Source organism: Drosophila innubila (genome assembly GCF_004354385.1).
Source record: "Drosophila innubila isolate TH190305 chromosome 3R unlocalized genomic scaffold, UK_Dinn_1.0 2_E_3R, whole genome shotgun sequence".
NCBI classification, from domain to species: domain Eukaryota; kingdom Metazoa; phylum Arthropoda; class Insecta; order Diptera; family Drosophilidae; genus Drosophila; species Drosophila innubila.
The window spans coordinates 8,877,256-9,152,247 of record NW_022995380.1 but is presented as its reverse complement, the minus strand read 5'-3'; the positions used below and the strand labels follow the sequence as shown (position 1 = coordinate 9,152,247).

The 274,992-nt window shown below is 37.4% G+C and overlaps 40 protein-coding genes across 47 annotated transcripts; 18 read left to right on the top strand and 22 right to left on the bottom strand.

The window, feature by feature from the left end:
* Window positions 1–16,449: 16,449 nt before the first annotated feature.
* On the bottom strand, window positions 16,450–18,830 carry LOC117793031 (ferritin subunit). Its single transcript, XM_034633401.1, has 3 exons — window positions 18,322–18,830; window positions 17,102–17,379; window positions 16,450–17,025 (listed from the first exon to the last, which is right to left on the bottom strand). The coding sequence occupies exons 1-3, from the start codon at window positions 18,398–18,400 to the stop codon at window positions 16,744–16,746; spliced, it is 639 nt and encodes a 212-aa protein (XP_034489292.1). The 5' UTR covers window positions 18,401–18,830; the 3' UTR covers window positions 16,450–16,743.
* Window positions 18,831–20,032: 1,202 nt separating this feature from the next.
* LOC117793030 (soma ferritin) lies at window positions 20,033–21,844 on the top strand. Its single transcript, XM_034633400.1, has 3 exons — window positions 20,033–20,190; window positions 20,476–20,597; window positions 20,876–21,844. The coding sequence occupies exons 2-3, from the start codon at window positions 20,492–20,494 to the stop codon at window positions 21,439–21,441; spliced, it is 672 nt and encodes a 223-aa protein (XP_034489291.1). The 5' UTR covers window positions 20,033–20,190; window positions 20,476–20,491; the 3' UTR covers window positions 21,442–21,844.
* Window positions 21,845–47,226: 25,382 nt separating this feature from the next.
* Window positions 47,227–49,945, bottom strand: LOC117791716 (thyroid transcription factor 1-associated protein 26). Of its 2 annotated transcripts, XM_034631537.1 has the most exons (3): window positions 49,742–49,943; window positions 49,418–49,671; window positions 47,227–47,586 (listed from the first exon to the last, which is right to left on the bottom strand). In XM_034631537.1, the coding sequence occupies exons 1-2, from the start codon at window positions 49,859–49,861 to the stop codon at window positions 49,435–49,437; spliced, it is 357 nt and encodes a 118-aa protein (XP_034487428.1). In that variant the 5' UTR covers window positions 49,862–49,943; the 3' UTR covers window positions 47,227–47,586; window positions 49,418–49,434. The 2 variants fall into 2 exon arrangements, with proteins under 2 accessions (XP_034487428.1, XP_034487429.1); XM_034631538.1 differs by lacking the exon at window positions 47,227–47,586 and having other exon boundaries at window positions 48,944–49,671; window positions 49,742–49,945.
* Window positions 49,946–50,267: 322 nt separating this feature from the next.
* Window positions 50,268–51,396, top strand: LOC117791713. Its single transcript, XM_034631534.1, has 2 exons — window positions 50,268–50,439; window positions 50,502–51,396. The coding sequence occupies exons 1-2, from the start codon at window positions 50,342–50,344 to the stop codon at window positions 51,349–51,351; spliced, it is 948 nt and encodes a 315-aa protein (XP_034487425.1). The 5' UTR covers window positions 50,268–50,341; the 3' UTR covers window positions 51,352–51,396.
* LOC117791715 (mitochondrial transcription rescue factor 1) lies at window positions 51,344–52,208 on the top strand. Its single transcript, XM_034631536.1, has 3 exons — window positions 51,344–51,748; window positions 51,810–51,882; window positions 51,948–52,208. The coding sequence occupies exons 1-3, from the start codon at window positions 51,447–51,449 to the stop codon at window positions 52,149–52,151; spliced, it is 579 nt and encodes a 192-aa protein (XP_034487427.1). The 5' UTR covers window positions 51,344–51,446; the 3' UTR covers window positions 52,152–52,208.
* LOC117791709 (membrane metallo-endopeptidase-like 1) lies at window positions 52,205–54,714 on the bottom strand. Its single transcript, XM_034631529.1, has 2 exons — window positions 53,389–54,714; window positions 52,205–53,321 (listed from the first exon to the last, which is right to left on the bottom strand). The coding sequence occupies exons 1-2, from the start codon at window positions 54,556–54,558 to the stop codon at window positions 52,314–52,316; spliced, it is 2,178 nt and encodes a 725-aa protein (XP_034487420.1). The 5' UTR covers window positions 54,559–54,714; the 3' UTR covers window positions 52,205–52,313.
* Window positions 54,715–55,336: 622 nt separating this feature from the next.
* On the top strand, window positions 55,337–57,306 carry LOC117791710 (uncharacterized protein CG4951). The gene is made up of 7 exons (XM_034631530.1): window positions 55,337–55,431; window positions 55,485–55,948; window positions 56,010–56,240; window positions 56,302–56,385; window positions 56,454–56,690; window positions 56,752–56,959; window positions 57,025–57,306. Exons 1-7 carry the CDS (start codon window positions 55,381–55,383, stop codon window positions 57,199–57,201), a joined length of 1,452 nt encoding a protein of 483 aa, XP_034487421.1. The 5' UTR covers window positions 55,337–55,380; the 3' UTR covers window positions 57,202–57,306.
* LOC117791708 (endoplasmin homolog) lies at window positions 57,262–60,501 on the bottom strand. Its single transcript, XM_034631528.1, has 5 exons — window positions 60,318–60,501; window positions 60,138–60,233; window positions 59,897–59,979; window positions 58,542–59,806; window positions 57,262–58,479 (listed from the first exon to the last, which is right to left on the bottom strand). The coding sequence occupies exons 1-5, from the start codon at window positions 60,355–60,357 to the stop codon at window positions 57,582–57,584; spliced, it is 2,382 nt and encodes a 793-aa protein (XP_034487419.1). The 5' UTR covers window positions 60,358–60,501; the 3' UTR covers window positions 57,262–57,581.
* A 1,365-nt stretch (window positions 60,502–61,866) lies between these two features.
* Window positions 61,867–68,407, top strand: LOC117791712 (mitoferrin). The gene is made up of 6 exons (XM_034631533.1): window positions 61,867–62,824; window positions 65,823–65,905; window positions 65,970–66,094; window positions 66,169–66,404; window positions 66,481–66,642; window positions 66,711–68,407. Exons 1-6 carry the CDS (start codon window positions 62,708–62,710, stop codon window positions 67,137–67,139), a joined length of 1,152 nt encoding a protein of 383 aa, XP_034487424.1. The 5' UTR covers window positions 61,867–62,707; the 3' UTR covers window positions 67,140–68,407.
* Window positions 68,391–72,084, bottom strand: LOC117791705 (biorientation of chromosomes in cell division protein 1-like 1). The gene is made up of 4 exons (XM_034631525.1): window positions 71,789–72,084; window positions 70,984–71,732; window positions 68,895–70,916; window positions 68,391–68,603 (listed from the first exon to the last, which is right to left on the bottom strand). Exons 1-4 carry the CDS (start codon window positions 72,010–72,012, stop codon window positions 68,473–68,475), a joined length of 3,126 nt encoding a protein of 1,041 aa, XP_034487416.1. The 5' UTR covers window positions 72,013–72,084; the 3' UTR covers window positions 68,391–68,472.
* Window positions 72,085–72,542: 458 nt separating this feature from the next.
* On the top strand, window positions 72,543–77,445 carry LOC117791704 (probable histone-lysine N-methyltransferase Mes-4). The gene is made up of 5 exons (XM_034631524.1): window positions 72,543–72,934; window positions 72,990–74,214; window positions 74,276–76,766; window positions 76,830–76,955; window positions 77,020–77,445. The coding sequence occupies exons 1-5, from the start codon at window positions 72,616–72,618 to the stop codon at window positions 77,191–77,193; spliced, it is 4,335 nt and encodes a 1,444-aa protein (XP_034487415.1). The 5' UTR covers window positions 72,543–72,615; the 3' UTR covers window positions 77,194–77,445.
* A 161-nt stretch (window positions 77,446–77,606) lies between these two features.
* On the bottom strand, window positions 77,607–85,277 carry LOC117791706 (glycerol-3-phosphate acyltransferase 1, mitochondrial). 2 transcript variants are annotated; one of them, XM_034631526.1, is made up of 8 exons: window positions 84,174–85,277; window positions 81,544–81,658; window positions 80,371–80,535; window positions 79,317–80,308; window positions 78,945–79,249; window positions 78,529–78,881; window positions 78,141–78,456; window positions 77,607–78,072 (listed from the first exon to the last, which is right to left on the bottom strand). In XM_034631526.1, the coding sequence occupies exons 1-8, from the start codon at window positions 84,284–84,286 to the stop codon at window positions 77,846–77,848; spliced, it is 2,586 nt and encodes an 861-aa protein (XP_034487417.1). In that variant the 5' UTR covers window positions 84,287–85,277; the 3' UTR covers window positions 77,607–77,845. The 2 variants fall into 2 exon arrangements, with proteins under 2 accessions (XP_034487417.1, XP_034487418.1); XM_034631527.1 differs by lacking the exons at window positions 81,544–81,658; window positions 84,174–85,277 and adding an exon at window positions 80,658–80,784.
* LOC117791714 (RING finger protein nenya) lies at window positions 82,217–83,148 on the top strand. The gene has a single exon (XM_034631535.1). It carries the CDS (start codon window positions 82,256–82,258, stop codon window positions 82,946–82,948), a length of 693 nt encoding a protein of 230 aa, XP_034487426.1. The 5' UTR covers window positions 82,217–82,255; the 3' UTR covers window positions 82,949–83,148.
* A 162-nt stretch (window positions 85,278–85,439) lies between the features above and the next one.
* Window positions 85,440–87,424, bottom strand: LOC117791711 (60S ribosomal protein L4). Its single transcript, XM_034631532.1, has 4 exons — window positions 87,300–87,424; window positions 86,901–87,081; window positions 86,464–86,834; window positions 85,440–86,196 (listed from the first exon to the last, which is right to left on the bottom strand). Exons 1-4 carry the CDS (start codon window positions 87,300–87,302, stop codon window positions 85,546–85,548), a joined length of 1,206 nt encoding a protein of 401 aa, XP_034487423.1. The 5' UTR covers window positions 87,303–87,424; the 3' UTR covers window positions 85,440–85,545.
* A 114-nt stretch (window positions 87,425–87,538) lies between these two features.
* LOC117791188 (pre-mRNA-splicing factor SPF27) lies at window positions 87,539–88,499 on the top strand. Its single transcript, XM_034630870.1, has 2 exons — window positions 87,539–87,683; window positions 87,742–88,499. The coding sequence occupies exons 1-2, from the start codon at window positions 87,609–87,611 to the stop codon at window positions 88,435–88,437; spliced, it is 771 nt and encodes a 256-aa protein (XP_034486761.1). The 5' UTR covers window positions 87,539–87,608; the 3' UTR covers window positions 88,438–88,499.
* On the bottom strand, window positions 88,420–93,188 carry LOC117791187 (colorectal mutant cancer protein). Its single transcript, XM_034630869.1, has 7 exons — window positions 92,575–93,188; window positions 91,246–91,501; window positions 90,816–91,175; window positions 90,248–90,375; window positions 89,890–90,176; window positions 89,118–89,831; window positions 88,420–89,056 (listed from the first exon to the last, which is right to left on the bottom strand). The coding sequence occupies exons 1-7, from the start codon at window positions 92,887–92,889 to the stop codon at window positions 88,903–88,905; spliced, it is 2,214 nt and encodes a 737-aa protein (XP_034486760.1). The 5' UTR covers window positions 92,890–93,188; the 3' UTR covers window positions 88,420–88,902.
* Window positions 93,189–93,271: 83 nt separating this feature from the next.
* LOC117790397 (coiled-coil domain-containing protein 149) lies at window positions 93,272–95,604 on the bottom strand. Its single transcript, XM_034629834.1, has 5 exons — window positions 95,202–95,604; window positions 94,545–95,135; window positions 94,300–94,492; window positions 94,112–94,250; window positions 93,272–94,051 (listed from the first exon to the last, which is right to left on the bottom strand). Exons 1-5 carry the CDS (start codon window positions 95,343–95,345, stop codon window positions 93,442–93,444), a joined length of 1,677 nt encoding a protein of 558 aa, XP_034485725.1. The 5' UTR covers window positions 95,346–95,604; the 3' UTR covers window positions 93,272–93,441.
* Window positions 95,605–95,906: 302 nt separating this feature from the next.
* Window positions 95,907–98,042, bottom strand: LOC117792094 (copper homeostasis protein cutC homolog). 2 transcript variants are annotated; one of them, XM_034632060.1, is made up of 3 exons: window positions 96,645–98,042; window positions 96,203–96,590; window positions 95,907–96,144 (listed from the first exon to the last, which is right to left on the bottom strand). In XM_034632060.1, the coding sequence occupies exon 1, from the start codon at window positions 97,965–97,967 to the stop codon at window positions 97,185–97,187; it is 783 nt and encodes a 260-aa protein (XP_034487951.1). In that variant the 5' UTR covers window positions 97,968–98,042; the 3' UTR covers window positions 95,907–96,144; window positions 96,203–96,590; window positions 96,645–97,184. The 2 variants fall into 2 exon arrangements, with proteins under 2 accessions (XP_034487951.1, XP_034487950.1); XM_034632059.1 differs by having other exon boundaries at window positions 96,645–97,111.
* Window positions 98,043–99,012: 970 nt separating this feature from the next.
* LOC117793008 (axin) lies at window positions 99,013–113,255 on the top strand. The gene is given in 12 exon segments (XM_034633375.1): window positions 99,013–100,160; window positions 101,493–101,558; window positions 108,274–108,601; window positions 108,663–108,895; window positions 108,963–109,634; window positions 110,610–110,744; window positions 110,879–110,975; window positions 111,488–111,584; window positions 111,587–111,823; window positions 111,893–112,037; window positions 112,095–112,430; window positions 112,489–113,255. Coding segments are annotated over 10 exon segments (2,172 nt in total). The 5' UTR covers window positions 99,013–100,160; window positions 101,493–101,558; window positions 108,274–108,508; the 3' UTR covers window positions 112,616–113,255.
* Window positions 113,256–113,744: 489 nt separating this feature from the next.
* On the bottom strand, window positions 113,745–115,334 carry LOC117793010 (zinc finger protein 771). Its single transcript, XM_034633377.1, has one exon. The coding sequence runs from the start codon at window positions 115,206–115,208 to the stop codon at window positions 113,880–113,882; it is 1,329 nt and encodes a 442-aa protein (XP_034489268.1). The 5' UTR covers window positions 115,209–115,334; the 3' UTR covers window positions 113,745–113,879.
* A 617-nt stretch (window positions 115,335–115,951) lies between these two features.
* Window positions 115,952–116,641, bottom strand: LOC117793012 (sex-regulated protein janus-B-like). Its single transcript, XM_034633379.1, has 4 exons — window positions 116,516–116,641; window positions 116,300–116,458; window positions 116,119–116,243; window positions 115,952–116,066 (listed from the first exon to the last, which is right to left on the bottom strand). The coding sequence occupies exons 1-4, from the start codon at window positions 116,565–116,567 to the stop codon at window positions 115,977–115,979; spliced, it is 426 nt and encodes a 141-aa protein (XP_034489270.1). The 5' UTR covers window positions 116,568–116,641; the 3' UTR covers window positions 115,952–115,976.
* Window positions 116,642–116,698: 57 nt separating this feature from the next.
* LOC117793013 (sex-regulated protein janus-A) lies at window positions 116,699–117,368 on the bottom strand. Its single transcript, XM_034633380.1, has 3 exons — window positions 117,130–117,368; window positions 116,942–117,066; window positions 116,699–116,878 (listed from the first exon to the last, which is right to left on the bottom strand). The coding sequence occupies exons 1-3, from the start codon at window positions 117,284–117,286 to the stop codon at window positions 116,786–116,788; spliced, it is 375 nt and encodes a 124-aa protein (XP_034489271.1). The 5' UTR covers window positions 117,287–117,368; the 3' UTR covers window positions 116,699–116,785.
* A 262-nt stretch (window positions 117,369–117,630) lies between these two features.
* On the top strand, window positions 117,631–119,049 carry LOC117793011 (serendipity locus protein beta). The gene is made up of 2 exons (XM_034633378.1): window positions 117,631–117,888; window positions 117,953–119,049. Exons 1-2 carry the CDS (start codon window positions 117,816–117,818, stop codon window positions 118,909–118,911), a joined length of 1,032 nt encoding a protein of 343 aa, XP_034489269.1. The 5' UTR covers window positions 117,631–117,815; the 3' UTR covers window positions 118,912–119,049.
* Window positions 119,050–119,378: 329 nt separating this feature from the next.
* On the top strand, window positions 119,379–121,071 carry LOC117793009 (serendipity locus protein alpha). Its single transcript, XM_034633376.1, has one exon. The coding sequence runs from the start codon at window positions 119,379–119,381 to the stop codon at window positions 121,014–121,016; it is 1,638 nt and encodes a 545-aa protein (XP_034489267.1). The 3' UTR covers window positions 121,017–121,071.
* Window positions 121,072–121,764: 693 nt separating this feature from the next.
* Window positions 121,765–123,342, top strand: LOC117789777 (serendipity locus protein delta). Its single transcript, XM_034628910.1, has one exon. It carries the CDS (start codon window positions 121,931–121,933, stop codon window positions 123,188–123,190), a length of 1,260 nt encoding a protein of 419 aa, XP_034484801.1. The 5' UTR covers window positions 121,765–121,930; the 3' UTR covers window positions 123,191–123,342.
* A 52-nt stretch (window positions 123,343–123,394) lies between these two features.
* On the bottom strand, window positions 123,395–124,220 carry LOC117789778 (60S ribosomal protein L32). Its single transcript, XM_034628911.1, has 3 exons — window positions 124,175–124,220; window positions 123,863–123,962; window positions 123,395–123,786 (listed from the first exon to the last, which is right to left on the bottom strand). The coding sequence occupies exons 2-3, from the start codon at window positions 123,953–123,955 to the stop codon at window positions 123,475–123,477; spliced, it is 405 nt and encodes a 134-aa protein (XP_034484802.1). The 5' UTR covers window positions 123,956–123,962; window positions 124,175–124,220; the 3' UTR covers window positions 123,395–123,474.
* A 748-nt stretch (window positions 124,221–124,968) lies between these two features.
* Window positions 124,969–127,177, top strand: LOC117791289 (solute carrier family 25 member 51). Its single transcript, XM_034630998.1, has 3 exons — window positions 124,969–125,849; window positions 126,152–126,281; window positions 126,349–127,177. The coding sequence occupies exons 1-3, from the start codon at window positions 125,326–125,328 to the stop codon at window positions 126,676–126,678; spliced, it is 984 nt and encodes a 327-aa protein (XP_034486889.1). The 5' UTR covers window positions 124,969–125,325; the 3' UTR covers window positions 126,679–127,177.
* Window positions 127,178–127,184: 7 nt separating this feature from the next.
* Window positions 127,185–129,017, bottom strand: LOC117792522 (dual specificity protein phosphatase 18; the record flags this gene model as incomplete). The annotated part of the gene is made up of 2 exons (XM_034632695.1): window positions 127,185–127,981; window positions 128,923–129,017. Coding segments are annotated over 2 exons (687 nt in total), but the record flags the coding sequence as incomplete, so codon positions are not given.
* Window positions 129,018–132,067: 3,050 nt separating this feature from the next.
* Window positions 132,068–134,754, top strand: LOC117789825 (PC4 and SFRS1-interacting protein). Its single transcript, XM_034628970.1, has 3 exons — window positions 132,068–132,895; window positions 133,565–134,395; window positions 134,461–134,754. Exons 1-2 carry the CDS (start codon window positions 132,200–132,202, stop codon window positions 134,327–134,329), a joined length of 1,461 nt encoding a protein of 486 aa, XP_034484861.1. The 5' UTR covers window positions 132,068–132,199; the 3' UTR covers window positions 134,330–134,395; window positions 134,461–134,754.
* A 1,144-nt stretch (window positions 134,755–135,898) lies between these two features.
* Window positions 135,899–137,758, bottom strand: LOC117789826 (DNA repair protein Rad51 homolog). Its single transcript, XM_034628971.1, has 3 exons — window positions 137,517–137,758; window positions 136,892–137,448; window positions 135,899–136,360 (listed from the first exon to the last, which is right to left on the bottom strand). The coding sequence occupies exons 1-3, from the start codon at window positions 137,625–137,627 to the stop codon at window positions 135,976–135,978; spliced, it is 1,053 nt and encodes a 350-aa protein (XP_034484862.1). The 5' UTR covers window positions 137,628–137,758; the 3' UTR covers window positions 135,899–135,975.
* A 71-nt stretch (window positions 137,759–137,829) lies between these two features.
* On the top strand, window positions 137,830–138,459 carry LOC117789828. The gene is made up of 2 exons (XM_034628973.1): window positions 137,830–138,006; window positions 138,121–138,459. Exons 1-2 carry the CDS (start codon window positions 137,975–137,977, stop codon window positions 138,428–138,430), a joined length of 342 nt encoding a protein of 113 aa, XP_034484864.1. The 5' UTR covers window positions 137,830–137,974; the 3' UTR covers window positions 138,431–138,459.
* LOC117789827 (mitochondrial intermembrane space import and assembly protein 40-B) lies at window positions 138,307–138,941 on the top strand. The gene has a single exon (XM_034628972.1). The coding sequence runs from the start codon at window positions 138,433–138,435 to the stop codon at window positions 138,901–138,903; it is 471 nt and encodes a 156-aa protein (XP_034484863.1). The 5' UTR covers window positions 138,307–138,432; the 3' UTR covers window positions 138,904–138,941.
* Window positions 138,942–139,335: 394 nt separating this feature from the next.
* Window positions 139,336–217,495, top strand: LOC117789951 (protein similar). 5 transcript variants are annotated; one of them, XM_034629165.1, is made up of 13 exons: window positions 145,242–145,903; window positions 150,453–150,640; window positions 150,705–150,931; window positions 150,992–151,216; window positions 151,477–151,643; window positions 151,710–151,816; window positions 172,952–173,093; window positions 195,969–196,876; window positions 202,817–203,265; window positions 203,577–204,405; window positions 206,090–206,523; window positions 206,764–206,862; window positions 216,313–217,495. In XM_034629165.1, exons 1-13 carry the CDS (start codon window positions 145,383–145,385, stop codon window positions 216,973–216,975), a joined length of 4,959 nt encoding a protein of 1,652 aa, XP_034485056.1. In that variant the 5' UTR covers window positions 145,242–145,382; the 3' UTR covers window positions 216,976–217,495. The 5 variants fall into 5 exon arrangements, with proteins under 5 accessions (XP_034485057.1, XP_034485059.1, XP_034485058.1 ...); XM_034629166.1 differs by lacking the exon at window positions 145,242–145,903 and adding an exon at window positions 139,336–140,429 and having other exon boundaries at window positions 206,090–206,862; XM_034629168.1 differs by lacking the exon at window positions 206,090–206,523 and having other exon boundaries at window positions 145,235–145,903; window positions 203,577–204,143; window positions 206,767–206,862.
* Window positions 217,496–218,173: 678 nt separating this feature from the next.
* Window positions 218,174–221,930, bottom strand: LOC117792516. Its single transcript, XM_034632689.1, has 6 exons — window positions 221,417–221,930; window positions 221,174–221,348; window positions 220,940–221,109; window positions 219,536–219,813; window positions 218,597–218,831; window positions 218,174–218,514 (listed from the first exon to the last, which is right to left on the bottom strand). Exons 1-6 carry the CDS (start codon window positions 221,928–221,930, stop codon window positions 218,174–218,176), a joined length of 1,713 nt encoding a protein of 570 aa, XP_034488580.1.
* A 2,162-nt stretch (window positions 221,931–224,092) lies between these two features.
* Window positions 224,093–228,275, bottom strand: LOC117791276. The gene is made up of 4 exons (XM_034630984.1): window positions 227,565–228,275; window positions 226,518–226,680; window positions 226,198–226,384; window positions 224,093–226,145 (listed from the first exon to the last, which is right to left on the bottom strand). The coding sequence occupies exons 1-4, from the start codon at window positions 228,082–228,084 to the stop codon at window positions 224,205–224,207; spliced, it is 2,811 nt and encodes a 936-aa protein (XP_034486875.1). The 5' UTR covers window positions 228,085–228,275; the 3' UTR covers window positions 224,093–224,204.
* Window positions 228,276–228,452: 177 nt separating this feature from the next.
* Window positions 228,453–232,306, bottom strand: LOC117791278. Its single transcript, XM_034630985.1, has 3 exons — window positions 231,805–232,306; window positions 230,493–231,746; window positions 228,453–229,632 (listed from the first exon to the last, which is right to left on the bottom strand). The coding sequence occupies exons 1-3, from the start codon at window positions 232,236–232,238 to the stop codon at window positions 228,588–228,590; spliced, it is 2,733 nt and encodes a 910-aa protein (XP_034486876.1). The 5' UTR covers window positions 232,239–232,306; the 3' UTR covers window positions 228,453–228,587.
* A 500-nt stretch (window positions 232,307–232,806) lies between these two features.
* On the bottom strand, window positions 232,807–234,131 carry LOC117791280 (triosephosphate isomerase). The gene is made up of 3 exons (XM_034630987.1): window positions 233,976–234,131; window positions 233,226–233,798; window positions 232,807–233,164 (listed from the first exon to the last, which is right to left on the bottom strand). Exons 1-3 carry the CDS (start codon window positions 234,114–234,116, stop codon window positions 232,958–232,960), a joined length of 921 nt encoding a protein of 306 aa, XP_034486878.1. The 5' UTR covers window positions 234,117–234,131; the 3' UTR covers window positions 232,807–232,957.
* Window positions 234,132–235,055: 924 nt separating this feature from the next.
* Window positions 235,056–240,046, bottom strand: LOC117791279. The gene is given in 4 exon segments (XM_034630986.1): window positions 235,056–236,023; window positions 236,025–236,737; window positions 236,814–237,515; window positions 239,343–240,046. Coding segments are annotated over 4 exon segments (2,379 nt in total). The 5' UTR covers window positions 239,833–240,046; the 3' UTR covers window positions 235,056–235,549.
* A 14,809-nt stretch (window positions 240,047–254,855) lies between these two features.
* LOC117792394 lies at window positions 254,856–256,956 on the top strand. Its single transcript, XM_034632525.1, has 2 exons — window positions 254,856–255,333; window positions 256,213–256,956. The coding sequence occupies exons 1-2, from the start codon at window positions 255,084–255,086 to the stop codon at window positions 256,587–256,589; spliced, it is 627 nt and encodes a 208-aa protein (XP_034488416.1). The 5' UTR covers window positions 254,856–255,083; the 3' UTR covers window positions 256,590–256,956.
* Window positions 256,619–261,269, bottom strand: LOC117792393. Its single transcript, XM_034632524.1, has 5 exons — window positions 261,025–261,269; window positions 259,409–260,200; window positions 259,105–259,234; window positions 257,518–257,842; window positions 256,619–256,834 (listed from the first exon to the last, which is right to left on the bottom strand). The coding sequence occupies exons 1-5, from the start codon at window positions 261,267–261,269 to the stop codon at window positions 256,704–256,706; spliced, it is 1,623 nt and encodes a 540-aa protein (XP_034488415.1). The 3' UTR covers window positions 256,619–256,703.
* Between the last annotated feature and the right edge of the window lie 13,723 nt (window positions 261,270–274,992).

Here is a 274,992-nt window from a genome sequence, read left to right as displayed (position 1 = left end):
AAATTTTACAAGTATTTACGAGGTATGCAAACATCCCACGATTTAAAGAGCGGTTCAATGTTTCCTGTTTTGTGTTTATTTTTTGTGCATCAACAAAAGTCACCAATTCCCTATAAATATAAGTTTATTCATGTATATCAAGACACCCTTTCCTTTCCCTACCACTTTCCCACTCCCTCACCCAACTCAGAATTGTGTAAAATTGTTTAAAGATTTCAATCTTTACTTTTAATCAAATTAAAAGAAAAATCAAAATTGATACATGACCATCTGTGACAGAAAGTTTTTCAGACAAAAACTAAAAAAACATGTGGAACAGCAGACACTGTGTTAAAAGTTGCGTTTTAACGTATTAACTCTTTTTGTCTGTGCATAGCGTTCAAAACGAACCGATCCCAAGATCAACTATTTCCATAAGTTTCGTCAAACTGTCTGTGAAATGCGACGTTCTATCATCGGATTCTCTTGAGATCCCCAAAGTTGGTTCGACCGTCGCACTCCCTCAATTTTATCTGTGAATGTTTAACATAAACGAAAATTTTATAAAAATTTAAAACCCACTCCCTCGACCCTGTGTTAAACATTTTGAAAAAATGTCTAAATTACCCCAAAACCCGAACCCCACACCAAAATTGCCTCGTTGAAAAAAACAGCCAAACTGTGACCCAAAACCCAAAAATGTGTTAAACATTTCAAATGCATTGTCGATTTGTGAGTTGTCGTTCGTCAGGAACAAATTTTTCAAAAAAATTCAAAACCCAACCTACAAATAACTGTGAATGCGCTTAGATTAAGTACATTTTCCGAGAACTTTTCGAATAACCTTTCGTTTTCCATTTAATAACTAATATTTTTCATGTCTTGTGATAAAATTTTGATATTTCCCCCTTACAAATTTGTGAAACTACGTAACGTAAAAAATTTTTAAAAAATTAAAAAAATATATTCAACAGCAGTGTGATAAAGTTGATATTATATAAAATACCCATACTCCTAACTCATCCATTCATCATAATTTAACATCCAGTATTTTCTCAATCCCCTTCCCTTCCCTTCCCTAAGCGGTAAAACATTCAGCCGCATTGGTGACTTTTGGCATAATTGTCTTGAGATATCTTTAAAGTTGATTTGGCTGGCGACTGGAACTAAGCTACACTTTGTTTTTAAGTATTTCCCTAAAATTAAATTAACAGCTTGCATGTGCTGCGTTTTCCAACACTTGAAATATAGGCATCTAGATTTGCCGCCATTTAACATACCAAATAATACAAGTAATTATACGATGCGTACATTTTCCGAAAGTAAAAAGTAAAGCAGATTGCAAAATAGAAAGAAAGTCGAATGCGAAATGGGAAAAATCGAAGTGATAGTAATTTTTATTCACGATTCAACGAGAAGCTCGTTTGCATACTTACCTATACAGAATTATGATTAAGTTATTCAATTACATATATTACATATACTTACCTAAATCTAAACCCAATCAAGAAAACTTTTTGGCATTTACTTGAGAGAATTGTATACTTACTTGTATATGATTTTCGTCTAAATTTAAGATTTCAATTACGTATATAGTACATACACAATTAAATATATACATTATTTATAGGCAAACGACAACACACACACATACACATAAACATATACCTACACCTACACACATACCTATAACTATATAAACATAGTTCTTTAGATATTTAATTGGCATTATAGAAATGATGCAAAAACACTAAATGCAAGGTCAAAGGCAGCACCGCACCACCAACTACCGTATAAGTCAGCCCGTGTTTTAGTTTAGATGCCCAATTTTTATTTAGTTTTGAATTTTATTTTTGTTTTAGTTAAATGTGCAAGTAAAGTGTTAAACTATAAATCTAAACTCTTAATAACTAAACTAATTGACATCTTGTTAAACGTATGCATTGAGTGCAAAAGTTGAAACAATTGGACAGTTGAACAGTTGAATAGTTGAACAATTAAGATTCAATTACAGCAAAACTAATGCCCACCTCAGCCACCAAGAAAAGTAAAATAAAAATATATTTTATAATACCCTAACTAAAACATAACTCTAACTAAACTAAATAATAGTCAGACTTTCAGTTCAACCTAACGCAAATAGCAATACATAAACAATTAAAATAACTAAATAAAAACATTTAAATGTAATTTATATTACCTCCTTAGCAAAAATAAATAACAAATTTATTATAAATAATAACAATAATATATAAATATTATAATAATGATAAAAATACAAGAATACTTAAAACGTAAAACAACAACAAATGAAGACAGTTTCTGTTTAGTCTTATTTAACAAATATTAAACAAAATATAAAACATAAATCACACACCCAATTACAACACAAAATGAAAGCCTACAGTTTTTGCATTATTATTTTTTTTATAATTATTATAATTAAAATGATAAACAATATATTTGCACGCGGTTCAAAGTCAATGTTCATCCCATATTTAATATTTCGAATACAGATCCAACAGCAAAATGTTTAAACTTACACCAAAATTCTTTAAAATCAATTTTTGAAAGCTCCCAACGCTTGCACAAGAACAAGTTTCAATAAAATTTTGAGGACTTTCACGTAGCATCCACGAGCTCTCTCAGATCATCTGATGACGAAATGTACAAATTGGTAAAGTTTAGACAATTTGAACTGTCGATGATACATTATAAAAACAACAAAATTTGAAGCGTAGCATATGATTGTTTCCACACTTACCTAAATACACCTCATTACATACATTTCTTATCCATTAATCTTTAGTATGATTTCCTTCAGAATATGTACACACGCACACACACACCCAAAAATAATTTTTTAATAAAAAATTTAGCACACTTTTTTGGTTTAAGCATTATTTGTTTAATGTGTAATATAATACTTTGTACCTTTTATTTTTCTTGAAATTATATTATACAAAACGAAATGAAAGCAGCCCAGTGTTGTAATATTCACACTCCCCCTTTTTATTTGTGTTTCTTCACCCAACGTCCACAAACTCCCATCTTGTCTCTTTTTTAATGTAATTTAGTTGAATATTTTAGTTGATTTTTTATTATTATTATTATTATTACTATACTTAAATGAAAACTAAATAAATTTAATTATACTTCAATAAAAAAATATGCATACTTATATAAAAACAAATACAACAACAAGAAAATCACAAAAATAATTATACTACATAACTTTTTGCTATTATTATTACAATTAATAAATATACAATTTTTGTTGATTTTTCAAATGATTAAAAATTATATATTTGTATTATTTCAAATTGATTGGTTCTTTGATTTTTTACATTTACTCTTCCTTGGTTTGTATGCAATCTATTATTATAAATAATTTGGAAACTGTTTCACATGTATAATATAGAAATGTCGGACGATAAACTGCCACATGCCACGCCGCAGCCAGCAGCGAGGAGCATCCTTTACCGAAATGTATTGCTTAGCATTTAGAAGAAAGTCCTGTCGGTCTCTGCCACATGGTGTTGAACGTACGAGCAGCTTAGCTTAACACTCCCCATTTGCCAGTCTGCCACTCTGTCCCCGACTGAAGAAGCGTCCGTATACCTCAGTTAGTTGCATCTTTAGATACAATCATACATACATAGTAATTTGTACAACGTAGGAACATGTTAATCGCCGCATAAATACATAAAATAGCTTAGTAATTGCAATTGCGCCCTGGCGTATGCAAGAATATTTTATCAACACTCTTCGCAGATACAACATAACTCATGTGTATTAAGTTGTGCGTATTTGAGGAACTTATCATTTAGTTTTTAGCAAACTTGCTTACTGAGTTACCTGTACCCCCTGTCTAGCATCCTACCTCCCTGCCCCATGCACTAAATCAATTTCTTAGTTGAATTTTGAGTTGAACGCGTCGTTAGAACACACCGAGCGTCATCTTTGTCTTTGTCAATGTTGTAGTCGAATTTTTGTTCACGTTTGTTCTCGTTATGTTGAAACTTTCTTGCCAAAGTACAAAAGCAAAAAAAAAAAACAAAACAAAAAATAATTAACAACTAAATCAATTCCTTGTAATTCCTAATTAAAGATGTGTATGCACCCTTTGAGTTACCTGAGCTTTGATGGTAAAGTTTGCCCTCAATTAAAGCGAGTTCATATTATTTGGGTTTCATTTAAACATTTTCAATAATATTTGGTGTTTAATTTTTATTTATGTACAAGTACACAAATTTCGCGATATGTGCTTATAAATATTTATAATCATAATTAATTATGTGTACTTTAAATGGGCTGCACTTGTTAGCATTTAAGATAGAATTTTGTGTAAATGATAGATGAGCAAACGACAAGAAGAAGCATATGATATAATATTTTAACCCATTTGTGTTGCCATATTAACGTAGGCGTCCAAATTATGGCGCAAAGGTTTTGCTAGAAACGAATTTTTTATTTCTATTATTATCGTATTGAAATACATATTCTATTTATATTGGTATTTGTATTTAGCATACTGTGTATTTATATTTAATTATATTAGGGACTCAAACACACATCGGCTAAATTTAAGCACTACAACTAAAACCGATAGATGGTCAGCATGGGTGAAAGAACCGCTGGTACAGTGGACCAACAATCGGTTAAACATGCATGAAATATCATAAACCAAAACAAAAACACATTATACATAGTACATTAAAGATTAAACATTAGCATAGGCTTAATACAGCTGCAAATAGCCAGTAAAAGCAATCGAAATAAAAGTGTTGAGCAAGCAATACGAGCGAGGGCCCAAAGGCCCCAGAGTCGTGGCCTGGTCTCGCAAAAAAAAAAAAATCCCTTGATTTAGCCTAGCCCATAATGCATAAGGTAATTACTAATCGTATACTTACTCACACATGCATACTTGAATATACATAAGTATATATGTACGTGTATGAGTACTCGTAATTATTATTTAAAGGCGCCTTTGTGCTGTATATGAATCTGAATATGAATTGTCGAACAATCGTTGCCATTTATTTCCCTCTCTATAAGTCTTAGAAGTCAACTGTGTCTATGTGTTGTACTTAGGTTTTAGCATTGCCCTATGTTCATTATGCTTTACGCTTTACTGTACTTGTACTCCTCATCTACAATACTTAAAATGTAGTCGTAAAGTCAACGATTTTTCAATCCACCCCCCTCGATGTTGTGTTTTTGTTCTACAACTAATTATATAGTATATTTACATGAAATTACTCGTTAGATATCTAAGCCAGCATTTAATCCATACCTCTAAGATTAAGTTGCAATCAGCATAAGAATAAGCTAACGTATAGGACTGATGGCAAATAATGAACAGCAACAACAACAACGTAATTGTCGATGTGTCTGTGTGTAACGAATTTGTGATGTGCGCCGAAAAGTATGCAACATAAAATGGCAGTAAGAGTAACAGACTAGGAGTTAGTTACTGTAGGAGAGCTACAATTGGTAGCTAACTAGATAACGGTAAACAGTGTATGCTAAAAAGACTGAATGACTGAAAAGTATAATCTCTTGAATAACGTAAAGAAATAATAACGTAAAACAAGCAGCCAACGTGATGATTGATTTATAGGACATACTCTTGTCACAATACGAGAAAGTATATCTATACAATCGACTTAAAATGATAAACATCCAAGCAATTCAGGTATTTGAACTATAAAAGCAAAACGATTAATTCAATGGACTTCCAAGTATTTAAGTAAAAAACACACATAAACAGAAACGAAAGCAAAATAGAGACTAATAAGACACCAAGTCGAATAAAGAACTGCAAATAAAAATTTCTACCTCATTGTTGATAACTATGTAAAAAACAAAAACAAAAAAACAAAAAACAAATGTATTGCAGCGCCCAAATACCTCAAATGCAAAAATGAATGAAAATAAAAATGTGAAAAATTTAATGAAATTGTGTAACATTTATCCACCGATGAATGTATATGTATAATAATCAACCGACATACTTAAACATCACCATCAGTCAAAGGTCCATCAGTCATCATCAGTCATCGTCATACAAGTACATACACTCATATCACATTAACACGACATAACATCACACTGTCACACTGCCACAGTCAACTCTTCAACACGTTGCATATTCCATCAGCATATATACAAAAATAAGTTTAATTTTTTTTCTATTGCAATCGTTAGGAAACATGATAAATATGATGTGTAAGAGAGCAACACCAAATGATGAATTAAAACGAATATTCATATTCATTCGACACACAAAACTTACATTAGGAGATCATAAGCAATTTAAATAGTTTTTAATTATTTTAAAGACAGCCACAAAAATATTTCATACGCATTGGCATTACAGATAAGTGAAAAATTCAAAAAGATAAAAATATAAAAAAGAAATGAAATGATGGAAGCATAAACGATCATTTTTCATGAACATAATTTGATTTGCATTTTCTTATTTATGATATAAATATTTTTCCTTGAAAAGAGCTCCCCGATATGTGATATTTAATTGGTAAAGGCAAACAAAAATTTGATAAAACTGAAACGAAATTTTGGAAAATTAATTGTGAAATTGTGAAAAGCGCAAAGCATTGGCAACTTTAATTCATACTCAGAACTGTGAGCATTGGCTTAGCTTTTAAGGTGTAAACATATACTTATACTTATGTATGTATATGTATTGTGGAATATTTTTCAAAAAATTTGGGATTCGAACTGTGAGCATGAGAAATGATATGTGGTATTTTGAGTGAACCTTCCATAGGCGCACGCCCAAAAACTAATTGGTATAAAATTCGATGTCTATTTTGAATAATTTTGATTAAGCTTAAATTAGGTTTAGCTGTTCAGAGTTTTTGAACAACATGAGTCTGCATCATTGGCAAATAAAAACAATCAATCATTGCATTAAACATCATTACAACTCATAACTGTGACAAATTTTACACATACCCAAAAGGAACCTTATAAATTTGCTCACAGAGCAATTCAAAATTTTGGCAAATAATTTTGTGGCTGCTTGAAATAATAATAATAATATAAGTAACATTTAAAAACAACAAATTCATCTTAAGCTTTCAGTGTCAACTTAATTATTGCTTCGATTCTACATTAGAATACCAAAAACATTCATATAAATGTATATTTCTAATGCATTAGTAATAAGCTATAAAATCTGTACTAAGCACGCTTCTTAGGACACTCGAATTGGGTGAAAGAAATCGTAATCGTAATTGTAATAACAATCTATTAATAATTATAATATGCAAAACTTACACACACAATTACAAATTAATGGAATACATACCTCAAATTAGAATTTTTCTAGTTTAATTCTTACAAAATATACATAAAAATAAATGTTAAAAAAAAAAAAAAAAAAAAATCAAAGGAGACGAAAAATATCAAATGTACTACAAAAAAAAAAAATACTTGAATGCAATTTATGGAAATTTTAATAGTAAAATTCAAGAGTCATTTATTAAACGATATATAATTATACAATACACACAAGTTCATGCATGCAAACCAAACTAAAAGAGGTTTTAACGTTTCCAAACTTCGTACGAGAAATGTATAAAATAATTATAATAAGTACTACATCATCCAATATATTCTTCTAAATAAACACATGTAATTCTGCCAAAATCATAGCTGCCACAAATAACTCAACTTAACTGATGGAAAATCAACTCAAAACTCAACTCAACAATTATTGTAGTGAAATTTTAGCAGTAGCTGCCCGAATATGAACACCGAAAGAGCTCCTAACTATTCAATCACTCAGCAGATATACGAGTATTTAGGATGGTTTATCTTTAAAAATAAAATAAAAGAAAAATTAAATGTAATATGGCTATTAAGTACTTATTATTGCATTATTACGCATTATATGGAATATGGAATATCTATTATATATGGCATCTATTATATATATTGTATATGAAGTTTTCATTGTACTACTTATATATAATCTATTTGAAAGTCATCATTATTGAACTTTGTAGTATGTTTCGTTATAAATACACACACAAACACACACACTCACACTTTAGTAACATACACACACACAAAAACACACACACAGATACACTCCTATTAAAAAGGATTTGTAGCTTGATGGCCCCTTTCAATTCTGCAGAGCCCAGCCAAGTCTACAATCCGCTGGGAAAGTGGCGCAAAGATTTCCAACGCAACGGCGTAGACGCGTCTACTCACATAGAAGAATTTCTGCTGCTCAGGTATGGGCGTGTTCTTCGCCCGTTCCAGTTGGAAATCCTTGTCGCAATCGGGGCGTAATGTGCCAGTTTTAAGTTTAGTTTAGTTTAGTTTACTTTTCTCTCTTTCTCGCACTATCTCTTTCTCAATTCGGAGGCGTTGCTAAGATGTTGATGAAGGGATTGCGGAGAAAGTAGAAAGTAGAAGCAGTAGAAACGCCATAGTGGAATTTTGTTTAAGTTTCTTGTTTCGTTTCTATTATTGAAAATGAAAATTTATGCAAATCATGTAATTATGATAATATTTAAACAAAAGTACACTTTACCTTATTTAGATGCAATGAAACTTTAATTCCTTGAATTAGTCAAATTTGATTTTGGACCTGAAAAAAAACAAAAATAAATACATAATAAAAAAAAAACAAAAGAGAACCAAGCATAAACGATATTGTAAAACCAAATAAAATAAAACTAAAATAGACAAATGTGTAACAAGTCGGTACAAGATCAAGCGAAAAGGATAATGAATCGTATAATAGCATCCTGCAGTCCTTGTTCCGATACTGCAGCTCTCCATTTGGTTTTGTGTTTAAAATAAAATACAAATATAAGTATCTATTGTATCTGTTTGATTTCCTTGTTAAAACTAAAGCAAATATACAAACGAATATTTTACAAAATGAGACGAAAGAAAAGAAAAAATTATAACAAAATGAAGGCGAGAAATTACAAAGTAAAAAACATTCAAAGATACAAAAAACATGAACCTCAGCACTCCTGCATCCTACACAAATGTAACAAACAAAACAAAACAAAACAAAAGAAAATAATAAATAAACTAAACTAAAAGAAACCCTAGCGAAATCAAACATAATAATTATAACACCGATGAAGGCTAAGCGAATAAGCAACAAACAAAAAGGAATATACAAAAAAGGAAATGAACTAAAAAATGCGCCCCTCCCCCTTTTCGAAAGTACAAATTGTTTTTATTGTGAAAGATTTTTTAAATAAAAAAATGCGTCAAATAAAGCGTATGCAAAGTTGAAGATGAAATGGAGATGAGAATTGAATGCAAAGGCATAAGAAAGCAATTAAAGACAAAGGCCCCATAGAAATAATCCAAGCTAAATCCAAATCAAAATTCATCAATTATAATACTTTAATGTTCAAATAAATGTTTGTAAGTCTTATATTTAATTTTCACCTTCAAAATACCAAAGTAAATACGATATTTTCGCTCAGCTTAGTCGAAAAAATAAAAATTAATTATTCAACTAAAAGAACAACAATAGAAATCAAAAACATAAACTTAATTGTAGACGCAAACAAAATAATAATAAATAAAACATAATCTATACTAAGCTTATAAAAAAACAAAACAAAAACAAAAACAAAAAAGAAAATTGCTTTTGATACAAATTTAACAGCATAAAATAATTAACCAAATTAATAATAAATGAGAAACAATAATTTTGCGAAACTCTTTCTATGCTTACACAAAAACTATTTACAAAATGGATCACAAACACAAATTACACAAACACTTGAAACATTTTATTGGCGAAACAACTTAATTATTTATGTCTTTAAAGAAATGAACAAAAAAAATTAAATGGTATATACATACACTAAATATTGTAACCCCATTTAGCACTTAATAAATATATATATAAAATTATTTATATATATAATATGCGTATTTGTCTTTATTAATAATAATAATAATATAAAAGGGAAAAATAACATTTACTATATATTATATGATAAACCGATTAACACTTCTAATTATATATATAAAAATATATATTTTATATAATGCAATAAGAAAATATTGCAATAAATTATGAAAACATTTGTAAAACGGCAGACTTAAAAAATAAAATACCAAAAAAAAGAAAAAAACAAATACGAAGTGAGAAAATTCTTTCAATAAAGTGCGACCATTGTCGTTTATAATCATCAAAAACAAAACTAAAACCAATTCAAGTTGTTTCTTACTAGGGGATGTGGGAATAGATAGCCTAAAGGGTTGTCATTGGGGTTGCCCTGCTGCGCACTTTGGAAACAGAATTGATTTGATGGCCACCGATAAATCGACCCTTTTGAGTCCGCATTCAATTGGACCGTTCAATTGACTGACTATTTGAGCCGATAAGCCAAAGTGGCAGCTAGTTTTGGCTGTAAGAGCATTCAATTTGTAAGCTTGGCCAATTAGTCGTTGCACCTGTGCTTGTGTGTTGTGGTCAACTAATTAATTATGGCCATAAAGCGAGTTGGCTTAGCAACAAAATTGCCAAGCAACAATGTACAAATTCAATTGCAACTAATGCACTTCATCTCCAGCTTCAATTTGGACTCCGACTCCCAAAAGTGGCAGCTGGAGCGCAACGCACTTAGCTGCAGACTTGGACATGGACATGGACATGGATGTGGATGTGGATGTGGATGAGGAGTGAACGTGTCTGTGTGTGAAGCTTAAGCTGTTTAGTGTCAGGATGAGTGGGTGGCCCCTCGCTCGAAAAAGGTTTTGTATACACAGCCAGTCAAGTAGCGGAAATCAAACAAGACGCACCAAAATGCTACAGCATGCCTCAGGGGGGACAGAGGGGCGTGAGAGGAAGCTGTTGCCTGTTAGCTGTTGGCTCTTGGCTGTTGACTGCAGCTGTGGCAAGGCTGCGTGGTACGTGGTACGTGGCGTGTCTGCAATTGTCTGCGTGGCCAGCATGGCAAATATTTAACACAAACAATGCGCTTAAATCAAAAGCAAGCCATGTCTGCCGCATAACTACGCGACAAGCAATCATGCCGTCATTCCAACAATTCCGCAGATCCGCAATTCCATCATTCCCTTCGAAATATATTTAAACCCGACTTTGGCTGACGCTGCAGTTTTGTATTAATGCACTCGCACTCTCTAGAATCTCTGGGCATTTATTTGAATGGCCTTTCAACTGCTATTGGCTTGGTTTAAAGTTCCCTGAGTTCAGCTGAGAATGACTCTCTGGGGAAATGCCCCTGCTCGTATCTGTTGGCCATTGAACTAAGGCGAGACCCATAAACACAACACTCACACACACAAACAACTCACACACACACAAGTCAAAGTGCTGCCTGGCTTGGAGTTTATCTCAAAAATGCCAAAACTTTTGGCTTGTGCCAATGAAAATGGTCAGTTAAAAACTGTCAAAGCATCGCAGGGGGATTCCCCGGACATTTCCCCGTAAAACAAAAGAACTTTAAACTCAAAAGTAAGTTTAAGTATCTTACATATAGAAAGTAATAAGTCTGAGCATGCATAATTAGAAAACTTTTTGCCTGGGGCTTGGATACGAGTAAGTCATATTTGTTGTATGTCACTCGTGCTGACCACAACACAAAACTTACAGCCAAGATTTATGCAGATTATCGAAAGAGAAGTGAGAGGGAAGGGAGCTGCAAATTAAACACGAAAATGTGTCGTTATCTTTATAAATCAAAGGGAATTACAAGATGACCAACCTTTCAACTTTACCCCCCCACACTTTGCATGCCACAAATGCCTGAAATGCCTGTTGCAAGCCCCTGTGGCAAGTAGCCAGCTGGACAAAGGCTTTAGCAACAACCGAAATGGGAACACACATATTTTTAATGATTTATTTCCAATTTAAGCAAGATTTCGTGCTTGAAATCCTTTACCTAATGGCTCCCAAGCAGCCAAAGGCCATCGAGTTTTCCTCTCAATTCCCTCAGCTGACTCCCCTCACCCTCCCCCAGCACCAACCCGCTCCAATCTAGCTGGCTGCTGGTGTGCTAATATGCAAATCAAATTTATTGCATTCGCACTCGCATGGTCCTGCCGAGGGTCGCCACGAATCCTTTTTATCTGTGCTGTCGCCCGGCGGACGGCGGACGCATAAATCTTGTATAAGTTGCTCCTTGCTAAGGCGGCAAGCAGTCAATATGCTAAATCAGCAGACGACTCGCCTCGCCTCGTCTCACCTCCCCTGCCCATTCTAAGGAATCCCAAGGAGCTGCATGGGTGACATTTGGGATGGAGGACTTCCTCGCTGGGATGTTGGGTTGTTTGGACAGCTGCTGAGACATTTCAATAACGCTTTGGCATTCCAAATGCCAAGGCAACAATGTGGACGCACATACGTATGGAAGGGGAGCTGGAGAAGACAACTCTTTGGGCATGTCTGCAGAATTTTAATCAAAAAGCTTGAAGACATAGTTTCATTATAGTCACAAATGTGTGTTAACTACTAAAGTAAATGCCGTTAAGACTCACAAATATAGTCTATTTATAAATAACAATGATGGCTTAACTATTTCATCCTACACTCAGAAAAATATGTCATTCTAAAGTTAGGCACTTATATTTATATCGTTTTGTTTTTAAATTTGAAGATGGCTGTGTTTTAAAATTCTTAATTTTGAATCGATCTTAAATTTACAATTCCTATAACAAATATATGCTGTAATAGTCAGATTTTAACCAAACTTAGTCGGAATGTATAAGACCATGCCTTATTATAAAATTTTTGAAATTGGTTGAGATAACTCCAGAGATAACAATAATTTGGTTTTTCTTTTGTACTAAAACTACACTTTTCCGGACATGAATTAATGACAAGTACGGTCATTTTGATTATTTTTTCTGAGTGTATGCATAATAACAGCGAATTTCAAACATTTTTTTTTCATTTCATTTCACTTTAAATAACTATTCAATAACAACAAGATCGAGTTATAGAAAAAATATCCCAATATTATCTTAGAACTTTCCATCTTTGGATTTCCTTTTTGGTATCAACAATTTTTAACAATCTGTGAGCAAAGATTCAGAGAGATAGTTCTTGAAAGTACTGAACGATTTTCTGATTTCAAATTATCTTCTATCATTTTTTCTTATAAATAAACTAAATTTTCTAATGAAGATTCTGTAAGTTTTTCAATATAAATCAAAAATGTTGACTACAATATGTCGCTTTCAGGATCGTGATTAAAAAAAGGTTATTCCATTGGAATGCCAAAAGGATCACTTTTATTATGAGGAACGCGTTGGCTCATTGAATTCCCTCTAACGTGGACTTAGCGAACCGGTTTTCGGCAACACATTTAACCCGGCAGCACGCTTGTCATGCCGCACGATTGCTGGAAAAGATTTATAGTGTGAAAGACAAACAGTGAGCGGGAGAAAGTGCGTTGCTTTCACCAGAGAGAAGCGTCCAAGACAAAGGAAGTGCACGGTTATGAATTACGAGTGTGCTGCCAAAGCGGTGCGCGGTACACGGTACACGGTGGCATGATGTCCTGCGGTGCACGCGGCTGCCACTTGAATCCAAATGGGAACCGGTTGAGGGTTGACCCTAAATCAAATGGGCAGACATCGTCAGTCAACGTTAGGGGCGCAATAAAAAGGATTTCGACTGTCTTCTGACAATGCATTTTCACATTTCCCCATTCCCACATGTATCTATAGTACTTTTACACATTTCCATTTCATGCCCATTGAGTGCTCGAGTGGCAATTTAAGGGGAAAGGGCAAGACAGACTGACTGACGCGTCGGCCGTTGCAAATTTGTCAACAGGCACAACAAATGTCAATGTGATAAGCGGGACAAGTTTTTATCAGAAGCCCATTCACGGAATAAATCACTTGCACGTCGCCCAAACAAAGATTCGTACAAAAAATGCAAAACAAATTAAACAGAGATAAAGAAATGTCTCGAATGGCAAGTGATTGAATTAAAGCTACCCTGTGTATATCGAGCCCTATGAAATCAAATTTCGGAAAAATGGCACTTACGTTATTTATGCAAATATGGCTCGATATATAGATTAGAGTGCATCGATTTGTATGGGCCAAAAAAAAAAATTCACAAATGTTACCCCATATTCGTATATTGGGGTGCATCGATTTTTTCGAAAAAAAAAATGGTACCCATTTACGTAATCTACGGTCAACTCTAAGATATTTTCACTAAGAAACCATAGTTCTAAAATCATTTCCAAGTCCCCGCTATATGAGTTGAAAAACGTGTTTTTCTTTTAATTTTTATCATGAATTATTACCACATCTTTAGAATTTTTAGTCCGATCTGACAAGTTTGGTATCAAAACTCGTGTTAGGACAAGGACTTTCAAATTGTCCTTAAAACATAATTTTCATCCTTGCAAGGACTAAAAACGCAAACGTTTTCAACTCAAAAAGCGGGGACTAGAAATTGATTTTAGAACTTAGGTTCTTGGTAGAAAACATCTTAGAATTAACCGTAGATTACGTAAATGGGGTAACATTTTTTTCGAAAAAATCGATGCACCCTAATATACATGCAGAAATCCTTCTCTGTTGACCACTGAGATGTTCCGACCTTTTACAAACTATAATATGCCCCGCTTTACATTACTATGAGTGCAGGGTATAGGCAACAATATTTCGGCATCAAAAAATGCAATAAAAATGATGAGAAAAACCGAGCGTGTCCAATTCCAAACTTGCTATCATGGAAATTTGTCGTGGTTGTGCAAGATTAATAGTTGGCCAGCCAAGTGCACCATTTGTCCATTTGTATGCCGGACCAGACTAGAAGGACAACTTCTCCCACTCCTTCTCTCAGTTCCCCTGCACCTTCTAAATCGGCCAGGTCAATCAGTGTGGGGCCCAAATTTCGCTTAAATATTTAAGCGGCTTGCCAAAAATTTGCGGCCTATTGTGCGGGAATCGTTAAAATTGATGCAATTTTAAAACTGTTCCCGCCCTTTAGCACGCCCATTAGCATGGTTTGCCCATCTAACGGTACATCTGTTCAAATATTAGCTTATGAAATTTTTAAAATGCGCATCGAGCATTGACAACCCATTGACGTGCTCATTGGTCACGCTCGCCTGCACGTCCAATCTCTTGGTCTTCCGAATTCCCGAATCGCCACGAAACGAAGCGGAAGCACAAGTAAAGAAAAGACTAAAGCCAAACACAAATAATAAAAAAAAAAAGAAACATCATCACAGCCATTTGACAGTTGCCACAATTTATCATAATTCAATGCATGGCATGTCCTGTCAATCAATCGACAACGACTTCGACATCGACATCGAAAGGGTGAAGCACCCACATTAGCCTCTCTTGTGGAAGGGTGAGGGGTGCCCTGGGGCTGGGCACGACATTTTTACAAGTGACTTATGAATTATTCTTTATATCCCAGTCCCATGTCCGACAGTCCTTAACCCATCCCTGTCACATACGCCTCACATTTTATGGTTTGCTCTTTATGTTTCCCAAATCAGATTAGCCCAATGCTCCTTTTACTTAAAAGGGTCAATCCAGCCGAGGCACTCTTATCAAAAGGAATAGACAATGTGATTTCCAAGATTAGGATTACAGCGCATTTGCAATAAATACGTGACCATAAAATACTCAAATCGAAGTAACGACAGATCATCAGCAAATCCATTAACATTTTAAAAGTCCCAAAAAGATCAACTATTATCTTTGTCATTGAGTATCAAGAACTACCCTTTCATTGCTAAGGAAAGTTTATTAAAGGAGAAAGAAAAAACTGTATATGTATTATATATGAGAACTTACTATATTAGGAATTTAAATAGACCAATTTAATATATTTGTAGATCCATTGTCCTGAAAGTCCATTGTCCATTGCTCATTGTGAAAATATCTCTATTTATAGAAACATAAAATATTTCGGCATAATGTTTAGCCCAAATGCAACTGAAAAATTAAATTTTTTGAAATCCGCTAAAATTGGAAGTGAAAACCAGAACAGGCCTGATATAGTTCTAAATTTCCTTAGGAATGAAACGCAATTTCCCAATTTTTATATGACGTATAAAAAGTCACTTTTTATATTTTTAAATCAAAATAAAACAAATTGAGTTCAATTATTTATTTGTTCACATTATTTATTTAACCATATTTAATAAGACTATTTGCTAATTGACAGAAAAATATACATATGTATTGTACTTGCGTATGTCTAAATGTAAATGTTTTATATAATTTCAGATGAGGTTTTGCCTGATAACTACAGAAAATCGCGGGAGACTTTTAGCATGAACTTGAGCTCGTGTAGTCGAGGCGATGACGAAAAAATAATAACATATTGTAAATAAATCACAACTTAGTCTGTCATTTACACGTATTGATAAACATTTGCCGCTGTTTTGGATTCTGACCAAGTTAAGTTCAATCAAAAGTTGTCGATAAGAAAAAGTCGTTGAATTAACTGTGCATTGGAATGAAATTGAATGCAATCCGAATGAAATATTTATTGGCCAATCTTTGAAAACACAAATAAAGCAAAAATTTCTCATTTTCAGAATGATTTAATTATGGACTACGTTTGGCAAAATGATTAAATGACAAAATACTTGATGCATGTGAATTGTTTTTGTTGTTGTTTTTTTCTGCGGCTGATAACAGTAAATTTTAAATAATAGTTTTCAAAGAGCACAGTTAAAACTATGAATAGTTTGCTAGAGAATGAGTTGGGGATTCCCGTGGGGGCTAGACGCCTTACATGTTCTTGTCGAACAGGAATTCGCCCAATTCGCCGTGGGCGGACATCATCTTTTCCAATGTGGTGATCTGGCCGGCCAATTCGCGTTGACCAGTCAACTGCTCCTCCAGATAAACGCCAGTCAGATAGTCGACCAGATGGTAGTCGTTATCTTCGCCGTTCTTGGCAGTGCCCTCGCAGGTCTTGATAAGGGCGCGAATGGAGTTGGTCACCTCGGTTTCCAGCTTGAATGCAGCCTCCAGAGCGGACAGACCAGACCATTTGCGCACATCAACAGTCTATTAAGTATTATACAATTAAATTATAATAATAATTAAAAATTAAAAGGCATTCATTGTGTTGTTGAGTACTAACCGGCACACTGATTAGGTTGTTCACGGTATCGGTCAACTGACCACGCATGGACAGGTATTCCACCAGTTTAGCTCCGTGCTCACGCTCCTCCTTGGCGGCCTTGATGAAGTGCTCGGTGAATCCGGGACGATTCACGGTGTCGGTGGCGAAGTGTGCAGCCATGGCCAGGTATTGGGTGGAGGCAAAGATCTCCTTCTGAATCTGCTTGCGCATGCTCTCAATGCAGGGTCGCTTCATGTCGGGCCATCCCTTGAAGACCGCATTCGACTTGATGTTGCCTGTAACCCAAGAGATCAAAGATTATAGATAGCCACAACGACAACGATATACTCGAATGAGTAATTACAAAGGGGAATTCTATTACACGAAACATACACGTGAAAAAAGATGTGGAATCTTGCATTCGATTAGTCGACTTGATTTCATTGCTCTTTTGATTTTTCAGCTCCTGCAAAACGCTGGACTGGCTAGCTGTGGGAGGAACAAGGCATGCAAGAGAGGAGAGGAGAGGGGGTTAGGATTGGCATTGCATAAGCATCGTTGGTCGATGCATTCGCAATGCTAATTCGAGATTCTAGAACAACTAGAACAAAGCATGTACAAAGCCAAAGTGCAGACATACACTTGCTCTCTCTCTCTTTGTGTTCTCTTTGTGGTAACGTGCGCAAGTGTCGCCATAGTAACGGCATTTGTTTTGATTTCGTGCCGTGTGCAAAATCCAAACTCTCGCTTTCCCTCAATCCACTCAATCAGCCTGCTCACACAGACTCAACCGCTCTTATGCTTTGAATTTATGAATATTGATAGAGGGTCGTGTGCAAAAAAGCATATCACAAAGCAACGACTTGAAACTGAGAGTTTTGAGCTTCCGTTACTACCACTTTTTACGTAAGGCTTTTTGTTATACAACAAAATCAAGGTGGCTAACAAAATTGATTTAATATTGATAAAGATTTAGGAAATTCCCATAGCATGTTATGAAGAGAACAGATAAGCACAAAGAGCAGCCAACGGCAGAGCTAGCGCGCTCTGGGTTCATGCTCACGCGCTCTTTGCCTATGCTCACTTAATTTTCGCTCTTTCTCTTTGTTCAACCTTCCTCGACTCAGTCGCAATCGACGTAAATTGCGTCGAAATTTATTGGTTTTTTCAGAGTATTTTTGTTTTGTTTAAACAAATTGTAATAACTGAATGGAAATTGATAATTGATAAATACTTACATTTAAGACTGTCAGCCTGAGCCTGGTTAGCCACAGCCAGAACGACCAGCAAACAAATACTCGCAGATAATTTCATCATTTTTGTTCTTCGGGTTGTTGTTGTTGATGTCTTTACACAAAATCACAGAACAGATTTATCACTTTTAATTAATAATTCAATGAATTTAATGCTGTTTGCTGAATGTTTGTTGTTTGTTGCCTAAGTGCACAAATGAAAATGAACCGTTTTGGTTAGATTGCCAATGTTAAATAGAAGTTTCGAGTCACCAGTTGTCGGTCGGTTGGTCGGTCGGTCAAAGCTGCCTTTACACACACTGGCATAGAAGGCGGAGCTTGCTCTTTCTTTCAATTGGGCTTTTCAATTATGCCCCGATTCGATTCTTCCGGTACCTTATAATTCAGATTCCTATGCTATGACAGGGAATATCTTTTCACGTTTGTATGTGCGTTGAATGTTTCTTTATTCTTCTGCTTTACGCGCCTTCGCTATGTGAATGCAAACTGTCGGTGCCAGTGTCGAGTAAAACACTTTTAAACGCTTCGTCGCTGGCAGCTCTCGCTCACAAAGAGCGCAGCATGTACACGTATACGTTCGTGTATGCGTGTAAATGTGCAGATGTGTATGAGTGCGCTCTTATCAATTCAATATGTCGTCGACGCTTGCTTTGTGATTCTAGTTGACGCACTGATAATTTAATATGCCATTTGATAGACATACTTAATTTACTATACTAACTTTCACACGTCCTCACTGCAGAACTATCTCGGTATAAAACATTATTGACTAATGGCCACAGCCAACATGGCCGCCGTATGACCATGGTCGCTCTCAAATCAGCTGTTCTTTGTGATACATGCACCCAGTGAGAGGGGTATATTAAAATGAGAGATTTTATTTAATCAATACAAACAGTAATAAATACTTATAGGAATTTTCATTTTGCAGTTTGTGCATCAACTAAATATCACTTTCGGATCTAAAATAAAATTAATTTGTGTATTTGCTTATTAACGTGCATCGCACTTTGTGCAGGGTATGAAAAGGTCGACCCCATCAAAGCAAAGATAACTTGTTTTCAAAATAGCTCCAACAGGTCATGGGTTGCCAAGTACTCTTTTTGGACATGGATTTATATTTGATGTTTTAATACCTCACTTCAGCGGCGTTAAAAAAATAAAAAAAAGAGACATTATGGGATCAATCAAGATTCTGATTGATTATCAGTGCAGACGTGGTAACTAGCGACAGGTGCTGTGATAAGACATGACTCTTCAATTTGATAACATGATAAGAGAAAATGACAACTTTTAGGCAACAATAAAAATTTAATAACTAATTCTTTTAAAATGCAACATATCAATAAATATTTATACATAAATATTTATAATTTCTTATATACATACTAGATGGGATCATTTTAAAATCTCATGATGAAATTGAAATGTTAAATATTGAAAAACATTGAGTGTGGACTTTGAGCGAGCTGGTAACCCTGTCTGCCATACAATGTATGGGAGCACTGAGCGCAAAAATGAAATGAGGAGTCTCTGAGTCACAAAGAAAAAAAAAAACAACCGCATCAGCAACAACAACAAGAGGAGCAGCCATATTGCTGGAGCCATGTTTGACTGACAACAAAATCCACAACAGAGAGGCGGCGAGTGCAAAACAAAATACCCATACACTCACAATCGCACGCACACTCGCGCACTCACTAACACTGGCGCACAGAGCGAGGCATTGGCGACGGCATAGAAACGAGACAAACGCAACGGTATAAACAGCAGTTCACGATTTGAGTTCCAACAAGCAGCACATAAGAAACATAAAAGCAGAGCTAAAATTGAAATTATTCGGGACAATTTAAAGTAAGTGATTCCGTTCAATTGTTAAATAATTACTGTGACTATAACTGTAAATATATACCTGGTGCTAAGACATAATATAATTGACTATTCAAAATAACTCGTAAGCAACCTGATGGTGTGCTCGAGTTTAAGAGAGTGAGAGAATATTCAGGAAAACTCTACGACGCAAAAGACGCATTGAGTTCTGAATACAACGTCTTTGTTTTAGTCGCTTTACATGCTGCTTAATGTCAGTTTTTGAAAATCAAAAGTCTAATTGTGAAATTGCGTTTATTCTAATTCTAGAAGTAAACACAACAAAATGAAATATTTCATTACATTCGCTTTGGTTGCTGGCCTATGCGCTCTTGCGCAGGCCCAAGAGCAATTCTGTCAAGTTGACGTTCGCTCTGCTTGCAGTACCAACGGTGAGTACTCCCTCTATTTAAAATGTGAAGAGCGTGTGAGTGGAAGAGAGTGAATGGAAGAGAGTGAGTGTAAGAGCGCATGAATGTGTGCAGTATGACTCGTTTCGGTTTTATTTTAACTGTAACTGTGTCTTACTTTTGAATATTTTTATTTTAAAAATAAACAAGCTATCACGGCCTTTTTCTCAGATGAAAGTAAGCAAAATATACTTCCTTATGACAATCAATACCCCGCCCAAACGTCTACCGCACCCTTGCTTATTGTAACTCTTTCACAGGCGGAATCAGCAATTGTAATGCCCGCTATGGCGCCATTGGCCATTTGGAGCACAAGATGCAGGATTACATCCAGCTGCAGCTGAAGAAGTCATACGAATACCTTCTCTTGGCCACCCACTTCAACTCGTACCAGATGAACCGCCCCGGCTTCCAAAAACTCTACCAGGGTCTCTCCGATCGCGCCTTCGATGATACCATTGCACTCATCCGCCAGGTGACTCGCCGCGGTGGCGCCGTTGACTTCAGCAAGCCACATACACATGGTGCCGCCGAGGTCCCAGAGGTGCACCTCAACGAGCTGGAATCTCTGGCTCGTGCCCTTGATGTCGAGAAGGAATTGACCGCCGGAGCCATTCACGTGCACACCAGCGCCACCCACAGCTCCACCGAGAACCGTGAGCACGATCCCGAAATGGCACACTACATCCAGGAGAACTTCTTGGCCCAGCAGGCCAAATCTGTGCGTACTCTGTCTGGCTATGCCAACGACCTTTCCAAGCTGGTCAGCGTCAAGGAGCCATCCCTCTCCGTGTATTTGTTCGACGAGTATCTGCAGAAGCAATAAATAGATTGTTCTCTCTCTCTCTACAACAATTCGTAATAGCCTCTATTCAAATTTTCTTCTCGTTTTGTTCCAATTACGAGTAATATTCTAGTATTACCGAAATTCCAAAATCACCCCTCGCGCTGCGTACTATTTAATTAAATTGTCATCTGAATTTTAGTAAATAAATCGAAGCGCAGCAGCAGCAAACAACAAAAAGCAAAAACATTTGATTTCCAATCGCTTATTATTTAACTTTGATTTATATTCAAACACACATACACATAAAAACACACGCGCTCACACACACATAACACAACACACATTCGCATACACATGTTTGTGATAACGTTTAAGCTGCAATCACTTGAACAAATGTATCTTTAAATTATGTTACCGAGTTAAATAAATGAATACAACAATATACGCAGTTTTTTTTTCCTGTTTGATGTTCAACTTACAGATAAGGTCACAAAGTCTGTGAGACTTTTGTTTTCTGTTTATTTCCCTGTGCTGATAAGAAACACGATCTGGTGGGGCTTTTTGCTTTGTATTCAACTCTGATTACAATTTGCAGGTCAGCGTTAAACATTGTATTAATTATACAACGTTTTATAAATTAAGTACATTTAAGTAAAGTGCTGAAATTTTAGGAGTAAATAATAACGTTCGCTTCTGATAAAAAATCAGGAAGGAAGCATGTGCGAAATTTTAGCTATTTACATCAAATTAATAAACATTACAATCAGCAAGTGTATGCTATATTTATTTTATTATATTTATAAAGCTGTTGGACTGGTGGTCTTAGTGTGTTTTAGAGGAACTGATTACTGTTGTTGTTAATCAAACCAGCTTGCACAGTTCAATGTACGAGAGAAAAATTAATTCTTCAGATATGTTTAAGGCCCGTAATTTTACAATCCAGTTAAATATTATCGAACATTGTTTAGTCTGACAAAATTCGTCAGCAATAATTTGTTTTCAAATTTTTAATTTATTTTTATGAATTTTACGTTAAAATATCTTCCAAAAACGGCCCTTTATTTATTATAGAGACACTAAAAATTTTGTATTTTCAATGAAGAAATTAAATCTATCAGCTAAAAATAGAATCGAATTCTCAATACTTTCAAATTTGAAAATTAAACTATACAAAATTTTAGTTTAGTGCGAATCTAAAAATAAAGTAAATACTCGTTTGTGCCAAACTATATTTAATAGGTCGGTTTAATTTGATTGGCTGAAAAGCGTCCACAAAACTCGGAATCTACGAGGAATTCTAAGAATATTTCACAAGAATCTTTGGGTCAATTCAATCAATTCCTAGTCCCCGTTGAGAAGCATAATAAGGTGCCTATGGCAGCTTTATGGTATCGGTCCACTGATTTGATAAGTTTAGTCAGCATGTCAAGGACCAATCCAAATGCGATTTGGGACTAGGACCCATGCTCAAATTCCTTATGGATTAAGATTTTTGGGACGCTCTTCGAATAAATAAATTGACACGCCGTAATACTTATTCAAAATATATTTTCTTTTTTTGGTTTCCAGGCACATTTTTCATATTATTTAAACTAGATAAGTACTCTTACTAAATATATTATCATCATAATTTACAGCTCAACTTTGTAAGCTTTCTATTTTGATGAAGAGTGTACAAGTGCAATTTTTGATAAGAAAAGTTGATTAAATTTATTGATAATATTGTGATCTAAGGTAAATCTAGGCAGATCTTCAAGTTCTCGGGCAAGTTCATATCTTATCAAGGAGCACTTGACGAGTTGATAATTAAAATTAATGTCATTTTTCTGCAGACTACGAGTTTTCAAAGGAACACGTCATCAGTTGGAGCACGCTTCATTCACTTGACGTACGGATTTATCGCTAGTTGCACACGGCTTTGTCAGACAGTTCCGGTTAAGTGGAGAGTCCATGTTTTGTTAGGGTACAACCATTTTGTCGTCTGACTAAAGCTAAGAATCAGCATTACGTAAAACGCATAATGCAGGCTTATCGCACGCCTTTTGCCAGCTGTCTCTCTCTCTATAAATGGGGTCTGGGGCTGACGTGTTTAATATGCATGTAAACTACGTAGGAGCGCAGTTTTCTTATCTTCCGTTTAAATGCAATTGCAATTTATTTTGTAAATATTATTCCTGGAATAAAGTGACATTAGTTGATTCACCCTCTCCCTCTATATATATATATATATATATATGTATATATCTCGCTCTTTGTCTCACAATATTGAAGTCAGCCACGCAGAAAATCCATTTATCAATTAGTGACGGCCATTCAAACGAGATTTTATAGTCGTATACGGGCCACTTTCACGTAAAATGCACGTCAATTTGGCACAGAAAATTATTTGTGCCGGTTCAAAGGTCATCAAAATCCTGGTAATAACCGCGTGTTATGCTGTAATTAGAATATGACAGGCCAACTACAATGTAACCAAACCAAAATCCAAAACGAAAATGGAAGCTGTAATCAAAATGGCAATAACATCATAACAGTTAAGAGTGCGATTATGATACGGCATATGGGACTGAGATTCGGACTTGGACCTGAACTCGGAGTCTGTACTCGGTAGTCTGTGGGTGCGTGCACTGGTCATTAAATATTAATCCACTTAATATTAACTGCGCTGATTTGAGGCAAGAAAGAAACAACTTTGTATGGTCATAATAACATAAGCTTAGGGTTCATAATTGCGGTCATTTCCAGTGCATTTATCGTTCGTTTGAGGGGGTTGTCTTTAATGGGGTCCTTCAAGGGATACGGATACACATAAGGGATAGACATTGACATAACCATGCCATACTCCATTCTATGTCTAATTGTTTGGCCATAAGCCAGCGCACAAATTGCGTGTCCTAAACCCTTTTTAACTGCCGCACATGGTCCACATCCATAAAGGTGCTGCTCCTGCTTTTTGCCCAAAAAATTCTCCATTAATTTATGCATTTTAATAAACGCGCCAAGCAATTACTAATAGTACATTTTTTGGGTCGCCCAACTACGAAACTATTTCGATTTTCGAGCGCCGCAAGCTGTTGTCAAAGGATTCTCTATTGTTTTTGCTGTTGTTGTTGCTGTGCTTGTTGTTGTTTCTTTCATTATTATTATGGCATGCAGACAAAGAGCTCGTATCAATTTATGGTGTGCGGGCGTGTGTGTATATGTACTTGTATGTGTGTGGCATATGCAAAATAGCAATTTAATTTCGTTTTATTGCAATGCCATTTGCAGTCACTGTAAAGCAGCTGTGCCTCTGCTTTCCCCGCTTCTAGACTGCAATAAATAATTCTTTCTGCCTTTTCAATGAAAATTTTAATGAATAGTCTCATGAGTTTGTGTGGAAAAATCTTGATGCGTCTTTGTATAGTAGCTTTCCTAGCACTTCCTAAAGAAATATAATAAACATACTTATACTAAATAAATTAATTACATTTTAAGTCAGATTTCCTTTTTTTTTCATTGCATTTCAGTTGTAAATCTGAACACAGTTTTTTTTCGAAGTAATGCTGACTATAAAACTAAATGAAACTTATAATGAATTTGTAAAGATTTTGCCCTAGGAACTGGATAGTAAAAGTGAAAAGTCGAATATAAGATTTTTATCATTGTATTTCAGTTGTAGATTCTATTACAGTATCATTGAATTATAGTACGGTTGTTATGAAATTTTCTGAATTAATGAGAAATTACTGCAAATCAGGGAATAAAATCGAAACAAATATAGGTTACGATTTCGGTTCCGGTACGACCCGAAATAACTATTTCGGTAAAAGGTTATATTTCAGTCTTTTTTTCGGTTTCGGTATCAGTACTGGCACGTAACGGTCTAACAAATCAATTTGAAAACTTTTTAAAATGTTAAGATGTTTTATAATAGATATGACATCGAAATAAATCGCTATACTTATGGCAAAAAAAGGTATTGAAAGAATGTAAAAATGTTTGAATACAGAATGAATTTAGAGGCCAAAACATAATCAAAATGACATTCCGCTTGGAAATCGGTGCAGTTAAAAATTTTAATGAAATTGTAAAGCTTTTGTTTTGGGACTGGCTACTAAGCGAGACTTTAAAATACAATTGGTGTAAAATGAGGTATTATTTCCAAAATTACTCATCAGTTGTAGATATGACAACAATTTTTTGATAGTACAATTTATGTTGTCAAAAGTAATCGACTCGTCTTTAGCTAACTAAACATATGCAACGGTTTTTAGGGTCTGAGTAAAATCATCTTGGATATCATTAATTTCCATATTGCGAATCTCAACAATTTGCGCGTAATAAACCGATTTGCATAGTCAATATCGAGTGCTTTGAAATCGATACCTCGGTTGGCAAAACAGTTTTGGCCAAAGAGGAACAGCAATCCGTTGGGATTGAACGATTAGCAGAGCAATCGAATCAAGTACGAGTATTCGTATAATCATTAAAAGCAACCTAATGGATTCCCAAAGTGCGCGCGATAAGCGACCCATTGATAAGAAACTGAGAGCACAAATGCGTTTTGCCTTTTGTTATTTTGTTGTTGCCTTTTTTTTTTGCATTAATGAAATGTTTGGCAAGAATTTGTAGCGGTTGTTGGGATTTTGCAACCTGAATCCACAGGGAGATTCAATTCCACCCCATATAGGTACAGCTGCTGGCAGTCAATTTGAATAAATCCACTTTTCAAGGTCAGTGGGTAAAACAAGTTGCGAAATTTAAGCGCACCCCATTGCAAAAAAACAAAGAAATTAACAAAACAAGTCAGAATTATGCAAGGCAAAGTTTACCAGACAATGAGATACCCTGTACAATTAAAAACGTTTGACCCAAGTAAACAAAGCGATCAAAAATATATTTAAAATAATTTTAGCAACAGTTAGCATACCCTTTGCCTATTTTAAAGGGTATTAAAAGCAACCCTGTGCAAGCTTCGCACATGGGGTTGTAGTTGTTTTGTTGCTGTTGCTTAGAGATTTCATGCGGAAACGGTCAAAAAAAAAATGACATGTGGCCAGGCCGTGCTGGAAAATTTGCATACGCACATTGGCAAATTGCATAGGGTCGACCCACGCCAGGAGCAGGAACAGTAACAGGAGCAGGACTTGCCATCGTCATCTGCTGGTCATGCGTAAGCAACGCACGCGTCGAGCTAAAAAGCTGAACGGCAACTGTACTGAGGATGCGGAAATGGATGTGGATGTGACCAAGGATGAGGACAAAGCGTAAGCACTAAGGGATGGCACACTCTCACAAAATATCCGTTCATAACTTGCAATGAGCGTAACTTTTGCTGGGCGCACTCAAATATTTATGGCAAATTTGCTGGAGCACTAAATTAAAATTCAATAAATCATCATTTGTTTTTGATAACTGCACTGCTCATGGTCTTCTCTCTTTCTCTCTCTCATTATCTGCCAGTCTCTTTCTATTTGTCGCTTGGCTGCCTGCAAAAGTTGATCGAAATTTCATTAGTGTCTGCGTTTTTGTTTAAGTTTGGCATTTAGTTTTGCAATTATTTTTAGCAGTTTTCCGACATCCTGTGTCCTTCGATTTCGCAAAACTTTAGTTGCAACAGAGAAAGTTTCAATCTGCAGTTTTCCGCTTGTTTACCACGTTCAATTTTCCAGATTTTTTTTTGTTTTTGTTGAGACTCAAACTAAAGATAAAAATGTAGCTTAGTAAAAAAAAAAACGAAGTTTTTATATTCGATGAATAATTTAGTTAGTTAATTAATAATTATTTTTTAGGTCGGACGTAAATTAAAAAAACCTAATACACTTTTCAATGGAAGTTGACTGTATTGTAAATAATTAACTACTTTTTAATGCATTGGTTGACATTGACATTGAGTAAATAATTCTAATGATAATCAAATGTCACTAGCATTGAAAGTATTACTAATAATAATATGCAGCTATTTTCAAAAATATTAATTATGGCACTTTAGATCCAGCATCAATTAATAGTTTAAAAGACATTGCTGAAGTTTTGAAAATAATTGAAGGGGTAAATATGAAATAATTGAAAATTGAATTAAATTTTAGAAGCAGAATCATTTTAATAAGAAGCAAAACAACATTCAAAAAATAATTATTATTCGAAAGTTAAATAAAAAATAAAATGTAAACGAAATTTAAAATCGAATACATAATTTAGTATTATTTTTGTAGCGTTGCTTTAATTTGTGCAAACAGTGTCCAATTTTATGATTAGCTGCAATTTACGGCTACAATTTATTGCAAACTCAAACTCAATTTTTGGTGCCTGCTAATTAATTTTTGCGTGTCGCCAACGACTCTGTCGACTTGCAGCTAATTGTTATTGTTTTAACTACCGACAAGCGACCGTCACGAGGCTGATATACCCGCTCCCTTCGTCCAATAACGTCTCTCAATTTTCGATGGCTGTTTTGCGGTTTCAAATTTGCCAGGAGCCAGTCGAGATATACAGCAACTAGTTGGATGAGACTCAGGAACGTGCAATGTGTGTGCAGCAAGGCGAAAATTTGCGCTATAAACATAAAAATTAACGACTGCCACAAGTTGTAAAAGACAAAGGAAAAATATCCCCACTCTTCGAGCACTCTTACCACTCGTTGGCGTCTTTTGGTCAACATTAAAATCTGTTTTTATGATCTAACCACACCTACCAAATACGGGAACGTGCCGGGCAGTCGGTTGATTAAAAATCAACAGCAAATTCACAATGACCGGAAGCTGTGACCAATGTGGCATTAGTATTAGTACACATGTATAAAAATGTATGTATGTTATGTAGGTACACATATATATACTTAACTGCAGCTCAATCTATGGGCTTGAATGCTTCACTGGCTTCCTCCGTTGCTTTCGTGGAATAAGCGGATTACAGTCGCTCCGTCAAGTCGCCGTTTCGCTGCGACAATTGCCGAAAAATAAAAAGTATGCTTCAGAATTGCGGAGGATTGCTGGCAGCAGGCATAAGGTTGCCGGATCTGGATGGGCACAATAAAGTGGCTGAATGACAGCGCGATTAACTCGCTGTAAGCCTGAAACGTTGCAAGTGCAATGCTCCACCTACTTCTCCTACCTCCAACCGCACTAATTTTGTATGCATGAGCTGGAATAAAGAGCAATGAGAAAAAATATATATATATAAACGGTTGCGAAAACGCCTTAACGTTTATAATGTGCTCTCCATGCTCCATGAAGGAGGCACTTAAAAAATCAAGCCAACGTAGTCGCAGTGCGGCCAGAATGCCGGTTTATCCCCCCAGACACTGGCAACATTTTAATCCATATTTCTTGCCGCCTGGCAGACAATTTCAAAGATAATAGCACTTTTTTTTTAATATTGTTCGCAGGACAACGAGACGCAACCGAGGATAACGATTACCATGCGCCACAAAGTTACCAGGACGCAGCATCTGGCAGATGCAGAAGCAGATGCAGACTCGACCCGCAACCAGACGCCGAGACGAGACGAGGCGGGACGAGACGAGTTATTGCCACAGCCGTCGCTTGGCAACAGCAATTCACACGCCACGCGATGACATGTCCAAAAAAATGATCATTTGGTCGTAAATTGGGCCATGCACTTTGGCCAAAAGCAGCAGCAGCTCCAACAGATAACACTAAATTTGGAAGCAGAAGTGTTAGAGGTTAAAGCAGTTTTGACCGACCTACCTTTAAATAAAGGTCAAAACTAAATACCAAATGATTCTAAAAGGCATATGGCGATAACAGTGATAGAGGAAACAGATTAATAGCCAAAGAGTTCTCTATAAGAATTTTGAAAAAGTACATAATAAAATACACTAAGAAAAGATGGAGCACACACAAGGAATATATAGTAAAAATGAATGAACTAAAATTTTGGATATAAAAATTTGGAAATATAAGTTGTAAGGAAAAAATAAGACTCAACTTTAAGTTACATTAGGTTCAAAAAGACTATATTTCAAATTAATTGTTAATATATTACTTACATAAGGATATATCTCTCAAATATATAAAAAATGTACTATTGAAAAGAATTTGCACAATGAAATAATAATGTATATTGTATTACTATTTACAACGATTATTTTTCCGGTATCATAGAAATAGTATCTACTATTTTTTCTAATCTCAATGAACTAGATAAATCCTATTTTGTTTCTTTGTTTTCCTTATTTATTTATTTATATTTTTTAATTAAATATTTGAAATTCCCCTAAACTAGATAAATCTCATTTTTTTTTTTGCTCTTTCTTTTCATTTTTTATTCATATTTCTTAGTTCAATATTTGTAATTCACCTGAAGTACCAAATTAAGATTTATGTTAGCTACTTAAATATACATTAGAGTTTGAAGAACTAAAGATAATTAATCCATTTGAATGAAATGACAATTAAATACATCTACAATTGAAGATTATAGACTACAAAATGGTCACTTTGTTTAATTAAACGATTTGAAGTACTTATAAACGTGTTAAGCATGCGTCTCCATCCCAAATTCCTCATATTATTGCAATACAAATACATCATTAACTCAACCCGTTAGCTGATTCAAAATGCAGACATGTATGGGCAGTGGGGAAGGGGATGGGGATGGGGGGTTAGGGATGAAGGCATGATGACGGCGCATTTGCAGTCGATTTTCGGACTAAGTTGAAGTGCCGGAAGCAAGAATTTCAATTAATTTCCAGTCGATGAAATAGGCAGCGGTTTTACCATGGATTTGAATTTGATTGGTTTGGGGCGCGTTCATTGAATATGCAACACTTGGCAACAGTACCGACCTCTCTGTACCTCTGGTTGTCAGTCCGTCTATACGAGTACCGAGACGTCATGAGGTTGATTGAAAATGCGCCGTGCGATATGAAACAAAGTAGCCAAGTTAATGCCACTGCTGTCGAAACTTTGTCAGCGTTATGATAGCTGTACATTGAACTCAATGTCAAAGAGTAGGAGCTGCAGGGGCACCAATAGCAGCCGGAGGAGGAGGGGGGCTCTGCAACTGGCCCACAACAAAGGCCGCGCCATGGCGGCGGCACGTAGCAAAACTTTTCAAACAAGATAAGCAGATTTACTTAAAGTTTTCGCCAAAAACCGAGAATTCCCGACGTGCCGCTGTCTGCATTTGGGACGCCAATAGATGCCACGCAGCACGTCACAGATAGCAGATAGATGTGGGCGTGGCATGCTGAAATTTGCAGTATGTGCACAGGCAATAAGCCCAGCCACCTCTCATCCACCCGCAGAATCCGTGTACCGTGCGCATTTGATAATTAGAACTGCAGCTGATTAGCAGCGACACCTTCCTCCCGAGCTCTACACTCGGAGCAACTACTGCAGTCGAAATTCCTCTCCCTTACCCTCTCTGGAAATAACAAGACGTCTATCGTATCGAAACGGACGGACGGACAGACGGACGGACGGACAGACAGACGGACAGACGGACGGACGGACAGACGGACGCAACACGTAAATGCAATCAGACCGTGCTCACGTAGCGATATCGAAGCCTCCAACGTAGACATCGAACCTGTCACATTCGCGAGCTGCGGGTTAAATTGTATTCCCGACGCCGTTGTTGGTTTGAGAACTTGGCATGGACTCGGTATTTGTTTGAAGTGGATTAATCAGGCCAATTGCGAGTGACGTTGTCGTTGTCTCTGAGCTGCTTTCAGTCCCCAATTGTCCAGTCGGTTTATATGGGCACGTATCAGCTGCAAGCGTTTCATGTGGTTTTGAAACCGACGCTCGTAAATCAAACAATGGCACTTTATACACATTCTCAGTAAGAATCTATGACATAATAGTGCATTAAGCACTAACTGACAGAACTACTTACTAATTTTTATCGCGAGCATGAACAAATGCGAATAAATCAATACATATGTTATACAATGTATCAGCATATAGCAACAATGAGCCATATCTTTCATTGGTTATAAAAAATATACAATATGAGTATTTATTCAAACGAAATAGGTATGAGGAATCATCAGGAAAATGTTTGAGTTATTCATTTTACTATATATAAGTCGAATAGGGAAACACCCTGTCAATCATAAATCTATAACTTTACAAGTAACATAATATAAAAAAAATAAATATAAATAAGGTATTTTAATTTTTCATTGATACGAATTAGAATAGCAACAAACGAAATTTACTGTGCTGACTAAATTATACTATTTATTTTAAAATTTCTTTGAATAATAAGAATTGTAAATAGGACAGTAAATTATTCAATTTAATTTTAATATTATATTAGAAATACATTTAAGTACTATATATTTCATGAATCAAACAATTCCCAAAGAAAGTTTATACTTAATGCCACAGTATTCCTTCTTTAGAGACTGTACTGTACTGCAGACAACACTGTATATATTTTTGGGATCTGGATCGTCACCAGTGAACCGCAGCAAATCAAAATAATTGCGAATTGGGAAATGAGAGAAGCATAAATCCGACGAGGCAGCTTATCGGCACGCATGCGATGCGATTTTAATAACATTTTTAGAGATATTGCGCCGTTAAGGATACCCGCAGGATACCAAAAGCCAATGTTTATACTGCAAAGCCATCAAACATCTAAACGGAGAGCCAAAGAAAATAATAAACCATTCGGCAATTGTCTCTTGATCTGTCTCGGAGCTGAGACTCAACGTCAAATAATAAAACATTTTAACTCGACATTTGATGGTTGTTTTTATTTGTGTGGCATTGCGACTGGCAAATAAAAACAAGACTGACACGAGACCAACTAAGGTGAGGCAACTCCGCCCCAGTTCACGCCGGGAGCAAACACCTTGGAGCGCTTTAATTTTTATGATATCCAAGAAAAGGACATATACTCGTAGTCCTTGCAGATCTAACGAGACGAACTGTGCCAAATTTATGCAATTAGAAATTAATATTATACAATTTGATGTGCTGCCAGGACACGCGCTCCTTGCGCCATAAAAAGTGAGTCTGACTCATGTGGCAACTGCATTTTTATGTTATAATTTGAATTTTTATGCCACAACGATGGGGCGGTGCGTGACTTATGACCTTTTCAATACTTTAGTACGTATTTTCGGCAATTGTTCAAATTGTAACAATGTCTGAACAATGGCAGCAACAAATTCGGCTCGCAACCATTATAATTTTTATTAATCATTTAATCCTCGAAGTGTCTGCTGTGCGGCCATTGATAAGTCGACTTCCCCCATTAAAGTTCTTTGATAGTCAAAACAAGACGTGAGAAACAAACAGCTGGGGAATATTCAACTTCCAAGTCAAAGATGACCCAAGGGCTTAGCCAAAGATACAAAGTCATTACAACGTGGCAAATTCATAATTAAAATATTTACCAATATCGGACAGGAGAGCTGAAAAATTCTGGAATGGGGCAAGTAAGTAAATCAAGTGCAGCCAGCGTAAGAACAATTTTATTAATTAAGCAGTTCAATTTGTAGTTTGTCGACTTCGATATACGCTGTAAAATACATGAATAATTCAGCCATAACAATGGAAAAATAAATAATTATATAGTTTAACAATTATTTTGAAAATATTTGTTTTAATAAATAAATAATATTAAATGATGGTCTTAATATTTTTCAAAGCATTATTATTATTATTACTATTTTTTTTATTACCGTCCTAGCGCTACTAGTTTTACTAATATTTATAATATTTATAATAGTCACAACAATAAAAACATATTCGCAATTACAATGACGTTTGCCTTCAAAATTCACACTTAAAACTAAATTTGTAACTTTAATTTTTAAATACTATTTAATAACTTTATTTTTAATAAAAATTAATATTTATATTGTTGTGTCCGCTGTTTATAGTTTGACTTAAAAAAAAACAATTGTTTTAATTCTTCACTGATCCAAAAAGTATGCAATAGTTTTTTTCCAATGATATTCGGGGGTGCTCCGAAAATACAAACCTATACATTTATGGTTGGTTTTCTATTGGATTACATTTATGAAACACCCCTCATTAATTTAATACAGCTAATAATCATATTTGCATCAAAATTCTTTCTCTTTTTCTACAATAATAAGTTTCATTGCCAAATAAATTGCATTTGTTGGCATTGTGTCTGATTTGAGACTTTCTCTCAAAAAGTAGTAAAATAAAAAGAAATAAAAAATGCATAATAATCAAAGTTCTACTTAGTATAGAAATATCTTGACTTAAAGAGTACAAGTATTAATGCTAATTTATTTCTTAAGCTAAAAAAGCGAAAGCTGAAAACTCAAAGTTAATGCTTACAATGCAGTCTGTACTGGAAAGACAGGAGAAAAAAGGAAAAGGAGAAAGAATTGGCGGACAAAAACAACAAACCTGGTGCTCAATCCTTGAGTTTGATGCCAACCCCCTGCGAGGGCTAATTACAAATTCAGGCAAATGTGCGTTAAAAAAATAATAAAAACAATTTGAGAGGGAAGCAACCCCGCAGTTGAATTGAGTTTTCTTCAGGGGAAATTGAAACAAATCTAATAAATGGAACCAAAAATGTGCGTACATCAAGGCGGTAATGGATGGAGTTGGAGAATGGGAAAGGGAATCTGGATAGGGATGGGGATGGGTATGGGGACAAAGACACTCTGCATAGCTAAGTGAATTTGTTGTTGCACAAATCGAACTTTCACTTTTCGCTTTTCCATTTACTTTTCCTTACCTCACTTGGCCACTTACAAAGGCAGCACACGTAATGAGATGCTGGGCCAAAGACAGGAAATAGACCCGGATACGGATACGTCGACGGATTGCCGCAGACCCCTTTGCGTTACTTAAGCAAAAGAAGAAAAAAAAATTTGCATAATTTCTTCAGCAGTTTTCATTAATTTCCATGTCTGCATTTCAAGTAAGTTTTTTTTTCCTTTTCCTTCTGCTTTTGCTGCTTTTTTGTAGCATATTTTTGGGCCTCGGCGAACCGTGGCCCATTGCAATTAAACGTGTAATTACTCGTCTACTTAAAAATGCGAACACTGTCCGAGGGGTGCTGATGTACATATACCCCCTCCATCCCCTCTCCCTTGCTCTGGGTTACTTGAGTTTTTAATTTGTTGTTGCAGGCAACGTTTACGGAAGTTTTCACTTGTTTTCATTTGATTTTCCTATTTATTATGGTCTGAGTTATTAGCGCGCTCTCTCATTACATTGAAAGTTGGGGGTCTTTTTGTTTACTTGTTGTGACATTTTCAAGTGGTGCATAAAAATGGCCAAAATGTTATGGGTGGAATGCTAATTTGTGGCTCACGGCAATACAGTTTTTTTTTTCCTCCCTCCCTTATACATATTTTATTTGATTATTATTTTTTGCAGGAAGAGCTTACTTTTTTTTTGTTGTATCATTAAATTGGCATCAATACGAGGACAATGAAGCTATCAAAGCGCACTCGACACTAATCTCTTCAAATAGCGGATATCGGATATCTTTCAATGTCTGTCCAAGGATTCAAGGATTCTAGAGAAAAACTCGTTACAACTCGTTGCTTTCGGGCAAGCAAAAAGTCAACATCGAGGAAAATGGACAGAATGCACTTAAGGATACATCAGGATACTCAAGATACCCAGACAAAATGTCTGACAACACAACAACAATTACAACAACAGCTACTAAACAAAGCAAACGGAAACTACAAAAGCTTCGATATAATAAAAATGATTTCCTTAAAGCAACGCTGGCAGCGGAAAAGTGAAATTGGCAAAAACGGCAACAACGCGATGGGAAACTCTATTAGCGAGACTAGACAAAGGAGCATTTCCTTTCCCACTCCCACTCCCCCTTCGACTTCAACTTCAACTGAATAGTTTTATGATTTTTATAGCATGTGACAACAGGACGGAAGAGAGAGTGAGATGCAGACCATCAGGATATGGCCATCAGTTAGCTGCTGACTAAAACCTATTTCAGTTGATTCACAACCTTCGAGTTTTGCTCATTTGCGATAACTTAATGGTCTAAACGACGCAAATTAAATGCGAAGTTTGATGTGGCAAGTGCATTAGTAAATAGACAGCGTAGAGGGGGCCAAAGGAGAGGGGGCAAGCAATTAGGCCAAACAATTGATGGTCGTTTATCTTTCTTTTTTTTTGTCTTTTTGTTATCAACATTAATGGAGCTAAGAATGAAATAACTTTGCATAAGGACCTGCAATGTCCTTAAACGAGTACGTCGAGTACGTTGAGTATGCTCAACTGTGCAGAAAATCGCCATGAAAATTGCACAGGATTAGACCAAGCTGATGTCTTGTAATTGGCTTTAAAGTTGCTCGTGACTCGTGTCAAACTTTGAAGCACATGTCATATGTGTGTGTGTGAGAGTGTATATATATATGTGTGTGTGTGTGTGTGTGTGTGTGTGTGTGTGTGTGTGTGTGTCTGTAAGACACGCTAAGCTTAGCACTGAGTGTTTGCTGCTTTATCACGGCTTTCACTTTGCCCCTTGTGCGTACTTTTTGCATACTCATCCCATTGCGAGTGTATGCATGTGTGTGTGTTGTGTTGTGTGTGTGTGTGTGTGTGTGTGTGTGTGTGTGTGCTGCTAGTGAAGGAGTCGTAAATCTTTTTTGGCCAAACAGCGTGTAGTGCGTCGCTTTCGTCTGTCTGCATCATAAATCATATGCAGCCAAGTATGTGCTTACACACAAATACATTTACATATACAGACACAAGTATCTGTAAGTACGTTTATCTCGGCAGACGCAAAGTAAATTTCACTATTTTCACGCTTTGACATGCGAATTACTTTGGGAGTAGCGAACCAAACTATCGTATCCATTCGTAATTACAGTTTGAATCACTTTGAGAATTGTTATTCGTTTTACAAGTTGTGTAGATAGAGATACAGATATAGATATAGATACTGTATCTTTTCGAATATGCATGACAGATGAGTTTCGATTGCAGCTGTTCAAAAAGTCGATTTTGCAAATAAATTAAAGAAACTATTCATATTCATTTGCTGATGCAAATATGTCATGTGTTATATATTAATTTTAGAATAAAATTTAATCAATAACTCGATTCTGTAATAGCATTAAAGAAACTATTTATATCTGTCTGAAAGTAAGAAACGAGACCTTTGATTTAAAACTGGTTGTTCTGAACAGTTAAGATAGGTAATTTCGCTGTAAATTATAATTATTTGTTTTAACGAAAAATCTTAAAAATAAAGTTAATTGGATAGTAGTTATACAATCAAAAGTAGCTAAAATATAATAATTGAAAGTTCCTTATATACAAAAAATTAATTAAATAATAACAAATGTACAAAAAAGATAAATTGGAAGTTTCTTATTATGCAAAAAATTAGTTAAACAATAACAAATGTATATATGTATATTTTTATTTCTTATCACAATAATATACTATTATCGAAGACTTAGTTTAGTCCATAACCCTATCCATGTTCTCATCGTTGGCCTCATTTAATCCCTTCTGCAAAAGCAATCTCAGCACATGATTCGGGCCAAAACTAGCTAAAGTTTGAGAGAAGGGAAGGGGATGTCGCACCCAGGAGACAAGCTGCCAATTAACAGTTACATGTTTGTACAAAATAATTGGGTTGCGTGACACGAGGATAAGCGACAGAGACAGGGCCAAAAATGGGTTTTGCGCTAAATAATAAACAAATAGAGGAGAGCTTCATTTTAAATAAACAACGACAGACGCAGACACACACTGTACTCTATAATTATAGTTGTAGTTGTATAACTGTAGTTTTTGTCGATAGTGCAACATCATTATCATCATCATCATCGTTGTCATCAAAGTGTGCCGCAGGACAAGGGCGTTGCTAAAGTTATTAACGCGTCGTGTGGCGTCAATCAAATTGGGCCTTGGGCGCGATTTGCATGCGCGGCACAACAAAAGGCCAAAGAGACCAGCTTGTTTTTGGGCCAAAAACAACAGAAAACGTGTGCCATCAAAATCAAACAGACGGCCAAAGGATTACGATTTTCTAAGGCTGCCGACTGGTCTTGAAATTTATGTTAATTTAATTGCAACACATTAAAATAGTTTCACGTCACCAGGCGGAGTGATGAAATCCTGCAAGGAGCAGCCAAAGGGTTGACTTCTCCTCTTTCCACACCAAACATACACACAAACACACACACACACACTTGCAGACGACAAACGATTGATGCGTGTGTGTTGTGGGTAACCCATGATTGTTTGCCTTTTGCGGCTCCTTGGTTGCCATTGACAAATATGAGGCATCAACTCAGCATCCTTAATTAAGTTCAATGGAGCTGAGGCTTCGTCCTCAAAGTGGTTGCCATTGACATGCCCGTACCTTTACCCGAACCCGTATCCGCATCCGTACCCGTTACTCGATTCTCGCTTGTTTGCTCATGTGAAATGCATTAACATCATTATCGATAGTTTCACATTTGGTATGCCTACAAACACATCAAAGACAGACGCACCAGGCTTCATAATAAAATTTAAATTAGAATTCCAGCCCAGAGGCAGCAATGGAACAGACTGAAAGACAAAGTCAAGCACATACATACATTGCTCACTTTTGATATTCATTTGCATTTGCAGGTGATTTAAGTGTGCAATTTAATTTTCATCTAATGAACTTTGAAGATGAATTGAAACTAAGACGAACTTTCTTTAAGCAGGTTGAATAAATTGGAATACATTAAGAGCAAAGTCACGAATTGCCAAAGAACAAATCGATTTATCAATAAGCCGGAATACTTGACATTGATACCTCGATACTTTTGAAAATTTTAAGCAAAAGGTCCATCAAAATAAACAATTTAACATATCCAAATCTGAAAACAATCTCAGATATTCAATATTCGGATAGGGTTTCCTAGAAAACGTATAATCTTTTATTCTACATTTTTATTTTACAAATTAATTGTAACTTTTTTTTTCTGAGTAAATAAAGCACAAATTAGTAGTTAAATATAAGTTTTTAATTACAGATCAATATTAACTCTAACTTTAATTTATTTTTGCATAAAATTTTATTTTTAAGTTTCTTAAGTTTTATAATAAACAAAATTAAAGCTAAATTTTAATTTCATCGATATGTATTTAGATTAAGAGTTTTTCATTCATTTTTAAATAAAAATCCACAAATAATATCTCCTTCATTAATTTTTTTAAATTTATAAACATTATAGTCCCTGAAGTTCTCCATTCTTCTGCAAAAAAATATTGAATTAAATAAAAATAAACAGGAATGCTAAGGAAATTAATTGCCAGAAAGTAAAGTATCAAATGTAATTGCTCAGCAAAACGGAAAAAAGTCTGTTAAGTAGCGTAACTAGCAACATTTGGGAAAACTCGGAAAAACTTTCATAAGTTGAACGCTTGGATGAATGTTTATTTATGAATGCGCAGTTTGTATTTATGGCCGAATCATGATGACAAATGTCAGATGTGGCAAACACTTGAAATAGACACCACCAATTCCCCAACTCACACAAGAACTGTACGAACCACCCTCTCGCACTGCAGACAATTGCAAACATTTTGCAAATATTTTGTAAAGGCAAAAAAATAAGAAATATTTATAGCTGGCTCAGCACATTACACACCTAATTTCTATATTAGTTTTGTTATTGGACACTTGACCAATGCTCAAACTGCTGAGCCTGAATATTTATACAACTTGATTGGATTTTCGTCACGCCTCCGAAACCACTTCCCTGCCTCCTCTCACTCGTAAACAAAACATTTGTTTGGTCATTTATCAGTGTGAGCTTCAATATTTTTATGGACCAAAACGTTCTTTCTGTTTATGGCCAGCTCATTAGACTTGGTTCTTTGTTTGCAAAGGGTTTACGCTTAACAAATGATTGCAATTTGCGTTGCAACAACAAAAAAGTTTATCAATCTTAGTTCAAGAAAGGAGGAACGGGTGTTTTGTTATTGATCATAGCTATGAATTATTTAATCGTGTGTAAGTAATAGTTATAAATTTACAATATTTACGCACAATGCTAAACCATTGATTTATATGTAGAAAGACATAAACAGAGAGGAGAGCAAAGATAAGGAGAAAGAGAGAAGTAGAGCTTCCCAATCGACACATAAATACTGACGGCTGTTTACAAATTTATCGAAGTTTTCATTAAAAGTCATAAATGTGATTTACACACTTGGACTTGAACTTGTGCCAGGGCAGCTGTTGTTATTTACTAGCCAGGGATGCACTGCTCAATCAGATATTCAATGCAGACGCCTAAAAGCAGCCAACACAATTAGAGGACCAATAAATCGCATGGAAAAAACGCGCACAGCATTAGCACCTCATTACCAAAAGCCACCGGAAACGTGTTCTAATGGTGAAAACGAGGGAGAAAACGCCAAAAAAGATAACATAAAAAACAACAAATCTAAAAGAAATGCTGCGCTGGACACACTGCAAATTGTTAAGACAGCGGGTGGGAGAGGAAGGTCCTTGCGCATTTTATTGCTTTGAAATGTAATATCTTTGGTCGATGGGTCGGCATCAGAGTGTTAACATGTAAACGCCGTCGCTAATCCGCAGTTGTATAAGCCGAGTATAAACTTTGCCACATTTGAAAAGTCAGAGCGTGGCGAATGTGGCAAGGACTCTCGAGGGGAGGACTCTCTTCTGGGCTGGTCGACAAGTTTATGTTTTTGAATTGCTGAATTGTTTCCTTTACATTTGATTTGCATTTGAAGCTGTCAAAAGCGGTTGATTTATGTGTATGCCTCGGTCCGGTACAGTAGCCCCTCGCTACGTGTACTTTTTGATCTGCGCATAAAGCGTATAATTTATGCCAATTTAATTGAATGCGCCACAATTTCCCCCTTGCCATGCCCTCCCCGGGGACCAAACTAAACAGACCTGGCCAAGACAATTGCAATTGAAATTGAAATACATGAATTGCAAATGAAACAAATGTTAAATTGAATTTGCTGCTCATTAAAATGGGCGCCACTTTCAGTTTTCAGCTGGTTGCGGATCAATTGTTGGGAGTACTGTGTGTGGTGGGGCTGGCAACCTGGAAAACCACTTAACCACACACGCGGGCACACAGCCACGCCCATGACTACGCCCACACATTTGTTGTGGCAGCCGCCATTTTGGTTAGCCACAGCAAGAAAGACACGTTTACAACGATGCGACGCCTCATGGCCATAATTATGGTTATAATTTTATAATATTGTAAATTAAGTGTAGACATATGCAAATGTGCTACAGTTTAACTTGAAACCCTTTGAAAGCCATATGTAGGCACGAGGGTAACCCCAAAAGATATAGACTTCATGAGGAATTAATATTGTACCCATGAAAAAAAATTATGTAATATAGAAAATAAAATGTAATATTCAAATATATATTTTTATGGATAAAGGCAAAGTTACACTGGAAGCGAAACGACCGCGGAAAGAAAATCCCGATACTAAGAAAAAACAGCGAAAAAATGTTTTCCTGCTATTTATATATGGAGTTTTCATTCCGCTGTCGTTTCGCTTCCAGTGTAAAAAGCCCTTAAGGATAGAAAATTAATGTTGCAATATGAAAAAAAAGAAATAAAAAAATAGAAAGAATAAAGCCCTACCCGTCAATCGTTTCTATGAGAGCTTTATAATATAGTTGTCTAATTATAGCCAAATCTTATCGGAATGCATGTATATAACAACATAAGTTGCTAATAATAAAAAGAAAAGTTTAAACAAGGTGAAAAGTTCATATTCAGGAATGTCACAGAAATCGGAAATATTGGTGGAGAGAGGAATCAATGAAACTAGCACTTGAACTTGTCTTACACAACGCTGGGAAAGCCAAGTTAATTGATTTGATTATGTTGTAAGAAAATAAAAACAAAATTTTCCATATTGAAAGAGTTTACTCTATTGGAGCACATCAGGACACTTAAAAAAATAGCAAGTCACGTTATAGAAAACTATATCTGTTTTTTAATTTTTTTAGTGACTTCTGTAGCTACCCTCGCGCATTAATATAACCTTTTGCTGGTTCAATCCCCCACAGATGTCGTCGCTTCAGCATCAGCTCCACCATCTTTTAATGGCCTTATGGCTTTTGAAAATCGCGTTATCATCAACTTTTGCCAAAGAGCGATCATTGTCGTTCCTCCCATCTCCACTTCCAACTCCATCTCCTCCCCCTTCCGGCGTCAGGTCAACCCCATCTTCAGTCATTTTCGCAGCGAGCAGAACATGAATTTTAATTATTTGAACGAGTTCTTTGCCGTTGATATTTGAATTTTGTGCGTTGTCTCAGGCAACGGAGCAGTTAATTTCATTAATAAATATTTATGGTTACCGTTAAGCCTTTTGGTGGGCGTGGCAGCGTAATTTATAGCGCCAAAATAAACCCCTTTGCCACTGACTCAATTTCAAATTTCAATTTCAATTTGAGTCTTATCCATCGCTCATGGTCAATGAAATTGAAGCTGATAACCTCAACACGACTAAGCGAAATTACGTGCTCGGTTTTTTTCCCAAACTTTCGTTGTTGTTAACTGCGAAAGGACATTGAGATTCGAGTTACACACATGAGAAGTCCTCATTCGGGTCCAAAGGCGGCTCGTTAGCTCGCCAATTGATTGATGACCAAATTGAGGCATGTCTCAACGGAATGTCGAGTCAGACACAAAAGCAATACAATAACAAAGCAACGCGACGCGACGCATAGAAAAGCACTTATCACACCTCTGCTCCTTTGGCCAAATGCTTTAACTTGGCCGACAGCTGCATTGGCAAGTGACATCAAATCAGCGCGCATTTCAGGACTTTAAACAGACAACGACACGTACACTCACTGAGTACAGTCAACCCACGAACTAAACGAACTTCTATAAAACATGGAAAAACCACCCGATAAACTTGCAACATCATCAGCCGTGCGTGGCTGCCGCTTTTAAGTCCTTTGGCAACACAGAGAGATTAACTCAAATTTGTGGCGCTACAATAAATTTTCACGGCCTGGCATTAAAAATTAAGCGCCGCCACAAAACGAGTTGCAAGTGGCTTTTGCTGCTCAGTTCCTTGCCACAGCATCCCTCTCCTAATTACACTGTGCAACGGAGTTGCGGCAAATTTATTTCTTGTGCAATTTAAATTTGCGAGACATAAAAGTTTACTATTGAAATTAATTTAGAAATGTGACTAAATACAATTTACAGAAGAAAGAATATTAAATGAAATTTTACTATAATATCAAAATGAGAAATTAATTTTAAAAAAAGTTAAGAGAAAAGTTTGCTTACATTTAATTCACTTGCATTGTGTTCAAGTTTTTCCTGCATAGTGTAACTTTTTTGTCAAGTATTCTTACGTCTTTTTTCCACAATAAATTTTACCTGAGTTGTCGTTGTTACGCCTTTGCATATGTCGGATGTTTAATTTATATAAGGATACTTTTAAAACGTAGATGTGTGTGTGTGTTAGTGTGACTGTGTGTGATTAAAGAATCCTGCAGGTTGTCTGTTCACATTTGCTGAGTTGAATCAGTCGAGTGAATTAGTGGAATAACTTTTACTTCTCACCCATTCCCACGACTTACGGCTGATCAACCCTCGGCTGGAAAATCTAATATAAAGGAAATAGAAAATCCATTTGCCGGCCCCTGAATAATGTGGCAATTTTTTACTCATATTTCAGTGTGTTTTACAACCAAAAAAACAAATTACAAAATAAGAAATAAGAAATAAAGGGCATATTTTTCAGATTTATAAAGTTGATGCTAAAAATAAAGAGCACAGGCGTTGCGGCCACGCCCCCTAAAGTGCGGACTACCCGCTGCTGCTGCGTGTGACCATTTACCCTTATTAGAGGCACAGTTCACATTGGTTTCATATTATTTTCTTCGTTTTTTTTTTATTAATTTTTGAAGCAAATTTACATAATTTATGGGCATCAACAAAAGTCACAGACAGCATATGCCTGATACTTACTTCTCTTTCTCGTTTTTTCATTATTAATTTTTTTTAATTTACGATTATTTAAACTACGCACCATTTTGAGGCGCCACAACAAATGAGGCGCAAATTATACGAATGTACGACGCGTGTTCATTTCTTATTCCGACTCGGACTTGACTTTGGCGTCGCTTCATTAACAGCTCATTAAGTTCTTAAGGACAACAAGTTATTTTTAACATTTTAACACGTTTTTAATTTTAATGCATTTTATGCTCTTTTAACGATGTAGCTTTAAAGTTGAGTCGTCGCCCATTCTCCGTTCTCCGTACTCCGTTCCCCTTTCTCATTTTCCATTTTCCCCCGGGCTGACTTTCACTTGTTGACATTGACTGACGCCGCATCCTTCTCAGCTGAAACGCGTCAGCGTCAACGCACATCACGTCAAAGTTCATTAGTAACTGCTTTAGCTGCGGTAAGGGTGCACAGCATCCCTCCTGCTCCCTGCCTTGCCTCCTCTGTCTGAGGGTTGCGACAGTTTGCGGTCTCTTGTCGCGCCCGCAACGCTCATTGTTTTTATGGTTTTCGCTAATTAGTTACGAAGTCATAGAATTTTACAGAAATTACTACTGAAAGTTATTGTCATGTTGACGACATTCAAGTGGCGCCCCAGGGATGTGGCAACAATCATACAATCATTTGATGCCGTCATCATTTGTTTCGATTTGCCAACAGATTTGTGGTCTCAACTATCTGTTAGCCACAAATTAATCAGGCTGACCACTGACCAAAGAACTGCAATTAAGTATTAGGCATCTTGAAACTAGGCAGCATATAAATCTGTTGAAGAACCGTATACAAATCCAGCTATCAGGCCAATTAAAGAAAAACTCATTAAACAAAGTGAAAGTGGGCAGAATTCTTAGACGCATGCCTTAAATAAGATGTTGGCCATAAATTTGCTGGACAAGACGAACGCCCGTGCCACAGATAATTATGCAGACAGGCGGCGAGAAAAGGGTTGCCTCTCAGTCAGGCAAAAGGACATTGGTTCGCTTGGTTTGTAAATTAAAAATACCACGCCCCATTGTTATAAATCAAAGTCACGGGCTTTGTGTTGGATTTGCCAAAGGAATTTGTAGCCAAGCTGAAAGGAGAAAGCCATAAGATGCCCTCCTCCTCCCACTGAGCCACGCCAGTTGCCAGTTGCCATTTTCCGTTTCCTGTTGCATGTTGAATGGAACTTGGCATTTGAATAAAGTTAAACCATGTTTTGAAATCAGCAAATAAGTGGCGCTGACATGTTAAGACTTCTTAGAGATTTATTGCCCAAACAAGGGACAAACTGAAGGCCAATTTAAAAATTGAATTTCAAAGCATCATCGTTAGTCCTTTGCTAATCATAGCAGTAGTATATGAGGGACACATGTGTCTGCTTTTTAGAGAGTCCTTCTGTCATCGTTGAAATTTTTGACACATGCCGCAAATCCGTAGACAACAATTGCATTGTCTTGTGTTTGTGTGTGTATGTGTGTAATGGGATTATTTGTTGTTTTTTCAGAAAAACCATTTGCCACTTGACGATGCCCAAAACTTTGATTAAATTGAATTTGGAAATGCTCATAACTGTCACACATGGCAGGACGAAGTGTTGACAGAAACACACAGCTAGGAAATCGGCCTAAAAACCACCCAAAAATGTCACGCAATTTTTCAATAAACTCATCAAAAGAGTGTAAGCAGTTGGTTGCTTTGAACTCGCATCTTTCGCATCCCTCAAATCCTTGACAATGTCCTGCGGCTACTCGTAAACGCAATTTGATTTATGGACAATGCTCAAAATTGAAAATTGTCGCATGGTCACTTTAATTTTTGAGTTATGCGACTTTAAACTACATAAATACATACGCATGCTAGGGGATGACAATCCACACTCATTCCACACTCTACACATTCCACACTCGCCCAACAAAGTGAACACACGTTCGTGTCACAGGAAGTGAATTATGTCGTGTTTTGTGAGGTTATGTAATGATGACACTGACACAAACAAGCGTCCCACTACTAACGGTACTACTAACGGTACAGTTACCAACCAATAGCGACTGTACTTTTGACTGGCGTGTGAAAAACGAAGCGCCACGTGACGCTTGTTAGTCGGGCAAAAATTAAAGAACAACTCTCGAAGAGGAATCCATGTGATCAACCCTTGTGGACAGTACTCTATATATATGTGTGTGTGAGAGCTTGTCTTTGTTGTCGCTGAAGTGCCTCAATGGTTTTAGTGTCAGCTTATAGTTTTGACATCCTGATGCCCGATAACTATCGTAGTGATGATGATGATGGATGCTCCAGCTCCGCTGAAGTGTGAAATATGCTGCGACCATTTTAATTTTCTCACTCACTTTCATTTGCATAAATTCACACAATTACTTCACCCAAAACATTCCACCACTTTCACACATTAACCCTTCAGACTTCAAACAGACTTGACCAACTGGGTAATTATTGGAAATGCTCCAAATTGTTTTTATACACTACTAAAGGGTATTATCATACTGTTACAAAATGTGTAAGGCATTAAAGGAGTATACATATGTATATATTCCGGATCTTGATCTGCTTCACTATGTCTATCCAAATTACTGTCCCAGTATTAGTATTTCCAAACTTATTTTTTATTTTTTCAATAACAAAAATAATAATTTTTATGTTTTTTTTTTAATATACAGTTAAGAGTTATTCCGTATCTTTAACTGTAAAAATGTACTAACTTATTTAGATACAATTTTCATTCATAACTTTTATATGCGATCCTTGGCAATAACGAGTTCTTGGTTAAACTTGATAAAGATCTAGAGGAATAATTTCTCAAATCTTAAGCTTAACTATGAAAAATCTTGTTGCTTCTCTTAAGACATCTTAAACAATCTTACAAATGGTATATTTAGTATTTTCCTACAGATCATGATAAAATTTGGTTCAAGTTGAGCTGCTATATCATATTCCTGTCATAGAAACGATCAGTTATAAATTATAGTACTCTGCAAGGGTATCAAGTATTTGGCGTGTCGAAGATAACCGTTATTTCTTGTTTAATTAAAAAATACTTTAAATGTGTGACACACACCCCCCATTGATTTGGCCACTTTCATGCTTGCCTGCACCTGCTGCATGCAATTAAAATCGAAAACCAGACAACACAACTCAAACTGACCAACTTTTTGGGCAATGTCATTTGGTTTTGGGGAATTTTTCCGGCCTTTCATTTTTCATGGCATTTCCAATTTTAATTGAAATTTATGCGCACATCGCAGAAAAAGGGGTTGGACCAAAAAGGGACTTTCTGCTTCGGGTCGCGTGTTCGCCAAAAGTGTTGCAAATTGTTGAAAATTTGAAAATTTACATGCACATTCATGCTGGATACGCCTTTGGGCTTGATTTACAGCCCGCACTCTCGTTATTTATGAGTTTAAGCGCGTACTTGAAATTTCCCAAATACACGGAAAAGTGCATGCAAAACATTTTGTTGTTGCGGTCCGCCATTTTATTGTAATTCGGTGTGTTCATGTGTAAAATTTGAAATTGTTGTAAATAATTACCCTAATGGCTGGCTGTCTGACTGGCGCCCAGATTGGGGTACAGTTGCGACTAGCAGTTAATTTGTGAGCATCGGCATCGTCGCCTTTTGTAATTAAGCTTCAACCGTTAATATTTTAGCCAGATAAGAGCCAATTCCAATGGTTGTTGGGACCCCTTCATCCCACCCTGTCATAGATTTATGTGAGGAATAAGGCAAAAGTTGGTCCAGAGTCAGCCGAATTGTATCCAAAAGATTTCACGGTTCGCCGAAAGCAAAAATCCTCCGCCTTGGGTGTTAATTTGGGGGCCAGATTTTTTTGTCTGCATTGAAAACGAAAGCTTGTTTGTTTTTGTTTTGTAATTGCAAGAATTTAATTAGCATCTTCAAGTCGTTAACAAGATACAAAAGCCGGTAAGTTATGCCGGGCACTCTATATAACGGAGTATAATGATGGCAAAATATTTGTAGCAGATAAACATAACTTTATTATGTAAAGGGTCTAGAGATTTCTCTGAATATCTGTCAGGTGAAAGCAACATTTACTCATGAATTCATTCATTAAACATACTTTTGTTTATATTTACAACATTATTCTACATCCCAGCATAAGGGATGAAAATGAAAGTAAAAATATCTTACTTAACTTAAATTATTTTCAATAGTTTAAGACTTAATCAGCGTGTCAGCATTTAACCAATGTGAAAACCTGCAAATATAAAAGTTACTTTATAATAATTTAATATGATTACTAAAAAACTTACTATTATGATGAATGTTTATGTTGATTTTAGGCAACTTTATCGGGAATTTTTTTGGTTTTGCTCTGCGTTTTACACCTCCCGAAATATTGCTGATGCATAGCAAAATTAAGACTAACAAAAGCCATTCAAACTTGAAATATTTCATTGAAATGCTGTCTATAAAACAGAGTTAGCTATATGTCAATTAACAAAATGTTCGGACAACGTATATTTGCAGACTGAAACATAAGCATCTTAGTGTGACTTTTAAGTATACAATCGAAATCTATTAAAATGTGATGACCTCGTAGATCATCTGTTATCAATTTGGAAATTACGTTGAGCGTGCCCGTCAATAAGAGAATGAAAGTAAGCCCCCGAATTCGCTTAAATCTGATCAGCGGAAACAAAAAAATAGAAATCGACGATAAGTGTGTTAACCCATTGAGTGCCTATTGGGTCGATTGTCAACTCACCGAATAGACTAATATAAACATGCATAAATTGCATTATAAGCGACCTAAACAAAGCATTGAAGCACTCCAAATTCATATTCAATACTTAATGCAAGGATTGCGTTTACCCCTCGTCGGAAAAATAACCATAACTATTCATTATCGACATATAAACTGTGCTTCGACCCCTTGGCAAAGTACTCATAACTTCAGATTTTTATTAAATAGACGTAACAAAACAAACGCGGGCTAAAAATGTCACACATAGTGGAAAAATAGAATTAGAAGAGGATGCGATAGAATGAACATATGTATGAGCATCCTTTTGACCCACAAAATTAAAAATATGAAATGCATGTGGAAGAACCCTTTTTCCGTAACATCCACGTCCCACATCCTGCGTAATTCAATATTTAACTATATGAGATTTATGGCCACAGGGTCTAGCGACGACTTCCGCTGTTTTCCGTGCGTTCTTGTTCGCAACGTTTGCGTCGTTTTATTTGTATAAAGTATAATTTTTGATTTAGTGCGATTTTGTATCATCGGGTTGTATAGTACAAGACCCAGGGTGCTAGCAAAGGGTTAACGCAATAGTTTTGCAATATCCCAAATATGACAAAGTAAAAATTCGTTTGTTTTCATTAGACGATGGTTGCGGATATGAGACCACATGCTGATTGTTATTGTGCCGGTGATAGGGAAGGAATCTGGCGGGTGGTTTTCTTTGAAGGTTGCTACAGAAACAACAGCAATTATTGTCCTGTCGATGCTATTAGGAAATTTATTTGATTTTTCATGCATTTAACAGTAAATGTGAAACTTTAAACACCATAAAAATCCTTTTCGTGCAAGGAAGTGAGCGAAATATCTATAAGACTTTGCATTTATTATTATGTTAAAATATTTCAGGCACAAATTCAATGAAAAGTCAGAAATTCAATAGATGCCTAGGTGGCAACAAATTGGTTTGTTTGCAGACCTTGCTTGAATACGCGCGGGAATTAGTTGATGTGACGCCCCCGCGTTTATCATTGGGGTTGGCAGCTACAGGATGCAAATGCCGGCGATAAGGCGCAAAACAGCAACAAATGTTTGGCAAAAACCAATTTGCAGAGCAAAAAATTTGCATATGACATACTTATAAAGAGCTCGAGTCCCGAGAGGTGAGGTGCTCTATAGAAAGTGCGTAATCAAAGGGTTGCGCACGGCCGGAAGTGAAGGGGCGTGAAAATTTATTACAGGTTGCATTAAATTTAATTTGAAGCGTGCGCGGAAATTTCAAGATGTGAATGTCGCGTTTTCGCGATATGATGATATTTTGTTCTCCTTATTGAGTTACCTCAGTATCCCACATCGTCAGCGCCGTTTCATCTCTTCTATTTGCTTAAGCAAAAGCTGCATACGATCCTTCATCAGGGGCTGCCCACGTTGTGTACGTTTGCTGATGGCTTTGGTTTTCTCCAGACGCTGCTTTTTGTATGCCTTGATACGTGCCTCCTTCTCTAGCTGAATCTTTTGGCGCTCCGCCTCTGCCTCGGCAGCTTTCTTTTGGCGTATCATTTTTCGTATCTCTGGCTTGTTGGGTTTGCTCTCCTGCAAAACAAATAGAATACAAAATGATGCAGCAGCCTGTTGCTTTACTTCACATAATCTTTGAACATACCGACGCTGGCTTTTTTTGCTTGTATTTTTGCTTAAAGTCAGGTTTTTGCTTATGGCCTGCTTTTGCATGGCTCGGCGTTTTATTAAATTTGCCTTGGTTTTTTTGCGGCCTAGGTTTCATCTTTTACAAAAATTATGTTTTTAATACAACTACACGTGCAAATTGATACGTAAAACAGCTGATAGGACAATTACAAACTGAGTGTTGAATAATCACAAAAGTTTCAACATTTGTTAAGCATATCGGCTATCGGCTGAATACTGTGAATCTATCGATGTTCTGTAAATCGACCGACGTCGTCCTTGGCGAGCATTTTAAATTACAAATTAAATGTTTTAATAACTGTTAATTTTGCAATAAAGCTTTAACCTGTTCAACAATTAAACAAGGAAATGTTTGTTAAATCCTAGCTTCTATATAAAAGAAAACTTTAAAAAAAATTCCACTTTGCTTTGTACTGAAAATGGGAATGGAACTTTTTCCGAAAGCTAAGGCTGCCACACCGTTTTGTTGGTCAAGGTGGCAGCCCCGTTTTTACCGTTCACTCGCGTGGACGTTGTTGATAATTTTTATTTACTTATTTATTTTATTGTCTTAACAATGAGCTTGACTAGCATTAAACAAAAAGAATTGAAAGGCAAGAAAAATGTGCTGCCCAAATTGCGTACAATTTTGGCCAATCCATACAAGCAACACTGGTAAGCGCCAAAAGTAAAGTATAAGTGGAATGAAAGAAACTAACCATTGAATATTGTTGCAGTCCTGTGCTACCGGATGACGAAGTAACAGAATTTAAAAACGTATTGAAGAAGGCAATAAGCAATAGTAGTTATCCACTTAAAGCATTTCCTACTCAGACACACATTCATCTTGGGCTGGAGAGCTCTCTACGCGCCATAAATGGACGACGCTTCTCATGTGTCTTTGTTTCGCTCAGCGTAAGGCCCTCTCATCTCATTCGTTTAATAGCAACCAGTGCTGAGGTCAAGGTTCCAACGGCTCCCATTTATGCTCAGCCCAAATTGGAGGAGCTGACCCAAGAACTGTTTGGTGTGCGAGCACTTACGTTAGTGCTGCCGGTAGACTTGTATTCTATTAGTCCTGAGTTGGCGAATTGGGTGAACGCTCGTAACAGACCCGTGAAACAGCTTGTTAATCAGCCAAAATCTGTCATGAAGAAGACGCCAAAAAAGGCGCCAACAATACAAGAGTCTAAGAAAGGTCCAATTGAGCAACAAGTTGCTGCCCCAATGGAACAAAAAGAGTGGAGCGGCGATTACATATCCTGTTTGAATGGAAAAGTCCTTAATCTCGATCAAGGCGATGCGCAGGCCGAAACGCAACAATTAGGAGAAGCACTTAGCAGTATGGCTATGAAAGCTAAATCAAAAACTGAAGTTACTGAAAATATCGAAAGAACACAAACCATCGAAGCATTTCCAACAACTGAGCTGATGCAGGTAGACACAGATGAGGATGAATTTCTGGCAGCAAGTGAGTTGAGTGACTATAAACCTGTTACCGTGCATCAGATTCGTCCAAATCCAAACAAAAAACCCAAAAAGAAACGCAACAAAAATAAAACAAAAATCTTATCTGTAAATAAATAAAACCAACTGATAGTTGGCAACGCGGCTCAATCAGCTGTTGAATTTTGGGTTATGTTTCGTTTTTATTGTTATCGTAATTTTAAAAGCCGCACAACATGCTCAGAAGTTTACGGCAAATAGCTAGACTACGGAAACTGGCGACAGTTCCGGCCTGCAATATACAGCACACAATTGCCGTACCATGCAGCGTATCAACAAATATTCGGGCTCAACTACACACCAGCAGCATCGTAAATAAATACGACAAGAAATCCTCTGGTCGGAGAGAAGACATTGACAGCGACGATGAGGCAGATGAAGATTTTAAGGATGATCGTGACTCAAAGGTGGTGAAGACCAAAGTTAACTCGCTTCGCGCCGACTTGCTGCTAAAGTCTGGACTTGGCATGGCCAGAAAGTGAGTACTTTCCATTGATAAAGAGTTGCATACTAAATCTATCATTCTCATTCCCATACAGCAAAGTGGAGCTTAACTTCTACGAGAGCAAAATCCGTGTTAATGGACAAAAACTACAGAAAAAGAGCGTGCAGGTGAGTTGACTCTGGATTGACAAGTAGTCCAAGTTAATAACGTTAATGTATTCAATGTATTACAGCTTGAAGTCGGCGACGAAATTGATGTAGTACGCGGCTTCAGTCAGTCTAATCCCTCCCATTTGGTTATCGCACGTGTCGTAATATTATCTGCCGCGGAACGGGAGGAGGGACTCAGTGTACATCTGCGACGCTACAAATCACTGCTCATTGAGAACTACAGAGGCCCCAATGCTTTCAAGTCATCGGAGCCAATCGTACACTAGCAAGAGAGTAAATAAATCGAATTAAACGTTGATATGAATAAGCACGCATTCTCTTAATCAACAATGTTTATACACATACATTTATATACATGGATACTTATATATTCGTATTAATTATTCAATGAACCCGCTCCATGCTTATCAACCGCTTTTTACGTCACGCTACCAGATGCGACATTTGGTCGAAGTCGGATTCATTGGGCTGCCAGACGGACAGTTGAACGACTTTGCGAAATCCTCGTCGTTAGTGACTGCGCCAAGGACTCGGTACTTGTCCATAGTATGCTCACTGGTCAGCTCCTCCCAATAGTGTTCCTCCTCGTAGGCGGCACACCAAAGCTGGGCAAAGCCCAGGTAAAACAACTGCTCTGGTGATAAATCCATGCCGGGCATCTGTTCGTTTTTCAGCACATTCGAGAAATGGTTTTCGTTGGTCAACTGTAGCTGCTTCATGTGGCTTCGATATGCACTCATCGCCTCGCGTAATCCTCCACTATCCGCAATGTTCTCATCCTTGGTCTCGTTCCCGTTGATATTACGATTGATCTCCGGTATTGTAAAGTTATTGAAATGATTCACGTAACAATTGGCGCGATCTGCGAACACCTCGCTGGATTTATTTGTCCACCAATTGCGCGATGCTCCGGTGCTGTCGAAAAGAGAACCAACGGTGTCAAATCCGTGTGTCAACTCATGACCCACCAAGTAGCCGATTGTGCCGAACTTTAGCGAGTTGGGCCAGGCCTGATGGTATGCTGGAGGATGCAGTATTCCGGCCATTACATTAATCGAATTGTCCAAATTAAAATAGAACGCGTTCACCTGCATTCCCACAAGAAGTTCCAACGGTTTCGTTTCGTTGGACATCTCTTTGTGGTGCAATCCATTATATCGCTTCATGTTTGCATGGAATTTTTTTAAGTTGATGTTGTTCGTAGCGTAGCTGCCTGGAACGAAGGTTAAATTGTTCATCTCACGTATTAGGATCTCAGTAAGATTGGCGTTTTTAAATGAGCCTATGCGCGGCTCTGTCGTAGATTCTTTGAGTAACGCCTCCTTGCGAGTATCCTCGTCTAACCAGTTGGCATTTTCCAAGAGCAATACAAAAGTCTTTCGCAACTCAACGATTATATTCGCAATCTCTGATTTGGTTTCGTCAGTGAAGTGTTTCTGAATTCAAAGGAGTTATAGTAAAGTATTATTAATAAACTAATGATAAATTAATCACAGAACCTACCAACAAGTATAGCTTGTCCAAGAGGTAAGGCACCGAGAAATGTACTTGAAGCATACAATGATCGCGCTGGAACTTGGTTGACTTCAATTTGAAGTCCATGGTATAAAGGAGCTTCATGGCCAGATAATTGGCAACAGCTGGCTTGTGCTTGGCACACACCTTATCAAGCTCATAGTAGTAGAATTCGCAGAAATGTTCTTCGGTTTTTTTTTCGAAATTCACACCGCCCCAGGCAATATCATAGTAGCTTTCCCATAAGGGAAATGGATCCAGATTCTCCTTCGCGGACAACTTATTACATTTGTATTGGTTCTCATCAAAGCGGTCACCTATTTGCAGCACTTCACGCCAGAAGGCAAACACTTCGGCAATCACATCGGAAACTTGCTCATCGGAGAGTCCATATGTTTTAAGATATCCTCGCATACGCTTCTCGTTCAGCTTATATCCTTTGGTGTCGTTTGTGGCAATGTTGTCACTATGGACGATATAATCAAAGCCGAGCTCTGGCAGCTCAAAGTCTGGATAAAAAGGATATTGTGGCAAAATATGTTCATTGATTAGACCAGCCGCACGGTAGTTAGTCAAGTGGGAGCTCATGTTGAACCAACTAAAATTCGAAGCCTGCCACGCGTCGCCGTCGACAGCGGGAAATCCGCCAATCGACCTGATAAGCGCCAGATAAGCGGGGTCAGCTGCTGGCATCGGATAGAGCTCAGCACTGAGACATGCGTTGTAGAATTGTTGTGCAATACGCAATTCATGAGCATACCCCAGATCTTTGGCCAACGTGGAATTCGACAACAGCAGCTCCTCTGTTTTATCCAACAGCGTATATACAATGTCCAGGAGATTACTACGTTTGTGTTGTGATTGCCTTTCCGGTTTAACCAGCTTCCAGTTGCCACATGCATACTCATAGAAATCGTCACATGGCGACACAGTGAGATTCATATAGCTCAACATCTTTGCGGCATAGGATTTCAGGAATTCGGTATTGTCATCCGTTATAATGTTATCTTTGAATTCGTCACCATTAATCTCACTTTTATTTTCTTCTGGTTCTATCGTTGGCTTGGCCACACATGTTGCCAATAAAATAATGAGCACTAAAGCTCCACAATTTACATATAAGTTTCTCTTAATCTCAAACATTTTTCCTTTCATCATTTACCTACAGATTTACATTCATAGGTATTTTTGATAGGCAAATGTCTATATATTACTCAAAAAGCGTATTGTAGATAATAGTCATTGATAGATTTGAATTAATGAATAATGTCTCGGATCTTTCGCACGACTGATTCATTCAGAGCCTAAATTAAAACTGCCTGGCACAGCGGAAACTCAAAATTTAGCACTCATTCCTCTCTCATTGGAAAGCTGGAAATATGTGAGCTGCTGATAACGATTTTATTATGTATAATCTAAAACATGACCTAATCTAAGTACCATAGATAAGGCTGTTTCTCTTCTTGCTTTTTAATAAATTCGCTTTCATATTGCTAAACGGCAGTTACACAATTTGCCCGCGCTTATTTATTTAAAAATTTATTAGTGTTGGCACTAGACAAGTCGATAGTCGATTATCGTAATATCGCCGAAATATCGCCGATATTTTGACAGCCCTACAGGCTGGCAGCACTGATTAAAATTGCAATAAAACCATTAAAATTCATAAATTTGATAAAAATGTATAATTCGAATTTAGATCAAATTAAGGGAAACAATTTAATGAAGGCTTAAAATTCGTTAGCCCTAGGGGAGAGAAGTGTAAATACTCAATTCAAAAAAAAAATTCGAGAGTACAAAATATAATTTAAAAAAAAAGTACAAAGAAATTCCGATGTTTTCTAAAATTTACCAATTTTGGGTAAAAATCAAGCCAGATCGGAAATTTTTACTGGATGGGCAACCTTCGCCAAAAAAAAACAATAAACACGGGCGCTTCGCTTGTTTTTGCTGTTTGAACTGTCTGTCATATTATTAAAAATGTCCCTCTCCAGCGATGGTGAATGTCGCACAGTTCTACAGCAATATAAAGTAAGTATCAGGAGCTTGATGTCTAAGACGACGATTAAAACTTTAAAATTTAGTATGGACTGCACAAGATATTATGTGTCATCAAAATAATGCCGGATAAAATAAGTTTATACAAAAGGGAACCGGAGATTGACTTTAACTGGATGACAGCTGCTCATTGGGCAAAACTTGAGAGCAGTTTATGGAGACTATTTGACAGCCTTAGCCACTGGAAGCAAGATTCACGCACGTTAAAGACCAAGATGCTCGTGGATCACATTGAGGTGTCGATCAGGGCAACAGAAAAGTATCTGACGGCAGCACAGACACTGCTGATAAATGAGGCGTTAACACAAAATGATCTGGAACTAGAGATTGCGCTCAGATACATGTCCCAGGAGGATACAACAGTTTTTAATGCACAGCCGATAAAGCGCAAACACGATGTAGAAACGAAGGCAACACAGCTGAAAACGGATGGCGATTATCCTGTTGACTCCAGCTCTGATATTAAAAACACACAAATATCGAGGAGCAGGTGAGGAGAATAAATAGCTAGCATCTGAATCATGTTGACTTATTTTTTTTCTTTATTACAGTGACTCTGACAGGACTAAGCGGGCTAAATTGCGGGACAATGATAACGAACCGTCTAGAGTCAGCAGCCGTTCGGCTACCACAAAGATAGGTCGAAACCGGGAGCGCAGATCCATTTCCCATGACAGTCACCGTGGCAAGATCATGCCGCCTTCCAGCAGAAGTGAACGCACAACGCGCCGAAGCGGAAGCGGCGGTCGAACGCCCAAGCGTTCCAAAAGTCCACTTTTAATGTATTCCAAGATGTAACTATTTAAGAAATGTATAATTAATCTCCTAATTTTATTGCTTCAGATCAAATTCCGACGAGTCAAAGCCGGAGCGTCGTTCAGCTCGTTCACCTAAGAGGCCGGATCATTATAATGAAAACAATGTTGGGTAATTATGACCACAACAATCTTAATTATCTATAGTTTGTATGTTAACCGAGAACTACATATCCACAGTCAAAGAAAAACTCAAAAAACCAAGTCAAAAGCGGGGGAGAATAATGTACTTTCCAGATCTGACAAAAATTCAATAAAAAGACAACAAAGCACAAGGAATAAAGCAGCATCATCCGCGGTTGCCAATGGAAATTCTTTGAAATTTGAGCAACTCGATGATGCGCGTATCAATGTTGAAGCTCTAAAGAAAATAAACGAAATGCTGGACGTTCCCAAGCCACGGAAAGTTAAGATCCTGTAAGTTGAGAACGGATTAAATAACTCTCTTACTAAGTTAATCGTATATTTTGTACGACAGGCTGCTTGAGGATATGGACGAGCCAACAGTATTAAACACATTCGAGACATATCGTGAGGACTTTGATCGACTCTTCAAGGAACGCGAGAAAAAGTTCCATACTATAAGCTACATGTCAATCGATCACTGTCATACCATGGACATTTTAAACAAAACGATACGCGACAACATGATTAAAAAACTGGCTGAAGTATATAGTAAATCAGGTGTAAGTAACCTATACAATTTAAATGTAACTTGCCTTATAATCCGACTTGATATCGTCATTTGTAGCCTCACGGTACGCTGGTTCTTAATGGCCTATTGCCGCTGTGGATAGTTCGTCTCTTTATGGACAAATACAAGTTCTCACATGATGAGGCAGTGCGTCAAATTGCGGACCAACTGAAGTACAACACCTACCTGAAAGCTGTTAACAATGATCCACTTAGCTCGGACTTAGATGATTGAAATTGTAGTTACGCATACATGCATGCTCAAAAATTATGAATCATATATAAATTTTATCTATTTAACGTTAGCATTCAATTATATATTTCTGTTTTGAATCATTCACTTCATACAAGACTATCTCATTTGTTTAAATATTAAAGTTTAGATTTATTTGAGCATACAACTACGACTTGCACAGTTGTCGCAGAGAGCTTTATAATTGGAATATTACGAAATTCTCTTTCTTAGAACTAAGCATGTGGCTACGAAGAAGTACTGTTGATGCAACGGTAGTGAATCCCCTCCATGTGTAGGGTTATGAACTCAGTCTGTTTGCCACGATCTTATATTTACACCATTTGTATATCTGCATGTGGGTTGTGATAAGTATCACGGACTTAGAGCTCATCATGCTGTTGCTCCTCATCGTCTTCCTCGGCATTCGTGCTCTCGCTGCTAGCTGATTTCACGTCATCCGCATCGTCATCATCCTCCTCATCGAACTCGATCTGTTCATCTTGAGCGACGCCAAGTGTCTGTCGCATCATTTTCTCAATGCTGTCGGCGAAGGTTGAGGTCTCCTGCAGCATGTAGCCAGATCGCAGAGTGGCAGTGCGGAACATCATGACAGCCATATCCTTGGCTGTTTCATCAGCTTCATCAGCCTCGACACGACGCAACAGCTCACGCATAAGCGGATGCCTGGGATTGATCTCCAATGTCTTCTTCTGATTCAGATAGTAACTACGTTGAGGATCGTCAGCCTTTTGATGGGCATTCGACATGGCCAGACGCTCCATATTGCCAGTCCAACCAAATACGCCAGCCACCAGTGCGCAAGGCGAGTTGCTCAGACGCTCCGAAATCTGTGCCTTGGAAATCTGATCCTTGAGGGCGACATCATTCAACCATTTAACCAATGGCTCGAAAGTGTTCTTTAGTGTCTCAAACTTCTCCTTGCTCTTCTCAGACTCGTTCAGTTTGAAGCCCTCCTTGGCAACGTTCTGGAATTTCTTGCCATCGAATTCGGGCAGAGCCGAAATGCAGTACTCATCAACGGCTTCAACCAGGTAGAGCACCTCATAGCCCTTGCTGAGCAGACGCTCAACGAATGGAGACTTCTCAACCTCGGCACGGTTAGCACCGGCAATGAAGTAGATGTGCTCCTGCTTCGCCTTCATGCGCTCCACGTACTCAGCCAGCGAGGTGACGCTCTTGTCGTGCGATGTCTGGAAGCGCAACAGCTTGGCGAGACGTGAACGATTGCTGGGATCTTCCATGACACCCAATTTGATGCTAAAGGTAAACGAGTTTACAATTAGACTTGAATTTAAAAACTCTTCTATTTCAGTACTTACTTGGTGGAGAATTCCTTCCAGAACTTCTCGTAGGCAGCCTTGTCAATCTTCTTAATCATGTCAAGCACCTTACGCACCAGTTTCTTCTTGATAACCTTGATGAGCTTGTGCTGCTGCAGATTCTCACGGGAGACATTCAATGGCAAATCATCGGAATCGACAACGCCGCGAATGAAACTCAGATAGTTGGGCATCATGTCATTAAACTCGTCGGTGATGAACACACGGCGCACATAGAGCTTAATGTTGTCGGACTTGGTGCCGTAACGATTAAAGGATTCAGATGGCTGAACCTTGGGAATATACAGTAAACTCTTGAAAGTGACTTCACCTTCAGCAATGAAGTGTGTCTGGGTAAGGGGCTCGCTCGAGTCCTTGGTGAGGCTCTTGTAGAATGCGTTGTATTCCTCTTCGGTGACTTCCGATGGTTTGCGTGTCCAGATGGGTTTGCTATCGTTAATGAGCATCCAATCCCAGATGGTCTTTGAAACCTTCTTGGTCTTGGGCTTGTCATCTTCAGTATCTTCTTCAACCTTGGCATCCTCATCGGCCTCATCGACATCATCTTCAGTCTTTTCGGCCTTGGGCGCTTCCTCCTCAACTGGCACCTCCTCCTCCACAGTCTTGCTGGACCACATCATAATTGGAAAATTGATGAACTGCGAGTATTTGCGAATCAGTTCGCGCACTGTATCCTCCTCCAGGAAATCCTGTGCCTCATCCTTCAGGTACAAGGAAATAATGGAGCCACGTTTCAGTGTATCACCACGGGGATCCTCAGTAATGCTGAAGCTGTTGGCATCCGATTCCCAGATGTACTGCTTGTCATCGTTGTGTTTGGTGGTGACCACCACACGGTCGGCGACCAGGAAAGCTGAGTAAAAGCCCACACCGAACTGACCAATCATATCATTCAAATCCTGACCATCGGACTTGCTGGGATCCTGCATTTTGGCCAAGAAATCCGCAGTGCCGGACTTGGCAATTGTGCCCAAATTGTTAATGAGATCCTGATGCGTCATGCCAATGCCAGAATCAAAAATATGCAGCACCTTGTTCTCCTTATCGGCCTTGATGCGTATATGCAGTTCAGGATTCGATTCGAGCTCCTTGCGGTTGGTTAAGGCCAGTAGACGAATCTTGTCAATCGCATCGGAGGCGTTTGAGATCAGCTCACGCAAGAAAATCTCCTTGTTGCGGTACAGCGAATTGATGATCAATTTCATCATGCGATTCACCTCCGTTTGGAATGTGAACTTTTCCGCCTAAGAACAAAACACATTTTATCAATAAACAATTAATGAATGAATTGAATGTGTGCGTTAGTGTGTGTGCATACGGGTCTGTTTACAAACCTTTTCGCGTATTTCTTTTAGTTGTGCCACATTGAGGCCGTCCAATTTAATGGCTTCTTCTTCACGTTTAAGCGTCTCGGCATCTGTAGTTAAAATATGTACACGTACATATACAAATTAGTATGTAGATAAGGGGCGTATAGAGCAATTGCAACGGTAAAAGCTTAATGCTGACGTGTACATAACGCAGTTAATTGCGCTGACCGCTAGGGGGCGTGTAAGAGGGGGGCGAGTGTCTTACCTGTTCTAGAACCTTCCTTAAAGGAGCCCAAATCCAATTCAATGGTTTCTGCACTGCCATCATCACCAGCTCCATCGGCGACAATTTGGTTAACGCCTAATGAGAAAAATGTATAGAAAAAATTAGGTTAAAATGCCGGTACGAATTACAAATGCGTGGCAACATTCACACGAAACGAACCTGCCAAAAGTAAAATGCTCAGAAGCAACAAATACTTCATCCTGTATTCAATTTGATTTACTAGATCACAATTCAGTTAATTTGCCTAAAGGCCACGTCACTACCAACGTCCACTGAATTTAGTTGTAGCTCCTCACGAACTTGACCAATTGACTACTTTTCGCACAGAGAATGACGCCGTCGCGCCTGAGACCCTTCTCTTTTATGGATGCCAGATAGATCCACTGTTGCCAAATTAGCTATTTTATAGCTAGATCTGGCTATCTTCAGAATTCGTTTGCTGGAATCATTTCAAAGTTTGCTATTAACTGCAAATCTCGCTATTTTAAAAATATATTCAGCTAAGTTTTGCTATTAATATTTTCAGTAAAACTGTACAAAACTGCCCACAATAACATATTGATATATATGCGCTCCAGACAGAAATAGCTATTGTTCCCCCTAGAAACTTGCCAGCACTGGAGTAGAAGAATGACACCCGGTGCAAAAGCTGCCACCCTGCAAAGTTTCCCGATCTGGCTATATTTTTGTGTACTTACAAAAATAAGTACAATTCCGAAGATGGGATTTCTTAATTATTGTGCCCAATTTCGGATTTTTTTTTTGCTAGAACTTTTTAATTTATCAAAATTCTTTGTTAGAATTTTCTCGATTTTTTTTTATATTTTTTTTGTAGAATTAAATTTTCTAACTTCTCTTCCCGAGGGCTGACGAACTTCAAACCTTCATTAAAATGTTAACCTTAATTATGTCTAATTTCGAATTTTAAATTTTCATCAAATTATAAATTTATTTCAAAGTTAATGCATATTGAGATTTACATTTTTCACCTAAAAACAAAACGGGCTGGCAGGCTTGGCCCATTGTATTAAAATCTGAAACTTCTATAATTTTATAGCTAGAATTTAAAAAAAAAAAGTTAGAATTTTTGTTGATTTTGAATGTATTTTAAATGTTTCCAAACCTTTTAAAAATTGTTCTTTTTCAAAAGTATCTTTTTCGAAAAATCACGTATCGTTTATAAATTTTTAAGCTAGTATTTTTAAAATTTTTGAAGAATATTTGTTGAATTTCTTTTTTCGAATTTTTAAAAATTGTTTGCAGTTAAATTATTTAACTTCTTGCCCCAAGGAGAGACGATCTTCAACTCTTTTTTAAAATCAACACCTTAATTAAATTAAATAATTGTTATTTGAGTTGTGCGCCGCTCAGTGTAAAAAGTGCTAACAAAGTCTGGGATAAAACTATCGCACGAACTAGTGCTGCTAACCTTAGTTGAAAATATAGCTTGTTCTGGCTAGAAATTATTTATGTGTGCTCTTTTGCATAGTTTTAGAAGAAATTCTAATAGCAAAACATAGCTTAATCTATATTAAAATAAATCATATTTCTGGCTAATAGCAATTTTATAATTTTTCTAGCAATCGAACTTTGAAAGTAACCAGAACTGGCTATAAAATAGTCAAGTTGGCAAAATTAGCGTAGGCAGTGTTGAACTATTCGATAAAACTGAGTACAAGCTGTTTTTGACATTCCTCTTTGCCATCATTTTTCTCACATGCTCACACACACATACACACGCACGTGCACGCAAACACGACTAGATTTTTGTAGTTGGCTAAGAAATAAAGTTCATCATTTGCGTGAGTTATCACAAATACAATAACCATTGTCTGATTACAATTATATACAATATATCTTCTGTACACATTAAGTAGAAATGAGGCACGGAAGCAGCGCTCAGTGACAACTACGGCAGCGAGAGTCACTTTTGAACGTGAGCGAGCAGCAACAAAGTCGGCAACGGCGACGGCAACGGGCAGAAACATTTCATTATTGTTCGTCGTGTGTGGAGGTGGAGCTCCCGTCAATTATAGTTTCGTGTAGCGGCATACAACACCACCACCCCCCGCCGTCCTCTACGCACACATAGAAAGCCTGTGAACGTGTTATACAACAAAATTACAAGTGTGCAAATTAAAGTAGACCGGCAATCAAATAGTATTTGTCCTTCAACTTCAACCCAGAAGTGAGACTCCTATACCGTACTCGAACCTGCAATCACAATCATAATTTCAAAAGGCAACATCGACATCGACAATCTTAGTTCCGCGAATGTGTGCGCGTGTGTGTGTAAATTAAAGCAATATCATTTACCTAAAGTACGCAAAACGAGTGCTGCGTTGCTTATCAGCTGCTAAGAGCAACTGTAAACTCGCTGCGAAAGTTGTGGCGAAAGGCATAAGCGAAGAGAAATCACGTTGTCAAAGCAAAAGAAACGCCAATAACGCAAGTTACCCTCGGCTGACGGACTGACCGACTGGCAGGCAAAAGGAAATTCAGTAATATTTTTTTTAAAGAAGCCGTAACACCCAACAAAGGCTAACGCCATGAATATCGATGACTATGAATCGTTGCCGACGACCAGCGTTGGAGTAAATATGACTGCTGGGGCGCTGGCGGGCATATTGGAGCATATTGTCATGTATCCACTGGACTCGGTTAAGGTGAGTTCAAGATGTTGTTCTGGTTGTTGCTGTTGTAGATGCAGATGCATGTAATCAAAGTGGTACATATAAACATAATGCCACCTAACCTCACAATTGCGCAAACATATATTTGTGTGTTTGTGTGTGTGTCAGTGTTTTCATTTTATGCCTTGGCATAATCGTGATGTAATTCCTTGGATTTTCAGTGCTCAGCAATGCGCGCGTTGCTTGCCGCAAGTCAAGTTGATTGAGGGCAAGAGTGTGTGTGTGTGTGTGTGTGTGAGTGTTGGCTCAGCTCAGCTGGTTGACTATTTGGCGTCAAATTACCTTATCCACCTCGTAGGTGCTTATCAGAGCACGTTCTTGTTGTATTTATAACATTGATAAGATTAGCATCTTATTAACACTGTCATGCTGCTTGCGCGGTAGCTAAGTCGAGCATTAAAAAAACACTTTCATCTAGGCTGTTTAAATTATAATATTGCCGGCGTTCGTTTGTTGTTTTCCGAAAACTTTGTGGCATAATTCTTTTTAGTTTTGCCATTGGCATATGTAAAACACCTAAGTGTTCACACTTACAGTTAGTCAAGTAATGGTTTGACAAAATTATAAAAAAAGTTAGTTTCATTTTATTTTTAATTTTGTATTGTATAAAAACTAAATGAAAGTATGTAGATTAAATTAAACAATTTCATCTGTTGAATTAAAATATAAGTTCATTTAAAATGCAGAATATGTAATACTATTGGGTCAAATAAGCTGGGAGTCACTGTATGTGTATTTACAGTGCACACTCGCTAATTCGCAAAACGATTAAAACCGTAAATGTCGTAAAGTTGCTTAAAGACGACATCTTGAATGACTGCTAATTTGTTAAAAAACACGATAAATAAATTGATCGTTATCTCAAAATTAGATGTAGTGGATTAATGAAATGTGTGTGAATCTGCATATATACATGTACATATCTAAAAGTATGTGCGTGCTTACATATATAAAATTGGTTGAATATACATACGAGAACTTTGCTTTTGAGCGGCATTTTGATTGCTGTCTAGATATAAGCGCATATTTTATTTCTTGTTTATACATACAAATATATATATACATATATATATGTACATATGGGTTCAACTATGTGAGAACACACTTGAAATGTTGAATTTGTTGTTACGAATGCATTTCCCTTTGGTTTGGGCCCGAACGTTTATTGATTTTCTCAGCCAGCAAACATGAGAATTCAACTTTGTCGCTTGTCAATATCTTTTATGGTTCTTATACGATCCATATTTGACTGCTAGCGTTCAATTAAATGCCAAACTAAAGCTGGCAAGGGATTCCCGGCGTCATCATCAGTCAAGTAATCATATTCATTGTCACGCTGACGTGCTTGTTTCTATATATTCAATACAATACAAGTCCATACATATATATTGTACGTATGTATATGCTAGTATGTTACGTTATTCCGAGAAACGACTGAACCACAATAATATAAATAACAGCTCAATTGAGAAACAATTAAATAATATACTTTGTTTTGCTTTCTTTAGTTTAATAAATAATTATTGTCATCGATGTGGTTTTTTTCTTATCTGAAAAATCCGTTAATGGAATCCCGGTGGGAGATGGGGGATGGGAAATTGTGGATAGTGTTTGTGGGCGGTGGAACGCATTTAAGTGTGTGGTATATATGTATGTAAGTATGTGGTTGGTATATCTATCATTGTCAGTTTGTGGTGAAATAGCCTTATTGTGTTGTTCCACTTTATCGGCTAACACATTGTTCAGAGAGATTCTTTACTAGACACTTATGTACATAAAAATGTGATTTAATTGTAAAGAGCTCTGATCATCATCATCATCGCACACTTGACGTGGCTATTATTGACTTGAAAATTTTTAATTTCCATCACCTTGGGCTGCCTTCTCGTTGACGTTTCTTGAAATGATAGCAGATGTATTTACTTGCACCCACCCATACTGATACTCTTACAAGTATACAGACTTGGCACTCGTATTTTGCCATATGAATAGATAAGTAAGCTTTTGTTATTGCTAGATTATCTTATCGTATTCGTGTCGCATTTTAAGTCAGCGTCTCTGTAATTTACAATATAGATGCTGCTCTCGGTTTGCCCTAAAATGCACTGTACATACATATATAAATCTGTACATATATAACTTGATCGCTGATCAATCAGACACATTTTCAACTAGAAAAACCACTCATGTTGTTTTGTAGTGCCTATCAAGTTCGCATTCCAGTTCGAAAACTCCAATAATATTTCAGAGAATTTTTCGTAACGCCTTTTTGTATGACGAGTAATACAAATATTTGCTATTATACAGTTAATCAAATAATTGTTATGACAAATACAAATTTCCAAACTTAAAAAAAAACATTTTACTTTCTTATTATTTAAAACAATTTTTATAATTAGATTCATTGAGCTTAACTAATTTTGAAAGTCCAAGACCAATGTGTAAATTTCTTTCGGTGCGCAAGAATTTCATTTGACTTACTGTATAGGTATATCTACATGTGTGTAGCTTAAAAAAGTCACGTATTCTATGCTTTTGACGTTCTAGAAAATACATTGTTTTGGCACAGAGTGCATGCTGAATCATCTGTGATGTAAAATAAACAATTTCAAAATATCATAGCATTACAAATACAATGTTATCATTAGTTTATTGGAATACCCTTTAGATCTGTGTGTGCATTAGGTCAGACATCGAATTGAGCCAAGTGATGCAATCAAATAACTCTGCAGCTGTTGCTACATCTAAAAGCTTTCTATTATATTTTCTAGGGAAATTCTATTTATGCAATATAACTGTTAAAAAGCAATACAATTGCATTCGGGGGAACTTTGCTACTGATCTTGAAAATGCACCGTGCTTTAAGGTCACCCAAATCATGCTAAAAAAAATCAACTTAAGAGTCTTAATTTTTTTTTAAATTATACGAATTTTGCAAATGCTTTAAATGTTTATTTTTAATTAATTTTAGACCCGCATGCAGAGCCTGACGAATTCGCATCTGAATATAATGGGTACCTTCCAGAACATGATCTCCCGTGAGGGCTTGATGAGGTAAGTGCATAGATAACCACATACAATAGACAATAACTAACAATTGAATCTCTTTGCCTTGTAGGCCAATTCGTGGTGCAAGTGCCGTGATACTTGGCGCTGGACCGGCGCATTCGTTATACTTTGGTGTCTACGAGATGACAAAGGAATCGCTGACCAAATTCACATCACATAACCATTTAAATTACGGTGCGTTAACAGAAGAACTGAACTGCATTCAATTGAAGTGCTCATTGTTGTTAATGTCAACGCATTCCCTTTAGTTTTGTCTGGTTGTCTGGCGACACTGGTGCATGATGCCATCTCCAATCCAACGGAGGTTATTAAGCAGCGCATGCAAATGTATAACTCGCCATATACCTCGGTTGTGCGATGCATGCGAGACGTGTACCGCAAGGAGGGAATGCATGCCTTCTATCGCTCCTACTGGACGCAGCTCGTCATGAATATACCATATCAGACGATTCATTTTACAACATACGAATTTCTACAGAATATGGTAGGGAGCATCGATCTTCTGCTTGCTTTTGGGTAGATAGATAAGAACAAAAAATTCAAATTTTGTGTATCTACAGTTGAATGTCGAGCGCAAGTACAATCCAGTTGTGCACATGGTAGCGGGCGCGGCGGCTGGTGCCTCTGCGGCAGCCATAACGACGCCACTGGACGTTGTCAAGACGTTGCTTAACACACAGGAGACGGGCCTTACCAAGGGTATGATTGAGGCCAGCCGAAAGGTAATCCCCTACAGAAGAGCCATTTAATTGTATGATTGATTGCATCTAATGATCTTAATGACCTTCAGATTTACCGCATGGCTGGTCCAAGGGGTTTCTTCAAGGGCATGACGGCACGCGTGCTGTACGCTATGCCGGCTACGGCCATTTGTTGGTCCACATATGAGTTCTTTAAGTACTATTTATGCGGAATGGATAAGGAAAAGTACAAGTCGTCAATTACGGGCCGCTCTGAGCTGCAAACACCAACGCGCACTGCCGACTACGTGCTTCCCAAGAGCGATGCCGATGCGCACGATGAGGAGAAATCGGAGCTGACGAGCTGTTTACCCAAGGATGGTGTCACATTGCATCCAGCACCTCCGACGGTAAATGCTGCTGGTGCCATTAAAACAGTCTGTGAGCTATCCACGCGAACCGCCGCACCCACCATCAATCTGCACACGAGGCACACGGAGGTGAAAAGTCCGTATGAGCGGGGATTCTCCAATACGTAAACTGAGCGTCCAGGCGCGGCCGCGAGCGGGGCCAGCGTTTAAAGCGCGTCAACAGCAGCGACTAAAACATAAGCGTAGCTTTTAGTTAAGAGCCGGAGCGGAGCACATGACGGATGAGGGGGCGATGCCATTGCCATTGGACACGATGTTTGAAACATCTGTCTGTCGAACGTCGCGTCGGTGCTCCGATCCAGCTGCTTGTATGAATACTCGACGCGGAGTCGGTGAGAGTTTTATCACTCCATACCATAGTCGGAGGTTAAATTGTAGTTGTTGTTGTGCACAAAACTCTCGCTCTCACACACACTTACGCAAAAACTCAGCAGACATACATCCAACACACACACACACACACCACACCCCCAACACACAAACACCCCAACACACCCATACGAGACAGTTAACTGCGAAATTCTTGTTAAAATTACTGATAATAAATATTGTATCTATGTTACTTGGAAAAGAGAGAACCTATTTGTAAAATACTATTATTACCTAAAATTATGTATTATTACTACAATGATTTTTTTAAAAACAAATTTAAAAATATATATACATATATGAATATATTTATGTTTATGTTGTTAAAGTAAAAACAAAAAAATTAAAGAAATGAGCAAAACAAAAAACACAACAATAAAAAGTTTCGAAAGAAAATATTGATTTGTAATCAAATTACAATTAAAACAAACACAACTAATGCTGTTAAAAAATTCAATTATTTTCAAAAGACAAGTGTAATCGGTCTATTATTGTATTTAGCATATAGTCTACAAATTACGAGTTTGAGTCATCTGCCATGCAATTCAAAGAGTTGACTACCTTATTGCCCGGCACTTGATTGTAATCCCTAATTGTTAAGCCCTTTCTTTTACTTTCCACACACAAACTGATCAGGATAGCATATCTGTAATTGATCTTTTCATTTAGTACCAAAGTTTTTAGTCTCTAACAAAGGAAAGAAACATTGAATGCCACAGTCAAGTATCAGGGCTAATTGGCGAATTTAACTCCAGATTCGACTCGGATTATCTACCACACACATGATTACTATTTTTATTTTTTGTTATATTTTATTTATGTACATGGATATAGCAATATTATATATGTATATACCATATTACACTTGCTATTTGTAATTGTAAATGTAGTTCTAAAATCAACATTATATATTGTTAAACAATTCAACAACAAAAATGAAAAACAAACTATTGAAAGCCCAGACTCATTAAAAGGAAAAAAGAACACTTGTTTAATGTCAAATGCAACAACAACAATTGCCTTTTTTATTGCTTTCTCATAAGATGAATTAAATTTATACACCAGGCACCAGCTAAAGGATTGAATCCAGACCACGACGACGCGAACGCTGCGACAAAAGTGGACGGGGTTTGTAGAGATCATCGTTGGTGTAGCGCTGCTGCTGGCAGAGCTTCTGGCTAAGACGCCTCGAGGACAGGTCACCTAAAAAGCAGATCAATAAATGAGTTAATCTATCTGAACTGTGAAAATGGCGACCATTAAAAGCAGCAAATGAGCGATAGAATATGTGACAGACTTGCTGTTTGCTTACCCAGGGTAGAACGTTTAAAGAACTACTATTAATGGATTTATAAGATTTACAGGGTATGCAAACGGACGGCATGTGGAAAGAAGATTGAGGCGTTTGTACTTAAAATTACACGTATATGAAGGCAGTATGACAAACTAGCTACGATTATTACTACCAACAAAGACAAATACTTGGCTAACAACCTTTGTCGTGCTTTTCCAGTTCTTCGTTCTCCTTGGAATTCACGCTGATTTCCGATGGCGTGGGTGAGGTCTTGGCATCGTCACGACGCGTCCGTTTTACTTTCGCATTTGGGCTGACGGAGCTGCTGCTGCTGAAACTGGAGCTGCTGTGTTCCTTAGACGAGGATGCCTCGCTGCTTAGGCGACGCTTTGCGCTGTTGCGACGCGGGAAACTTGTGTCCTCGGCCTCACTGAAGACGTTAAGAAGCATGCGAAGATCCTTGATGTTATGTTCAATCAGTTGCAAACGCGCATTAAATTCCTCAGCATTCTCCTCGAAGTGTGTGAATGTTTCTCCGCTTTCATTATTCGGCTGCGATGGGATTGATTTAACCGACGAGGATTCATTGATGGGTTCTAAATTCGGAGCAATATCTGCAGCTATGGCTGTTTCCTCCAGGTTCGTATCTACGCTAGGCTCAACAAAGGAATTATCTGGGGTGTTTGATTCAGTAGAAATCTCCTGCGCGCATTCTATTTTTGCAGGAATCTCTGGATCAGGATCTGGAATCACTGGCTCCACAGTAGGTTCATTAGCGACATCGGATTTCGGCTCAGTTGCTGATTTAATTTCTGGTTCAACAACAGGTTCCGTGGATGTGGTTGGTGGCTCTGTTTCAGCTGACTCTACAACTTGTAGCGCCGGTTTTGAGTGTGTTTCCTTCTCTTCGGGTTTGTTCATGTCTTCTGCTGAAACCAAAGGTGCGATCGCGCTGCTCAACTCAATAAAACTGACCGTAGACTGTTGCAGTATATCGCTAACAATGATCACATTGCCGGCATCCACAATCTCATCAACGGAGTCGTTGTTGCTGGGCGTGTGATTGTCATTTGTGCCATTAGTTCCATTGGTTTCCGTCGGTTTGCCGTTCTGAGCTGACGAATCTGTTCTTGTCTCTTTGGTTTGGGACTCGGTAGATTCAGGGGGAGATTTTCCAGATGCGCCAGGAGGCTTACCCTCATCATTCGAGTCGTTGCTGTGGCGTTTTTGTAGCTTTGCTTTGACCTCATTATGATCGTCCTGTATGACTGCAGATGCTGGCGGATTTATGGAATTGGAGGCAGAATTTGAGGTAGAATTTGAACTTGACTTGTTGCGATCTCGCTCCCGATCGCGATCACTCCGTTTTGACGTGGATAATGTGCTGCTACTGCCATTGTGACTGCGACTATGATGACTATGGCTTTCTCTGGTTTCTCGACTTTTTGTCCTGTCACGATCAGAACGTGACGATGAAGAGCTAGACTTGTGTTTCTTGTGTGTGGATGATTCGTGACGCGACGTGGAACGTTTGGAAGTGGAGGACTCATGATTGCTGCGACTGGACGTTGTCGAAGTGGAGCTCTTTTCGTATTTGGAGCTGCTGCTCCTGTGCTTCGAGCTGGATGATTGGGACGAGTGCTTTGAGCTGGAAGAAGTTTTGCCACGTGATTTATCGTGTTCTCGATCACGTTCTCGTTCCCGTTCGCGCGACTTTCTGCGCTGCTTTTCATCGGAGTGGGATTGCGAGTGATGGCGCTTATCCTTATCCCTTGAGTGTGAATGTTTCTTTGTTTGCGACGACGAGGAAGCCGATGCAGGTGATGTTGTTAATTCAGCCAACTTAAGTTCTTCCAATGGAATTGGTAACGTTGTGGATGCAACTTCAGGTTCGGTTGCCTTTGCTTCGTCAGGTTTTGTCAAATCTTCCTTTATTTCAGGTACTTCTGGCAATTCCGACTCTTGAGGCGTCGCAGTTAAACTATCTTTGGGATTCTGCGAGTTCGCTGTCGAGTCTGAAAACAGACTAAAGGTATTCTCCGACTGTTGCTCTGCTCTGATTGTCAATTGATCTGGAATAGGATCCGGTGTCGGCTCTTTAGTTACACTTTTAACATCATCTACATTGGCCTTCATTTCGCACATAATGGCGTCCTCAATTAAGATGGCATGGGTGTTACCACCGTTGGTATTCTCCGACAATGAATTCCTGCGCTCAGTTCCTGCAAGGAATAAAATATCAGTCATGTTCAGGTAATAAGAAGTAAGCAGTAATTGAGTGCTTCTTACCCTCGAATGTAATCGCGTCCTGTTTGATATCAAAGTGCAACTGGCGACCGCTGTTTTCGTTCGTCTCACTGGAGTTCTCGTTGAACTTGGGCATCTGCGCCTCCTCCGACATGTTGGCGGCTATGTTTGAAGTGAGTTCCACGCTATTGTTGGTGGACGTTGGCTGCGGTGCGTCCGTGGAGGCAATGGTTAGACGACTGTCACTTGATACCTGTGATAACTGAGAGGCTTGCGAGGCGCCAGCGTCTCGCGAATCATTTGCCAGCTCCTTGACGTCCTTAATAGAATCGGATGTGTTAAGCGAGCCATTGTTAATTTCTTCTTTAATGCTTGCGGCAGGCTCAAATGCTGGCGAAGTTGTCTCGTCGTAATCCATGTCATCAATGTCATCTACACCAGGAGGCAGCTCATCGTCTTTGCTGTCATCCCTTAGGTCAGATTTGAAAGTTGCTCGATCGGAATCCGGACTGATTTGCTCCAGATCTGTTGGCAATAGGCTAGCGGTAGTCTCCACCTTAAGCATATTGCCCCCTCCATTCATATGGCCAAGAGCATGGGCAGCATATGGCGGTAAGGGGGGCGCTGGTAACAGCGGTGGTCTTGGAGGCGGGTTGGTCGGTGGGGGCGGCGGGGTGATGCCCAGATATTTGTAGGCAATGCTTTCAATCTTTGGCTCAAATATAGTAGCTACCTTTGGGTTGACCACTTGATCTACTATGTGATCGACACCCTTGTCCAACACATCAGAGCTGCAAGTACATTAATTTTAAGAAACGTATCTCTTTAAGCGTGGACCAACACTCACTCAAGTAAATGTTTCCGTAGTCGCTCACGCAACTGCACCTTGTTTGTGTCTGGTGTCCAATGTTGTTTGGCCAGAAAATCGTTGACAGCAGTCTCGACACGATTGCGTACATTTTGGTATGCTGGCTTTGTGTCCACATCCGCCAGACAGCAATTAAAGCGAAACTCGTCGAAGACACCCTGTGACTTGACTTCCTCAATGAGCGTCTTTACAAAATTGTCCATCTTTTGTGGACAGAATTAAATAGATTAACAATGCGATTTTTTTTTTATTGTTTTTCAGGAATATTGTAGTGTGACCGCAGGTCAGTAACGATAAAAATCTATTATATTGAAAGCACTGTTGCCAACTTTTTAGAGAAAAAAAAGCCGTTTCCGAAATTGCGATGCAAAATAGCTAAGTCCGTGACGGGACAGCTTATTTCCAAATGTACTTTCAGTGCTGCAAGCTTGTTTTAAAAGCCATGTTGCAACAAAATACGGGCTGGGAGACTTGGTTCACGGAATTAGGCCTATTTTCTTGTCATAAACTTCCAAAATGGGCTTAATTCTGAAACTGCTATAGTTTTAAAGCTAGAATTTTGAGAAAAGCCAGTGCTAGCTATAAAAGAGATATGTTGGCAACAGTGATTTAAATGCGTGCATTCTCTTTATCGATAGTCCTTACCCACTTACAACACTAGATAAAGACCATCGATAAGGCACGATAATATATCGTCGATATATCGAAAAAATTCAACTCTGCATAAAATTTGGCGCAAGCAAGCGCTGTAGTTGCATCCATACGATTGTTAGTTTTTGTACCAACAAAATTAAGTAATTATAATAATGAAATTAAGTGCAAGTAATAGAAATTCAGAAACGCAACGCGTGGGTGTTCCAATGGCTTCTGCAGAACCCATGGACAATGCGACTGCAGGCAACGTCGCGTCTATGGTAAAAACTGATACGGCTTGCGCTATGCCCCAACAAAAATCGAAGCATAGATTTTCAGGAAAAATGCTACTCAAGCAGCGCCGAAATTTGGGCAACGATGCCCAGTCTGCAACCGATAGTAGTGAGCATTTCACCGAAAACGAATTACATGCCTCAACAGATCACCATCAGACGCCAGCGGTGGGAAAGCATCGTCATAAAACACTCAACAGTAAGTACTTATACAAAACAATGTAAAGTTACAAGGTGTTAATGTGTTTCTGCAGGTAAACGCGACTTAATCAATTTACAATCGAACCTGAGCCCTAAATATATTGGATATGCCAATGCCAACTCACCAATAACAGTTCATCAGAGTGATGATCAAATGCGGTCAACGCGTCGTCGTAATCATGCGCCAGCTGCCAACAGCAGCTTGGAGCTACACGGCAGAGATCGAGACAGTGACATGGACACCGCATCACCTAAACGCTCATTAACAAACCCACACATGTTGGCGAACGGCACCTATTTAAGTCCCATTGATAAGCTGCTCATCAAGAACGGAGCAAACTCACCTAACAGCACGGGATTCGAAGCTGACGCCGAGGATGTGGCAATTATACAAACATCGCGCAAGCAACTGAAGCACAAGATGAAGCGCGGTCCACGATCCAAGACAAAGGTAGTTAAACAAATGGTAGAAGCAAATGTAAAAGAAGCTAGCGAACAACTTATTATGGATGAACACATATCTGTGGAATCAAGTTCAACAAAGGGAACTGACAATTCTGATTCGGCTATCAAAATTGAGTTGGCGGAGGTGGAAACGGTTGAAACGGATGAACAAATGCATGTACAAACTGAAGTCAAGACTGTTAAAGTGGAGGGTTCCGAGAATAGCCAGGTGGAGTTGATGTTTGCATTGCCAGTGGCGACTTCAACAGAGATTGAATCAATAAAATCCCCTCCAGATCTAATGAAGCCACCAAACAATAGTGACCAATCCATAAAGTCACCATCATCAATTAGCATAGATAGCGCAAAAGGATCATCCATATCCAACGAATCTAGCTGGCCCTCATATCAAGTAGGCGATTTGTACTGGGGAAAGCTGTTCAACTATTGTTATTGGCCCTGCATGGTTTGTCCCGATGACTTGGGCCAAATTGTGGGCAATCCGGCAGGACAACCCAAACGAAAGTCAACGGACAGCGCACAAGGAACTCCAATGAACATTCAGGTGCATGTGCGCTTCTTTGCAGACAATGGCCGGCACAATTGGATCAAGTCGGATAATCTGTTACCCTTTCATGGCCTTAAGGCTTTTGAGGAATTGCGCGAAGAGATGCGCATCAAACATGGATTTAAAAGCCCCAAGTTTCAACAAATGGTTGCTAAGCGGAACAAGGAGCTCGTTTGGCGCCAAGCCATAGAGGAAGCCCAACTTGTTGGCCATATGCCCGATGAGTTACGTCTAGATAAGTTCTTTGAAATCCACGCCAACAATGTGTAAGTAGATATCATGGAAATTAATAAAACGCCATACTTAATCTTTGCTTATTATCAACAGGTTACTAAATAAGAAACGTAAACTTTCCCGACATCAAGATACCTCGGATGTTGGCAGCAGTCTGTATGATTCCACGGACAATCTGAACACCAAGCCAATTGCTCAGCTGGAAATTGCTGTGAAGCGTGAGCGTTCCTCCTCACCGTTCAGTCCGTCCTTTTCGCCAGTTAAGCGCAATCATGATAAGCGAACAAAGCGACGAAAACTCAGCAGTAGCGTTGAAGCGCATGTTGGTATGTCGGAGACACAGGATAAGAAGCCAACCGTCGACTTGGGGAACTATGGAAATCCAGAATTTGGTGAGCTGTTTGATGCCATCAGGGAGTATGTGCTGGTGCATCGGCAGGAGGAAAAGGTTGAGAAGGTACTGCTGGCGGTGGTAAGGAATATCTGGTCCCTAAAGCAACTGCAGCTTAGAGAACTGGAGCGAGCGTTGGCCAATGGGGATGCAGAATTGTTGGGTTCAGCTCGTTTAGAATCGGAAAGTGGCCGCGGTGTTGGCACAATTAAGCGCCTCTCGAATCGTCTCAAGACCATGGTGCTGCGTCGCAGTTTAACGCCAGTTGTACCGCCCACCACAACACCCACATTTCTTAAGCAACAAACCCCCACCGAGTCCATCGATTCGGATCGACAAACGTCTGTGCCAGCCAAAATAAGGAAACCCCTTGGCCGTCCAATCCAGGAAGTGATTGAAGATATAATGCAGCTGGACAGCAAGTATCTATTCCGTGGTCTTAATCGAGAACCAGTGTGCAAGTATTGCTACCAGCCGGGTGGAGGCATTGAACGTTGTTCACTCGCCTGCAATAGTTGGTTGCATGTCTCCTGCCTGGAGCAGAAGAGGTCAGCTAAAAAGCCGAGCATGAAAGCTACGATTAGCCGTAAATCAATTGCAGCAGCACCTGCCAAGCTAATGGAACCGCTAACCACTTCAGAGATTGAGACAGTGACGGCAAGACCTGCTCCTCACATAACTGGTGATGCACTTGAGGTGCAGACAGAGAAAAAGCCGCTAATCTGTCATGAATGCGCTATTGGCAAGCCAGAGCCTTGTTGCATCTGCCATGAGGAGAAACTGCCAGTTAGCTCGCCAACAGATTCACCGCTTAAGGAATTAACATCAGCTGCTGCTGAAGGCAAGAAGAACAATCTGATTGTTTGCAGTCAACCGATGTGCACGAACAAGTTTCATGCCAGTTGTTGCAAGTATTGGCCGCAGGCCAGTATTAACAATTCATCTTCGAGATGTCCCATGCATGTTTGCCACACGTGTGTATCAGATGATCCCAGCGGCAAGTACCAGCAGCTTGGTAGCTCCAAGCTGATCAAGTGCGTCAAATGTCCAGCGACGTATCATCAGGATTCGCGTTGCATACCCGCCGGTTCCCGCATGTTAACCACAACTCACCTAATCTGTCCCAGACACAACATTTCCAAAGCGGATGCCAATCTTAATGTGCTTTGGTGCTACATCTGCGTGCGGGGCGGTGAACTGGTTTGCTGTGAGACGTGTCCCATTGCAGTGCACGCGCACTGTCGCAACATTCCTATCAAGGCCAATGAGAACTACATTTGCGAGGAGTGTGAGAGCGGGCGACTACCGCTTTACGGCGAGATCGTTTGGGCCAAGTTTAACCTTTTTCGTTGGTGGCCGGCCATCATTCTGCCGCCTACAGAGATACCCAGCAATATACAAAAGAAATCACATGGACTGAGCGATTTTGTGGTGCGCTTCTTTGGCACTAATGATCATGGATGGATATCGCGTAGACGCGTCTATTTGTATATTGAGGGCGACACTGGGGATGACGTTAAGAGCAAGTCGCTAATGTCCAAGCACTACAGAGCCGGCGTGGAGGAAGCTACTCATTTTCTTAAGATTCTTAAGCAGAAGCGGCATGAACAGGCGATTGTTCGACTTAACGGCAATAAACTGCATCCACCTCCGTATATCAGGATCAAAACCAACAAACCTGTGCCGCCCGTGCGATTCGTTTACAACGAGGAGGATGTGAACGTTTGTGAGTGCAAAGCTGGCAGCGATCATCCCTGTGGTCCCGAATCTGGCTGTCTTAATCGCATGCTCTTCCACGAATGCAATCCGGAATACTGTCAGGCAGGCAGTCAATGTGAAAACCAAATGTTCGAGCTGCGCAAATCGCCCCGCCTTGATGTCGTCTATATGAACGAACGCGGATTCGGTCTCGTATCCCGTGAGCCCATTGCCGAGGGTACCTTTATCATTGAGTATGTGGGCGAGGTGATCAATCACTCAGAGTTTCAGCGGCGTATGGCACAAAAGACAAGTGATCGTGATGAGAACTTTTACTTTCTTGGCGTCGAGAATAATTTTATAATTGATGCTGGACCCAAAGGAAATTTGGCACGCTTCATGAATCACTCGTGTGATCCCAACTGTGCGACCCAAAAGTGGACAGTCAACTGTATTAACCGGGTTGGAATATTTGCCATCAAGGACATTCCAGAGGTAAGGAATTCTATAATCAATTCTACAATTAATCTATAATTTGAAAAATCACAATTATTGTAGAATACTGAACTGACGTTCAATTATCTATGGGATGATCTCATGAATAATGGAAAGAAGGTTTGCTTCTGTGGCGCCAAGCGATGCTCAGGTGAGATCGGTGGCAAGCTAAAGGACAAGGAGAACAAGGTTAGCTGATTATTCAATCCAAAATGTCTAAAAAAAAATTAAGAAATTCATATAATTTCTATAGGAAACTAGCACACACTCTGGCAAGAGCAAGATGAATTCAAAGCTGAAGCAAAATACCATCAAGATCCATGTCGGCGCTAACAAAAAGAAACTGATTAAGAAGCCCAAGTCTGTGCCGAACAGCGTTGACAGTACGCCGCCGGAGCCGGATCTAGAGTCCAACGACAAAGCGTAGTAGATTATTTAAAGTTTTTTTAAGTCATTTCTGTTAATCATTAGTTATCTTGTTTATTAATACTTGTCGCCGACTTTTGGACGCTTTTATATTTACATGCATATTTATTATTGTTAGTTATAAGTAAGAAAGTTGCAAAAGAAATATTATGAATTTTGTTAAAAGATGTAACCCACACTGTAACTCTTTTTACTGTAAGTTCTATTTTCTCAACCAATATTGAAAATAAAGCATAAGGCCTTTTCGATGTAATCCAAATGTTTATTTCATTATTAAATCATTACTTTCATTGCTTTCCAAAATTATAAAGTATATTTAATTCAATTTGTTTTAATATCGGCACATAAAAAATATATGTTTATATATATATATTTATATTTATATACTTATATTATAGTTGATATTTGTTCTCCTTTTGGTTTTGTCGCTTAGCTGCCTACAGTAAAAACGTAGGAAGCTCTTTGGCATCGGCGTAACTCTTATGTACGTCTTAAAAAACTAATGATTTATATATTATATGTCTTACTACTAAATCTAAGAGTATGCTCTTTAAACTTAAGTAGTACTTTATGTCGAGCGAAAAATATAAATGAGTGCCAAAAATGATATAAAATAAAAATGAAAAAAAAAAAACAAAAAACAAACGTTTTGTTTAAGCGGACAAGTCTTTGAACATTTGTTGGCGAAAATGTCCCGCATTAAATTTTGGCAATACGGCTTCAATTTTCTGGACAATAGTGTTTAGCGAATCGCGCGACATCTCGTAAAGGGTATTGAGCGAGATCAGACGCATGCCACGCTGGTTGCACACCTCAATCACAGACCATTTCTCAAGCAACTTAAGGCAATTGCGCACGGAGTCCGTCGAGATGCTTTCAGCTAGAAAATAAGAATGCTCATTATTTTTAAAAATACAAACAGAATCTTGATTTTGTTGTAATACTCACCATATGCACAACTGCCGTTCTTGACTTTGTTGGAAATATCGTTAATCACGAAACCTATAAACTCCGATTCCAGCATTGAGCTACGATGAAGAATTTGCAGCGCCTGCGCCACAGCCACATACGTTGAGGCAAAGGGCGCAAGCACTTCGCACAAATAACGTTGTTGCTCAAGTGTTTCTGTAACAGGGTATATCATATCAGCTAAATCCTGTTTAGAGTCCCCCACATGCTGATAGTCATCATCATCCTCGCCCAAATCTATGTCCAAACTTTGCGCCATGCGTCGTATATTCCTTTCACAATTCAATTCGTTCGTCTACAAAAGTACAACAAAATAATTAAATTGAACAATAAGTTGACATACAACGTAAAGTGAATATTAAATAACCTCATTTATGCGCAAGAAACCGCTGACTATCAGATCGTCTAGTTGCTTCTGCAGCATGCTCTCCAATACTTGTGTAGGCTTGTTTAGTATGAACTCGTAGCGATAGACTAGGCAATTCTCTAAAGCCGAATCAATTAGTTTTTTGCGAGAGACACCTGTTGATTGATCGGCCACGTTGTCGGCAATCTCTGGGGCTGGCAAAAGTGCATGAAACGTGGTCATCAGTATGGAACTTTGTGCAAAATGTGGAGTTAACATGTTTGAATAGTATCCCAGCTCAATGCAACTTTCCACTGACGGTACAGCACGTATAAAGATGCGTCCATTCTCATCACGTGTGCGTGTAACCAAATCTGTTTAGCAAATAATAGATGCATTAAGCAATTTCAAAACGATTTCGATGTATTTCAAAGTACCTGATCCAAGCAGGTCGCAGGCATAGGCAACAATGTGCGAGGATTCGCCAGAGAAACCCATGTCCTTGCAGCCAGAAAGCGAATTACGCAAATCATCTAACGCGGATGCAATTTGCTGCTCTTCGCCACCATTGCGGTAGCGCGTAAGGAGCAAAAAGGCCAAAGCATTGGTTGACATCACCGAAGTGGCTTCGGCGCAATCAAAAACTACCTGTCGCGAAATACTCTCGATGAGATTGCGATGCTCTTCGCAGACAACATCGGTTCCGTACAATGATGACGTTGACTGGCTATGCTGCAGCGTTCTATACATGAAAACAAAGAGGAACATACATAAGTAAAATATAATATTGAGAATATTTAATTGCTTACTTGGAAGCGGGCTTGTAAATCTTGTTGCTGCCATCCTCTCGGGCAATTTGATTGTACGAGTTGACGAGTTCGCGTATTGAGTAAGGCTCGTTAAAATCGATGCGCATCAAACCATAGTTTGAGTTGAGGGCTTTCCAAATACCTGAAATGGCCTTCTTGAACGTTTCAGGTACTTTCTTCTCCCCTTTCTGTTCTCGCACAAAGTTGCCATCTACCAGACGCTCATAGTTAACAGACACCGGGACCAGCAGGGCGTCCGGTATGCTGCCATCCATGAAGGCATTAACAATCACAGAAAGAATGCCGCCCTTGGGCATGCACGGCTTTCCCGTGCGTGTACGTCCGCCCTCGATAAAGAACTCTACGTTGTGGCCTTGCTTGAGGGCATGTGTTAGATACAGGTGAAGAGCTGCACGATAGAGTACATCCTTTTTGCCCTCCACTGGATCGATCTTGCGTTTGATAAAGAAGGCGCCCAGGCCACGGAGTAATGAACCAAAGACTGGTATCTGTAGATTATTTCCAGCGGCAACTAGGGGACTTCGTATGTCATTGTTGGTCAGAATAAAGGTCACCATAATGTAGTCCAAGTGGCTGCGATGAAGGGGCACGAATATCAACGGTGTATCTGGAGCACGCTCCGAGGCTCTTTTTAACATTTCAATTTGTTTTGTATTCGTCACAACCCCAGACAGAAAACAAGGCAAAAGCTTGTACAGTAGCCAAGAAGTAATCCTAAGAAGAGTGTTGTTTAAGGTGGATCCCATCTCCTTGAGAATTGCAACGGCGCGCTGCTCCTGTTTACGTAGTATCTTCTGATATGACATGCCTGTCTTGGCACCCTCCTCCTCCTCCTCATCCTGGTCACCGCTTATGCTCCGACCGAGCAGTCGATGACCATTTTTGGCGAAGCGTTGTTCTCGAATCGATTGCTCAGCAGCTTGTTTAATGGCATGTTTTAAAACCACATCGTTGTGCACAATTTCAGTAACCTGCGCATATAAAAGTGTTTAAGTTAGGCGTTAATTGCTATTTAATATGTGCGCGTGCTCACCTGTCGGTAATCAAACTTCTCACTTCGCACAACCTGTGCCACATAGGGGAACAGAGTGTCCCAATTGAGAATTCGCTTGAACGGCTTTATGCCCGCGTGTGGCGTTAAGTGTAGCATATTCCTCGTGCCGACGCCATGTTCAACCAAGTTTTGTGGTTTCGGCTCCTGTACAAACAACAACAAAAATTGTAGTTTGAATATGTATGCAAATCTGTGATGCAATTGGACCGCGCAAAAGCTAATGTCATACATATCTATGTAAAATACGAATATGAAAGTGGGCTTACCTCGAACCAGCCGCGCGCCTGAAACCCATCCATTATAATAAAGAGATTCGTTTATTTTAGTTCAAATTTTGTGCTAAATTCACATTTCTTTAAGCAAAGCGCCGGCAACCGCCTGTATTCATGAAAAATCACAACTTATACTTCGGGGTTGCCACCCGGCCCAAGAGGTTGGTCCCGGAAATAACTTTCCGATCTGGCAAGTCGATAGCCAAAAATAGTAAAGTTTCTAAAAACAAGCTTTTTTAATTTTTCTTAATTTTGAAGATAGAATTTTTTAGAATTTTAGAATTAAATTTGTAACTTCAAACATTCAATATTATACCTTTATTTTAATTAATTTTGTATTTTACATTTTCATCAAATTTTTAATTTATTGCAGTTATTGCATTTTGAAATTTTCATTTAATTTAACGTTTAATGTCATATCGATATTACCGAGAACGATAAGCTGTGAAACTTATCAATGTGGACAAGAACCAACATGGCAACTCCGGGCAAATGTCAAATAATGTTGCCAACTTAGCTATTTTATAGCTATATATGGCTATTTTCATAGTTAGATTGATAGAAAAATTTAAAAATTATTAGCCGAAAATCTGGCTTGATTTTATATATATATATGATTTTATATATTCAGCTATGTTCTGCTCTTAATATTTTTGTGCACGCAGAAAGAAATTAATATGCTTTCCAGCCAGAAACAGCTATCTCTCTGCAAAGTTGGCAACACTGCCATTGATGTAAAAATGTATGCATCTATTATGAATGGTGGATTTATTGAATGAACAGCTTATCAGCTGTATACATACTTATATTTGTATATTTGACGCGTTCTTAGGTTACATATGTAAATATGCATGGTTTGATAAGCGAATAAAACACTTACATTTGATGCACGCAGCGTGATCAGTATGTCGCTGCCAATGCTGTTGAACTTTCCCAGCGATGAACGATAGCTTAGTTTCAAATTGGGAAATAGGCTGGCAATAATGGCAGGTGCTCTGTAAACAAAAGAATTATTCGTTGTTGCATTATTTACATATTGCAATGTTCCCGTCCCAATCCCCTCCCAGTGTATTAAGTAAATGAATGTCAACTGTTATATAGTAGCTATCAAATCAGAAGTGGGCAATAAAATTTCCGACGACTCCAGTAAAAATTAACAACACCTCATAGAGTCTGTAGTCCAACTTGTAGTTATTTGTTTATTGAGTTCAGTAACCTAGCATATATTTGTATATGAGAATGTATATAAGTAGCTAGGCTGATAAGTTCTTAGTTATCGACAAAAACAAAGTAAATTGAACTTTGTACTGATTTAGCTGGTGCTAAATAAAATACAAACTATAAAAAACTAGTGAATCGTCCTCCATCTTGAATAATCCGCCAACGTTGCAGTGTTGCCACCAATGCTGAAATCAGAATAAAGCAAGGTAGGATATCTTGCTAGCTCTTCGCTCTCATTTTTCTTCTTTGTGTGCATATATCTATCTCATTTCTCCTTTCACTTCTTATTTATAATTTCACCATGGCTGTCACATAGTCCGGCTATTTTTCAAGGATCCATTAGTGTTTTCGATGAATAAATAAATGGGGATATGCTTCCCATACGTTGTAACGTTTGTCGGCGAAAGCGCGACGCCCAAAATTCGTTTCAACTGAGTCGTTGCTATCACATCATCTGCGATAAATGCATCTCAAAGTGCTGTGATAACAGCAAGTGTGCAGTTTGCAAACGGCCCACAAAATGCATTGCAATAACAAGCGATATGCCCAGCAATGTTGCCACCTACTTTCAAGATCCCGATGCGCATTTAAAAATGTACAGAAGCATTTGCAAATTTCAAAGCGAACAACGTGCCCTCCATTACAAACATTTCTATGATCAGCAGAATTGCCAAGCTATCAAAGAAGAAAAGTTCCAAGGATTTTTAAAGTTGGAAACACATTTACGCACGCAGAAAGAAAATGGTTTAAAGCGCAACAACGAAATACGCAATTGCATTGCATACTACGAACAGAGCGAGGAGACAAATGACACTTCAAGCTCCTCAGATGGAATTACTGGAAAAAAGCTGAGGATGTCCCGTCCCATTACACCTGTGTTAAGTGATCCAGATATAACACTAACTGATAATGGTGCTGATTCTACTGATAACGCCCTGAAGGAGTTTAAGCAATTGGTCAACGAGATAATCCCCTCCAGTCAACTGAATGTATTGGGGAAAATTAAAAGTGCAAAAGAACAGATAGATTGCAAAGATAAAGATGAACTAAATTTTGATTTTTAGATTAATACTGCTAAATCTATGTACATATGTAAGAATAATTACTTGTTCTTTTCTTCTAAAATATGAACGATGTACATACTTATATAACCAAACATATATCGCTTTATCATTTCTTGTGTTAACTGAATAATTGCCTTTTGTCGACCAGAACAGTATTTATCACTTTCTTTGCAGTAAAATTAGGCGTCAAATCAATCAAACAATTTGGAGTAATAAACAATCTTTGCACCGTGGTAGCTGCAATTAATACAGATTAACTTTATTGCCCGATTAAAAAGTTTGTACTCAAGAAAGTAATAATAGCAGAACACTAATCAGCTAATTAGTTATTTACTTAGTATACATACATACATACAATGTATTGTATACAGGTGCATGGGGGGTATTTTTCAATTACGATAAGTGTTGCCAAACGATCGAACGAGGTGCTCTGCTTATCGCGAAAGCAACCGCGCAAAAGAGAGTGGGAGGAAGAGTGCGCGAGAGAGAGAGAGCAAAGGTGCGAGTGCATGAAAATAAAAAATTGAATTTGCGTCACTTTTTGCAATGCAATAATACAAATGCAAATGACCTTTAGGCATCCTTAGACTCATCCCATCTCCCATTCTGCTCCTCCTCCTCCTCCTCCGCACATTAACGATTAGCACGTGCTTGATAAGCAAGAATTCTATACACGCCAAAGACACGTCCGGCAATGCAAAAATCGCATGCACGCGACAACAAAGAGTTTGGAGCTATTGGGTGCAAAGGGCTGTGGCTACCGGTGGGCGTGACTCAACTCAATCCAACCACCTGTCAATAACAAAACCAGAAGCTTATTTCGTATGCATTGAATAACATAAACGCTGCATACACAACTAAGACAATTTTCTACGTTGTGCGAGTCTAAAAATATAACGGCGCTTTTTACCATCAATTTACATACAGTCAGTCAAGTAATTGTTTGGACAAAATACAAAAAAAAAGAAAACTGAATAGTTTTTTGGTATTTTTTTTACGATTTTTCTTATGATTTTTAATGCAAATTTTTGTACTTTGTCAAAACAATTACTTGACCAACTGTAGACACAGAGAGACAAACGGTGTACACTTGTCTGCGTCGTTAATTGAACTTGACAGACGCTGATGATGATGATGCCGGTATAACTAACCACTGTCGCCGCATGGTTATTACTCTGGCTTCCCATGCTTGCCCACCACCACCAACCATGATACGAGTACTCACCTAGTTTTTGCAAAAACGTAGTATACAATAAGTGCAACTGATGCGATTTCGATGCCTCCGAGCAATGAAATTTCAGCCACGCACTGGGCAAAGTTTAATATACTCGTTAACATTATTATTGTGAGTGCGTTAATATATATGTATGTGTGCGTGAGTTTATATAAATACGTGTGCGTGCTCGTTGTTTGTTTTGTTGTGGTTTGAACTTAGGTTTACAAAGTTTACAAGGAGATTTCCGTCCCGCAGTCCGATTAAAATAGCGGATAGCAATTAAGATGCCACCCAAATCGCGACACTACTTAGTACAAAGATGCTTCTGTTCTTATGTACTTTGTACGCCTGCCTCTGCCCGCAATCGTTGCGGAAAAATACGGCGCGCATAAAGAGCGTCGTCGGAGCAGCTCCTTCTCTCTCAAGTGTGCGTGTGTGTGTCTGTGTGTTTACGTCTGATTGCTTTTGTATGCACGACTCTGGCTGCCGCTCTTCTCCTCTCTTCTTCTCATTCAGTGCTATGATGGTGTGTATTGCGTTCTACTCTACATAACCAGACAACATCAGTGTCACGACCCGTAATTCGCGAGACAACGTAGTGAATTTAAAATAAAGTATCGTATGATTTGGATTCTGCGCTTTTTGATTTATTTAAATTTCGATTCATTAATTTTAAGTTCAGATTTTGCATGTATTTGATTGTCGCGCTGATGCTCACTGTTTATTGTTTGCTGAATGTGCAATATATACAATTACACAATTGTTTTTGTCATTATGTCGCACTGACACTGCGCACTCATATTCTTGTCCTTAGCTTTGGTTTTTTTGTTTTATGTTGGGTGTTTTTGTTGCCGGCTCCTTTGTTATTTATTATTTTAGCTCGTCAATTGAACGCGCATTGAATGTGAGACTGTAACAACAACCGTTCGCTTCGAGCGCACACAGCGGAATAAACTCACTTGCAATCGTTGCTGTTCAATTAAATGCCAATTAACGTGTGACAATAATAAATGTAGTCCATAAAAAAACGTAGCACTTGCCGAAGATCAGCATCAGAAGCGTTTCACGAACAACGCCAAAAGCCTCACGGCAACAAGACCGATAAGAGCATCGATAGGCAACAACGCAATGTTATCAGCTGATTTCGACAGTCGAAGAGCAAGCGTGATAGCTCTCTTGTCACTCTCGACTCACGAGAGAGAGAGCGAGAGAGAAAGAACAGAACGTGGAGCAGCAAAAAGAGCAACAACTGTGGCCTAAGACTAAATAGTTTAATAAGATATTACTTTCGCACTGTATTATTATGAATAAAATTCATACAACTTTTGTAATTTATTATATAAAAGAGTGTGGTCTGCTATTATGTGGAAAGTAAATGGGTTTACTTCTTAGCCGCGGGCTTCTTGGCAGCGACCTTCTTCTTGCGGGCGGCGAGCAGCTTAGCGCGATTGGCAGCAGCCTTTGTGGCGACGTTGGCAAAGTGGGACTTAGCCAGCTCGACGTTTTGTTTCTTGGCCTTGGCCAAAACCTTAGCCACGGTACGCTTCTCAGCGGCCAGGGCAGCACGACGCTTGAGGACCTCAGCATAGGGGTTCAGCTTGACCAGTTGACGGACATTGGTCAGAGGATTCAGACGACGCACGCTACGGAAGACGCGCTTGCGTGGATCACGCAGAACCTTGCGGATTTCCTCAGATTTCAGGAGGCGCGACAAGTCGGTGTTGGCCATCTTGGGCTGGGGTAGATTGTAGCCCTTCTTCAGAGTGGAGGGTTTCTTCCAGGTGCCGAACAAATCGTTCAAGCGCGAGAATGCCGACTCGGTCCAGATAACAAAGCGACCAACATGACCACCTGGTGCCAGCTTCAACAAGTTCAGCTTATCAACACTGATTGTCTCAATGCCGGGGATGTTGCGGAATGCCTGACGCAGACCCTCATCCTTGTGGTAGACAACCAGAGGACCACGGCGGGCAATACGGCGACGGTCGCGCATGGTACCACGTCCAGCACGGAAGCGCTGCGACTTGTACACCTGCAATTATTAGTTTTTATTAGTATAAATCCTTGAATTTAAATTGGACCACATTCTGAAGATGTAGCTGTAGATATAGCCCTCCACTGCAAACGGTTGAAGCTTTTGATAAGACTACAAACGTAACGCCTAGGAGGGCCAATTTGATCTAGCAACGCATTATAATAAGTGCCCCGAGGAGCAAGCAAACCAAATCCGAAAATATACGCATTTCGTTTACATGAGCGTTGCTAAGGATTAGTCGCTGTTAGCTTAGCGAGTACACACCTTCTGAATATCAGCCCAGATCTTCAAGCGACGCAAGAAGACGACAGCTTGCTTGGTCTTCTGCAGCTTCTGTACTTCGTCGGAGACGACCAAGGGGAACTCGGAGATGCCATCGATAACGTGTCCCTTGGACTGCACCAGGGCTGGAACACCGGAGGCAGCGATAGCCGAAACCAGAGCATAACGACGCTGGTTAACATTCACCTTGCGGTGCCAGCGACGGAAGGTTTTGGTTGGGGCGAACATGCGTCCACCACGGCACATGTTGCCGAAGGCACCCTGGCCGGAACGGTGAGTACCACCACCACGAACACGGGGAATACGTGCAACGGCACGACCAGTACCCCAAGATTCGGCAGATGTCTGGTGACCTGATGGTGAAATGACAAGTTTGTTGCATTTGTTTACAAACAATCATTTGATTGATGTGGTCTTACCTGCTAGCTCGCTGACAGCATAGGGCTGACGGTTGTTGCGACGCATCAGCTGGTGAACCTCGTTGACTACATCTGGGCGGATCGGGGCCTTGAACACCGCGGGCAGGCAGATGTTCTTCTCCTTGACAGCTTCATTCTTTTCCGTGTAAACGGAGACCAATGGCCTGGCGTTGCCTAAGCTCTGTAAACACAATTCAAAATCATTTCTGGTGTCTTAAAGCACAACAGTCGCTAATGCGACGTCAACGTCAACGTCGCGCTGCTGCCGCACACTACAAACACGTGGAGGTTAGGACAGTTTTATGGCATATTATTCATGTTTTTCGCACTTTTTGTTTGTGAAAAGATTGATTTTGCAGTTAACGGCAGCCCGGACATAACTTGAGTACACTTTCTCACCATTTTCGCTGATTTTTAATCCCAATAAATGGTGTTAAATATTCTGCAAATGCAGATGCCGTCCTCTTTTTAATAAGAAGAACGAAGAAAGAAAGAGAGCTGCCGGAAATGGCCAAAAGGTGCTGCCAATCGCATTTTAGGAAGCAGGGTTGCATTTTTAGCAACATGGCTGAGCAACTGTCAAAATCGTCAGTGCTCGAAAATATCAAGATGTTAACCTTACGGTCGCTATACGTTATACAGCACTGCACGCAGATTATAAACAATTCGTTGTGTATCGTTCAAAAAATAACTAATTTAGTTTAAATAATGGCCGATGAAGTTAGTGTAGATGCATTACCATATATTGATCATGGATACGATGATGTGGGCGTTCGAGAATCGGTACGTGAAATTATGTTTTATTTAAGTGATGCATACAAATTATGTTTTTTCTTAAAAGGCACTAGCTATGGTCGAGGAGGAATGCCGGCGATACCGTCCCACAAAGAACTATCTGGATCACCTGCCCTTACCGGCAAGTTCACCATTCGAGACACCGCTGATGATAAATGAATTTGAGCGCATACAAAACCGTCTACCTATGGAGACACTCTCAATGAAGCGTTACGAACTGCCACCACCACCGTCTGGCAAGCTCTCAGAAGTATCAGCTTGGCAAGAGTCCATTGAGAACTCAATGGCGCAGCTGGAGCATCAATGGGTGCGCTCACTAAACCTAGAACTGATGTTGGACTACGGCACTGAAGCATGGAAATCCTACCTCGAAGTATTTACAGCCATGCAGGCCAAAGCTCAGATACAATTGCAACACATAAAGAAAGACATGCAGGATGTGAACTGGCAGCGCAAACAGGCACAGACCCAAGCTGGAGAGAAACTGCGTGCTCTTGAAGCGCACTGGGTGTTGCTTGTCTCCAAAAACTATGAAATCGAAACCGAGTGCGTTGAATTAGAGAAAGTGGTCCAAGCTGCCCGCGAGCAACTTGAGAAACTTGCACCGCCAAACAACGAAGAGACTCCGCCGACGGAGCAAACAAATGGACATGTTCCAAAAGCAGAAAGCAATGAAAATGAAGATGTTGATGATGATGACGCTGAGGAAGAAGAACAAGATGAATCCACAAACGGAACGTAATGTCGCTGCAGTTTTATTATAATTTGTACAATTTTAAATACATATATTGAGTCATATAACAAGCAAAATGCGAATACATTGTATAAATATAGGATTCGTGTGTACGCGTTGTGAGTAGCCCGAGCTACCTAGTCTAGTTTATATATTCGTATAATTTATATGTAATTGTAGTTAATACAGCTTCATTTGCGGGGCACCGTCACCGGCTGTCAGTTAATCGTATGGCACATTCGTGATACTATCTATTGATATGGCTGGCCCGGAGCGGGCATCGAGTGACGCATTGCGGTGGGAGCAGCGGCGGCAGCAGCAGCAGCATTTTAAGGAGCTCGATATGAATTACAAAAGATAAGGAAGGAAGGAACCATAGCGGTAGCAGGATATGTTGCATATGTTGCGTGTGCGTCTCTCAATACATCGTTTCGCCGCTCCGGCACAAGCAATCATTATAGACAATCCTTACATCTACAGTGTTGTCTCAGGAACATGGTCATTATTGTGCAACTTAAGTCGTTGCAGTTGTTCCTGCTCTAGCCGCATATCGCCAATCTTTTGCTCCAGCTTTTTAATGCGCATCTGATACTTGCGTTTGCTCTGCTCCAGCATCTGGTTCAGGTTACTGCAATGAAGATGTACTAGTAGGAAAATTATTTATTTTAAATTAATTCCAAGATACTTACTAGTTTGATTTTTGCAATTCTCGCAAATTCTGATGCATTTGCTCGCACTGCTCGTCGGTGGCTTTTTGTGTGGCATTCAGATTGAGAAGTGTTTGAATACGGCCCTTCAACTCCGTTTCCCGACCAAGTGCCTCGACTAGTTGTTGCTCGGTGAGAGCTGCATGCTCCGCCTCCGAGTAGGAGACTCGATTTGCTGCCTGCAGCTGCTTTAGGGCCTCATGCAGGATGCTCACCCGCTCATTGGCATGCTGCTGCTCTCGCTCCGCTTCATCCTTTTTGGCTTTCAGCTGTTGATTTTGATCGCGCAACTCGAGCAATTCCTGCATTATGACGGCCGTCTCCAGATCGATGGGTGACCTTTTCTCCTTGTCGTGGTCACGCAACTCTTGGCTCTTCTCCAGTGCCAAACGCTTCTTTTCATACACATCGCTAAAAGGTGATTCCAGATTGACTATAGTGTGCTGCACGACCGAACGACGTCCCTTTAACTTGGAAACGTGATAACGTAAACGATTGTCGTCATCGGCACTCCATTGGCGTATGCCCTTCGGTACATCCTCTGCGCTCAGATTGATATTATGCTGCCAGGGTCCTAAACTATTCTCGCACAAGTTCTTCTCGCTCTCCAGCCTTACAAGCAGATGATGAGCCACCGATTCCACGGCCCGTCGACTTTCCTCAGCAGCCGACGACTTGTCGCTGAGCAGGGCCAGTCTGAAATTGACATTGTTAATCAATGAAATTGTCTGTGATTTCTGGAATGAAAACGCACCTGCTTTCCAATAGAGCCAGCATCACGTCATAAGCCTCGATGGCGCGGTCGCTGCAATTGAGCGCCAGCTGAAGAGCTACAGCATTTGACTCATACTTGCCACACAGCAGATAGAGATGTTCTGTGTGCTCCTTGGACTCGTCTAGGGTTAGCGACAGCAATGTGTTGCGCATCTTCACTTTCTCCATTTTACGCTGCAGCCGCTCCAGCTCCAATTGCAGAGGTGCCAAGAAACTGTCCATCAGCGAGTTAGGTTTGCATACCAAATGCTCAACGAGATTGATGTCCTTTTTTTATATGTTTATATATAAAGAAATATTTCAAAAGAGTGTGTATAAAGAGATTATGTATAGTTTACCTCGTTGCTTAAATCCGTATCTTCGTCAGGCAAAGTTTCAGATTGTGGTTCGTTTTTACTGGCACAACGAAGCTTAACACGCTCAGCCATTTTAACGCACTTCTGTGGACTTGTCACTGATACGCAGGCTGCAAATGAAAGTTCCTCATGAGTAACTGGACTAGATACTACAAAGGGTAATTAATTCTGTCAAAAGTCAAAAATATAGATTTCGTGAGATATAAATAGCTTTGGTCCTTATAAACATATTTACAGATAATAAGTAGATATAAAGTTAACATTTTTACGTTGAATTTAGACTAAAAGTTTAAAAAGGTTAGTTTTATCTGACCAAAACAAACCTACATAAATTAAATTCAATCAGCAAAGTTTTTTCGAAATGGAATAGATTAACCTTGAAAACCGGAACAGGCCTGGTAGTTCTAATTTATCAGCATCAGATTATTAACTGGGAAGTTATTCAAGAAACAATTTTACACACAATTTTCAGTCCAAGGAAAGAGAAAGAATGCTACAGCGTAGAGAGATTTCAGGGTCCTTAACTGTCGATTTCTCTCTTTAATAATACCATTTAAGTCATTGAGACACTGCTCGTTGGAACCGCGCTCGTTTCCATTTTCGTTGGCCTCCAGTTCGCAGGCAAAGTAGATGACATTGCTTTGATCCTCCACAACAGCCGAATCCTTGTCCTTGGTGGCAATCTCGGCTTGCAACAAGGCAATCTGGGCGCGTAGATGTAACACCTCCTCCTGCAGTGCTTCAAGTTGACCTTTAGTAATGGCATCCTGAGGCTTGATGTGTATGTTGTCTGCACTGGAGCAGGCGCCTTCAAAATCCTCCAGCGGCTCAGTTTGACACTCGCCGTCGACATCGGCATTTGTCAGATTCAACTCGGAGTTGTATACGGAACCCTCCTGATAGCTTAGCTCTGTCAAGACAGAAAGATATAAATGTACATATTTTTGAGTATTATTTATTGATTATAATTACGTGCTTACCACTGCCCTCCCCCTCCGGCTCCTGTTCCTCCATAATGATATGCTCCTGTTTGCTGCGTAATTTCTTACTGAGCTCAGCAATGACGCAATGCATTTCTGTGATGCGACATTCGTGTGCTTGGCTGACCACCTCCAAACGCTTGTGGCACATGTCTCGCTCCACATTGCTCTCCACCAGTTGACGCTCTGCCTGTTGCAGGCGCTGCGTCAGCTCACGTACCCGATTCTCCAGCTGCTGGACCGACAGTTGTTCAACCTGCAATGTTAATAATACAGATTTATTATGTGTCTAGGTCATTCATAATATTATTATAATTATTGTAATGACATTAATGGGCCGCCGTGCCATTGGTTGTGCCATTAACGTGTATTCCCAGCTACGTCGCTTCTCCGCATGTTGCATCCCACCGCCAAAGGGCGTGTCACTGCAGCACATGCAGCTTAGGCTGCGTGGAAGCAGTTGCTCCGAAATCATGGCCAACAAAATTCGAAAATTTTTGCCAGTGATTACGTCGTCGTTGTTGTCCGTCGGTTGCTGCAACTTGACCCTAAATCTTGCAACGCACCTGCGCAGTGCGCAACGCATCGGGAATTACATACAAACATATGTATGTATATATGTAGCTATACCCGTTACTTGTAGAGTACAATATATATATATGTATATACATATGTACAGTGGCTATCAGCGTATTTGACCAATTACACTTTATGCTTAAAATTTTTAAGCTTCCTTAAATAGTTAATAATAATAAGCATCATAAGATTGTTTTCTATATCAAATCTAATATAGTTTTTCTGCTTTAAATTCCTTTTCAAGATTTCATATTGACATGTAAAGATTTAAAGCTTTTCACTTTATCGGAAGTTCACTATATCAGACCCGACTATATACTTAAATTGAGTTACTCATATCTTATAGTCAGAAACATATAGTTGGTCAAGTATAGTATTTTAAATTTTCTGAGTTTTTTCATATTAATTTTTATAATTAATTGTAGTTACTTATGGTTCTTAATAAAAAAATGTAGCATGTCTATTTTCGTAAATAAAAAATAATCTATTAATTTGTTTTGTTAAGACATTTACTTGATCAACTGTATGCACAGTTTAATTGACCCACTACTCTTACATATTATAAATTTCCAATGAATTTATCTTTTTATAAAATTTTAAATATTTGCATATAACTTGTGGTATACCTATGTGTGTTATAACTGAGTTGAGCAATAAAAACGAAACAAAGTTAAAAATGTAGTGGGTCAAATAAGCGGTGAGCCACTGTAGTTGTATATATGTGTGTGTGTGTGCAATGTAACGGACGCTTACTTTGTTGACAATGTCGAGGGTCGAGCAGCTGGAAATGTTGTTGTCGCTTTCGGTTGTGTCGCGCTGCGTGTGCTCCGGCGAGTCCATGTCATAGGAGACCATAACGTGCCTTTGCTGGCCTAGACCAGCACTTGTTCCCCCGCCTCTTGGTGATATGCTGCCAAAGACAAATTCGATGTCATCCCCAATGACGCCGATGCCCCCGCCGCTGCTGCCTCCCTTTGATATGCCTTTAATATCCCGTTGCTTTCCCTGTCTGCGCGGTACATCGGAGCCAATCTTGGCAACGCGTGCTATTTGCACATCGTTGGACATGGTTGTACTAACCGAACTGGTTGCCTGTCTGCTTGGTTTTGTGGGTGGCAGGGGGTGAGTGTGTAGGGGTTTAGGCTGTTGGCTTTGTTTTCACTGCGTTAGTTTCGCGTATTTGGCTATGTTTTGATTGACGCTCCATTTCCGTAGATAATGGCACTTGAATTTACATGGTCTCCGTGACCGTTTTTTAATTTTTAAGGCATTTTTTATTCAAAATTTATGTATTTGTTTCAGGCTGCAACAACTAAAAATTTCTTATCAGAAAATGTATACTATAAGCAGCCCGACAGTGTTGGGCAACTCTCGCCAATTCTGACAGCTGTGTTGTAAAACGACTTTCATTGTAACGGAAATTAATTTTTGAAAATTGTAAACAATGCAATCTCATCAAGACTCAAGCAGAGCTGCGTTTATTGTACTTTTGTAATAATATATATAAATAGATAATTTATAACTCGCAATTGTATAACGATATTTGTGATACATTCATTATTAATGGTAATGTTTAAATTAGTAATGTTGAACTAGTTAACTCAGCTCAAAGTTGTACAACTACAACATGGTTGCAGCATTCTCAGCGCTTATTGTAACCATAGCCTCATAATCTCGCATATCCAGATCGTGAAGAGCCTTTTGCACTAAAGCAGCCAAATGTGGCGGCAAGTCTTGAAGATCCTCCATTCGTTCCCTGGCGACAGCACTGGAAACTCTTGGTGTACCATTGCAGCCAAAACCACAATTACCCGAATCCGTCGTAGCCGAAGAGGATTTATAAGCATTGATGGCTACATCATTCAGTCGTACATCAATCCCATACACGGAGGAGTCGGCTGACTCCGATGACAGCGAAGACATGCCGTCATCCGACTGCAAAGCACCAATGCAATCATTGGCAATGATCTTCATGTCATATGGCTCGGTTGCTACTGTATGTGCGTCCTCTGATGTAGTTGGCGTTGCTGCTACTGTTGCTCCTTGGCCCCCATGGTGCTCCTGAATTCCCACGTCATCAACCATGGCCGCACAGTAGCCATTAAGCAACAACTGCGATGGTGCATAACCATAATCTTCATCCTCATCGTCGCCTGTGGGATTTTCCGATTCACTGCTTAATAGCTGCTGCCAACGTTGTTCCAGCTCGGCCATTTTAGTCGCAAGGATTCTAAATACAAAAAAGGCTTAGTTATAAACACACAGTAATTTTTGAGATAATATGATTTACTTATTAGTTCTTTTTTGGTGTGTCAGCGCTAAATTCTTGTCATTCAAATTGTCGAGCAGTGCCAAGCACAAGGACTTAAGATCGTGAATAGTCTCCGTTTTACCAGGTAAATCAATGCCGCTCTCCAGAATTGTTTTCACTGCAAATTAAAAATCAATACCCAACAGTTTTGATGTTTCATCTGTTACCTTGTCTAGGACTTAGTAACGTTTCATCATTGCTGCTGCTGCCAAGCTTGACGATTCCCTTCTTTCGCTTTGTCTCCAACATGGTCTTATACTTGCTAGCCGACTGTTTGGTAAGCTCTAATTCGCTCTCCTGAATCTTAACACGTTCATGTAGGTACTTGTTTTCCAGCAGCACGCCATCAATGTCCAGCAGCTGGAAAAGTCATATGTTTACATATGCTTTAACTTTAAAGGAACTTGCTTACTTTTGGATGCATTTTGTTGGCTTTCAATGCCACCAACAGTTCGTGGTTTAAACGATGCGCCTTGCACTTGTACGCATCGCGTTCCGTAATGAGTTCCTCCTTTTCATCAATAATCCCCTTGAGATCGAACGCCAATTGTGCATTCTTCTTCTTTATGTTCTCCAGATGGCAAATGAAATTGGCCCGTTCCCGTTTCCATTGCAGTTCCTCCTTGTTGTGCGCAGCATTTTGACAAAGCATCGCCTGCAGTCGGGACTTGCTGTTAGCTTCTCTTTCGCGCAGCAATTCCATGTCGCCCTGAATTTCGCCAAGCCGTTGCTTCAGTGCCTCCACTTCGGTATTTAGCTTAAGATTCAACTCGCGTGTCTCATGAAGCAGCGCCGCAAGGCTGGAATTCTCGCTCAACGCTCCACAGCCATTGCCATTCACAGCCAGGAGTTCGCTGCTCCGCTTCATGGCCGAGTATCGCAGTTGAAGTGTTTCGGCCATCAATTTGTACTGATCACGCTCCACACGAAACTGTTCCAGCTCCTGGCGCAATATGCGCAATGCTTCGACTTTACTCTGCAGCTTGCGATGCACAGCTGAGGTCTGTAATTAAATACACAATATATGTACATATTATATTATATACTGCAAATATTATAGAAAGCTGACCTCAACGTTATAGGTCTCCATATGCCCTCCGAGCATAAGGTCGTATTGGCTGACATTGACACCTTGACTGTTGCTATTACTGGTACTACTCCGTCTGTCATCCATGTCCATATCGTTCCTGTTGCCGCTGCTGAATTTCTCCATATGTTTCCCGAATAAAAGCGCGTAACGGTTGGCATATACAATGAAGTTTATTATGCAAAGTCTACAGCATTTTTGTGTATTTGCTTAATATTACTATACAATATTATTATTATTCCATATGCAATTGAAATATATCACAAAGTTGCCAATGTTGCGTCGTCTGTTGTATCAACTGTTAAACTAATCAATTTTTAATTGCGCTTGCGCAATTGTAAAATCTTAATATTACAGCGTTGCCATCTTTTGAAATGCGACATACATACAATTTTACCAGTAAAGTACCGTTACATTTCTTGCAGATACAACACCGTTGCCATTTCTTAAATATATTTTGTACGAAACTTTTAGGGAAAAATGTTTTGTTTTAATGAAAGTGTACCAACATATTATATATATTAAATTAAATAGTTAAAATAGCTATTACAGAATAGGTTACTGATTTCATCATAATTTAATATTTATTGCTATTTTATTTTTCAAGTAGCTTTTGAAATAAAAAATTAATTTTAAAAAATGTACATACCTACGGACCCCCCAAAAACACTTGCATATCAAAGATCGTGTTAATTCTACATTAAAATTTATTCATAAATCAATGAACTAGTTTATTGTAGGTACGGATTGCAATCCAGAACATCAGGAAGTTTGTTATTGCTTATAGGATCATCCACGCAGCAGAACTCATAAAGATTATTTCGCTTAACCAAAGCACTCAGTATCATTTTCGCCAGGACTTTGACATTCGTAAGGGTCTCCGATCTTATATTAAAGGTTTCGGCTTTGGCTAAAATGCTTTCAACTATAAAAATATAAATAAAATATTTTAATTTTTACACTAGTTTGCTTTGAATAATTACCCCTTTGAATAATCTTCTTTTGACATCTGATCTTTCGAATGGGAGTCTCTTTTATATCCGATTCAAATAAAAACGGCTCGGATCGTCTGTGCAGCACTGTTAATTGGCTCATTTGCAACATATCCTGCATTTGGGACTTGCATTGCGTCCAACACATGTTAGATTGGTTGGACCCATTGCATGACCAACGATGAAGGTAATTTGCATCACGTTCCTCAGCCGTTTTATCTTGACGGATCAACTTTAACTGATTACCAACCGAAATTAGATTCGATCCCAGCATATTTAGCTGTTTACACAGCTTTGATTCCATGTCAGCGTCCTGGGTATAGCTCATATCCTTTACTCGACATTTATAATCGTTGAACAGATTCACAGTGACTAAAAGCTGTAGACCATAAGAGGATTAGTTTTTATAAAGATAACAATTTTATTTCTATACCTTATTTTCAATACTCGTAATATGTGGAATCAACTTTTTAGAGTTCAATTCATTTTCGCCTTCATCTCGAAAGATTTGGTTTATACTTTTCTGATTATCCTCCAGTTTGTCAAATACCCTTTGATTGGATCGGAAAATGTCCTTTAGCCTGTTTATCCGCTCCGCCAGAGTGTCGTTATACTCGTCTGCCTTCTTCAACATTTTCTCCATACTCTGTAGTTGCCGATTTAAATTGTCGAGTCCTGCCTCTTCTTTACTCCTTAGCATTTCGCTATTGCTTTCCATTTTTTGATTAAATTATTACGTTTCTAATTTCTGAATTAATTTTTAAATTTCTAAATTTTTTCTATGCCGGGAAATGTTTTCAAAAAAATTTCCAATTGAACATATAAAGCAATGAAATGAATAAAATAATTTCAGATATTCAACAATTAGTGGTTAACGGGTGGTTCCTACTAACTTATGCTATATTCTGGACATTTGTATTTGTACATATCAAATATGCATATCATAAATTATTTAAATTGTTATTATTGTCATTTATCTGCAGCTCATGGCATTGGCAATTGCTACCATTTTGCGAACAACGTTGACATTGGTGCCGTAGTAAGGATCAATGTCCTGTTTGCCCATTGTCACATCGCACTCCATGCGTGTGGTGGTCGGTGCGCTGTATTCCTCGCCAGCGGTGTCCATAGCTGAGGCATGGAACTCCAGACATCGGCTGAACGTTAGTATCTCTTCCAAATTGGACACTTTGATACCAGCGCCAGGCATTACAACTATATCGCGATGATGTTTCGCTATCAATTGAGCCAAAACGTCGGCTCCTTCGGCTGCGGATTGACGAAATCCACTGGATAAGACCCGTTTGAAGCCGAGTTCCTTTAGCATTTGAACATTCTCGTGCATGCATTTCTGGTCAGTGAGGTCGAAGGCGCGGTGAAACGTAACGGGTAGACCGTAGGAGCGCTCCATAATGCGTCGACACTTGTCAATATCAATCGTTCGGTCTGTGTTCAGTGCACCAAAAACGAAGCCATCGGCACCATGGGTTCGCAGTAAATCCATATCTGTCAGGATCGCCTGTAGCTCTTCCTCGCTATAGACAAAATCAGTGCCTCGTCGAGGCCGCAGCATGCAATATATGGGCAATGTGAACGGCAGTTCCTTTAAAGTCTTAAGCGTTCCTACGGTGGGCGTCAGACCTCCTTCTTGCAGAGCTGCGCATAATTCAATGCGAGACGCACCGCCTTCCTCTGCTGCGAACGCTGATTTTATAGAATCCACGCATACCTCCAATTTTATTTCATGAGCAGACATTTTGGAGCAAGACTTTTTAATTATATCTCTTTGTTATTGTAGCGCTTGTTTATTTTGTTTGGCTACACTCTTCTTCTTTAACTGTTTTTTTTTTTGTAATATTACTACTGAGCTGCCACACCGTAAAAGTTTCCGATCTGGTTCGATTTTTTCATATCTAAAAAATAGGTTGATCTAACAAATGGATATTCGGAATTTTTGTACCATTTTCAAAATTTTATAATTTTTTTTAGCTAGATATTTTAACATTTTTGCTGATTTTTTGTTACATTATTTTTGATTTTTGATAAACTTTTTTTTTTAAATTTTTTTAACTCTTTTCCCGAGGGCTGATGGGCTTAAAACCTTCATAAAAATGTTTAATTTAATTGTATCTAACTTCGAATTTTAAATTTTCATCAAATTTATTAATTTTTTATTGAATTTTTTCAATTTTAAATTTGCAATTTTTATCAGTGCTGACAGCTTTAGCCGTCAGTGCTAAATTTTTACCAATTGCGTTGTTCAACAATTGTACAGTTTGTTCATACATATTCTGAGAAAGCTCTTTAAAAATGAATTTTTAAAAATAAAATCAAAGAAGTATAGTTGTTTGGCTGATGGCGGCTGTTTTTATTAAATGCAAGAGTTCTAGTGTTGATAAATATGAAATGCAGCTGTCTCATCGATATATAGCAAAATCAAGGCTATCAATTTTATCGCAAGTACAAAAAGGGATATCGATATGATATCGATTATTGTTAAAAATGCAGTTAGATTAATTATGATAAAGTCATTTAAAATCAAATTTAGATAAAATAAAGGTGTTAATTTTAAAGATAGGTTAAAGATCGTCACCTTTCGTTGAAAAATTTGAATAGCTATAAAGTAAAAATATCGGAAACTTGACAAAATTCTAACAAAAATTATATTACAATTTAAATAAATATTACTCTTTTTAGTATCGCACTTTTAAAATAAAAAGGCTGCCAGATGTTCGGACTGTAAATTTTTTCTTGGATTAATTACGATTTCCAAAGGTGGCAACGGCCTCTTTTTTCTGCCAGGTGGCAACGATCGATTTAATACAACACAACTCTGCTGTTCGTTCTAACCTTAAAAGTGGCTAACAAAACAAAAAAGTTGCCTCGAAATATTTTGTTTTGCTAATATATAAATTACATTTGTTCTAAATAAGTAAATAAATATGAAGCGATGAGGGTGTGCTCGCGGTTGAAACATTTTCAAATATAAAACTATACAAGGCAACTAAACGTCCATAAAAATCAAACAGCAGAAGCAGCAGGACTGAGGCAACAAAAAAACAAATACACAAAAAAGAACACACAAATAAATAAATAAAAAATTAAAGAAGCAGCAACAAGAAGATACACACATAAAGAAAGTGCTAAGTGCTAAACAATGTTTAAGTTAATAACAACTTTTGTTCGGTTCTTTTGATGTGCAGATGATATGAAAAATGCTTTAAATTACGATTTTTCACTGCGTTCTCTCTGGCCAAGAGCTGCCAGAGGAGTTGCTTTGACTCCTACTCCTGCCACCTTAAATCGCGAATATACTGATGGAATGTCCACAGTGATTTAAGTATATATACGTCCGCAATTAAAACGTGAATACACCATCCCGTCTTCGTTGTCGTTGGAGGATTTTGACGGATCTTGACGCTGTTGAGAAATGCAATCAAAGACAATCGCAACTACCACCTAACAAAATCAGATTCCGCGTCCGCGCCTGGTGCTACACCCACAAAAAACAAAAAACCACATAACCGGCGACTGCAACTGCAACTGGAATTGCTGTCGTCATTAGCCTTGTTTAGCATTTAGTTTGGTCTTTTTCGCCATTGCCGTTTTCGTGCCTCTTCCTTGTTACATTCTTTTGTTGTTTACGTTTATTTGAACGTTAACGTTAACATTTATTGGCACATTGTTGAACATTTTAAGACCATTTACTTGTGCAATTCCCAATTACTGATAGTTATAAATTCTTCGTTGAGCATTTAAATCAAAATGAAAACTTCCTCATCGTATTTGCCATCAATATCACGTCCAGCCGCAACAGCAACTGCAACAATAATAAAATTGCACCCGTCCAAACCCACCTCGTTATCCCATCAACGCATTTGCTACGCACGAGGGCTATATACTATCAACCGCATTAAATGAAATAAATTAAATTACAAATAATTTAAAGGTACGTATTAGAGTTCCAATCGGACAGATAATTGGATCTTGTAATTAATGAAAGATAAGCAATTGATCTGAAAGATATTCACAAGTCGATATAAAAATTCAATAGTTCTTTTAGTCCCAATTTGGTCCAAGTTGAGGATCAAATCAATCTATTGCATAAAATTTTAAGTTTCCAAAGTACTAAAGAAACCGATATATATTTAATCAGGTGTGATCCAGAAATCCCTAGAGTTTTTGAAAGCAACGGTGTTCCTTAAATGTCAGAGATTTGGTTTTTTCGAACATATTTTAGAAGTAAATAAAAATCGGCTTTCTTCCAGTTTTAACAACATTTTTAGGTTATAATTTTCAAAATTATAAAAAAATGTTATTATGCATTTATGTTTAATTTAAAAATTAATTTAGTTAAATTCCATAGTTATTTCATTTTGTGAAATCTCTCAACATTTTTTTTAACATTTGAAAGTAATTATTTTTATACTCGGTTCTTTTGGTCGCTATGTAGAAAAGTTCTTGTTAATAAAAATATGAGATAAATTTCAGCATTCTTGTATTACATTCAAGCAAAATAACGTGTTAAAAAATGTAATGAAATATTTCCACTGATTTCTTTTTATTCCGAATGAATTCGTGCGAAAAATATTCGAATTTTCACCCTTGCAAAATAACTTGCTGAGTGGATTCAAACCACATTGTTAAGGGTTATTCAATTTAATGTGCAGTGAACAAAAAATTCTCTTCATGCAGATACAATTTTATTACTTTCTTCGATTTTTAAACAGAAGTACTTTAATTCAATATCTACCAAAAGAGAGTGCACAAAATGGAGAAACCTCTGAAACCATAGATGAAAGTTTGAGCCTAAGACATCTGAATACGCAAACAACTTTATTGTTTTATTTTAATATATATTAATTTATACATACACTTATTAAAAATTTTATAAATCATTTTCTTGCAACACCAACCTGATTTTCCATTTCTACACTATTCTGATGTTTTGTTGCTATGATTATATCATGATTTTTAAGAATTTTCATCAATGTTAATGATTAATTTTGAGTAATTTTATAAAAGTCTGACTGTAATAAATATGTTTGAACGAAAAAATTAAAATAACATGTAATTATTATTTATTGTTATTATTATTTTTTATCATACTTAAAATCATTTTTAATTTACAACTATGTATATATATTCAATCGAACTCAAGCCTAAGATAACGAACTTCAAAAAAAGTCAATTAAAATATTGTAACACAAATTTACATCATATGTATCGAAAATTCAAATGTTTTCTTTAGCGTTAATTCGTTTTATTTTTATCTTTCCAGAAATTACAGTTTTTGGAATCCCACGATCTCCTTAATATCCACACAATTTTAATGCGAATTACACATGTAAGTTTTAATTACAACTAAAGTTTTTTTATATGCTCTCAAGATATTTAAATATGATCCATGTTACTTAAACTATATTTAAGCAAAGCATCACACAACGTCTTGATCAAAATAAAATATGTGTTGCATTTGTTGATTTATTAGTTAAAAAATTCTTAAGACTGTATTGCATTTTTGATACGTGCTATGAAGTTAAACTTTAATTTTCGATTTATGTATAAATATTGAGACGAGACTTCTTCTTTAACTGAATGTATTTACGTATAGCTCGTGATGTAAAAATAAAAAAATCGACAATTCGAGGTAATTAAATCTATTTTCATGAAAAATCTATAACTTTAATTTGACTCTGCATCAAAATTTAAAAATTAATATTGTTTCCATCACTGTCCATTTAATCCATGTTCCACGCTTTACGTTTTTTCATAAAATTTAAACTGACCTTATTTGTCAAATCTTAACCGATTTCTTTGCAAAATTTCAATTTTGTTATTATTTGGCCTCTAATTGAATTCTGTATCAAAATTGAAGACTTTAATTTTTTTCCCAACACAGTCCATTTTTTCCATATTTAACACTTTTTCAAAAATAATTTTAGTGGAAAACTTAACATTTATGATTCGATGCTGATTTGCCGATTGATAGACAGTTATTTGACTGATCGATTTTTTTTTTTTATATTACACTCGATTAACATTTTGGATTCAGATCACAACATATAGTAAGTTTATATGAAAAGACATAAGATTTCAAATTAATTCTGAATCATCGAGTAAATAAGGTTATTTTTAAATAATATTTTATTTCAAGAAAACTGTTTAATGGCATTTTAAAAAGCCGTGTTAAATTTAATAATAATGAATAGAATAACTATTATGTTTCTAACTAATAGGAATATTGGTTTTTCTATATTCAATTCAATTATTTTTCTGCAAACATTGACTTTTTTTTATTTATTTATGCACGACTAAAAGCAGTCGGCAAAGAAAAAATATAAATATAAATTATGAACTGCAAAGAAAAAATTTAAATTTAGATCTGGGGTATGCAAAATTTATAAGTGATCCAACATTTGTTGCATGGATTGAGGAAAACCCAAAAGAACCCAATCAGATCAATAAAAATTAGTGTTGGAATTAATAGTAGTATGAATATTAGACTAGTACAATGTAATATAACAAGTTATTAGTATTAGTAAGGTCAGGGATTTAACGATAGGTATCGGAAAAGTGAGGACTTCAGGAAATGGAAAAAAGGTATTATAAAATATTTGTTAACAGCCTTCCATGTAGTAACGAAAGCAGAAGAAATTACAATATTTTCTATTTATCTATTAGTTGCTACAACTTTCAATTAACAAATGAATAAAAATCTAGTAAACTGTTTGGAAATACTAACTTAATAATTATTAATAAATAATTGTTAATGTTTTATGAGCTCTACTCTGAAGCGGGTTTCCCAAATTTAAAAATGAACTACTTTTATAATCATTAAAAAATTTATATCAAACTATATATTCGGCTATTTATACTTTAATTTATTTTCAATAAATCAAACTTCAAATAGTATTATTTGATTGAACGCATTGATTTGTAATAATTTTGAGCACATAATGTTTCTTAGGAGGCTTTTTTTTTAAATAAACTATAGCTATGTTTAATCTTATATGACTTTCTTGTTATTCTTAATTAAGTTATTTATTGTTATAAAAACGAAAATATAACTGAAGGATTTAGTTCGAGGACGTAACTGCAAACTTACAATATTTAAAAATAATATGCTATAGTTCTGTTCCTTTACAAATAGTTAAATACGTTATGTTTGCAAAAGTAAAGTTTAACCATCGACATTGTAAAAACAGAAGAACTACGAAGGTCAATTGGTGTGCATGTACGATTACGAGGACGACTACGAGAGCAAATACGAGAATTTTCCCCCAGTTTTTGTTGTTTCAGTCTAGACTTGAATCAGACTCATCATTGAGGGGAATGGCGGTCGTATACTATTTGCCTTTAACCTCATTAGAAACAAACTGTTAATTGCAGACTCTCGAGTTCTAGGACCACAGTCAGTAAGGCTCTGGCGGTTCATTGTTTAAAAAACTTATTGGAAAATAATTTCCATATTTGTTTTATAGCGTTGTGAAGCAAGACAGAAAGAGTGAGAGAAAATGAGAAAGGGTATTGATTTGGGGTGGGATTGAGGGAGGTTTTTAAACTATATAAACGAGGGGGTAATGCAACCCTCATCCATTGTGTATGGAAACGGTGCATATAGCGTTCGAATTGTATAATACTACTCTCCTTTTGGATTTGTTTGCCTTCCTTTTTCCTTCTTCGTTTTTTTTTTTTTTGTTTTTATGTACGAACAATCTCTGGACCTGCGCATATTGGTTCGCACACACAATGACTCCTATTCCGTAGTGGCGTCTCGTTCGCACACACAAACAACCGGGCCGCAACCACTGACACTTTGAAAAGAACATCCTTTGTATTTGTTGTACATGAAGCATCATTATGTCGGCGGTCGTGGACGGTCAGGCAACAGCTCAATTCAGTTCAGTTTAGTTGGGGGGCGCCTGCTGGCCGAGTGGTGACTTTTGCTTGAATATCATCATTTGAATTTCCAGCTCTGATTGGGGTTTCAAGTGTTTTCTAAGATTCTCAAAAATATCCCAAAACGGCGCATTAATCTGCAGTTTAGCATTAAAAGCGCACATGCAACAATTGTGCCCACATCCCGCTCCACCCACTCCACTTTTGGAAATGGGCAACCCCAAAAATATATAAAAAAGTATTATATACTCATGCCTTCTTATGTACATGTGAATGATAGGGTGTGTTTGTAGCGTATTATTACATGGACGCTCTGTCTGCCTTGGATGCGGCTGTCAACGGCATCAGGATTCAGTTTGACTCTTTAGCTTTGTGCCGTTGCTCGCTTTTGTCAAGGGATTCTTGTGGCTCGTGGTTAATAGTTTGTCAGCAGTTTGTCAACAGCTTGTTTCCTCAGTTAATAATCTCTGTGGCGGCACCTTAAGCGGATTGAATGTGCGAGTGTACCTCAGAATTCCATTGTTATTTAACTCAATTCAATGTGTCACTTGCTGCCAGTTAGAGTTCTCCAAAATCAGGTGCACTCATCACTCAGTAAGTATGCAGACTTCAAGAAGAATCCCGTTCAAGGAACTCGACTCAACCACAGTTTATACGCTGGCAATTATCCTTGTCGGCATCGTTTTTTTTTTTACTCTTAAACTCAATTCTATTATGGTCTTCGCCAGAATGGCCTGTCAATCATATGAACTCATAATATGTAGGCTAGAGGCATTTATCCTGCGAAGCGTACAATATTTAATAGGGATAATGCAATTGTTCGTACCTCAATCTGCTGTCGAGGGGATTTCTCTCGGTTGCCCTAAGGCGTATTGTTATTGTCTGCCATTCAACCGGTCTGAACTAAGATACAAAAGAAATCGATGCCACAATAAACTCTTATTATTATATTTATCAACTATTTAATAAAGTAATTTCCTTTTAAATTGCTAGCATAATTTCCGTAAGAGTTTCGCATTCAATTAGTTGCAATATTTTTCTTATGCTTAATTGAGTTTCGTAATAAATTCTCTTTTAATAAGTTCACATTTTTACCTTATTATATTTATTACAAACTTGTTAAAATTCATTTAAGACAAAGTTTTTATATTATTGAAGCAATCGTTTTTTTTTATCTTTATCAATTAAGCTTAAACTGTGATTAACTTGTGAACATAGTTTAAATCGTGGCAGGACTCGTATTCCCTTGCAAATATAAATCAACCCTTCAGAAGAAGAAATATTTTCGAAAATCAGAACATATTGAAAATAAACCTAATATGTTCTTTTAATCATATGTTTAAACAATTTATATTTATAATATTTTGTCGAGAATGCTATAATATTTTGTTATAAAGTAAAACTAAACTTATGTGCTTCATATGAACACAAACTAAGCTATGAATTTGTTGCCCTGGTCTGTATATTTCTATTAAATTACAATCAGTGCAAACTGCATTTATATTTTTTTTTCTGGCCCGATGGAATACCTTAGTGTAATAACTATTCAATACCATACAATCAAAAAATCATAATTAAAAGTACCTAGCTTTGAAAGCCTGGTCTAATAAGATTTTAGAATTTGAGTTAAGTTTTCAGATTGAATGAATTGCTTGATCAAATAAAGGATTATGATTAAAAATAGCTTCACAGTCTTGCTTAATGTTAAATCGACTTAACTATATAAATGAAACTTTACTCCATAAGAAAAATCCCAACGGGTCTTTTCATTTTGTCTAGAAACATACACATTAAAAAGAGAGTAAAAAACGATAATTTTTAAGTACTTAGCCGCACTAAGACTTTTAATAAATGCTACAAGTTAAAAAGTGAAAACCGGAACAGAATAGTTACATTTCAAATTCAGCAATATAACCATCTATATTATTTGTGTTCATATTATTAAAAAACTTTTACACTTCACAAAAATTGTTTAATTGTGAAATTTGCAAAAAAGAAAACTTGTTTTTTTTTTTAAACAATTCAGTGAGGTATTTGATAAAGTAAATTATGTGTTTTTAATTCGTAGCAATAATTGAGTTTTTAAAAAAAGCTGGTTTTTCTTGCAACAACTTATTTTTCGTTCAGCTTCGACTGTCAGCATCGATTGATTCAATATTTGTTGAGCATCAAATATATTATGAAAGATAGAACTAACTAAAATCTTAATCATTTGAATAGCTTTGTAGCTGAATTTTTCCGTGTTATTTATTGCAAGTCAAAGAAGAGCTTTTATAAAGTGACCAAAGGGAGAGAGAGATTAAAAGATGTGACGTTACCTTAGACAGGCTTTCATCCTTGTAACATTAGTGCACTAGAAAAAGCTATTATGTCATTAAAAGGCAGTTGGATCTTTGATGTTGGTATTTACAAGGCGTCTTTGGATTTGGTTGCACTTTTTTACTTATCATTCGCGAGATTTCAACAAGGAGGCGCCGCACATTTTCAATAGGTTGCTTTTACTTTGGCTTTGGCTTTGGCTTCGGGTGCCACAGACTTACGTTCGCTGTGTGGACATGGAGGGGACTTGAAGGCGACTTCAAGTGGCCAGCGGTATTCTAGAATCTAGATGTATAAATGTATGTGTGTGTAGAGGACTATCATCCGATGTGGGGACCTCGTTCTGTCTCTGTCGGCAAAGGCGCTGTATGCTGAGCGTTTTAATTGTGCTTTTCTTTGTTCTTTTGGCTGTAATGGAGTGCTATGCAAATGGCGTTTTGATGAGTTTCCTTGGCACTGGCGTTCTCTTTGTTGTCGCAACAGACGTTCATCCCCTTTATTACGCTTTTATCTGTGTATGTGTGTGTCATAGTAGTGTGTGTGTGTGTGCGGCTGGGAAGGGCTGCTGCTGTTGTCGTCCTTTGTGATTGTTGTTGCCGTTGTCGCTGCTCTGTTGTTGGCGGCGACAGTGCTCTCATGTAGTTGTAGTCCTTGTTGCTTTGACTGCGGCAAAAAAAAATAAAAATTTGTTGATTTTTATGCGCGTCAGACAGAAGCAAAGCCGGGAGCAACACCACCACCACCACCGAACCCTGTTCGAGTTCTTTGTATATGTATAAATGCGTGTGTGTGTGTGTGTGCGTTCCATTTTCAAATTTCGTACATAATGGATTATTGTCCTTCCCTTTGCCATGTACGCCATGTGCACTGGCATATATTGTATTGGTCGATATTACGAACCAATCAAAAACGCTCTCAAAATGGCCGCCGCAGTTCAATTTCTTAGAAATCAAATTATACGTACTCTTATGTAGTTGGAAATGTATAAGTCAAGATTGTTTCTTTGCCCTCGAGTCCAATCATACACCTGACTTGCTGTCAAGGAAGCTTGTCGACATTTGAATACAGCAATTAAAATAATGAAGGTCCTTTTGCTTTATCAATCAAATTGATTCTAATTTTTTTGTATCTTTTCTAACAAAAGGATTTATTTTCATTTGTTTTTTTCCGCCAACATCTGGAACCTTTCAATAAATTTAATTAAAATTAATCTATAATTATCATGTCTATCATGTCATGAAAAAGTTTCCGATCCTAGAAAGAAAACAAAATGATTTCTATCTACCATAACAAAATACAAAAAAATACTCGTACTTTTTAGTTTAATAATAAGTAATAATAAATACAAATAAAATATTAAATACATAAATTAAAACAAACTTAATGAGTTTTATTATTTTTATTTTAAGTACATGTATATTCAATATTTTATTTGAGCTATGTTAAGTTATGTTTGCTAAATAAATATTTTATTTGTGTTTATATGAATATAATATATAATAATAATTAATTTCTAATATTTTCATCCTTTAAATTCGAACATTTCTTCTATTTGAATATTCGTTTGTAAACATTGTTTTTTAGATTTCAAAAATGGTAATTTTAAACTTTATATTTTGATATCATGATTATTTACGTTAAGTAATAATTAAATTAAATTTAAATATAAACAGTTAAGGGAGAAAAGGAAAAAATATATTTATTTAAATACAAAGTTTTTTTCAACTTAATATCAACAAATTATATTAATAAAACAGTATTATAATAGACATTACATAATATCAACAAATCATCCTTCATATAAATATAATAATTCAATAACATTTTTTATTTGTTTTCAGGCCTTGTCTAACTGCCTTCCAAATTCGCAAACGAAACACACCAAGAACATCTTCCATATCCCAAATATTTGTAAAATATCTGGCGTTTGTGATTTGTTAAAAGTTAAAAGTAAACCCTTGATTGTATTTAAACTTAAAGATAGGTATAGTTAAAATATTTAGCAACCACTTGAACATCATAAACGGCTTCAGTGTTGGCCCAAAAAAGAAACAAGCGAGCGAATTTCAGAGTGGCATGAGCCATCCATTGGGACTCCGGAAACATGATGATAATGAGTGTAGTGGGCCACGACCACCTGTACCCGGAGAAGAGAGCCGAGCTAAAAAGGTACAAATTAAATCCGAAAGTTTCTCAACTCGATTTAACTGACAGAGATCTGATTAAACAGATGACCGAAGGGGTAATAGACACCTCAAAGAACTCACCGCCATCTTATCTGAACTGGGCCCGGACGCTTAATCATCTGCTCGAGGATCGCGATGGGGTGGAGTTGTTCAAAAAGTATGTCGAGGAGGAGGCGCCCGCCTACAATGATCATCTCAATTTCTACTTTGCCTGCGAAGGTCTAAAGCAACAGACAGATCCAGAGAAGGTCAAGCAAATTATTGGAGCCATATATAGGTAAGCTAATGTCTACCGATTAATACTTCAACCATATTGTTTTTTTATTTACCTATTTTCTTTGCAGATTCTTGCGCAAAAGCCAACTGTCCATTTCTGATGACTTGCGTACTCAAATTAAGGCCATCAAGTCAAATGAGATACCGCTCAGTCCGCACATCTATGATCCGATGCAGCAGCATGTGGAGGCCACCATTCGTGATAACATCTATCCGAGCTTCCTATGTTCCGAAATGTACATACAGTACATTCAGCAAATGTCGGCGGTGCAGGAACGTTTCAGCAGCAGTGGTGCCACCGCATCGGGCAGTGCCGGCAGCAGTGGCAGCGCCGGCAGTTGTGGCAGCAACAATGGCAGCATTGCGGGCGCCTGTGCTCTGCCGACGGCAACATCCAAACAGCTGTTGGTCACTACAGGCGTCCCAATACCGCCGGGTGTCTTCATCAATTTGCCAGTGAATAGCGGGAGTGCTTTACCAGCGGGCACTTGCAGTGCCAGCGGCAGCGTCTATGGCCCGTCAACGTCCGCCAGTTCGAGTGGCTCCATTAGTGCCACAGACACACTGCCACGCAGTTCAACGCTGCCCACGTTGCACGAAGATTCCGAGTTATCGCTCTGCGATGATTTCGAGAAGGTGCAAGTGGAGGGTGGTCGTGCCCAGATCGATTTTCCCATGCGATTGACGCGCGATCTGTTAATAGCAACTCAAAAAAGAAGACTGGAAATTAGACCTCCCGGGTATGTAATTCAATATCAATGCAATTCTTATATATTTCCATATTATTCTCATAAAAAAACAAAGGATTTGAACATAGTTCAATGCATGTTTATAGTTTATAATTTACTTTGGCTAATCTACATTATAAAGTTGACTATTTTACAATTGAAGCTATTTTGTTGAACTTTTTTTTTTTATTATTCTTTTAGTAATAATCTTTAAAAAAAAATAGTAAATTGGGTACTTATTTAGTACATTACCCTAGTAAATGTTTTTAATTAAGATTAGACGGTTTTGCGCCCTTTGTAGTTACAGAAAGTTGAATTTTAGCAATTCTTTAGTGAATTTTTGTAGTTATTGCCAGTCAGTGGAAATAATTTCAAATAACAGATAAATTATATTTATTAAGGAAATTGGCAAGAGTTTTTAGTCAAGGCTTTACCTTCAAAGCTTTTGCCAACAATAAATAGCTTCCGAATTTATTCAATACATTTGTGTTAATATGTAAAGTAAATAACTCAACCCTTAGCATGCATAAAAAAGATTTAAAGCATTTTATTAAGCCATATCTTTAAATTGCAGTTGAAGTTTTATTAGTTGGAATAGTTTAAGAAATCGTTTATTTATGTTTATATATAATTGTTTATTTTGTTAATTTGTTATATTGATTTCTTTTTATTTACATATTTGTACGATCATTACAACACGCACGTACGCACGAATCCACCCACAACACGACCATGATATATGACACTCACCGTAACGAAACCAATTCAAAACCACACAACAAACAACACGGATTTTTAAACAACATTTGATTCTGATTTATTTCTTACCATTTTTTTTATTTTTATTTATTTATGGAACTCGATGATTTTTGTAAATAAAAAACACAAATACACATATAATCATCGCATTGCATGGAACACAACAATTATGTTTCCACTTAATGAATACATAAATACATTGCCGTGTATGCATGCGTATGCGAATAGAGCTCATGGTTATGTGTATACTGCGAGCACCAATACATCCTTTGTGCCCAACTCACGCGTTGATTCGGAGAGAGCAAGCGTTAGCTCCGGCGGCCGCACCGACTCCGATACCATGTCACTGTCCAGTTGTTCAATGTAAGTCCTCCTTAGCTTGATCCGCACATAAAGCGAGCTACAACAAACATACACTCGGCAGAAGCCATTGTTTCGCACATTTAAAGGACTACAAATTAATAATATACGATTTTTTTTCTTTTCATTTCTTTCAGGGATGGCCGACCTTACATAGAGCGCAGACACAGCTCGACTGAGAGCAAGGCCATACGCCAAAGCGCCATGGCGAATAGGGAAACCAACACGTTTCAGGTAGTCAAAGCGAAAGGAATCATTCATATCATTATTGCCCTGTGACGGGTTTTATTTATAAGTTTGTGCAAAGTATGTACCAGGCAGAAAGGAGGCTTAGCAAACCCCATAAAGTATATAAATTCTTGATCAGCATCATCAGACATATAGTCTGTCTGTAAGAACAAACAGATCTCTAAAATAGTAAGAGCTAGACACATTAAATTTGGTATGTAGTCTGCTTAATTTCATTTTAAATCAAAAAGAAACCATAACAAGGTCTATTTTATATATATATATATATATATATATATATATATATATATATAGGACAGTCGTTTTCAACCCTAAAAGTTCCATTACAATCTGTTTACTCATATTTTGTAATTATATATCTATTACATTCGTGAGTGCAGTGTTAGGGTGTGTGAGTGTTGGGAAATCTAAGGGGTCCAGAGTATAACGTAGTCGGGCTCACTGACCAAAAGATTTCTTACTTTTTATTAAATTGGAATTGTACATCTTTCACTTAGGTTATACCTCGCACGCAACGATTACATTCAAACGAGCACAGACCGCTGGAGAACAGAGAGGATGAGGAGCGTGCAGCCGTTTGATTATATAGTGCAACTACGAAAGATGCTGATCCTGTGCCAGTGATCGTGCATTTGCTGAGGCGATACGAGAAAAGTTTGCATTGGATGAAGACAACGACCAAGACATACTGGACCAGCATGTGTCGCGGGTGTGGAAGGACCAAACGCCACATCGCTCACCTGGCACAATGTCACCTTGCCCGCCTATACCATCGAGAAGACGCACTGCAACACATGACTCGGGCATGGTCAGTGATGGTGCGATGAGCTTGAGTAGGTTTCCTATATTCAATTCAATTTCTGAAACTTAGCTAAATTTGAATTTCTTTTGCCATTCAACAGGTGGCCACTCAATGAAGCACTCAAAGTCAATGCCCGATCCCAGTTCCTGCTCTAGGAAGCTAACGAATAAATGGCCTTCAATGAACACAGACAGCGGCATCAGCATGTTCTCAGCTGATACCGTCATGAAATACAAGGAGACTAGGTATATACAAGCTCGATTTTTGTAGTACAGATGTCTAATCCATTATTTTGTTTGTAGCTCCCGCTCTGGTTCAAGCACGGGCTCAAAATTGGAGGAAGCAAAACGAAGACTGGAAGACGAGCCGCGTCGTGCTCGTCGATATGCCCAACCGCCGCTGCAGTCCCACATGGTTCAACAGCAGCAGCAGCCCCTAGCCTCCTTCAGCAGTAGCAGCAGCGGCACCCTGCATCATCAAGCAGTGGCGGGTCCACCGCCCCTGCCGATTAAGCCGCCAGAAACCGTAGTGGTATTTTTATTCTGCGAAGAACCAGTTCCTTACAGAATTAAAATACCCGGTACTCAGCCGACCCTGCGCCAATTTAAGGACTATCTGCCCAGAAGGGGCCACTTCAGGTTAGTATTATCTTGCTGTCAGTAAATCAGTAAATGTAATTTGTATTCGACATTGCAGATTCTTTTTCAAGACGCATTGTGAAGATCCAGACAGTCCAGTGATTCAGGAAGAGATTGTTAACGACTCCGACATACTTCCCTTGTTCGGAGACAAAGCGATGGGTCTTGTCAAACCATCCGAATAATATTAAGAATAAAGTGTAGATTTTTTATTAAGATAAATTATGAATGGGGTCATAATGGTGTATGTACATCTTAGAGATACAATTTCAGAAGCTATTCCCAAGAAATCAAAACTTAAATAGAACTAAACTGTACATTCAATAGGCTTTTGCAAGCATCACAAACTATTGTACGGAATGGGGAAGGGGATCGGGGCTTGGGAACGGAAAGGGCTTGGGGGAGTAATGTGTTTCATAATTTCGTCCTTTAACATCTGAAGGTATTTTTTTTTAAATATTCATACAACATAATTAAAAAACAATTATGTCCACGTTAAATTTACATAAATGTATGTGCGATTATTTGTGTAATAAGTCGAGTAACACGAATTGTACACATATATATAATTTGTATTTGTATGTTTTTTCCTATCATATAAACTCAACGAATTGGAAAGATAATTTAATCCGAAGTTCGTTTCCCCGTACCGTTTAATAAGACTCAGAACACGTAATAGAAATGATTGAGCATAGCACAAAAAAGAATATTTAATTCAAAGAAAGTATATGTAAAGAAAGTTCTTTGGGTATTCCTGAATTCGGATTTGTTTGTTACTTTGTACTAACTATGGACTGCCTGCAATAAATTTTGTTAATATTTTTATAATGTGCATTTTATGATAACAAGAAAAAGATATGTATGATGATATTAACAAAGTTCTATTCAACTCGACAAAAAATCAAAATATAATCTGTTTTATTTTTGTATAATCTATTATACTGCGTATATAAGTATGTACATTTGAATATATGTATTTATATACATATACATATTTGTATATGTATTGTGCTTTCATCAACATCTATTGTCTATTATACATATTTACAATTGGACAAATTTTATTTTAAATATTAACGATGAGTGCTAATTGCTCTAAAAATTGCATAATTGCTTGACGATTGATGATTAGTTTACTTTCATAAGTTACAAAAAAAAAAAAAAAAAAAACACAAACATACAATAAATATTTTTTTAAGAAAACTACAAAAATGAGAATAACCGCAGAAATACGATAATAATGAATACATTTATCATAGTAAACATATTTTATTTGTGAGCAAAATGCATGTAGATTTAATAAAAAGAAGTACATAAATGGACATTCAAACTGGTTTTATTCAAGTATCATTTGTTATTATTATCTTAAAAATCAATTGAATTCTTAGAATATATATATATACAAAAATTTAGATAAATTCAACACTCCGTAGTTAATTTCGCCGTATGCTACACAGGCGTACAATCGTCCCTCTGGCAATGGGTTAAGTAGTTCTGTTCGTTAATAAAGGTGTGTGTGCATTTGGGACAGTGGAATCGTCTATGTCGATTACTGCCCGGATTTTCATGTTCCCGCAAATGCGCCTTCATGTTGTACATTTGGGAGAAGCGCTTATTGCACACAGGACAGGCAAAGGGTTTGGCGCCTGTGTGGGACCGCATATGCCTCTCCAGATGGGCTTTTGTTCGGGTCTTAAAGCCACAAACTTGACACTCCAGTCGCTTGGACTCGTTGTCATGGATCATTTTGTGCTTATAGAGAGCAACCTTATGTACAAAGCGTTTTGAGCAGACTTCACACTGATATGGCGTCTCCCCAGTGTGCCAAGCCATGTGATGTTTAAGGCGAAACTTACGGTTGAAGCGTTCCCCACAATGAGGACACTCGAATTGCTTGACCGGCTCATGATTCTGCAAATGGCCAATGAAGCCAGAATATGATTGAAGAGTTTTGCCGCACTGATCACACACATAGCCGGGGAAGTGTTCACGTTTTGTATGGGCATTGTAGGCACGACGACTGTTAAATTGCTCTGGGCAGCTTGGACATTGAATGTTGACAGTATAGTCACCAGAACTATCTTGATCCTCAGCGTCTGAGATTAAGTATTCTATAGTTCCGTCAATTTGGTCTTCGAATTCACTTAACATGTCCTTCTCCTCTCTAAACATTTCTAAATCATCGGAAGCATGTTTCCCATCTTCATCGATATCCGCTTCAGGCACCTCTTCATTTATAATGATCTCATTTTCAATATCCAAGTCTAAGTCAACTGCCTGAAATTCCTCTTCGTCACAAGTCGAATTCTTTTCTATAAGAATGTGTTCTTCCGCATCTGTCTCTGCCTCCGTTTCCAACACGATCGTTGATGAATTCAAAAGAGATGAATTGACTGCCACCGTATCGGATCCATCATCCAAGTCAGCTGCGTCCACCGTCTCGACCTCCTCGACACTTTCATCAAATTTGTCAACGTCCTCCATTTTAATCTCATTCCGTGAGATTGCCGCCTTAAAGTCCTTTATTAAAAATGGACTTCGTATTAATTCTAGTATCTCCTGACGCAGCTTACGCGCTATTTGTAAGGACTTATGGTAGCGTGACAATTTCTCGCTGCATTTCTTGCATATCGCCGAGCCCACCTCGCTGAGGACGTAGTTTGTACCCTTCGTGCATTGCAGGACCAAGTCGCTTATCAATACTGGAGGCCTTCCGATTGTTTCCTCATATATATTTTTAGGATTGCGAACGGAAAACTGACAAACGCAACAATTCATTGTTAATTCCAATATTTTTGTAAAATATCAAAGACAATAAATTCTGCTTGCCGAAAAACATTATTACTCAATACTAATCGCCAGTGTTGCACAGCTTTAAAAACACCGCTAGTATTTTAGTACGTTTCCACTGCCATAAAAATACCACATAAAGTGTCAGATTGGCGCCAGTCGCTTAATTCAAAGTTATTATTTGCAAATATCAAAATGCAATAAAAAAAATAATTAAGATAATTTATAATTCGAAATTACTTAAAATTAAGGTAATTATTTAAGTTAAGGTTTGAAGTTCGTCAGCCCTCGGGAAGAGAAGTTGGAAAATTTAATTATAAAAAGAAAATTATGTCAAAAAACTAAGAAAATTGTAAAAAAAAAAAATAATGCAAAAATTAAAAAAATTCTAGAAAAAAAATTTGAAGTAAAAAAATGAAAAACACCCTATTTCGAAAATGAACTTGTATTCTTAAGTACAAAAAATAAAACCAGATCGGGAAATTTTGCACGGTGGCAGCCCTTACGTCGGGTGGCAATCTTCCACACCTTACCAAGTTTTTAGGGGGAAAATAAAAATTAATAAAATTCTAGCTTCAAAATTAAGTTTAAAAAAAAAAAAAAAAATGGTAGAGTGTTGTCTCTTAAGACGTCTCTTTTACACCTCCAATTAAAAGGAAAAATAAAATTAATTTATGTACATTTATTTTTTGTTACATTTTTTAAAATTTTTGATTAATTCAAAAACCAGTCTCGTTATATATGTTTTATAATTATTCACTTGCCAACAGAAATTTTATAATTTTCATATTTCTTTGACGATTTTAAAATTTCCTTTGTTCTATAATGATCGGCTTCTCCAAAAGTCTATAAAGACATTTATGAAGTATAAAATCAGTTTTAAATTTATTATTCTTACCTTGCACATGCTGTGAATTTTTATTTTTCGAGCCTTCCCATCCACGTTTAGCATACCCCCACCTAAGGGCTTCATGCACAGTCCAACTTCCTCCATATCGGATCGAACTTGGTCGTACAGAGCCACTAAAAAATTACTGGATGACATACAATCCCAATCAAATTAATAACGGAGTACTAACTATGTGAATCCTTGTGCGCTCGTACTATCGTCCTTGCAAACAATGTCTCGCCATGAATGTAGATTGAAACTAGCAAGTAGTTGAGAGATCCCTCCCCAATGGAAACCTTGGGTGTTGTTAGCAATGCCTTTCCAGTCTTTTGGCTCGCAAAATTTCTAACTAAAAAATATTTAACGATAACTTAATGTGCCCGTAGTTTTAATCTTTTTAGCTTACGGAACTGATTTGAAAAAACTCGAAAAGGAAGCGAGGCTGTAGCGAATTTCATTTCTGAGGAATGTAAATTTAAAATTTAGAAGAAAAAAGTTCAGAATGTGTTGCCTGAAGGGAATGTTCAGCTCAACTGATTTTTTTCAATGTAAATCTAAACCATTTTAAAAACAAACTTTCTATTGTTACTTTGATTGTAGTAAATTTAATAAAACCAGTTCTTTTGGGCTTTATAATCACATCGTGTTTTTCAGCTACATATGATCTTAAATTAATTTAATATCCCTCATCGGATGCCTCGATTTCGTAATTCTTATATTTCGTTTGTAAAATTCTCTTTGTCTCTAAGTGATCGGCTTTTCCAAAACCCTGCGATAAAAAATATAGTTGATCAGATAATATAATGTATGCATAGTTTCAATTTGAGCCTACCTGGGAATAGCCATAGACTTTAATATACTTCTTGTCTGGGTTATGTTCGATGCGACCTCCACCTAGACATTCAGTATCCAAGTCTTTCTTTTTACAAATCTCCTGAACGCGGTCATATATGTCAGCTAAAAAGAAATTGATGGTTAAATATGTAGCTATTATCTTTAAAAAAAAATGTCAGACATTACCATGCCAAGTACAATCTGCATATCCGCGTACTATAGTCTTGCTGGGTTCATTGCCGTCGGAGGTTTCACTTCCAAAGACTTTTATTAGAATATATTTGAAAATACCCTGGTCATCAATGTCCACTGGAGTCACAGATTCAAGATTTTGTGCTGTCATTCTGATAAATATTATTCGTTTTACTTAAAAATTGTTAGCGAATTGTTTCATAAAATTGTGAACTAGGACTGCAGACACATCGATAACCATTCCATCGATGATTTCAACATGGTTTGAAATATCGGCTAGTCGAGGGCTCCTCTAAAAAATGTAGGAAATAATTTCATTGTTATCGATGGTCAACTTATTTTGTCGATACTGTAGCCCCCAAAACAAAAAATATATCAAAAATAGAGAAAATTGCAACAAAATCTTAAAAATTAAGAAATTGTCGAAAAAAGGTAGAAAAATTTAAGCTACCAATTTAGACAATTAACCCAAAATGGTACATATGGCCAGATCGGTGAATTTAACAGGGTGGCAGCACTTGGTCCAGGTGGCAACGCGTTGTCTCTTAAGACGTCTCTTTTATACTAAAAGGAAAAATAAAATAAATTTATCTACAACTTTGTGTATGTAATATGTGCATCTTGTAACTTCCCATTTCATAAAAAGCAATTATTAAGGTCAGGAAATATCAGAATTCATAATGAGCGCAGCACGACCCTTCTGTTTCGTTTGTGGCAAGGTGAAGACTGTTGGCGTCTTTCAGCTCATTGAAGGTAAGTTTTGGTGGACGCATTTTGGATAATAATAATACGATAAAAAATTAAAATACTATTTTAGGATGCATCGTACCTGGGACCTTTAAGCCCATCAAAGATATACTAAAACACTTTGAAAAAGTAATTAATCAGCGTTTGGTTTTATTGCCAACCTCAGCTGCATGCAGAGATTGCTTGGAGTATCTGTTCAACTACGACCGGCTTGTTAGAAATCTAAGTCAAGTTCAACGTCAAATTGCAGATTCTTTGCTAGGTTGCCGAAAACAAAAGCCAGGATGTTTGCCGGCCAAGAAAGCTGTCATAACACCTAAATCCCATGATGTGAAAACAAGCATCGCAGATCAAAGCGATGAATCTATGAAGTTATCACCACAGAAAGCTGTTAAGCTGGAGTCGAATGAAGATGCAATGAGCGATGATCAGCCAGAGGACTTTCCATTTAGCGATGGCGAGGACAGCACGGAATCGTCCGAGGAAGAACTAAACCTAGATATTCCTTGTCATATATGTGGCGAAATGTTTCCAAACCAGGATATTCTGGAAAAGCATATTAAAACGGATAATTGTCAAAAGAACGAATGCGCCACCTGCAATATCTGCGGCATTAAAGTAAAGGACGAGGAAGTACTCGATTTGCACATGAATCTGCACGAGGGAAAGACTGAGTTGGAATGCCGATACTGTCCAAAAAAGTTTTCTCACAAACGCAACGTTCTGCGGCACATGGAGGTACATTGGGACAAAAAGAAATATCAATGTGAAAAATGTGGTGAACGTTTCTCCCTCTCCTGGCTAATGTATAATCATCTAATGCGACACGATGCCGAGGAGCATGCGCTAATTTGTGAGGTCTGTCATCAACAATTCAAAACAAAACGCACCTACAAGCACCATTTGCGAACCCACCAAACGGATCGACCGCGTTATCCATGCCCGGATTGTGAGAAATCCTTTGTAGACAAATATACGTTAAAGGTTCACAAACGTGTCCATTTACCAGTTGAAGCCACACAGGAATAAAGAAGTATATTTATTCAAATTCCATCAAACGTCTACTTTTCATGCATTAACATTCAAATGTTCACATGTACTATGTCCTAGACCCATAAATTGAATAAAACATAGGTTAAAATAAAGTTTTGCCACCCTATAAACCTACTTTGTTGCTTGTTATACTCAATAAAGTCGTTTTCAGTAAGAGAAAGTGACAAATATTTATTTACTGTTCAGTCGGAAATCGACCTGATACTATTCATAATCCCTATTCAAAGTAGAAAGATTTAAATGAATTGAATATTTACCTGCGAAGACTTTTAGATATTCTGAGACCAAATCACTGCAATAAAATAGCAGATGTTTCTTTTATTTTCGAAGCTGGGTTTATGTCGGATACGCTACCTGTCACGGGAATCGGACACATATATATTGCGTGGATAGGGAACATCTGCCATCAGTTGAGTATTGAATTTTGTAACGTCAAGTCAAGAATGGAAAAATTATTTATTCAGTTAAGTGCTTGTACAGAACTAATTGAAAAAGGCAGCACCGGAAATATTTGTTGGTTAAATAAATTCTGTGCAGCATTTCACAAGTTTGCAAGTGATTTTAAATTATATTTGCCAGAGTTGGCGCCCAAATATGATTTAGAGGGCAATATTAAGATACATGTCGAGACAATATTTCTGTGCTTTACTCAGGTTCTCACTTGTATCACACAATTGGAGCGAACTATCAATATTGAGGAAAATCTTGGCCATGGAGCTCATCTTTTGGTAACACGTACCCACTTTCTGGAACGGATTGATTGGTGTGTGCGGCGATTACATGCATCCCTATATCAACTGTATGAGGAGGCGAGCGCCGCCACCGAGGTAAAGCTCGAGGATCTATCTTTCGTGGAACTTTTGGATCTGTCACTTGATAAACTTGAGTCCTATAATGAAATTGTGCCCGAAAGTATAAGTGATAACGAAGATGACACCAATAGCTGTCGGGATCTCAATGAAGTACAAAATTGTGGGGCTCATCAATTATATACCGAAGTGAATCACATTGTTAAACATGCATTAGCCTTTGCAAACGTGGCTTTGGCATCAGATAAAAAGGCACTGAGTTCTATTTGTGAGACAGTTTTGGACGAATGTACCGCCTTCGAGAGGAACTTTGATGAACATAATCCTGGAGAGCGAAAACTAGAAGCCTTGTCGCTTCAACGTGCTTTATATTCATTGGAGACATACCTTAATGAGGCCCTATTGCGACTGATCTTCACAAGCTTTTTCGACATTGAGAAAGTATCTGTAATCCGGCTAAAGAATATATTACAACTGTGTGAAGCTTCAAAAACTTCAGTCGATAAACTCATCTCAGATTTTGATGTTAATATGGATCGCATTCAACAGATTGGAGTAATTGCTATAGCGTTTACCGAAGATGTTAAGACTAAAACAATTGTTCGTAGTTGTCTCGCATCATTGGAATCGTTGGATTCCTGCATTCTACCCGCCTTCCAGCTTCAAACGACGACATCCGGTATACAACATGCTGACATCCTGGAACATCACTTTAAGGAGGAGCTTGTGCTTTTTCGCAATATTATTCATGAAATTATTGACAGTCGTGCCTTAATGAGCAGTTATTTGGATATTTTAGCTGAAAGTATTCACAGCGCCGAGAAACTTTATCCCAAGGATCATCTGTTAAATATTGCTCAAATGGGTAATATTTTGCATCAACATTTTCAGCTTAAGGTAAATTATCAGGCACTCGGGGAAGATGGAAAACGCTTGCATCAGGATTTTGTTCTAATTCTACGAGAATGTCAGGCTGTACTGGAACTTTCGATTCATGTCGATCCAAAGAGAATAATAAAGCGTTTCAAAATTTTATGTTCAGTTTTAGCGAAATTACGCGATGCTTTTGGTATTATCGTCAATCAAGGATCTGCTTGTGCCACCGAAAACTCCTTGACAATGTCAAAAAACTTTTCTTCACGCCATCGTTCATTCACTAAGCCAAGAAAAAATGATATCGTTTCTAATGATTGCGGATTAATAACTTCAGATTCAGGCCAGGATAATGATCTTATAAGTTTTCAACTGACTGAAATTCTGAAAATTAGCTAAGTAATAATTAAGTACATTAAACATAATTTAAATAAAAAGAATTCTGAATTTCAAACCAACGTCTTTTACTGCTAACCGTGGACCCGGAAAAAGGTATTAAAAAAAAAAAACGAATTAAATAATACAACTTCTTTCCTAGAGAAGTGACGATTTTCAAACCTTTATTAAAATCAACACCTTTATTTTATCGAATTTTGAATTTTAAATATTCTTTTTAAATCTTTTTTTATTGTTTAATTATATTCAGTTTACATTTCAATTGTGCGCTATTCATACACAGTGTAAACTGTCGAGAAAAAACTATCGCGCTGCCAGCTTGAGTGGAAAAGATAGCTGTTTCTGGCTTGAAATCATTTTACAGTTCACTTTTGCATAGTTTTAGAAGAAATATTAAAAACATAGCTGAAAATAGCTATTAGCAATTTTAATATTTTTATAGTAATCGACCTCTGACCGAACGGTCCTCAGACTGTGGCGGTCGGGCGATAGTTAGTATAATAGTAAAACTGGATGAAAAACAACTGAACTATATGACAAACAAACAACTATCTGGTTGGGATAGGATGATATTAATAGGATGACATGAAATTAATGAAAAAGTGGTTTGATATTCTCCTCTCTGGCTTTGATTGGGCCTGCCAACTCTACGTCAATTTTTTAAATCGATTTTGGGAAAAACCGATAGTTAGACAAGGAGAAGATTATCGAAACTATCATCGGTTGTTTTGCAACTCTGTATACAAGCAAATTGTGTATCTAGCAAAGGTTGATAAAGTTAAAATTCTCTAAAAGTGTTTGCACCCGCATAAAATATTATCATATCGGTCCATCACTAAATCACTGACATCCCTAAAGCCAAAAGCCGTTGTTGTAAACATTATTTTCGGCATATAAACAATAATTAGTTGCTAACCATGAACACATGCTTCTTTTGTGGTGCCGTGGACTTACACGGCACTGCAAAATATAAAATGCTATCATCAAAAGTACCGTCGTCGCAGAAGTCTGTGTCTCTGGTGCTAACTCATCTGGCCAGCTGCATGAAAACGGATATGAGTCTGAAGTCAGATACAAAACTATGCCCTAGGTGTTTTAACGAACTCGCCGAATATGACACTATAATGGTCAACCTAATGGTAACCCAAAAGAAACTTACTACACAATTAAGGGCTGCACTAAAATCCGAGTACGAGGAAGATTCCTTAGTTGAGGGTATAGATAAAAGTGCTGAAGAAGATGCCGAAGCTGAATCTTTATTTGCCGAGCTGGTTAAGGAAGAGGACGCCTCAGGGATGGATATTAAAGAGGAGTACGAAGACGACGATTTCGATGAGGATGACGACGACGATGATGATGATCAGGAGTTCCTTTGCGAAGTTAAACCCGAATCGGTGTCCGTGAAGCTCGAGGAAGGCTCCGATAATCAAGGGAAATTCATTGCAAAGCGTTCCAAACAGGAATGCAGCACATGTGGCAAATCCTTCAATGCACGCTATCAATTGCAGAAGCACATCAATGAGGAGCACTCCAAGACACATGCTCACGTCTGTCCCATTTGCGGTGTCATTCGACGCGATGAGGAGTACTTGGAACTGCACATGAATGTCCACGAGGGCAAGACTGAGAAGCAATGCCGTTACTGCCCCAAGAGCTTCTCCCGTCCAGTTAACACGCTGCGACACATGCGCATGCACTGGGACAAAAAGAAATATCAATGCGAAAAGTGCGGACTACGTTTCTCCCAGGACAATCTCCTGTACAACCATCGACTACGCCACGAAGCCGAAGAGAATCCCATCATATGCAGCATCTGCAATGTATCATTTAAATCGCGCAAAACCTTTAATCATCACACGTTGATACATAAGGAGAATCGACCCAGACATTATTGTACCGTCTGTCCAAAATCATTCACAGAACGTTATACACTCAAAATGCATATGAAGACACACGATGGCGACGTTGTCTACGGCGTACGAGAGGAGGTGCCGACGGATGATCAAGTGGTCGAGGAGCTGCAGGTCGATGTGGATGAATCTGAACAGGCCGTAACCGTGATAATGTCCGACAACGATGACAATTCCGGATTCTGTCTCATATGTAGCACTAACTTTGAGAATAAAAAAGAACTGGAGCATCACTTGCAATTCGATCACGACGTTGTCTTAAAGTGAATGAACCTACAATTCAAAAACCTAAGCAGACACATATTCATAATTTATAGAGACTTCAATTAAACTAAACGCTATTCTGAATCGCTGCACATTTTTATAAAAAATCTTTCTTTGTATAAAACATGGCATAATGCAAATAAACGTAGTTGGACTAAAATATTCCAAATGCATTTCAATTAAAGGGGAATAAAGAAACATTCAACATTTTGTTCACTTTTAACGTTTCAAATTTGTATTCCGACGACGTTATAAAAACTCGAATAAAACGAATTTCAAACTTAAGCTTATTCGTTCTCCTGGGAACGCAGACGACCGTTGGGATTTGTCACACGCACGGACAATTGCTTGGCGCGCTCAACAATCTCCTTACGCTTCTTCGAGGAGACGGCGTGCGCAATCTCGGCACAGTAGACGCGATTCTGCATCAGCAGCACCTCCAACTCCTTAACGTTGTGGACCAGGAATTTCTTGAAGCCCGTGGGCAGCATGTGACGGGTGCGCTTGTTGGAACCGTAACCAATGTTTGGCATCAAGTATTGGCCCTTGAAACGACGACGCACTCTGTTGTCAATACCCTTAGGCTTGCGCCATTTGTGCTGCACAATAGAAAAAAGTAGCATAGTTAATATTTGCTATCCTTGATTCCTTTTAAATTCTATAGTTGTTACTTACCGACAACTTGGCATAACGATCCGACTGGTGACGGATGAAGTGCTTGGAGCGCTTCTTAACGATATTGGGCCGATATGCTGGGCGAATGGTCATTTTGGAGCTGCAATTTGAAAATTTCCATTAGACTTTGCTTTGGTGTATGCAAAATGTCAACAATGTTTGATCCGCTTGAACACTTTGGCAACGCAGTGCTTAAACGTAATCTTGGCACTATTAACATTTTGAATCATTCAATTGTTATTTTTATTTAAAATAAGTCAACACTTAATGAAGATGTTTATAATATTTATAGATTTTAAGAATTTCACGAACCGCTAATATGCTAAGAGCACGTCAAAAAGAGAGAGAAAAGACGCGAAGTTGGCGGCGCTTGACATTTGTCAATTCGACCAGAGCTGCCAACTTATGCTTCCGTTTGCCATTTTGCTGCTTGTCATACATGCATGACAAGTTTCACAACAATAATAGTTTTTTTTTAAATATTTCAAAAAATTTTTTTATAATACATAATGATTTCAGGCGTTCGCAGTAAAATCAGAAAATACATTGAACAACGTTAGCTTGTATGTATACGTCAAATTTAGTATTGCTTAAATCTTTTCAAAATACAAAAATTTAATGAGCAATTGTGATTGTTTGTATTTAAAACATATTTGAGATATTCCGAAAATTGTTAAATTAACACAAGTGTGAAGTCAGAATATATTGTGTATTTCAAAATCGTATAGTGTTTAGTGGTCTTAAATACTAAAAATATACGTACATATATATGTAATTGGACGAGTTATCGATAATAATGTGAATGCAAATACAAGATATGTAAAAACAGTGTTGTCGCATTGTGTGTAAGCTCAGATATGTCTGCCACACGGCTACCAACTTAGATATTTTATAGCTAGTTCTGACCATTGCCAGGCTTCGATTGCTAAAAAAATATGTTAAATTTTCATTAGCCGGAGATTTGCCTATTTAAAATATACATTCGGTGCACGCAAAAATGCTTTCCAGACAGAAACAGCTATGTTATCTTCTAAAGTTGTCAGCACTATCACTAGTGCTATCGTTATTTTTTATCTGCAATTGAATGTTGCCACTCAGTTGTTTGTGAAAGCTGGCAGCATTGGTCTGCTATCTATATATAAATTATATACACGCTAAATAATCAAGTATTTAATATTTATTTCATAGCTAAGAATAAAATCCTATACAGTCATCAACAGTATCAGCACTGAATGTTCACTGCGATATTTTTAGAAATAACTATGTGAAATCTTGACCACACTGGACCTTTCGCCGTAGTATTTGCATTCATTATATAATAATTAAGCGAATTCAATGTGAATGCAAGACCAAAACAAAGAGCAAGCAAACAATAAGTGTGCAATCAAAGGCTACCGCCATAAACAATGGTAACAAGGTAGCATACGCGCACGCGACGCATACTTTGTGACCAAAACGGCAACATGAAATCCGATGTTGCTGTGGTTCCGGACGACAGCCAAAGCCAAACGACGCCGGTGACAGCGTCAACAGCTGTTAACAGATCCTACCATGCGAATCTTTTTCTGGAGCGCTTTTTCGGCGCTTTCCAATGGGAGGAGTTTGCGTGTGGATGTGGTTCGGCTTTTGTAAACATCTCGGTCACATATCCTATCTATAAAATCATATTTCGGCAAATGTTACACGGAGTTCCGGTCGGATCCGCTTTGTTGCAACTACGTCATGAGGGACTTGGATTCCTATACCGCGGCATGTTGCCGCCTTTAGCACAAAAAACCATCTCGTTGTCGATTATGTTTGGCGTATTTGATGGCACGAGACGTTATCTGGTGGAAGATTATCGCTTAAATGATTATGGAGCTAAAGTCATTGCCGGTGTTGTTGCTGGTAGCGTGGAATCAATTCTATTGCCATTTGAACGCGTCCAAACGCTGCTAGCCGACTCGAAATTCCATCAATATTTCTCCAATACGCAGAACGCGTTTAGGTGAGTGATAACAACAAAGATTTGATAACCTTGCAGATGGTGTTATAAATTTTCTAATCTTTTCTATAATAGAGATGTCCGATTTCAACAAAATTTCTTCAGTATTTCTAAGTAACTGAGTACTAACTAAGTTCACAATCTTTGAGATTCGTTGAGTTATCTCAAGAAGCAACAAAGTTTTTCATTCCTACGAAAGTTATAGGAATGTTTGTCTGCATATCATAGCAACATGATATTTCCCTCTGCAAGGGTATAAAAACCAACTTTGTAAATAGTTAACTTTAATATTGTCACATTTTCAGATATGTAGTTACCAATTATGGATTTCGGGAGCTATACAGGGGCATTGAACCAGTATTTTGGCGCAACGGCTTGTCAAATGCATTGTTTTTCATGCTACGTGAAGAAGCCAGTGTCCGTTTACCAAAGAGGGCAAGTATTTCCTGCACATACCCAGCAAAGTGTCATTTATAATCCTTGAAAACAATTTTGATTACAGAAATCGGTATCAACAAGAACTGCACAAGAATTTATTGCTGGTGCCGTAATCGGTGCCAGTATAAGCACATTGTTTTATCCGCTGAATGTGATCAAAGTGTCGCTGCAGAGTGATATGGGTCAGAAATCGGAGGGCAGTTGGCATGCCTGTAAGAGAATATATCGTGAAAGGGACAGTCGGATTGGAAACTTCTATCGCGGTTGTGCCTTCAATACAGGGCGCTCTTTCATCAGTTGGGGCATTATGAATACTGCCTATGAGAACCTCAAGAAGTTGTTTAATCAGCGAAAACTATATCCGGAGCCGGTGCCGATGTCGTCAAACAAGTAGGAGAATTTTGCGTTATTGGCTAACGCCTGTTATGTGCTATGTATTACGTAATACGTAAACTAAACTAAACTATAACTAAATAAGCTGAATGTATACAAATGTTTCCTTCTGCCTTTAACTAGCAAATTTTCGTTTTTAAGTCATTATTAAGTCGTTTTCGTTGACGAGTGCTCAGTTTTAGGCATTCATTGTATGTTCTCATACGCTGATCATATTATATTTGTAAATCATACATTTATATATTTTTGGGAAGTGCATACAGACTGCATACAGAGATTCGAGAGTTTTAGTAACCAACGATATTGCAATGCAAGGCCAATAATTGTAGGTATGAGTACAATAATTGTGAGCATTTAAAATAATCCAAAAACAAACACAATTAGTAATTATTAAATATTGTATATACAAATTGATTTAAATAGTTATGTTGTTAATGTATATACTTACATGATGTTTGTGATTCACTGAAATTAATAAATTAATTCAATTTTACATTGAACATTGAGTACTTTTTTATGAAATATATTTTGGATCAATTAAGACATAACGTATTAAATATTATAATTCAGCATATTCGTACATTTAGTTTTCTACAACTAAATTGACTAACAATAAATTATTTACAATAATTACTACAAAATAATTTGCATCATGCTTTTGGACACATATCACATAAAATTAAGAAACCGGACCATATTTAGTTTTGGGATCTTAACGTTTCTTTAGCGAATTGCGATATCTTTGATAAAAGTCCTCCATGGCTCTGTATTCCGGCTCTAGTATGTCGGGTATTTCCTTGTCCAATGATGCAAAGTAAATCATTGCAACCGAGCAGCTGCCTCGCAATTCTTGCTCATATTGCCGCAGCTGCTGGAAGAATCCTGAATTTGGTCGGACTTTGGGGCGAATAGACTGCACGTGTGTGTAGGCTTCACGTAGACTCATTCCGCCGTATTTCATGAGATAGGCTAGGCACAGCGAAGCCGACCGACTGACGCCTGCAACGCAGTGCACCAGGGAACAGCCGCCACTTAGTCGTACCTCTTCTATCAAATCGGCAACCTCATCGAAATGAGCCGCCAAGTTGACTCCAGCCCGATCCTGTGCGTTAATGCGTAAGTATAATGGATTACTAACGCTGGACAGTGGGGTGTCCGGCAATTCGGGAGCCACATTGACTACACAGCTCACGCCCAGCTTGTCCAGATGTGCAGGTACCACAGCCGCAGCACCGCATAAATAAAGTGACGGCGTCAAACGTGAGATGCCCGGATACGGTGTATGGTTCTCCGCCTTCACCTGACTGAAACGAAAATGAGAATAACAAATTTTTTTAAATTAGTCACTCAACATAATTATTTTAAGCCCATATACATGGTAAAGAAACTGTCAACAATATATATTATTTCTTATTTTTAGTGATTGAAAAAACTTAAGAGCTAACACGTAAATAAGTAAAGAGATTGTAAAGAAGATATTTGCGTTTTATTTAAGAAATTTTTCTCCCTGAAAACATTTTATGAATGGACATAAAAATAACATTTTTTGTTTTTGTTATCTTTGTGTTTGTTTTTAAAATGAAGCGTATTAATCCTAGTGATCGGTCATGTACGTCATTGTTTTTTGCACTCAAAATAATAAACATACATACATAGATAAGTTTATATGTAGATAACATATGTCCCTATGCACATACGCAAATTCGTATGTATATTTATAAAGGAATTTGTTTATAATTAGTAGCTTGTTAGTGTTTAATAATGCGCATTATAAAAATAGAATTAATTTATTATGTTATTTGTTTGACTGGTAAGCAAAAAAGAAACAATTTGTTTTTGAAACGCAAAAGGTAAATGTGCTGAAAATGGATATAAGAACACCCCACGCACCTGTTAGCACCCCACTGATGAAAGAATCTCAAAAATCTTCTCATCTCAACATTTTTTAAAAAATAATTAAATTTTCAGAACGTAAAAATATATTTCCAGCATTTAGCGAATCTTAGTATGTTTGGAGTGCTTTGATTGTTTTTCGTAAGTTCAGTTTGTGTTAATTTTATTTCAATTTAATCTAAAATAGTTTGAATTTAAAGAAAAGTTTAAGATAAATGTAATTAAAATAAACTTGAGAATATATTTATAACTTGTTAAACGATCTTACTATTTGTAGAAATCGAAAAAATCTCTTAAGTTATTGACTTTAAAAAAGATATGTTTTCCATTTGATCGACAATTTGGCAATTACTTGTATTTGGACCATTTGGGGTGTGTTAAGTGCTGACTGGCAATTCGGTTGACAGATTCATTCACACCTTTAGCTGTGCCGTTGAGGAATGTTAATGTAAAACAACATCAAACTAATTTATTTATAAGTTCAATGGATTTTTGTATGGCGACATTTCGTCGTCATTAAATAATAATCACAAATTCCGCTGGAACATTGCCAAAATTAATCATCGGACACTTTCACTTGACCACGCCGAAATGCCATCCACGAAAATATGTATGTAAAAATTATATTTATAATTCTCCTCCTGAGAAATGAAAAGCAAAAAAGCAAAAAAGAAAATGGAAAACAAAAACAAATTCGAAATATGTTTATTTCGCACATTTCGAGACTGTGGGCGACACAATGATTGTGTTTATTAAGCCCAAATAACAATTTTTAATTTTTTGTATTCTTAAACAAAATTTATGCTTTTAGCTACACTCTTGAAACGAAAGGCAGGGAAGCGGGATTGGTATATTATTCCTAGAGTGCTGTTGACACTCTATAATTTTGCGAATAAAATCATGTGACGACTGACAAAGGGAAATGGGTTAATGCCAATAAGAATTGAGTTCAGCCTTGTAGCATTGTTGTGCCGCGCTTTATAGAAGATATTAATATTCACCTGTGTATGCAAATTGACAATATGTACAAAAAATATTGTGTTACAATGCGGATACATACATAGGCGTGTGTTTTGGGAAGTCACCTAGGCATTTAGAATATGCAACTCAAGGTTAAAAATGTTGCCTATTCCTCTTGCCAATTTTTTTCTCTTTTTTTTTTGAATTTGACAGCCAACGAACTGACAGACGGAGAGAACGACAGACAGATAGTCAGAGAAATGCAGACCTTCGTCTGCCTCATTATGAATAATGTATTATTTTTTTTTGCAATTATTTTGTCCTTCAATTCAATTGTCAGAGTCACGGCTGTCGATAATTACCGCCAAAAAATATGCAAAATATATATTTTTTCAGTTTTTAAATAATAATAAGCTATATTCTAGGAATACTTAAGGAAATAAATTCACTAAAAAGAATCTAAAAATCTGTTCATTTTAAATGTGACAATATATATCAGTACAACTTCTATACAGTTTTGTATTCTCTTTTGAAAAAGATCTTTGTATTATTAGGTATAAGGTATTTGATTTTGACCAGGTGTGTAATGAACTACTCTAGAAATAACTCAACGCATTGAAAATAAACAGGGCCAGATCTGAAAAGGTATTTGGCATGTAGTTTAGCACAATGAATCAAAATAAAAGTTCTTACTGCATTGGCACATTTCATTATAGTATCAAAATAATGGCCATATGTTTCACAGAACACAATACACATTCATACTCTGTTCCACACAAAGGATATAATAAGGGCAAAATTTGCAAATGATAGATTAATTATTTAAATTTTGATAAGAATAGAAACCTAAATTAATACAGATTATTTAGATTTTTAATTGGAATTTTAATTAAAATGAATGGAAAATGATACAAAATATTTATAAGGCAATATTATTCAGACACGCATACCTATGATATAAGAATTACAAATACAAACGTAAGGCCCACCTACGAATACAAAGTAAAATGCAACCAAACCCATCAAAAACAGAGCTTTGGGTGTATATGACATAAGCGCGACCTTGACTTGTAATTAACGAGAGTTTACATAGTGTATAAATAAATAAACTAGTATTGAATTAAGTAGTATAAAGGGAATTAAGCACTCACATTTGGCAGTCGCGGTCGACGTTTTCAGCATCATCACAATTATCAGATAAAACTGATTTCGATATATTATTAATGTCGTCGACAATACTTCTAAGTTTCTTTTGTGTGTCTGTTGCCAGGCTATTTGGCAAATTGGGAATGGTAATTAACTCTTGCATGTTTATGGTATCGCTGCCCAATTTTGCGCCAAAAGATATAAAAATTCCACAAATTCCAGAACGTATGTATATAAAAACTATTTGGTAGAGCTTAAATATTTTCTCGTAGCTGCGTAAACAAATTTCAATTGAGTGCTCGGAAAATACTCTGCTGAATTTTCCCATCCGACGTGCAAAAGTCGACTGACTCATAAGACGCTAAACAGCAAACACATTTCGAAATATGTATTTTCAGTTGTATCGTAAACAGACGGCGTGGTGAATTCCTAGTGCGTAAGGTGTACGTATTCGTGGGTGGGGGTGGGTTTAAGTCTAAACGATTTTTGTACCTGTGTAAGTATAAATAAATATATTTTCAGCCGTTGGTTGCGCTGTGCATGTCAGCAAAGTTTCCTTGACTTTAAAGTCTTTTATGTAAAATTTATATGGCTTATCATAAAAACCAATTGTAGAACTTTACTATTATACAAGTTATTTAAAAATTTAACTATATGATCAACACCTAATATATTGGACGGGAACAATTTGTTGTTATTTTAAATGCCATTTGGCATTTTAACGGTTGGTTCAGTGCTGCCAATTTTAATAGGAAAGAATCATAAGCTGCCACCCAGCTTTTTTTTTTACAAAAGAAAATAGTTAAATCTAAGAAAAAAGGTACACGGAATAAATGTAGTTTGTTTTTAAATATTCTTAATTTTCAAGCTAGAGCTTTTTAAATTTTTGCGAAATTTTTTTTTGTTAGATTTGTCGATATTTTTTTAATATATTTTTTAGTATTTATTTTGTAATGTCTTTGCCCAAGGGGTGACTAACTTCTTACCTCCATTAAAATGTTTACCTTTATTTTATCTAATTTCGATTTTTAAATTTTCATTAAATTTAATTATTTTTTATATATATTTTATTTATAAAATGCAATTTGTATCAGTAACACAAATTTGAATTAGCACTTTTTTAAAGCTTTGACAGCCCTGGAAAAATCTCGGAAACGCGCGCGCAATTTAAGAATTCACCTACTGTCAGTGCTGCCAACTTTTTAGAGAAAAATTAGCTATTTCTGGCTGCTATTTGCTTTTACGTGCATAGGCCTAAAAAAAAAAATTATATCAAAACATTGCTGAATATATATTTATTAATGTTAAATTGTTGTCAGTCACTGTCACAATTAACAGCTGACTGTTTCCCGTGTACAGCCACCAGATTTTGTGAATGACAGCAACTGTGAATTGTGAGTGAACAAGAAGAAGAGCAAAGCGCGAGTTTCTAGGGAATGAGAGAAATAGCAGCAGACGCCAAGTAATCAACTACAAAACAAATTTACAATTGAAGCAATTTTTTGCAAATATTAAACGTAATAATGGGTAAAGAAAAGGCTGGCAAATCGTTCAATATTGGTGATTTGGTATTTGCCAAAGTGAAGGGTTATCCGGCGTGGCCAGCAAAGATTACAAAGTATAACAACAAAAAGTACAATGTTTACTTTTACGGTACCGGAGAGACGGCAAACATAAAAATCGAAGATCTCTTCACATATGTGGAGAATAAGGAGAAGTTTGCAACTGATAAGAATATGAAGCGCGCCAAGTTTAACGAGGCCATCGATCAAATTGAGAGCGCACTTCGTGGCGAGGACTCTGCTCCGATCGATATGCCAAATACCGATGAAGTCGGTGAGAGTAACGCTGAAGCGACTTCAGAGGCAGCCGCTGCTCCAGCCGATGCGACAACTACAACAGTCGCCGCCACTTCAGCGACTGTGGCGCCATCAACAACAACAGCATCGGCAACAACAAATATTGCAGCTACTGAAGACAGCGAACAAAAAGCGCGTGGTGCAGCCGGAGGAGGAGGACGGAAGACAAAAGTACAAGCTCGTCATGTCGACGGCGACACAGAGGATGCCAGCTCGGATGCCGTTGATGGGCCACCGCCGCAAAAGAAGCGAGTGCCACCCGAAGGCATTGGAGCTGCCAACACGAACAAAAAGGCCGTCAAAAAGTCCAAGCCCACAGCGGCGGTGACACCAATGCAAAAACGTTCACGCCAAGTAAACGTAAGTGGATCTAAACCAATTTAATTATTATACCCTTGCAGAGGGTAATATTCCCTTTCTGGATCGGGAGCTAATACATGTCCACCATCAATCTATCATATCTTAAACAATCTCATAGATTGTGTATTTGGTGTTGTCTTATACATCCTGACCAAATTTTGTTAGCATCAGACTACTATATCCTATTTTTAACATATTAGCTATTAGGGTGCATCTATTTTTCCCCTAAAACCTAAACTAAATTCGTAATCTAAAATCAATTCTAATATGTTTTAACAATGAATCCATGTTTCTGAAATCAATTACTAGTCCCCGATTTTTGGGTTGAAAAATTTGGGGCTCACAGTCCTTGCATGTCTGAAAATCATGTTTAAATGACAATGATTCTATAGTCCTGGTCCTAACAAGAGCTTTGATACAAATCTTGTCAGAACCATAATAAAAACACTAAAGATATGCTATTAATAACATGCTACAAATTTAAAAAAAAAAATCCATTTTTCAACTCAAAAAGCGGCAATCAGGAATTTTTAAATTTTTTGGGCCCATACAAATCAATGCAGCCTATTTATTATAATTAGCTAGCGGTTATAGCGCTCTGCAACGGTATCAAATATTCGGTGTTCTTTCTAGTTAGCCTATGCAATTAATCGATTCCTCCATCCACAGATCATTCAGAATAATCTACTTATGGTCTACATGCCCTCGGCCAAGTGTCTGGGCATCAACATCAACTACAAGAAGCCAAACAGTTTTGAGAACGCCGCAGCGGAACAGGCCTGGTTGGAGAAAGCACGCAAGGAGGCAATTGATTTAAAGCTAAAGTTGGAATCGGGACAGATTGATGCTGAATCGATGCCAGAGAGGATTGTCATTGAGCCAATGCGTGATGAAATACCCAAGCAGGAGGCAGTGCGATTCATTGAGGAGCTGATTGAGCAGGAGGATGCTCTGTTCATGGAACGTGACTTTATACAACTATCGCAGCAATTGCGAGAGTGTCTGGGACTGCGACGAGCCAATGTGGGCAGATGCCTGGAGATACTGGAGCAGCTGAAGGAGATCGAATTGAATCGATTGATGTTGTTACGCAATCCCGAATGCGTTGATATAATGCGACGGTTACGTCGCTATGTTGGCAATTTAGAGTTGTGGAAAATGGACATATCTGATGAGTTGGAATTTAAGGAGAAGGCGCAGGTAATACGTAAAGTTTCAACAGTCATATACGATGGCTTCAAGACACTCTTCAATCCCGATCCGGAGCCAGAGGAGAACTTTTGGGTGGAGTTTTGCGAGAAAGTGCGCATCTACAAGAACTATACGAAAAACATCAACGATAACCTGCGCGTCTCGATGAGCGAGCTCAGTTATGATAGTCTATTGAAGGCAAAAGAGGAGGACGCTGCGTCAAAGGAGAATGCCCAAAATTAGACGGGGCACAAAAAGGCGGCGTTAAGTATTTAAACCTGACCTCTTTGTTCCATATACTAACATAAGGTGAGTAGTACTTAAACAACAATTTATTTCCAAATAAGCAAATACAAAATTTTATATTATTTCAGTTACTTTTAAGCGAGACACATTATATGAAGTCCTGAATCCTGATTCCCATCTCTGAAATTGACACGACAGCCAATGGACTGGTTGCAATGCTTGCTATTAGTTATAATTTCATTATCGGGGCACTTCAACCAATCTATGTTATTTCATCCATGAGACCGACGTGGTCTTGAAGCTGCTTCAGATCAACACACAAAATTGATAATCACATTAAATATTATACAATTAGTTTATGTTATACACAATACTGCAAATATGTGTAATCAGATCCATTAAAGAATAAACTCTTGACCATATTTATTTTGTGACGTTTATCTGCGTACATATAAATTGCTAACGGATTCGGCCTGTACGGTGGTCAAAATATGGTTTATCCGGATCTAACACAATCGAACGTCAGCAATTCTTTCGCTTACACTCTTACTCTCTCGCTCTTTGGGTCTGGGCATGGTACAATAACAAGGCAGAGAGCGCTCTTTATTTTCGCTGTCTTAGTGCTTGCTCGCTCTTACGCATATATTCTGGCTATCGGCAATTTCTCTTTCGCTAACATACTTTTTCTTTTATAATTACAGTCAAGCATATATTTAAACAAACTTAACGGGTTTACGATTTTTGCTATATAATCGCTGATATTCCTGTCGCGCAGCCTTTTGCTCAAGAGTTTCGTTTTGCATTCTTTTGGCCAAATACCGACGACCTTCCTCACGTTTTTTGGCCATGCGCACGGCCATCTGCTCTGGCGTTTCCATTTCCCGCTGTGTCTTTGTTCTGGCTATCTTCTTATCGGTCTCCTTTCGTCGGTAAGCAGCGTCAGCATTTGCGGCCCTCCGACGACTCTCTCTGGTCTGCATGGCACGCTTCTGGCGTCTCTCGGCCATTTGCTCATTGGTCAGTTTTAATGTGGCCAACATGCGCTGCTTCATGCGCTTGATACGTTCCCGCATTCTTTTCGTAATTGGAAACAGCGGCTTCGACATTACTTCAGCAGGATTGAGATTTGAGTTGACTTCCGCGTCAGCATCTTTGATTTTCTGCATCTCATGTTGTTGCCGTTTACTCCGTCGAAGTGGCGGACTCTTTAAGTTGACTTCATTATTTGCTGCATTCTTGTGATCGACGAGCTCAATTTCAAGGAAAGATTCACTCTGCAATGCCAAAGGATCAGAGTCGCCGTAGTTAAAGTCTTCAGCGTTGTGCATTTGCACTAATTTTTTCTTGTTTGTAAACAATAATAAAACTATTGGCAATGGGACAAGTGTACTTTGAAACGAGTGGAATTGGTACACTTTTAATGCATGCACACATAACTTACACACAAGTTAGTATGTGTGCATACAGGTTGTCAAGTAAATTTTTTGACAAAGAAATCATTTTACATAGTTGTTTATTAATATAAAAGTCAATAATAAATTATTTATGGTGGCCATAATAGTTATATTAGTTTTATAAATTACATATATTCTCTGATATTGAATGCATTTAAAATAAGTACAAACATATATTAACAAGCTTTATCAATCTTTTTCCTGGACATCACCAATACCCTCCGGTAGTATGGCGAACATGGCTTCAGATTCGGGTAAACAAGGCGAGTCATATATTTTGCATATACGGGCATCTCCCTTCCCCTTGCGTAGGTATAGGCGAGTGGTTGATGCATGGGCCATGATGTGTCCTCCAATTGGTTTCTTGGCATCCGCTTGGAACATTGCAGCGCCGCCATCGACCTGTGCCGTCACCTGATTTGTTATGACCACTGCCACACCGAATTCATCGGCCAGGCGCTGCAGCATTCGCAGAAATAAACCCAAATGATTCTGACGGGCAGCGAGCTCACCGCGTCCAATGTATTCCGAGCGATAGAGAGCCATTGCACTATCTACAATTATCAGGGCATATCTAAAAAAAAATAAGTAAAACAATTAAAAATAAGCAAATCAGTTGAGCAGAATCGATAGTAGGATACCATATTTTATTTTGGATGATACAGTGGACAGAATTGAGCCCAGTTTTGTTTGGATGTATAAGATCAACTAAAATGCATACTCTGTCAGATTGGTTGAGATATCTCAAAAAAAGAAAAGTTTTTCATACTAAAACATGATTGGTTATATGGCAGCTATATGATATGGTGAACAGATCTGAGCACAATTTGGTATGCATGTATAGGACCGAATAAACTACATACTCTGTTAGATATCACAATAAAACAAAAAAATATTTTATACTAAAACATGATTTTCGACCGATGGGAGTTATATGATCCAGGTATAAAAATCAGGTCCGATTATGGTATAAAAACCTTTCTGCCAAATGGGAAGAGTTACACCTAATTTATGGTCATTGATCTTATAAGCTATCCAAAGCTTTGCACTGATATAATCTCTAATCAAATAAGAAGCCTGGGGAGCTAACGATCTCGGCACTCACCTGGATTCGAACATCATGCCTGCTGCCATCTGAACAAGTTTCGTTTGCTGATCCGTGTTGTGGGCACGGGCACAGGCCACATTGTCCAGTACATCGGCTTCCTCCATGTTGTAGCGCTGTGCAATGGCCGATAAACGTTCCGGTCGAAATGTGCCCTCCGTATCAATATATAAAGCTTTGCCCTCACCGCCATTCTGACTAATAGGTAGTTGGCAGGTCACGGCTAGTGTATGACAAATCTGCGTCTTGCCACAACGAAACTCGCCAAAGATTTCAGTTATTGAGCCCGTCTCAATGCCGCCGCCAAGCAGCTTGTCCAGTTCCTTGGAGCCCGTTGTCAGCATGACAACTTCCGAGCGCATTTGGTGAAAGGTGCGGGCACTTGTGAAACTGAGTGGCACCAGCTTGGATGCCTCCTTCATGATGTGATCCACTTTGGACTCGCCAAGCCCCTTGATGTTCAACAGTTGCCTACGCGTCGCATATGTCACAGACTCCACAGTGTGCAGACTCGCCTGTTGCAGCAGTTTAATGTCCCTGGGATTGATATTGTTGCCCTGTCAGATTACAAAATATTTACAAATGTAATTGCTATAAATACAGTGTATACCATCTAGCAGTGTACCTGCAATTTCAGTACATCCAGCGGCCCCGCATCCTCCTCGTCTTCGCTGACAACAGCCGTTGATCCGGTGGCATCAGCCTGCTTTTGTGCCGTGCGTTGCTTTTGTTCCATTTTGTGCTATTCACTGATACAACAGATACTAAGTCAATAAGATAAATTCTGCTTTCGATTAAAATTGATCAAAATTTTGTTAAAAGTACGCGGGCTTTGTTGTGAAATGTTGCAATCATTTTAACCATTCACATTTCTATCATCATTAACAGCTGTTTGACTAAAAGAAGCAGAAGAAGAACACGGAACAGCGAAAACGAAACATCAAAAGGCACAAGCAGCAGCAATTACATAAATAATAAAAAAGAAGTATTTAGCCGGCATTTACAACGTGTTTCTGACACAAAACTAAAATAAGGCCGAGCAGAAAGAAGCAGACGGTCAGAAAGCAAGCCAGTGAAAAAAGTATGATTAGACATCATTACTTTGATGTGCAACTGTAAGTACAAAACAAGTTAATGCAATTCGTACCACACGTGCGTGATTGTATTTATTGTTTTTTCATATTACAATGATTTGTAAATAATGATTTGTTTTTGTTGTGCAACACTAGGAAATTTCGTGATTTTGATTCCGTTGTACTCACACCAGTCTTTTTTCGGGGCTGCGTTCAAAACTCGTTGGAGAGATTTTTTGGTGAAATTGGTGGCAGAACCAATTTGGAAATAATTAAATTCAGTGTACAGCATCGACGTGTTGTGTTCCGTGTGCCCCAGGAGTTCTACGAGCGAGCGCGTGCAGCCATCACCTTGATTGGTCAATATCAGGAGGTACCTTGTCACTTTCAAGTGCTCAAAACATCTAAAACGCCTCTGGACTTTGAGAAAGACGGAGATAACGAGAATTGTGAAGAATCATCATAAGAATGGCATTTTCATATTGCAAAGTCTTTGGCAAGGATAAGGTGATCTTTGCCACCAAAGAGGATCATTCGACGCCAAGCACAATAGAGTTGCCTCCACCAGAGGCGCCCCAGGGTCTAATTACAAAGGATGGCGACATCAATTGGAGCTGTCCGTGCTTGGGAGGCATGGCCACAGGTCCCTGTGGCGTTGACTTTCGCGAGGCATTCTCATGTTTTCACTATAGCGAGGCAGAGCCCAAAGGTTCTGATTGCTATGAGGCATTCCGAAAAATGCAGGATTGCTTCCAGCAGTATCCTACGGTCTACAACAAAACCAACAGTGGTGATGATGACGACGATGCGCTTGGCGATGTTATGAATGCAGACAATGGATCCAGTGTTAAGGATGTAGATGAACTCTCAGGTGGTGCTGGAGCCGCCGCTGCTGTAGCTGATAAACAAGTGGCCACCAATGCCATCTCAAAAGCTTAGTAAAATGTTTCAATAAACAGATAATTCAAAAACAAAAACAATTTTGTTTACTGTAATTTTTTTTGAAAGACATCGTCACCGGGTATAAAAAAAGTTGCTATTTATGTTAGCGTTGTCAGACCGAGAAATCTTATTTAAGTTTTCGAATATTTTCCTTTTGTTTTTTAAATGATCGTGGTAATTTTTCTGAATTTTGAAGTTTTGTCGATTTTAACAACTTCCGAGGTGTGACTAACTTCAAACGTTCATAAAAGTAAATACCTTTATTTTATATAATTTCTAATATAATGTTTTTAACAAATTAATAATTTATTGCAGTTTTTGCATTCAGCAATTTTTATTGCAAAAAATTTGAATTCACTGTTAAAACACTTGAAAAACAGTCTGGCAACTGCTAATTTACATTTGGTATTTGCTTATGGTATTTCTTACTAGAAACATCTGTAACATGGTTGCTTGTCATTTTTTATCGGTTATCAATCACCCCACCGCCACTATATATCGGACGACCACATAAGAAAAATAAGAAAAGTTGTGAAAACCGTGTCGAAAATGTTATTAAACGCATTGTAAAATGCTTATAGTGCTAATAAATCTCACATGTGAAACGCTAAAACGTGAATTTAATATCAAATCTGTGCAGAATTTCAAAGTGCAATAGCAATCGAGCTACAGTGCAATCAGTCGTCACCTGAAGTCAAATACATAAATAAAAACAAGCAATAACCTTGTGGCAATCGCTTGCAGTTCGAACGCGCTCCAAATCAGTAACAAAATAGAAAGTCCAATTACCAACAGCCGCCAGTGTAGTGAGTGTTGTGCGAATTGCTTTCGTCAAAATACCAATACATTTATTCTTAGCAGCAGTGTTAAGAGTTTAACTTTAATATCCATACTCTAATAAATCGTCAACAGTTCTTAAAACAGTTTTATTTTCCACTATAAATTTGAGGTGCTTGTCTTGCTCGCACACTGACAAAATAAATAACGCACACAAACAACGAAATACACACATACAGTTACGAATATATACGCAGTTACGTATTGGTGTGCATACGAAAGACGTGCGCAAAAGAATTCGAAAATATACAAAGTAATTCGATTTGAATAGTTTAATTTGAAAATAAAGAAACGAAAAGAAAAGTAAAGCAATATCAATAACCAAGAGTCTCAGCACGAAAGCAAGAACACAAAATCAACTTTAGCAGTAACTGGAACAACAATAATAATAATATAAGTGATTAGCAACGACAACAGCGAACGGAAACAGTTAGCAGCAAGCAATAACAACACATCGATAAATTTGAATGCTGCTGCGGTTTTATCATTTCAAAGAAAATGGTTTCGTTAATTGATACTATCGATGCGGCAGCGGAGGCTCAAAAGCAACGTACCGCCGCTGCCGCTGTAGCAGCAACGTCATCCACAACGAGCAGCAGCAACAACAACAACGCTGGAGCCAAAACTGCGTCCGCTGCTGCAGGTGCAGCTTTGACCGCCAGTGGCAAGCCAAAGGAGAAACGAAGGTGAGCTATATGGCCAATTCCAATTGAACCTCATATTAATAGAAAACAATATTAAATAAATACTAAAAAAATTGAAGCAAACAACAACAGCTCCTGCCCATGTGATCTGTCGGATGGGCCGTTGCTATTGCATAAGCGTTTTGCTTTCTTTTTTTTTTTTTGTTTTTATTTTCTTCAGCCGCAACTGCTGCCGCTGTTGCTGTTGCTGCTGCTGCTGCGTTTTCGTCGTCAACGTCAGCGTCGCGACGTTAATATTTTTCTCTATTATTTCTATTAGGGTTGCGAGACAAATTATTCAAACAAATTGCACCCTATAACGATATTGGAATTCAGTACCTAATAATAATATTAGACTTCTCAAAGCTGATGCATCAATATATTGGGAAACGGTTAATTTTAAATGAAAATAACACAAAATTTAATTACATTAGGTTTCATAGTGTGACCGTCCTTTCTAGAATATAACGTATTAAATAAGCTCATAATTATATTAAGCTAAAAAAGCCCATCTTATTAATTTAGAAAACTTTCAACTACATTACATTTTATATATTTATAAGTAACAAGACATTTTTAAAAGATTTATTATAATTATCAGCTCTTTTACTCATTCGGATACAATATTTATAACCGTTCGAGTTACGTACGTCATGTCAGCTTTTAAGGGATAGGTAACAGCTTATCACATATTTATTTGATTTGTGTAATGATTGAAATTTTTTTTGATGTATGGATGATTCAGCTTAAAGACTGACATACATATATGCATTAATAGGAACAGGGCAAAGTGCAGAAAGGAAAAGAAAACGTTTCAATACCTATAAAGAAATCTAAACGTAATCATTAATCACGCCTGGTTTTTTGCATTTGCGATAATTATACAGCTTTGACGAAGTCAGACAGTAAAAGAGAACGCGTTGACCGAGACCTTACCTTGAAAGTCGAAAGAAATCAAAAACTAAACCCAAATACGAAAGACACGATATACTCGAAAAATAATTATTTTCTGATTTGGTATTTGAAGTTAACCCTTATCGCACCTGTTGCTGCTGCTGGCACTAGGAAGATTATCAAGATATCCTTGAACTACGTTATACGGACCAGCCCATAAATATATACATTTCCACTCTGCTCTCTGGAATTCCTCCGAACTACGCATATTTCTTGGGTTGAGGTTATTTTTAAATATACCAACAAGGTATATTAAGAAGGAAAAAGAAAAAAAACCTGTTGTGCTCACAGCAGTAGCATAACCAGTTTTTTGTTGTTTTGTTTTATCAGTTTGTTTTGTTTTTTGTTTTTTGTTTTGTTATTGTTTGTCTGCCCTCTTAGGCGTGTCTCTGACCCGCCCCTAAAGTAACAGCCACGCATTTACTTATATCATTTATTGATCACTATACACATTAAACATAATGTTTACTTCTTTTCTTGCTCTTTTAAATTTTTAAAAAAATATGCAGCATTTGCATTAAATTGAATCATTTTTCGTTTGGCCTACGTGACTTCAGTTTGTAAATCATTTGTTAAAAAGCGGTTCTGTAAACGATTAGTTTTGAAGAAAACTGATCAAGTTTTCCATGTCGAATTGTGAACTGGTTTGTGACATAGATTAAATTTTATTTAATTTGTGTTATGGAATATTGTCGATTGATAGCGACAGCTATAACAGTTTATGATAATTGTGCATGTCTTTTGGATTAAGTTGTGTTGCCTAGTGATAGTCACGTGATTAATCTGTGTGATTTTCATGAGAACTCAGCTTTGTTTTCATTATCGTCCATTAAAATTCCAAAATAAACTTTGATTTAATAGAGTTTTTAAAGCTGTTATAGCTATTGCATACTAAAATTTACAATATGCTAGCTTTAGCAAATTGCATTAAATGTTTTAACAATAAACTTTATTGCAACTCTCAATGTCTCTCAAGATTTTTGTTTATTAATTTATTATCACGACAGACTCACGACTTTTGCAGGATTTCTTTGTTGGTTTTTCATCTCTAGATTTGACCTCGTTATAAACTTGTCTGTCGCTCATTTGATTTATATACTTTTGAGACATCTTAGCCTCAATTATAACAAAATTATATGTAGATTCAATTAAAATATACTCACAACAACAAGTGGGGCTTGCAAATGCTTTACTTAATTCGTTTTAGTATATAATATGGAATACTCGATATAATAATTCTTGTTAATCTTCTTCGCATTTGCATAAAACCATATCAATATATCAATCAGCAGTGTAAAATCAAATATACCCTGTGTTATTCTTTGACTATCGGGTATTTTAGTAAAAATTGAACAAAACAATAAATACAAATTGTATATATTTCAATATCAGCGCAAGGCAAACGCACAAAAATTAACACAAGCTTACGCATACAATGTAAAATATTTTAATGATATGCCATATTGTTGTTGTTATTTATATGATTGTTGTTGCTGCTGTTATTACTGTTGTTGTTGTTGTTGCTGGCTACGACAGCCTCTGTCTGGCCACGACGACCTACTTTTTGCGCAATCGAGCTAAAATGTGACGACACTGAACGGTATGCGGGGTGTAAAGTGTGTGTGCGAGTGTATGTGTGTGTGTGTGTTAATGGTGTGCCTATGTTCCGTATGCCTGTTGTTGTTGCTTTTCTTTATTTTCATATAAAATACGCAGCTGTTGTTGTTGTTTTTTACCTCGTATAATTCGTCTTGAGGCCTGAGACGAAAACGCTTCTCCAACGAACAAACGAACGACTTTGTTGCCATGCAGTCATCAAATGCAGCAGCCTCGCGCGTCTTTTGAATCTGTGTGTGATTGTGTATCTGTATGTGTGTGCGTCTGTTTTGCTCTCTCCGTTGTATCTTTTACCAGTCGATTTACTAAAAAGATATGTAATAATTACATTTCATGGGTAGAAAAGGGGTATAATACGTTTGTATAAAAAACTTAAACAGTCTGATGGTTTCTTAAAAAGTTTAGTTTCTGAGCTGTTTAATATAGATAAGCTTCCGAGCTGACTCAAGTTTTAGAAGAATAGAAGATATTCCAGTATCCATATCTAAAGTATGAATAGAAGAAAAGAGCTTAGTGAACATCTTATACGTTTCGAACTTTTTAATAATGCCTTGCCAATCTGTAGGGTATCCTCTAGTCATTTTTATATTTATTTTTGAGAGGGAAAGTTAATTTATGTAGCCTCTGCTTTTGGCAGAGACGCAGTATTCAAAAATTGCTCATAATTCTTGCGCGTTGCGCAAAAACCGCAGTTCGCCTGTTGTTGTCCTGATGATTCGTTGTTGTAATACGGAAGATTAAAAAATGGAACACCCCTTAATTGTCTTTCTTATGCCATAAACTATACAAGTTTACAATCCCGTATCGTGTATTTTGTATCGTGTATATCTGACCACATTTTTGGCAAACGTTTTGTATTTACTTTTTTGATATAATATATTGTTGTATTATTACCTTGGGAGTATTTTTCTAAATCGTTTAATTTCAGAGCTGTATAATTACTTTTTAAATGTACTATTTATTTAAAATTCAAATAAATTTAATCAACATTTGATACACCATTATTAAATGGTTTTTAAATTTGATATATTGCTATATTGTATCAATTGATGTTTAAATTAAAATGCGTTTCGCTTATCAAAGATGGCTCGACAGATTCAGCTCCAATCGGGTGACTCTTTCAGTTATATATCAATCAAATTTATAAATCTGAAACCGTTTAAACGTCAACTGATATAGATTACTACCTTGCTCAGATACACCTCAGTTTAAGACTAAGCCTATAATTGTAACAAAAATGTATTGTCTGACAAAAAAAAAAAAAAATAAAATTAATTGTAAGACGTTTTAAAACTCAGCTTCCAATTCTCAACGAACCTAATGTTTCCCATTATTTTTATTCTCCAACTGCTTGTACTTTAGTTTGTTGTTCTAGTTATCTTGCTTCAGTCTCAACACATGTTTGCCAAAAATATTAAACAAGTCAAATATTTGTCAAATATGATGTTATTATGTTAACATAGATGAGGGCAACATATTTGTCTGGCATAAGAACGTTGCTAATTGTTAAGCATTTTGGTTGGCCAAGTCGTTTTAGCCAGTCACTCAGCTGTCTTATGTTAACGGGTTTTGATTTGTAAGCGGTTTATTTCATCTAATGTTTGGCTAAAAACTACTGCAGTTTGTGACTCATTAGCGTATTGCGTATGCAAATAAATAGGCAAGAGTCCTTCAGAGATAAGTTAATGTAAAGCAAGAGAGATAGAAGAAGACAGAGATAGATAGAGAGCGATAACATTTGCGGCGCTTAAGAGTATGCAATACTTTTGGCCAATTTAATTACAAATTAGCAACAAGCTAATAAAAGTAATTCCTTTGCTTTTTTGCTTTTGCTGATTTTAATATGTTTTCCATTTTGCGCACTCCGTTATCTGTCTTATCTGGTCAATTCCCACATGAATTTGGCCGTATGACATGGCCAGGTCCGTATAACCTGGCTGAGAGAAATGAGCGGTAACAGCAGCGAGTTGTTTTGCTTTTATCTTATCAGTAGTCGAGTTCTAACTGATAGCTGGCAAAGTTCTGATGTTAATATCTGGTGTAGTACAGCGATTTCATTCTTACCTTTGGTTGGAACATTGGAAGCGTTCCTCTCTCACCAGTTGCCTTTTTGTTGTTGTCTAGGATTTTCATGGGCTTATATGCATGTGTGTGGGTAGTATCTGAGTTTTGATATCAGCTTGCTGATATTTGCGATTTTCGTTTTGAGGCCTATAAATATGAATTTCGTGCTAATAGAATTTTCTGTTCATTTCAAATGTTGCTACTCGACGGTTGTTGTACCAATTTTCTAACACAAATAAACTAAATTAAAACCAAACGATTGTGCGTGAGTGTGTGTTTGTATGTGCTTTTATTATATGGCTTAAGTCATTCAATTAAAGAATGTATAATTCTTGCAATGCTTGGGAAAACTCTGATTTTTCCTGCAATGATAGTACTTTCTATGGCGACGATGCCAACTCTATGTTCTATGACTCGGATGTGAAACCACAACAACAGCAGCAACTAAATACAGGAAATGGCACTCTATATGGCTGCAGGCCAATTAATGAGCCAGCTGTGAACTTTAATAATGTCGGTTTCTATAACAATTCCACGTCTCGACCTCAGTTTACGGGTCAATGTGGCAATGGTGGCGCCATCTACAATAGGCCAGCTGGCATGGAAATTTCCCGATATCATCCATACCAACAGCATCAGTCAGACTATGGGCAATTTCCCAACGTCTATGTAGGTCAGCAGACCCAGAGCATACCCTATGTGCAGCCGGGCATGAGGTTGCTGAATCTGGAAACACCGTGTCGTGAAAATCAACCTTGGGGCTATGAATATTGTTATGGCTACGCGCCAAATCATCCTGAACCATGTCAGTTCACACAGTTTGTGGATATCGAGGACTTTATGTAAGTGCGAATATGTTTTATATTCGTAGTGTATTTAAGCAATTCAAGTTCTGTCTACCAACATGCTGGTACCTATAATGGTTAGTAATTTACTCGCTGCCTGGCTGGGCACTGTCTGTGCTCATAACTCATAACAAACAGTAAATGCCACAATGCTCTTATCACAAAAAAAAAACAAAAACAACAACAGCAGAAGCTAAGTAACCCAAGTGGGTACACATCTTATCTGCACTCATTCTCTGTACTATTATTATACATTTTACATATGTATGCACACATTTCTCTTTTCTATTATATATGTGTTTATATATATAAGTATGTACATATATTTGTACATATACTTTGTATCAGCATTAGATTGAGAGTCAGTCAGCACTTAAAATTTGATAAATCGAAATAATATGTCTGATCATAATAGCTTTTAAATAATAAGTTATTATTATTAATAACTTTTCCAGCGAAAATTCTCATTTCGCCAGCAAAATGTATTTAATGGGGCATATAATATATACAATCAATAACGTCATGCCTGCCTGCTTATATCCAAAGTAATCTATCAATTGTTAAGGCAAATTATCACAAATGTATATTTATCTAAATTTAAAGACATGTGGTACAAATTTGTATACATCAATAAAAATATACATGTATTAAATTTAAAATGCCAACATATCTTCGATTTGTTATCATTTTGAACCGTATAATCTATGTGGTTCTGTAGAATTTTATTGATATATGGGGAAAAACTTTTTAATGCCAGCGCCAAGGTAAACTTGGAATGACTTTTAAAAAAATAGAAAGCAAGACAGAGAGTACATTGATATCGCATAGTCCGAATATAATAAAATTAAAATCAAAGTATGTATAATAATCTGACAACGATAAGGAAAAATAATGTATAACAAAACATGACAAAGGAATTTTGCAAGCATAAAAAGAAAGAGTTGAAGAAAGAAATGGGAATGTGAACGGAGTATATTAAAATAGTTAATATTATTCACGATGTTATGATTATAATCCAAAATCAAAGGTTGATTAAAGTCTGTTGAGGTTTAGGGAACGCTTTCTAAAGGAAGCTACGTTTAATAATTGTCACATCCCGTTGACGCAGATACTTTCAATTCTCATTCTGGATGCCATTGGCGTCCGAACGCTTTATGGCAAACACTCAAAATCTGATGTGGTGTGTATGATTGATATCATGTGTGTGTGTGTGTGTGTGTACGGTCTGTGTGTTTTGTGTGTCTGTGTGCATGTCTCGTCTGCGCGTGCCTTAACAATATTTTGTTTACATTTGGCAAACCTCAAATGAACCGCACGTTTAGCCATAATATTTGCTTATCTATTTCATATCCGAATCCCATGAAAATGTATACTTACAAATATTCGGAATCAGCATTAACGTCACTGGCTTTTAAAACAAATAAGAAAATAAGATTTCTAGCAAATAAATATAGAGGCTCATGTTAACAAGCTTGAATGATATGCACAAAATTAATTCAAGAAACGATACAGAGTATTTTGTAGTCGATCAGATTTAACGGTAGCGTTTGTTTTTCTGTAAATAAGTTACTGCATGTTTACAAAACTATCTGATTGATTGTATGATTGCATCGTTATGTAATAATATTTAATGGCTTAGTTTAAACTTTATACTAATTTACTAATTCGTCCAATTCACACTAAAGAGAGCTTTTATTAAAACTATAAAAATAATTATTATTATGAATCCATAAATCTATATTCCAAGTTGGCTTAATTACATATGTATTTGTCCATGCTGTTGCACGTGTCAAGATCATGCAACTGCCTTTGCCCCTGCCCCTATTAGCCGGAAATGCTCCAAGCAACAAAAGCAAACAGCAGAAATAACAACACGAGTAGCAACAACAATTAATATATATGTGTATATATAAAGAACTGCAACCGTTTTGTGAATATTTAAAAGCAATTCACTTCTCTATTAATGAATTGTTTAACCGTTTTTGCCCCATTGTTCAACGGGTCGTTTAAACAGGCCATTAGTATGCACCTAAGCATTCAGTTAAGGCAATCGAAATTTGCTGCATGGAAGGACGGACAAAGTTATGAGGGGAGAGAGGATGTATTATATTGTTTTTATACATAAGTATTTTTATGTGGCTTGCTAATTTTTGTGATAGTAATTATTTTTCAATTAAATTAAGTCAAAATAATAGAATATACTTATAGAATTATGAAGTTTGTATTATTGTAATCTAGCAACTCAACTTTTGCACAACACTTTCAAAAATATTTGTTGCCAATTGCCATATGGCCTAAAGAATTACAAACTGTTTGAAGTCTGTCAATTTGCCCGGCCACACGTCGTATGAGTAACACTATGACAATGTTTCAATTTCCGATGGACAGCCGCCACTTGTTACCTGCCAATTGTTATTATTATTTGTTATTGTTTTTCTTTTCGTTTGCTTCCAGTCTTTCTGACTGTCTGCTTGCCTGTCTAACTGATAGAGCGGCGTCTTTTCATACAATTTGTTTGACAACTAAAGCTCTGCCAAAGTGGGGGAGTTCAACAACGGAGAGAGTTCAACCTGCAATTGTTACCAAGCGCAAATATTTCAGTTTAGGTTTACACATATGTGTATTTTTTTTGTTATCTTTGCTTAGTTTGCTATTTGTCTTTTTGCTGGACTTGATAATTAATTTATGTCAAATAAAAGGCACAAATTTTATATTCAAATTTCACAAATGTTGTTACAATTCCGCGAATATTTCATATAAACCTTTAGCTACGTGACAAAGTTGTCGCAATTTCGCGTATTCAAATATACAATGTATATATATTAAATACATTTATTTGCGATCATATTCTCGTGCATAAACATATATATTAATTATAAAACACAAAAATGTTTTTATTGCTAGTTTTCGACAGCTCACGAGTTTTTCTTGGCAACTGCACCAACAAAGTCTATTAGGAATTATGTGACGATTTCTTGTATTTAAAATTGGCAGCAAAATTGTTTGTGTGAGGTCAGTGTACTCTCCAACAATAAGTATATATACATTAATCTATATATACTTATTGTGTTGCCAATTTCCTGAGAATTTTTATATGTTTGCTGATAAGAAATTAAGCTTGGATTTTTATAGTTTTTTTGTATTACAACATAAGTGAAAACTTGTTTGAAATTTGCCTATTTTATTTATAATTCTTCTTCGATTTTATTTTCATATGTGATGAGTAATTCATTTGACGATGCTAAGCATTCAGTTGAGGCACAGGTTCATTAACATTTCAATGATCGTTCGTGTTGTAAATTGTAATTAAAATGCGCTATAAGGAACGGCATAAGGAAATATTTCATTACCAATTTAATTTTATGCTTCTGATATTATTCTGCTTCTGTTATTAATATTATTATTATTTTATTTTGAAGCAGCTGAAATGGTGCCAAGGTTTATGTCTCTTTACTATCTACTTACTAAGTACATGTCAGCAGTCTCTGGCTATCTTAAGTCAGTAAACACCGCTACTTGAGTTGCTTAGTCCAGTTGCCAAACCAAGTGTATGGAACTACAGTGAAAGCCCCTCAAGTGCGTCACAGCTCGATACGAACAGGACAGTGTAATCTCACATCATATTGAGTATTTAAGAAATTTCTTTTTCCTTATATATAGAAGTTATTGTATAATAATTTGTGGTAAACATCTTATATATATTTTGAGATTAATATTCGATCATTTCAATATATTTCATTTTACAGTTGAAAAAACTTAAAGTGCTCGTACTTTCTAATTTTCTTAAATAATAACAATTTGTTAAATCTTGTTATGGTTTTTGTCGCATAGAAAGTCAAGAATTTGGTAGATTTAGAAGCTCTCGTATTACCAAAATTTTTTGTTTGTGTTCATTTTAGTTTAAAGAACTTAAAAAGTTGTGTTGACTTTTGTTTTATTTCTATAATCAACTGATTAACATCTTTTTGTAATATTTTAGTATATTAAGCAATCAAAAAAGTTTGCCAAGAATTTAAAATACTCGCATTACTCATTTAATTATCAGCTAGCACAAATTTATTGTCGCTGTTTTGTATGACTAAAATGCAATTAGTATTCTCGTAATCGTAATTAAGCAAATAATCAGCAAACATTGGAGTGAAATTTAAATTCGATTCATTTTCATTTGATGTAGGTAATCAACATTCATTTGCTGTGCAGTTTTTGCGGCAACTGCCATGAACTTTGGCGTCTTCGCCTTGCTAGCGAACATGGCGAATGTTTTGCTCAATTGAAAAATTTGTGCGCTGACCGCGTCAATTGAATCAAATCAAATAAAAACGCACCAAATCGCAACAATTGAAATGTACGCATTTCTGTGCCATTTACCATACCAAACGATCCCCTCTATCCGCTTTCGTTGCAAATTTGCTAACTGGCAAGCTGTAAAGGAGCGACGTCAAGAGTGGACTACGTGATCTGGCGATCGAAAGCCATTCAGATTTTCCACCTTTACAACTCTCATGTTCGATAACTTATGCAAATCTTTCGCTTTGCCTTATTGCAGGAACAATGAGAAGCGCAAGGAGAAGTCGCGGGATGCTGCGCGTTGTCGTCGCTCCAAGGAGACAGAAATCTTTATGGAACTGTCGCAGGCATTGCCGCTTAGGCCCGACGATGTCAATCAGCTGGACAAGGCTTCTATAATGCGCATTACAATTGCCTATCTTAAGATACATGAGATGCTGCAGCTGGGTATATATATATTTATTTTTGTTGTAATACGATTATCATATTCATCAACTTGATCTATTTACAGTACCAAAGATACGAGAGTGCAGCGAACGCATTACACCGGATATTGACTCTACTGGGACAGCGCTGGTGAAGCCCAAGCTGGAAAATGAGAACGAGGATTGGCTAAAGTGTGCCGAGGCCAGTCAATTGTTAAAACAGACCATGGATGGCTTTCTGTTGGTGCTATCCAATGAGGGCGACATTACATATGTCTCTGAGAACATAATTGATTATCTGGGCATCACAAAGGTATGTTATAATATTAACTAATATGTTGAAATTCTTATTAATTTGGGTAATATTTTGCAGATTGATACGCTGGGTCAACAGATCTGGGAGTATACGCATCAATGTGATCATGCTGAGATCAAGGAGGCTCTCAATCTCAAACGCAATGGCATCGCTGACAAGATCAAGGATGAACAATTGCTCGAATCGGGGGTCAGCACACATCATCGAGATCTATTCATCCGTATGAAGTGCACATTGACCAGCCGCGGACGCAGCATCAACATAAAGAGTGCCTCATATAAGGTATGGAATTTTCTCGATTTTTATACCCTTGCAGAGGATAGTATTGTTTTGGAACGAAATCTGTTGTTGTTTCTTGAGATACCTCAACCATTCTCACAGATTGTGTATTTGGCATCCAAAAGATAGCTATCATAGAAAAGATCAGACGAATATAAAAATCATAGCTCTGCATGTTAGCCAATTTTCGCATTTATTTCCGAAAATAATTCTTCATTCTAAGTAGTTGTGTGTTTAACTAATGTTGAAATTACTTTCTCTAGGTTATTCACATAACCGGACACTTGAGGGTCAACAGCAAGGGCGAACGTGTGCTGATTGCCATTGGTCGGCCCATACCGCATCCCTCGAACATTGAAATACCGCTGGGCACGAGCACATTTCTTACCAAGCATTCGCTGGATATGAAGTTCACCTATGTGGATGACAAGTGAGACAATTCGCCGTCGACTTCTTTGAGCAAGTTGCTAATTTTCAATGATTTTATATTTTTTAGAATGCTTGGTCTGCTTGGATATATGACCGGTGATCTATTAGACACATCGCTATTCGATTGCCAGCATGGCGCCGATTCGGAACGACTAATGGCCACCTTTAAGAGCGGTAAGTGCTCGACTAGAGACATTTGTGTCGTTTCTTCATTAAAACTAACTGCAGTTAACTAATGTTAAACTAATTACTTTAATGTACAAATTAAAACGGTGTCCTCGTCGTTCTGGACGAAGTATAAGCAAACAGACATAGAAGGAGTCAAAGGCGGAGTAGGAGTTGGAACAGGAGGCGGAGTGGAAGTAGGAATTGGTGTCGTGTTAATGTCCTTGCACATCAAAACAAACTTGTCACTCGTTTGTGCCTTTTTTGTGCGTCACTTCCTGTCCCGCCCTGTGTCGTGGCAGGACCACGTCCAGCAGTTGCCGGTTTGCTTATTGCATTTAATTAGTTGTAGCACACCGTTGTCCGGCGTGTTCGTCTCCTCCACCAGTTCCGTCTCCGTCTGCATCTCTGTCTCCAACTAAAACTACAACTATGGAGTGAGTCCATTGTCGTTCTCTGGCTGCTTGACTGGTTAGCCTGACTTTGCTTTAATTTCACTTTAGTTGCTAATTAGCTTTTGCAAAACTAAATAAATAAATTGTTCAGGCACCTTGCAGTCAGTCTCTAGGCGGTTTCCGCTTCAGCTCCCAAAAAAAGTTTCGTTCGCTGTTTATTAACTTTTTTATTTCGCTTGACGCATACTCATCAAAATTGGTTTATTAGTTTACAAACATTATTGTTACTAATTAGTCAAGTATTTCTTTTGACAGATAATTGACTATGATATATGTACAATATATGTTCTATTTGAATGTATGTCTTATCTGTTAGTCTGCTCTTTTTATTTTGGGAAAAAATCACAAGATATACATTACAAAATGATCCGATTTTAAAGCCGCATGTTATTTTGATAATGGTTTGGCCTCATAACTTATTCTGCATTCAAATTTATGCAAAGTGTGTATTTTGAATTGAAAGACAACCGAAATAAAACCATTTACTGAAATTTAAGTTTTAATTTAAATTAATTTCAAGTCTAATTTGGACTCGTTAAAATAAAATGCGTATTCATTGAACTGCTTGATAATATTTAAACATTTAGACAGTAACAAAGACTGAAGTGAAGTGTCTGTTTGTTCCTCTCTACCTAATTACATAGTTCATAAAGTGCCATTAATGTCACGGCCATTATTTAAGCGCAGTCCGCGAAAAAATGCAAAAAAAAATAAACAAGTATTTGAAGTAGTGAAAGAAACTTATTTTGGGTCTGTTGCGCTTAAGCGCTTTACTAATTTCTTCCTTTGCCCAACTATTGTTTGTATCCATATTCTGGGCAAAACTTGGTGCCATTGTTTGCTTATTTGTTGCGTTTAATGGTCGCGTCATGTCGTCTACATTGACCAAATAATGTCGCTGCTTCTGCTGCTGCTGCAGCACTTAAAATGCCAACGTTGGGCAATAAAAGCGTTGCTGACCATTGTTGGGTACATTGTACCCAAGATGCGGGCGCATCCTGTAAAAGAAATGCAAGAAATTGTCACTGCACTACAATTGGAATTATTATTGGCTGCAATGACTTTGGCTTCTTGGCCAAGCGGCCAACCAACTTCATGTCCCAGACACGTTCTGTTCGAAATGACTTTCGGTTTTATGATGCGACATGCATTCGCGACCAGGCTACGCCCGTGCCGGACTACGGACTGGACATAACAACACCAACGCACACTCCGGATCTTTGCTTAGGAATGCAGCTGAGTTCTCATGTTGGTTTTTGGCTTCTATTTTTATTTTTGTCTTGCATATCGCATATCGTTAGCAAAGTTGGCAGCAAGCTGTAAAAATGTCTTCGAAAGTCGTAAAAGTATTTCATACATTTTTGTTTTTATTAAGTTGCTACAGCTTCTTGTTGCAGCTTCTTGGTTAAGCAGCTGCCACGCCCCCTTTAGCACCCTCGGTTGGTAAGAACTTTATACTTATTTTTAGTTATGTTACTTGACGTTCTATATGTTTGCTTAAAAGCTCCATTCGCCATATTATTGTTTATGAGCGCTGTCCATTTTTATTTCCGTTTGATTTTCATAAAGTTTACATGCTTATGATTCTTTATATGTACATAAGTGTGGGAATCGAGGGTCCACAGTTTTGTCTCGGGGTTCTGGCTTAAAGTTATCTCTCTTTCTCTCTCTCTTAAATATTGTCAGCGCCATGTGACAAACAGTTCAATAAAATACAAAATGTGCGGAAAATCGCAAATGTCATGCGGGCGAGCATTGAAATCTCAAAACGTTTTCCACGTTTATCCAAAGCTGCCACTGCTGCTGCTGTTGCTGATGTGCATTGAAATGGAAATGCGAAATGGGTAACGGGAAAAATGCGAAATTGTGCACAAGCATTTTCATTCTGCAAATAAAGACGACAATTTGGCCTCAAGGCGAAAATTATGAAAAAAGCAAAATGAAAGGAAAAGAATTCACTGACTTCTCTTCTCTTTTCTTTTTTTTTTTGTTTCTTAACGTGGCTGATAAATAACCCGCCCAAAGAGATAAAAGTAGCGCATGGTAAATGTTGTAATAAATTTGCAACGAAAAAACAATACCAAAAACTGACTCTGGCTAAGATTTTGCGATTTTGCTTTGAACTGTGTTGCGTGAGGAAAACTTTTGCAGCAGGCAAAATGCTGGACGAGAGGGGTAAGAGACTCAAGCGGACTGGGTGTCAGAAATGCATTTTTGTTAGTGCATTCTGGGGGCAATGCCGCGGCATTTGCCAGGCGTTCAACTTTCAACTTTTGCGTGTGGCAAGCAAAGTTCCTTGACAACGCTTTGAGGGGCAAATGACAGTTGCTACTGCTGCTGCAACTATTTGCTGTATCTAGTTCCTGCTGTGTGTTTGTTTTTTAGTTGTTGATAGACACGTACGCGGCAAGTGTTGCATACTTTTTGGGGCGTGCCTATGCGAATAGCAGCTTTCAAATGGTGCCAAAAACAAAAGAAATAAAAATAATATTAATATTAATAGACAACATTTTACATGCAGGGTGCAACATTTTGGGGCATCGTCTGCTTGCCTTTTACCACTGCACAGCTGCCTCATTTTCAAGCTCAACTTTTGGCTTTTAACTTTATTTTCGATAGCGCTGTTCGTTGTGTAATCAACATAACAAGCAACTTGGCAATTTACGACTCTGTTAATGCCTCACACACAAACACATTCACACATATACATACACACACACACATACACGCAAATATACCTACACATCAGCATTTGCACAGACACCCACCTAGACGCGCTTCCTGTCTAAAACGCCGTCATGTCTGTGCGGGCAAAACGCTTCCTGTCGAATGTGTCGATTAGAGATGATAGTGTGACTGGCGAGACGATATTAATCGATTGGTAACAATATGTAAATGAACGAAAGACTAAATAAACAGAAATGAGATAAGTTAACAGTATAAACTTAGCAGTAAAGCAACTTTAGAGATAAATGTAACGGCAAAAATAGCCTTTGTGAAATAACGATAACGTATAGTATGAGCACGGTTGCCACACTTGGCGTTTTTGCGCCAAAACTGGCTTTTTTTTTTTTATTAGAATTGGCTCTTTTTTGATTTAATCAAGAGTTTCTTGAAAACAATTCAGAATGTAATTTAGATCTAAATCTTTTCGCTACCAACAATATAAATGTATTGTACAATTGTACTGAAATTCTCAATGTTATTGCTAATTTAAAAAAATGTGCTTTTTGATATAAGTTTCATTTAAATATTTTATGATTTAAAGAAATTTTTTATATACATTTGTTAAAAAATTCCGTTTTGAAAATAATTAGGCTGTTTCTAAGAATTGGGTATTTTTTATAAAATTGGCTTTTTTTTTTAGTGAAATTGGTTCTTTTTAAACATTTTTTTTGGCGCTTTTTTTTTTTATTATGTGGCAACCGTGAGTATGAATAACTTAACATTGGAACACCTTAAAGACAAAGTTGCGTAATAGATTAATTTAGTTTAGAAAAACTTAAAGGTAATAGTAGAGCTTTACGACAATCAAATTACTTATCAGTGTAATACTTGTGTAGTGAATTAACAGTTGAATAAGATGGGTTGTCATTAATTAAGTTGGTAGGTATCTGAAGTTTTATTCGTTATTTCTGTTAATACTAGAAGCACAAATTTGATTTGTTTAGCGATTCCATGTACTCTAAATGTAGCATACTTTTATAATCCTTTTTGAGTATATTTCTTAAGATTGCAAAATCAATTCAACAATATGAAGATCTATCTAAATTGTATTAGTCTTTCGGCTTATTTCGTTGGCACATTTTATCACGACTTGACACGAGCACATCTCTAATTCTGCTTTCGATGCTGTCAAGTCGTTGCACTCATCAGTTCTATAAACCCTCCCTCTGCTCCTTTGCTGCTGCCTCGAAAGTTTATTTATCTTTTGTGGCCGTTAGGGGGCGGCCGCCAGTTTATGTTAATGCACTTAAAATTTTGGGCGTGCGACAAGAATGGGCGTGGCCATGCAGTAGTGGGCGGCATTGCAGTTGCTGATGCGTCGCCGCATTTTATTACATGCATAATTTCGCCGTGGGATCGGGCGGCAATTCCAAGCGTCGGAACAGACCAGACCAGACCAGACCAGACCAGAGCAGACCAGACCAAACGAGATGAGACCGCGGCTCGTTCGGGCTCGATGCTCGTCTTTTATTTATTTTTCTGGCTGCCGTCTGCAGTCTGGTTTGTCTGCGCCATGAAAAGCGCCAACTAATGCCGTCAAAACTAATGGTCCAATTCGAGTGGCTCGACGTTGGTGTCGGTGTCCTTCACTTGTTTCAGTTGGCTGTTGCTGCTGATGCAGCTCCTGCAGCTACTGCTGATGATGATGACGTCGGCGCCGTTTCTAATTCTTGCCTGCTGCTCGTGTGGATTGTAAAATTTACCAGTTAATTTCAGCGACGTTGTTGACGTTGCCATCGCATGCATTTGACAAATTAAAATTGCATGAGCGGAAATGCGGCTTAAAGTTGCCAACGGATGTGCCACGCAGCGTGCGGCATTTCCTGTGAGAGTTTCACAAAATAAATTACTTTTTCTACTTAGCTGCCACATACATACACTTACGCATGAACGTGCAACAGTCGCAAGTTCAAGGCTAATGCAACTGATATCAGCTGATTCCATTTATTACCCTGCTTTTTATGATGGATTTTTCCATTTCCTTAGATGAGAAGTGCAATGCACTGCAACCGTGCGAACCTTTAAGACCCTTTGACACAATTTATTCAGACAATCGTTCACCAGAAATGCGCATTAATTTTGACAACTGAAACATCCATTCTTCCGTACTTCCAGGTTGACTGAATGTCAAGTTGAGATTTGTTTCAGCATTTGTCAGCATCAATTTCAGGAAATCAAATAGTTGTGTATCCTATGAGTTCAATCAGCTTCAAAAGTCGTAAATTCCCAAGAATAACAAAATTTTCTGATGGAGTTTGATAAGAGAAGCAGCTTTTTTTATTGTGGTCAGTTGATTTATTGTCTGTTTGAGTGTTGTAAAACTTTTATGATCTTTACAGTATTTTGATAGTTCAATTAATTGCTTATTTAAAGTAAAACATTATTAAATTTTAAAGATCGTATCATATTTACCTTTTTTGTAATCCTAGTGGAAGAATTCGTACATATTTTAGGACTAAAATTATTTTATTAAGATTCCACCTCATTTTTGACATTTCTCCAATATGTTGTAGTTCTTTTTACTAAATGCTTTGATGCTATGATTAAATTTCGAATAAAAACACAAAGCCCCAAAGGATATACGGTTGAAATTCTTTTTATGTGCATTTATAAAGTTTCCTGGAATGCGGTATAAATTGTTCAGAATTCTTGAGAAGTTACAACGAATTCTTTACAAAATGGTAATGGTAAGGGGCCTGAATAGCAAAGTAATTTGGCTAATGTTAATGAATTACGTCTGCCATGCGTTTGCACAAAGAACGTCTTATCATTTAACCTGTTGATTTATGGGAATCCCCTGATGCCAAGCTGGAGTCGAAAGATGCCAACACTCACTTCATTTTGCCAGTGTTTATTAAATATGCCAGCATTTGCTGGCATTTGTTTTGGCATTTGGTTGTGTCTGTGTGTGTGTGAATATGTCTTGCGACTGTGCAACGCGGCTGCCGGTACGTGGGGCAAATGTTAATGGTTGCCTGCCACAGGCGCCGTGACTTATGCAGCACTTTTGTGCATCCTCAAAACGTAGCGCAGTTGATTTCATTAAGTTCATAAAAAGCAACTAAGAATGTAGCCATGTATACTTCTTTGACTTGAATACATATTATAATTATGCTAGCCTTAGATATACCATTTAAAAATTATAAAAATGGAAGATATCCATTACATTAAATCAGTGGTGTGCCTATATGTATTACCATTACTATTTAATTACCATTGAAAAAAAGTAGTGATAATGAAATTTCATTTCACTATCATTGAAAAGTAGTGCTAGTGATTTTTTATTAGTAATGCTTAAAAAATAAATACATTATTTAGCATTTTTTCATTGAATATTGCTAATAAAATAGGATGTTAGTTGGTAATAGCATTAAATATTTTTAACAAAAAAATTTGAAAATTTTATACTGAAAATGAAAAAAACTGAAAAAAATGTTGATAAAAAATATGAATTCCCCAGGCTCGCATACATTTCAAACATTTTACATAGAAAGAAAAGGGGGATTTGCCTCGTTCGAAATAGAATCTAAATAATACTTGTGCTTCATACACTCCATTATACTTAGAGCTAAACTGACAGATACATTTTATACAGTTATTATAGCGAAGTTATTCCTTTTTAAAAATTAAGCTACGACTTAAATTCTATACTATTTACTCCTACACATATTATAATGCTTGCAGGGTATTCTAACAACAGAGTTCGCTCTGTTGCATTGACTCGTTGGTTGTTTGTTTGCCTGTTTGTTGTTAATGGAAAGGGCAGCAGCTTTGTAGTTGGCAAGTGGAAAATCTTGTTGCTTCCTGGCAAATTCCCAATGGTTGTAGTAGTAGTAGTGTTAGTTGTTGTTGTTGTTAGTTGGCTTACCTTTACAGCTCTATTTGATGGTTGCAGTCTCGCTGTTTAATCCTTGGCAACAGTTCCGCGGGCGCTGGGCAAATATTTCATTTTATTTCATTTCATTTCGTTTAGTTTCATCTATTTAGTGTGCGGGGCAGTGACTTATGATGATGAATGCTAATGGCACCTACACAACCACACTCCACTCGCAAGTGTCGGCCTTTGCACTTTGCAATTTAAAGCTGCCGCATCAAGTTGAAGTTTAAGCTGTGCAACAAAATACGTGATTATTGCAATTGTCACGTCACAATTGCGAGAGAATGTTGCACGCATTGTAAGCTCTCAGCCGTTTGTGCTGTTAACAAATGTGGCAGCATTCCTGCAACCCCCATTCCTGCATTTAAAATTAGATAACCATTCAATTGAACGCTACACAAGAAGCATCGACTGCATTTCTGGGCTCTAAATGCGTTAATAACATTTAATGTGCGTGAGCTGCATGTGGCAGTCCCTATTCCCCTCGCCCCCTTCATTCCCTTACCCAGTCACCTCCCCTAATATCCCCATTTGGTTAAGTTAATTTCGATTCTTGTGCGCTTTTATGGCAAAGTTAGTTGGCAACGCGTTGGCTAATTGACTTTATCGCCGGGCAGCGTTCAATGGCCGCTCAACGATGGATGCCAAGGATATAGGGACACCTAAAGATGGATCCTGAATCACTGTCAGATACTCGTGCTATCAGCGTCGCCGCATACTTTTCTCCTATTCTCTGTTCAGTTAAAACTTTGCCGTTTGCAAGTTTTTCGCAAGTCTTGCAGAAAATTATACAAAAGACAGAAGTGTTAAGGGGAACGAGGGGGAGGAGGATCCAAGGAATGGGAGCTGCTGTGGGTGTTTTGCTGCATGCAAATATGCATTTGATTACACGCCAAAAACTTGCAGCCAAACAAAAGCAATGCCCAAAGTTGTGACAATGGGAAAAAGGCGCCACAACCACAGCACAGTGGTAAATAGAACGGATCTGCAAGTTCAAATGGTGAATTATATTCAAAGAAATTTTATTAATCAGTTATAAAAACCAACTTAAACCATAGAGATTTTCAATCAAATATTTTATTTTAACTTTTGTTTTTTTCCTAGGACAAACAAAAAAAGAAGTTCCAACAAAAACATTTTAGACTCGTCTGTATAAACAAAAGGATCTCAGAAACTAAAAGAGATAGAGTAACCAAATTTGGCACAAAGATTTCTATAGACCCCACGCAGATCGAGTTTGTTTCACATTTAAACCACGCCTCTTTTCGCCCCCACAAATCGCGAAAAACCACCACTCCCACAGTTTTTAAGATAATACAGTTTTTATGGTAAATAACGTTGTCTATTAATATAATCTCTTATCTTACCTAACCGCAGCAAGATCAGACATGTAGAACGGGAGTAATAGCTAACCAAAGTTATTAATAAAGTTATTATTTGAATACAATCACCTATAAGTATGCAGTAGTTTTTATTACATAGTAATTTCTTTAAAGTACTTTTATATATATTGAAATAAGTAACGGTTATCCTATGGGATCTCGACTATAGCCTTTCCCACTTGTTTTAATTTATTTGTATGCCCAACTTTTGTGTTGGAACCAGTGTGCAGCAGAGCCGCCACAGCAGCGCTGCAGCGTATGGAATGACTTTTTGCCGTCGCTGGCGGGCGGCATTTAAGACGACAGCCAAGTAAAGTAAATTTGTGTGTTTATTTGCAAACCCCACGGCGTGTATATCTCAGTGTGGCTCAACTTTGCACATTTTGCACCGCAAGCAGCGACAAAACTACAGCAGTTTGAGGAGAGAGGAGAGATAGAGATAGCTGGAAAAGACACAAAATGTCAATCGGCGAAGTGGAAAATTTTCATTAAATTAAAAAAGCGCACACTTCTCACACACAACCCTACACACACACACACACTCACTCGCAAGGGAAAAATTGTCGACTGAAGAACAAACGAAGAAAAGAAAAGCAAAAATTTCCAATGAATGTGCAAAGTTTTATGTTTTTGGCTGCCGGGCGGAGATTTTCCAAACTACATTTTCTCTTTCCTTGTATTTCATTGTGAATATATAGATGTTTTTTTTTTTTTTTATTCTGTTGAGGTTTTCTTTGGGTTTGCCAGACGAAAAGTATATAAATGTGCTTAGGCAAGCGAAAATGGGCGACAGCTAAGCGGCAAATGCTGTCAAAAACGATGAGCCTTAAACTATGCAACAATTTTATTCTTCACACACTTTTGCCCCCGATTCAACTCCTAATTGACTCAACTTGGAAACCCCTTTACAATCGAAGTCGAAGCCAAACAAAAGTTGGAAATCTTTTGAGAACCCAAAAGAAAAACCAACAAAATGTTTTGTCAGTGATGCCTGTGAACCTTTTTGCATAATGTCGCTCACAATTTGTTTAACAAAAAGGCTTTTGACTTGGCTAAGGACCGAACTGCTGTTGGCTCAATCAATCAAACTCTGCTTGTGGCTTTGGTCTGTTTGACTGCCTGTGGCGTTAAACAAGTCGTGTAAACTGGCTAAATATTTGCCCCTATTTGTGCCTCAATCTTCTCCTTCATTGTCGAAATGCTTTTGATTGCTTTAATGAGGTGTTGTATGACAAATATTGCGCATACGCCGCGTTGTTGGCAAGTTATGACAAAATATTTTATTTGCTGCCATCAATATCAATTTCACCGCTAAATGTTTCGCTCTCTACTCAGAGTTGTTTTTTTATGTTGTTTTTTGTGTGCTTATTTTCCTATATTTTTGCTGGTTTGTTTATTTGGCTTAAGGTTTTGGGGGACGTTAATGTGCTTACATGAAAATCATTTTAAATTGTTGATTTTGGCGCTGTCCACGCTCTGTCATTGTCAATTACATTTCGGTTTTCCTTTTGTGCTCCTGCTAAAAAAAGCCGCCTCGAGCTGTGGCCTGTCTATGGAATCTGCCTCTGCCCTTTCCCCTCGTTGACTTTGCTCTTCTGCTGCTCTTCTGCTCCACATGTTGCGTGTCAGCTGCATTGCGTTTTCTTTTCTTTTTTCCGCGTCATTTTCTGAAATTGGCATTTAGTGTGCGACGAGCGGGATTTACACACACACAGTGAGACAGACACACACGCACACCCATCTAGATTGAGCTGCCTGTTTGGCTGTCTCGCTATGGTTTAGTTACACAATGGGTGCATTCACCTACGCGACATCCCGCTGTGGATGCCACAATGGCTTTGGCTCCAGCTACAGCTCTGACACTGCTTGTGGATCTGCATTAGAGATGGGTATTAAAATGATTATATCAATCATGTATCGATACATCCAAAATATTTAAAAGTAAAAAATATATTTATATATAGTTTCGTTTCTTAAGTTTCTATTCTTTTTTGATAACACTTTGCTTTAAAATTTACAGCCGATATCTACAGATTTTTGTATAAACTTGTTCCCTTGCGTCCAAGTTCAGAATAATCTACAAACTTGGCATAATATCACACTATTTCTTTTTATAAAGATTGATTCGGCTTTTGCTCGTTAAAAACTTATGTTTTATGCTCTTTAAAAATTTATTGTCTAGGAAAATATTTATATTTTTAGATTTAAGCAATGAATATTGTAATTTGAATTAAAAGCGATATATCCAATATTTATTAGTATATAATATTTCCGATATTAATATAGATATTGTTTGACCGATACCCATCCCTAATTTGCTCATTCTGTTCCTCTGGCTGTTTGTCTGTCGCGTTTCCTTAACATGACTAGCTTTTCTCTTTGTATCTGTATGTGTGCGAAAAGTGTTGCTTGTATCTGTTACTGCATCGCTGCATTTGTCTATCTGTGTTTCTGTTTCTCTGTGTGTATGTGTGCAACCGCTCACATTTCGTTTATTAAATGACAGCACGATATCTGCAAATGAAATTTTCTTTCAACGCATTTAGACTCTTTCAACGTCGTTGTCGTTGGCGCTGCTGGTGCTGACTTCAATTGCTGAAATTGACAGTCAGACAGATAGATTGACATTTAAGCAACACTTTTGCATTGAACGCATTTCGCATTTAGACGGATCATAAAATTTTGTGTTGTGCTGCGTTTTTTATGTGCCTCAGCACTTTCAACTCAAGTGCCGACAAGTATTGCATACTTTTTGGCTTTCCAGCTGCTCATTATTCCTATTCCCAAAGTGACATGCTGATATTTCTATTTCTTGTCTAACCAAAGTGCCAATATACTTATTGGCATTACCATATTTATTCTCCTTCGTAAAGCTTTAAAAAAAGTAACTTTAACATTTTAATGAATAAATTATAGTATTGTTTGATTTTACTCGAATTTTAGAGTTTAAGAATTAAATCCATTATTGAGTTTCAATGAGAACTATCTTAATTACCTTAAATTTCTGTCAATCAAACCAATTGTTATAAAATTTTATAAAGAATCTAAGTTAGTTTTGCTTAGTTATTACTGAGATAGAACTTCATTTTTTAAACTACCTTCGAATACTCGTATATTAGTAATATGTTGTGTAGTGTAATTATATACTATTCCTGTCTTGAGGAAAAATCAATATTTAAGCCCACGCAACAAAGACACAGCTGGACATAATTAAGTAAATATAAATAAATATTTGAGTTATGTGTTAGAAGTAGCCTTTTGTTAGGTCACCCGTTGCGTGTTGGCTAAAAGGGATATTGAAAATTAATAAATTAAGGCAAGTGACGGGATGATTAGGCAGAGTCATCGAGTAAGCCAACAACTTCAGCTCAGCCCCTAGTGAATTATTGGCAGCGAGTTGCAAGTAAATGAAAAAAAGAAGAATGAAAATAAAAACGAACAGCAAATCTCTGTAGAAATCTTTAGCAAGTCCAATTAGACGTTTGGCAAATGGACAAATAAACAGCAATCCCGGCCAGCACCAGGACACGACCAAACAGAATGAAGCAAACTAATTGTACAACATGAAGCAGCAAAAAAAGAATAGGAAAAAAAATGATGAGAGAAACACCAGAGAATATTGCAGTCAAACTTTTCACTGTATATTTCTTTTTTCTTGCAACAATTGTTGCAAGTCAGTTGGCGCCGCTAATGAAAAACGGCAGCACCGGATACAGGCGGGCCAGGACGAGGGGGTGCCATTAAATTTTGCTTAATAAAGTTGCAGCTGGCGAAGGGCAAGCAAAAAAAATGACCAAACATCAACACTTAATTGTTTGCCTGGCGCCCAAACACAGAGTAAGAGAGACGCCGAGGAGAGAGAGTGAGAGAGAGAGAGTGACTGGCAGTGACTGCTAGAGCGTGACTAACAGTGAACGGTGACTGGAAAACTCTGTAGATGCTACGTGCCGCAAGTTTATGTTTCCGCGCTGATTGACGGCCCGTGCAACAACAAGAACTATGGTCTGACAGCGTAAAACGCAGCTGCTTTTAGCTAAAGTTGATTTCCTATAACATGTGAAAATATTTTAAACAATCAATTTAATTGTAGAAAAAAGATAGAAAGAATTTGTTTGATTATCAATCTTGGTATTTCACCAACCAAAAAAAACCATACATTTTTGAATATTGTAGAGTTTAATTTAACAAAAGAAAATTATTGCTTAAATGCAATAGAAAATGAAGAAAATTCTTCATTGTATTCCGGTTTAAAATATTAATTGTTACACTATGGCTCAGCTAAAGAGCATTTTAACATTCCGTTAATAAGACAATAGAAACGTTCAGAAACGTTAACATTATGTTAATGGAGCAATGTTAAGATGCTGTTATGCCACGGACTAAAAAAATGATCCGAATGTTAGATCTACTGATAGAATCTGTTACGCTCAAATAAAAGTTAAAAATTTGATTGCTCGAGTTATCAAAGATTCTTAAAATGAAGTGTTGAGTGCGTTCTTGAGTATGTACACATAAGTACATTAAATTCACTTTTTAGGGTTGAACCTGCTAAGTACCAAACATTTATATTGGTTTATAAAGAATGAGTACCCGCCTTAAAGTATGTCGCCATGGAGATGGCAGGCTCTCCCCTCTTTGGACTCGTTGATGATGTCTTTTAACGCTCAAATTGAGTTAATTAAAACGCTGGATGCAGCTGAGATACAACAGAACTTACACCTACAATTTTAGACAGGTGCGTGCTAGTGTCGCCCTCCAACGAATGGAATTAATGAGCGCTGCTCTAAGGATGAAAAGGGAGGTAGATAGGGGCGGGGGTACCTCAATGAATGAATGTAATGAAATTGAAATACTCGTTGCCAGCATTGCGGCTATTTTGCTTATTTGACGTAGCAAAACTGTAGGCGGCGGCAAAATGATTAAGTTGCTGATTTCAGCAGACGTTGGCAAAGTTTTCAATTACCCCGCATTTATTTATGTTAAATTTTAATTAGTGCACAGCTTTTAGATAAACAATTGCTGAAGAGGTTGCATGTAAATATCGTAAGCTCTTTGGAGCTGTAATAGTTACTGCAATTTATACAGAGCCAGATATTGTGGTATGACGAAAGCAGAGATATTCACTTATAATTAATCCCTCTTGCTTCGAAGCTAGATTTTCTATTTTCGGTAAGGTTGAGTAATATATTTAAGTAATTCCATAATTCGATGCCTTTTCAGCTCTAATAACGAACTTTCCAACCGATTGCAGGGTATCTGCTTGTCAATCACATCTTCATGCTCGTTTTGCTAGTCATTTTCTTTGTGCTGCTTTTAAATGATTTAAATTTGCCTCGCGAATAAATAAATATTGACTGTGGCACGTCGCAATGGAAGCAAAACTCAAATAAATATGCAAATTCTTCGACTTTTGTTTTCAATTAACATTTTTTTCTTTCCTTATTTTGTTTTTCTTATTTCTTTTTTCCTGGTTTTTCACTTTGTGAGCGCGCGACAATGGTGGAATTCTTAATTCAGCGTTATATACAATTTTTCGCTCGATGAGCTGTGATTTTCCTGTGTGTAAAATTCCGCAATCGAAAGTCTGTCACTTTGGTTGTTGTCGGTGTGCAAATTAAACAAATTTGTTATATGTTGTGGTATGCAGAAAAACCACAGAGAGAGAGAGAGAGAGAGTGTGTGTGTGTGTGTGTCGAAAAGAGGGAAAGAAGATTGAGAAGGAATCCATTTCAGTTGCGTTTGTGCAACTTTATGACCGTCCAGCTGACATTTTGAGTAGTTTTTAATGGATTCACCGCAAGTAGCCACAACTTTCTGACTTTGAGCCGCCCTGGGCGGTCTTAGCCTACAAGAATTATTCTCGTGTCCTTTTTGTCGGTCAGTCAGTCGAGGCCAAATGTGTGGCCAAACATATGTGTGTGTGTGTGCTGCCAAATGGGAGCTAAACGTCTCGGCCTCGTCCTTGTGCTCGTCCTCGTCCTGGGATCGGGTATAACCACATTTCCTTCTTATGGCTCACCCGCTGTGCTATTTTCCCATTCCTTTTGGCTTCTTTTGCATTTGCGTTTTGCCAACAATCTCATAAAATATGCCAACCAAGCCGCAAATGTTGTAAGTTGGCTTGGGATGATTTTCTATGTGGTTAGGGTGTACTTTACGGACTTGTTTCAAAAGTGACAACGCATAGAACGACATCAAATACAAATAGGACATTTTAATATACTGGACCTGAAACCCTCAATATAATAAATAATTTTATTACGCTTGTTTTAAATGGGAGAGATACATCATTTAAATTAATATTAGGCTTCCAGTTACTTAAATATTCTTTCTTATACTTAACAGTGGCAAAGAGTAACTGAACTTATGTAGAAGGTAGAAGAAGGCATTCAAGTTTTGTTACTTGAGCATTGGTATTCCACAATTAAAAATTATTTCGAATGGTGCTTTCAATGATCCGTTTTGTTAAATCAATTTCTAGAAGTTCAGTGTACAAAAAGGGATAAAAATACATGAAAAAACATTGAAAATAAATGTTAAAGCGATAGCCTGAAGCGTAAGTGCGAGTATTTCATGGGTATGGCCAAAATAGCCATTAGTCAATTTGTATCCATTATGACCGTAATGAAACCTTAATGTATTGACAAAATTTTGAGTTATGGCCATTTATTTGGGCTTAAGAGACGGGCCACAATTTACGGGAGCTGCGCGTTGGCCATGTTGATGCTGGCACAAATCCGTGCGCTTCTGTTGAAAGTCGTAAGTTGGCATTATGGCCAAAAACCCTTTCATGTCGTTGGCAACTTGCTGAGCTACACGGATTTGCACGGCTTGGGCGCGGTCCTGGACCTTGGCTAACAACGAAGTGAAGGTGAAGTGAATGCAATTTAACGCTCGACTGACGCTTATGAATGACGACAACATTGAAGACGCTTTTCAATAAGCTGCAATTGAGTTGCTTTGTAGCGTGTGGCAATTTGCATAAATTGTGCTAAGACACAAATACTATAAATTTTGTGTAGAACTTTAAAAAAATGTTGAGCACTTTAAGATGTTTCAGCTTGGCTTATGTCACGGCTTAATTCAATTAAAAAAGATTACGTATACGTCACGTGGTGCGGCGACCAGCAAATAGCAGAAAAGGTCAATGGCAAGCGAGACATTGTTGTTGCTGTTGCTTGAGAAGTCAAGTCAACTACCTTTTTGGTTGTGTGGGCAAAGAGAAAGAGAGAGAGAGAAAGAGACAGAGACAGAGCGAAGGGAAGTGTGAGCTGGCCGAGAAAACAATCCGCAAACAAATCCTTGATTTATGCGCACATCCTTGCGCACAAGCCAAACATTTATTTCCTTATCCACTTGTGCCAATGCGATTTGGCCAACGTCTCTTTGCCTGGCCCTGTCCCTGGCCAGCAGTAAAAGTCGCACAGACAGCTCACACTCACACTCGCACACACATCCGCACACCTACTTATACGAGCAATCAAATGAAAGGAAACTAGCGACTGGCTAACTGCCATTGTCAGGACAGGAGCACATCCTTGCTACTGGCTCCTGGCTCCTGGTTCCTGTTTGTGGTCAGCTCGCTTTGCTCGATGCATTGACGATGATTTAGTATTATGTTGCTTCAAGGATTTAGTTGTGTACTCGAGCATGTCTGACTGGCATCCACAAGGATGTGCATTCCTGCAACCTGCTTGATGCTATTTATATTTGTTCAACTTTGATACATAACCTTGAATGCGGTTTGAATGTTTCCCTTGCATTCATCTCAATCTCGATGCGGAATGAACTTTAGCTGTTTGCTTATTTGTACAAATGGCTGCTCCTTGTCTGCGTCTATCCTTTTTGGCCAATGCATTCGTGTTCATAAATTCACCGACTGCTGTTGCAGCTCCCGGAATGTTTCGAAAAATTCGAGATAAATGATCTTTAGTCGCTGTTGACTGTGCGCGTAGATATTTTAATATTTTTGCCTTGAAAGTTGAATGACGCCGTCGACTTTAGCCGGCAGGGAAAAAGTCCTTGACTAAGGGCAAATCAAGTTCATGGCAAATGCAACAGCAGCCGGCTGCCAACCAACTTGCAACTTGCAGCTGCACTCTGCTAATTCTATAAGTCTGAGCTGCTGCTTCTGCTTCTTCTCTTTGCCAACTCAGACAGACGCTGCGTGTCCGGAATGTTGTGCTGCACAATTTTCTGTTGCATACTTTTCTGCATTGTGGGGCAGAACGTAATCCCAACAGCAGCCAGAGCCAACTCGACATTCGACTAAGCATAGAGTATATAAATTTGGCTCAAACTAACGGTATATATATATATTTGCAACAACAAACCTTTTCGATGTTGCCTTATTAATGAACTCGTGTAATTATACACAGATTCAAAACCCAGACCAGACATAAACGCACAGTGGTATATTTTTAGCTAGTGATCTTTATTATTTATTTTTATTTTATTAAAGATGTATGTATGTATATTAACTTACACTTAATACAATCAACATGTTCTTCAACTCTATTGTTTTTAATGTATTTTTTAAATTTAAATATTTATTTATTTACTTTTTACGTGTTTTAAAATTTATTAAAAAAAAGTTGGTATTATTTAATTTATTTTTTTTTCTTATATATAATTTAATTATTTTTTTCCTATATATAATTTAATTATTTTTTTCTTATATATAATTTAATTATTTTTTTTTTTTTTTATATTTTACTTATTTCATATATTTTTATTCAATTATTAAATTATTTTTTATTATTTTTCAAATTCCATTACTTGCTTTCTGCAATCGTTTTTTAACATATTGAGTCCAACGCTTCCACATAATCTCACAGAAAAGACACAGAATGCTTATACCACAAAAGAATGCATAGGTCTTTAGGGGAAGAGCGAGGTCTTTAAGGACAACGATCCTAAATGGCAGCTGTTCAACCCGATGCATCTTCAATAAACCCATTTTCTTGGCCTGTAAAAAACTGAGCTCAAAACATTTTCTCATTAAGCCGAAACGATGTAATAAAGTATAGAAAAATGGAAAATGCTTACGAAAGGGCGAGTTGCGATTAATGGGAATAAGTTTAACAAATTTGGGTGTGCAAAGGTTTGGGCTGGCACGCCGAAAGAGGGGACGGATCAAGGGTGTCTGTTGCAAATTGATAATTTTCCAAAACTCAGTGGAAATGCAGTAGGCATAGCTTGTGTTGAGATTATTCAAATGCTCCTGCAATATTGAGGCATTAACTACGATGAGACGATGTTGCAGCTCCTGCGGCAAGATTCCACGATTAAAATACATGCCCACCTCGGTCTCTGTGAGCATAATCCTTAGTTTGGATTGCAGGAAATCATCGACGGTTGTGATTTGCCGCCCCAGTTTATTAGTGCTTATCGTCGATGACATATATGCGCTCCTTATGTTCCAGAGAAAAAATGAAGCCAATAGCGTAGATATATGAATGAATTTGTAGGCATTAAGGAACCTACCAAAGACTCCACCTTCCAGGGATTGTAAAAAGAATACTGCAGTTGCGTAACTAAATCCTCTTCCTCCATCTTTCATACAAAGCTGCCATCCCAGTGGCATTGACAGCACCAAAATCAACAGCAAAAATCCATTGATACGATAGGAGTAGCGTAGGATTCTATCCATAGGAACCTTCCGTTGATAGGGCACCATCACGCAAGTTTCAGTGAAAAATCTTGTAGATTCCCCTTCGACCAGTTCGGAATTCAACGTCATCTGGGTGTAGGTATTTACACTAAAGTCGATCTCATTACGAGCGGCCTCCAGTAGAGTAAGGGCATGATAATTATGTGGGTTGACATTAGGCGTGGCTTTTACCCGAAGTCGTCCATTGATGTGAGCTATGTATTCGGAAATTACCAATCCAATAATTCCAGTAAGTTCTCCATTAGGCAGCTAAATATGAATGTAATGTTTGGAATATATTTACAATAAGTAAAATTACACATTTTCAGATCTTACAGCATATATTTTAAATATAAAACTTTTGTAGTTACATTTATCCACTCACCTGAAAAGCTGTGACTAAGTCCTGAAAAACGGGCACATGAAATTGATATGATCTTACATTTTTCAGATCAAGAAGTTCCCAATCATAATTGGCACCAAATTTGGTGACATTCAACAATCTCAATTTGGGAAATGGAGTATAACTGACGAGTTCATTTCTGACCTCATTTTGATCATTCGCAAAATCGATGCACTGAAATGTCAACACAACATTTATAAATTTGCGCTTCCAACACCATTTAAAAAAATTTTTCAACTGATTTTGAGTTATCGGCACATTTTGCAAACTTTTTAATACAAATAGAACACGTAGATCGTGACGACCATTCAGAGTTTTATCGATAACTTCCAGCATCGGTTCCGTCGTTGGTGACAAGTGATCGATTTTGGCTAGAACCATAGTATTGCTGGTTAACATACTGTACAGGGTGACATTGCTTTGAAGACCCCAGATAACAAGTGGCATACTCAGATCGTCCATCAATGCACTCTCCAATGAACGTATAATGAGCTGAGGCTCTGGAGATTTCTCAAGTTTGCGTTCTTTGGCGAAAGTGACGAAACTATCCAGGTTATGTTTCGCATACAGATGATTTGTCAAGTTGGAAATGAATCCAATTTCGTAATAATCCCGGTTGCTGCCCAATATTGGCCCGAATAATCCATGCAGAAGGCATAATGCCAGAAAAGTTGACGGTCGAGCATGACGTCTTTGAGCTAGCATTCTGTTTATTCAACTAAAGTCTAAAAAAAAGGAATACAGCCCACTAGCATAAATACCTGCATTTTGAAAGTCATCGAAATCAATTGGATTACAACATTGACTATTGAGCCAAAGCTAATTGCACTATTACAAGGATAAAAAGTTTAAGAATCAGATGCAAGTTCGATAAAATAGTTAGTAATTTACAAACTAGCTAGTTTGCCTAAACAATTGTAATACAATTTTCAATGTCATGTGTAAAAAGATTCCTTATGTTAAAATCTAATAGTTTTGTGATAAAAATTGTAAGCAAATTGGTTGGGTTACTTCTAATGAAATTTATATTTCTCAAAAATAAATAAGTTCTTAAGCTATTTTTAATAAAATTTATAAAGCTGTTGAGACTCACAATTGTCAGCAACATATTATAGAATGTGTATATGTGTTTTACAAGTATTGTATGTTTTGTTGCTCGCAAATTCGAGTTGCACCACTGTGCACCAAATTTCTAAACAGAAATTAAAATGCAACCACTAAGCCTGACCCAACGCGCTGCCACAATAGGAAAACTAATTTTCTGCTGATGATTTTAAATTAACTGACTGAATGACTGAGTCTCCACATATTTTTATCCAAATGTCGTTGATGTTTTCTTTAACTACCCTTTGCTATAAGATATATATTTTTGTATGTATTAGGATGTTTTATTGTGCACCTGCGTCTGTAATTAGGCTGCGGCAATTATGTGAGCTGCCCATTGAAAGTTGGCCAATAAAACGACGTGGACGCAATAATTTTGGCTGTCGGACAGCTTGAAATGTATTTAGTATCATGAATTTCAATTGCTTGAACCCAAGTACCCAAGTAAGAGTTCGCTGTTGAACGACAGACTCAGCAGGTTATGAATTTTCATCTAAAACAGGACACGTTCATTTGTTTTTATGTCCTTGTTGTGCGGAGCACATTAAATTTTTATTGAGCTCACAGCAAAAAGTGCCACATTTACATAAATTTATACGTATGTATGTATATAATCATAATTGTAGGAATTTACTTACGCTAAGAACCAGAGCTATAATATCTATACGCATTGATTTGATTTGATTTCATATTTGGGCGGTTTTAATTAAAATCAAGTTGATGTTAACTCCCTATAAGCATGTGGGCAACTCAGTCAAATAAAGCCATAAACCACAAAAGACAGCGACTTGTGACACAATCTCATTTTGTGAGAGGAGTCTGTGGTGTTTGTGGTTGCTATTATTACTTAATTTTTATGCTTGAACGCATTTAACACCGTCATTTGATACTTGACGAGATTTTGCAAAAGTTGTCCATTAAAACCAATGCCAGGGATGGTTAAAAGAATTGTGAAAGAGATTTTCTTAACATCTTTCTTTTTCCATACTCGATCAAGTAAAAATGTATTGGAAATAATCCTGAAAATTTAAAAATACTATTCCAAAACTAGAAAACTAATTTAGCGTAATTTCATTTACTAATTTTAGGGTCTTGTTAACAAAATCCAGTTTAATTTTAACTGAGCGATACTTCTAAACTTGACGCAAAGTTCTATATACTTTACTTAAAAATTTATTGAAGTTAGTTAACTGAAACCGTACAAGACATTAGAAAAATGGGCTTTAAAGAACTTTATTTTGAAATATGTATATGCCGCTTCTTTTAATTTTCCTATACCTTTAATCTTAAGTGTAAATCATCCCTGGTTTTTCGATATAATCGACACATTTGCGAAATTGTGTAAATAAATAATAATTAAGTGTACAAAAAAATAAAACTAAAATAAACCGCAAATTTGTTTCGATTGCTATAAGTTTTATTTTTATTTGACGATCACAAATTGATATGTAGTTTGACTTGTTAGCTAGGTCTAAGATTTGTATTCTTACTTCTTTTTAAAATTCATAAACTAATAAAATCCCATTCAAATTGTATACTTTCAGTGCTGAGCAAGGGACAGGGCGAGACCTGTCGCTATCGTTTTCTGGGCAAGTGCGGTGGCTATTGTTGGATCGTTTCCCAGGCGACGATTGTCTACGATAAGTTGAAGCCACAGAGCGTTGTCTGCGTTAACTATGTCATTAGGTAAGTAGACTCGTTTACAGTTCTACTAACCTGTATAGTATATAAATTACATAGATCTATACAAGTATATGTACTTGTCTTTTAATGAGTCTGAATTGAGCTGGTAGCTGAAAGGAAACAATGCCAAATATTTGCTCATTACATGCGGGCGTACGGTTGGTGGGTTCTTTTTTTCTTATATTCTCAGCATTTTTATCTTTTAATTAAATGCTGATGAAGACGGTAATTTGTTGCCGCAATTTATTATTAATCAAGCGAATTTAATTTCCCGTTGAAAATATTTTAACAGCCTTTTTATAACATTCCCATTCCTTAACCCAACTCCAAATTCACCACACAAAACTCAAGCCGAATCCAATCCAGAGCAACTTCCGCAGTCGCTTCATTGAACTGCAAATTTTGAGGGGGAAAAAAGGCGGGCCTAGCTTTTCGCAATGACGCACAGAGCATTTTCCGTTTTGGTTTCATGCAAAAAATTTCTGAAATAATTGTGTCAGCCAGTCAGCAGCAGGCCGCAGTCATCAGAATTGATTTGATTTGATTTGCTAATCTGTCTTTCTTTTCATTCACTTTTTCTTTAAGTTCTTCTTTCTAATATTGTCGCCCTACATTTGATTGTATACTTGATTGACAACACGGCCACATGGCGTCTACACAATCAGTCGCTTAAATATCATGCGTCTGTTTGTGAAAAGCCTTTTCAAGTTCAAAATCTTATGTGCACGTGTCGTTTGTTCGCTTATAAGCATCTTTTTATATCCTTTCTTAGAAATAAAAATACATTTTATTTTTGAAGTGAATGAAAGAAATAAATAAAAAAGAATCGATGTATGAAAATGAATATTAAAATACATGCCGCCCTTTTGCCCTTCTTAAATAAATAGACTTCAATAATCAACAGAATATATTTATAAATTTCTATTATTAAAGATACAAATTTATACCTACCATCACTTTACTTAAACAAATCATGTCGGAATTTAAAGTGTTTAATTCTATGGCTTAGTTAAATATCCATATGACGTGTACTTCTTTAATTTGAATCTTACTTTGGTAAAACGATAGTTTAGTTTTTATATATTGCTTGAATTTCCTTTGTTATACTTCGGTGTTCCCTTTTCCCTTTCCTTACCAGAACCCAAAACCATTTCCACTTCTTTTATACCTTTTCAGCTTGCGCGTAAGTAATCACTAAATAATTTGATTTTATTTTCTTAAATTAAGCGTAAATGAGCAAATATTTGTGCATTGTTTTGTTTGCACGATTTCCGGTTGTCGTGTTTTCCCATTTCTGTTCTTTTTTTTTGTTGGTGTTAAAAAAGGAAAATTTGTTTTTAATTGCCGTAAAAGTTGATGTCATGCTGTTTGTTTTGTTGCAACGATCAAAATAAAATTTCACTGAAGACCGACGAGCCCGGTCGTTGTTGTTACACTTTTGGTTGATTCAATCAAATATATGTTTAATCACTTGTCTACATAGCAGCGTCATCAACAAACAGAAACAGAAAGAGGACAACAAACCAGAAATTCTCTTTTGCTTTGCCAAATTACAAAAATATATTCAATTTATTTGGCATTCGATTGGGATAGGTTAAGTGCTCGAGGTTATGTTTGGTTTCTGTTTGATATTTGTTATACTCAGGTAACTGCGAGTATATTTCTGTGTTTATCTTCATTTGATTTGGCAAGTATTTGTATTACTTTAACCTTCTGCCATGGTTAATGAATTTGGCACTGAGTCAAGGCCGTCAAATGGGATGCGTAAGCAGAAATTCATTCTAGCTATTTATGGTCCTATGTCGCAGTTGTAATAGCGAACAAACACTCTTAAATAGTGTAAAATTGCCAAGATTATTATCTTGTTGGATTCGGTTAGTCAGACAACATTTATATCGTCTTGAGAGGTTTCTTTTTTGCCTCCTTTTTTCCTCCTTTTTTTAGCATCGTTAACTTTCTATGAATTTAATTATGAAATAACAACAGGCGAGCATTTTTCCTTTAAGCCGCAAATTATGCATAGAAATAAAGAAAGGCTCGAGAAAATTGTCAGGCGAGCTAATTAACATTGATTAGTTTAGCAGGGCTACAGAATTTGCATATTTATAGCGCGTGTTGCATAATTTTTCGACGGCTAAAAGTTGCCTTTAATTGCTATTGTTGTTGTTGTAGCTGCTGCTTGTACAGTTGTTGTTGCTGTTGATTTATCGCATTTGGCAGTTGGCTAAGAAAGGAGGCCTAGAAAACTTTTTTTTAATGGAATTTACACGAGTTCTTAACACTTTAGCAAAAGTTTCTTGAGTTACCCCTCCAAAAAAAAAAAAAAGCCTTAATGTTTGCAGCGACGTTGACATCGACGCAGCAACAACAGCAGGCGGCAATTTTGTGGGAACAGCAAGACTAAAAATTAAAACAATAAATTAAAGCAGCAAACAAGAGAATCAAGGACAAAAACAACAAAAGAGTCCGCAAAAAATCGTTGCATAATTTTGGGCAATAAAAATGGGTTTTTACTGTCGCCTGGCCATAAACTGTAAAAGAAAATCCATTTTGGGAAGCCATTTAATTAAATTAAAGAGTTGCGCTCTCTCCAAAACTTGGACCAGCTCAAAATATATCAATTTTGTTAATTATGCAGCTGTCGAACCTTTTCCGAAGACCGCAAAGAGCATGTTCTTGTACAACATGGCGTATGCGCAACACAACCTGTAGGTGTGTGTGTGTGTTTGTATGGGTTTGTGTGAAATTCAATCAGGTCTAGTTTTGGTTGGGGCTGTGTTGGTCAGCGTGTTTTATCCTTTTTGATATCCTTCATTGCACAAAAATTCTGTCGTCGCTTTTGGGCTCAAACCGAAAAGTAAAATTTCGTTTCTTTTTCTTAAATTTTTTTTTTTCTTTTTTTTTTGTGAGGGGAGTATTTTTTTGTATTTGAGCTATTTGAATTTTTATCGCTTGTGGCATTGTGAGCGTTTTTGTGTCATGTCAACCCCTGATCCCCGTCTCCTGTTAGCCTGTTCCATTGTGTGGGGCTAATTTCGATTTCTTTCCAAGCGATAACTTCGGTCAGTTGTTTAACGTGGCCAGCAGGACAAAGCAAATTGAAAAAGTTGAGGTAGTTACGACCCCTCAAAGGACAACAACACAGTATTGACCTTAATTGGCTACACTTTTTTTCCAAAGTTCTTTCAAATCAATAGATTTTTTAAGACACATGGTTGTACTAACGCCCTTAGCTGCGTGTTGTCTCTTTAATTTGATGCCAAAATATCTGGGGATCAGCGCAATAAGCCAAAATACGCGCAGACTTAAGATTTATGGGCACACAATTGCCCAAAAGATTGAGAAGCTAACATTTTTCCGTGCTGGGATATTATGTCGAATTGCATGCTATATGATTTGGCAACTGGCCGAAAAGGACCACAAATGCCCTAATAGGCTTATCTGGTCACGTACACAACACAAGCGCACATGTTCTTATACCTAAAATATGTATTTGCGAGGGTTGCTCGTTAACTAGGAAACCTATTGCTCATTAGAAGAAACAGTCAGGCAATGAAAAAGAAACTGAAACTGATCATTTAAATATTTGATGAATATTCGCTTATTGAATTTTATTTCAGTTCAGTTTTATCACAAAAAATTATCATATTGATTGTTTACTATTTATATTCATAAACCATATCAAATGTTGTTGTTTTCAGTTTTATTTATCTACAACTATTGTTATCTATATCTCTTTTTTTTTGTTATTTGATCGTAAAAGATTTGAAGAAGCTCTCGCATTTTGTTGCCTACAGAGGCAACATGGCGTATGCATATTTTGTGTGGCTATGCAATTGAAATTCCTATTTAAACTGAATTATTAATAGAGCTAAGTGAATAAGTAATTTGCCTGCCATTTTATTTTATTTTTGGCTTACTAACCTTCTTCATTATGTACATATGCAAATAAGAAAGTGCCAAAGTTCATTAGATTCGATTTTCCAAGCGCAGAACAGGAAGTGTTTGTGCGTTTCCGGTGTGGCGATGGCTCAAAAGGACGAACTGGACGTCAAAACTCTGACGTCAGCATAATTAACAGTTAATATATAGAGCAACTCTTTTACAGTTAGTGTGAGTGTGTAAGTCGCAAGCATTTTACACACGTGTGAGCCTACGAATTAGGACAGGCTTTCAGTCATCACTTCACTTAACCCCACTCTCTCCTTTTCTCTCCAAGTATTTCGCTCTCTTTCAAAGGTTCCTCGAGCGTTTCGTGCCTAAAAGTTTTACTTTCTGTTGGAATTTCATTTGTGCCACGTGTATTTTGCCCTGCTCGATTGTGGTGGGTATTAGTGATGTTTGCGTGACCTAATAAATTGTGAAAATCACGCGTGAGTCACGACAAAAATAATATAATATTGTTAGTAGACTTTTTTTTTTTTTTTATAACTTTTTTCATGATTAAAGTATTTTAAATTTCACATGATTCTGATTAAAACGCACACTTTCTTAGGGAATTCATATAGCATTCTCTTTCGCTCACGAATCACGCACAGGCATCAGGCATTGTTTGCATTCATAATGTAACAGCCTTTTAGGCGACAATGTCACTTGTGGTACGCTTATTTATGTGTATGTACCTAAATGTTTGCTTTATCAAAAACGCAGCTGATTCTATTTTGATGAACTTGTGCCAACATTGTGACAGTCTTCGGTCGACAGCCAACAAACAACAAACGACTGAGGTCTGATGACGACCGACAGTCAACGGTGCGTATACGTAATGCATAATGGGTGGGCGCGTAATTCGTTTAGCAGTCAAACGAAAATGACAAATTCATAGACAGCGTGTGCAACAGCAGCTGAGCTGTGGAACTGTGGAACCTGAGCCAAATCAGCTTGTTTGCATTTTGATTAGATGTGAATAACAACAAACTGGAGGGATAACAAGTAGAACCCGAGATAGTCGGGAGTGAACGACGGACATAGGCCCTAGATAAAACAATTGTATAATTATAGATTGTAAAATAAAAAAATTAAATTTTTATAATAAAATAAAAAAATTAAATTTTTATTATAAAATAAAAAAATTAAATTTTTATAATAAAATAAAAATTTAAATAAGAAATATAAAAATGTTTGCAGTAAAAATTTAATTTATAAATATAAATTTTTATTTAATATTATATTAAAAAGAAAAATTAACGCAACATGGATTGGCAAATGGAAAAATACCTTTAACTATATATTGTATTTATTTATATATTTCTTTGAAAAACTTATTGCGCGATTCTTTTTAAAATCCTTTTTTTGTGTGCCCAGTTGTCGTTATTCTTACAATGCCTTATCTAGATCATTTATCGATAGCAATCGATATTATTATGTACAGTTAAAAATTCGATAATTTACAATACGAATAATATCACAAATTTATCTAAAGACATTTAATTTTATAACTTAGGTTAGCTTCATTATTAGCTGCTGAACAAACCCTTTAAAACCAAAGGTCAAAACAATGAACAAATCAGTCAAATCTATGCTATCCACCTGTACGCATTGTAAACCGAAAGAAAAAAATGTGATGTGTTTTTTATGAACGGAAATTGCATTTTGATTGGTTTGTGGCGAACGCTGATAGCACAGCTTTTCCAGCTAGCTCGAAACGGGGAAAATGATGAGTTTTGGAGTTTGTCTTTGGGGTCATAAAGCATGGGAAACGCGTGTTGCACATGGAAAACATGAAAACAGATTTTTATGTCTGCATGTGTCATATAAAAAAGATCGCATTGTCTTTGCAATTTCTGCGATTCACTCATAATGTAAAACAAATATGTTTAAGCGTTGTTTTTCTTTTTTCTATGTCAAAATGGGGTATTAAAAGACGCATGTGCATTGCATCAACTGGAGTTGTGGGCGTGTTGAGAAAGGAAATTACAAACTTGAGGCTGTGTTGATTCCCCGCAGAGTGCAAGTTGAAAATATGATTGGGTTGTGTGTTCCTTAAGCGGCCTTAAAAGTTTATGAATCGGCTTTGCTTAGGATCCAAGTGGGTGGAACATATTAACATATCTGTGGTAAAATGCCAAGGTTCTCTGATACGCACAATAAAACCCGATAAATCCTCTGAAAATCACAACTCATGTTGAGGACTCTTTCACACGCACATCCAGGACAACAACGAGCCATATCACGCACTTTTTTAGCTGCTTATCCTTACTTCACTTCTATATATTTAAATATGTGTATGTATATTATGATGCCAGCCAATATCAAAATATCCTGGCGAAGTATATTTGAATAAACGTCAATGTAATTGACACTTAAAAGAAAACGATGAGAATTCTTTGGCACAAGGTAAAAAGCAGACAACGTGGTGGGAAAAAAGGCCAACTCAAATTGTGGGTATTCAAGCGATGTTCTCATGCCCATACAACCGACTTGGCCGTGATATAGACGGAAGTCATTCCGTGCCTTGCCCTGTATCTCTATGTGTGTGTGTGTGTGTGTGCACCTGGACTCCACAGGCGTCCTTTTGATGCCACATTTTGTTGCGCAATTGTAGCCAAGAAATTTTTATTTTTTCAGTCTTATATATTTATTTTATTTTTAAGAAAAAGAAAAAGTAAAAGAAAATTATCAACATTATTTCTATGGGTTGGAAACTCGCGTTTATGACTTTATCGCTCAATTCGTTGTCGCAAGGGAAACACAGCACAAATACGTAAGAGCATATTTTTAGGCGCCTGTTGGCCTTTTTACTGCTCCCTCCCTTCCTTGGATTCTGTGCCGCTGAACTTTATGCCTATAAATACACGCTCCACAATTTGGTCGCTTAATTTTAGTAAAGTTTTTTTTTTGGTAAAAAGGTTAAAATTCTCTAATTTCTTTTTGGTTTTTTCGACTCATCATGTCAAGTCCAATTTAATTTCTACATTTCAAAATAAAATTAAGCCTGCTCCTTATAGTGTTTTAATACCAGGAGAACGATAACAACAACAAATATAAAGAATCATATGTTTTATTGCTTTGCAAATATTGCGTCGCACAGTTTTATAATTTTTTTTTTCCTGTATTTTAAAAGCACTGTCACACACAGTCTTAAATGTACTCTCTTTGCTTTTGCTCTCGCTCTCTCTCTCTTTGTTGCTCTCTCCGAGTGTGTAGGCAGTGTCGTTGACTGCTGAAAGTGAAAGTTTCTGCTCATTTGCCATGCCAGTTGCACGGCCTAAATACTCAAGCGTTTTTTGTTTGCTCTCTCTCTCTCTCGCTTGCTCTCTTCCTGCAGGAAATTACATAACTGAAACAGGCATAAGGCGTATGGCGAAAGTGAAAGCTAAACGAAAAAAAAAATTCGAGTTCAAGGTCTCACTTAGGCCGCATGCTCTGCTCAGCGAAATTTTTGCTCTTCCGCTCTCATTTTGTTGATTGTGCTCGTCGAGCCTAAAAGTAGGCTGCATGCTCGCTCGCTCGCTCGCTCAATCGCTTGAGTGGAAATGGCGGCTGCCCGGGCTGGAGAATCGTGGGCCTGGCTAACAAATTTTTGTTTGTATCTGCGCCTTTGCATGCCAGCTGAACAGCTGAGCTGAGCCCAGCGACACCTGTGTGTGGGTCTTTTGCAGCTGTTGGCTGGGAAAATGAAAGGGGGGAAAAGAGAGTTGTAAATTGGGTGTGAGTGGGCACGTGTAGGCCACATTACAGTTATTTGAAGTACGAGGGTCGGCTGAACAGTAAAATTCATGAACTGAAGAGTGTGTTATCTTACCAACAACTTTGAAAATTTTTCTTTTTTTATTAGAAATATTTTTCAAATGAAGAAATTATTTGTGATAAAACTTCAAATGCACAAAGTCAATTTAAGTAAATGTTAAAATGTAATTTTTTAACAAAAAAAAAAACACGTTGCGTTTTGCTGTTTAGGCCAATAACTTATCAACCCAACCTTGTAAGCGATTGCAGTTTTCTTTTCTTTTCTCTTTATTTTAGTAAAGTGAGGCTGAAAATAAATTTTCTTTGCCCTTCGACAGCTTTTCCCAAGTGTCGCCAAGCCATGATTTCTTGTATCAATGTTTGTTTTCTCTTGTATTTGTTTTAATTCCACTACAATTTATCGCAATATCCTATTTTTTCGACATCATTTGTGCTGGGCGCTGTCAATGCCTATGGTTATCTTATCGCCCAAAAGCAGCTAGTAGTTTTCCTGCTGGAGGATAAAACTTTTCGTCGTAATTGCGAATTACGCAAGAAAACAGACGAGTAGCAGCACCAAAATTTCTCGCTCCTTCACATAGAGTTATTAAACTGAAAATATGCGTGGCTCCAGAGTGACTGTACGAGACTGGAAGTCAGAGGAGAAGTCTGACAGCACGTGGAAGTATTCGGTGAGATGGGAGAAGGAGTGTTTCTATTTTCGAGTAGGTAAAAAGAAAAACAAAACACGCCAACCATACATAAAAATAAAGCTATTGGCTTGCTCGACAAATGTTGACATAAGCACGGGGTAAACACAGTAGAGCTTCTCTCTAATGAACGTCTTATAAAAAAAAATTATTTCAAGGCTTAGATTTACGTGTAATGATCAACATTTCAACATTTTACATATGTCATTTATGATCATAAAGTTATATATTTAATATTTTTGGATAAGCAAAACCATAAATAATTATGTCGGCTTAACAAAACATTTGGAAATCAAATCAAATAAAATAAAATAATTAGGAACACAGCAGTAAACACTATTAAATATTAAAAAAATAAAAGGATAATCTCCACTGTAACTTTGATTTGCAGTTTACAACAGAAAATGAGAGTCAATTACGATACACAATTTGATTGTAAACAATAAATAGACCTTTGGAAACTTACTTCAAGGTTCGCAGGCAGTTAGACGGACAAACGGACGGTCAAATTGTCAAACAGTCAGTCAGGCAGTCAGGCCTACGTGAGCTGGAGCAATGCCAAGGCCTTAGCGACAATTCAAGAGCAAGAAAAAAAAATGAAATGAAAAAGATTCAGAAGCAGAATTGGTATTAGCAAATTTACAAAACGAAAGTGAAAAAAAATATAAACAAAAATTCCGTACGATTAAGCTATTTTTATTAATGATAATTTGGCACTTAGCATCAGTCGACAAAAAAAAAAAAAAAACCATGAGCATAAAAAGGCATCACATAAATCTTGAGATGCTTTTTTTCTTCTTATTTTTTTCTGCTTAATTTCATATTTGTTTCTCTTTTTTGTTTTTTGTGTATATCTTAGCTTGCAACATGTGACAAAATGGCCCACGCTATTTCCATTGACATATATTTACTTTTAATAATTTCTTCTATATATTTCACAGCAGCCCCACTTGCCATTTGCTTTAATAGTGAGTGGTGACCCATTCAATTTTTCTTGTTCAATTCAATAAAACTTGTTTACACAAAGCCGAAAAGCACGAAAAATTAAACGGAATTCGTATGAGGTTTATGTCAAATTTATTATAGGTGTACCCTAGAAAAACTAAATGAGCTGAGGGTTGGTTCTAGTTTTATCATTTTACTAAATATAGTTTTAGTGTTTCTTAGATTCTTTTCATTAGTATTCATATTTATTTAGTTAAATATATTTTTTAACAGTAATGGAAAGCGTTTTAAAATTACTTGGTATTATTAAGAATTTTTTTCTCGATATTTATAAAATAATCGACAGTTTGCAAATTATAAAATATTGTGTTTTTTTTGTTTATTAATTTTTAGTTTTTATGCCTCTTTATGATATAAATATTTGGTACTAAATTGTTTTTTATTTAAATTTTTAGATAGCGTTAAAAAAAAGTTGTAATTATCTATAAATAATCATTATATAAACAGCAGTTTTTGAATAATTTATTGGTGTGTGCATTTTCTTAAACTGACAGGCGAATTTTGTGTCTCACTATCAATATAAGATTTTTATTGATTTTATTTTTGTTTTTGGGGAGTTCAGAAAGTGTCTTACTTTAGGGTATTTATAAAGTCGCATAGCTTTTCTTCTAGGTGCTTTGTTATTGAAGGCACATGAATTTTTGTCAATGTATGCATATAGATTGATTTTATTGCTGTTCTAGTAGTTGATGTTGTTGCTATGAATGATGAAGAAACAGTGAGAGAGGAAGAGAGAGAGCAAAATATATACAACTAAGTATCTCTATGGGTAGAGGCATTCGCGCGTGTCATGAAAATTTTCCAGCAACACCGAAAATACGAATAATATAATATTATAAAGTCACATGCATCCAAATATAAGAGCACGTGGGCCACATTTTCTGTGTCGTCAATAGGGAATTGTGTAGGCGTTTCGAATAAATGACCACAGCCGGTACAGCACTTCCCAAGATAGTAGGGACGAGAAATATAGGCAATACAGTGAGCCACATGTTCTTGAGTGACTTGCGAAGTAAGCATGTCAACTGTGCCCCAAATCAAAACGACTGACAATAAGTTGATGCCTCATCCCTCTTCAAAGTTAACTGCCACATATGTGTGCGTCATTTGCAGGACACTCGACATCATGTTCTCTGTTGATCTTTGTCCAACTTTTGACCATTTGGAGTAACAATTTAAGAATTTTTTTTGTCTTCGTTTCTTTATTTGTTCTCCCCTTCCTTAGTTGACCTTGTTATCGTTTCAATTTGTAAGGGATTTTATTAATATTTTGACTGCGTTTGTTTTTTGTGCCTTCACGCATAAATCAAAATGCTTTTGGCATATTTTTTCCATTCTGTCTTATTCTATCCTCACACGTGTGGAACACGCACTGTTAGCTCGGTTTATGAGGGCGCTATAAAAACAAAACTCAGCTAGTTGTCGCTTTTACAGGGTATTTGCTAGCTGAGTACTTAGTTCACAGCTGCTTTTTTTATATGCAAGCATTAAATGTTTATGTCAGTGAACGAGATCCTTAAATTGCGTGTTCGTACTCCCAAAAGTAGACTACAAAAAATTGCTAAGACCATCGCGAGTTTGTCTGTCTGTTGTCTGGTTTATTTTCTTGTTTATGTTTGTATATTTTTTGTATATTTTCAAAAGATGGCTTAAATGATAAGTCATTGAAGCAGGCAATTCGATTGTGGATTCAGGCGATGTGGCCACACCCAAAATGCCACCAACAAAGCGAACAATTTTTGGACATTGCGTGTCGCTTGGCAATTATTTGATGGCTACTTACTTTGTGGTGAGACTAGTTGTTGTTGCTGTTGTTTTGGCCTGTGCAAATAGCACAAATATAATATTCAACCAGTTTGAAATGCCAACTAACTGACATTTATTCGATGACTTTGTTCCTTTCAGTTGGCCAAGTCTAGGGGTGGTATTGACTTGCCCGCAATGATGACGTTAATTTCCTGTGCTGCGTTTCAATTGTTACAATTTTTTATTCATTATTAATATTGCAGAGACACATCCATCATTAATCATAACGCGAGCACAACATTTTGTATTCTAAATTAAATGTTAGCGACTTTATTGTTGTTGTTGTTGCGTGTCAGCTGTCAACTGTTTGTTGTTGTTGTAGACAAGCTTGTTATTTTAATTAAGCGTTTCATTATGATACTAATTTGTCAAAATTTGGTTGGTTTTTTTTTTTGGAATATAATAAAGGCAATTACAGCATCTCTGCGATGAGTGTAAATTATATTTGTGCTTTGACTGAAATTATACAAATTAATAATAAACTCTGCGAATCAAATATTTTTTTTTAATTTGACAGATATTCTCCAAATTGTGATGTATCAACTTAAAGCCAGCGTAAAAAATATATTATTTTGATAAATGGAAAATCTTGACCATAAAATAACAATTAAATTGACTAATACAAAATTTTAAAATTTTTGTAACTGAAAAGATAAATATGTTGTAAAAATAATTCTTTTATCAGTTCCGCTCTATTTTACGCCTATAGGGTATTTACAAGTCGAGCTTTTGAGACAGTAACATTTCTTCTTTTTTTTAGATTTGTTTTCGGCCATGTCAACAAATGTACAAATAATTAGATACTTCCATTGTTGGAATCACACACTGCAAACTATCTCATCACTTTGTGTTTGTGTGCTTGTGTGTATCTGTGTGTGTTTAATATAATCTATCGCTACCTACATGATTTCGTGCTGAAGGTGCATGTGCTGGATGGCTGTTCAACTTTGTTTGCCATCGGCTTTTGTGGCATTTATTTTATTGCTTGGTGCTTAACTAAATATATCTACAAAGCAGGCATTAGCTTGCATTGAAAGATACACACCCAGCGCAAAAGATACAGATTCAAATTGAGATACAGACATTTCAAATGAGCCTACTTTCTTTGTCTCAGCTGTAATCAAAACTCTAAGTCGCATTTCTTTGGGTATTTATGGGATTGCACTGCAAAGTGCGTCATTAAATATAATTTACAGAAGATATAATTTTTAAGTATCTTAATTGACAAATGAATTCGCATTTGAAATCCATCAAACCGCTTGCTTCCTTCCTTTTTTATATCCCTAATCAGCATTGATTTGAATTCGTTGAGTTTCTTCGTTGAATCATAAGACGCGGCACCTGTTTTGGGTCAAAAGTCTTTAAGCCACTTGCTATGTGGCTTATTGTTGTATCATTAATCATGCAAGGCGTCAAATTAGGTGTTATGCTCATGTTGAGATACAATATCTACCCACGAAATACGAGTTCGTATATTGGCCCGAACAAAGTCCTGTCTGTTGAATAGCTCACAAGAAAAAGTATCTACGTATATATACACGTTCGTGTTGCCAGCCCCTTTTAGCCTGACATATGTATCACAAATACTACCAAAAGCAGTTAAAAGGCCGAACACACAAACTCTCTCAATATCTCATCATCATTGCTGTCGTTGTTGTTGTTGTTGCTGCTGCTTTGTTTTGTTTTGTCTTGAGAAACTTGATTTTTGGGCGTCACGACGCAAAGCTGCTGTTCTGCTTAATACCCTGTAGGCCAATAAAAGTATACTAAGCTTTACAGGTTCAGGTTGCCATTTGTTGTTTATTTATAAACATGTTTGAAAGATTAACTGCTTGATGAACACTCTATATTTATCTTTAGATTATTCATATTTTTTTTAGTTTTTTTGTTTATATTACGGGTTATCTTGTGGCTAATTTACTGCTGCTGGAATATTTTTTGTCAATTGTTTAAAGTTGTAAGAAACAAACTTAATGAGTATCTGGCAGATAAATTGCAATATTTTATATTCGTTATATATTTCAAGGGAATCTTCTACTTGATTCAGTATCTTAAAGATATTTTTCCATGCTAAGTAGGGTATCATTTAGCTGTTCTGCTTGATCAGTCTACATTTATTCTGCAACTTTTGCGTCTGCCTGCGCCTTTGTTTTGCTTATCACTTTTTTGCACTGCCACAAACAACTATAAACGAGTGTGTGTGTGTTGTTTTTTGTTGTGTATTGCCAAATCAGTGGCGCTGCCTGTTTGGTGTTTTTTTTTGTACCGAGTGAAAACCAGTTCCAGCTACAACAACAACAGCAAACAGAAGAAGAGGAGGAAGAGGAAGAGGAACAGCCGCAGTCGCAACAGATGCCGGCCGGCACACATTTTGGGGTATTCAGGTCTGTCAGCCGATCAGACGATCGATCGTCAGCTTCGCTCAGAAAGAGAGGCAGTATGTGAGAGAATATTATGCGTCTCTCTCTCTCACTCTGTTTCACTTGCTCTCTTGAGTTTATTTATGCTCTCTGTGTGATTGTTACTCAGTTGCATTGCAACTGCCGCTTTTAATTAAATTCAACTTGCGGTCTGCGTTGATCTTAGCTCATTTGACATGGTAAACTGGCCAACACGCACGTAGACCAAAGCATAGACAGACAGCGAAAGAGAGCGCGTGATAATGGGTGAAAGAGACAGCGGCAACTTTTAGTTTTTACACCTGGTAACCCAAGTGTATCTACGTTGTGTTTATGCCGCGGCATATTGCTGGATGACGTGATTTTGACGGCGTTTCCCTCTTATTGCGAATTTCATGTTACTCACAAACATTTCGCAAATTATTTGGCAAATTACGTGGCAACAGCGACAAAAAACAACAACAACAACAACAACAATGCGGCGCAATTGTAAGCGGAACTTATGAAATGTTCTCCTCCTTCCACAAATTTCGATGCATGCCGGAGACTTGCAACTGTTGCACAAGAAGGGAAGGCGTGTGGGGTGAGAAGGGGGGCGAGGGGTGTGTGGATAGCTAACTCGATTTGCCACTGCGCATATTGTTTTGCTAATTTGTTGCATTTGGCTTAATGTCTCAATAGTGGGCAGATCGATTGGCGTGCAATTGCGACTTCAGTCCATAAATGGCAGTTTACGTGAGATTTGTCGATAAACTCAATAAGGTTGGCTATTTTATAATCGAGCCAAAAACAATTAATTCACATGTCATTGAGACAAATAGGAAGACATTGAAGTCGACTCTGCATTAATTTTCCTTTATAGGAAATTTTTTGTTTCTATAACAAAGTAAAGATATTAACTTGAAAGGTTTGTTAGATTTAGAGTCAGAAATGATTTAATAGTCGAGTAAAAACCCTAATGATATAATAACATCTCAATCTGTAGAGACTATTTATATTATTTATATTTTCACTTCCGATTTGATCGGATTTCAAAAAATTGTATTGTTTCGCTGCACTTGGACTAAACATTTTAAAATTATATTTTATTGGACTTAGATTCACCAACTCAAAGTGAATTCAGTTCAATTCGCCAAATATATCTAGATTGATATAAGAACACGCTAAAGATTTTCACTTCCGAAAAATCTTGCCGAAAGTGAAAACGGAAACAGTCCTGATTAATTACTCTTTCACTTAAAGAACATAAAGTTGTAAAACTGCTTTAAATTTCTAAAAAAAAATTTTTAAAATAGATACATAGATATACTTAAAGCATTTCTGCTAACTTTACAATTAGTAAATATAACTGAAATTTCATCAGCACAATTAAGCAGACAATCAAGCTAAAATTTCATCAATTGCCTGAACCAGTTTTCAACTTATTTTGGAACTTAGTTGCTGCTGACTAAAAAATTATAAAATTTATAATAGCTTAACAAAGATGCGAAATAACCATTTTGTAAATGAATAATAAAAAATGAATAATTTAATAAAATGCCAATATTATAAACAAATTTAAAAAAGATTTGAAGTATTTTTAGCATTGTTCAAAACATGCAGACAGTTTTGTCATAGATAATTTATAGCTGTTGTTGTTGTTATTATTAATCAGCGTAGTTGTTGACTTTGAATTGTGTTACCACTGAATGTTGACTGTTCAACTATTTGTATTGTTGTTTTTGGGGGCTCGTCTGCCCCACGACGACGCTGACGGCGCATGATATGCCAAAAATGTGTGGAGTAGCGAAGAGAGGGGAGAAAGCGTGGGTAATATGAGCTGTGATAATTGAAATACACAGACACACACGCACACGCACACCATAACACACACTGAGTCATATGGTTATTATAATTTTACGGGTAGGATTTTGTTTTTTTTTTCCCCAATATTTTTTCCTCATATCTCACAGGAATTTTCATCTGTCTCGATCTCTGACGCTGTCTCCGATTTTGGTGCAACCTTTTAAGGTGATTGAAGTCCGACAGTTGATTTGCATTGTGTGTTGTTGTTGTTGGTTGTTTTGTTGTAAATGTGTTAAGTGAATTGCAACACATTTCAATGTGTCTGCGGTGAGAGTATATTCATTCCAAAAATAAACCATATATACCCACACATTTTCCCTCAACTTCTCAGCCAAGTAAAAGGGGTGCACATTTGTGAAAATTCTGTCGCTCTTGCTCAAAATTCCAGCAAAAAGATGCGATGCGTTGCGTTGCGTTGTCTTTATTCCATTTGTATGCTGGCACAGTTTGTATTTATTTTTATCACATCATTTTTGCAGTGCCAGAGAATTGCTTAATGTTAGCGCTGACAAGCGCTGATAACCGGCTTTTATCTACGTATTTATAATGCAAACATTTCAAATGGCATTTCTATACACTAACAGCAAGGGAATATTAAGTTTTTCAACATATTTGTGACACAGTGAGAGACGACTAATTGTAATTATATAAATACGATAAAACGTTTCTGGAAATGTAGAAACTTGAGTATTTGTACATTAGATCAGAGTACTATTAAACCATTTAAAAATGTTCAATCAGTTTAAATAATAATATTATTAACTAGAATATGAAAAAGCGGCCCTTAAAAGATATTATATATATTTAGGCAAAAATGTATATTATTTTATTTTATTAAAAGAGCATACAATTCTCATCAAACAGCAAATAATTTTGACTTTATTGTTTCATTTTATTAATGTTGTTTTTTTTGTTGTCAGGCTGCTGTCGTTTCAAGTATTTTAAAATACTTTGAAATTTACTAAAACGAATCGAATTATCAATTGTTTATACAAATTATACATGTGGCAAGTTTAATCAGTTTAATAATAGAATGAAAAATTCTATAGGGCATGGCTTTGGTGCATCTTTTAGTTCTATAAATTTTATTTAAATTGAATTATAAAATGTTTATTTGGCTTTCTGGCCTGTCTATAAATTGTATTTATTTTTGTCTCCGTCAATTTAGAAATTGCATAAACATTTGAATTTATTTGAGTGTTGGACATTTGTTTATTTATTTACTAATCTTATTTTTTGTTTTCATTGCCTGCAGCGAGAAATTTGAACAAATTTTGCAAAGTTGCTGTTAACTGTTTGGAATGTTTCACATTTGGCAACTGTTGACGCTTTTTTTCCATTGCCATCAGGCTCCATCAAATGTGAGAGCTGCCCACGCATTCCATGTTTCCCCATCCATGGTTACTTTAACTAACTGACGACCTTTTCGACACACCGAGGATTATGAAAATTTCATCAGCGTTACGTAAAAATTCATTCTCACTCTCACACACAGACACAGACAGATATACGCACGCCAACACATTGACAGTTTATTACATTTTCAAGGCAGCCCATCAAATATTTCAAATGCTTTTCCGCCCTCCCACCCACATCCCACTCAGGCGTGCCACACGTGACTGTGGCTGTGGCTGTGTCAGTCCGTCGCCCCAGTTGAAAATTTGTTAAATTTAATAGTAAATTCTATATAAGCTATAGAGAACTGTTTTATCGAAAAAAATATGTGTCATAAAAAAATAAAATACAAACATTTATTGAGTAAATGCACTAAAACAATTGCAAAGTTCAACAGGTTCAAAGCTCAATTATCTTAAAATTTGACGAAATCAAGCAAATCAATCCGAAATGAACAAATACTGCTAATCTGTGAAAAAAGCATGCCGAATTCTGTATGTTTTTCATGCAGAAAAGTTCAGCTGGGTCGCGAGTTGTCCTTGTATGTGTTTATGTAAATGTATATGCGCGTGTGTGTGTGTGTGTGTCCCTTTTATGCCCATCACGCAATGGCCTTAGTTTTATGGCGAAATTAGCGAATGTCTGTTTGAAAATTGCGCAGCTTCGGCAATGGCTGCTCATATTTGTGAAATGTTCGTCTAAACACGAAGATGCTCTTTCCACACACACACACACTCGCACACACACATTCACACACTCACACACTCTCACATCGACATGCACAGGAAATTAGAAGACCAGCAAGTTGTAAATTATGTTTGTGGCTTTTAAAGTTGATTTGTGTTTATTTTTGTAGCATAATTTTTGGCGCTGCAGCTACTGATAGCTGAACGAACTTAAGCGAAATCGCTTGAAATCAGAATAAAATGAAACAAAACGTTAATTGCCGTCAGCGCCTTATCACGTTATCAGCGTAATGCATAGTTCAGGTTTAGAGTTAGATTAGTTCTAGCACTCGGCACATAGTTCATTTTATATATGTACACATACTTACATACATATATGTACATATGAATTGTTTTGTTTGCTTTACCATGTTATTTAGTCGATCGGCTCAATTTATCGCCAGGTTTGTCCAAAAACAGCGAACAATTAGCGCAATGTTCTCAATTGCTGAAGCATGCAAATTGAGAGCTGAATGCGAATGCGAAATGAAAAGCGGGCAATAGAGGCCGCAATTCCAAAACAACAACAACAACAACAGCAAATACAGTGACAGCGCACATTTGTTTGGCATGCAAACAATAACAAAAAAGAAAAAAAATAGCAATACAAGAAATGAGCGAGTCCCTAGCATTTTTGAAAACGACCAAACGACAATTTGCTCTCAATTGTCGAATGACTCAAGCTGATAGCAAGAAAACCACTCAATGACAGTGCGCCAGCGCCGTCTATGTTTGGCATTTTCGAGTGACTTTTTTTTGCACTCAGAACAAGAGAGTTGCGCTCTTCTTTACACAATTGACTCTCTCGCAGGCGCAGGCAGTCGACAGCTCGCCGCTACATCAGCTTCAAGCTTTCAGCTGCGCTGGCATTCCACTCATTCGTCTCTGGTACGTCGTCGTTTGTACAGGCAAGCAGCGCTGTCAGGCGCTCGAGTTTTTCCGTGTGCACTTCTTAACTAAATCTAAATACTAAATACTGAAACTGGACTCGGCAACTTTGCCAAAAAAAAACAAAAAAAAAACTATAAAAGAAACCTGAAAAAGAGAAAAAACTATAAACTCTATCAACTCCGCTGTCTTCAATTAAAAGCAATCGTCGAATTTGTTATTATTATTTTGTTAAACTTCGTCAACTTGTGCAAATAAATAACACAGAATTTAAATATCAAAAGCAAACGCAAAAAAGCAATAAATAAATAAAGTCAAGAATTGGCAACTTTCGCTGGCTTCTTTAATGTAAATAAAACTTTAAAATTTCAACAATTGCATTTCCCTTACAAAATAATTATAATAAATTATAATAATGAAAACAAAATGTTTTGATTCAAAGGTAATTGATTAAAATACAACAACAACCCGAAAAAAAGACTTAATAAATTACATAAAATGCGAAACGAGAACAGAAAACGAATTGTTTTTTAGAATTTTGTGTGTCGTTAACGTTAAAAAGTAAAATAAAAGTTTTAATGCTCCATAAAAAATATACAAAATTTAATTAAGTATTATATATATTTGAAATACCAATACTAAAGCAGATGGAAAAAAGAAATATATATTTGACAAAAATAAACTTTTATTATGCGTGAATTTGACAACGACAAACAAATAAACACACAAACACACACACATATTCATCATTAATATATAAATATACATATATGTATGTGTGTGAGTGTGTGTGTCAAAAAGATTATCAAAAATTGTTCAACTTTCGAAACAAGCAACTGAACATTGAATAAAAATGAAAATAATATTTTAAAAAAGTGCGCACGTTTGTTACACGCGGCTGCGAAAACAATACAAAAAATAGAAGGAGAAAACAATAATCCAAACTTATCATATTAATTAATAAACAATTACAAATGACGAGCCAAAATGTTTTACACAACACTCGCACCTAACCTACAAACTAAATGCTTCTGCTGCAGCGCGCTGCGACTGCGACGGCGGCAGCGCCAGTTGCAAGCGCCAAAAACAACAAAAAAGTTTTATTGCAATCTGCGTTTTAGTTGTCGCAGCGTTGACGCTGACGCAGACGTTGGCGTTGCCGTTGACGTTAACGTCGACCGACCCCCACAGCGAAACGCACGATCTGTCTACCTCTTCGCTGCCCACTCTCTGTATATTGACGCCTGCTGCGCTCTCATTTCTGCTCTCTGAGTCCCCCACACACACACACATACACAAGATATACAATCGCAAACGCACACAAATTGCAAATCTCACTCACTGCAAAGCGGCGGCGTTTCATTTTGTTTCGTTTTTATTTTTATTTTATTTATTTTGGCTATTTGGCATTTCGTTTTTTTTTTCTTCAAGTGGTAGGGGGAGAGCTGCAATTTGCATTTGCATTTACCGCATTACATAAAATTGCTGAGCGAGTTAATTTGTTGATGAAAACTAATTGAATTGCGGCTTAATTAGCATTTGCATTAAATTTTGAGTGCTATTCCTTTGGTTGTGTGAGAATAAGCATAATATATTTATACACACATGTGTATACACCTACGCATAGGCTGATTACACAATGTGCGTGTGTGTGTGTGTGTGTGTGTGTGTGTGTGTATGTTGTGGCTAAAATGCCAACTTAATTCAGCTTCTATTATACATATACATATGTATATACAAACATATGTACCTACAAAGCTGCCGCTTTTGCCTACTGCTTTTTATTTTCATTCAATTTAATACACATTGCCTTTTATGTGCGCACACACACACCCGTACTCACTTGCTCTTATATTTGAGCAAAATAAAAAAAAGGTTCGTCAAAAGCAATTACTGCTATTTTACGTTGAGTTGAGTTTCACATGATGATGCTGCCTGCTCCGTTATTGCTCTGCAATTGAAATCAACAGCAGTAGCAGAGGCAGTGGCAGAGACAGCGACAGCGATGCCAACAGCAACAACAAGAACAAGAACAGCATTAAACACAAGTGGAGGCATAAGAGCAGCAGAATCAGTCTGACAGACAAAATTCATTTGTTTTATTCTTTTGCTCTCACTATCTGTCTGTGTCTCTTTCTCCCTGATTGTCTCCTTGTCAGTGTCTCTGTGTTTCGCTTTATGCGACTCAGTTTGTTACACAATTAATTTGTTGCTTTAATTTTGCTTACAGTTGAATCAACTTCTATACATTTGCATATCCATAAAAGTAGTGAGCAAACAATTATTTAAGTTAGTGTTTATGATTTTCCATTGCATTACTAATGCGCCTCAAAGTAATTTACACAGCTATTTACACTTTACCCCCATCTGCTTTAGTCGCACTCTCCTGCTATCCACATTTTATTTTCTACTCTCTCTCTCTCTCTCTCTCCTCTCATAATTAATTTTTATGCACAAGCACAAAAGCGTGCTGCTGAGTGTTGTTTTCTGGAGAGTGCACAAGTATGTGTATGTTTGCCCACGTGTAAGCATGTGTTTGTAAGCCAGAGAGAGTGAGAGAGCAAGAAAGAGCGCAACAACAACGACGCAATCGTATCACGCGATCAATTTCTAAACCAACTCGACTTTGACTCGACTTGAGTTACACAAAGTTCAAGAGTTGAAGCTCTCTCGTTTGCATCTTATCAGCGTGCTGCTTGAGGTGACGCTTTCGTCACATCTTTGAAGCTTCAATTAAAAGCTCAAAAGGGTTGACAAACATTCAAGTTAAATGATCGCATGCCGCATTAGCTTATTTCAATTGATAGGTACGATTCTTTTTTTTATTGTTATATTCAATTTTTTTTGGCAACTTAATTAAAATGATGTAAGCTTAGTTTTGGGTTCTAACCGGCTGCAACTGGCGATCACACACACAAAAACAAAGTAACGACAACAAAGAAAGAAAAATAACATGAAGCAATTATTTAAGTGTGTTTTGTTTGCTTTGTTGCTATTGTCGCAATTTTATTTTTTTTTTTTACTTTTTTTTGTTTGTATATTTTTGTTGTTTGCCATTGATTGCCTTCCGGCTTATTTCTTTCTCTCTCACACTCTCACGCTTCGTTTGCGTGTATGTGTGTGGGCATTATGAGTTTTATAGATAGATTTCAATACTTTTCCACTGTCAACAACCCCAATTTGACATTGAATCCATCGTCCACTATCTCAGTGGGTTGGTCACTTGGTCAATGGGTGTCGAGTGCTTCCAGAAACCTTCAATGTCTACTTGAATGTCGCAATACCTTCCTTATTTCACCAGAGAGAAAGACGAGCCCCCAAAATGTATATTATTATCGTTTGTCATCGTTGACTTTGAATTATAAATCTAATTTTTAATATAAGCACTATTTACTTTTTATGTGACAACTGAAGCAAAAAAAAAAAAAATAGAAAAAAAACCCAAATAAAAATCAGATATAGACCAAAAATATTTGTACAGGGGTTTATCACGTAAGACGAAGTTTTATCTCTAGCCTAAGGAATTTCACCGCGCTTACACGAAACTTTCACGTGCTACTCACACTATGTTCAGTCGGTCCGTGCATGCACAACTGAGTCGGCCGATTGTTCAGTCCGTATCTTATCAATGGGCGTCGACGGGCAGGAAAGACGTTGTGAGCGGCGTTGATGACGATGCCGCGGCATATAGAGTATAGAATAGAAGCATACTGGGAGCACTCGAATTTCATGCTTCCATCCAGCTTCAGTCACGGGCGCACTGTATGCATGATCGCCAATTTATATATTATAGTATACCATAATTCTGATTTTGTTGCCATGATGTCGGCTTATCAATATCATTAGTTGTACTACAAATATGGTTCGCCTTAATTAGCTTGTCAGACACACCCACCAAAAGCTCTTCTTATCAGTATCGCCGTCGTCTTGTCTTCCCCTGGATATTGATAAGCCCGTTGGGGCAGTGCTTTCTCTGGACAGGTAGAAAATGTACGACATTAGTATAAAAGCGTATTTACGTGCTGAAAATAGTTTAGTTGTCGCTTATCGTTCTGTTTAAAATGTTGAAAACTTTCCAATAAGAAATGCTAAACAAATTCAAATTCAGCTCCAGCTCAAGACTCATTAATAGAAATTTATATATATATATTGATTTTATAATTAAATACGTTTATTATTACTAACACAATAATTGACAATAATTATTGCACATATATCATACATATATCAAATTTAAATACATATAAATACAAAAAAAAATATTACGAAATTCGCGCGATTTTGTTTTCGGTCTGTGGTGTAGCAAACGAGTGCAAAAAAAAAAATAAAAAAAAAAATAAAATAGGAACAATGAGAGCAAGAGAAAGAGAGAATCTCTCTTAATATGTAGTATATGATTATCATTACGAATCGCGTTTTGTGCATCACTTTTTGCAGTAATCTTGAGAACAAACATGAGATTTATTCACTTGCTCAACAAACGGCGGCAAGTGAACAACAGGAACAGCGGCAACAACAACAACAACAACAACCATCACAGGAACAGCAGCAACTATTACCTGCAAATCACAACAATAACAACGAAAGCAGCAACACTGAAACAATTGCAACAAAATCAGCTGAGGAACAAGTTGCTGAAACCACATCCACCACAACTGCAGCATCAGCAACAACAACAACTTTAGAACTAGTTGACAAACCCAAAGTGATTGAGACTGTTAAAGAAACAACAATAATTACAACAGAACCAATAACAACCACAACAACAGCAACAAAAATAACTGCAACTGCTGCTGCAACAAACCCACCAACAATAAACACCACAACAACCTCAATTTTAAACAGCAACAAACAAACAGAACAACAAACACAATTGCAAAGAGAGCTGTTTATCAAACGTGAAAACATTTCCCCCGGACCGCGCACCATAACCGCTCAATTATTTACCAATTTGCCTGTTAACAACACCAGCAACAACAACAACATCAACAACAACAACTTGCTGCGTATCGAAGAGAAACGTCCGAAATCGGTAACCGCCTCACTAATACGCCCCACACCACCCACAACCACACCAATCGGTGGTTGCTTGAATATCAAGTCGAGAAATCCATCGATAAACGTCGCTGCTGCAGCTGCTGCTGTTGCATCGCAAACATTGCCGCCGACAACAACAGCAACGGCTGCAATTTTATCGTCGAGCAATCCACAACAGCAACAGCAACACCACCACCAACAACAACAACAGCAACATCAACATCAGCTACAACAACAGCATCGACAACAAACACAAGATATGAATAAGGATTTCTTATTATTTGCTGATGATGGTCGAGGTTCAACAAGTAAGTACAACTACAACTAATATTTCGATTATATGATTACATACTGATAACCTTACACATTAAAAGTGCAGTATAAAGGTGTGCAAAACAAAAAAAGAAAACAAAACAAAAACAGAACAACTCATGTGTAGTATAGTGTAGCGAACTGTCAAATTGATAAGCGCCACTTGAATGCAATCAGTGCAGTTGGCATAAACCAAGTTCCGTGATTAGGCCAATGCAATAGGTCAGTGATCATACGTTGAATAGATAGACTGAAAATAAGGAAATTTTACAATTACACTTAGTAATTCGTAAGACAAGCATAAACGTTAAAAATATATATAAATATAAATTATTTGAATCATCAACCCCTATTTGCTAGCAATGCGTTATATAATACCATTATGAATATTAATATTAAAAAAATTCAGCTCTTTCTAAATCAGTGTAAAATCTTTTGCATTTAAACTTTATTTATTTGTTTGTTTTACCAATGTTGTTAATTCTTTGTTTTAATTTTATGCAGATAATAAAAAAATGCTTAAACATATTTTTTTGTCAGATGTTAAGAATAATTAAAAACTCAAAAATATTTATCAGTTATAAATATAAATTATAAATTGAAATGAAACAAATATTAATTGTTTTGTAAATGATTATGCAGGCATGTTCTACAAAAGTGGTTTTATTGTTCCCAAAGCCACGAAACCTTGTTTTGAAATGTGTAAATATTTGTTGAGAGATTTGATAAAATTTTAAAACTGTTGAATTAAATTAAATTAACTTGTAAATTGAACTAAATGACATAAAATATATTTTAAAATGAATTTAGTGATTGCAAAAAATATTTAAAATTAAAATTTTTTATTGAAATTTAAAGTTATAGCAGAAGATTTTTGTGAATTCAAAGATATGTCTACATAATGAAGTCTTGGATATTTCAGAAACATTGATATTTGTGAAACACAGCAGAATAATATTTTTAATATACTTAGTTGCTGTTATCGATAATCCAGAGTATCAGCATATGCAAGGGCTATGGAAATAATCCAGAGTATAGGCATAAGCGCATAGACCTAGGCTACAGTCAACCGCTGTCTAATTTGCATATTGAGTATATTCATTTGTAGTATATATGTATGTATGTATATATAGTACGAATATTCATACTGCATAGCTAGTTGTTGTGAATCGCACCTGTTTATAAAGTAATGAGAAACAACAACTACAATAATAACAACAACAACAACATGAGAGCAGGGAATGACGTGCGCCGTATATGATGTGATTTGACGCATTGTCGCAATGCAGAGAGGCAATTTAATTGGTCAGGCTGTCGTTTAGTCAATCAGTCAATTCTTCAAGTGGTCAGTGAGACATTCAGACATTTAGTCAGTCAGTCAGTTAGTCAGTCGATCAGGCAGTTGGCATTAAGCTTATCAGCGTTTCGTTGGCCGCAATTTGCGCAAATCAAACGATTTATTTGTAATGTCAACAACACTAACAACAACAAATTGTTGTAAACAATATGCAGCAACTCGCCTGATATTCAGCTAAGCACATAATAAATATTTAGTATATACATATATGTGTATATAGTATGTTACTTCTAGATGTATCAACATTTGCCGGTTAGCAATTTGTTTTCCTATTTTGCTATTTTTATTATTATTATTTTTGTTTGTTTGTGTCATAATTACATGCAATTGCTGTTATTACGCATACGCCGCGTAAACCACAAAAGGCGCAAGCCTTTTTGTTGTTGTTGCATTTGTCGTCAGATCTTTTCTATGAATATTTTGTTGAGCCAATTAATATGTTAAGTGATGTGCCTGTCGTCCAGTGGCCAGCCCCAAAATTGGCGCGTGTGCCAAGGTTCTTTGGCCATGGATCATGCGCTGCCTGCCGAGACATGTGTCGGCAACCTTCCCCTCCCCCACTTCCCCGGGGCCACATGCCACAGTTATCCACTCCCACACATAAGAACAAGCATTATCATATCCCCAGCCCAGAAGATGAGCTACCTATTCTCAATATATCTTTTTATTTGGACTGGCTCGTGTATTTTTATAAAGTCTGTTGCAGTTCGCTTGGAAACTGCTTGACAATTGGTTTCGTTTCCTTCTCTTTTTTTTTAGATTCTCGTTTTTTGTTGACATTTTGTGCTGGTTGCAGACGCCGCAGCTACTTCAGTTTTTTCTCCTCTCTTTTCTGTTCTTTACAATTCTTTTATTATTTTTATTTTTGTTTTGTGAGAAGTGTCTATATTTATTTTCGTTTTAGAGGAACGTAAATAAACAAGGAAACACTTATTATATTTATTTTCGTTTTAGATAACTGAATAGCATTGCCAGTTATAGCATTTGATTTGTCTTTCATTCAGTCAATGACTAAATAAATATTATGCAATACTCTTTACGGTTTTTCCGCCCCCTTTTTTTTTGCTGTCTTTTTGTAATTTTCCCATGTGATTGTAAAACTTCCACTCATTACAGAGTTAATCAGTTGTTTTAACAATTAAATTGCTTGTCTCAGAGTTCGGTTTCAAGGTAACCAGATAACAAACTGATCAACATTTGCCGGATTTATAATTATTTTTTTAATAGAATCTGGAATATGAGTAGTAAAATATTTAATATTTGAAATGTGAATGAAAGATCTAGTCAAAAAAAGACGAGTTCCTCATAATCAATTTAATGCTCAAATATGTTTTTTTTTTTTACTCGGCTAATAGATCCTCTAGTCTTCCCTAGTTGAAACGAATCTCTGTGTCTTTTGTTTATTTTATTTTTAAAGTTCTTAAGTACCTGTGTCCGTTTTTGTTTGTTTTTTCTTTAGTTTCGGAAATTTGATTTTCTGATGCCACATAACTACGTCAAGATGATAATAATCATAATGATCATTCATACTCGCACTGTCTTCATTATGATTGAAACGATTTAAATTGAAACTGTGTCGAGTGCTCCAAGTGTTGACAACAGCCAAGTCACGCGTCATATTCACATTGTGGTCCGTTCTAGAAAAACTTTCGAAAAGTATTTCAAGTGCATCGAATGTGGCTCAAGTGCAGCTGCAGCAGCAGCAGTAGCAGTGAATAGGCCTGGCCAGGTCCGACTCGGCCTGGTCTGATGCCTGAGGCACGTCACGAGATGCTACGACAGTCACTTTTATACACTGAAAAAAAGAACAACTTCTAAAATCAAGAACATTCATCTTAAATATTTTGTTCTTAAAATAAGATTATTTTAAGACCAAATTACTAAAACTAAGATTATTAATCTAAAAAATCTTAAAATCTTAATATCAGAATAAAAATCTTAAATTGTTAGGAGAGTATAAATATGTACTTTTTCATATGAAATAAATAGTGGCCCGTGGCGCTCCGGTTAGAGAGGCCGCTTCAGTTGTGAAGCAGAAGGCGGCAGTTCGAATCCTATATTAAAATAACATTTATAAAATTATATAACAAATAATTTTTTTTTTATTTTATTCTTTGATTTTAATTTTAGAACATTTATTCCTAAAATAAGAACTTGGTCTTATTTAAAATGTTCTTAAAATCAAAATATGTTCTCTTAATTTAAGAATTTTATGTTCTTGACGCATTTTTCAAAACAAAAATCTTAGTTCTGAGACCAAAATCTTGATTTTAAAACAATTTTTTTTATCAGTGTTTTAGTAACGAGCGCATTTTACTCAACTAATTACCTTGTAAACTGCCACTGCCCACAGCCCATTGGTTGCTGAAAATGTTCTCATTGAATTTCGTTTTTGATGTTTTTTTTGTATAGAGGTCTCTGGCCTTGCACTTTACACTTACAACTAACAAAATTACTAATAAATAAATTACAAAAAAAAAACACTTAACGAATGACACTCGAATCTGTAGGCCTCGATAGAAGGAAGAGGCAGCATTGCATTCTATTATCAAGTGCCATAATTTCAGTCGGTTTTTCTTTTATTTCATTCTTTTTTTATATATCTCATTTTCTGTTTTTTTTTTTTGTATTCTCTCTTTCTGTTTTTTCTGTAAAACGTCGTCGAGTAGCACTTGTGTGCCATAATTATAAGTCGCCCTGGGGGGTCAGGTGCTGCGGGGAGCTGTAAGTGTATATATATATGTGTGTGTGTGTGTTTGCATTGTTAATTAATTTGTTTGTGCCGCAACTGGAAGCAATGAGTGCAAGCGAGATAGTCGCTGCATATAGAAATTACGAATACCTGCCATAATATACTACTAAACTATACATAAGTATAAGTGCAGTAGATCGCTTGGATCGCTAAAGCCCTAAGCTTTATTTTTATGCCCCTGCAGTGGGTCATATAACATTGTCATTGGGGAAATTCAAACAGTAACTTGTGAGAGCATAATTGCGTCGTTCTTCGCATCATTTGAACACACTATTTTCGGTACACTGTTTATAAACATTTCATTATTATTATAATAAAATGTAAATTTCTTCGTATTTGTTCAGGCAATAAATCTACCATTTTATATTAGAAAAAAATTTGTAAAATCAGATAGAAATTTGCATAAGCTTAGTAAAGGAAAGAAGGTAAAAGTAAGTTCAATAATGTTGCTTTGATATTCCGCATTTCGCATTTAAGAACTAGGATTTTCTCAAATCATGATATAAAATAAAATTATTTAAGGTCTGACCGTTTGAAAAGGATTGAGAAGCACTTGCATAATTTTTCACCTTTGTGTTCTATTAATAATTTTGTCAGAGTACTTTTCGAGTCAACTTGTTTAAATATATTTTTTATTTGTTTTCTTAATAGTTTTGCCCACTTTTTGTTGTCGTCATCGGGTATCGCAAATGTTGATAGAGAGGAAAAAAATAAATATATGAATAGGTGCTTATAATATGATTGAAGGCAATGCAATTGTTGTATGCAGAGAACTTGAACAACTGTTGATAAGATAAGTGTTGATAGATATGGAATTAGAAGTGCATCAACAAACTGAAAACTGGGAACACAGTTAAGATTAGACTTGTTGGATAGGCCTAAAAACTATAAAATATTGTTTTAAAAATGATAAAGACATAGTTGACGTTAGCCCTTATTATACAAGTATTATTCAATTCTATTCTATTCTATTCTATTCTATTCTATTCAATATACTAGATGCTACAATGTACTCAAGTCGTGGTGCCAGTTTATACTGGTTTTAATAGGCGCTCCCTATGACAGATGTACTATATACAATGCATATATGTAAATAGTATATTATGATTGTTGACTCAAGTTGTGACTCGTGACGCGAATCCAAATCTCTATGGACGATTGGGATGACGATAAGCATCCGTGAAGCACCTTTGTTGTTATGGGGCCTTGACTAAGGGTTAGGCCCTATTTCTGCCCTCGGTGCATTCCAAATAGTTGAATTTTTTTTTATTGCAGTACGTCAGTATTTCAGGGACTTTAGGTTTTATCAGTTGATGTTTGATGGCAGCACAAAACTTTTCCAATGCTGATTAATGAGACAATTTAAAAAATAGTAAAAAGTCAAAAAAGAGAATACTGTCAAGAGGCCATTAAAATCATGGCTTGATTTCTAAAAGTCGCCAGCAATTGTAGCGCATAAATCAACTAATTCACCCCAAAAAGAGGAAAGAGAGTAGGGGAGAAAAAAACTTCAATTAGTCTCAATTGAAAGCTGTCAATTGAAGAAAATGAAATTTTTTTTTTTTTGGGCAACGACAGAAGAGAGGCGCCAGTTCAGCGTCTTGTTGTGTCGTCTCCAAGGGTCTGATGATTGACTTGAGGCATTAATTAACATTCGAGTTTTGGGCGACGTTTGCACTTAACACTAAGTTTTGACACCTTTCAAGAACTGCACATGTTGGCACCGCATTAATTTAACATACCATACATAAATTTATTAAAACAAAAAAACCTGTCAATTGAATTCATTCAATATAATCAAATTTCAACTTGTCTATAATTTTCTAGTGCTGAAAGAGGAACCCGATGATTTGTCACATCATTTGGCCATACAGTCGGATGAGATGACGGCCTTTGGCGAGATGATTGTGGGTCTTATGGGCACCTGTTTTCTGCCCGATGAGATCTCACTGGATGCCACAACCTGCTCGACAACGGCGAGTGCACAGCACTATAATGGCAGCAACAGCAGCAACAACAGCAGCAGCTACAACAGCAATCGTCACAGTCTGGGCAGCACAGCAACAACAGTCAATGCCAACAGCAACAATTGCAGCAGCAGCAACAGCAGCAACAATGGCAGCAGAACTAATATCAACAATAGCAACAGCAACAGCCATCAGCATCAGGACAACAGCAACAGCAGCAGCAACATTGATCCTCTCTTCAATTATCGTGATGAATCCAATGACACTAACTGCTCACAGCATTTGCATTCGCCCAGTGTCACAGCAAAGGTGAGTTTATTGAATTCCCTATACAAATAATATTGAGAATACCAAAATTAAGGAAAAAATAAGAAATATCTGAAAACCAAACATTTTCAGAACTTGACAGAAAATATTTTATTAAAAATCAATCTATTTATATTAATGAAATAATTTTGATTTTGACTTTTCTAGTTTTTTGTACTTTTCTTTTCTTAAATGTTTTTTTGATTTGGAATTCCTAATTTCCTTTTTTTTGGTATTTTCTAAGTTTATGCTTCGTTTTTTGTTTGTTTACATATTTTAACACTACTAACATTGCATTTTCTTAATTGTTGCAGAGTCCTGAGGTCAGCAGCCTTCCTTCGTTGTGCAGCCCCAACTCGTTGACCCAGGAGGATGAATATTCCTTTGTGGATTATGGCATGCGTGCTCCTTATATTCCCATGGGCGATGATATGCCGTTGTTGACGGAGAGAGATCTCATGTGGTGTCCGACGATTGATTTGCATGCCGCCTTGCGCACCAAGGATAACGATGCCATGCAGCAGCAACAGTTGCCACCGTTCAAGCCACAGCAGCAATACAGCAGCTATCATCAGCCACTGCAACAGCAACAGCTGCAACAACAACAGCACCAGCAGCAACAACAGCAGCAACACTTTTCCAGTTCGCTTTGTTCCTCGCCCGCCTCGACAGTCTCATCGTTGTCGCCATCGCCCGTGCAGCAGCATCAGCACCAGCAACAACATCAACACCAGCAGCAACAGCAATCGAGTGTCTCTGCAACTGGCGCTAGCGAATTGGCAGCTTTGCTTTGCGGCAGTGGCAATGGTACGCTTTCCATTCTGGAAGATGATCGCTTGCAGCAACAACAACAGCAGCAGGATCAGCAGCAGCAACAACAGGTGATCAGCGACATTCGCAGATTCCAGCAATTTGAGCAGGAACTGCAGCTGCAGGTGGAGGAACAGCAGCGACTGCAACAACTGGAACAACAACAGCAACAGCAACGCCAGCAACAAGAGCAGCAACATCAACAGCAACAGGAGCAGCAGCAACAGTTGAGTCTTAGCATAGAGTGCAAAAAGGAGAAATATGATGTGTCATTGTCGGCCAGCTTATGTCATTCCATTGACGATGCATTTGAGAATGACTACAGCAAGGATTGTAAGTATGCGTAAAGTGTGCAAATCAACTGATGAAATATGCAGCAACGCAACAAAAGTTCTCATAAAAGAAACTTTCAATCTCTACAAATAGAGAGACATATATATATATATCTTTGTAATAATGTAGTAGATAAAGATATAAAGATATAAGTACAGTTGTAGATACAAATTTATATAAATAGAGATACAGATGTTAAAACTGGAAGAGATACATTTACACACACAGTTCAAGATACATACATACATTTACATACTTATATACCCAGATAGATAGAGAAATTTACGTACATAGTTACAGATACATGTGGAGATTTCGAGATAAACCCAGTTAAAGATTTGCGTATATTTAAATATACAGATTCAAAAGCAGAAACCAATTAAGATACATACAAAGATACATACTCATACAGAGATACGAATACATCTAAAGATATACTTGCATATAAAGATAGATACAACGATACATTTAGTCATAGCGATGCAGATACAGATACTTTTCAAGCTACAGATACAAGCACAGATATAGATACCTAAATATTCATATATTATAGATGGATTGCCACGATGTATCGATAATAGATTTACCCCTCTACTGCCCACGACTACAGACAGCCTGTCCCAGCTAATTATGTAGTTTTCCCAAGCTGCCAGAGGCATTTTCCACACGCTGGTGACAAGTTTTTTTTTGTGTTTGGTTTTCCACATTTACTGCATTTGGTTGGAGAGGCCTAAATTTTCGATAGATATGCGGGATTATAAATAGAATCGGAAGCAGTGAAAATACTCAAGCTTTCACATACACATATCTTTAAATATGTATATATGAGTGTATGTAAAAATAGATGAAAATATAAAGAAAATTTCCACAATTATTTGGCATATTCCGAGAAAGTTGACATGCCGTCGTGGAGGTGGAGGGGGAGGGTGGAGTGGGAGTTAATTGATGCGGGCCAAACAATGACAACTATTTATTATGAATGGTTGCCACAATTACCAATATAAGCAGCAGCAGTTGTTGTTGTTGTTGTGGTTTTACTTGCCTCTTTAGTTAATTATGTGTAATTTTCACACATCCTGAGCGTGACACGCCTCTTCTTACCTTTGACATATGTCACACAGCGGCAACTTTGATTGATGCCTGCTGAGGTTAGAATCGGAATTATGCTTGTGCTTGAGGTCGGGGACTGTCTGTCTGTTTAGACTGTTTGATGAAATCTTTGTTTTTCTTTTTTTTTTTGGCATCTCGACAGCTGCCCATGGAGTCCACTTTTTCACTTCTTTCTGTCTGCAAATGTATCTGGATCTAAATCTTGAAAGTATATATATCTTTAAAAATTTGGCTAAATATCTATATAGAAATTCGCTTGTGCCGCGAGCTAAATATTATTGTTTTAAATTAGCATCAATGTCATGGGCAAAGGAATTAATTGCTCGTCTGTTCGTTTCATTTCGTTGAGCAACAGCAACAGCAACAACAACACGCACAATACATCAATAAATAACGTGTATCAGTGTGTGTGTGCGGCAAGTGGCATAAATAATGTGTGGAAAGCGCGAGATTAAACCGACGAAACACATGCGAAAAAATGTTGTTGCTGCATATTTCAATAATTCAGTTTTGTGATCAACCTTTATTTAAATCTTTTTGCTTGAACAATTTTTTTGTTTTGAAACTTTTTTAGCCGCCAATTTGGATTGTTGGAGTGATTTGTTGCAAATGAATGTGGGCGAGGCAGCGGGAAGTCCAGCAGTGTCGCCAGCGCCCAGTAAAGTGACAACGCTGCAGCTGTTGCAGCAGCAGCAACAGCAGCAACAACAGCAGCAGCAGCAGCAGAATATCATTTTAAATGCCGTGCCATTGATAACAATACAAAACAGCAAGACATTGATGCAACAACAACAACAACAACAACAACAGCAAGAGCAGCATCAGACGGAGGAGGAGCTGCAGGAGATGTTGCTGCCGGGCAAGTTGCCAGCAATGAGGCTATTAAATGGCACAACCCTTGGCCCACTCAACACCAAGGCAACCATACGTCTCGTTGAGAGAAAGTCGAACAGCACGCCACAAGTGAAAACAACCGTGTTGCAAGCATTGGTGCCACAGCAACAACAACAACAGCAACAACATGGCAATAAGCGACATTTGAACAGCACTTCGGCAGCTGGCAATCCAGTGGAAACAAAGCGTCTGAAGAGTGGCACCATGACCGTAGAGGTGGTGCAATCACCACAGTTGTTGCAACAACTAATGGGCAAGGATCAGCAGCAGCAGCAACAGCAGACTCAGCAGGCAACAAAGCGACAATCGAGCAGCGATCGTTGGTCAGCAGCAGAAGCCAAGCAACAGAAGCAGCAGCAGCAGCAGCAACAACAGCAGCAACAACAACAACAGCAGCAGCAACAACAACAGTCAAATTCGGTGCTAAAGAATCTGTTAGTTAGCGGACGTGATGTAAGTGCCGGCTATTGCATTGTGCCAATGCGGCCAAGGAAGCAGCTGGCCAAGGTTTAGAGGCAGATGCCACATGCCTCACCTGCCTAAACAGAAACAACACTTAAACCACTTTTGACTTTACTTCAATCAATTAGTTAATTGACAACGGACAAACCCATTTCTACAATTTGCACTTGTAAATGGATCGATTTTATAGAGCCTCCAACTAACAATCCCCACCCCTCCCCCGCCCACAACCAACTAGCCTAAAACTATCTTAACCTAACCAGAAGCTATCCTTAAACAGACAGACAGACGCAGACACGTTGCGTTGTGTCGAGCTGTTAGTCAGGGCATAGTTATATAGTAGTATATTAGTCTAGTTCTAGTTCTAGTTATATATAGTCAATATATTGATATCTACCTTATAGAGTTAGCTTTATGTTTAGGATCTAGACGTTTAAGTGCTGCGCCGACAGCGACAGCAGTGTGGACTTTAAAATTATAAATTTGTAGACTATTTAAAATAGTGCGACGTCGTCATTTTAATGCATCATTGAACTATGTTTAAGACTCAGTTAGTAGCGATTTTAATTTAATTTTATTTCATTTTCTTATTTTAATTATTATTTTTATTACCAATTATTTGCTTTTAATTTCTTTCTTTTCGTTGTTGAATTCATTTTAAGACAAATGTTGTTATATTTTGTTGAGCAATAATAATTTGTTGTAAATATACATACTTATACTTATAATAAATGCTAGCTAATAGTTTACATAAGTCGAGCGTTTTGGGCTACTACAGTGACTACCAGAAGCATCACAACAGCAACTAAAAACAATAATTCAAAATTCGAGAGTAACTTGAACTAAATTTAAATGGAAAACATGACAACATTTAGTAAAACTATATCTATATATTTTTTATTTTTTTTTGTTTTGTTTTGTTTACTGTGATAGCATTTTGCGTTAATATTATTAACTAAAATTCACTTGATTTTTTCAATTTGTTAAATGTGTAAGCATTTCGACTGAGCCAGAAGCAGCGCCAGCTTTAAAGAGTGCGAATTAATTATAAAAATTGTAATGATAACGAGGAAAAGTCGACAGCGTTTTAATTTGAATTGATTTGATTATTGTGTTGAGAGATATATGAAGTAACGAAGAGAATACCCTGTAAATTGTAAACATTGTGAAATGAAAAAGTAACAAAAATTCAAATTCGAGCGCTGATGGTACAAAAAAACACAACAACAACTACAACAAATAATAATAATAAAATTAAAAAACAAAAAGAAAACACTATTAACTAGCTAAAATTAATGATAGTCAAAAGTCGAAACAATCTGACTGTTGGCAGACAGAGATTACCGAGTACTAAACATATATCTATATATATATATAGAGAAAACTATTAGCAATTAGAACAAAAATACGTTTTTATTAAGGCGTTTCCTAGTGCAGCGCAGCTCAGTCAAATAACAGAGAAGCTAAAAGTTAATATGTATATAAGACGCGAGAATCGGACAACAATGTAATGAGACACAATGTTCAATTTCCCACAGCAAATACCAGTTAGGAATTTTAAGAACAAAACTCATTGCGTTACAATTCCAACTCGTATTTAATACAATGACGACGCCCAGCTTAGCCACGCCCCTATGGATCAACGGTGTTTTATCTAATTTTAAGTTTAAACAAATTTTTGAAAAGTTAAAAAAAAAAATATCAAAACAAAAATCCCACAATTATTTTGTTTATTTTATTTGGTTTTGGTTTTATATTTGTTTAATGTGTTATTTAAAAAGCAATATTGATTTTTCATTAATACTGACCCACATTGCGTGAGTGATGCGTGCTGTGGTGGTGCTGGTGGTGGTGGTGGTGCGAGTTGCCCAACAAATTTCTCATTGTGACTTTAATTAAACTTTGTGTGCGAGTTGCGTGTCCAACGCGCATCGATAAAGACAAACTCAGCGCACCACCTGAGCCACCCAAACACCGCACCACCGAAACGGGCTATCATTAATATGCAGCCGACATCAATTTACACGCAAGAGCCTTAGACGCCCGCTACTATGTCTATTTAAGCTCTCAATTCCCTAATAACTTTGCATGGGTTTTCAAAATCGAATATGCGCCTGCAGGTATGCAATGGAATTTTCTTTCACTCTGACTCGCTAAAGTTTTTGAGTAGATTGACACTGCTTGGTGCCAGGTTATTGGGTTTCGATTTCGTATTATCCCTATAACATTAGCATTTTTATTATTGCCCATTTAATGGAGTTTGAGGGCTTAAAGACAGCACGTGGCATTATTTCGTATTGATTTTACACCTCATACCCAAATGCTTAAGCTATCTATGTGTGTGAGTGTGTGTGTGTGTGTCTATCCTTTAACGGTAGTTCATGCTTTGCTTTGTTTATCGTTTTTCCAATTCGCTTTCACTTTCATTTTTACTTTCACTCTTCACGCAGAGCGCACAGCTGATGTGCTCTTAACATTTTCCTCTCTCTTTTGCTCTTCCGCTCTCTCACACATTTGTTTGTTCTCTCTTTCACTCTCTCTCTCTCTCTATCTCTCTTTTGGCCTTATTTTTATGGCCAACACGAGCCGTACTCATTTTCCCATGCCTGTCTGTCAGCCTGCAGGAAGTTTCTGTTTTTTTTTTCTTTTGGCCACGTCCTGTAAATGTCAACGACTGCTGCAACATCTTTTGGCCCGGCTGTTACGAAATTTGCATTACTTTTGGGACACTTGCGTGGGAGTGTTTGCTCTGTCTTGAAAGTATGAAAAGTGCTGCCTACTTTTGTGCGCACATTAAAATCATTTGCCTCTGAGATTCATTTTATTTATTTTTTGTTATTTGCCGTTCTTCCTTGGATCGTTGGTTATTGTGGGATAACAAAATCTAGCGCAAATTCAAGTAAATAGTAAAATTGTTGTTGATGCCAAAAGAAATAACTGAACCGTAACTACCTCGCGTATATGGCAGTCACAGGACCGTAACTACCTCCCAGGACAGCGACAACAAGTCTTATAACGAATGTGCTGCATAGGAACAATTAATTGTTAGCATAGAATGAATTTGAAAATTGATAAGCAATCCACTCAAAATCCTAATACACCAGTTAGTCGGTGTTAGTCGTTAATATTAAGCTAATGAGATTAATCGTAACTAGACAAATAACAGGACAATTAAAGAGTATTTCCTTGATAATCATTTAGAATGTCAGAATCCCAAACTGATTGCAAAATGGTGCAAGTTGAAAATAATGAAAATAATTATAGCCCGAAAAGACTGCGAGCCAAAAACTCTCAAAATTATTATTATTATTATACATACAAAAGCCTATAAAATAACTAACTAACAATATGGATAAAATACATTAATATGTTAAGAAAAAGAAAAACGAGTGCATGTAAATAGAAAAGAAGGAGGGAATGTGAAGCAAAACACCAGGCATACTTTTTGCAATTGCATTTTGCCTCGAAATCGACTAGAAAAACTCTTAAAAATTAATCGATGTGGCTTTAACTAAACTATATTAAATAATAATTAAAGTAAAAATAATGAAAGGCGACTAACACTCAATATACATAAATATACATATAAATTAAATTCAAAGTCAAGTCAAATTTGTTTAGCATTAATTATATTTAGCGACTACTCGTACATACTATACTCCATGCATTCATACATACATATACATATACATACAAATCTATTCATATAAGATTTAGTTGAAATTTTTCGCGTTACGTATGAGAATGTGAATGGAAATGGCATTGGGAACGAGAACGAGATGAGAAACGGAACGAGAACGAGATCGAGACGATATAGCTTTATCGAGACGTAGTGCAAATCGAGCGAGTACAACTCGAGCGAGTGCAACACGAACGAGTGCAACTCGAGCGAGTGCAACTGAAACGAGTGCGAATTGAGCGAGTGCAGTTCCAGCGAGTACAACTCTAACGAGTGAACGACAAGATCGAGAATCGAACAGAAAGTACATACAATTACAAACAAATATACCACATATACCTCAGTACATGCATAAGTACATCTGTGTGTGTGTGTGAGCCCGTCTCCGCACTACAATTATATACCTCGTGTATAACAAATACATATACATACATAAATACAAATACATACAATACATATAAACTATTAAAAGCAAAGTCTATAAATTATTTAACTAAAATCTACAATAATAAAAAAATATAAAGTAACAATTAAATACGACATTTGAATAGTTGAATACACCTTAGTGAATGTTGTGCGATCATTTTGAATATCCGAAACGAATACAAAATGTTTTTTACTACCTCCCAATCTTGTTGTATGTGACTCGCATTTATAGTAAAGCAAAACCCAAGCATAGCAATCTTAACTAAATCGAAAACTTAAGCTAAACTAAACTAAATCTAAAACTAAACTAGCGCAAGTAAAGTAAACGATAACTAAATGTTGTGTAATTTTTATAGCATTATATTAACTACTTGGACATGACTTGGCGATGACTCGTGAGTCGTATGTCCGGGTATCAGTATCGTATCAGCTGTAGCAAATACCTCAGAAATGCTTTTCAGACAAACAAAATAAGTATAATAAAACATAACTCTAACTCAGTGTCGAAACTAACTAAATTATAGAAAAATATTTGGAATGTATCCTACCATCCAATTTTTGGCTAGCAAATTGATAAATAAATACTTATACACATATATACACACATTTCTATATACATATATATACATATATATATCTACAGCATCAGCATACAATATAATAAGTACAGACATGTTACAATCCCCTACACATATCCGTTGGCCAATTTGTTGACTCATCATAACTCAAGTTGCGACAGGCTGACAAAGCACTTTCAGTGCACTGCAATTGATTTGGGCCAAGTTGGCAGTGGTTTGATTAATGGCCAAGCATGAGAAAGTCAGTTTTGTTTATACTCAAATATACTTGTATTTGCTGGCTGTTTGAAGCCAATCAACTGCTCTATTTCAAGTATATTTTCCTTTCACAAATGTTACTCATACGCCTGTTTGCCTTTTGGCCAACCTTGATTAATTGTGTGTAAATTATGTAATATTATCAACAGGTTCAACATACACAGCATATATTTCACTAGCATAAGTTGCGAACTTTTTTTAACCTACTTTCATTCCCTCTTTCTTTTCTCTCCTCTTTTTCCAAATCTGCGTTTAAATTGCAGCTCGTTTGTCAAACTGTCGACGCGTCGCATAAGCAAATGGCCAGCAATTTTCATGCGGCATTAGTTTTATTTGCGTAGCCAACAAATTTTCACACAAAAATAAGGCCAACAATTATTTGTCTGGCTCATAAGCAGTTTAGAATAGCAAATTTTAAGATTATTATTACGAACCTCTCAGAGGGTACATCAATTTAGTCGAGCATCCAACAACTAAGTTGAAAACTGCCATAAAAATTGTCTGTAAGGGTATTAAAGTCTTCGGCAATTCGAAGATGTCTGTACTTTGTTTTCCGTTATTATTTTGTTATTTTTTTCGTTGAAAAACAACAACAACAACCACAACAAACCAGAGAATACCTCCAACTAAGTCAAATTTTACACAAACGATAACAAAATTAAACGAAACGAAACGAGAATAAAGAGAATTATAGCATAAATTTAACTAGCCTTGAATTTGACTCCAATAAATGGATTATACAAGCAGCGAATTGCGAAAAATAAATATATAGTTATAAACGCCACAAAGTATGCAATATTATACTATGTACTAAGTATATACACAAATACATACATACATATACATATATGCCGAAATAGTAATTAAACATCAAGAATACGACATGTATATGGATATTGATTATGAAAGTATTTTAATAAATTTTAATAAATATTTTAGCAAAAATAAAAAACAATAACAAACGATCAACCTCAAATCCAGCTACAAGAAATGACATATATAAAGTTAATTCTGTGTTTCCTTGGGAATAGATAGTTTCACATCGATGGCTTTATCTTTCGACTCTCGCTTTGTGTTGTAGATTTATGTGCATAAATATTATGTTTGCCGAGGGTGAGGGGGGAGTACAAGCTCTAACGGTAGTCAGTCGTATTTGCCTGCCAGCATATTTATTGAGAAGCTGAAACTTGATTAATCTGGCTCAATTTCTATGACCAGGCCCAAAATGAACGTCCAGATGAAGTGAGGCCATTTATAAAAATCTTTGATTGGTATAAATGATGCTGCCTGCCATTGAGCCTAATCAAGTTGCCTCAACTTTTCGCTTTTCCTGCTAACTTCCTCCTCCTGACTCAGGCCATTGCCTGCGTCTTATTAAAGGCAGCCGAAACAACTTGTTCTGGCTATTTATTTGCTCTTACAGAGCAACTTGCTACGCAATCGACGCACTTAAGTATGCTAAGCACACACAGAGATAACACACACACACATACTTGCATGTGTTTGAGTGTGCGTGTGTGTATATTCAAGACATGCAAACAACTTTAAATATTGTCATCAGTGACAAAAATGTAATTTGCCAAAAATTTGAGAAGGAAACAATTCGTATTAAGCATACGCCAAGTTGTCTTTGATTTCAGTTCTTGTTCTTCTTCACTTTATATTGATTCTGATAAGCATGTCTGCAGGCAAACCCTTGGCAATCCTTTCGAGCACAAATTCAAATTGAAAGTCTGCCGCTGACAAAATCAATTTCAAGTTCTGCTCGTGTTCGTGATTCAGCTTGTCAGGACCTTTAAGTGCGTCGTATTCCCTGAGATACAAATTACGCAACGTAAGTGACAAAAGTCAAACGCCTCCTGCAATAAATTTAAGCAGCAAATGTAACTATATACCATTACAACAGGCAAGAGCGGGAAAGAACTTTCTCAAGATGTAGGCTAACATTTTGAGTTCCCCCATTTTGGCAGTAAAAAGTTGTGACTTTAATTACTTTGTGTGCTTCTATGCAGTTAAAGTGACTCATTTCGCTTTGGCACGTAATGCCAATGAACCGAGCACAATAAAACAGTAAAACAGAAACAAAAAACAATATGAAACCCAATTAAATTTGTTTTAAAGAGCTGCAAAGCTCAGCAAATATTATTTTGAGCAGCTCCCTAAGGATACTTTAACAATTATTGTAAGTAATGCTCCTACGCCTTTTCTGGGCCTTAATAATTTATTATTGTGGCATATTATGTCGATTGGCAAAGTCGATGTCGGTGTCGATATTGATGCTTATAAATGTTAGCCCAACAATATATCAAACAATAAAGCTATTACAATACATTCGACATTTAGAGGCAGATAGAGGAAGAATTGGGCCTGGAGGCTTATGGCGCGTGCCAAGCGACAACAATGTGTATTTTTGTCAGAGATGGGAGACAGTTAAGTTATTTTAACAATTGTCAAGTATGCAAAAGTCTATATTGTGAAGCAGCTTTCGTTCGATGGTAAGAATTTAGCTTTTCGTTGTTTTTAAATTTTCTTTGAGTTTTTAGGTCTATTTAATAAAAAAAACGGCTTTGTTTTTAAAGAAATTAACTTGAGAGTATAATTTTATTATTTTTTTTTACTACTGTTTTTAAGTACAGTAAACATTCTGTTCAAGCAACTCACATAAACCTATTTAAAAAAAAAAGTTTCCTATGTATAAAAAAGGAGTATAGATTTTAAATTAAATCCGTTTGGCGAAATCTTAACAGTTTTATTTGTTAAAATAATATTAATTATGTCTTTTAAGAACTGCTTGTGCTCTGATTCGTTGCAAAAACAAGATTTCATTGGTGATTAGTTTATTTTCCTCTGCCCATTTTATCGCGACGTTGAAGTTTATTTATTATTATTTTCCAAAATGAAAAGTGTTTATTCCAATTAAAGGGAGAATTGATGAAATTTATTATAATAAACTTAACAAAATATGTAATTTGACTGCATATTAATGATTGTTATTTGAAAAATTTGACTTTTGTTGCTTTCATGGTATTCATGAATATTATGCAAATATTATAAATAAATACTTTCATTTCAGTTGTGATAGTTTTTTGTCTCAGTAAACTGTATAGAATTTGAGCTCTCGACTGAACAGCTCAGCTGTTAACTCACTGCCGATTCACGCTGTCATCTATAGTGTATCTGTATATGTATCTATTGTATCGTTTGGCATGTATTTCAGCTAAGCAGCAGCTGTTAGTGTGTCGCCAAAGGGCACAGATTTTGTGGCCTGATGCTGATGTGACGCAAAACATTTGCCCCCAGACGGCAGCCACGCCCATTCCAGCTGCCTCTGCCTCTGCCTCTGCTTTTCCTTTGTCGTTGTCTTATTTGCTCATCGATCAATTTACAGCACTTTCGCTTTCCATTGACGAACTGCAGCAATTAGCGAAAGCTGTAAAAGCATTGCAAATATTGTTATTAAACGATGTTCACAATGGTTCAATAAACTGCACTTGAACTTTGAACACGAAGTTGAAACATTTTTGGCAACATCATTATCATCATTAAACTCATTATTGAAATTTGTAAAGCTCACTCTTCAACTTTCACTGGTAGATTGATATGTGCCTGATTTCCTGTGACGGGCAGAGAACTCCTTTGTGTATCATAATCATATTCCTCCATCGTCCTCATTGTGGCTTTTCTTGTTGTTGTTGTTGTTGTTGTTGGACAGCCCCTCATTGCCGTATTCTATTACAGGGAGTGGAACAAGGATAAGTGTAACGAATTCCGGCTGGGGCCATCATTAAAATATGATTTATAGCAAGCTTCTGTGGCGACCTCCTTCGGCTCGACTTTTTGATGGACTCAAGTGTTGGTTTTCCTTTCTCCCAGCGGGGGTTTGACTTTAAATATTTTGTCTCTCTCTCTCTCTCTCTTTCGCTATCTGGCTAAAAACAAAATCTTACGCTCAATTTTAGCTGAATTTCAAACAGGATTAGGCTGTAAACTCTTGTGGGTTTTGGTCTGGTTTTTAATGTAAGAGCACAAGTATTTCATGCTGCTTATCAGGTCTTTCTTCTTCTTCTTCTTTGGTCTTCTAATTGTCCGTTCGCGCTATGAATGCGAATGAGCAGGATTTTAATGAGCTGATTGTGGGCTGCTGCTCTAAGATTGCATTGAGCATAATTAAGCTATAAATTGTTTAATTTAAGTTGAATTAAATAGTGATGATTGTACGCTAATTTAAGCTAGTTAAATATAAGTGTAAAAAAATTAAAGCTAGGAAATCGATCCAATTACAAGGCAAAACTTAGCTATAAACGGTTTGATATTGATTTTAATTAATCTATTATACTTTTCAGAACAGCCAGCTGCTTCTCTTAATTGCTTGATACGAAAGTATTTATAAATTTATCAAAGTTCATTAAATGATAAATTTAGAAATACGACAGTGCGTAACTTGAACTAATTGTGTTTTTTTTTCTCTTTTGTTTTTCAATTTCCCCACCCCTAAAATAGGTGAATATCACTCAAGATGCTGTCGAGCCCATGATCATTGACGACAACACCGTGGACCAGGTGATGCCCTCCACTTTCGCATTGGCTGACGACTCCAAATATGCCATGTCTTTGCAGTGTCACACCGCGACAGCTTCGGTGTTGCGCAACTATCGCCACAATCCGCTGATAAGTGGCGTGAATCTGCAGTTGTCTCCGGTATTCCAGAGTCCGAGCTGTGATGGCGATGCCAGCTCGGTGGCTTCGTTGGACGACTCAATGCCGCCGGCACTGACTGCCTGCGACACGGATGCCTCCAGTGACAGCGGCATCGATGACAACAGCATCGCCGAGACGCGTGCCGTGTCGCCGCAGAAGCAGTTTCCGCATTTGGCCAACAACAATGAGATCCATGAACAGAGCGAAGCAGCTCCCCCACCACTGGATGTGGCCTCTGTGCCACCGGCACCGCCGCCACTCGAGGCAGACAACGATGAGCAGGCGGTGGCAATTGCCAGTAATGGCACCAGTCGCAAGTCCTCAATATCTTTCATGGACAGCAGCAATCCCCTGCAGCATCATCCATTGTGGAAGGAACTCTGCACCGCCGACTACAACATGAGCGACATCGAGTTGACCGAGAATCAACTGGAGACGGTGCTGGGTTGGCCCGAAATAGCCTAAGTCCACACCTTTCTTGGAGGCATTTACTGCATTTTTACGTAGGCATTTTCTGGGTCTTGTCTTTTCTTTATATTTGCGTTTGCAACACGTACAGAAAAATGATGAATTAATTGAAAATCAAAGCATAACCAAAAAATTGATTTTGAGCCTTGCGTAAAAATAGAAAAACAAATAAAATAATAACAATAAAAACCAATATATTATACAAACAGACAAACACAGATACACTTGAAAACAGGAAAAGTTCAACATATTTTGAATAGTTTTTGTAGCAACTTTAACTGCCTAGAACAGATGAATATACGAGTATGTAATTTAGTCTTAATGTTTCTACATGCAACAAGAAAGTTGACAAACAAAAAAAAAAAAACAAATTCATACATATTTGCATAAGGAAAATATATAACAAAACGAAAAAAAAAAAGAATAAAACAATTCATAGTTCTTGCTGAAAGGCCCAAGTAAAATTTCTGGTGACGGTTGTAATCCGAACAACATTCAATCGCAAAAGCTGTGAAAACAAAAAAAAATTTAAAATGTTCTACAAAAAGAAAAAGAAAACCACAAAAAAATTTAATCTTATTAAAATAACGTAGCTATAAGTTCAATGTTTTCAAATGATACCACATAATTTAACGTTTAAATAATATTTCGTAATAAGGTTAAAGATTGTTGTCAATTTCAGTTCAATTTTTTATGTAATCCACAAAATTTTTTTTAAATTACTTACCACAATTATCAATAGCTTAAATAGTTTCCTGTCTTGTAATTTGTTATCAACCTGTTTTGAAAAATGTAAATTAGCTTTTAGTTCTAGAGGACGCATCATTCACAAAGCATCGTCTATTTAGTTAGGATTCTTTTTATTAATACTTTCGATTCAAACAATAATTTTGTTCTATGTTCTTTCAAAATTTATGTTCCGCTTATGTTGATGAATAAATTTATAATTCGTGTCATGATGCAGTACAAAAATATCTTTTTTTTTCTTTGGGTGGGAATGTTTGGGAATTTCTTACAGCCGAAGGATATGCACTCAAAAAATAATTGCAATACAAACCCTGAACTTTCGGAGGAGTAATCTGCATGGCATTTGATGTATCTTTTTATAGAGTTCTATTAAAACGATAATGGATTTTACGAAATTATAAGTAATTTTTTTATAGCTCGATCAATAAATAAGTAGCTTAAATTAACCTTAATTAAATTGCACATTATTATGCAGAAGATCAAGAAGTTGCTCATCTGGCTCTGTCCACTTGCAACGAGGATACTTGGCGTTGCAATAATGTGATGCAGTCACTCTGCCCGCTTCAATGGCCTTCCGCAGCGCCGACTGTTCGAGCCAGGACAGCATCCAGGACCAACTGGAGACACCGTCTAGCATCAGCTCCAAATCTGACGCTTGACCACTGCGAACATTTTTAATAGACTTGTGGGTAAAGGTGCAAATGGACTTTAGCAAGCAACTGTTCAGATCAATGTCCTTATCCAGAAAGCTGCTCTCAATGGTGTTCATAAGACTGGGCAGACCAGTCTCTGTTTAAAGATGGAATAGTACAATTAAAACATTAAGCTGAATCACTCAATAAAATTCAGAATAATATATAGTTAAACTTACCCATACGCTCGCCACTTGCATTGCGATAAACAAGCTTAAAGTTATCGAAGATCTGCAGGAAACTCTGCTCCTCATCGTGTAAACTACGCGCTGTGTGCTTGGCGGGCTCCTCTGACTTGGCATCGGGTATAATGGTCTCCAGACCCACGCTCCTTATCAAATGGCCAGCAAGCAAACCGGCAGCGGCAACTAGGCCGCAACTAAAGATTGCCGCGGAATTGACAATGAGCAGAGGCTGGCCAGAAAGAGAAGGGAGATGATGAAATTAATCTTGACTTTATTTGCACAAGACAACAAGATACAACTTTTTTCTAATAAACTTTATCAAGCATGGCAAAATCAGCTACCGAAAATAACAATCTATTAAGAAAAATTTAAAATTTTACTCATCAACACATTAACACATGTATTTATTGTATTATAATTACACATATTAATAACTTTTATTTAAAATGTCGTCAATAAATATTATTTTGCACAAGAAAGTCATTGATAACAAATTTTGAATTTTTGTTGGATTTAAAACTTTTGTTATTTTTTCAGCTTTCTTTTATTAGTGCAATGCAATTTTAACCATAACTAAACATGTCACTGTAGAATTTAGAAAGCTGTGCACTCTATTAATTAATCTATTGATAACCATCAGAAAATAATCCGACTATTGATAGTTGTCTGTTATATAGAATATAGAATGACTAAGCTCATAATCTATAGAAAGCTCATTTCATACAACGAAAATATCCACAAAAAACGCCAGACATTGCGTACACCCGTGAAATTCATTATGGAGCTGAAAAAAAAGGACGGTTCTTTTTCCATAGTCCATAATAAATTTCACGGGTGTACGCAATGTCTGGCTTTTTTTTTTTATTCACATTTTCGTTGTATGAAATGAGTTCTCTATAGGTTATTTGCTTAGTGATAGAATGTAATACATACCTTGTTTTCATTACGTTTGCGTTTGACGGGCACCTTGACAAAGGGCAGCAGATAGTCCAGTCCAACGGAAATGTCCTTATCTACCGCATCAAAGGATATCAGTTTAAATCCCGGATTGCTGTTGATCTGCCTTGCCGAAGCTGAGAAAGATCTAGAGTCAGTTGTCGACTCCTCTACACCAGCTGCCAAAATCCCAACATAACCGATCTGGATAAGGATCAGTTTAATTAGGCTTAGGTGCTTCATTCTTCCGCCTAGACGTCTTGAATCGTGGATAGCTGCAACAGTTTTGAAAACCCATTGCGATCTTTACACGTTGGGAATGTGGCTGGTTAGTTACGTGTCGCTATAATATTTGTCACTCACCGCATCGTTGCCTCTTGGCTGTGATAATTTGCGGCATGCTTTTAGCCACTTTGTTACCGTTTTCTTTGGCTGTTGCGCATGAGTTACATAATCCCCTAGACTGAGGTGTGAAGTGAATTGCTCGATTCGGGAACAAGTCCAATACTCTTCCTACATTTTCTAACTTCGAAACAAAGGAATCGGAAGTCATAGCGTCGCTTTTTAGATTTTAAAATCGGTTTTTAAAATAGTTATCTAAAATAAATATTTTAGAAAGAAAAGTCTCCGTCTTAAAAATCGTATATACAAGTATACGGCTTAAAAACGAGTGGTCAAGTTTTGCCACCAAACAAAGGCCATGTTAAATGCATATTACCAACTCGCTTAACTTTCGAAAAGAGCCACTGGACTACAAAAAAACAATATTTTAATTATTGTAATTTTAATATCATGTAAATCATTTAAGGAATCTGTTTGGTCAATTCAATAGGTCTTCTTTTAGTTTAAATTATCGACTATCGATAGTTGTTAGAATAAATGGGGCATTGTTAAATTAAAATTTGAAATAATAATTTCATATTAAAGAGATTAAAGAATGCGAAAGCTCAATAATTTTTTTTTTTTATACGTTTTATTTATATTATGAGTAGGCTACTTAGAGCATTTTCAGTGCAATTTCAAGAATTAACAGAACAGTTAAGTAACAGATTTTTTAACATAGCAGGGTTCGAACCCAATTATTTTTTAAACTGTAGTTCTAGTCGGCGACACTAAAAGCTAAACCACGGGACCACACAAGAATATATTTGAAGTGCCTTCTGTAGGTCTAGCCGAACTGTGTATCCAAATAATAAAGCCGCTTTTGCTTTACCGATAGTAGTTTAATAGTTGAGTTTATAAGAACTACCGGTATTCAAAAACCCTAACAAAACCACATCATATTTCAGAACAGATAAAAGTTATAGAACAAACACTTGGAAAATTAATGTAAAATTATATTTTATTAAATATAGGAACCACAAATAAATTAATTACAACTAAGCCATTAAAAAAACAGACGACCATTGAAGTACTGCAAAACACTTGGCCAGGACCTCTGGAAACCGCCGCCTTGAAGCTGCGGCCAACTGCAGCTGCGATAGATGTGGTTGCAGTTGCGACTGTTGCGTGCCACATCAATGGCATTAAAGACAGCGGTGCCGTTGAGAAGCGAGTCCGTCCAGCGGGAGCTGTGAAAAAGGATGAGCTTAATGTAAGATAAACTCGTATTGACACTAGGCAAAAGTCACTTACTTGGTCAAAGTATTGATAAGTCTGGCAGTGTTCGATGAAGTCAGTCTGGCTTCGTGGCGCTGCAACTGTGCCGCATTGTGTTGCAAGTACTGGCAGATGGCGCGTTGTGCGCAGACAGAGACATCAATATTGTGTTCGTCTAGCTGCGATTCTAAAACTTGGGTTACACTGCGCACTAGAAAAGTAAGAGAAGGAGAGAAATGATTTTAGTTGGAAGAATCTCAAACTGAACGTCATACTAACTTCCTCGACTGATGTGGTTTTTGCTCTTGACGGATTCATCGTATTCCTTGGCATTGTAGCCGGCATAATTGTTGGCCATCGAGGTGAACACTATGGGGGCCAACACCAGACGCACTATGCCCGCTATAATGGCACCAGCAACCACGATAACCGCCGTGTTGAGCAACGCTCCCTTCTGCAGATTCAACACACTTTTCACCGCATCGCGAGCGAAATTAATGCTTCGCTTAACAGGTATCTTGACGAATGGTACGATGAACTCCAGCTCCACATGGACATCATCGCCGGTGGCATCGAAATGAAATCCACGTGCCTCACGTCCGGCTTCCTTATCACGTGCCCCATCTGCAAACAGTCGCGCAACTTGTTGCCGCGGCTCAAAGTCATGAAAACGCAACACTTTCATGCTCGCATTATAGTTGTTGTTGTAGTTATATTCATTTTTATAGTTTAGACTGGAAATATCGCTGGCCGCATCACTTTCCGCACTTCCGAGCGCCAAAGCAAGACACATCAGTACCAGATTTTGGAAGAAAATGTGCCACCTGCTGTGCCACATTTTGGGGGCGTGCTGCTCGCTAGGTGGTTCGTTTGCCACTGAACGCAACACTGCCAGCTGGGCTACTCTTTGTAGAGCCATAAATACACTGAAAGAAACATAAAGTAGGAGTCGTCTTTTGGAATTTGGAATTTTGAAATATAGCTATTGTAAAAAGACAGTTGTAACAGATTAGGACCAAATCATCATACTGTTTGTATGTTTTTTTTAAGTGTAAAAAAAATATTTCAAATTTAATTTTTATTTTTATAGAAGTAATAATTAAAGTCAAAACAAAAATAACTAAAATATTAATAATATTTACATAATATAATATTAATAATATTAATACTACTAATTTTTTTTTTTAATTTTCAACTAACGTGGAATATATAAATATATATACATATAGGCATTTCCAGAAAAAGATCCACCACAACCAAAATCTTAAAAATTTACCAAAAACTCACATCTTGTCAAATTTTCTTTCGCAAACGAATTTGAGTTACTTGTTTAAACAATTTCCACATAAATAAACCCACTATACCGCACATACCGACTGCAAATTTAAATAAATTGAGTTTTTCTATATATTTAGCTGCTTTCTGAAAAATTTACTTCCAGAAAGGAGTGCATGTATTATATCAATTATTTGACAAAACCTGTCTTCCAGCATCAAAAAGTTAATCAAAATACAAAGAAAACAATTCCATATAGATATATTTTTGAAGTTATTTTCTTCGTTTCTCTAAATAAAATTTGATGAAAATTCTTGTCAAAAACTAGGTGGAAATCTTGTCACGTTCACTATGTCGCGTTACAAATTACTAATAAAACTTGTAAAATAAAAAAATGATCGTAAAACATCAAAATTATTCCTAAAATGGAAAAGTATATCACTTTATTATGAATTAAGAATATTTTTATCCAAATTACTCATCACATTTCGCAGACTTTCGCATTTTTCAAGATGAAGTCTAACGTGCGCGTCGCGTTCTCGATGCAATGTTTTCTATTAATAATTCGAAAACAACAAGTCCTTAAACTTCGTCTTTTAAAATAAAAATAATGTTGATAAAATGCATTAAGCACGTAAGAACATATTTTTGAAAATATAAATTTTTGTCATTTTTTTTTTCAATTAAAGACGTACAAATGTCGCATTCTCGATCCTGGAAATGACCATATACATATTTATACATACCAAAGAAGTGAAATGAATTTAAAAAAGTTTTTTTTCAGTTATGATATAAACAATACTAACATGAAGCATTTCTCTCTGTGTATTTAATGTAGCAGTACCATGTGAATTTCATGCCTCATGCGTCTCCATCAAGATACCAATTCAAAATTCATTACAACTGAATCGCAAGAATTGAGCGTGATTAAAACGCTAAACAGAGGGAAGAAAAGAGAGAGAGTGAAATTTTGGAGGGAAGGAATTTAGATCGATTGGATTGTGACATGCAAATTCACAAAGGACAAAGCCAGATAATCGACAGCGTTTGCTGAGATTGTGAAGATAGATAGGAAGCACCTATTGCCATCTCAGTATGTAGACAAGCGGTAAACACTTTGTGGATGCAACAGAGCGAAACCAAAAAAGACTAAATTATTTATTTATTGCGTGGAAAAACGTCACAATGTGTGGCATGGTAAGATACTTGCGCTGTTTGTGCCACAAATTGCAAGTACTTAACAGTTGCAGTTGATTTTGTGGTTATATCATCGCTGCCAGCAGCGCGACAAAGGTTAGATAAACAAACAATTTTGATAAACAAACATTTGTGCAACCAAGGAAAATTGGGCAATAAAAAGATGTCAGCGTGGAAAACTGTTATTTGTATTTCATTTATAGGCAAGGTCAGTTGCGATGTAATAGATATCGAAAATATTTTCTTTTACTTATGATAAAAAAAAATCAACTTTAAGACAGCTAACTGTCTGACTGGCTTTATTTAAAAGTGGAGGAGTCTCCAGTTCTGGAAATAGCGCTATCGAATCTAACGTTATGAATGTCTCTTTGGGAAATTAACCTAATATTTTCTTCGTACTCGAGTTTCGAACAGAATTTTAGTTCCAGTTCTTTTCAAAAATAAAAATCGTACAAGAATCCGTAAATAAAAAGCAAAAATCGATTATAAAAGTATTAATATTGGGATACATATTTATTATATGTTTTTCTCGAAACTAGAATGTTCTGAATGTTTAACTAAAACTGTAATATTAAAATATCATAATTTTGAATAACTATATGATGAACTTTTCGTTCTGACTGATGTCGAATCGGACCCTTTTCGACTCCGAATCTCTCGATCGCTGGAACTGTAACGCTGTGGGAGGATGAGAGGCGCGGTTGAGTCGTTGCAAGCGATCCACTTGCTGAGGAGCCGTCGCTTGAGGATCGCGTCTTATGAAATACTTTGGACCGATGTCGGTAGTGCTCGAGAAGCCGCCCTCTTGACGCGGTCGAGGGGCACCATGAAAAGGTCGCTTCGCTTTCTTTTTGGGTGGATTACGCATCTTTGGAGGCTTCGGCTGGCGATGCACAAATCCCTTGCCGAAGATCCAATCGAATTTACCTTGACGCTCGCCAACCACACAACCGCCGTACTGCACTTGGGCGTTGGGCGGATGCGGATACATTGTGGGCATGGCCCAGTCATTCTCATTGTACTGAGTCTCCGTGTGCGTTATGTGCGTCGCCTTCAAGCGCTCCGGATGCATTAGACCCGCCGGAGGTGTGACACCAAAGTCAAACTCCGCCTCGCTGTCCGAGGTGTCCGAGAGCACGAGATCGTACTCACAGCTGTCCATGTTCCGTTTAATGCACTGCCGTTGCACCTCCTCCACCAGTTGCTTCTTGTCGATGAAGCTGCGACAGTAGCATTCCATCACCGGCTTGTGGCACTTGCACTTGCTGAAGCCCATGTTCTTCAGGCAACGTTTCATCTCCCGCACCTGCTTCAGCAGTGGATTCTTGACAATGCGAAACTGAACGGGCTTCATGTTGGCATAGGGATTCGCAGCCCGCTTTAAGGTGTCCGCATCCTTGAGGGGACGCAGCGTGATGAGATACTCATCGTTCTTCTTCTCAATGTGCAGTGTCGGCAACTGGACCAGATCCTCGGGTTTCTCCTCGTGATCTATGGGCGGGCAAGGCTTTTGATTGTGATAGGACATGTACTTGGATATGGGTATGCTGTCCACGGGAAAGTCCTTGAGAAAGTAGCTCATCAGCTCACGTATGGAACGACGAATGGCACCTGGACGCCAGCCCGGTCGCTGGGCAAGCGGATGCTGTGTCCACAGCCAACCCATGTGGGCGGGCACCTTGTGCTCATCCTCACGACAGTGGGCGTGGCCATGTCTCCTATGCTCAAGGGGATCCACGGGCGTGTAGAGCCGCGACTTTACGTACATTTTCTGTCGCTTTGGATGTCGCTTTCGCATTTTGATCATTCCACAGGAACTGCCTCCTTTGGATGTGGATTTGTTGACACCGCGTCGCCGGGTGGCCTTTGCCAGTTTACAGGCTTCATCGCAAATCTCTTTGATCTTGGCCTTCTTATTCTCGTCGCCGTCAGCACCGTAAAAGAGGTTTCTAAGCTCCGTAAATACATTGACCAGATCTGGCGGCTTCGCCTTCTGCGAGGACTTTGAAACCCCGGGACATGTCTGAGCGGATTTGCACTTCTTGATGCTCTGCTTGAGAGCCTTGTAGTCCTGCACAATGGATTCAAAGCCTTCCGATGCCTTGCCCTCAGTGTGCTGTTCGCAGGTCTGAGAGCAGGCAACAGATCCCTGATCAGCGGCGTTCGGATCGACGCCCAAAGAGTCGAAGAATTCGACGAGTATATCCTTGGCTGTGGCCTTCTCATTGTAGTCCTTCTCCTCGAATTCGGGCAACGGTTTGTAGCCACAATGAGGACAGGCGGCGATCTGTGGCAGCCAGGACACATCCTCATGACAGACGGGACATTCCCGTTCCCGCTTAATGCCCATTTGCTTTAACTTTGGCGGCGCAATCGGAGGACACATGCGATTCGTATTGCCGCTTCCCAAATGAGATGTCACCGAGAACTGTCCGCCTGGGCCAGCAGATGCCTTTATATCCAAGCATCCCGCATTATTGTCCGTCAAGCCATAGATGGAGTAGGGACCAGCCATGTCAATCAGTTTCTTGCTCGACTGAAATCGATGGAGCGTTAGTTCTCTAAGATATACTGCGCATCTGACTCACCTCAGTGCCGGCTTTCCTTCTCGAAATGGCATTATCGGAGCTTTTGCACAAGCAGGAGGAATCACCAGAAGGATCCTCAATGCTAGCGAAGCCCAGACAGGGATCTGTGGATGAGCTGGCACCACTCTGTGAATTGAGGCCCATCATGTCCCCACAAGCGTCGTCGTTGGTCTCGTCGTCTTCCGAGCTGCAAAGGTCCGTGTCCATATCCATTACTCTATTGAATTTCAGGGGTGCGCTATCGCCTTTTAGATGGCTCCAGGCTCCAGGCTCCAGCAGAGAGCACAGGAGAGGAGTGGAGAGGAGAGGAGCTTACTTACACATCGAGGGACTGACATCGCATGTGCATCGAGAGCCTTAAAGTGCACATACCGACGGTACAGCCCTTGCAGGTCAGCTCAACGTTGGCGGTATAAACGACTTCCTGAAGGGTATTCGTCATTCGTAGAATGACAGACTCGGGTGGGACAAAACAGCCACGCCCTTTAATTCGAATTATTAGTAAACTTATAAATATAAATATTAAAGTGCATCGATTTGTATGGGCCAAAAAAAAAACTGGCAAATGGTAATCTACGGTCAATTCTAAGATGTTTTCCTCAAGAAATCATAGTTCTAAAATCAATTCTAGGCCCCGCTTTTGAAGTTGAAAAACGTGTTTTTTTACATTTTTATCATGAAATATTACCATATCTTTAGGATTTTTAGTCCGATCCTAACCAGATTGGTATCAAAGCTCGTGTTAGAACCAGCACTTTAAAATACAAAGAGAAATTGTACTTGCGAGGTCTAAAAATTCAATTTCAACTCAAAAGCGGGGACTACTCTGAAAAAAAAAACCAACTTTTAATATCAAAAACATTCATCTAAAATATTTTGTTCTTAAGATAAGATTATTTTAAGAGCAAATTACTAAAACTAAGATTGTTAATCTAAGAAACCTAAAGCTCTTAATATAAGAATAAAAATCTTAAATTGTTAGGAAAGTATAAATAGATACTATTTCGTATCAAACCGTTGTGAAGCAGTAGGCGGCGGCTCGAATCCCACTCGTAACAAATTATATTAACATTTATAAAATTACTAAAACAAAATTGAACGTAAATAAATTCAAATTTATAAATAAAAAGAATTATAAATATACAAAATATAATTTAATTTATTGTATTAATTGTATTTATTAAAATTGTAGTTTTGAGACCAAAATCTTGATTTTAGAACATTTTTTTCATTAGTTAATTAATTAATTTTAGAACTATAGTTTCTTAGTAGAAACATCTTACAATTGACCATAGTTTACGAATATGTTGTACCATTTTTTTTTTTCGAAAAAATCGATGCACCCTATTAAATATTCATCTGCTTACCTATCTCTTTCTTCATGTATACGACGGACACAGAGATGCCCTCGTTCAGCTCCTTTTCCAGGCATTCGGCCAGCATGGAGAAGCGAGCGCTCGGTTCCTGTGGCAGACAGTTCACATTTATACGATTGGAGCATAGAATTGGCTTGCAGCCCCGACATATGTTGGCAGTAATCCTTAATTGTTCGGGACACTCAAAGTCCCTGCCGGGCATATAGAGTTTCATGCAGATCATGTTCGCAGTGAAGCAACGGAAATTCTCCTTATTGGCTTTATTCTTTTTCCCCTTCTTCGATGGACCGCATTGCAACTCATCGGTATCCTCGTTGGCAGCATCTTTGGCCATTTGCATTTGAAATGCCGTTGAACAGCAAACACTCTTGTCCTTATCCTTGCCATTCTTGCCCTTCTTACCCTTGCCATCGTCACATGGCGGCTGAACCTGTCTTGTGGAACAGCGTATATAGTCCTTCTTATCCCTGCTTAACTCATTTGAGGCCCAACAGCACGGTGCCTTCGACATAACGAATAACGTTCGAGAAGTGTTTATTAAAAATTTAATTTGGATTGCTACCCGGTTAAATATCAAGGAAAAACACAAATAATTTCACTGCAACAAATTTATATATGCTAGAGCCTGGAAGCTAACGCCCTGAAATTTCAATAGAGTATGATACAAATGCCGAACAAAAAGGCCTATCAATGAAAAAATCTGACTACAGAAGTATCATGGCATACTTGATGAATGAAACCAAAGAAAACGTCGGTGAATACTTGATCAAATATAGTTAGGGAATTAAAATAAACGTTTCCAAATGAGAGAACCACATTGGGTTTATCATCAACAAAAACTATGATATCCTAACCATAATACATATTAAGATCAAGAGATGTGCGGAATTAAACATTTATTTACGTCATGTCTCATCTTTTCTTACATCGATTTTTTGAATTTTTTCAACTTTTACTTAAAATTTTCATTGTTTTTTTTTTTTAATTTTTTAAAATATTTTTAAGTTTCTTTTATCACCAAATAGGTCCATTATCGTAGGTAATTGATGTTTGATTCGCAGCATTCGATTTATGCCATTTGCGCTTTATTGTGTAATTATTTTGAAGACTGCCATCATATCCTCCTTTTTGTCTTCCCTTTGATTTCTTCTCGTTTTTTGGCTTGTTGATCGTCTTGGGTGGCCTTGGCTCGCGATGCACGTAACCCTTGCCTAGAATCCAGGGGAATCTGCCACGACGTTCGCCGACAACGCATCCGCCGTATTGAACGAGGGCGCTGGGCGGATGTGGGAACATTGTGGGCATGGCCCAATCATTGGGATCGTACTGCGTCTCACTGTGTACAATGTCGGGCTTTTGGAGGCGCTCGGGTTTAACGACACCTGCCGGCGGCGTGACTCCAAACTCCAGTTCATTCTCACTGTCACTTTCAGATAGATCGCTGTAGATGAAGGTATCGGAAATATCTCCCCAGCCACGTTCTTCGCCCAACTTCTTCACTGCATGCTCTACGATCTTCTTGTCAACATGGGAGCGACAAAAGCAACTGGCAATTGGCTGATTGCAGGTGCAGACGGGATGACCGCTATCCTTCAGACTAATCTTAATCTGACGCTTTCCCGCCTCAATCGGATCCTTGACGATGCGAAAAACAACGGGCTTCATGTTCGCATATGGATTGGCAGCCACAGCAAGGGTCTTGGGATCCTTGAGGGGTCTCAATGTGATCGTAAACTCGTCATGTTTCTTGCTTATATGCAATGTCGGATGTTGAACCAGCTGCTCCGGTTCATTGGACTCTTCGCCCTTTCTTTGTCCTCGTCGGCGACAGTGTCTGCGAGAAGTACTCACAACGTCGACGGGATAATCACTCAGGAAGTAGGCCATCAGTTCGCGAATGGGCTTCGCAATGGCACCGGGCTTCCAGCATCTGTGACGCGCCAACTCACTTTCAGTCCACATCCATCCCATGTTGCAGGGCACTCTGGCACTGCCCCGAGTGCAGCAGAGATGTGTCTTCACAGGATTTACCGGTTCCTTTCGCACCAGGAAGGTATAGCTACAGAGAAGATTGGATAAATTTAAAGATTAATTCATTAACTTAATTTAATTATAAATTAAAATTTTTTATTTAAAAAATTGCTTATTTAAAAAAAGTAAAAGTCTAAGCCGATGGATCTAATAATTTTTTATCTTGAAAACAGAGAAAAGATAACTATATAAGGAAATGTTTGTCTTGACAAAGTGAATACTAAATTATTTCTTAATTTTAAATATAATACAAAATTTTATGTTATAACTTATAACCAAAGAATCAAACCGAAACCAATAAAGGTTACGGTTTCGGTTCCGGTACGCTCCGAAACAACTAATTTGATTTAATAAAATTTGAATGCAGATTAAATTAAGATGCCAAACCATGATCAAAATGACATTCCGCTTGAAAATCGATACAGTTTTGCCAAAGTTATGACAGTTCGAAGTTGCTTGAGCCTCTGATCTAGCGACTTTACAAGTCAAAATATTTCTTAATTTTGACATGATATTTTACAAGTAAATGAAAGGCCTCAGAATCAAGTTTAAAGTTGAGACTTAAACATTTAATTTTTTTAAATTCAAAGAGGGAATCCTTACCATCAACATAGAACGATAGTCGAAAAATAAAAAAAATGAACCAAATTTGAATGCAGTTTGAAACAAGAGATTAAATCACGATCAAAATGGCATTTCGATTGAAAATCGGTTAAATATTCTTGAAGTTATGACAGTTGGAAGTTGAAAGAGAATTAATTTCAGTTACGGTACTAAAAATGAAACGGTTAGTTTCGGTTAACGGCTCCGATACCGGTTGCGGTGTTATTCCCTAGTTATAACTGCTTTAAATTGATGTTAAAGAAATTAATGAAATGAAAAACTCACCGCTTGGAGCGTGAACGTCGTTGAGTTTTTCGGTTCTTCTTTTTCTTTAACTTGCTTGGATAAGTTTCGTCGATCTCCTTGAGCGTCTTCTTCAAGCTTGCCGATTTGCCCGTCTTTCCCTTCTTTCCCGACTTTCCCTGCTTACCCGACTTTTTCTGATTCTCTGACTTTACTGTCATTCCTGTTGCCTCCTCCGCTGGTTTCTTTCTATCACTGTAATTATCGCGCATTTCCGTGAAAATGTTCACCAATTGTTCACGTCGTTGCGATGCCGTCGATGTCTTCTTCTTTAGAGTTTTGACAGAGGCCTGGGGTGAAGCTTGAAGCGATGCCGGAACCTTCGTCTTGCTGACCGATTTGAAGAGTTGTTCACACATGTCTCGAATGCGACAACGTGTGCAAACTCTCTCTGGATTGCAGGTGCATTCTTTGGGCAGTTTTTTGATAGTCTGATCTGATCCTGCGCCATTCACACAGGCGGAGTGTCTTCTCTGATTATCGTCCTGACTTTGCAGCTTCGTCTGTATGTAATGATTGCGGAGAACCTCTGCTGCCGTGGCCGTCTCATCGAAGGGCTCCTCGCTGGGCTGTTCCATGTCTAGGCGCTTGTAGCCGCAATACGGACAGGCGGCAATCTTGGGTAACCAGGTGATGTTAGCATTGCACACGGGACAGAGAAGAGGCGGTTTGTACTTGGTGTTCATCAGGGCTGGAGGCCCAATTGGAGGACACACACCCAGCGCACGTTTGCGATTTTCCTCCAGCTCTTGGATCTGATGTGGCAATAGATCAAGATTGTTCACATGTTGACTTTCCTCCTCGTCGTCATCCAAGACATCTGACCAGAATTCTAGAGGTGAAAACGAGCTACTGTTGCTGGTCTTGTCACACTTGCATTTCTCGGCTCGAGAACGAGAATGTCCCGAGGGCGGAGTGGGAGTGTGTTCTCGATCTATCTCCAGATCTAGAAGCAGTTTCTTGAGCAGCTTACGCTCACGATCCTTTGTCTGATCCAGCTCTGGCGGTGGCTTAACTCCTCTTATGAAGCATCCGCAATCCTCAGCAGTTGGATCACTCTTCGCGTGGATGCAGTTAAAGGGTGCCCCAGCATGCGACATCAGGCGCTCATCGGTGATGCAAGTGGTGGCTGCACATCTGCCGGATCGTCCCAGGGTAAAGATAACGTCACGGGGATTCACCGATTTGTCCAGTGGCCGACATATATCATAGCATCCGAACTGCTGCAAACGAGTGCTGAGAGCAGAAAACACCTAAAGTTATTCTCAAATATATGAGATTATGATTAACTTACTCCAGATCGGGATCCGCTGAGCTGAGTTTGATGTTCAATTCGAGGGAGCCTACATTCTTTTTATCCTTTTGCAGCTGTACTGTGACCACCTCGTTGACCTTGAATGTCTGATTGGTCAACTGTCGGAGCCCGGGATCCGACAACATCGCATTGCCGGACCCCACTATCTCGTTGTTGTCGTAGACTGTTACGCAGACACCCTTGGAACTGAGCGACCCGATGAGATCACAAGGACTCGTCATAAATTCACCCAACGGCCTGTTGGGAAAATATTTAACCAGTATACGGTTTGGCGGCAGATCGACAAAGTCCTGAAATAGTCGAAGACTAAATGTGCGATCCGCTTCTCCCTTCTCATCCTTGGGAAGATCTGGAAGCTTGGCTTTCTGCACAATGACATCATATCTATAATTCTGCTTAAGGGGTTCCATCATATCAATTATCAATAAATATATATCTATATAGACTAAATAAAAGTCTTTCCAAATTCAGATTGGGTTTCTGTTCACACGACTTTTCGCAATTTCCCAAATCCTTTACAATTTTGTAAAAAAAATTCGAAAATTTTAATCATAAAAAATTTGTAGCTAAAAAAACGTTGCGTTTTAAAATGAGAACAAACTGAAATGATAACTATTACTATGATATAGGTATACACAATAGAAAAAAAAATCAGAAAACAATTTCAGGTTACTACGTTTATCGAAAAAGCTCCAAATTTGTGGGAATTTTAAAGAAACCACATCAGAAATCATACATAATTAAAATTTTCAGCCAATTCATGATGTAAAATAGCTTTTGTTTTATATTAATAACATTTATTTTGTGATCTTAGCGTCCAAAATGTTAAATATATATTAAATTGAATGTAATTCAAATAAGCCTAAGAGAATCATCCACTGTCATTACAAATGTCTCAAAATTTTCAAAAAAAAGGTTAAATAAATAATGAATGAACAGTGACTTCTTTGGAGACATAGGTTTTTGAACTACATTCGATTACTATTATCGAGTGGCATCGCTAATCGATAGACAACAAATTTTAATTTGCGCTTAATGCAAGTTTCACATCCGGTTAACAAGTTCTTCTTTCTTTTGGGCAGTTTTGGAGCTGCTTTCTCAGCCCAAGCAAGTTGACGTCCAGCGACTGTTTCTACTTGCGGGCATTGATGATCTCAACGAACTCGGGCTTCAGGGAGGCGCCACCGACAAGGAAGCCATCGATGTCGGGCTTCTTGGCCAGCTCCTTGGCATTGGCAGCGGTCACAGAGCCGCCGTATTGAATGCGCAGGGAATCGGAGACATCCTGGGAGATGTTATCCACCAGCCACTTTCTCAGGAAGGCGTGCACCTCTTGGGCCTGCAGTATAAAAAGAATATTAGTAAAAGTAAGTAACTATTAAGGCGAACTATCTTTTCACCTGGTCGGGTGTGGCAGTCTTGCCGGTGCCAATGGCCCAGACGGGCTCGTAGGCAACGACCACGTTCTTCCAGTCCTTGATCTTCTTGGCATAGGCGCACATCTGGCGGGCAACCACCTCGTTGGTCTTGCCCGACTCGCGCTCCTCGAGGGTCTCGCCAATGCAGGCAATCACCTTGAGGCCCTCGGCCAATGCGTGCTCCGCCTTCTCGGCAATCAGATCGTCGGATTCATTGAAGATGGCACGACGCTCCGAGTGTCCCAGAATAACCCAATCGGCGCCAATGTCCTTCAGCATGGCAGGTGAAATCTCGCCGGTGAAGGCTCCCTTGGCCACCTTGTAGGCATTCTGTCCGGCGACACCGATGCTGCAGGGCAGCAGATTGCGGACGTACATCAGATAGATGGCCGGGCAGCCGATGACCACCTCAGTGTTGGCATCCAGAGATGCATCGCTCAGAGTCTTGCAGATCTCGGCAATGGTCTTCTGGTCTCCATTCATCTTCCAGTTTCCACCAACGCAAAACTTACGGTTAGCCATGTTGCAGCCGGATTCAGAGAAATTTGCAAAAAACTACACACGCCCAAAGGTGGAGGACAGAAGGAGAGTAATAAAGATTGGGTTACAGTTTAGCTATTAGTACTTGACAATTTTGATAAGTAACAATTTTGATTGATAAATCGCCGCAAAATTTGTAGCGGCAAAAAAACACACCCACCTCGAATGTAATCAACTGATGTACTAACTAACCTTCTTCTGACCTTCATATGTCTTCCATTGGCACTTGAAAAGCTTTGGAAAAACAGCTGTGAATTTGCCCAATAGAGCTTGCGATACAACGCTTTTAAGCGCATCCAGCGTCAAGTCTGTCGGACTTTGGTTGTTGTCCATGATAGACTTCGGTTCATTCGGTTCCCTTTTATGCTCCAATATTTTTGTATAGATTCGCTGATTGACCTGGTTGTTTCTCCTTAAATTGCAGCACACGCTCGTCGATCCCAAAAACATTCTGATTGACAAAGAACTTCTACTAATTTTGTCAGTTTTTTGTAAAAACATTTTGATGCTCATACAGAACAGCATAAGGTGCCAGGCTTGCTCCGGCCTTAAGTTATAAATTATATAAATAACAAATAATTCTTTACACCTTAATTTATATTTTGCATCTTATAATTTAATTTATTATAATATTATTTAATTGTCGATTTTACATTTTTACTTTTTAATTTCACTTAAACTCTAATCATATCTAATTTTCTTCCTGTCGACTGTTTTTAGTCGACTTTAAAAACAGAAACACATTAATAAATCAAAATATTTCATAAGTTTTCGCGTCTTAGTTCAATTAGTTCCATTTAGCGGAGACACGAACTTATGCTAAGCTTTAAAGCTTTTGGAAAACCTGTTGGAATGTAACAGCTGTTTAACCACTGCTTCCATGCATTCCCAACGAAATGACCTAAAAAATGCCAAAAAAAAATACACGATTATTTATTACTAATTAACGTTATTATAAAATATTTTTGTTTGACAATAGAGAGAAATTAGTTACATTTATTTAAGACAAGTACTCACAATGAACTTTAAAGCATTTTGATGCTACTTGGAATGTCACAACCGAAAAAAATACCATTAAATAAAATAATGTACTATTTAAAAGATACAAATTTTTTGTCATTAAAACTACACATATGTATATTATTATATAAAGAAAACATCTGCTTTTTTTCGAATTCCACGCCTTGCCTTGATAATGTCCTAATAAAGACCAAAAAACGTATGAACTTTATAGTTTTAGTATTTAATATATTTATTTTAATTAATCTGCAACTATACATTTAAACTACACATTTACATAAACATATTTTGGTTTTCACAGACGTTCCAAGTATACTCCGATAAATACACATGCATATGTAGGATTATCATAAGACACCCAAAAAGTTCTAAGCGATCCACATACATACATTCATATGTTTGTTTGTTTTTTGTTTTTTTAAATACGAGTATGCACAAAATACATTAATTTGCTTAAATTCACTTTAGGTTTAACATTAGGTTTCAGTTAAAACAATTAACTATTTCAATGTAGTTAAATGGAAAATAAATGCGCATAATTCTTTAATATCAACTGGAATTCCATCTAGATCGCAGTGATCTTAAGTTTCCAGTTGTGTGATACATTGATCAATAACTCGGATGAACTTAAAAAATAAAAGCTTTGACTTGCGAGTATTTTTCTAGAGTTTGCCTGCCGCTTGCGGGGAGGGAGGAGGGGTGGGATTGGAAGCTGAATTAGTAGGATCATTGGGGTCAACCCGAGGTCAACTGTCATCGCTGACAGCGACTAGGGATGACGAGGACGAGGCTGAGGTCGAGGCCAATGCATTGATGGTCAGTCGAGAAGGTGGCGCTAATGTCGCCATTGTCGGCCCAGGAGGACGAGCAGAAGCTGGTTCCACAGTTGCCTTGGGCTCCATAGGCGTTGTGGCATTTGGCTGGAATAGATTGAAGAGATTGGAATGCTGCATGAAGCTGCCCACCGATTTCAATGGACTAAAGAAATGTTCATGGCTCTGCACCGGCTGCTCCGAGTGCCTAACTCTGAGATTATTGTTATGCTGGTCGCTGGAGCAAGCCTCAACTGGACTCGTCGGCTTCTGTTCACCGTTGCAGGAGCAGGAACGACTCTTCTTGCGTGAGTTTCTCGTCAGCGCCGTCGACTTGCGATACTTGGGCTTGTGGCCTGGCGTAAGGGGATTCGTTGCTCCATCGATGACATAGACGGCGTTGGTGGCACCTGTGTATGGCGGGGCGGGGCGGGGGCGGGGGCAGGCAGTGATCGCTGTTTGAGTTGCCGACGAGCAGCTTGGAACGCAGCTGATGCGGCAATGTGCCGTTGCTGGGCGAGGTGTGTGTGGAACTGGGCTCCCCTTCCCGCTGCAGTTCCAGCTCCCGCTCCGAGGACAGCTCGCTGTCCTGGATCACCGGCTGTTGGCTGTAATAGTCGGTGTCATCGGAGCGCAGTTTCTCGCGCATGACACAGGCCAGGGAGCGACGCAGCTCGACGGGATCAACGCCTTGGTAGTTGTTGCTGTTGCTGTTGGGCGCCACAAAGACATCCTCGTACTCGATGTCCTCCGGCAGACTGATGCCATCCTCCGGTCCTGTCGAGTAGTTATGGTTATCGTAGGAATAGGCGCTATCACAACGTTGTTGTTGTTGTTGCTGTTGTGGCGACTGCGCTGTTGCTGGCACTGAGACTGAGACGCTGCTGTCGTGGTCACTCTCCTGCTTGGCGCTGGGAAACTCGTAGCTAACCTCGCCGACCTCAGCCGCACTGGAGGCCTCCATAATGTTCCACATGTCCCGCTCAATGTTCGTGCTGACGGCGACGGCAGCGGCGACAGTTTGATTGATGTTGTTCACACAGGGACTGAGGACGCCACACTTGGGCAGCAGCTGGGAGTTCTTCAGCGCCTCCTGCTGCTGCCGGAGCCAAATGGGAGAATCTGTGGACGAATTGAGCATCATTAGCAAACCAAAAGTGCCAAGAGATTTAAGAAGACGACGCGCACTCACACTCACCCACATACATGCGCGGCTGCGTGGAGCGCATATTGGAGTCCATCGACTGCAGACGATGCTGACTGGCCACGGAGAAGCGGTGTATGGCCTCCGCCTGCTGATCAATGTCCACGCCCATCATCTTCAGCATCAAGTTCTTCAGCGCCAAGCGAAAGTCCTTCAGGTGATAGGCGTAAAGCACAGGATTCACCGCCGAATTGAGATGCGACAAGATGATGCAGAAGAGCGTCAACTTGGGATGCACATAGCAGTCCGGACAGAAGGCCTTGATGCAGTTGATCGTGTAGAGTGGTATCCAGCAGATCATGAAGAACAGCACTATGATTGAGAGATTCTGTGTCGCCTTCACATCCCGCTTACGTGCTGCCCCCAACACACGCAACATGGTGCCCGTGTGTCCCGGTCGACCCGGTGTCGTCACCTGCATCTGGGCGGTGGAGGAGCGACGACTCAAATCCGAGGCGGGATTCATGGTAACAATCTGTCGCACCTGCTTGATAATCACACGATAGATGTGCGTGTAGAAGGCCAACATGAGCAGTGCCGGGGTGATGATGGTGGCAAAGTAGAGAAACACCAGATAATTGTAGTCCATCACTTCGACAAAGAGACACTCCTGATCATGGGCCACGTCCGCATGCCAGCCAAAGAGCGGCAGAAAACCCACAATGGTTCCAGCCACCCAACACACCGAGATGATGACTGCAAGAAAGCGATGCACACTTGGATTAGCATTAGCAACTGACGAAGCCTTATGCGGCGACCATGTTCATGGTCCTTGACATGCTGACGTCATAGTCCTGCCCCCTTGCACCCTTGCACCCTTCGCCCCTTGACATGAGTCAACTGTCGATGGCAAAATGCTAATGAGAATTACAAATGTGTTGCACTTGTAGCACTCTGGTCATGAGATTGTTTGGCTTTGCATCTGCTGACAGTACATTGAACCACATGCACCACCAACCAAATGACGCACACACCAGCAACCCAAAACCAACCAAGTTTCTTTTTATGACTATTCGCCTACCTCATCAATGTCTGGCCGAAACTTTATGCCTCTGACACAAACTCATGCCAGTTGTTTAATTGCTTTGTTTGTATCTGAAAGATACTTTTATATTCATTAGGCAAAAGAACTGAAACAATTCCACTGCTTAAATTCCAATATAAGTAAATATTTCCTACAATGTCATTAAATTTAGCATATTTTTTAGCGCATCTTTTCGAAATTAGAGTAAATCTGATTTCATAAAAACATTGAGAAAATTTTGTTCATCAATCTTGATGACTACTACTCTTACTATTTTTTTTAGACCCCGTACTTAAAAAAAGTACAGGGGTCTATTGGGTTTGTTTTACCGAATATGTGCGTAACAGGCAGAAGGAGGCGTGGCAGACCCCATAAAGTATATATATTCTTGATCAGCATCAAAAGCCGAGTCGATATAGCAATGTCCGTCTGTCCGTCTGTCTGTCTGTCTGTCTGTCTGTCTGTCTGTCTGTATGAACACCTAGATCTCGGAGACTATAAGAGCTAGAGACCCCAAACTTGGTATGTGGGTTCCTCTGTATTGCAAGCTGATCAAGTTTATTTCAAAATTTGGTCACGCCCCCTTCATCGCCCACAAGTCGAAAAAAAAATTCATATCCAAATTATAAGAACAATTTAAAAGCTAGTGACACCAAATTTGGTATCGGACCACTATATCATATAGCGCCCGTAGGAACAATCGGTTGAAAATCAAGTTTTAGTATGAAAAACTTTTTTGTTTAATGAGATATTGTAACCAAACTGATACAATAAGCATATGACTTGGTTTTATATATCCCTTCCAAAGTTGGATCAAATCGGAGCACTATATCATATAGCTGTCATAGGACCGATCGGGCGAAAATCAAGTCTTAGTTTGAAAAACTTTTTTGTTTAATGAGATATCGTAACCAAACTAATTAAATATGTATAACAATTGGTTTTATATATCCTGTTCAAAGTTGGTTCAAATCGGACCACTATATCATATAGTTGTCATTGGACTGATCGGGCGAAAATCAAGTCTTAGTATAAAAATCTTTTATGTTTTATGAGACATTTTTACTAATGTACACTTTCCAAAATCCCTTCTAAACGCTTAATAAATTCTTAAATTGTATGATAATTGTCAATCATTCTGTCGGTCGGTCAGACAACTCTATGTGCTGAATTTAATGTGTGTATAAAAAAGATATATTTAAAAGGAAATAGATTTTAGTTATAGCCTATAGTTTTGCCTCATAGTTTTGCCTTTATCCCTCTTGCTCATGTTTCTTTATAATGACTTGACTTTTGTTGCTAATTTCCTGCCACAAAGCTGCAAGTTAAACCAGAACAATATGCAGTTTGCTGATAGTTGGGCATTAACAGTGTTTTGTTGAAAGTACTTTAGATTTGAAAACAAAAGAGCGTCAATGGGAGCAACAATAGACAAGTTAGCTGCCTTGCTTCGAAGGTGTCTTCCGATTTCACTCTTCGTCTCGTATACGAGTACTTACCGATGGCTGTGCGAGTTCGCACATTGCGGGAATAGGCCATGGGATAGAGGATGGCCCAGTAGCGATCCACGGAGACGGCAACCAGGCAGAATATTGAAATGGTGCAGAGCACCACCAGCAGCGAGACGGTGAAGAGGCAGGCATGCAGATTCCTGGGCAATCCAATGGATGCCAATATGGCAAACGGTACCCCCAACGATCCGACCAGAAAGTCGGCCATTGCCAGTGAGACAATGTAGTAGTTGGTGCGACGTCGCAGTTTACGTTCACGTCGGAACACAATGATGACCATCAGGTTGCCAATGATGCTGAAGATGGCGACGAGCACCTCAAAGACGGTGTATGGAATGTTCAACTCAATATCCGACTCCTCCTGTACTTTCGTATTGGCAGCAGCATTATACTGTGTTATTGGCAGACTTATCAGATTCGGCGACCCTTTCGTTCTGAATGCAAAATCGCTGTACGAGAAAAACCGAAACTCGGACATTTTTCGTGGATGGGGGGAAGGTCAGAGACAAGCAGCGAATTGACTAATTAAGTGTATTGGTATTGGTTGGCGATTTTCAATTATCTTGTGCTGCGATGCGCAATGTTGATGTTTTTAATTGACTTCGAGCGAGCATAAATAATACATGTTTCAAGTGCACGTTGCGTATTCGCCATGTTGCCATACGTCGTGTGGTCCCACAACAACGAAGCGTCCTTCACACACAAGCAGCTTTATGTTGTGGCTGGAAAAACAGAGAGAAAATTGGAAAAAACAATAAAAGGTAAATTAATCATTGTTCGGCATGTTTACACACACAAACACACACACAGCACACACACACACACAGCGCACACACACGTAAGTAATTGTAGCAATTTTTTAGGGCAATAAATTGATAAATACTTGCCAAAAATACGCTCGATAAACGGCCAACTGAGTGTCTAAAAATACACAACAACAATTTGGCTATTAGCCACTATCTTTACCGTTATATCTGTATCTGTGGCAGTTACGCGTGCAGCAAATACCAAATGGAGCCCTCTTGTTGCCCCTGCCTGCCTCTAGCTGCTCAGGATGCGACTTGTTTACCGCTAGTCGAGCATGAAAGTGCAACGAGTGAAGCGTGTGGCAAGTTGCAGACTTTTGTGGCAAATAGTCGCACAGCAAACTCTTTTGAGTTCATAAACGTCGTGATAAATGCACTTTGAGTTGCCAGCATTCAAGTGGCAACTGCTTTTCTCTGTGGCATTATTTAATTGGCCTCGTCGTCCTTGGGGCGATTTATCAGCACACGTATGTGGCAGCTAAGTGAATTTTGTGGTAACTGACTCTCAAAGCAAGTGGCATGCCACACTTCATCATCAGTCAGGCGACACTTTAAGTGGACACACTCTCTCTCTCTCTGTATCACTCTCTCTCTCTCTTTCTTGTCGTTAGAGCAAAGGCTTGTCAAATTAACGCTGCTCTTAGGAGCCAACGGACATGTCATAAACAATTGCTTTTCATTTATTGGCCTTTGGAAGTCATTACTATTTTGGTCTTGGCCAAATCAACCCTAAACTTGGTACCCCTACTATACAGCTGCCCTGCTCTCCTGCTCCCCTGGGAGGCGTGTTGGTTGCGTGCCAATGTCGCTCACTTTGCCGTAAGTCCTTTTGCGTAATTGGCTTTTGTCTAATTAATTCATTTCGAATGGCATTTACAATAAAGGCCAACAGGCAAGAGGCAATAAGGACATGCTTTTATAAAGTAACATTTGGTAATCCAATTCGAATTTCCATTTCTGCTTGAATTTACATTTGTATTCCGCTTGAAAAGCAGAACAAACAATCGACAAATATGCAATTGTTAACCTTTCTGGTCTGTCTGTATTGATTTAATTAATTTTGGCTAATACAATTAGCGCTTTGGACCTTGTATTTACACTTTAATAAATTGCGTGCGAGAAATTTCAAAAGTGCTTGGTCTAGGTGTCGCAGTTTCCCAGTTCAATGCACCATCAGACCAACATCAAATGTCAAGTTTTGATTTGTTTGAAGTCATTGGATATGCAATATGAAACGCTTTGAATGACAAGCATAATTAAAATTGTTTGTTGCCTAGGAGACAGCTCAGTGTGTACATGTGATTGCGGTACGTGAGTGGCAAATCAATTCCTTGTGGTCCCCTGTGTGTGACCTTATGCTATCTCAAGGCAAACTATCCACACTGCGTATGCGTAACACACATAACTCATACGCCCCCATGCGCAACCCCTTGCAAGCAAAACTCAGCTCAACTTTTTGCCATAAAGTGAGATGATAAAGATGACATTGTCGAGTCATGAGTGAAACAAGCATCCTCCCTTCTCATGTGCAAATGCTGTCAAAATCAGCACAAAATGGCTCTTAACACGCTTTGGCCTTGCTTCTTATCAAATCTTTTTTCTTTTGGCAAACGCCCAAAATTTGCTTCCAACTGGCTGCATTTATCTTAATGCATTCTGCATGTCTGCCTCCTGTTTTCCAAATGTGGCACCCCCATCGTGGCCTTCATCGCCACGTGCCACATCGCGAACTGCAAGCACTTCTGGAAATGATTCACAGTCTCTGCCTTAGAACTCCAAACAATTTATTTTCACACCACATGTAATGCTAAGTCAACATACATTTATTACTGCTCAACTTGAATGATTCACACATTCTTAAAAGAAAAATTGGCATATGTGGGTAGCCAACTGAGCGATTTCAATGAAATCAATTTGTTTGCACAGCATAAACAGTTTTTTATTGAAACATAAACATTTTTGACCTCTAAAACACGTTTGGCCACATTAAATATATATAAATATAATATGAAATGTCTCAACATACATATTAAGTTTAAACATTTCATTTTAAAATTAAAAGTTTGAAATATTCAAATATTGTATATTGAACATTAAAGTTAATCAAATGCAATATATTTATTAAATAAACTATTTATTTCAAGTGACAATTCTCAACTTTGTTTGGATAAAACACGTTTGGCCACATTAAATATATATAAATATAATATGAAATGTCTCAACATACATATTAAGTTTAAACATTTCATTTTAAAATTAAAAGTTTGAAATATTCAAATATTGTATATTGAACATTAAAGTTAATCAAATGCAATATATTTATTAAATAAACTATTTATTTCAAGTGACAATTCTCAACTTTGTTTGGATACTAACTTAAAATTTTTTCATACACAGATATGCCAATTGAAAGCCGTTTCAGAAACCAATAAAAACAGCTCAGATTACTGCGCCATCCCATTATTCATATTCCCAATCCATCTACATATATCTAAGTATATGCTAGTCAGGTACGCAGTTACTTTGTGTTTTTTTTCGCATTTTTGTACGTCGTCATTGGGCAGCACCATTAATTCTAATTTAATTAAAAAAATCAGGTGAGAACACTTAAATCGAAAGTGCTGGACTACTAGATACTCTCTACACAACTTTGACAAAAACTAATAGAGTTCTCTTTATTTCCAAAACTGTGTTAAAATTGCTTTTTTCTACGCAGATTATATTTACATAAATGTTAGAATAGTCTTTGTTAGACATTTTTATGGGCATTCGAGTTTAAATTGACCCAGAGAACAATTAAAACTCAAGTCCTGCAGAGAGTTTCCCAAGAGAAATGGCAGAGGCATCAATTGAAATGTAATTAATGAATTTGCAGCTGTTCGCTTGGAACTTATTTAGATTGAAAATGAATTAAACTTGGTCGCAATTCACTTTATATTAAGCAATGCAATATATTAGAGTCAAACAACGAGTGTATTTAATGAGTTTTAAGATGTAATTCCCAAACTGTTTGACATTACGCCATTTGGTGTTATGAATGAAAGTGCTGTCGTAATACGAGCAAATGAATTCTATTGGAATAGACAATAAATAGATCAAATAGTTCTTATCAGTTAATCAAAAACTACATATGTATTATCAGTATCGGAAGTACTATGAATTAGAATGAACATACTGCTGGTATTTAAATGCTTGCATCACGTGAGAATGTTGCAACTAGCAAAAAACTACGCAAAATGTAACTGGAAATGCAGCTGGAGATGAAGGTGGAGGTGATGGGAGGTGGAGTGGGGTAGACATCATGACGTATTTCGTTTATTTTGGACTATCCCATTATTCAAGTAGCCACACACTTATACTTAGTGGCATGTGCTCTATGTGGCCCATGTGACGCGTTTCCCATGTCAACCGTCGGGGCAAATAATCCAGGCGCGTGGAGACGAGGCGAGGAGAGGAGAGGAGAGACGTCTGCTGGCATTAGATAAATATGCGCAACAGTGTAAAGAGCAGTGAGTAACCGGCGGACAATTGAGCAAATAACATGTGCCTGTGATAATTTCGGCAATGGCCCAAAGTTAGCCAAAGTATTCAGGTAGCCAGGGCTAGGCTATCAACTACCTACTTCTTTCTCCTTCCTTTGCCCTGCTTCATCAATTGCTGATTTGTACATTGTCCTGTCAGGGGGCTCACATGTTGCTATCAGCAATTGCTCATCAATCGTTCACATATCTCAATTGCTTGGCCGACTAACAGACCAACGAACAACAGCAACAACTATAGGAGTTCTTATCAAGTTTGGTGTAAACATATGAGTAAATTGCACGTAATTAAATGTTATGAATTTGTTATCAACCGCTTGCTATTTTGTATGCTATTTTCCATTTCCCTAGCATTTTTTATTGAAACTTTTTACAGGCTGTCTGATTTGCAATTCATATGCAGAATTCATAGCAAAATTCTTTGCAGTCCAGTGAATTGATTAGTTTCTAGTGAAGCCATGCTTGACCTGAAACTTGACTTCAAATCAATCAAACATGCCTAATCTCTACCTCCATATGTGGAGGATGTTTGGCAATCTCCCAAAGGGGAGACTTTCCTGGACTGCGGTGCGTATGAGTAATATTCTATGCTTCAACAACTTTCACAAGAAGCTCTGACTCTGGTCATATCAAAGGCAATGGAAACCATAAAGCAGCACACAAAGAAACCTCTGGTTGTGGTTATTGTTGTTGTTGTTTGTATTGTTGTTGCTCTCGTTGTGTAATTGTTGAGCCATGTTGTGACCCCATTAAAAGCAACTCTGATTGAATTCGGCTTACGCTCGAAGAGTCAAAAAGTCACTAAGCAAATCCATCACAATCCCACTGCCAGTCCAGCCAAAAAAGCTTAAATAAAGGAGACAATGCTTGGCTTTAAAGCTGCTTAAAAAGTCCGCTGTCAAGGGCACGGCCGCAAAAAGGGAAAGTTGTGACTTTGCATAGAAAGCGCTGCTTAGTCGACTTTTGAAGTTCGGCAAACACTTTAAAAGGATAACGACAAAAGCAGCATCAACAAGAACAACAACAACATAAAAACGATGGGGAAACCAAGCAAATATTTACAAAACTAATAAAGATTCTATTGATGTTTGCTTGTTTTACAACAGTCTCTTTTTTTTTTTTGTATCCAATGTGATGGCATATTGGCCTTTCATTGACATTGGCTTGCCCCAACACAGAAACCCAGACATGCTCAAAAATGCCAACTGGTAAGTGGCAAGGTGCCGTCCATTCGCATTCACATTTACATTTACATTCACATTCACATTCGCAACCCACATTCACTTTCCAAGAAGACAAACTCAATGCGATGACAGCGCACACATCGTTTGCATTTTTTGTTGATTTTGACGCAATGACACGCATCTCGTTACAGTTGCCAGTTCCTGCCCTCTCCTCCCCCTCCCTCGCCCCCCTTCTCCCATCCCTCGGACTTGACTATTTGCGCAGCAGTTTGTCCTGGACAGCCTCTGTCCACAATCCTGAAAATGCGAACGAGAATGAACATGGAAATGCCAGAGTGACAGTCACAGTCACAGTCACTGCCACAGTCACTGTCGCAGTCACAGCCACAGTCAAACCTTCTGCGGACAAGTCAGCTTACGAGCATATCCTTGTCAGCTAATGGGGATATTGTACTTTTCATCCTGACAGCTCGTAAATTTTCACGTTTTACCACAAAGTTAGTGTGTGGAAGAATGATTAACCTGTGTTTATCTAGGAAACACAATCCCACATTATTTTTACAGCTAACTTCAAATGATATCACAGTTTGTCACTAATGATTCACATACATACATACAAAATTTAAATAGAAAGTGATTAGAATAAGAGACCACATAAAATATGATTAAAAATGCTAGAAATATTTTTTTATCGATATTTAAATATTTAGTCATTTAATGATTTTTTTTAAACTATTTATAATATAGCGCAGAATCTATTTGCATGTGTTTATTTATTTCTTATATAGATCTTTGATAATAAAGATAATAGAAATTATAAAATAATACACAGAAATAAGAACAATAGTTTCTCACACATTTTTCAGTCCTTATAATCAAATTAAATCATATATCTAAAGCTATTCAAATATATATCTATAAGTTAACTGCAGCAGTCGCTTGATTGAATCTACTCAAAGCTTAATATCAAAATTTCATGCCTAGCCATATTGAAATGTTTGTCAACAGTGTCTGCTGTCAGTTTGTGGCTGTCATAAGTCAATGCCTTTTAAATGGGCGCTTGCTTGGCAGTTAAATTTAATTACAGTGCCCAAAAGCGGACATTCACCAATTGCTGAAACTGGAGAATGGAGAGTGTGGGCAAAGGGGCAGAAGGGCAGCAGGGAGGACAGCTAATGATGTGTGGGTGCTGGTGATGTTCTTCATTAACGGCGTCCCAACTACGTGACCTCCTGACCATAGACAAGCATCCTTTTGTCGTGTCCCTCAAGGACTGTTGTTAAAACTAAAACCATTCCAACAAGTGGCGCACTTAGTTGAAATTTAATAAGTGGCCTGCCTGAGGGCAGCTCTCAGTGAGTACACTGAAAAAAAAAAAAGTTCTAAAATCAAGACATTGGTCTCAAAACTAAGAATTTTGCTCTAAAAAATTCGTCATGAAATTCTTAAATTAAGAAAACACATCTTGGTTTTAAGAACATTTTAAATAAGACCAAGTTCTTATATTAAGAATAAATTTTCTTAAAATTTTTTTTTTTTTTTAATTTTGACTTTTATACATTTTCTTTTGTCTTGGTAATTTTAAAAACGTTATTTTAACTTGTTACGACTGAAGCGGTTTCTTTAACCAGAGCGCCACGGGTCTCATATTAAATAGTACATATTTGTACTTTCCTAACAATTTAAGATTTTTACTCATATTTTAAGAAATTTGATATTTTAAATTGATATTCTTAGTATTAGTAATATAGTCTTAAGATGTTCTTATGTTAAGAACAAAATATTTAAGATGAATCTTCTTAATTTTAGAAGTTGCTCTTTTTTTCAGTGTACACAGAAATAAATTACTTGAAAATCAAGCCACTTTTTATTTAAGGTAAACATAAAATTAATTTTTTGCTTTCATCTGACGCGTCGCAGAAGTTGCTCCTTTCCGGCGGATGTGATGCGATCTCAACAAAGTTGCACAACAAAATTAATGCAAGCCGCGTGCTGGAACGGATAAGGGGTGTGTTTCGACCTTGACTGTGACGGTGACTGTGACACGGACCACCTGGCCAGCTAATCTCGGTTGCCAGAGAGTCAGAGCCCAAGACAATAAACACATTTTATTGCGTACAGTTTGACAAAAAATTGAGCAGAATCGAAATCGATTAATTAAACGATTTGGGCAGCTATAGGTATATTTATTTATACATATATACAAAAAAGCAACGCCACAATGGCAAAAACAATGAAAAATTATTCATCTTTTATCTTTAATTTTTATTTTTTTTCACCTAATTTAGCAATGTGACGTTAAAGCCAAGGATTTTTCGAGACGACGTGCAACTGTACAGGTACGCCATCACTGTTTGAATAATTGGGTGGTCTACTCCTGCAATTGAGCGGCTTATGAGTCACCGTTTAGAATACAACTGAATTTAATTCAATAACAAAAAAAAAAGCAAATGAAAAAAATCTACAAATTGGTAGTGTAAATTAACACTTGCCCCCTGAGTGTGTGGCAGCAATTTCAATAGCTGACTGTCATGTGAATAACGAATACTTTTGCGAGTAATTCAAGCTTATGATTTATTCACACACACACATACACACATTTATAACGATATAAAGACATAAAAATGCTGATCCACAGATTAATTAGGCCAGCAGACAAATCGCAACTGACTGATGGACCGATTGACTGATTGAGCGACTGACTGACTGACTGATTGCCACAGTGTGGGACAGCAATTATCTCAGACAAAATTAATGTGCAACGTGTGCACTGACATCGCTTAATGCCACAATTTCCACACAGTACATTGAATTCGCTTTTCTCTGTCATCACCACAGTGCAGTGTGGGTGAGTGTTTGTTGGTTGGTGGTTGGGGGTTGGGGGTTTGGTGGTTGCTGGTTGCTTGGCTGAGTCGCAAAATAGTTGCCAAAAACTGCGACACAAATGTGCCAATGATGTGCCATTGACATGCGTCTCCATCTCCCATTCCCAATCCCGTATTCCCAATGACAATGACCTTGCTCCAGACGCAATTTTATTTTTGTAATATTTTAATCAAAAGTCGGCATGAGAAAATGCATAGACGCAATTTGCCACAACACGTGTAATCCACTTTAGCCTCACAGTCATACACACTCCCACACACACACACACACACACACACACAGTTGTGGCAACACTAATCCCAACTCTGGACGCTGCAACAAGCAACGACTATTGCATTATGATAAAAGTTTATTTGAGGCTCAGCAGCAAATGGAAAGTTATGAGTTCGACTGGCATGTGTTGGTTGTATGGGTGAGTGGTTGGGTGGTTGGCTGGTTTCATGAGAAATTCCAATTTCATTGCTGATCAATAAAAATTTAATGCAATTGCGCGTGACAAAACAGAAACTTAAACCCATTGACTTGAATGAAAAGTTGTTGCCAGCATAAGTTAAAATGAGAGCGTTATATGATGAGTATTAATATTATATTATTCAGTTAACATTAGCTACAATTTCGGGGAATCATTTCTAATATAATAAATGATTAAACAAATATATGCGCAACACCTTTAAAGTGCCTTTTAAAGGTGCCAAAGTAAAATGGAATGTAAATAAAACGTGGCTGTTGTTGTTGTTGTTTAACGAGCAGAGTAAAGGTCACATGGTCACGAGTGTGTATCCGTGTGTGTGTGTAAGTGAGTGTGTGTCAGCTTAACTGCCCTCAACATGACACACATGAAGTCTGCTGCAAGCCTTACTAAAGGGTGCCATTAAAGTGACCAAGTGCCGTCAACATTAGGTGGACCACGCCCATGTTTATGCCCCCGCCCCACGCTTAGCTCAGCAACAACACAAAAGAGAGAGAGAGTAAAATGTTATCCATTGGGATTTGCCAGGCATCCATCATATCCATGCAACGTCTGTTCCCACTCCTCTCCTCTTCTTCTCTCTCTCTTTCACGTTGGGGTCGAGTGAACGAGCTGTCAAAATATTGACACCGGGTCTTTACTTAACCCGAAGGTCAACTGCACATTAATTGCAAGCAAAAGTGCGGCAAGAAGCTGCTTGGGGCGTGGCAAGTTGCAATATATAAATCTGCGACACTTTCAGGCCCAAGATGATTTATTGTGCGTGCCAATTTGCCATTGTAATTAGCGTTGTATTTATTTTCTAATTGAATGTTAATTGAAGTGGCCAAAACTTTGCTCGTATTTGATATTTTGGAATCAGAGTCGAATTCGCTGACGATTTTTGCGTGCGCTTTGTTTGCCAATGGCGAACATGCTAAAATCTGCGGCTGTTTACAGATTCGTGACTTACTTTTAATTCAAATAATCAAAACCAAATCAGACTTGTCCACTCTGCCGCTTGTTTTGCTTTTGGCAACAGCACACAAATAAACAAACAGACAGGCAAACAAATAAACAACTTTTCTGCAAACAAAACTCAATACAAATACAAATTCAAATGTCCGTTTTGCAGGTTGACGAAAGATGCTTTTAATATTTAAATAACTATCAACGATGGCGGAAAAATTGTGCTGCTGAAATTCGTATCTCTTCGTACCAGCTCGATAACTGTGGGTGTAGATACTTTTAAATCTGTAGATAGATTTTATTAGCGTCTAATGTTGTCTACGTTGCGCATTCGCACCGTTGCACACACGAATTAAACTCTTTGGCATTTCGTATGTGCTTAAATTAGAACACAAGGAAATGCCTATAGATAGCATAAAAGTATATTTAAAATATGTAATAGGATGATTTATCAAAATTAAGGAATGTTATATTGATTAGAGAAATAGAATTGTGAATAAACTATTGATTCAACAATTATTATGTCCACAACCTCTGTAAGTTTTCCAAGAATATTTCTATTTGTTGTTTAAAAATTTTTTTTTAATGTAAGTCAATTTAATCGGTAATTGGGAAATATATGCGACAATTATTGAATTATACTATGTATAGAAAATTAATAGTAAGTAATAAGTTTTATTTTTAGCATTTCAGCATGACAATATGTCGTTAGAAACTAATAGTATTTAGACAAAGCATGATATAACTTGTAACGATTGATTGACAAAGAAAACATGTTATCATGATTATAAATGGAAACCGATAAAATGTAAGCCTAGAATGATATAATTTATCAAAGATGTATTGTGAATATATTTACTATTTATTTACAGTGGTGATTAATTTCTTCCTCGCTGCTCCAACAGCAACACTCTCAGTAAGTTAATAAAAAGGGTAGCTCTTTGCCCATTAAAATAGCTTAGTAACTGCATTGGCACTTATGCTTAAAAAAAAACTAATGTAATATTTGTAGGTATATGTGTGTAGTTATGCCTCATTGGTCGACTCGAAGCACGTTCGGCATTTGGGAGGCTTAACCGGAAACTTTTAATTTAATTAATTTATACACAAAGGCGCAATCAACAAAAGACGATTGCGAATGTCATCCCCTTCGACCGCAGTGAATGCATATGTGCATATGGGAATTGCGGTTACAGAGGGCATCGAGTGCATCTGTTGGATACACGCAGATATGCATATATATATGTAGATATATGTATGGATAGATAGAAAGATTGAACGAATGCCCAGTTGCTGCTTTCAAGATGATTTGCCCTGGCATTGCAATGCATTACATTTGCTCGATTTGTTTCAAGATAAGTATGCAAACAGTTTTGCCATAATTCATAAACAACGGGAGGTGATCTCTTACTTCTTCTTCTTTCTCGTCTGAATCATATACTTTGGGAGCGTGTCGCAAATTGTTGTTGGCTTACGGGGCGTATGCGCAACGGCATGCAGAGTGCTTTTGGCCTTGGCAGGTAACAGGTGAATTTCAATATGCAATTGCTTTTAGTTTCCTTAATATTTAAGCAAGTTGATTCAATGAGCTGCCGACAGTTGAATTGTTTTTGATTCAAGTAGAACGCACAAGTTGAGAGATTACTCGACTGAGCGGACGGAAGCAGCAATTAGCAATTAGCAACATTATTAATTTATCAAAAATCAACTAAGTGACAAAGCGGCGTGAACTGTGCAAACAACACAACACAATGTGCAACAGGTCAGCAACAGGTGACTCGAATACAAATATTTACATTAAGCATAATATCATTTTACCTCCCCCTTTCCACCCTCCCAAACTCACTGCTCCCTCTCTTGCCCACAGCGTTTATTGATTTTTTTTTAGTGTTTCTTTCTGGTTTGAGCATAGCATATGTTTTGTGTATTCAAATACTAACACGAATCTATTAATTTTATAAAATTAATTAATTTTAATTAAATTACAAATAAGCCTTTAAGTTAAAAGATTGCACTTTATAATTTAAATAGCTTGCAATTTGTACAAGTCTGAGTTTATTTAACCGGAAACAACAAGTTGAAGCCGGACTCGATTTAGACAATTAGAACACTCATAAACTGATGAACATAAAATTGTTTTCACAAACAATAAAAATGTTACCTATGTTACCTGAAATTTTAACGAAGTTGTTGCTAGTTTTTCCTGGTCATAAGTGACTTTTCATCAGTACACAGACTTTAGATTGTTTGGCCTTTGGCACTTTATCACAACACTCTCGGGATAGCTTCCGGGTTAAAAAAGACTGACAGATATTTGGAAGCTGATTTATAATTTCACTTTGGCTTTTAATTAGTGTGAATTAAGTGAGAGCATTTAATGACAGGGTAAAGGTACTGGCCCAGACCACATTTGTATCTGACACCTGTTGCGCCTTGTGTTGGATTAATTTAAAATTTCAAATACCGCTTGATATCGATATTGGCGCGCTAATTCAATTGACACTTTAAATACTCAGGGCAATAAATGTTGATGGAAAACTTTAGTTTCAGTTTGGCGTTTCATTGACAAATATTGATGAATTCTTTTACCGATTCGTACTCGTATATATATTCGCACTCACATATGTATTCGCAATTGGAATGGAAGTTGAAACTGGATATTGATTTGGATTTTATATTTATTAAGTTTTATGACTCGCGCTGTTTGTTGGGCACAACTAATTTTTATAATAATTATCTATTAATTTTTGTTTTATTATTTTTTTTTTTATTTAGAAATTGACACACTCGCGCCTGCTGCGAAATTCATCCGCGCTGGCCAACGCTCAATGGCAAAATGCGCAAAGAATTCGCTGGGATACGGCGGTACGAGTATTGCCGGATAGCTGCGACTGCGGTGACGACTGACGACTGCGACTGTTGCGCAGCGGCTTCTCGGAACAACCCGACGCGGACTCGACTGGATTCGGACAGACAAGAATCCCCCACAGTCCCACAATCCCATAGTCCCATAATATCCATTGTATTTTGCCCATTTGCCAGCCCCTTTGATGCTTTCGCATGTTGAATATCCAAGTGGGTATAAGTGTTTGTGTGTGTGGTGAATTCGTGGTGAGTTTCGGTGCGGTTGTTCTATGGCTGCTTCCATTTGAAGTTCACGATTGCCCCATAACATAAAAGACAAGCCGAAAAAATCTGCGAATGTGAAAACGAATGTGAATATGAAAACGTGGGTATAAATGTTTAGTGTATTTACTTTTTAGTAGCGCATAAAATACCCCGCAAATCTTTGTATTCGTATTAAGTATACGCCACGCTGGCTGCGTTTATTTTGGGGCAGCTGTAAATCTCTCTCTTACATTTTCAGGGACATATGGCCAGCCAAAAATATATCAATAACGTATAGAACAATTTAGATACGAACAAACTGTATTTCGCCATAATATTTGGACATTTAAATGAATGAATGCGACCGCAAGAATTGTCGGCAGTATCAATCAGCATCGACTAGCGACAACTTATTAAAATTGATGACCATCCCGTTGACATATGTATATATATGTATGCTGTGGGAGATCAAGCTCATATGTGGCACCACCTTGACTGGCATTGCCTCCATACTGTCACCTCGATCGTTACCTAGACCCTCAGCAGGCCAACAACTCGGAATGTGACCCACTGCACGCAGAAATCATAGCAATTCATAGCTCAATCAAATGCCTATGAATATGGCCAAAATCAATTTTTTGCCATTTTGGTGTTTTATGAGCGCTGCCGACGGCGACGCTGACGCCAGCCGAGTTTATCGCCTGTGTCCGCCTCAGCTTGTTAGCAACTCAATCAAAATTGTTTGGCGCATATTAATTGAACTCTTCGCAATTGCCGTTGTGCGCGATCGTGTTATATCTCATTGTTTTGAATGTATGTATATAGAAACATCAATTTATGGACGCTTGACGCACGTGACGAACCTGAAGAGTTGCGTTATTCTCTCTGAAATCGATAACCCATTAATACAAATGCTAAGACAAATACAAATACAATTGTTTTCGTGGAATATAATTGATGCAACTTATATATGGCGCTTACGCAATTATCCATTAGTTTCTTAACTTATTCCGTGCCATTTGTCAGACATTTGCACACCCTTTTCCGGCTAAAATTCGTTTGGTGAAATATTCAAATCGTTTTTAAATTCTAATAGATTTGGCGCGCCATCACATCCCAATCAACTTACATATTCACAAATCGAAAGCTTTTTGACAATATCTGACAAGCTAAATTGCTAGAGTGCGTCTATGCTAAAGGTGGCTGTCTACAACAGAGCTAGCTACAAGTTTAGTTCGGCATATAAGAGTGAGGCTTTGACATATACATTAAATGTAACATTAATAGTGTGTGTCTAAGCTAATGGTTGTTGTCTGAAGATAAGATAGCTTCGCTTATACTAGTCACCTTCTTTCACATATAAGAGTGAGCATTTGCTAACCACATATGTATGAACTCTTGACAAAAGCTGCATGCTATGTTATTGGTGCGTAACTATGCTAAGGGTTGCTGTCTACGACAGTGTAAGCTGTTCAGCTTATACAATTTTTTGTACGAAACTTGCATGACAGAAACGAATAAACGGATTTAAAGAGACCTTGAATTGAAATCCAAACAATAAAAAATAATTATAAATATTCAAATTTTGAAATATGCTAAAAAAATTAATTAATTTATACCTTTACCTTTTGAAATACTTCTTATTATTAATTTTTGGTTGTGCTCCACTGAAAACACAAGTCCACATGTCTTCTACGACCTGTAAGTACCCAAAAGAAATGAGATCTCTGAGTGTCTACAAAGCCAAGTAATTCTAGAAGGGCATCACAACAACTCGAGAGAGGGAGAAGAGAAAGAGGAACGAGTGTGCTGCAAAAATAAACGATGAGTAACTTGCGCAGAGACAAATGGGTGGAGTGGGGTTTAGTTGGGGGTCAGAGATAGGGTGAGGATAAGGGTTTTGGGAATGCGCATGTGTGTTGGGTGGAGGGAGACACATTTCGAGCGTGGAAATCGTTTACAAACTGCCACAGCTTGTGGGAAACGAACTGCACTGGAGCTGAGTGGATACTGATCTGCACTTGGCTGCGCTTGCAAGACTGTGACAACTTTGAAGGTATCGAGTTACCAGCAGGAAAAGCAATAAAAATAGCAACAACATAAACAAACAGTTGCAGCACTGCTCCACCCCAAGCTATAAATATTAGTAGTGTCAACGACTAGGCAATACCCTGTCTGAAGAGGTTAACGTAATTGCAAAAAATAAATAATAAATTTTTGCATTTATTTACTTATTATTTTTATCTCTTCTTCGATAATTTAGGAGAACACGGAAAAATACTACAATAAATGCTATGCTCTGTTACGACATATCAGACATAAATAAATTCTACAGTGTAGATCGACTTGGAAATTGTTGTATATAATTTTTTTGTAATTTACTGCTCCCCTATTTATACAACCCTTTTTCGAGTTTTACACGGTATTTATATACAATAATAATGTTTGTATATCATATCTATATGATATTTACATATGGTCATTATTCACACACACACAGACACATGAACGAAAAACGACAACTGAGCTGCACATTAAGCACATTTTAATTAATAGGCACTGTGAATTCCATCCAGACGACTGCCGGCTCTGGGCTTAGTCTTTTGGCGCTCAGTCTACAGAGTCGAGCGGTCGTGAAAGATGTGGCGGAATGGCAACGGAATAGAACCAGAAATAGAAGCCGAAATAGATCCCGAAATAGAAATAGATATACATCGAAACAATTAGCAAGTTAACGTGTCAAGGCTAAAGCTGAGATTGGAAAAAGACAGCATTTCTGAAGGAAGATCATGTGCTGGTGCGCACGTGTCTATTGGACTGTTCTACAGAATCTTTTTGCCAGATTCTACAACAATCTGACGGAGCAGCCATGTAGCTACTATCCACAGCGCTGCTGCAGCTGCTGTGGCAGCTATCGACGACAGGCGAGTGACGTCGACGTCGACGTTGATGTCGATGTCGACGAGACGGACAAACGGGTTTCCGAATCGTACATTGATGACGATCAGCAGCGACCACAACATGATTATGTCATTGTTGGTAAGTTCTGAGAGTGGAATCTCTCTGATAATCAGGGCTGGAAATACTGATTACATTTTTTATTCAGCACCTGTTAACTAATAAATAAATACATTTTTAAATACTGGAGTTTTTACAGTGAAAAATAATTATTTTTATAATTCAGTTGGGTATTCCATTCTACAGTAAATAACTTTGAAATTGCTTCAATTCTGTCTCAACTACTTTTCAATCAGTTGTACTTTTTGTTGAAATTTTCCAATTGGCATTTAAAAGGATTGAGAATTCAAGCTTACAGTAAATTTTTACTGGCAAAGGTTTTTGTTCCAGCACCAGAAAATATTTATTTATTTATTTTCCTGCCAATACAATTATACTTGACATTTTTTCCAACCATTAAAAATTAACTTCAGTTTTTTCTTACCAGCACATTTTTAATTGGGATATTTATATCCACTATTAATTTTTTTGGAATTTTATACTTCACCCTTTTTTTACTTGAGATTTTATACTCCAGCAAATATTTATTTGGGATTTTTCAGTAACAGCAGTTTTTACTTGAGATTTTTTATTCAAGCAGATTTTTATTTGACATTTTTCATCTTCAGCATATTTTAACATGAGATTTTGTACTTCAGCAAATGTTTACTTGACATATTTCATATCAGTTTATAATAAACTAACATATGATTATGAAAATGTTTCTAAAGCAGTTAATTAAATTGCCATCATCATTTGAGTGTTTGGGAACACCCCCCACCGAAAGACGAAAACTTTGAAATACTAGTATTATTCAAAGCAAATAATAATTTCTATACCCTGAGCCCATTAAAAATAGGCAAAAAAGGGTATAACGTGTTTTATCAGTGATAACACACTCACTCATAACACTCTTTGTAGATGATGCCGATGCAAACTATGTGGAGATCGAGCAGCGACAGATTGAAACGGAATCCTACTACTTTACGGTTGATCGTGTCATGGCGGAGCGCATGTTGGCGGATCGCGAGGATGGCGCCTGTTTGGTGCGTCCCTTCAAGGCGACAGATCTCTGCATCAAATACATTGTGAGCATATATGCTGATCAGCAATATTATCACCTGTTTGTGCGCCAAATCGATGGCCGGCAACGTTATGGAATTGGACAGTTCAAGCCGCATGAACGTCACTTCCCCTCACCCTGCCACATCATCGAGTTCTACGCGGAACATGCACTTCTCTGCACCAACAAACAACGTAGTCAGAGCATCTTTTTAAGGCCCATAAGCTGTGCCTAACTGCAGCAGCAGAAGAAGACACGAAGTTCTTGGATTAGGGTATCGTTTATTGGCTTTAAGTGTAAGATAAATTATGTACAAATTATTTGACTTAAGGTTATTAGAGTAAGGTGATTAGGTGGCCACAACGGCCTTGAAGGCGCACTGATTATTCTGCATGAGGGCGGGCCAAAGGAAGGCCTTGATCAGATCCGAGCGGCGATCCGACTGCGGATGACGTTCGTGTTTCTCCGGACGCAGAAAGCCTTTAAGAAATCGAATAGGTGTAGTTATTATTAGTATAAAAGGCAAACTCGACTGTGAAAACAGAATATTACAAATGAAAACAGAAATTATACAAATATTATTAAAAAGAAATCGCACCAAATACTCAAAAATCAATGGAAACTTAAGAAAATATCAAGCTAAACATTATTCAAAACACAAATTGTAATTTCAAGTCAATTTCTTTTGTTTTTCCACCTTCTGTATGTTATTCAAATTTTGTTATTGACAAACTTAACAGACCATTTATACTTTTTTAGTTCTACTCTCACTAATAATAGTTATTAAAGAATAGTTAAAAATACATCAAATCATCGAAGACTGCAACTTTTAGGAATGTCGAAATATCATCGATATATCGATATATTGATAGATATTTTTTGATATTTATATCATCGATATTATCGGTATTTGTTAGTAAAAAATATCAAATATAAATGATATTTTTTTATATCGAAATATTTCTGATATTGATATTTTTAAAAATATCAACATCACTATCAATTTTTAACAACTTTAATATGATGCTGAATCAGGTTAAATAAATCGATAATTATCGATAATGAAAAATCTGGACATTTTATAAATTATTTCTAACATGATAATAAAAAGAAACCATTCTACCGTTTTAAGACTTTCATAATCTGACTGATGCACTGCTTACCCAGATTGAAATCCGTATCCAGATAATAGGGCGCCTTCTGATTGATCATGCGCCAAGCGAGTCTCACGCAGGCGCTGACAAAGTGCGTTAATGGAGGACATGATTCCAGGCAGGGGTATTCATGCAGCGTTGACAGCACCTGGTTGAACACGGATCGCTCGATCTCGCCCAGAGGAAAGCAATCAGTTGTCTCATGCAGATGATGACGTACTGATCGATCCAGGGCGAGGGTCGTCTCACTGCTGCTGTCCAGTGCGCAGTTGAGTACACGGCGCACCTCCAGCACCTTGCGTTCCCGCATGCCGTGGCACAGGCGAAAAGAAAGCTGCAGAAGAAAGAAAAAATGAGAAGAAGAGAGGGAATAAGAGAGAGTGATAAAGGTATGAAATATGCCAATCATTAGCAATGGTTCAATAACTGCCCACGGCTCTGGCATCAAACCCAAACCGAAACCAGCTGATCCGGCCAATTGACGGTGTCATTCATCTTGCCACTTGTCTCTATGCAGCACGAAGATCGAAAGTTATTAATCCACAACTTTTAAAGCAGCAGCTCCAGTTCGCCAACGTAATCTCTCAACGCCCCAAGGCGACATTTTACTTTCTTCTATGCCTTTTTATCAGTGCCACAATCTTAATCAGCATCGCTGCTAAAATTAATAAGTTGTAATAACAATTTGCTACCCAACTGCATTGCCTCCTGGCTGTCTTCAAGTTGCTTCCCAGCCAACAACATAATCAATATGATCATTTCTAAAGTTTCAATTTCGATTCAACTTATGAAATTAAATAAACTGCTCTAATTTTTAGTGCTGAACGTGGAAATACCCTGTGATTAGATTCTTTGCTATTTACAAGCTGCTTTTTAAGCGCCTTTGCACAGCTTTAATCTCTCTACCGATTAATAAAATTATGACTAACTACTACCTAACTAAAAAAAAAAGTGAATATATACTAAGGTTTAATAAAATATATAGCTTCTAAGAATCTAGACTTTATTTTTCTGAAATCTTTTGACTGTAATAAAAGCACTCATATTGAGTGATTGTAAAGACAGAAACATAATGATCTAGAGTCTAGATTCTAGAGTATTATACATATATTCTAATAAAGTATACGATCACTATACCTTTTTAGAATTTTTAATTTATTGATATGTTAATAAATAAAAGTTCCAAATCTAGTATGTATATTTCGAAATGCAGTGGTACTTCAATTATAGTCCCTAAAATCATTGATGAACTGAAGTGCTCATCTTTACAAATATGGCAAAAAAAGAGCAAATATTAAGAGATATATATAATAGCTGAAAAACTGCTCAAAAGTGTGCCGTAGAAAAGAAGACTTGGTAAAGATATAAATATTATAAAGATGAGAAAAACATAAAAATATAAACAAAGCATTTGGTTTCAAAAAATTTTGATAAAACTTAAAATAGAATTTAAAGAAATTTGAATAATTATAAATATGAACAAAGATTTGTATGTTACAAACAAAAAGCTTGCAGTTCATTTTCTACATGATATTCATACACAGAGTTATAATACCCAATTTCGGGTGGGTGCAGGGTATCAGCCTATGAACTCACCACAATCATGGAGAAAAGTATCTTGCCCTTCAGACTGTGCGCATGCTTCAGCTGTGGCAAGCTGTCCAATGCCTCCAAAGCGTCCGCTCGATTCTCGATGTAGAGATTGCGATAGTGTGACACCATTTCGCTGTGGAGCACAGAGAGAGAGCGAGAGAGAGAGAGAGATGAAAGCGTAGGCAATAAGTGAGAGTAGGTGAGTGTGTGGAGTGTGGGTGACAGCACAATTGAACCATGTCAAGTGGCAGCTCGAAGAGAAAACAGGTCTTTGATCTTTAGATCTACAGCCTCTTCTTCTTCTTACCTGCCATCCTCACTGGCCGAGTCATCCGAGTGATAACCATCGCTGCAGCTGCTGTTGCTGCCAGTGGCTGTGATTGTTGCTGGGATTGCTGCCGTGCTTGTTGCTGTGGCTTTGTTGACTGCCACTGGGCTGGGTGGCAAGCTGTCGGGTCCCATCAGATGGAGCACCACCTCGCAGCCTCGAGAGAAGTTCATGAGGAGACCGGCAGCCGGACGCTTCTCAATGTGCGCTTGGGAATCGAGACGCTTCACTTGGCCCACACAGGACAACACATCCTTGTCGTTCTCCACACGTGTGCTGAGATTCTCGACCAGGGTGTAGAGCTGCTTCAGGGCTGGCTTATCCAACATGGTCAGCAGTGTTTTGTTATCGATTAGACGCTGTTGAATATCGCCATAGTTGATGGCCAGCAAACGCTGATGGGAGGAGTGTGCCGGATCCTGGTTGACAGTCACCATGCTCAGCTCCTCCAGCTTGTGTATGGCCATCTTGTAGGTGTCCACGTGTCGCTGCAGCTCCGTCTTCAGCGCCACGTGCAGGGAAATCAACTGACCAGAGACATCTGTGGTCAGGCCATGAACTCCCAAGCCTTGAACGGCATTGTCAAAGCTCCTCCGACGCTCCCTCAGCGTCTGACGCAGTCCCGGCTCATACTGAGCCAGGGCGTGCAGCAACTTGGAGCAGCGCTGCCTCAGGCCAGACTCGTGGGGATTGGCAAAGAGGCGCACCAGCTGCCAGGCAACTGTTTCGCTGGGCACATCCGGTTTCGGTGTTGTGTTCAGCGTGGTCAACCTGCAAGGGCAGAAGGGCATTCAAAAAACCAGTTGGTATCAGGGATTGTAAAAATTACTTATTTTTATTATAAATTTAGTTTAAGCTATTATTTTTCAATCAAAATAAAGTATATGATAAAATAATAAATAAATTTAAATTTTTAGAAAATTTATTTATAAATTTTTTTTACTATTTTAAAAATTAAAAATTTTTTTTTAAGCATTTCAATAAAATTTAAAAATAACTTTTAAGATAAATGTATGTAAACATTTTTTAAAGCAAGTGGTGTATTTCGAAATAATGTTAAAACAATTACGATATGTGGCTTAATACCTTTTATATTTATCACAGGTCCTTCAAGGACCCATGTGAATAACCATAATCAAATCTAAAAAATAACTATTTTTTCCATTTAAAAAAAAATCAAAGGAAAAATAATTTTTACTTATAATTTTCAAAATATTATTATTTAAAAATAACTTTTAAGATAAATGTATGTAAACATTTTTTAAAGCAAGTGGTGTATTTCGAAATAATGTTAAAACAATTACGATATGTGGCTTAATACCTTTTATATTTATCACAGGTCCTTCAAGGACCCATGTGAATAACCATAATCAAATCTAAAAAATAACTATTTTTTTCATTTAAAAAAAAATCAAAGGAAAAATAATTTTTACTTTTAATTTTCAAAATATTATTTTAAATAAAAGTTATATTGAATTAGTAAAATTTTATAATTACTTTATATTTTTTTTAAATCGAATAATACGAGATCGAACTAATTGTTATAATTAAATTAAGTCTTATTTGCGATTCCTGGTTGGAACTACACAACTCACCTTGTGTAGAACGACTCCAGCAGATATGCGCTGTGTGGCAAGTGCTCCAGCAACAGATCAATGGGCAGCTCGGCAATCACTGAATGCAACACCGATGGACCCAGACGTCCGACAACTCCCGCCGCCTCCCGATACTGTCGTCCCTCCGAGAGCAGCATGAGGCGACGCAGGACCTGGCGAGGACTCGTCAGGAATTCGCGTCCATCTCGCGACGGACCACGAATGCGCTCCCGACTGTCGGCCATTGGCACACACAGAGATTGGGATTGGGATTGGGATTGGCACTGGAACTGCGATTGGGTTTGGTAAATGGCGTCCTGATGATTCTTCAACAGCAACTGTTTCCTGTCGACGAATCCGAGTCGGATTACAGTCTGGATCAATGGATTATGTACGTTATGAGTTATGGATTGTGGTCATATGCTTCTTTGTACAAATGCGAATGCAGTTACAGATACAGATACAGATACAGATACAGATGCGAATGTGGATGTGGATGCGATGAGAGAGCAACTGCGTCTTACAACAATTTGGGCTCCATCTTGTAAATGTAGTTGGCAATATCGTTGGCAATGCGTGGCCGTTGGAGTCGACGAAAATCTCTGGGATTTGATCTATGCGTAGTTTCAATGCTGGTGCTGCAAATGGAAATAAAAATGGAAATTAAAATGGAAATGCCAAGGCAACAATTGTTAATAAGAAATAGGAAATCTGTCTCTGGGTAAGAATTCGCCTACAACACAATTGGCACTTTCACCACAAGGCGGGCCTCATAATTTATCATAACTTAAGGCCTCACGCATAATCACAACACTCACACTCACACATCAGGAAGTATAATGCAGACACATAGTTTACCTACTCACATATGTGCATATATGTATGTGACTTGTGAATGTGATTGCTACAACAACAACCATCGCAGCAACAAAAGATACAATTATTGTGGGAGTTTTTCCACTTCACAAATGACAACGAGGCAAATACAAGGCACAAAACAATAAAACACAACAAGGCAACCAAAAGGAAGTGACAACCCTACGCCAAGCTTTAAATATTAAAAAAAAAAATTATATATATATAATAAGTCACTACTTATAAAGAAGACTACCATGCCTTCTAAACGATTTTAAGAATAATAAAGATAAAAGGCAATAAAGAGCCAATAATATCTATCACTATTATTATTATGTAAATATACTGGATTTTTAAGTATTTTTATTTATAATCTACACACCGATTTACAAACATATAATACAAAATTTATAAATTATTTAACTAGAAGTCAAGCACGCTTAAATTAAATAAGCCGGAATTTATATTAAATAACAATTTATTTATTGTCTAGCTAAAAATAAGTTGAAATTTTAAAAATTGTAATTATATTTTGTGAATAATAAAGCAATATGAATAAACCACAAGTTTGAATTTACAACTCGATTTCAAAAAATATTGTTTTCATAACAATTTAAATTAATTCAAAGTTTATTCGAAAATTTAAAGAAGCTGTGTTCTAAATTCTCTTATCTAGATATCTGTCAGTCAGACATCATTAAAAAAATCTGTATTATTACAATAAATATTTAAGCTACATAATTTTCATTAATTTTTTATTAAAAATAATCGAACTTCTTTTAGGAAAACTTATGCATTGTGCAGAGCAGATAACTCAGAGCTAAAACTTAAGTTAATCTTGTGTAAAGTATTTCATTATAATAATTATCAAATACTTGTATTTTTATAAAGTTAAAAAATATAAATGGTTCTTGGTTGGGCTTTGATTAAATAGCTTAAATGTTAATATGTTAAATCTTGAAGATCAATTTCAGTAATTTTACGAATGAGTCGTGAGCATCTGTAACAAACAAATTGTATTTTTGTTAAATGATTAAACCTCAATAAGACACAACTTCTTGATATTTTATTTTTATACTATTAACCATCGATTATTTCACTATTATATCAAAAACGACTGTTTTTTAATGGACTTCGTTTAGATAGCTTTTCTTATTTCTTCTTCTTGGTAAAACTTTCAAACATATCTCCACCTGTTTTGGCTGGATGTACAATGTACATAAATGCATTTACATGGAATTCGAGCACCAATTCGCTCAAGCTGAACTAAAAACGTTCGTGGATGGGAACGGGGGAGTTGCCACTTCCCGGAGAGAGAAGAGTGGATAAAAGAGAGGGGAAATACAAGAAATATGTTTGTGTTACTAAGAATTAAACATTTTATGTTTGTTGTTAAGCAACAATTGTTGTTATTGCTCTTGTTGTTGCTCTTGTTGTTGTTGTTGTTGTCTTTGGGGACGACAAGATGCATATATGAAACGCAACCAACCGCAGCGGTGGTTCAGGTGGTGCTGGAAGTGACCCACCCAAAAGAGTTCAAGCTTCGTGCATTACTTGTTCCATGCTAGTCGGCTTAACGGACAGGTAGACGCCTTAATTGAAGGCCCCCTTCCCCCTACCTATTTTTGACTCGTTACGTTTTGCTTTACTTTGGTTTCGTTCTAAATGCGCTTTGGCAATAGCCGCCAATGCCGTTAGTACGAGGTGTGTTGCTGTGAGAACAGAATTTAATGGGCTAGTTAAGATCCCATCTTGTGATATTAATATAAAAATATTTAAGCCTTGGCTATAATTAATTACGAGCAGCTGTCTCTATGGGAACCAAATGCCAGGTGTCATGCAACGTGTTGCCAAAACTCTGCACAGGATTTGTTTGCTCTTTCACCACTCACTGAAGATTGCCCGAAAACATGTCGTCCGACAAATCCACAAGATAAACACACACGCAAGCTGTGTGGGATTTTGCTGAGTTCATGCAGATTCAACTTCCTCGAGGCCAGAACAACAATAACAACAAATGGAAACTAAACAAACAGTGATCAACATGAGCCGACACAAAGCGCAGAGTTAAGGCAAACAGATTTCCAGATACACACGCACAACAAAAAAAAGAAAGAAAAACAAGCACACACAACCACTGAAGAACTGAAGATACGGACGGGTCAGAAGAAAGGGCGCTGCGATTACAATACAATTATGCCACATGGGGCAGGGCGACAAAAATTGAAAGATGCGGGAAAAAGCCATAACATGACACTTGAGATTGGTTCGCGGTTCGCTGAGCTATGGTTAAGACTGGGCTGAGATGGGCTGTGGGACGAGTTATGTAAGCTTAGCCACACGGAGCAACTGGTGACTGGTGAGTGGTGGTGACTGGTGACAGTGCCAAAGCTGAGAACGGAAGCCAAGTTGCGCTGAATTCTGCGGTCTATTCGAATCTTATGCTTTTAGTTACACTTCGAGTCTCAGTTGACGACGGTTTAATGAACCCGTTCGTCGAGTGGAAATGTGAAATGATTTGTTGTTCAAGCTAAAGACAAACATAACTTTTTTTAACGAGTATTATTACAACAATTTGTTATGTGTTTGCCGTCTCTCTACAGTCTCTTCAGTCTCGCAGGCCAACAAACTTCTAATTGCCTCGCATGCAATCGAGAGCGACTTTATAACGAGCTGAAACTGAAGCTGATAATGAAGCTGAAGCTGATGCTGATGCTGATGATGGGCCTGGCGTGTGGTTGCCATTAAGATTTTATTAGTTTGATATATCTGTGGACTTTAGCTTCAGCACCTGTTGCAATTAGCCAAACCATAAAGCCAAAAAAAAAACATAGATAAATTTGGAATCAAAAGCAACAATAAACATACATAGATGCATATTATATCAGTTTGGTTAAGATATCTCATACTAAGACTTCATTTTTGATTGAGCGTCTCTATTGCAGCTATATGATATAGTGGACCGATTTTAACCAAATTTGGTCAGTATGTATAATACCAGCCCAGATGCAAATTCTATCAGTTTGGTTGAGATATCTAAAAAAACATAGAACTTTTACATACTAAAACTTCATTTTCGACTGAGCGTCTCTTTGGTAGCTATATGGTATAGTGGTCCGATTTGAACCAAATTTGGGCAGGATATATAATACCAGCCCAGATGTATTTTGTGTCAGATTGGTCGATATATCTTAAAAAACCAAGATGTTGTTCATACTAAAACTTAATTTTCGATCTATCGTTCTTATGGCAGCTATATGATATAGACGTCCTATCCAAAAACGGACATGGCTCAATCGACTCGGCTGTTGACCCTGATCAAGAATATATATATATATATATATATACAGTGTTGTATCTTTAAGCATTACCATTACTTTTTAATTACCATTGAAAAAACGTAGTGATAATAAAATTTCAATTCACTAGCATGAAAAAGTAGTGCTAGTGAACATTTTTTAATTGTAATGTTTAAAAAATCAATTAATTATTTATGTTATGGCATTAAATATTACTACAGAAATCAATGCGCTCAGGGTATAAAAAGGGGAAAACTACCGCTAAAGTCGTAAATTAACCTTAGCTACAACTTGACCCCAAAAATTGGTTACAAGACAATGCGAAACGCCACGCAGATTTATTTGTTGTTGAAGTACAGAATTTAGCATAGCAAAAGCAAATTTCAGCGCTCTCAATTTTGGCCACAAAAGCCGGGTTAACTGTTCAATCGGGCCATTATCAAAGTTGACCAATATACATGTGCCCATTTCGATGCGTATTTAACTAACCTTATTGATTGGTTCAAGACAAAGCGTCTAGCTTTTTTTTTTTTGGCTGGAGGTGTTGCCCATAACAGGAACTGACAAACTGAACAACTGACAGATGGGCCGAGACATAACCCCGAGCAACGTTCTACCTATTTTCTTGGCCAGACTGGGCTACGACCATAGCTCATTATACTTTTGGCAGCTGGCTTCTTCTTCTTCTTCGGCAATCTTATTCATATTAACTTCTCTATCTTCTCTGGGGTCTTTGGCTCAAATGGCAGCGAGGGGCCAATTATTATGAAAATAAAACAAAGACCGCTACAATTTTACACAAAGTTTTTACAACGTCCAAAAGTGGGTTAATTTCATTCAATTAGAATAGACAGATCCCATCTCAGCTCATCTCTTTATAATATCTTTATATTTCTTTTTCGACTCTTTTTTATTTTTTTTTTTTATGTTGTAAGATGCGCTGCTAATTGGGCGCGCCCCAAGAGCTAATCGAGAGTTGCGAGCTCTGAGCTGTCTATGGGAAACAATCTGCCAACGCATAAATTAACACTATTCAACTTGAATGACAATTCCGTTGGTGAAATTTTTGTACAGTTTGGAATTTGAAATATTTAACTGAAACTTACATTTTGTTCTTGGTTAGAGACTAATCCGTTTTGCAACTGACAATTTTCACATTGAGATTTGTGGATTTCTTTACAATTTTCTTCACTTGGCAGCCAAGTGGTGATTACCAGGGCTAGGGCTACGACCAGGGTCAGGGCCAGGCAGCACAACCGCAAATCAAATCGTTCACAGCAATTTAATGACACCAACAACAGAAAGAAGCACAAAAGCGACAGAAACAGCGACAACAAACATTTTTGCACTTCATTAACTTTTCAAACATTTGTGGCAAATGCCACAGTATAGAAATTCTTGTCTCGACCGCGCACGTCTCTCCATTCACAAGCCACGATTTACGGTTCACATGCACCGCGCACTCTGCGCACGCGCCTCCACACAGCAGCAGCAGCAGCGACAACAACAACTGTCAACGCTCACAACGATGCAGTCGAATCTTTCACTCAACGATTTGCGCAGGCGCAAAGCAAAATAATGACAGACAAAGCGACGCGTAGAAAAAATTCAACCGAACGAACCGAAAGTCAAATGCAGACTGAACGAATGTCATGACCGAAAAACTACCAACAGGTAGCGTGCCTGGCGCCTGGCAAAGCGAAAGACCGACAGAGTGAGAGAGTGAGAGCGCCAACACAACAGTTGCAGAGAGAGCGTAGCGACGTCAACAGCGCAGTCGCGCAGCATGTTGTTATTGTTAATGCCTCTGTGTGTGTGTGTGTGTATTTGTGTGGATTTAACCATCGCGCAGATGCTGCTGATGAACGAACAGCCAATTTGAAATGAGCGCGCCAAAAATACTTACGACCAACTAATGGACATTGTTTGTTTGTTTTTATCATACCGTAGAGTTGAGGAGTTAAAGGGTAGTCTTATTAAACAAAATTTAAACACAATACTTTTTAGATATTGCAGATATCTCGAATTATAATCATTGCCTATGACTTCGCTAAATAAACAGAAATTATACAAAAACAATTGTTACATTATTCTGAAAATATGTATTATAAAAATCAGTGTCTATAATTGCAAATCTAAACAAAACATAAACATTAAATATTAAAAATTAAAATTTTGTAAAATCATATCACCTTTATTTAATTTATTATTATACTAATAGCATTAGTAAAAATAACATTAAAAATTGTACACAATTTATGTTCTTAAAAAATATACCTTATGTTCATTCGAAGTATTTCAGTTATAATAATACAAATTATATTAATAAAAATAAATTTAAACTTTACAATTTCATTTTAGAATCAAACTTTAATAAAGTTTTATTTTTTCTCCTCTCTGTCGACTGCTTTTAATCGACTTTAAATAAAAAAATAAATATATAAAATTAATAATTCCACTTGGTCTTAAATATTAAATTAATTTCAAGTATTGTAATAATAAACACAGGGTACTTCGATTGCAGCATTTAAGTTTTCTTCGTTTCTTTTTCTTTGCCACTTTTTCATTTAGAGATTTGAGCACAAAGTGCAAGTTATTCGCAGCTGCTTGGTCTTGCCATTTGCCGATGGTTACTTTAATCTTAGCTGCGATGTGATGATGGGGCCGAAGACGGAAAAGCTGTCAAAGTTAAAGCCAAAGTCGAAGCCAATGCTAAAGCCGTAACCAAAGAGCCTCAGTTATTTGGGTTAGTGTGTGTGGTTTTTTTGGCTACAGAAGTTGGCCATAATCAACGGTAATAATTAAGGAATATAACTTATTGATTGCCAAGTGATTTTTTTTAGGAATTTGCAAGTACAAATTAGTAAAAAATCTTCAATGCAGGCAATTGTCTACTTTTTATGCAAAATGCAAATGCAACAACAATTACTCTTACTCTTGCTACTTACTAGCACGGTGGGCTGCACTTCCGACTATGAGATTGAGTCAAACAAAAGCTAACAACCGATTAGTCTTAATTGCCTTCGCTAACCAACTTAATTTGACCAAAATGCCTGACGGCGTCAACGACATACAACTCGAGCAAATATGTAGATAGAGCAAGAAGCCAAGTCAAAAAGGTGGGAAAAGGTGAAAAACAAAACAGCAACAAATACAGAAACAAAATGCCGAAACAAAAGTAAGTGGTAAACTCCCATCAACGAAGAGATTTCCATCAACTGATTAACGCTCATTGCCAGCCCCTTGGCCTCAGTCTTTGCCATAGGTATAGTCTTGGAATATATCAGACTCAATCCCAAACTGGAAAACTTGATCATGCTAAGTACGGTAACCTTGCCGGAAAATTGCAAAATTTTCATGTGTTATTTACGCGTTAATTGTACGCAATTGAAGCTGTAAAACAATTAAATCAAACTTTGGGTTAGAGGGTGTAAAGAGGGGCACTTATTTGCGCCAGGGTTGCCGCAGTGCCATTTGCATTTAGTCGGATTAACAGGGCGTTAAGTTTCGCCACAAATAAAGCCATAAAAGTACAAATAAACACATTTTGGTAATCAGTCTATGGCCAAAGTCAGTGGAGCATTAGGGGGGATTAGGGTAAGGAGTTGCAAAGTACAGAGACTTTGCATAATTAAGGTGTTACCAAGTCAAGGTTGTCGTTAATTGTGCGAAGATTTTCACAGCTACAACATTTATCTCAACTCAAATGAGAGTCTCCAGTGATTCCTTTTCCTTTCTAAAACGCATTTCACTTTTCGCCAACGCATTTCACTGGCTGCAACAACAACAACAAATACAGACAAACTGTGCAAATACGAGTATTTATGTGAAATTGTTAAACAACACTAAAGCAGAGCAACTATGTACAGTCAATACTCATACTCATTTTTTTTTTTTTGTTTACTGTCTGGCTCTTCGCATTTCGAAACCGCTTACCAAATCAAGTAATTAGCTTTTTGATTAACTGCACGTTTTAAATTGTCAACTAGCATGTTTTATTTTTCTTTTATTTTCCTACTTCATTTTTCTATTTTTTTTTTTTTTCATCTTCTTTTTCAAAATTGTATTTCATATTCGCGCACATTTCACCAGAGCAACAACAACAACAACTAACAAATATACGCAACCACTTGACTTAGTTAGTGGCATCAACATCAACAAAAGTCACAACAACAACAACATCGACATCGACATATGTATCTAACATATAAGCTGCACTCAGCCAATACGCGTGGCATTTGTTGTTTTTTCTGTTGTTGGTTTTAACTTGGTTGCATTTTCCCCTAGTGGGACATCATGCCAATTGGCGATTTCTCTTTCTCGGAAAAGTTTCGCAATAATCATAAAATTTTATCACAAATATTGAGCAAAAGTAATTATTATACATAAATGCCACAGTCTGTAGATAAATTCGAGATGTGTCATGACAGTGCAACATAATTTTGTACTAGTGGCAACAACAAAGTCACTATACTAATAAATCAATCAATAAGTTACTGATTTATTTACTTAGAATAATACATTTGTCTGCTAATTCGAATTTTCAATGAAGTCCAATGTTGTTTAAGTCTTAAAATCTACAATGTGATTCAATTAAGTGAAAAATAATGTAAGATTTATAAACTGGGGCCAAAAGTCATTTTAATAATCATTGCCTTAATAAGCTAGATTATTTTTAATAATAATTTACAAATACTGCATAGAAATCTTAAAAATAAATAGACCCCAACAACGCTTATATGAGTGATGTCATATCTACTCCGGCTGGTGCATTTGCGTACAAATAACACCTATTACACCATAATCTGAGCCATGTTATCAGACGAACTTTTTCGTATTTAAGGGGCGATTCTCATTTTTGCGACACAGTACGAATTCTATCAGTAAATCGATCAGATCAGAGTTTAACAATTGGAATCTTTTTTTAACGAGCTTATTTTGAAAACGAAAATTAAAAATGCTATGTTCCAAAGTTGAAGAGCGTCCATCGGCACCAAAGAGCTGCCACGAAGACAAACCCTTTGCTCCCTGGTGGAAGACTCAGCACCACCATCACCATCATCATTATCATCACCTTCATTTCAATGGACTGAAATGGAACGGAGATCCACAGCAGAAAGATGAACACTGTCACAGGAGCAAGCCTTTTGAAACGTGGTGGGGACATCAGAAGTTCGCCCAAGAATCGCAGTCAAAGGATTTCCATAATGGGTGCCCAAAGCCTCCATCTAAATCGAGCTGTTTTTTTCGTGGCATGCAAGCACACAAGGAAAATAACCAGAATTCCGATATCCTGTTTGACTATAGCGAAAACTACAATTAAGCATACACTATATATTTCATTAACATTTATATTATTCAAATTGTTACGGAGAAGTTAGGACCGTTGATCTTTCTCTAAATTTAAGTCACAGTTTGTTTTAATCTATCTTTATGTTAAATTAATAATTATATTAATCTGTCAGTAGACAAAAATGATAAATGAGCAGCGGACGTTATTAACTCGTTAAACACATGAACCATAATGAAGATAAGAAAGCATTCATGAATTTCACAATCTATACAACTTGTGTAGTCAATGAGTTGTTTGTAAACAAGCAACGTAAAACGTACCTGGTATTTAATGAAGCAGAACTAGCTGAAACATATTATTAAATATTAAAATATTCTTTTGACAAAATATGAAATGCACCAATTTTTATTTTAAATCTAAAAATAGATGAATACAAAACATGTATTAATCCAAGAAATTGTTTTATCAACACAAATTGTAAACGAATGAATCATTAACATTAATAGAGTGAGTTCTAAAGTATAGAATATTATTTGTTGGGAGTTGAGTAATATCAATTATTAAGACTAATTTATTACCACTATCTCTTCAATTAACTGTTCAAAACTTAATTTTTGAATAGCTAGCCATAAATTGACTTTCCAAATTGGGTTAAGTCGCTTCCCATTCTGATTTTCTTTTACATACATATAAGCCACGATGTTCGTGAACCGACTAGAGCCCAAATCTTATAGATAAAGATCGTTGGATTGTAGATTTCCGCTGTTGCAAGTCGCCTGCTGCATGCCCTTTTGAATTGATTCAGGTTTTGACTTTAATTATAATCTAGGCAGTCCGATCATTGAGTGAATTGTATCTCATATCTCACGCTGATGCTTCCGCAACGTCGCAACGGATGCTGAGGCATAATAATGCAATTTCATGCTGCATTAATGCTGCACTCATTTTATTGTTGTATGTTGTTATTAGTTTGTTGCAAGTGTTGCTGTAGATTAATTCTTATACAATATACAAAGCGAGAGAAGGCAGGAAAGTGAGCTGACATTGACAACATTGATTGATTAACTTGCGAAGTGAAAATGAACTAAGACACAAATGGCCACAAGCCACGATCACAGCCATTTCGATTGAAAGAGAAAATCTATCCATCCATCCGTCCATCCAGCCATCCATTCCTGTCCTATCCTATGAGCAATCGCAGCTCGTTGACGCAGAGCGACAGGCACATCATCTGGCTGATATGTGGCCAAAAGTGGCGCGATGCGACGCGACTCTTGTTGCTGCAACTGTCGCTGTGGCAGCAACTCCTTGGGAGGCAATAACCACTTTCACAAACTTCTTTGGCAGTCGCCGAGTGGCTTTCATGGATTGGACCTGCCTCTCTGTGGCCAGTCCATCGTCTTCAATTCTTATTACAGAATCAGGTGCAACTTTTGCTTTTGCTTTTGCAGCTGCACGCTGCCTGTTGTTGTTGCTGTTGCTGTTGTTTATGTCATTGAACTGAACGACAGTTGACAGTAAAAGTAAGCAGGAAAAGTGAACGCAATCGCAGTCGACCCACTTTACAATACATTCTCAGTCGAATACCCAGCGGATGCACAAGCCAAAGAATTACTATGTAAATACCAATAAGATCGTTGGAGACGCATGTGGCCACCATTTTTGGACAAATCTGGGATGCCGATCGGTTGGCCCAAAGCCAGCGGCGAGTGTCGTGTGTCAGTCGTAGAAATTATACCAAATAAAAAACCGGCAACTTCCCCTTCTCGTTTCACATTCCCCGACTGAACATAAAAGCCACAGCGACTAAAATGCGATTTACAAAGAGACTCGCGCCCCAAACGAGCAATTGGCGTGACTTAATGATGCATAAATCAAATCGGAACCAGTTCGAAATAGCTATATAGAAGTGTGTTCAAATATACAACTACACGTCTGTCAGAGGCATCTGCATCTGCATCCGAATATGTGCGCAATAAGCCTCTTTAATTGCGCACATTCTTCGGCAATGAAAGTATCTTGCTTAGAGCACAAATAAATAAATAAAAGAAAAAGAAAACTGATACCCAGATAACCAGAATATCCAGCCAGACAGCTTGACGCACAAGAAAAACATACGAAAATATCTTCTTATATTTTTGGCAGTCAAAAACGAAATTCTTCTTTCACTTTCCATTCGCATTTAACAATTTCACAATCACTCTCACAATGCTATCCATTGAAATAATAACCAAATTTTCTAATCTACTTATGAAAAGCGATTTTATTAATAAAATACTCAGATAATAGATCTCACAATAAGTTTGTTTTGATACATATAGCAATAGTAACGCTTTGCCCAGAGCAGTTAATGGAATCCAACAGGAGAAAATGGGAAATTTTTACACTGCACAAAAGTATGCTATGCAATTAATAGACGCAAAGAATAAAGCTGAGCAAAAGATATAAAGTATGCTATGCGTATTCGTAGTTATATCAAAAACTGAAACAAATTTAAATTTCGTAATTATTCCGCAAAATAAAACAGCATACTTCTAGGCTGGTTACAAAATTTTCATTAAAAACACTGCCTAAATATGTGTTATACATTTTAGTAGCATAAAGTTTTCCACTGCGAGAATAGTTAACTTTTGTAACTGATAAAAAAAAAATACTTAAATTTCCAAGTATAAAAATTAAGTTAAAGATTAAAAATAAAAATAAAATTAAATATAAATTATGAACTGTAAAGAAAAAAATTACAATTAGAATTAGTTCTGGGGTATGAAAAAAATATAAATGATCCAACATCTGTTGCAAGGACTGGGGAAAACCCAGAAAATCCAATCAGATCAATTCTTCCTTCTTATAATATCTGAATGCCTGTAGAATATCACGTTAATGTCTTTCTGTTGTTGTGTAATCAGTTAATCAGTTAATTAAAAAATATCTGTAGATTAATTTGTTTTGTTCAACCTAAGCAATCGGCTTACAAATCGTTTATTCCGGGAGATTATTGCTCGCAAGACATAAACAAAGACCACAAAATGATGTCTAATGCTGGCGCCACAGATGCTTTCAAATGAAAGGCTTTCACTTTTCGCGTCACTTTGCAAAAACAGTAGCAAGTCATTAGACAAAGCACAGTCAATGCCAGAGCCAGTGTCAGACCAATTTGTGATACAGACATAAGTATTCACCTTTCACACGATTCTTCGAACGCATACAAATGAGCTTCATTAAGTGCGTCTGCTTCTGAATCGAAGAACGAATAACAAACAACAAATGGTGAGTGGTGAATGGTGAATAGCGCATAGAACGAAACCGAACTTTAAATGAAAGCATAATTCAATGGCCAAAGAAGAGCACCCACAAATACTCGAATAGTCCCCCAGGTGCGATATGCGCTGCAATTAATCAAACACGATTTGATACTCGACTCGCGCGGAAAGTCGAAATCAAAATGCGACAACTGCTGTGCTTGTGATTATGTGATGTGCTGCCCAATTGAGTTTATTTATTTATTTCGAAATAATTTCACATTTAAAGCGATTAAATTTCGCTTGTGGCCTTGCTTGTTGCCACTGGCCCTCAAAGTGTTGTGTTTGCTTTTGTCTTGCCACTTCAATTATCTATTTCGTAGTCGTCTTGTTGACGATGAAAGGTTTCCTATGACTCTCGATAAACATCATTAAAGATGACTTAAGTCTTTGTTTTTCCTTGTTTACTTTTCACTGATGTAAAACATCTAGTTAACAGTGCGTATGATTAATATAACAAGCATGGCAAGTACATACAATTAAAATAAATAAATCAAATCATACGGTCACCTTAATGCAATTGAATATTGCACTTATCATAAATTATGGTTGCGAGAAAGTTCTTAGCAGCATTGTGAGTCACAGTGCGTATGATTAATGCGAGAAATTAATTAAACTGTGCTTGCTATTGTATGCAATGTGTATATTCGGAAAAAAATTATGTTTTAAATAATAAAAAAGTTGAAATAACCGATCATTTTCATAACGTCGAAGTACTTATTCACAAATCATTTGCATTCAATTATTCACAAAATTCTCCTCGTCAAGTTGGACGTTTAACAAACGCTTCTGCTGCGGCATCTTCAGTTGTAATTAGCCAAGCTCTTCAGTGCCATTCACAGTAGCCATTCAATCGGGCTAATAATAATCGTACAAAAAACAAATCATAGAAATGTTATCATAATTTACCTAGAAACAATAGACAAACGGACCCAGTCAATCTTTTAGCACATCGCAAATATTTGCTAATTAAACATTTCTACATTTATCTTTTGCTGAGTATATTTCTCTCCTTCTCTATTTGTTGTATTATTTATTTAGTTTGTTAATAATAAATTTGACATCATTGCGCGTAAGAGCATAAAAATTACTTGTTGTTATTGTTATTGTTATTTATAAATGTAAGCGGCTGAGTAGCTAAGGCCGAAGAGCAGCTTCGTTAATTGATAAATTCTCGACAGCATTGACCCGGCCTAACACGACCTAGTGATCAATTAATAGC

What these genes read in the sequence shown, in the direction of transcription:
- LOC117793031 (XM_034633401.1), bottom strand. Translation starts at nt 18,400, where the DNA reads ATGATGAAATTATCTGCGAGTATTTGTTTGCTGGTCGTTCTGGCTGTG. An exon ending in TCAGGCTGACAGTCTTAAAT is followed by an intron (nt 17,380 to 18,321) that starts GTAAGTATTTAT and finishes CTTGGGTTACAG; the next exon opens with GCAACATCAAGTCGAATGCG. An exon ending in ACAACCTAATCAGTGTGCCG is followed by an intron (nt 17,026 to 17,101) that starts GTTAGTACTCAA and finishes AATACTTAATAG; the next exon opens with ACTGTTGATGTGCGCAAATG.
- LOC117793030 (XM_034633400.1), top strand. Translation starts at nt 20,492, where the DNA reads ATGAAATATTTCATTACATTCGCTTTGGTTGCTGGCCTATGCGCTCTT. An exon ending in CTCTGCTTGCAGTACCAACG is followed by an intron (nt 20,598 to 20,875) that starts GTGAGTACTCCC and finishes ACTCTTTCACAG; the next exon opens with GCGGAATCAGCAATTGTAAT.
- LOC117791716 (XM_034631538.1), bottom strand. Translation starts at nt 49,861, where the DNA reads ATGAAACCTAGGCCGCAAAAAAACCAAGGCAAATTTAATAAAACGCCG. An exon ending in AGCAAAAAAAGCCAGCGTCG is followed by an intron (nt 49,672 to 49,741) that starts GTATGTTCAAAG and finishes TTTGTTTTGCAG; the next exon opens with GAGAGCAAACCCAACAAGCC.
- LOC117791713 (XM_034631534.1), top strand. Translation starts at nt 50,342, where the DNA reads ATGAGCTTGACTAGCATTAAACAAAAAGAATTGAAAGGCAAGAAAAAT. An exon ending in AATCCATACAAGCAACACTG is followed by an intron (nt 50,440 to 50,501) that starts GTAAGCGCCAAA and finishes ATATTGTTGCAG; the next exon opens with TCCTGTGCTACCGGATGACG.
- LOC117791715 (XM_034631536.1), top strand. Translation starts at nt 51,447, where the DNA reads ATGCTCAGAAGTTTACGGCAAATAGCTAGACTACGGAAACTGGCGACA. An exon ending in GGACTTGGCATGGCCAGAAA is followed by an intron (nt 51,749 to 51,809) that starts GTGAGTACTTTC and finishes ATTCCCATACAG; the next exon opens with CAAAGTGGAGCTTAACTTCT. An exon ending in TACAGAAAAAGAGCGTGCAG is followed by an intron (nt 51,883 to 51,947) that starts GTGAGTTGACTC and finishes AATGTATTACAG; the next exon opens with CTTGAAGTCGGCGACGAAAT.
- LOC117791709 (XM_034631529.1), bottom strand. Translation starts at nt 54,558, where the DNA reads ATGATGAAAGGAAAAATGTTTGAGATTAAGAGAAACTTATATGTAAAT. An exon ending in TGGACAAGCTATACTTGTTG is followed by an intron (nt 53,322 to 53,388) that starts GTAGGTTCTGTG and finishes CTTTGAATTCAG; the next exon opens with AAACACTTCACTGACGAAAC.
- LOC117791710 (XM_034631530.1), top strand. Translation starts at nt 55,381, where the DNA reads ATGTCCCTCTCCAGCGATGGTGAATGTCGCACAGTTCTACAGCAATAT. An exon ending in CCACGGAAAGTTAAGATCCT is followed by an intron (nt 56,691 to 56,751) that starts GTAAGTTGAGAA and finishes TTTGTACGACAG; the next exon opens with GCTGCTTGAGGATATGGACG. An exon ending in AAGTATATAGTAAATCAGGT is followed by an intron (nt 56,960 to 57,024) that starts GTAAGTAACCTA and finishes CGTCATTTGTAG; the next exon opens with CCTCACGGTACGCTGGTTCT.
- LOC117791708 (XM_034631528.1), bottom strand. Translation starts at nt 60,357, where the DNA reads ATGAAGTATTTGTTGCTTCTGAGCATTTTACTTTTGGCAG. An exon ending in TAAAAGAAATACGCGAAAAG is followed by an intron (nt 59,807 to 59,896) that starts GTTTGTAAACAG and finishes TTTTGTTCTTAG; the next exon opens with GCGGAAAAGTTCACATTCCA. An exon ending in TGGAAGGAATTCTCCACCAA is followed by an intron (nt 58,480 to 58,541) that starts GTAAGTACTGAA and finishes GTTTACCTTTAG; the next exon opens with CATCAAATTGGGTGTCATGG.
- LOC117791712 (XM_034631533.1), top strand. Translation starts at nt 62,708, where the DNA reads ATGAATATCGATGACTATGAATCGTTGCCGACGACCAGCGTTGGAGTA. An exon ending in ACATAACCATTTAAATTACG is followed by an intron (nt 66,095 to 66,168) that starts GTGCGTTAACAG and finishes CATTCCCTTTAG; the next exon opens with TTTTGTCTGGTTGTCTGGCG. An exon ending in TGATTGAGGCCAGCCGAAAG is followed by an intron (nt 66,643 to 66,710) that starts GTAATCCCCTAC and finishes AATGACCTTCAG; the next exon opens with ATTTACCGCATGGCTGGTCC.
- LOC117791705 (XM_034631525.1), bottom strand. Translation starts at nt 72,012, where the DNA reads ATGGACAATTTTGTAAAGACGCTCATTGAGGAAGTCAAGTCACAGGGT. An exon ending in CTACGGAAACATTTACTTGA is followed by an intron (nt 71,733 to 71,788) that starts GTGAGTGTTGGT and finishes ATGTACTTGCAG; the next exon opens with CTCTGATGTGTTGGACAAGG. An exon ending in GGACGCGATTACATTCGAGG is followed by an intron (nt 70,917 to 70,983) that starts GTAAGAAGCACT and finishes TATTCCTTGCAG; the next exon opens with GAACTGAGCGCAGGAATTCA.
- LOC117791704 (XM_034631524.1), top strand. Translation starts at nt 72,616, where the DNA reads ATGAAATTAAGTGCAAGTAATAGAAATTCAGAAACGCAACGCGTGGGT. An exon ending in GAAATCCACGCCAACAATGT is followed by an intron (nt 74,215 to 74,275) that starts GTAAGTAGATAT and finishes TATTATCAACAG; the next exon opens with GTTACTAAATAAGAAACGTA. An exon ending in TAAAGGACAAGGAGAACAAG is followed by an intron (nt 76,956 to 77,019) that starts GTTAGCTGATTA and finishes TAATTTCTATAG; the next exon opens with GAAACTAGCACACACTCTGG.
- LOC117791714 (XM_034631535.1), top strand. Translation starts at nt 82,256, where the DNA reads ATGCTTCCCATACGTTGTAACGTTTGTCGGCGAAAGCGCGACGCCCAA.
- LOC117791706 (XM_034631526.1), bottom strand. Translation starts at nt 84,286, where the DNA reads ATGTTAACGAGTATATTAAACTTTGCCCAGTGCGTGGCTGAAATTTCA. An exon ending in TCACGCTGCGTGCATCAAAT is followed by an intron (nt 80,536 to 81,543) that starts GTAAGTGTTTTA and finishes TTGTTTGTACAG; the next exon opens with GAGCCGAAACCACAAAACTT. An exon ending in CTGCGACCTGCTTGGATCAG is followed by an intron (nt 78,882 to 78,944) that starts GTACTTTGAAAT and finishes TTTGCTAAACAG; the next exon opens with ATTTGGTTACACGCACACGT.
- LOC117791711 (XM_034631532.1), bottom strand. An exon ending in TGCTGTCAGCGAGCTAGCAG is followed by an intron (nt 86,835 to 86,900) that starts GTAAGACCACAT and finishes TTTCACCATCAG; the next exon opens with GTCACCAGACATCTGCCGAA. An exon ending in TCTGGGCTGATATTCAGAAG is followed by an intron (nt 86,197 to 86,463) that starts GTGTGTACTCGC and finishes TAATAATTGCAG; the next exon opens with GTGTACAAGTCGCAGCGCTT.
- LOC117791188 (XM_034630870.1), top strand. Translation starts at nt 87,609, where the DNA reads ATGGCCGATGAAGTTAGTGTAGATGCATTACCATATATTGATCATGGA. An exon ending in ATGTGGGCGTTCGAGAATCG is followed by an intron (nt 87,684 to 87,741) that starts GTACGTGAAATT and finishes TTTTCTTAAAAG; the next exon opens with GCACTAGCTATGGTCGAGGA.
- LOC117791187 (XM_034630869.1), bottom strand. Translation starts at nt 92,889, where the DNA reads ATGTCCAACGATGTGCAAATAGCACGCGTTGCCAAGATTGGCTCCGAT. An exon ending in GCCGGAGGGGGAGGGCAGTG is followed by an intron (nt 91,176 to 91,245) that starts GTAAGCACGTAA and finishes CTGTCTTGACAG; the next exon opens with AGCTAAGCTATCAGGAGGGT. An exon ending in GAATTGCAAAAATCAAACTA is followed by an intron (nt 89,057 to 89,117) that starts GTAAGTATCTTG and finishes TCTTCATTGCAG; the next exon opens with TAACCTGAACCAGATGCTGG.
- LOC117790397 (XM_034629834.1), bottom strand. Translation starts at nt 95,345, where the DNA reads ATGGAGAAATTCAGCAGCGGCAACAGGAACGATATGGACATGGATGAC. An exon ending in TGGAGACCTATAACGTTGAG is followed by an intron (nt 95,136 to 95,201) that starts GTCAGCTTTCTA and finishes ATTTAATTACAG; the next exon opens with ACCTCAGCTGTGCATCGCAA. An exon ending in CACCAAAAAAGAACTAATAA is followed by an intron (nt 94,052 to 94,111) that starts GTAAATCATATT and finishes TTTTGTATTTAG; the next exon opens with AATCCTTGCGACTAAAATGG.
- LOC117792094 (XM_034632059.1), bottom strand. Translation starts at nt 96,929, where the DNA reads ATGGAAAGCAATAGCGAAATGCTAAGGAGTAAAGAAGAGGCAGGACTC. An exon ending in TTACGAGTATTGAAAATAAG is followed by an intron (nt 96,591 to 96,644) that starts GTATAGAAATAA and finishes TATGGTCTACAG; the next exon opens with CTTTTAGTCACTGTGAATCT. An exon ending in AAAGAAGATTATTCAAAGGG is followed by an intron (nt 96,145 to 96,202) that starts GTAATTATTCAA and finishes ATATTTTTATAG; the next exon opens with TTGAAAGCATTTTAGCCAAA.
- LOC117793010 (XM_034633377.1), bottom strand. Translation starts at nt 115,208, where the DNA reads ATGAATTGTTGCGTTTGTCAGTTTTCCGTTCGCAATCCTAAAAATATA.
- LOC117793012 (XM_034633379.1), bottom strand. Translation starts at nt 116,567, where the DNA reads ATGAAATTCGCTACAGCCTCGCTTCCTTTTCGAGTTTTTTCAAATCAG. An exon ending in AGCGCACAAGGATTCACATA is followed by an intron (nt 116,244 to 116,299) that starts GTTAGTACTCCG and finishes GTAATTTTTTAG; the next exon opens with TGGCTCTGTACGACCAAGTT. An exon ending in AAATTCACAGCATGTGCAAG is followed by an intron (nt 116,067 to 116,118) that starts GTAAGAATAATA and finishes ATGTCTTTATAG; the next exon opens with ACTTTTGGAGAAGCCGATCA.
- LOC117793013 (XM_034633380.1), bottom strand. Translation starts at nt 117,286, where the DNA reads ATGACAGCACAAAATCTTGAATCTGTGACTCCAGTGGACATTGATGAC. An exon ending in TGCAGATTGTACTTGGCATG is followed by an intron (nt 117,067 to 117,129) that starts GTAATGTCTGAC and finishes ATTTCTTTTTAG; the next exon opens with CTGACATATATGACCGCGTT. An exon ending in AAGTCTATGGCTATTCCCAG is followed by an intron (nt 116,879 to 116,941) that starts GTAGGCTCAAAT and finishes TTTTTATCGCAG; the next exon opens with GGTTTTGGAAAAGCCGATCA.
- LOC117793011 (XM_034633378.1), top strand. Translation starts at nt 117,816, where the DNA reads ATGAGCGCAGCACGACCCTTCTGTTTCGTTTGTGGCAAGGTGAAGACT. An exon ending in CGTCTTTCAGCTCATTGAAG is followed by an intron (nt 117,889 to 117,952) that starts GTAAGTTTTGGT and finishes ATACTATTTTAG; the next exon opens with GATGCATCGTACCTGGGACC.
- LOC117793009 (XM_034633376.1), top strand. Translation starts at nt 119,379, where the DNA reads ATGGAAAAATTATTTATTCAGTTAAGTGCTTGTACAGAACTAATTGAA.
- LOC117789777 (XM_034628910.1), top strand. Translation starts at nt 121,931, where the DNA reads ATGAACACATGCTTCTTTTGTGGTGCCGTGGACTTACACGGCACTGCA.
- LOC117789778 (XM_034628911.1), bottom strand. Translation starts at nt 123,955, where the DNA reads ATGACCATTCGCCCAGCATATCGGCCCAATATCGTTAAGAAGCGCTCC. An exon ending in ATCGTTATGCCAAGTTGTCG is followed by an intron (nt 123,787 to 123,862) that starts GTAAGTAACAAC and finishes TCTATTGTGCAG; the next exon opens with CACAAATGGCGCAAGCCTAA.
- LOC117791289 (XM_034630998.1), top strand. Translation starts at nt 125,326, where the DNA reads ATGAAATCCGATGTTGCTGTGGTTCCGGACGACAGCCAAAGCCAAACG. An exon ending in AATACGCAGAACGCGTTTAG is followed by an intron (nt 125,850 to 126,151) that starts GTGAGTGATAAC and finishes TCACATTTTCAG; the next exon opens with ATATGTAGTTACCAATTATG. An exon ending in GTGTCCGTTTACCAAAGAGG is followed by an intron (nt 126,282 to 126,348) that starts GCAAGTATTTCC and finishes TTTTGATTACAG; the next exon opens with AAATCGGTATCAACAAGAAC.
- LOC117789825 (XM_034628970.1), top strand. Translation starts at nt 132,200, where the DNA reads ATGGGTAAAGAAAAGGCTGGCAAATCGTTCAATATTGGTGATTTGGTA. An exon ending in AACGTTCACGCCAAGTAAAC is followed by an intron (nt 132,896 to 133,564) that starts GTAAGTGGATCT and finishes CTCCATCCACAG; the next exon opens with ATCATTCAGAATAATCTACT.
- LOC117789826 (XM_034628971.1), bottom strand. Translation starts at nt 137,627, where the DNA reads ATGGAACAAAAGCAACGCACGGCACAAAAGCAGGCTGATGCCACCGGA. An exon ending in TGGATGTACTGAAATTGCAG is followed by an intron (nt 137,449 to 137,516) that starts GTACACTGCTAG and finishes GTAATCTGACAG; the next exon opens with GGCAACAATATCAATCCCAG. An exon ending in GGCATGATGTTCGAATCCAG is followed by an intron (nt 136,361 to 136,891) that starts GTGAGTGCCGAG and finishes ATTTTTTTTTAG; the next exon opens with ATATGCCCTGATAATTGTAG.
- LOC117789828 (XM_034628973.1), top strand. Translation starts at nt 137,975, where the DNA reads ATGATTAGACATCATTACTTTGATGTGCAACT. An exon ending in CATTACTTTGATGTGCAACT is followed by an intron (nt 138,007 to 138,120) that starts GTAAGTACAAAA and finishes GTGCAACACTAG; the next exon opens with GAAATTTCGTGATTTTGATT.
- LOC117789827 (XM_034628972.1), top strand. Translation starts at nt 138,433, where the DNA reads ATGGCATTTTCATATTGCAAAGTCTTTGGCAAGGATAAGGTGATCTTT.
- LOC117789951 (XM_034629164.1), top strand. Translation starts at nt 145,383, where the DNA reads ATGTATAATTCTTGCAATGCTTGGGAAAACTCTGATTTTTCCTGCAAT. An exon ending in ATTATCTGGGCATCACAAAG is followed by an intron (nt 150,932 to 150,991) that starts GTATGTTATAAT and finishes AATATTTTGCAG; the next exon opens with ATTGATACGCTGGGTCAACA. An exon ending in GAATGACTACAGCAAGGATT is followed by an intron (nt 204,406 to 206,089) that starts GTAAGTATGCGT and finishes AAACTTTTTTAG; the next exon opens with CCGCCAATTTGGATTGTTGG.
- LOC117792516 (XM_034632689.1), bottom strand. Translation starts at nt 221,930, where the DNA reads ATGTGTCTTGCTTTGGCGCTCGGAAGTGCGGAAAGTGATGCGGCCAGC. An exon ending in GCAAACGTAATGAAAACAAG is followed by an intron (nt 218,832 to 219,535) that starts GTATGTATTACA and finishes CTTTCTGGCCAG; the next exon opens with CCTCTGCTCATTGTCAATTC. An exon ending in TGCAAGTGGCGAGCGTATGG is followed by an intron (nt 218,515 to 218,596) that starts GTAAGTTTAACT and finishes ATCTTTAAACAG; the next exon opens with AGACTGGTCTGCCCAGTCTT.
- LOC117791276 (XM_034630984.1), bottom strand. Translation starts at nt 228,084, where the DNA reads ATGTCGAAGGCACCGTGCTGTTGGGCCTCAAATGAGTTAAGCAGGGAT. An exon ending in CGATGTCAGTCCCTCGATGT is followed by an intron (nt 226,385 to 226,517) that starts GTAAGTAAGCTC and finishes GGACCTTTGCAG; the next exon opens with CTCGGAAGACGACGAGACCA. An exon ending in GAAGGAAAGCCGGCACTGAG is followed by an intron (nt 226,146 to 226,197) that starts GTGAGTCAGATG and finishes CATCGATTTCAG; the next exon opens with TCGAGCAAGAAACTGATTGA.
- LOC117791278 (XM_034630985.1), bottom strand. Translation starts at nt 232,238, where the DNA reads ATGATGGAACCCCTTAAGCAGAATTATAGATATGATGTCATTGTGCAG. An exon ending in TCAGCGGATCCCGATCTGGA is followed by an intron (nt 231,747 to 231,804) that starts GTAAGTTAATCA and finishes TTCTGCTCTCAG; the next exon opens with CACTCGTTTGCAGCAGTTCG. An exon ending in CGACGTTCACGCTCCAAGCG is followed by an intron (nt 229,633 to 230,492) that starts GTGAGTTTTTCA and finishes TCTTCTCTGTAG; the next exon opens with CTATACCTTCCTGGTGCGAA.
- LOC117791280 (XM_034630987.1), bottom strand. Translation starts at nt 234,116, where the DNA reads ATGGACAACAACCAAAGTCCGACAGACTTGACGCTGGATGCGCTTAAA. An exon ending in CATATGAAGGTCAGAAGAAG is followed by an intron (nt 233,799 to 233,975) that starts GTTAGTTAGTAC and finishes GGGCGTGTGTAG; the next exon opens with TTTTTTGCAAATTTCTCTGA. An exon ending in AGACTGCCACACCCGACCAG is followed by an intron (nt 233,165 to 233,225) that starts GTGAAAAGATAG and finishes TTTATACTGCAG; the next exon opens with GCCCAAGAGGTGCACGCCTT.
- LOC117792394 (XM_034632525.1), top strand. Translation starts at nt 255,084, where the DNA reads ATGTGCTGGTGCGCACGTGTCTATTGGACTGTTCTACAGAATCTTTTT. An exon ending in ACATGATTATGTCATTGTTG is followed by an intron (nt 255,334 to 256,212) that starts GTAAGTTCTGAG and finishes CACTCTTTGTAG; the next exon opens with ATGATGCCGATGCAAACTAT.
- LOC117792393 (XM_034632524.1), bottom strand. Translation starts at nt 261,269, where the DNA reads ATGGCCGACAGTCGGGAGCGCATTCGTGGTCCGTCGCGAGATGGACGC. An exon ending in TCGGCCAGTGAGGATGGCAG is followed by an intron (nt 259,235 to 259,408) that starts GTAAGAAGAAGA and finishes TGTGCTCCACAG; the next exon opens with CGAAATGGTGTCACACTATC. An exon ending in GGATACGGATTTCAATCTGG is followed by an intron (nt 256,835 to 257,517) that starts GTAAGCAGTGCA and finishes GATTTCTTAAAG; the next exon opens with GCTTTCTGCGTCCGGAGAAA.